The 288,358-nt window shown below is 37.9% G+C and overlaps 1 non-coding gene across 1 annotated transcript; it reads right to left on the reverse strand.

The window, feature by feature from the left end:
- Positions 1–47,529: 47,529 nt before the first annotated feature.
- On the reverse strand, positions 47,530–47,638 carry LOC113177539 (U6 spliceosomal RNA). The gene has a single exon (XR_003300137.2). It is a non-coding gene; the product is annotated as a U6 spliceosomal RNA (small nuclear RNA).
- Positions 47,639–288,358: the final 240,720 nt, after the last annotated feature.

Raw genomic sequence — 288,358 nt, forward strand, 5'->3', positions numbered from 1 at the left:
GGAGCCACGCCTCATTATCCGAGCGGAAGTAAAGCCCAAGTTATTGCGGGATGCAATAATTGTTCAGTATCTCTTGCTCAGGACTTAAGGGTGTGTATTTCCAGAGTGACTCCAACACTGGTACACCTATATACATGGCAGGCCTTTTAATTTTTGTACCAGGGATTGAACTCATGGGTGCTCAATCACTGAGCCATAACCACAGCCCTTGCTAGTATTTGTTTTGAGATAGGGCCTTGCTAAGATGCGGAGGATGGCTTTGAACTTTTGATCCTCCTGCCTCAGCCTCCCAAACTGCTAGGATTCCAGGAGCATATCCCTGTACCTAGCTGTAAAGTAGTTCTTCACAACAGTCAAAAGGTAGAAGCAGCCCATGAGGTTATGGGCAAATAACTGGATAAATCAAATGTGATACACACGGGGGGGGGGGAGAGAGAGAGAGAGAGAGAACACAATATTCAGCCTTAAAAAGAAAGGGAATTCCAACAAAGCTATGACCCAGGTAAAGGTTGAGGACATTATGCTAAGGGAAATAAGCCAGATAGTCACAAAAAAGGACAAATACTCTATGATTCCACCCTTGCAAGGTGCCTGAACAGTCAAATGCCTAACAACAGGAGGTAGAATGGACATTGCAAGGGGCAGTGTGGAGAGCAGAATGGGGAGTTATTTACTGGGAATAGTGTTTGAATTTCACAAGAGTAAAAGAATTCTGGAGATTAGTCACCACAACACTGGGAATGTATGTAATACTGCTGACCTATTAACTGTGATCAAGATCACAAATTTTATGGTATATAAAACCCGCAAATGCTGGTTTGTTTTTTTTTTTGTTTGTTTGTTTGTTTGTTTTTACTATCCTACAGCTACACAGACCTGACAGCATTTGAATCAAAGAGGGGCACTGGACAAGTGATGCCCCATGTCATATCTGGGAAGGGGCTAACTGCGCAGAAAGCAAGGGAGCTTGAGTCGGCACATCTGCATGCTGGTTTGGGGGAGAGTGCTTCTACTTTACCAGTATTGTCTTTTGTTTAAAAGAGATCTTGTCCCTAACTAGAAGCAGTGTATCTGTATTGGTTTTTTAGGGCACTCACAAGAAAATACCACAGATCAGGGTTACTTAATGTACAGAAATTCATATTCTCACAGTTCTGGAACCTGGAAGTTTGTGGATCAGTAGGTTTGGTTTCTACTAGACCTTGCTTGTGGTTTGTAGGTGGCTGTCTCCTTCTCTCTCCTCACAGGGTTTTACCTCTGTGAGCACAGACCTGTGCTAAGGTTTTTCTTCTCATGAGGACACCAGGCATATTCAATTAGAAGCAATGTTAAATACTTCCTTTTAACTTAATTATCTCTTTAAAGGCTTTATCTCCTCATATAGTAACTACATTCTGAAGTCTCAGGCATTGGGGCTTTCCCATGTGAATCTTGGGGACACTATTCAGTCCATGACAGAATCTCATGTGGCTTAAAAGTAGAATAAATGTAAACTATTTATTTAGGTTTTAATCTTCAAAGGTAGGTGCTTTGGGTATGTATATAAAATGTGATGTCCCTCTCATAAATCAAATATTCAAAAAGTATAATGTGATATAGATGAGATCATTCATTCAGCAAATTTTGAGTCATCAATCAGTTGAATAGATGACAGGCCACCATGAGGAAAGAAGATAAAATACAGTTCAGGCTATCTAGAAACTGAAAATAAGTATCATTATTTTAGAAATTATATTCATTTAGCAATCCACACTTATATGGTTTTTTATACATTGTCCTATGTAATGCTCATAAGAACCTTTTAAGTAAGGTGTGAGCCTAGGCTACCTGTGAAAGTTCTAAATTTATTTCTATTGAAACTGGTTCTGGAAATAATTTATGGTGGTTTTAAAAAATGGACCCTTTGTATCATCTTAAGACAGAAGGAAGTGGAGCAAATTTTGCAGAAGGAATCAGAGAGTAAAAACATAGACCAAATCCAAGTGGAGAATTCTGCATTCAGAGGGTAACGGGAGTGCCTGTGTCTGATTTCCCTTTCTGTCCCAAGTTCGTGAGGAGAGAGAGAGAGATCTTAAATCAAAAAAAGTTTCAGAGAAAAGTGAAACATAGAAGGACAGATACGAGTGGATAGAGGAAGCAGGAAATAGGACAAAAACCATCCTGGGTGCCAAAGGACCCACGTCTGCCCTTCTGTCCCCAGTAGATGATCTCCTGCCATCACCTGTTCAGAAGCTTGCTCTGCGCCATCCCTCAGCTTGACAAAGGCAAGCTCTTGAAGCCATAAGCAATTTCCCAAATTGCAACGGGAATAGCAAATAGACAGTTTTTACATATGTGAAGAAAACAGACACAGGTCCTGGGCCTTAGGACCTTAATACAGAAATTGTGGGGACATAGTTCAGCCCCCAAACACATATCTCATACATCCCCAGTCTTCAGTAAACGTAAACTGTATTTTATATTCACAGATAGGTACTCTTAGGATGAATACAAATCATGATATTCCTCTCATAATTCTTGTTTTTCAAATATAATGTGGATAGATTCATCCATTGAGCAAATTCAGGTGGAGAAAGAGAGTGGAAGAGGAATTAGAGGATATTTTGAATTATGCAGTCTCTGAGAGACCAGAAATAGCATTCTGATCACAGAAGCAGGCAGGAAAAATAACCTAGTCAGGGTCTTCAAATTCTTTTAAAAAACAATTCCTTCTAGCAGGAGGAGGAAGAGGAAGAACAAGAAGAAGAGGAGGAGGAGGAGGAAAAAGAAATCAAAAGCTTGAAATTGATAGATCAGGAAATTGATAGATCAAAAACCAAACAAAATAGTAAAACTTCCTTTGAGTTAAGCATTTTATATGCAAGTGGACATGAACAGCAGGTGTGAGTCAGAATAAGGAGAAAATACTGGAATGAATAAAAATAATTAGGAGAAAAAAGGAATCAGCAATGATATGGAAAACATTTTTAAATAAGTGAATATCATCTTGCCAAAAAGTGTGAATTCCCAGACAAATATTTTGTCAAACAGATCACATACATGCAATTTTGATGGAGTGTTTATGTTGTTTCCTTGAGGATTTGCATGCAGGAAGAAAACAATGGGGGATGAGAGGTGAATAGAAGTAAGGGAGCCACTTCTTAACACACCAGCCAAGTGCTTCCCCATGCTTCTCACAAAAAGCGTCTGTAAATTGACTTAGGGATTGGTGGTAGAGTAAGCTCCTTGTAAAATGAACATGTATTAAAAGCCTGGTCACAATTACCTAAAAAGAGGGGAAAATCCAGATGACAACAGCTTTATCATGCATAGTGGCAATAATATCCATGAAAAAGAGGTCAAATGCATCTGGAAACTTGAGGAATTAGAGATTTTATTTGTAAGTCAAAGGGGAATTTCACATCAAAAATCTAAAAAAAACTCCTGATGCTTTTTTTCCCCCAAAGCAGTAAAATACTGAGACCTATTTTGTTCCTTAATTTTTTAGATGAACATGAAATTCCTGTAAAGATGAAGTTCTCTTAATTATGAAGAAGAAAGGCCTCATCAGAATAAATCTTCTTCATTGACTCAAGGAGGATCAAACCTGTAGAAAGAATAAATGGGAAAGTCTTTTATGCATGTGCTCCTCTGCACAGGCTCAAGTAAGTTAAGTACTATGATTGTTCAAAAACAGTATTTATGACATTCTATGAACAATCTGAGAGGCTAGAAAACAACTAAATATTTAATAATAGAAAGAATGGATAAATTCCAATACACCAATGAAATAAAACAATATGCAGATGTTTTATAAGGGAAACCTCTAGGTAGTGACATGGAGAAATGGGCAGAAAAGAACATAATAATAAGACAAAGTTTCACCGAAAAAAAAATAGAATTTTAAATCTATGTTTTAAATTCACCATATCCATATGCTTAAACTCACCTATGAATATGTATGTTCATGCATGTTAATAGCTATTAGCTTGGACAGAGAGGGGCCCATATGGCCAAATACAGCTACTCTGCCATGGAGAAGAACCAGGGCAAAATATTTTAAAGGGGGTGATTGAAGTAGAATGCTGGATACTAGCAAGAGACCACAGGAACCCTAAACTGCTTGTATGGTTGGAAAGAAAATCCAGAGAAAAGAATAAAGCAGACTGGAACATCCACCCCAGCTCCCTGGAGAGAGAAACAGGCAGCTCACCACCACCAGGACAAGGAAAATGGGACAGTCCCAGCAACCCCATGGCAGCAGCAGACTGGCAGTCCTAACTGTAGGATGATGCCATGTTCCTTCTAGATTAAAGTTGATTTGAGGAGCTGGCTGGTCTGAGAGTGAGCTCCCAAGAAGGACTTCATACAGGCCTCCCTCTGCCCAGAGTCACTGCTAGAAGCCACCTTCCTTAGGGGACTCCATAACACTTCCAGAAGCCATGGACCCAGGTCCCACCCACTCCTGCCCAGGGAACCAGTCAAGATCTTTTCCTCAGGCCACAACCTTGGGACTGCAGCTGAATAGAAGGAATTACCTGGTTGACTCACCCCAGCCCATTCTGCAACTCCAGGCATGTGGCTACCAGTGTCCCCGATCCCCACACCACCTGAGTGGCACCTTGCAGCACCTAGGGAAGCTTTTCTTCCCAGCCAAGAGCCTTGAGACTGCAGCTACCAAAGCAAAAACTCCAGAACCACACAACTTGTCCTTGATCCTGTACATGACCTAAAGCACAAGGACCATGGCTGACATTGCCAAAAGCCTCATCCCCACCAGTACTCACTCTGGGAGACTTAGATCCATTACTTTCCACATCCTAGTTTGGGGACAGCATATATCAACCAGGCCTCCATGCTCACCTAGGCAACCTAGAGAACATCTCCTCCATGCCCTACATCTCCAGGAGATGGATGCATAACAGCACCAGAGTCCAGGTGTTTCCTGCACATTCCCTGGAGGACTCAGGGAGGGTCTCCTCCAGACCTCACAGATGTGGGGCTACAGCTGCTAATGTCAAAATCCCTGGTTCCACTTGCACCTGTCTCTTGGAACCTGGAGAATGCATCATTTGGGTCTCGCAACTTCCAAAAAATGGCTAAGTGTGCTACATGCCCTAGTTCGAGATGCTGTCACACCCACAGGGCCCAAGCAGGGTCCTTCTGTCTTCCACAATTTCATAGTTACAGGTGCCACAGACCCCAGAACACTATTTTTATTTTATTTTATGCAATTCATAACTCAAATCTGGGAAGATTCTGATTACAAAGTCATTATTCATGCTTGCTTCATTTGTAAATTGCAAAAAAATGTATAGACAGGGAAAAAAGATAACTAAATATTCCATCATTTAAAGATAACATCAAAGATAACGTTAAAATTATAAGGCTTATACTTCTAGTTTTCATTTGTGCTCATATATGTTATAAAAATTTTTAAATTAAGACTACCTGTACATAGTAATATATAGCTTTACAAATGCACATATGTTTATATACAGGTACATGCTTACAAAAAATGATGATTTACATGATAGATTTTTAAGCATACTATGTAAAAAGATTCCCCATGTTATTAAACACTCTTCTAAAAATTGCTTAAATGTTTTGGTATCATTTTACTTTTCACTTGGATGTGGCAAGACTTCAATAACCAACTTAGTATATAGGAGTTTTCACAGCATAAGTCTTTGAGCATTTCCATATAAGATATCAGGGAAGTAAAATTTCTTTTCATTATTTTTTTAATGTCAAGTGACATTTCTTGATCAGAATTTGGACTTTTAAGGCTTTGGATAGATCTTTCAGAACTGCTCCCCAGAAATATTTTACCATGGCCAGCTCATAAGAAGGGTGTTTTCTCTCAACTTGGACAACAGTAAGAACGTAACTAAAACAAATTTTATCATCATCAAAGGCTGTCAATACAGTGTATGCAAAATGATATCTCTCGCCTTTCATACTCAACCAATTAATGCCAGTGAAACTGCCTGAAAGCATACACAATATGCAGGACAAGTCTTTACTATGAAAGGCAAGTAGGTTTCCAAACTTTCAAAATATCCACTTGGAAGTAGGTCATTTGGGAAGAACCACTGAGTACCAGATATGTTCTAGGTATAACCCAGATACCAAATAAAATCGCTCATCCTGTCCTCTGAGATTTAAATTAAATTAATTCCAACCTATGTTGCTTTCTGTGGGAAATGTAGTAACCCTCTAAGATGTCTGAATCCCAAAGAGCATATGCTTTGTGGTCAGCCCGTGTTCTCCTTTCTGGCTCCACTGGCACTTGCCCCCCTCGCTCCATGCACCTTCAATACAGCAGTCCTCTCATTGAAGCTGTGCCGATGTAGCATGGACCACTGCTTAACACCACTCGCCAAGTTCATTGTCATTCATAATGGCCATGTTTTGGGTCTGGAGTAGAGAGTTCACACTCCAATCCTACACAGCCAATGGCATTTATAAATTATAAATGTATTAAATGAATAGAAATTAAGTATTAGCCATCCCCATTTCCAAAAGTCATTTAGCTGGCACTCTAAGAATTTCTCATTGCCCTGGTTTTTTTGCATTTCTGCCCTTGATTCTTTTCTCTCTTATCCTGCTATCTCATTTCTTCCCTGTTTCTCTTCATACTTCTTACCCAAGTCAAACACACATTCCCTGTGTAGAATAGTTTAATGATTGCTTTTTCTCTCTGAAAACCATCCAGTCAGAACCCAGGAGACTTCCTGTTCATCAGTAAATGTGCCCATTCAGGAATGTTCCTAGACATTTTTTTAAAGCAATTTTCTCCTAGTTATTATAACTAGCACTTGAAAGAACACATTTTGCCCCCTCATTGTTTCAAAAATAAATGCCAGGAAGGCTTAGTTACCCATGGGGAGAAAGAAACTGACCCCTGCTTTTCAGGACCACCATCACCCTTAAAAAAAAAAACATGGTATCTCTTCTTTAACTTTAATCCATATATCCTTGCAATAGGTACCTATTGACTTTGATCACCATATCTGATCCTGAGATGAACACACCTAGGACAAACTATGAAATATGGACGCAGGGGAAATAGTCTTTATTCAAGAACCATGGGTGAAATATACCACACCAATGGCATTTCTGGTGGCTCTGTGAATTCCTACATTTTGCTGTCTCATTTACAGGACCCTGGTGAGGTCAGTGCTGGCTAGTCCTGTTGCTGCTTTTGATTCATTATCATGCCAAAGAATGTTTGAACTCTTATGGTTTGGATTTAGGAATGTTCCCCCAAAAGCTCATGTGTCAGGTAGTGTAGCACTGTCCAGAGGTGAAATGATTAGGCAGAAGCTGAGACCTCATCAGTGGATTAATAGTTTGAGTGGATTACTGGGTGGTAACTGTAGGCAGGTGGGTTGATGTCTGTGGGTGTGTCCTAGATTATATATTTTTCCTGATCTCTTCCCCCATCTCTCTCTCTCCCTTTTTCTTTCTCTTTCTCTATCTCTCTCTCTCCCTCTTCCATTCTTCCCCACGGCCATGAGCATCACAGCTTTTCTCTGTCATTCCCTCTGCAATGATGTCTATGGAACAGAATCGGCTGACCATGAATGGAGATGTCTGAAACTACAAGCCAAATAAATCTTTCCTCCTCTAAGTTATTCTTTTCAAATACTTTGGTTACAATAATGAAAATTTGACGAATACACATGCCAGGCTTGTCTGTGTTGAGTTCATCTAATCTGAGCCCTGCTTCTATCCCATTCAGCATTTGGAATGAGTACATTTTATTTAACTCACTTTCTTTAGTTAGACATTTTTCTGAATTCCTGGATCTTGCCAATACTTGAAGTCCTCATCCATCCAAGAGTTCACAGCACAGTTTGTGAGAGTTACCTGTAGACTGCTGGGAAAACAGAGGCTCACATGCCATGACACATGCACCGAATCCCAACTTCAGAGGAAAAATCACACACTCTAAACACTGAAGTGTTGCTGATATGACACCAGACCAGGGAAACACAGAAAAGGTCCACTTTTTTTTACAAGTTTTTTCCTTAATATAAAATTTATGACACCAGAATGATAGGAAAGCCAGTTGGAGCCATGCAATTTTTTCTAAGTTTATCATGAAAGATATAAATTTCATTATAAATGATTACAAAGAATAATATGTTGCCAATAGACTGGACACTTCTATGAGGTAAAGAAAAATGAAAGTTCTAAAAGGCTCACAGAAAACCCTTTTTTTCCAACATGCAGGTAGCATAGCATGCACTCAACTTTCATACATAACCAATCAACCAACTCAATAATGTAGCAAAAGCTTGTGAGAAAGGAACAGACAGTGGGACCAGTTAATGAAACAGAACTGATGGTGAGCTGCTATGAGAATGTTGGTCACAGAAGGCAAGATGGATGAAGTAGTGATATAATTTACAGGTAAACAGGGGGAGGTCATTTCAGGACTCAACACTCAGAACAGTGACCACGGCACCCTTAGTGCAGCAAGATTCTTGCCAACTTTTATACCCAGCTCAGTAACCAGGATAACCATGTTCTGACTCTATTATTGAAGTTTTCTCTTCCTAGGATTGTCCTAGGGGAAATTTGAAATAACATTAAACTCATATGACTTTTTAGGTGTAGAATCCTACACCTAATGTGACTTTTTATCATTCATTAGTTAAACCATTTTAGGTGTTACAAAGACAAACAAAATAAAAATAAATAAAAACAATCACAAAAAGCTTGTACTCTATGTGCATTAACCAAAGTTCTTTGAGTTACAAGACACTTACAAGTCAAATGAACTCGTGAGAAAGAGAGAGAGAGAGAGAGAGAGAGAGAGAGAGAGAGAGAGAGAGAGAGAGAGGAAAGTATCTTATTGAGTCACATAATTACAAGTCTAAGGACCTGCTCCTGACTCAGCTGGGTCTAGGCTTCAAATGCCATCCAGACTTGATTTCCCTTTCTTGGCTCTACCTGCTTACTCTTGGCTTCATTGTTATATAGTCACACTCTTTTTTTGCAGACAAATAGGAGCTAACAATTGAAATAGAAATTATTTTCTCAAAAGGAAAACTGAGACCAGTTAAATTTAACCAAGTTTACTTGAGTGAGAAAAAAAGGGTCCTAGAACCTGGTTTCTTTCCAGACCCAAGATGTTCAGAGTGCAGCACCCTATCACCTCTGAAGGTTTTTATTTACAGCTAGAGAGAGGGAGGTGATGTACAAAACCAATCATATTGGCTGCAGTGGTATTTCCCTTTTTTGGTCATGTTTTGATAGCTTTTGGCCTCTGGTTGAATAGAAGTTCAACTAGTATGATTTTCTGAGATTCGGTTGCTTGGTTACAAGGTATACCCTTAGGATAATTTATAATTTATTTATACATCAAGGTAAGTTACAGTTCACTATGTATGGAGGCCACATTGAAACAATATTTATCACCTAAGTACAGGACAAGTTTAGGCCAAACTTATTTCCATTTGACAATTATCAAGTGAAAATACTGAGAATATTAAGCATCTTGTGCTTGCTAATACTCTATATTATCTTCTTACTCCTCACAATAGCTCCATGAGATAGGTGCTATTATTGTCCCATTTTAGAGAGGGAAAGACCAAATCAGAGAAAAGTGAAGTAATTTACCCAAGGCCAGATAGCTAGTTAATAATGGTGGAAGCAGGATTCTAATCTAGATGTCTGACAAAAGAGCCCTATTAGGTCTGGATCAATTATTCTCAGTTTAAGAGAAGATCGGGTGTATCCAAATGTTATCACTGAGCATGATTATTACAAAATAAAGAGTGAGAAGACAGACTTCACAACAGAAGAGGAGAGACAATGCCACAAGAATAAGACCATTTTTTTTCTTCTCATAATTGAACAATAAATCTAACAGAAAAAATTGCATTAGGATCTTCCTTGAGAAGGTAATTTACCCCTCAATTCTTAGTAGTTCAGATAAGTTTTTGGAAGCCTCTTAGATTTGCAGACATAGAACAAATGTGCAAATGGTCAGGTTTCCAGGAAAACGGAATAAAGCAGAGAGCTACAAGAAAGTGAGAAAGAACTTTAACATATTGATTTGAAACATCTTAAATTTACTTGTTTCCTTGCTTTCCTCAAAAGAATCAGCTCTCTCTTTTACACACACACACACAGACACACACATACACACACATACTATTTTTTTTTTGGTCTTATTCTTGGTTGAAGCATTAGAAGGAAATGTTTCTTCATATCAGAATCAAGACAGATGCTACCTTTTTGGTGATGAATTCTTTTTTCTCAAGAAAAGTCAATATTTATTTATTCTCTCTGCCCAGACTGTTTATTTGTTAAAAAACAGATTCAAAGTCACACCAAAACTCACATAAATACAGTAACAAGATAAAAAGAAAATAACAAAACCAAAATAAAACCCAACTTGCTTCAAGCCATATAATCCGGCACAAGAAAAAAAGGTGGGGGCCAGTCCCCTTTCCACCCTGTGTGTTTTCTGCACACTCCTCTGGCTTCCGTAGCAAAGGCCAACCTGTCATTGTGGTAGTAAAGGTTTTATGTGGGTCATATATGACAAGAGCAATCATTTTTACTTTCAGTTCTAAGCCATATTTTAGAATAAGATTTAAAGAATGGCCATAAAGAAAAATGTAAACCTTTCTCTCTCCAAAAACATATTGCACTTATTGGTGCAATATACTAGATGGAGGGTTTAGATGTCTTGGAAATATTTCCATATGTTGCTCCATTACTCTCTGGGATGGTCCTCTTCTGAATATTGTGGATGGGATTCAATAAAGAGCACAATGGTAGTGAAGAGCATAGCTTGAAGCAGGGAACTTGCTGATATCGGGGTGGAAGAATGTTTTCTTGGAAATAGATCATCCTTTTGAATTGCACTGGAATGCAGAATACGTATTTTAAAGGGGGATCTATTAATCCAACAAAATAAGTGTTGTCACATATGTTCTGTGGGAAGTCACGCTTTGTTGCTGGTCTTGCCATGACTTGTGACTTTCCATGATGTTTCCTAAATGAGGTTTACCACATTTTCACTGGGCTCCTACTCCTCTGAGAAGATTTTCCGTCATTATTGTAATGTTTCTTAGGGTACTCAAAAGACATTAAGAGGAGTGTTTGAGATGAGGCTTAGCCTTCCTAAGGCAAAATAAACTCTCAATAAAGAAGAGCACAAATAACAGATTGAAGCATTGTTTTTAAACAAGAAACAAATATGTGCTTTTTGGCAAAATGATGAATTTGATGGCATGAGTATATTTTGAACTTATTGCATATGTTTATAGAGATTGAAAAATATAGTTTTAACAGTTCAAATTACACTATCATACAATTCCCTTGTAGTTTTAAGTCATTCACTTTTTACCCATTTAATAATATTGAATTCTGATAGTGCTTTCTGGAAAAAAATTCAAATTTAATCATGTCTCCAAATGTATCCTTAGACAGAGATTCATCAGATAAATATGGAAATTAATTTCATTTTTCCATTTGTTCATTAAATGTGCAATTTTCTTCAAATCACATGTATAAATTCTAAATTTACCTTAGAGAAAATGGCACCATGCAGTAGTAATAGCTCTGTTCTTCAATGCAATTTATATATACCCTTTCAAACAAAATTTCTATATTTGCTTTACCAGAGAAAATATTCTTCACACTAATTAGTAAGGATTCCCAAGTTTGGGCTAATAGTAATGTGGGCATATTCATTTTTCCATGTTGTCATTTTTTCCTATTGTAGTCCTCATGATTGATCATTAGTTTCGAAGCGATTTTCATAATAAACCTTGTGCACCCTTTTCACTAATGTATAATGCAACACTGTTGACTTTCCATAAAAGAAGGTGGAGATTGCCACCCTTTCCTGTCATCAAAGTGAAATGTCATGTGCTTCTATGTGTTCACCACATCCTCTGGTATTTGACCTGTGAGATTTTATTTTTTAACTATTTAAAGTTGATTTACTGACCCAGACCCGGTAGCACACCCAAAGCTGATTTCTACCAGCTTTGGGCTTTGAATGTGCTTTTGATAGATAATAAACTACATGTCAGAGACTAGTAATGGTGCCCTAATTTCCACTCAGTCTGAAACTTCTCACTGAGAGTATAGCAACTCTTATCATTTGGTTTCCAAATATTGATTCTAGATCAATTCCAGACTTCAGTGAAAAATAACAAGAAAGAGGGCTGACTATAGTTAAACTCTTGTGTTTACCAACCTCAAAAACACATCAATATGTTGAAGTACATCAAGGACAGACTCAGCATGGAAAAGTGGAAATATTTCATTTCAGAATGTGTATGACATCCCACGTACTGCCTGGTTCTTTGAAAAAATAAATAAAATCCATAAATGCTTAGCCATCCTAATGAAAAGAAGGAAGGAGAAAACTCAAATTACTAAAATTTGAGATAAAAAGGAAATATCACTACAAATGCTGAAATACAGAAGACAATTAGAAACTACTTTGAAAATTAATACCCCAGTAAAATAGAAAACCTTGAAGACACCAACAAATTTCGAGAGGCATATGATCAACCCAAAGTGAGTCAAGAGGACAGACACAATTTAAACAGATCAACTTCAAGCAAGGAAACAAAAGATGCCATCAAAAGCCTGCCAACCAAGAAAAGTCCAGAACCAGACAGATTAACAGCTGAGTTCTACAATACCTACAATGAAGAATTAATACCAATACTTCTCAAATTATTCCAGGAAGTAGAAAAGGAAGTAACCCTTCCAAACTCATTCTGTGAAGTTAGAGCCATCCTGATATCAAAACCAGGCAGAGACACATCAAGAAAAGAAAGTTTCAGACCAATATCCCTGATGAATATTGATGCAAAAATTCTCAATAAAATTCTGGCAAATTGCATACAAAAACATATTAAAAAATAGTGCACCATGATCAAGTGGGGTTCATTCCAGGGATGCAAGGTTGGTTCAACCTACGGAAATCAATAAATATAATTCATCACAACAATAAAGTTAAAGATAAAAATCATATGATTATACCAATTGATGTAGAGAAAGCATTTAACAAAATTCAGCACCTTTCATGTTCAAAATACTAGAAAAACTAGGGATAGTAGGAACATATCTCAATGGTGTCATTGCTCTTTGATACTGAACCTTATACTGTCCCCCTCTTTTTTGATAATGACTAGAAACAGGCTTTGAAGAGAGACATCATTAAGTTTGGCTCCACCCTTCTAATGGCTCCTACTAGAAATTCATCAATTTCTTGACTTAAAGAATGGAGATAATAATACCCTACTTCATAGAGTTGTTGTAAAGATTAAATAACAAATAAATTCAAACCCTCAGCATACTGCCTGGGTAGAGGTGAACAATTAATAGCATTACTACTGTGAATATGTTGTAGTTTTTATTATTGTTTTTTCTAGGGGTAAAATGGTTTCATAATCAATACTTTTGATATTTTGACCCCTTAAGATACTAATATAAATCCCCAGGAGAATTTAGTATGGATAAGACTTTCAAGAGATTTTCATTTTTATAACCAATTTCTTAACCCAATCTCCTGCTCTATTAGTTGGTATTTTCTTAAGCAAAGAACATGGGAGGTGGTGCTACTGTTATCTCAGCACCCTGGTCAATAACAGAGTAGGCTCTATGCCATCAACATGACCTTATGCATGTTTAGAAGTTTAGAAGTTCAAGATATTTGTCTCCATTGGAGTACTCAAACCTATCTCTATTCTATAACATGCCCTTCAGACTGAAACCAAATCTGTTTTGTTTTCTACTGAATTGCAAATACCTTACATGGAATCTAGCATATAACAAACACTAAATATATATTTTCTGAATAAATTTAACAGAAAGGATATTACATATTATATCTTTGAGAAGTTGCTATTCTCACATTCTTTCTTAACATTCAGAAAAACATTAGCAAATATATTTTCTTATGAAGTTTTTAAGTGACTTTCACCACATTGCAGGCATATAAATTCATTTTCCTTGATATTAATTATTATTCTTGGAGTGACAAGAGGAGAGTGCTCTAGAGAGATTCCAGGTTACCTCACTGAATCCAAAGGAAAAAAATTGAAAATGTAGGGATAGAATAAGAGCAAATTTAAGAATTTCAGACTAATAATTCAGCTGTCAATGGCTCCCATTCTGTCTTTAAATTTCTAAGAAAGAGAATGTAATCACTTCAACTTGGATGAGTTGTCTCCCTTTGGACCAATCACCAACAGAGTCTACCCTTCTGGGTAGAGTAGCAAGTTTTCAGCAACTAAAAGAGCTAGACACTAATCCTTATCTGTCTGAGGAGCTAAGTTTGTCTGTCATGACAAATAGTACACAAGTCTCAATAACTTAAACATGTTTTATTTCTTACTCTCAGTATATTTCTGCTGTGGATTGACTGGGATTCTAGTAGATATCATCTCCACCTTACATCCAGGTTGACAGAACAGCCATTACATAAAACACAAAGTTTTCCAATATGGTAGCCTCTATCTGTGTGTGACTATATAAACCTAACTTAAACTTAGTTAAAATTAAATAAAGTTTTAATTACAGCTCTTCAGTTATACTAGCCATGTTTCAAATACTCAATAGCCATATGTGACTAATGGCTATTTTCTTGGACAATGTAAGAACATTTCCATCTTTTTAGAAAATTTTGTTGGACAGTGACAGTCTAGAACATTTCTGGTCACTGTAACAGAGGAAGAGAGAACTCTTGGGAATCCTGGGCTGGCAGTGAAATAAATGCTTCTGTTTAGAAGAAATACATGTACTTCCACTCAAAAGAAAGGCTCTACCAAATTTTACATCCCCTCTCAAAATCAGGAGTATCAGAAAATATGGTCCTACTGAGACGGTTAATGTATGTATAAACTTGACCAGGCACCCAATCCCTGACGTCTCACTAAATATCATCTCTGTGAATTTTTGTGAGAATGTTCCAGAAAAGATTAACATTTAAATTAATATACCAAGTAAAGAAAATTATTCTCCCCAAAGTAGATGGACATTGTCCAGATCATTGAGAGTCTGAATACACCGGAAGGCAGAGGAAGACTGAACTCCTTCTCTGCTCAACTGCAGAGCTGAGACATCAATCTTAGTCTGTATTTCACCAACCTGATTCTCAGTTCTTCAAACTCAGAATGAGAGCTACACCATGGGCCCCATGGCTCTCGAACCTTTGAACTGTATCACCAACTTTCCTAGGTCTTCATCTTATGAATTATAGAACTCCTATACCTCCATAATTCTGTGAGCAAATACCTTATAATAAATAAGAGATTTATTATAGTCTCTCTCTGTCTCCATTTTTCTCCTCTCTCTCTTCCTGTCTGTTACATATATTATATATATAAAATATATATATTATATATATGTCCTATATACATATCTTATATATATATATATCCATATATATATATATATATACACACACACACACACACACACACACACACACACATCTTATTGATTCTGCAGTTTTGGTTCTATTTCCTATACATTCTATTAATTGTAAAGAAAGAGAGACATTTATAATATGCTTGTGTGTTTGTGTTCATGCACAGGTGTGTATACTATCTATTCTGTAGAAAGTTGGCTCACATGCCTACCAATGTGTCTAGAAGTAGAAATCCAGAAGAATTTGGTGACTCAGCACTAAAAATCACAAAAACCAATAGGCTTTTACTACAAGAGCAAAAGTAGGAATCACGAAATGCTTAAGATTTCCTTTTTGCTCAGTAAAATATTTGTGCCTTCTATTTCCCTTTAGGGGAAAATGCAGCACATAAAATCTTTATTTTTGGTCTGGAATAGTCCTACCATCCAAGAAGCTCCCAAACCTTCTGTGTGTTTGTGTGTGTGTGTGTGTGTGTGTGTGTGTGCGTGCGTGAGAGAGAGAGAGAGAGAGAGAGAGAGAGAGAGTGAGTCATGACACGAATATGAAAGGTTTTATTATTTTTATAAAGTTCTACTTGAGAACAGTATCCAAAATATTTGTGTCTGCTCTTACAACATTGATTTCCTATGACAATATTAGTTGGATAAGCTAAAACGTGCCTGGTGTTAGGAAATCAAACAGAATCATATCAAGGGATTTCCTCTGACAGCATCACAGTAACAATAGTGGCAAACATGCATTATGTGCCAGGTGTTAGCTGGCTCTGTTACATTGGTAAATTATTTAATCTCCATCACTTTTGAATTTCACGAGAAAGAATTGTTAAATGGGCAGCCTGTAATCAGCAGAGTGAAAGACGACAGACATGGCCCTGAGCATGCCCCACTCACCACGCCCAACTCCATGCAATGCTGACTGCGGAGTGTACTTCTTCATTTCCTCATGTCTCTCCCCTTTCTTGGCAGGACAATGATGGCTATAATTAAAGAGCACATTTGGGAAACTCGGATTTGCCAAAGACCTTTAATCTCTTTTCAAATAACTTACCTTGCAGAAGAAATGAGAGGGGTGAGGGCTGTTGATTAAGGTCACAGAGGCAGCCATTAAAGATGCAGAGTGGAGACACAGGCTGCTAGCTCTGACAGGAACAGAGAGGCTGATGGTTCCTCAGCGACCTGGTGTATTTTCATTCATTTATTCCCACCTTGATGCATCCCAGGGCGATTAGAGGATACTTTGCCTCTCCAGCCCTAGGCTGGGTCACCAAGACTCCTCTCTAATCAGACATGGACTCTGCCCTCCTGGGCAGTGTTATTAATTGTGGCATAAATTAAGTTGGTCATTTAAAACTTGAAGATGTTTTCTATCCTGCAAGCCTTGGAGACTTTGCCATAAACATTGGTTGGTCTTCCTGCTTCTCTATCCCTAATATCAGCGTTATTCCCTGTGCTGCAAAGAGCACACATGCTTCTTCAGAAAGTCATGCTGGTTTCCGTAGGCCGCCTAATGATGTACTCTCAGGAAGATTTCTGAGTCCCTGTGCTCCTCACTGTGTTGTAGGATTTCCTGGATTTGAACCAGTAACCCAGAAGCAGGAGAATTTATATTCTGCATCTGACCCAGTTACAATTCCCAACATCTCTTGTTTTCTACAAAGAGCTGATTTATTGTTGCACAACAGATCTTTACACATTTCTCCAGTCACAAACTACGCACTTGTGGTGGCTGCTCAAACTTGCCGTTTGGAGACATTAGTTTCTGAATTTTTTTAAAGTCAAGGCATCTGTCTTGAAGGTTCAGGTTTAGCCAACCTGACTCCTTTTCACTCTCAGATACCATATTTATCAGGGTAATTTCATGCCATTTACACAGGGAAAGCATGACATTTGCTTTTCACATAAAGAATTAAGTTTGGTTCTTTGTACTCTAAAGATTGTGAAAATATATCTTAGTGCTTTGATTTTCTCCTGGAATCATTCAGTCTTAATCTACTTTCTTAAAATTTGTGTTATTATTGCCAGGCGTGGTGGTGCATGCCTGTAATCCCGGCGGCTTGGGAGGCTGAGGCAGGAAGATCACAAGTTCAAAGCCAGCCTCAGTAAAATCAAGGTACTAAGCAACTCAGTAAGACCCTGTCTCTAAACAAAATACAAAATAGGAATGGGGATGTGGCTCAGTGGTTGTGTACCCTTGAGTTCAATTCCCAGTACAAAAAAAAAAAATTGTCTTATTATTTGATCATTTCTACTCAAAATAAATTTCTGCCTATTTTCTGCAAAGGAAAAAACAAACCATTTTCCATACTAAAAATTACAAATGTATATATGAAGCAGACAAAGAAGAAAGTTTTTAATGTTTAGTATAATATATATATATATATATATATATATATATATCTTCCAATGTTTTTAAACATGCATTAATTATATGAAAATGGATATACAATGCCTACTGTGATAACTTAGATCTATTGACATGGACCATCATTTATTCTATGTGTTCATTTGGATTGAGAGGTGAGGCACACCACCCAATGGGTGTGGTTGGTTTCCCACCTAGATCCTCTTGCCAGTCCAGTATTACCATCAGCTGCTGATGGTGGCAGCTAACAGCTTTACCCAGCATCCTCTATGGATTAGGCCACAACTAGACCTAATGGCTGCCTCATCCTGGCTCCTCTCCTTTCCCTTCACTATTCTTGTTCCACTTGCTCTTTTTGAAATCTTACCTATATCAATAATTACAAGGGTAAGTGGGATCTTATAAGATAATAAATAATGTGATGATCATTTTTTCCCCAGATATTTCAGGACAAAGATATCTGGGCTGAGTGGGAAAATATGTAAATAGTTAAATTATTAAAAAAAAAAACACCACTGGAATAGCAAGGCCAAAAATCTGAACTGATCTCAGCTATTGACCAAATGTATATAATTTTTGAATTATAATGGTTTTCACTTTAGTTTCATCCTCTTCCAAGCTGAGGATTGCTGAATAATATGTATAGACACTTTCCCTTCCAGAAAATGGAGATTATTTCTCCTCTATGTAAGTATGGGCTAGATTTAGACTCTCACCCTCTGCAACCTGTTGTTGCCTCCCCCTAAAGGCCCTAAAGCCCTATTTCTTTCTGCTGCTAAGGACACTATAGGACTCCAACCATCTGTCCCTTCTTTGAGTCTTCTATTTTTCAAGGCTCCTGTGCATATGTGCATAATAAGCTTGTATTCCTTTCCTCTTGTTAAGCTGTCTACTGCAAATTAATTTCAAAGACTCAATTTATTGAACCTTCAGAGGGGAGAGGAGAGTTTTAACTCCACTTCAACATACAGCAGTTGGTACAGAACCATGAGCCATATGTTAGGCATTATATTACTGTTGTAAGGATCAATTTAGTATCATCAGCACCACCATGATCAACTATTTGTGCATCAATTTCATCAACTGTAAATTTTATCATATATGTGTGTGCATGTATGTGCACAATTCTATATACATATATGTATGCAGCTGTATGTGTTTATATAATTCACTTTAGCTTCACAACTTTTACATTTAAAAGTTAATGCATTTCAATTTGTCTCTTTGCAGTGGTACACATTTGGGAACATTTGAAGGAACAACATCTCATGGTTCTGCCAATATATGAATCAGTTAATAGTGTGACCCTCATGTAATAGAATTTAAATCATCACTAACAGTAATGCATTTTGGATCTCTGAATGGTACCATTTATAGTTCCATCAGAGTCATTTAGTATACTAGTTGTGGGATTTTATTATGACCATTTAAAGAAATCAAGGCCATGTGTAAAAACTACATTTCAATATATTAAGAGATGGATAACTTGAGTTATGTGATCACATAAACAGGTAACATTTAAGGTAGGGAGGTGAGGCCACACAACAGGAATTGGGGCCAGTTCCCTCTCTTGGCTGCAATACAGAAAGCCCAGTTCTCTCAATCTTGCTTCTTGCATCTCACCCTTTACAGCCAGAACCAGTTAAAACTACTTTGGGCCATTTGTTTACTGACATTAAAGTGGATTTATGGAGACTGAAAGCTTTTCTATTGTCCCTTCTGGGCTGAATCAACTTTATTTAAATGGAAATTCACTCACATATTTCTAATCCCCTTCAAATGCTTCCTTTGTTTATAACAACCAAAGATATTGAGGATTTAGAAAAACAGTTTGCAAATATTACTGAACATATTGAGTAATAAAAGCCCAGCACAGATACTTAGTACATTAGGCATTCCTAAAGAAAATGGAATATTTCCATTTTCAAACTAAAGATTTAATATATTAGACAAAGGATTTAAACATAATCCTATATGTATAATTAATCACTAATTCTGGCAGATAGTTAATGACTATTCTTAGAAAATAGAGTCTGTTATCGTAACTTCACAAAAGTCATTTCTACTGAATTACCCCAACCATTACCTCTTCCTCTTATTTAAAAATTTTCTTCAGACAATAACTTATTTTTCTCTTCATTTTACCTATTGCTTTATTAATTCTTAAAATCCTGTTTTCTCCCTCTTGTTAAAGACACCTAGAAAAATCCTTAGAGCTTAGCTGTCAACAAACTTTTGACTTGGCTATCTTACACACTTTGTAGATTTATAAATACTTCCTATTCATTCTCTGTGCTTCAAAAACATGTGTCAATTAACAGGGGGTTTTGAAAGTGTATGTGCATGTATTTCAAAACAAAACCTATGCAGCCACAGTGTGACCCTGACAACTATCTGTATGCACATATTAGCACGGACTCTTAGCCAACCAGTGTCAGGAACACTGAGTTGAAGCTCAACATGGTCAGAAAAGCAGGGGGAATATGCAGGCAAAGAAAGGTGGCCTTGAAACATTTTTATAATTTTTATAACATTTTAATGTAATCATTTATCACAAAATGATTACAGGAAACTCATTTTTTTGTTTTGTTTAGTTTAAACATGTTATAATCTAACACACCAGTTAAAAGTCAGCAATTCTCTAAATGGATGAAAAAGCAAGATGTAAGTATATGCTGTTTCTAAGAAATAGAATGTAAGAAATAGACTTACATTCAAGGAAACAAATTTTGAACAATACTTCAACACCATGGAACGATACTAATGGCCTTATGTTGAAAGTGGAAAGCCAGACCACCACCTCCCCCAAATTATATACAAGGGCTTTCTTTACCAAGCCAAGGACACAACATTATAAATTAATTTAAAAACTGCTTCCCCTTTACCCCTCCACACCTCTAGTGTACAGCCAGCAACAGAATTACCTGAAGTGCTTGTTGATTTCCTGGGATACATCCGAGGTCTTTCTTATTGAAATATTTTGGGAGTAGTGTCCAAATATCTATATTTTTTAAGTGATTCTTAAATAACCTGAAGTTTGCAAATGTTTGACCAACAAGATATTTAGAGAGGAGCACCAAAGAATGGAGAGATAAACACAGGGACAGAAAGGCTAGGTGACAATCCAAGGTCACACCGTACATGAACTATAGTGTCTCTGGTCTCCCAGCCTGTGGCCATTCCTGATGTATTACTCATGGTGCTTAGCTTGGACATGGGCTCAATGAAATGGATCTGTGGGTAGCATTGGGACACATGTGTCACAAGGGTCATTAGGCCATGTCTGCTCTGGACTGAGTCGCAGAGGTAATCTTACTACCCGGTATCACCAGGTTTGGGTAACACATCACATGCAATGCCACTCAGAGAGGTTGACAAGGGCTGTGTCATAGGAGCTGCTTATAAGAGGGAGGCGGGCTGCATGGAGACAAGCAGAGAACGATGGTGGGGACAAGGAACAGAAAAAGAGACCAATAGATTGACATCTCTATGGCAAAGATAAGAAGCCAAAAAATATTTTAACCTTCTAGTTAAACACATCAATATCAGGTAATAATTGATTGTGAGCATAGATCTACTCCTGCATATGAAATTTAAATAAAATAGAGTGCCATAAAAATGGTAGATACACAATTACAATTTTTGCCAACATTACAAAGAACTGTATTATAATTATGTTAGGTGATGTGCTTAGACCTCTAACACCACATATTTTCAGTGTTACAAGGGAAAAAATCATGGTTTTAAAATTAAGGGCAATAGTGATAAGACTACAGAATTGTGAGATAATCATAATACTTTGATCTTTGCCTCTGATAAAAGCCATTATTTTGCAATCATACATTTCCTTTTGTGAAAGTTTTTATTTGACACTAATGAGCTAATTTTAGCTCTTATTTTGTGAAATGCCGTAGGAAGTATATGAATATATATATATATAATAATTTTATAATTTATTTGATTAACCTATATAACTGTAATTACAGACACAATTTAAAAACAAAGTAGGTTACTTCTCAGAAGGAAGGTGAAGTTTTTGAAAGGAAAAATGTATAATTCCTTGAATTTCACAAATTTGGTTCATTGAATCCACTGAATTCGTTTAAAAAATGAAGCATTTCTTACCAATACGTTTGAAGTCAACATTGTTCAAATCCATAGTGCAAATGTAACCCCTGAATTTCTTCAAAGAAGAGTTTCAAAAAACAGGTGACTAGGGAAGAGCTTGCACCCCCACTTTTTGGGGGCAGGGAACTAAAAGATTGCAATACATGTATGAAAAGAAGAGCAGAGTTGAGGATTATTCAAATCTTAAAATCAATAACAATAGGAAATATGGCCAATTTTCTTATTTCTGTCATTGATCAGAATGTGAACAGGAGTCTATACACAGAAAGCCTACTGTAACAATGTATTATTTCCTTCATAGACTAAGAATCAAAGGAAACCAAATGCTAATAGTGTTTATAAAAATATAAATACCCCACACATGCAATTGTCTCAGTAAAATTTCATCTCTACTGGTTAGACTATGAGTAACCAAAATGACAGTCAAATTAACCTCTCTAAGGTGCATGCTGATATGTAAGTATATTCCACATTTGCCATCCCAGAAAATAGGTATGAAAGGAACCTTAAATTATTTTAGTCCAACTACCCCACTGTTGCTTAGATACAGTCAACATAAATGGAAATTATGTGACTTATAATAGCATTTGACCTTATATGCAGAGGCAGCATTCTGAGGTAAGTGTATTTAATTATTACACATGATAGTGTTATATTAAGACAGCAGTTTTGGAAGCATGGAGAATAGGAATGTATTACAGTGGAGTTAGAACCATAGCACCTGGGACTGGCCTAGAAAGAGAGGGCCAAATTGCTCGTAAAGGCTTCAACCAGGACTCTCCATGTCTGACAGCCACAATGTGGCTTGTTTTGTTTCACTGCACCTACTCTTGCGATCCTGGAGGCTAAGCTTGAAGTTGGGCTTGGGATAAGAGGTGATGGTATGTAGGAGGAAGATAAAGGAATGAACCCCCTAAATTCTCCATCCACTGTTGCTAATGCCATCAGGTTTAATTTTATTTTTTGATTAGTTCTAATTAGTTACACATGATAGCAGAATGCATTTTGACACACTGTACACAAATGGAGCATAGCTTCTCCTTCCTTTGGCTGAGCATGGTGCACAGTCACACAGGTTGTGCAATTATACATGTACATAGGCTAATGGTGTCCATCTCAAGCCACCATCCTTCCCACCTCAAATCCCCTCCCCTCTTCTCACTCTCTTTTGCCCAACCCAAAGTTCCTCCATTCTTCCCTAGCCCTCTCTCCCTTGCTGTTATGGATCTGCATCCACATATCAGAGAAAACGTTTGGCTTTTGGTTTTTTGATATTGGCTAATTTCACCTAGCATGATACTCTCCAGCTCCATCCATTTAAATTGCAAATGCCATAATTTCATTCTTCTTTAAGGCTGAATAATATTCCATTGTGTGTGTGTGTGTGTGTGTGTGTGTGTGTATAATTTATCCATTCATCTATTGAAGCCCGTCTAGGTTGGTTCCACAGTTAAGCTATTGCAAATTGGGCATGAAATTCATTTGGAAAAATAAGAGAATAGAAAAAGCAATCCTTAGCCAGAAAAGCGAAGCAGGAAGTATCACAATACTAGACCTTAAACTATACTACAGATCCGTAGCAACAAAAACACCATGGTACTGGCACCAAAATGGACATGTAGACCATACAGAATAGAAGACACAGAGACAAGTCCACATAAATACAATTATCTCATAGCAGACAAAAGCTCCAAAAACATACAAGGGAGAAAAAGTAGTCTCTTCAACAAATGATGCTGGGAGAACTGGAAATTCATATGTACCAAAATGAAGTTAAACCCCTATCTCTCACCATGCACAAAACTCAACTCAATGTGGCCAGAGACTTAGGTATTAGTACAGAGACCCTCCATCTAATATAAGAAAAAGTGGGCCCAAATCTTCATCATGTCAGCTTAGGACCTGACTTCCTTAACAAGACTCCTAAAGCACCAAGAAGAAAAATCAAGAATCAATAAATTCAATGGGATCAAACTAAAAAGCTTCTTCTCAGCAAAGGAAACGATAATGTGAAGAGAGAGCCTAAAGAATGGGAGAAAATCTTTACTACACCCACATCAGATAAAGCACTCCAGGAAATATAAAGAACTCAAACTCAACACCAAAAAACCAAACAGCCCAATCAATAAATGGGCTAAGGAACTGAACAGACACTCACAGAAGAAGAAATACATTTGATCCACAAATATATGAAAAAATGTGCATCATCTCTAGCAATTAGAGAAGTGCAAATCAAACCTACTCTAAGATCTCATTCATTCCAGTCAGAATGGCAATTATCAAGAATACAAGCAACAATAAATGTTGGTAAGGATGTGGGGGAAAAGTTACACTCATACATTGCTGGTGGGACTGTAAATTGGTGCAACCCCTCTGGAAAGCAGTATGAAGGTTTCTCACAAAACTTGGAATGAAACCACCATTTTATCCAGCTATCCCACTCCTCAGTTAACACCCAAAGGACTTAAAATCAGCATACTACAGTGATGTAGCCACATCAATCATTTTTATTATTATTATTATTTTTTATTGGTTATTCATAACATTACAAAGCTCTTGATATATCATATTTCATACATTAGATTGAAGTGGATTATGAACTCCCAATTTTACCCCAAATGCAGATTGCAGAATTACGTCGGTTACACATCCACGATTTTACATAATGCCCTATTAGTAATTGTTGTATTCTGATCATCTCGATAGATGCGGAAAAAGCATTTGACAAAGTACAGCATCCCTTTATGTTCAAAACTCTAGAAAAACTAGGGATAACAGGAACATACCTCAACATTGTAAAAGCAATCTATGCTAAGCCTCAGGCTAGCATCATTCTGAATGGAGAAAAATTGAAGGCATTCCCTCTAAAATCTGGAACAAGACAGAGATGCCCTCTCTCACCACTTTTGTTCAACATAGTTCTCGAAACACTGGCCAGAGCAATTAGACAGACGAAAGAAATTAAAGGCATAAAAATAGGAAAAGAAGAACTTAAATTATCACTATTTGCAGATGACATGATTCTATACCTAGAAGACCCAAAAGGGTCTACAAAGAAACTACTAGAACTAATAAATGAATTCAGCAAAGTGGCAGGATATAAAATCAACATGCATAAATCAAAGGCATTTCTGTATATCAGTGACAAAACTTCTGAAACGGAAATGAGGAAAAACACTCCATTCACAATATCCTCAAAAAAAAAAAATAAAATACTTGGGAATCAACCTAACAAAAGAGGTGAAAGATTTATACAATGAAAACTACAGTACCCTAAAGAGAGAAGTAGAAGAAGATCTTAGAAGATGGGAAAATATACCATGTTCATGGATAGGCAGAACCAACATTATCAAAATGGCGATATTACCAAAAGTTCTCTATAGGTCTAATGCAATGCCAATCAAAATCCCAACGGCATTTCTTGTAGAAATAGATAAAGCAATCATGAAATTCATATGGAAAAATAAAAGACCCAGAATAGCAAAAGCAATTCTAAGCAGGAAGTGTGAATCAGGCGGTATAGCGATACCAGATTTCAAACTATATTACAGAGCAATAGTGACAAAAACAGCATGGTACTGGTACCAAAACAGGCGGGTGGACCAATGGTATAGAATAGAGGACACAGAGACTAATCCACAAAGTTACAACTATCTTATATTTGATAAAGGGGATAAAAGCATGCAATGGAGGAAGGATAGCATCTTCAACAAATGGTGTTGGGAAAACTGGAAATCCATATGCAACAAAATGAAACTGAATCCCTTTCTCTTGCCATGCACAAAAGTTAACTCAAAATGGATCAAGGAGCTTGATATCAAATCAGAGACTCTGCGTCTCATAGAAGAAAAAGTTGGCTCCGATCTACATATTGTGGGGTCAGGCTCCAAATTCCTTAATAGGACACCCATAGCACAAGAGTTAACAACAAGAATCAACAAATGGGACTTACTTAAACTAAAAAGTTTTTTCTCAGCAAGAGAAACAATAAGAGAGGTAAATAGGGAGCCTACATCCTGGGAACAAATTTTTACTCCTCACACTTCAGATAGAGCCCTAATATCCAGAGTATACAAAGAACTCAAAAAATTAGACAACAAGATAACAAATAACCCAATCAACAAATGGGCCAAGGACCTGAACAGACACTTCTCAGAGGAGGATATACAATCAATCAACAAGTACATGAAAAAATGCTCACCATCTCTAGCAGTCAGAGAAATGCAAATCAAAACCACCCTAAGATACCATCTCACTCCAGTAAGATTGGCAGCCACTATGAAGTCAAACAACAACAAGTGCTGGCGAGGATGTGGAGAAAAGGGTACTCTTGTACATTGCTGGTGGGACTGCAAATTGGTGCGGCCAATTTGGAAAGCAGTTTGGAGATTCCTGGGAAAGCTGGGAATGGAACCACCATTTGACCCTGCTATTGCCCTTCTCGGACTATTCCCTGAAGACCTTAAAAGAGCATGCTACAGGGATGCTGCCACATCAATGTTCATAGCAGCACAATTCACAATAGCTAGACTGTGGAACCAACCCAGATGCCCTTCAATAGATGAATGGATAAAAAAAATGTGGCATCTATACACAATGGAGTACTATGCAGCAGTAAAAAATGACAAAATCATAGAATTTGCAGGGAAATGGATGGAACTAGAGCAGATTATGCTTAGTGAAGCTAGTCAATCCCTAAAAAACAAATACCAAATGTCATCTTTGATATAATGAGAGCAACTATGAACAGAGAGGGAGGAAGAGCAGGAAGAAAAGATTAACATTAAACAGAGACATGAGATGGGAGGGAAAGGGAGAGAAAAGGGAAATTGCATGGAAATGAAGGGAGACCCTCATTGCTATACAAAATTACATATAAGAGGTTGTGAGGGGAATGGGAAAATAAACAAGGAGAGAAATGATTTACAGTAGATGGGGTAGAGAGAGAAGATGGGAGGGGAGGGGAGGGGGGATAGTAGGGGATAGGAAAGGTAGCAGAATACAACAATTACTAATTGGGCATTATGTAAAATTGTGGATGTGTAACCGACGTGATTCTGCAATCTGCATTTGGGGTAAAATTGGGAGTTCATAACCCACTTCAATCTAATGTATGAAATATGATATGTCAAGAGCTTTGTAATGTTGTGAACAACCAATAAAAATTAAAAAAAGAAAAAAAGTTTGCAATTTAGAGGAGGAAATGAGATAAAATTAAATGCCAAGTAGAGTCCATGCTTGGTGACTGTGTGGATGATGATATTGCTATACTGGGCACCTGACTCTCCCAGCAATCTGCCAAGACTGGTGTCATTGTAGTCCCCAGTTTACAGATGGAGAGACGGAGGTATGAGAGAGGTTATGTAATTTGCCCTAAGTCACATAACTAAGAAAGATTAGCAGTATTAGGGCATGAATGCAAGCACTTAGTCACCAGGGATATCTTGGAAACTGCTGTAAGAGAAACACATAAAGAGAGCAGAGTATGAACTCACGAAAATCCTGCTAGGGAGGTGAGAACCTAAAAAGCTTAATGACAAAAGTGGGCTAATATGCTTTTATGGTTTAGATGTGAGATAATGCAATAGTTATGAGAGCCTGAACCTAGTAAGTGCATCAATCCACTGATGTGTATTAACTGGGTAGTGATTGTAGGCAAGTAGGGTGTGGCTGGAGGAAAGAAGTCATTGGGGGTGTGCCTTTGGGTTTGTATTTTGTCCCTGGTGAGTAGAGTTCTCTCTGCTTCCTCATTGGCATATCCTGTGCCACTTTCCTCTGCCACACTCTTCCTCCATGGTGTTCTGTCTCACCTGGTACCCAGAGCAATAGACTTGGCCATCTATGGACTGAGACTTCTGAAACCATGAGCCCCATATACACTTTTCCTTCTGTAAAATTGTTCTCATCAGGTCTTTTGGTCACAGTAGCAAGAAAGGTGACTAAACACCTAACAAGACAAATTGCATAGTTATAAGAAACTTCATAATAAAATGACTAATGTATGTCTACATATATAAATAACTTGAGGTTTTGACTCTTCATCTAGGAATTCACATCACAAACTTTCTGAAGCAATGTTTAAAAAATAAATTACTTTTGCCTGTCAGACTCTATGTCTGGCAGGATGTTGTCTATGGGAAATGGGAAATGAGCTAGAAAACATGACACAAGCCTGAACCACAGTTCAGAGAATCTGATCCTCCCACAAATGTCAAATTGCTGTTCAGACTTCCAAGTCACTCTGCACAAAAGCACTCTGGTTTTCTGTTCAAACTGTCCTCTGACTTCATATTTGTACTTTCAGAACTGTAATCCCTACCAAATTTTCAGAATTAAAGGGACCAAGAAGGAAGGAAAGGGAGTTAGTAATAATTTGAAAAAATGTCAAGACTAAGTTCAGGAGGCTAAAATGATAGGGCAGAAGTAAATTCTGAGAGCAAGGGAAGGTGTGGACCATGAGTGAACATGCTTACTGAGGCTGTGAGCAACAGACTGCATTAGAAATGAATTTTAACAGCATTATAAATAAATGTAGGTGCAGTTGAATCCTAGAATACACACATTTAGCATAAGTTAAAACTGATGGGCACCTAGGTTGGTTCCATATTTAGCTATTGTGAATCAAGCTGCTATAAAGATTGATGTGTCCTATTAAGGAATTTGGAGCCTGACCCCACAATATGTAGATCGGAGCCAACTTTTTCTTCTATGAGACGCAGAGTCTCTGATTTGATATCAAGCTCCTTGATCCATTTTGAGTTAACTTTTGTGCATGGCGAGAGAAAGGGATTCAGTTTCATTTTGTTGCATATGGATTTCCAGTTTTCCCAACACCATTTGTTGAAGATGCTATCCTTCCTCCATTGCATGCTTTTATCCCCTTTATCAAATATAAGATAGTTGTAACTTTGTGGATTAGTCTCTGTGTCCTCTATTCTATACCATTGGTCCACCCGCCTGTTTTGGTACCAGTACCATGCTGTTTTTGTCACTATTGCTCTGTAATATAGTTTGAAATCTGGTATCGCTATACCGCCTGATTCACACTTCCTGCTTAGAATTGCTTTTGCTATTCTGGGTCTTTTATTTTTCCATATGAATTTCATGATTGCTTTATCTATTTCATCAAGAAATGCCGTTGGGATTTTGATTGGCATTGCATTAGACCTATAGAGAACTTTTGGTAATATCGCCATTTTGATAATGTTGGTTTTGCCTATCCATGAACATGGTATATTTTCCCATCTTCTAAGATCTTCTTCTACTTCTCTCTTTAGGGTTCTGTAGTTTTCATTGTATAAATCTTTCACCTCTTTTGTTAGGTTGATTCCCAAGTATTTTATTTTTTTTTTTTTGAGGATATTGTGAATGGAGTGTTTTTCCTCATTTCCATTTCAGAAGTTTTGTTGCTGATATACAGAAATGCCTTTGATTTATGCATGCTGATTTTATATCCTGCCACTTTGCTGAATTCATTTATTAGTTCTAGTAGTTTCTTTGTAGATCCTTTTGGGTCTTCTAGGTATAGAATCATGTCATCTGCAAATAGTGATAATTTAAGTTCTTCTTTTCCTATTTTTATGCCTTTAATTTCTTTCGTCTGTCTAATTGCTCTGGCCAGTATTTCGAGAACTATATTGAATAGAAGTGGTGATAGAGGGCATCTCTGTCTTGTTCCAGATTTTAGAGGGAATGCCTTTAACTTTTGTCCATTCAGAATGATGCTAGCCTGAGGCTTAGCATACATAGCTTTTACAATGTCAAGGTAAGTTCCTGTTATCCGTAGTTTTTCTAATGTTTTGAACATAAAGGGATGCTGTACTTTGTCGAATGCTTTCTCTGCATCTATCGAGATGATCATATGGTTCTTATCTTTAAGTCTATTGATGTGGTGAATAACATTTATTGATTTCCGTATACTGAACCATCCTTGCATCCCAGGGATGAATCCTACTTGATCATGGTGCACAATTTTTTTGATGTGTTTTTGTATTCGATTTGCCATTATTTTATTGAGGATTTTTGCATCTAGGTTCATTAGAGATATTGGTCTGTAGTTTTCTTTCTTTGAGGTGTCTTTGTCTGGTTTCGGAATCAGGGTGATGTTGGCCTCATAGAATGAATTTGGAAGAGCTCCCTCTTTTTCTATTTCCTGAAATAACTTGAAAAGTATTGGTATTATTTCTTCTTTAAAGGTTTTGTAAAATTCTTCTGTATACCCATCCGTTCCTGGGCTTTTCTTGGTTGGTAGTCTTTTGATGGCTTCTTCAATTTCATCCATTGATATTGGTCTGTTCAAATTGTGTGTATCCTCCTGACTCAGTCTGGGCAAATCATAAGACTTAGAAATTATTTTGAAAACCTATATTCCAATAAAATAGAAGATAGTGAAGACATCGATAAATTTCTTAATTGTCTTCTGTATTTCTGTAGCATCTGTTGTGATATTGCATTTTTCATCCCATATGTTAGTAATTTGAGTTCTCTGTCTTCTTCTCTTCGTTAGCATGGCTAAAGGTCTGTCGATCTTATTTATTTTTTCGAAGAACCAACTTTTAGTTTTGTTAATTGTTTCAATAGTTTCTTTTGTTTCAATTTCATTGATTTCTGCTCTGATTTTAATTATTTCTTGCCTTCTGCTACATTTGCTGTTGTTTTGCTCTTCCTTTTCTAGGGCTTTGAGATGAAGTGTGAGCTCATTTATTTGTTGGTTTTTCCTTTTTTTGAGGAATGACCACCAGGCGATGAATTTTCCTCTTAAAACTGCTTTCATTGTGTCCCATAGATTCCGATATGTTGTGTCTGTAGTTTCATTTATCTCTAAGAATTTTTTGATTTCTTCCTTTATGTCTTCTGTAACCCATTGATCATTCAGTAACATATTGTTCATTTTCCATGTGACGTAGGATTTTTCCTTCCTTCTTTTATCATTGATTTCCAGTTTCATTCCATTATGATCAGATAAAATGCATGGTATTATCTCCACCCCTTTATATTTACTGAGGGTTGCCCTATGGCATAATATATGGTCTATTTTTGAGAAGGATCCATGTGCTGCCGAGAAAAAAGTATATCCATTTGATGATGGTTGATATATTCTATATATGTCAGTTAAGTCTAGGTTATTGATTCTGGTATTGAGTTCTATAGTTTCTTTATTCAACTTTTGTTTGGAGGATCTGTCCATTGGTGAGAGAGGTGTGTTGAAGTCACCCATAATTATTGTGTTGTGGTCTATTTGATTCTTGAACTTGAGGAGTATTTGTTTTATGAATGCTGCAGCGCCATTATTTGGTGCATAGATATTGATAATTGTTATGTCTTGTTGGTGAATGGTTCCTTTTAACAGTATATAATGTCCTTCTTTATCCCTTTTGATTAACTCAGTCTTGAAGTCGATTTTATTCGATATGAGGATGGCCACCCCTGCTTGCTTACGAGAACCGTGTGCGTGGTATATTTTTTCCCATCCTTTCACCTTCAGCCTGTGTATGTCTTTTCCAATCAGATGTGTCTCCTGGAGGCAGCATATTGTTGGATTTGTTTTTTTAATCCATGATACCAGCCTATGTCGCTTTATTGGAGAGTTTAAGCCATTAACATTCAGAGTTACTATTGATATATGGTTTGTACTTCCAACCATGTTTGATTATTTATCCTTTTTTAAAAAAATTTAGTTTGTTTCTCCATGATTATCTTTCCCCTCGCCCTCTGTCTTTACCAAGGCTCTTCCCTCTGATGGTTTTGGTTATTGTTTTTCATTTCTTCCTCGTGTAGTGTTTTGCTCAAAATGCTTTGCAATGCTGGTTTTCTGGCTGCAAATTCTTATAACTTTTGTTTATCATGAAAGATTTTTATTTCGTTGTCATAGCTGAAGCTTAATTTTGCTGGATACAGAATTCTTGGTTGGCATCCATTGTCTTTCAGTGTTTGAAAAACATTGTTCCATGACCTTCTTGCTTTCAGCGTCTGTGATGAAAAATCCGTTGTTAACCTAATTGGTTTACCCCTGAATGTAATCTGCCTCCTTTCTCTTGTAGCTTTTAATATTTTCTCTTTGTTCTGTATATTGGATATCTTCATAACAATGTGTCTTGGCGTTGGTCTACTGTGATTTTGTGTGCTCGGTGTCCTGTATGCATCTTCAATTTGTATATCTGTTTCCTTTTTTATTTCTGGAAAGTTTTCAGTAATTATTTCATTCAGCAGGTTTCTCATTCCCTTGGTTTGAATCTCTGTACCTTCTTCTATCCCGATGACTCGTAAGTTTGGTTTTTTTATGTTATCCCATAACTCTTGGATGTTTTTCTCGTGATTTTTTACCAGCCTTTCTGAGTTGGCTAGACTCTTTTCAAGATGATATATTTTGTCTTCATTATCTGACGTTCTGGCTTCTACTTGATCCTCTCTGTTAGTGATACTCTCAATTGAGTTTTTAATTTGGTTTATCATTTCCTTTATTTCTAGAATTACTGTTTGATTATTTTTTATAATCTCTATCTCCTGATAAAGATGCTTAACTTCTTCTTTTATCTGTTTATGTAACTCATTCTCAATGTGTTCTTTCGCTGCTTGAATTTGCTGTCTCGTATCCTCTTTAAGGTTCCATTCCATCTGTCTAAGGTGTTCCATGAGTTCTTTATATGACCATTTTTCTGATGACTCTAGGTCCTCCTGAATATTTAGGCTGTCCTGCATTGTTTGTACTCCTTTTCTTCCTTGCTTTTTGAAGCTGCTCATGTTACTTCTTGTTCTGTTTGACTGCTGAGTTACTGTTTACTCCCATAAATTTATTTGATGCTGTAGCTGCAGGATTCAATGAAGTTATCTCCTCCACCGCAGTCTGATGACGTCAGTTCTCTGCCATGGTGGTATCTCTTGCAAATGGCGACAGTTCGTTTCCCTTTGCCGGGTGACCAATGCAACGGGTGGGTCCTTACTGTCTCTCCCAAGCCCCGTGTCAAACCTGTGGCCGCTACCTATGAAGGCTCGGTAGGCATTTACCTCCGTAGGATCAGAAGGGCCGACCAGTTGTTTCAGCCGGATGGATCAGTGCTGAGTCGCAGCTGTTTGTCTGCGGGAAGCAGGCGAACAGGAGCTTGAATTCAGCTGATCTGGGCTCGGTGTGTGTTCTGAGAGGCCCAGACTGTTCGCCCCAGATCCACGTCAGCTCAGCATTGCCTAGTGATCCTGTTAGCCACAGGATATCACAGGATGAGATCCATTCAAGCCCAGGACTGGGAGAGGCTCAGGGGACCCCACAGTGATTGCTGGTTGCTCAGGAAAGCCTAGAACCACAGGCAGCTTCGAGAGGCAGCCCGCCAGGAACTAAATTGCAAACTTTTTAAGGACTAAGATTTCACATGGCTTCACTTGCTCTCTGAGGCCTATTACTTCACACAATCAGAGACTTTCCCTGTCATACTTCATACAGTTGCACTTTGAAATCAATGTGGGCCCTAGGATCAGAAATGAAGGGTTCAAATACACACCAAATTGAGGTCCTGTTACTAAGGAAGAACCTCCATTTTTAATACATAAATTTAGAATAATAAAAAATATCAAGCACATACTTCATTCTTAGAGTTTAGGAATGTAAACTATATGACAAACTGAGCCTAGGACCTGGCACACAATAAACTCTCTGTCAGTGTGGCACCTTTCTTATGGCCATTATTAGAAAAAAAAATCATGTAAAACTTAAAGAGAGGAAATTTGGAAGAAGGTTAAAATGATTGCATGTAATCAGCTAAACTACTTTCCATGAAATAGTGAAATTAATTGCATTTTTTAAAATGTGGCAGAATCATATTCCAGAGTTAAAGTATTTTAGAGACAGCAATATTTTCCCTTGACCAATTAGATCCGGAGATGGAGACCTTGGAAGCAGAACTGATTTGCAATAGGGGACACCAATCTTGAAGGATGTTTCCCTGATTACCTCTTTTAATGTTCTTTGGTCTTCATTTCCTGCAATGGTAATCTCTAGCTAATATAAATGTAATCATTTGGAAAAAAATTCTGAATTACTTTTCTGCTGTTACATATTTTCTATTCTTTTCTTGTTTCTTTTCCTTGTATCTGGGACATGGAGATCTAACTTATCATTTAATTTGAGCTTCAAAGTATTTCTATGCAGTAAATAGGGCAGGGCATGTATAATTATAACCAGTTTTTAAATGAAAAATAGCCCTAGATATATTAAATGTTTAAGGTCACGCAGCTGTAGTCACTGGGAGGCAGGATGCAAGCCTAATCTTTGGACTAGAGATTCAGCATATTCTATCAGAGCAGACTGGTGGGTACTCTTAAGACAACGTGGTCCTGGCCATTATATAGTGGGTAGTTTTTAACTCAGGATGAAAAGTAAGCCTTTTCCAATTGACTTTTTGTCAACTGACAAGTGTCAATCTTGTCCTAAGTACATTAGCACTCTTATACAATAGGAGATAAGATGAGTCCTACCTCAAACCAAATACAGTAAGAAATTAAACACACTTATATATAGTATAAGCGTGTTTAATTTGCAAAATAATATGCTTTGCTGATACAGTTCAACAGTCCATATATGGTATTACATTCACTGAGTTATTCCATGAAATCTGTAATACAGTTTCCAATATTTTGCTTGGGAAAAACATGTTTTCCAAGATAAACCCAATTTTTAAAATTCTTCTATTGTAAGTCATTCTGTAAAGATAGCTTCACTGGACTGAGAAAGAGGGGTTTCTGGTCTTCAATTATGGTTCAAGCTCATTAATGGGAAAAATAAGCATTTCAGAACTTTTGTTTCTATTTGGCTTCTACCCCAAATGCTGAATTTAAGTTCTCATACACTCAAAGCACTGATAAAATATCATTCACTGACTTACTGAAGTTAAACCTTACTGAGCAAAAACACCTTCCAGTTTCTTGGAGGGGCTGAAGTCAATAACTCATCTCTTTGTAGACACAAGTGAAAAGCAACCTTGAGCACAGCTGCCTGCTCCTGCTCTTTGCGTTGATTGATGGGGGTGGGTGGGGAGATGGAAGCAGAGAGCTCTGGATTTCTGGCAGGCTCTTCCTAAGCTACAGTTCATGGACACCTTGGGGCTTCACTGATAAACTTTACAGGGTGTGCAAAATAGCTCTAATAATGTGCAAGTGTTCCTACATGTCTGTACATATCCATCCCAACTGGAATGTACTAGACCCTAACCCTTCTTCATAATTCCTGGTATTTGGCAGCAGTGTGCCTCAGTCAAAGGTTTAGATAGCACACACCATAAGAGAGCTGTGTAGCCCTGCTACTTCTTTTGTAAAATTATAGTGAAAGGGTGAGATGTTGAAGCAATGCTGTTACACTTCACCTTTACAATATTTGTAGACTATGTCTGGGATGGAGTATTAGATAGTATGCATTAGCCATATGTTTCAAATCGAAGTTGTAAAGATAAAGAAGATTATGCTGTTTTGGTGGTGCACACCTGTAATCCCAGGGACTTAGGAGGCTTAGGCCTAAGGATCACAAGTTTGAGGCCAGCCCCAGCAATGTAGCAAGACTCTGTCTCAAAATAAAAATATAAAAAGGTCTGGGGATGTGACTCAGTGGTAAAATCAGCCCCAGAATTGTTCAATCCCCACTACCAAAGAAAAAAAAAGAAGAAGAAGAAAGAAAAAGAATAGGAATAAATATATAAAAATATATGTTGCCTAGTAGGTAACCTAAAACATCTCATTAGATTCACCATAAATGAAACTCTAGAAAATTTTGGAATGAAAAATCTATATAATGAATGTATTAAAACACTGAGACAGCTGAGAATTTTATGGCAAAATACATGAGAATAGATATGAATAAGAATCTCATATGTAGAATAAGAATATGTCTGCAGAAAAGAGAAAAGTGGAAAATTGTAGAGAGATGACTGAAATGGTCACTTATTAAATATTAGGCTTCCTTAAATCTCGGAGCTTTAATTCCAAAAGTAGACAACTCTTCTTACTGTTTGATAGGTTTAATATTTCCCTCTCTTACCTTTTCTTCTTTCCTCACCCCTGGATTCTGATTTCATTTTCTTGAATTCTCCCACACTGTATGTTCCACAAAACATATTTATTTTGGCTTCTCTGACATACATTTAATTTTTCCATATAAAAACATCTCCGGTGAAAAGATGGCAAAAGAAAGGATCAGTTTCTGGAATAAATGCCACTTGATATTTCCTTTTCTATGGATTTTTCAACTCTAGGATTCTCTTTTGTCCCTTGCCATTGTCCTTTTTAAATGCATCTGGTTTATAGTGAAATTTGTAGAGGGAAATCTGCATCCCAGAATACAGTGCTCTCTGAATGTCCTGGTCTATCATAAGCAGGTAAATAATATTTGATAGTTTGGAAAAATATATTTATTATGGAAAGATAACCATTGTCAGTTATCTTGAATATTGTTTTTTATTAGTGGACTTTATTTAGGTTTTATGTAGATTTCTGAAGAGGAAAAGTGAAGATTTCACTTGGTTGAAACTAATGGTATAGAGAAAAGTACAGAAATGCCAACTTGTGGCGATTGCCAATCCTGGGAGGCCACATCTACTGAGTCTTCTTTTTCTGGATTTGATATCAACTTTTCCTAAAGATGAGATTTTATAGGCCAGAGTTTATTGTAAAAGGAGTTTTACTTGTAGTTGCTAAAAGAGAATATTCCATTTATCAAGTAGTGAACACTGCTAAACAACTATTAATTTATTCACACAGTTACCATTGCTGTAATTAGAAATGAGAACTGTCTTCTTAGAAATGAGCTTTTCTACCCCATAATTACCAGTGGCCTTGAAGGGCAGTATTTATTACAAGTTCAAAATAGGAACTAGCAGGTGATCAAAGTTGTGGATTTTTTAAATTTGTCATGTTTTGAAGCTAACTGCATGAGAATTAAACTTTATGTAGAAGGCCAAAGCCAAGTTTCAAGGTCAGTTAAAATACAACACTTTTCTCTTTGCTAGGTTTAAAAATAAGATGGCAGGTTATACAGATAGAATAAAAATAGCTTGTTCATAGAACACAGAACCTAAGCTGCTAGGCATAATTAAACAAGCTTTGTGATTTTATTATACTTTATAAAAGTAGTTTATTTTAATTTGATGCATATTTCTAATCTAGTGATAAAGGAATTCAACTAATATATAAGGTTTAAATCATGTCACTTCTACCTTCAGATTATCAAAGTTTCAACTGCCTGCAGGTCTGTTGACACTTTGTAAAGAATAGATTGCTTCAATCAGCTCTGAGGAATCACAGCAATCTGGACATCAAATTAGTACACTTCTTCTTAGGCCCGGTGAAAGAGAACAGTTATTGAGGTCCCTAAGCTCCCAGGTGATACTATACTGGGTAAGCTTAGCTCTTTATAAGGGATACCAACATGTAGGATAGGAAACACATAGCTGACTGGGTCATTCCTGCATTGGAGAAAAACTGGTTTTAGTTTGAGCCATTGAGGTCCAACATGTTGTGCTTTTCAATGCATCGCCAATTAAAATGCTCTCTATTGCTTGAAAGCTGCTGGAAGCAGCTCATCTTATGTCCACATAGTTTCTGATAAACTGTGGCCATTTAGTCAAACTGTAGGAGAAGCAAATGTGTTTTGCCAGTTGCTTATTTCATAGGATTTTCCCAGCAGGTCTAATTTCTGTTTTGGAATGGAGCACATCACAGGGCTTGTCAAAATTTCATGCCATACTTTGGTTTGCATCTGGCAAGCTCAGTTATTGGGCAGGCTTCCCATCACCCCTGTTTCCTCTTCCTTACTTCCCTCCCTCCCTCTTTCCTTATTTCTTTCCTTCCTTTCCAATTTAAATCCAAGGAAAACAATTGATATGTACTTTGCTTCTGCGAGAATTTTTACTAGTATAGAGCTGGGATGTGGCTTCCAAATCCAAGATTTGGGGTAACATTTTTTCAATGATAAAACTCTTAAGAGTACAAAAGGAACAAAAAGAGGGAAGGGAGAAGGGGAGGGAGGGAAAGGGAAAATCTGGAGATTGAAATGGAGCAAATAATATTCTATGCTTGTATGATTATGTCAAAATGAATCTCAATATTATGTATAACTAAAATTCACTAACAAAAAAAATTGAGCCTAGCACAGTGGTATATGCCTTTAATACCAGCAACTCTTGAGGCTGAGGCAGGAGGATCCGCAAGTCTGAGACCAGTCTCAGCAATTTAGTGAGGCCTTAAGCAGCTTGGCGAGACCCTGTCTCAATATTAAAAATAAAAGGGGGTGGGCATGTGGCTCAGTAGTTAGGTGACCCTAGGTTCAATTCCCAGTACCAAAAAAAAAAAAAAAACTCCAAGATACTGACCTGAGATCAGAATCTTTTTAGCCGGGGCACCAAAAAAATCATAATGAAATGTTGGAATAGAAATGGGATGACAGTAACAGATACTTTCTTCTTCTCCCTCCTAAACAGGAGCATAACTTATTTGATTCATTACTTTTTTTTTCCTGGTAGCAGGGATTGAACCCAGGGTACTTAACCACTGAGCCACATCCCTAGCCCTTTGTGATTTTTATTTTGAAATAGGGTCTTGCTAAACTATTGAGGCTGGTGGCTTTAAACTTGCAATCCTCTGCCTCAGTCTCTCAAGCCTTATGAGCCACCATGCCTGGTTGATTCATTACTTTTTGAGGGGTTGGGGGAGGAAGTGATAAAGCTTTAATTGCTTCAGTTTTCTTTCAAATCAACACGTTAGTTGAGTTTTTGTGGCACAGGAAGAGCTGGTAGCTTTCCCCAGGAACACATAGGGTTGATCTTGCCAATGTTCATCAGCAAGTTACTTTTAAACAATGAAATCATACTCCATTTTATCTTGTTAAATAAGTTAAATATAATTCAGAATAATCTGAACACCATGAGTATCTTACTTATTTATATCACATTGATGGGGAAACTTTTTTTTTAAGCGGAGTCTTTGAAGGCCACATAAACCTCAGCCTAATTCCCTCAAGAGAGTTCACAGTTCATGATCAGAAAGCAAGCCCCATTCCAGCACTGTCACCTGCTTCAAGACCTGATGTTTCCCTTTTTATTTTTCCTTCTTACCACCTGTCTTCTTTGTCCTTCTTCAACCTCCCTTAAGCTCTTTTGCAACTATTCCTTAACTGTGCCTTCTCCTTCCAGCTAGAACACCCTTCCAGAAAGTCTGGATGGCCAACCAGCCAGCCACCCTGACCATCCAGTTAGTACTAGAACATGAGCACCCATCCCAATCACACATTCTTGGTCCGCTCACCATAACTTTCCTTTTTATCCATTGTATTTATTATCTTATGCACCAGATAACTTCTTTACTCATAATATTTCTCATAGTTTCTACAACTCTCATGCCAATGCATAACCTCCTAGGAGCAAGAATATCTGTCTTTACACTTCCTTAACAGGCTTGGTTACATAGGACAGTATCAATGACACAAGAGGAGCTCAATAAGTATTTATTGAATGAATGCATCTCTTTATAGTGGATACCTTTTATCTTTTAGATTTGTTTCCATTGCAAAGCAGTTTCATAAAGATAGCAAATATATCATTCATTTTTCTTAAAGTTGGGTTATAGATTGCAGATTTGGCCAGGGGACAAAATAATTATTAAACCACGAATTAGTTACTGTGATCTGGATTCGGCAGCTCTTGTTGCATTGTTAGCCAGAAACCCATAAGGGGATTCAGAAAGCTTATTTCTTGGGGATCTAGCTCAGTTGGTAGAGTGTTTGCCTTACATGCACAAGGCCCTGGGTTTAATCCCTAGCGCGTGCGCGTGCGCGCGCGCGCGCACACACACACACACACACACACACACACACAGTACTAATGAACTCCATTTCTTGAAGTAAAACTGTGTTAACATTGTAAACAGCAGCAAAACTGTAGATCACAACAAATTTTCAGAGTAGAAGAGGCATGTCAGTTGTATGATTCTACACATCTGAAAAATAGTACATTGTAAACTTCACGATCAGTGGAAGTATTCCAACCAGAGCAGAAGATAATTTTGACATTCTACATTGGAGCATTTCGTCCAAATTTTGGATGCTATTAAAAGTGAACTTGAAAGTTTTCTTGTGAAACTTTTATCTCTTTTCTACAGCATTCTCGTTTATGTTTAGATGAAATCTAAAAAATATATAAATTTTTACCCTGAAAATAAATTAGGTTTATAGAATGATATCTTTCTAGACAGACATTTTCACTATAAATCTACAATTAATAAGCATTCACTCAATAAATACAACTTTGCCAGGCATGATATTTGCTGATTGAGAGAAGAATACTAAACAGATACTGACTGAGAGGAAATGTTGAGTAGCAATCTTACATTTAACTTATGGAGGAAAAAAGAATTGGTTTTCCTTGAAGAGTGGAAGAGAGTTAATTAAAAACAAAATAAGAAAAGATTGCTCTCTATTAAAATGTAAAAGTTTAAGAAAATAAGTACAAAGAAGTCCATGCCACTGTAATTTTTTTTCCAAATTCACACTTCATTTGCATCACACAAAGCAGATAAGTCATGTATTCCCCCTAAGTGGATACCGGAGGTGTGTGTATAACATAAAAGAACATCTGTTAATAGGTCTCACCTGAAAAAAATGGGAAGGGCAAAAGCTTACTTCTTTCGGAATTAATTTGATAATGAGCGCTCTCTCTGAAACCTCAGATGGCTCAACACAGAGAAGTACAGAATGGTGGAGCGTAGAGGGAATTCTCAAGGTAAATTAATGGGTTGATGGTAATAACATGCAGTGCTAATTCCTTCTTTACTAATTGCTAATATAATCATAATAGAGCAGGACAATTTAGGAACATGTGCAAGTACACAAAAGAAAAAGGACAGGTCTGTTTATGATTAATTGTGTCAGAGTGAGATCCGGCCGTAAACTGCAGGATGAGGCAAAACTCAGTTATATTCTTTTCATCTCCTTCCTCTCAGGGACTTGCTCTATTTCCAAAAATGAGTTCTTAAAAAAAGAAAAACTACAGGCTGTACTTTGAAATCAGGTGCAATTATCCTATTAGCAATTGAAATCTTCTTCAAATTAGGAGAGGCTTAATTTAAAGTTCTTAGGTCTAAAGCAATTACATTGACAATTTGCTGGTTACTAGACTGCATTTACAAAGGTGGTCAATTCACAGGGCCCGTAAACATAATCTTCAATTCAGCACCATCAGGGAACATCTACTGAAAATCTTGTGCTTAAAAGATTATTTTTGCATCTAATTTAAATAAGGCTTAATAGGAGTCTAAAAATTGCTCTGAGTTCCTTAGCATAGTGACTGGAAATTAAGAAGTTTCTATTGATAGAAATATCTTTTTCATAAAGATTTTTATTGTCAAATAAAGTTATCTCAAATAAACTAGATGGTTAATAAATGTCACTTGAAGATAATGGCAGGCAATAAGTAAAGGGAGTGGGGACATTATGTTATTGCACATTGGTTTGTTATTTATTCATAAGTTGCTCCTTGCCCCACTTTTCAACTAATTGTAAGGGAAAACACCATAAAATGCATTATATTGTGATATCAGTGACTAATATTGTATTAAAATTTTTGCAGTACCTTTTACAAGACTGTTTGCATATTTTCAAACAGGGATGCCTCATGGTGAAGAAATTTTAACTTAAAGAGGCTCCATATATGAGTAGAAATAGAACATACATCTGTATGAATGCTATTTTCCAAACCAAATCTTACAGGACAATTTCTACCATGCCTATAATGCATGTTCTACTTGTAGATTAAAATGAAGCTTCTTAGTGCACTCTGTTTCTGGGTAAGATAGAGTAAGGACTTTCTGTCCTGTCAGTCCATCCAAAAGCAACTATGGTGTTGTGACTGAAAGGTCTGTCCCCTCTAAAACTCATGTTGAAATTTGGTGGCTCTGCAGGCGTGGGGAAGCTATTTCAGGGCAGTTAAAATGTAGGCACAAGAGCCAAAATATGAAAGCAACTCAAATGCCCATCAATGGATGGATGCATAGTATACAAAGTATCAATAGAGCCTGAAAATGTAAAATATACCAAAATTCAGCCAAACAGAGAAGGGAAATCTGATACCTGCTGCCCCATGGAAACACCTTGAGAACATTGTGCTAAGTGAAAGAAACCAGTACCAGGGAGACAAAAAACACTGAGTGATTCCATTTACCCAAAGTACCCAAAGTAGCCAAATTCATAGAGAAAAAAGTAGAAGGGCTGTTGCCAGGGCTGGGAAGAGAGGAGAACAGAGCATGTTATTTACAGGGAGGAGGGGTGGTTCCATTTTGCAAGATGGGAAGAGTCGGGGAGATAGTGGTGATGATTTCATAACAAAGTGGACATAATGTCACTGAATTGTGTGTAGACAGGGTCAAGATGGAATAGTGGAATGTATCATGTGCTCCAAATAGTTGTGGGTTGATGTTGTAACCCCCATCACCTTGGACTGTGACTGCATTTCAGCTAGGACCTTTAAAGAGGGAATTGAGGCTCCATGAGGCCATGGGTGTGGGGCTCTATCCCAGTACAAATGGTGGCTATAGAAGAAGGAGGATGGTACAGTGGGGATGTGCACCTAGAGAAAAGGCCTTGTGATGACACAGCAAGAAGATGGCTACTGGCATCAGAGAGGCCTCTAGAGAAACCAAACCCATAGCTACCTTAATCTTGGACTTCAAGCTTCCAGCACTGTGAGAAAATTAATTTTTGTTGTTGAGGCCAAGCAATCTGTGGACATGGGCAATGACACCCCTCGCAGAGAGATGCAAAAGTTATGTTTTATGTCATGTGTATCTTACCACAAAATGTTTAAAGTGTAAATAGTATCTACAGGTAGATTAGGGAAGACTTTGTTTCACATGGAGCTCAGAAAATCTTGACAATAAATCACCATCAGTAAGGACCGAGTGTGTCCCTGGAAGAATTCTTTCAGTTCTGGCTCAAGGGAGCAGAAATGGGAGCATTTTCTTCAGATAGAGTAGGGGAAATTCCTGTGTTCTTTATCTCTTCCTCTTGGGCCCCAGCCCACCAAGTCCAGGGATGACCAGGCAGCTAGAGCAGCACAGGGTCCCATGAAAGGGACTGTTCCTGTCTGACAGGAGGAGCTGTGGTCTCAAGGGTTGGAGAAGCCATTTCTGCTTCTTTCCTTCTGACTGTCTTTCCTCAGCCAGATGCAGGTGTAGACAAGACAAATCAGAGAATGGATGCCCTGGTGTTTTGACAGGGAGATGGAAAAGGACTCCAGAGAACCTGAACATACTGGTAAGGGAGCCAAGAGGGAAGAACTTGGAGAAGCAATGTCTTAAACATGCTCATGGCATTCAGCCCCAAGTAAGCAGGCTTGTATTTGACCCTAAAGAACAGGCACAGACCTTGAGATATTAATTACTTAATATACATGACTTGGGTCCCAAAACAAATGCTTTGTAGTATACACACAAGACAGCCCAGCAAGGGCTTAGAAGAAAAGAACTGACATGGAAGCCACGTGGACAGAGAGTAGTATGTGGATATCTCTATGGATGGTCCAGTGGACACCAGTAGAGAAGGCTCACTGAACTTGTCAAATTAACTCAACCAGGTTGCTCATTAGCCAAAACAAAAATATCAGCATGCTCCATAGGATTCATGAAACACCCGGAATCCATCAACATGGTATTCAAAATGTCTAGATTATAACCCACTGTTATGTTGCATACAAAAAATATCAAAACCCTGAAGAGGAGACAATAAACAAATGCTAATGGTGACAGGACACAGGTGTTGGAATTATGTTCCAAAGACTTTAAATGGCCAGAATAAAAGTGCTGTAGTAGCTAAAGGTGGGCTTTTACAAACAAATGGAAAGAAGGAAAGTTTTGGCATGGAAAGTTTTGGCACAGATGATATAAGGAGGAACCACATTGAAAATTTAGAATTGAAAAACCAGAATAAGAGAAAAAGAATCACTAGTGTTCTCAATAGCTCAATAGTTTACTAGAATATAAAGGACAAAGAATCCTTGATATTTATGATAAATCAATAGAAATGACCCAACCAGAATAATAGAGGAAAACAAGAGTTTTCAAGCAATGAACTGAACCTCAGGGACCTATGGGACCACTTCAAAGAGTTATCATTGGAATTGCATAGTGCAGACAACCCCATGAATCTGGAAAAGGAAAAAAAAAAAACTCCTCTATAGTCTCTAAAAGGAACACAGCCTTTCCTAATAGCTTCATTTCAGCCCAGTGAAACTGAATTTTGACATTTTATTTCCCAAACTATGCAATAATAAATTTATGTTGTTTTAACTTTCAAGTTGTGGTGATTTGTTATAGCAGCTGTCAGAAACTCATACAGCTGCCTGTCGTATGATTCTACTTATATGACATTTCTTTTTATGACACAACTATATGGATAGAGAGTAGACCCAGTGGATGCCAAGAGTTGGAGTTGGAGTATGTGATTACAAAGTAATTACACCAGGGATGTTTCTTAGAGTTGGAACAATTGTGTATCTGCAGGGTGATAAATATGACATGTACTTATCTACATTAAAATTCATAGAATTATTTATTTATGAATTTGAATTTTATTGTATGTTAATTTTAAAATTAACATACATAACAAAGAAAAAGAGTAACACTAGCTATCTCTTAAATTTTACACATGTTTAAGAACTTATTAAAAAGAATCTAAATGATCATATAGATCCTTTATGTACCTTAACTTTTCAATTATGGAAAAAATAGTGATTCAATTATAGGCTAATTAATGGGATTATTTTTAAATGGAGTCTTTTGAGAGGAATTTGGTTTCACACATATGAGACAGTCTTCTTACCTAAAAGTGTCTGCATTTAAGTAAACAAAGTGGGGAATAAAAAAAACAGTTTGGTAATTTGGGAATCTTTTTCTCTAAAATTGAAAAGAAATTAAAAGTTTAAAATTAAAAGGAAAAAAATACTGCAGCTAAAAACACTAGCTGTGGAACAATAGAACAGAAAACTGATCATGTTAAGCAAAATTGTCTCTCCCTTGAATTTAAGAGCAAACCAAAGATTCTTTGCTCCATAATGACCAGATAATACTGAGTAAGTATTGGCAGAAGTATTGGCCACAACAGCAGCTGGTGATTTATAATTTGAGATTGTGTAACTCATGCAATCTGGGCCCAGTGCCCATGCATTTCCTTTCATTTACATTGTCTCACTTGATATTATTAGATAAGTCCACTATTTCTAGCATATTCTAGGTTATTCACAATCCCATTAATAAAATATTATAACCTGGATGTGAAATGGATATTCAAACATAGCATAACTTCTGTTGATTTTACCCTTGATCAATTTCTCCTAATTCTCTTTTGGGGAGATCGTGTTATTCTGGAGAGGTTGACTTGCTCTCTTGAGCTGTGACCTAGGCCAATAGCCACTGTCCATTCCTCTGGTGACATTATTAACACAATGAAAATCATCTAGTGATTAAATGATTCCATCAAATCAGAAACATGCATTTTGTTTGTTGGGACAAAAATGCCCTTTCCTGTTTCTGATAGGAAGGAAGAAATTTTATCTATAAGACTTCCTGACAACTCTTTTGGATTGGGTATAATTTTTATGTGTTCCCAGGTTCATGTATTACAAGCTTGACCCCCAATATTGGGAGAACAGTGGAATTTTTAAGAGGCGGGGCTTGATACAGGGTAATCAGATCATTAGGAGTGCTGTTCTTCCAAGGGATTAATGTATATCAGCTTCTCTTTCTTCAGTTCAAAGATCCAGTGCAGAATCAAATGTTGCATTTGGTTGTAATGTCTATTTTGTCCCTTTTTTCTGCAATACTTCCTTTGTCTTTTGCCCTTCTTGCCAATGACATTTTTGAAAAGTGTAGGCCGATTATTTTGCAAAAGGATCCTCAATATATTTACCTACTGCTTCCTTTTATTTGGATTTGCATCATACATCTCCACCAAGAATACCATAGAAACAATTCTCTCAGTATATCACATCAGTACACATATGATGTCAATTTATTTGGTTACTTATGAAATTAACCACTTGTACAAGATGGCAACTACTAGTTTGTAGTGAAGAAAATTAATCCAATCTTAATATTACTCAGTATCTAGTAAGGATATTCTTTTAAAATTCACACACTAATTTTGGCCTCTATTTATTATACTCGCTGGAAAATTATCACTAGAGCGATTGTCTAATACTGAGTTTCTCATGCCGTCTTTCTTTCTTTATTATTTAAGTTCTAAGAGAGAACTTTGTACCCCCCTCCTCCATTCTCTTAGATTCCTCACATTTATTTTTATCCTTCTGGACTCATGGACTCGTATTTCATCCAATGGGTTATAATTCACTTCTAAGATGATTTATTTTGTTTCACAGTCATCTTAGACTTGTTCCATGTTTGTCCTTTGTAGCTGAGTCAGTGCCATGGTACATTTTCCATCTGGCATAAAATGATCTATGTTCCTTTTCTGTGTTCCATGGTCCAGTCCAGTATGTGCCAGTACCCTTTGCACAAAGTACTCAAGATCCACCCATGCTATGTATGGCATGTGTCAATTCTCATTTATTTCCACAGCTGCTCGGTACTTTACTATGTGATCCATTTGTTTTGGGATTGCTGCTATATCACATTCCTACCAGCTTGGTGGCTTTGAACTGCATATTTACTGGTGTATAGTCTGTGAGCTAGAACCCCAACACAGATTTCACCTGGCTAAAATCTAAGTTTTGGCAGGCTGGGTTCCTTTCTGCAGACTTAGGGATTGGATCCCTTTCCTCACTCCCCACTTTATCCCCTCAAGAGTCTGCATATGCTCTTTGGCTCTTGGTCTTCTTCCATCTTCAAAGCCACCAAAAGCAGATAGGTCCCCATTGAATCACTCTGAGTCTTCTGAGTCTCTGGTGTCTTTTTTTTTTCAATTTTAAGGCCTCTTTTGATTACACTGGGCCCACTCTGATCTTCAGAATAAGGTCATCCCCCTCTGGATGCCTTCAACTTTATTGCATAAGGTAGCACGGTCACAAGATCCAGGTATTAGGAAGTGTGGTTTTTTGGAGGGCTGTAATTCTGCCTACCATATTCAAATGCAGCACATTGGCTCATCCACTCATCAGGGGATGGAAATTGGTCCTGCTTCCACATTTTTGGATATTATGCATAACACATTTTTACATTTCACATATATATGCTCCAATTTTTCTAGCATGTATCACATGTAATAGCTGGGTAATACACTAACTTTGTATCTAACTTTTTGAGAACTTCCATTTCTCCAAAGTCATAATTATTTTATCTTTGCAACAGCAAATTTTGAGGCTTCCAGTTTCTCTACATCCTCACCAACATTTACTAATTCCTTTCTCTTTCATTGAAGCAATCCTTTATTATTATTGTTATTATTATTATTGTTATTATTATTATTATTTATTGTCTAAATGGTAACTCCCCCCCCTATTTTGCATGTAATTCAGAATTTATTGGAAAATGGTTTTCTGGTGGACAGCATAAAAACACATCTTGCATTTTCTGTGTGTGTGTGTGTGTGTGTGTGTGTGTGTGTGTGAGAGAGAGAGAGAGAGAGAGAGAGAGAGATAATATATATTTTTGAATGCCAAGCTTTAAAAAGCATAGAACACTTCATGAATTTGCATGTCATTCTTGCTCAGGGACTGTGCTCATATTTTTTCTGTGTCATTCCAATTTTAGAATGCATGCTGCCAAAGTGAGCATTCTGTACTGTTTTTACTTTTGTATATTCTTACTAGATTATAAGCCTTGTGAGGGCAGAGGAGTTGTTAGATTAATTTCTAATTGTCTTTCCTACACTTGTATTCATCAAATATTTGTTAAATAAAGAGATGGAGTTTTGCAGAATATCCAATATACAAATGTTATTTGGAGAGTTTTAACAGATGACTGTCCATTGGCTCTCAATTATTTTATTTTGGAAACACACCTGAGAGTATTGGTGACATGCCTGAAGAGGGCTGAACTGTAACCACTGTTTCTTACAATGTGCTTGTCAACCTTTTATTTCCATCTGTTTATTTGAGGACAACTATTCAACTATTTGCCAGTTTTATAATTAATGCCTTCTTTCTCCTAAGCTGGTGTTCTTTTTGATCCAGTAACATGGTCTTTTTTAGTACGGCTCGTTTGGTATTACAATATTGCACTCTTCAGACTATCCCACATTTTGATGGACTAAACATTCCATCTAACAGATGTGTCAGTAATAGGTTGCTCTTCAATTGGAGACCAAGTAAATTTGGAAGGATGTTGAAATTGTTGGTGCACAAGAGAAGAAACTGCAGGGTGAGTGGTATGCCACTCCAATGCACTTATTGAAGGGATGCATTTAAATGATTTAGATATGACAATAATGGCATTTCATAAAGAGAATTCACAAATGTTACACCTCCTGTAGCCTTACTGTTTCAATGCTTTGGAGTCAGCTGAAGGATTTGTCAGAAGTAATTTTACAAGTACAGAATCCTTTTATATGTTACCATAGAAGGAAATACAAATTAGTTTTAAAAATAAAATTATAGACAAAGCATACTCTTAATCCTGTTCATTTCAAAAGATTTAAATGCAAATAGCTAATACCTTTTTAATTATAAGAGGAGAGATACTGAAAGCTTTAGCATCCTATAATATAAACTCTGCCTTTAATACTGTACATTAAATGGAAGCATTTCTTTAAAAAAATAGGCATAGTTGTTGTTGTTGTTTTTTAATATAAGAGAACTTACCTTGAATAGTTTTGCAATTCTTTTTTATTTCTTACATTTGCCCCTGGTTCAAGTTAAATTTCTGGAGTTGTGAGAATCACATCTTAGTTATTCAGTACTTTCTCAGTTCTGCAAAGCTTGATATGGACAGGAAGTGTTTATAATTTGGCTGCTGTCTCTGACATCTCTTCTCATGGAAGCTTTTCCAGGGCTGGTCTTCACCTGTGTCAGTGATGCCCCTATCAATCTTTGCTCCAATGTCACCTTGTGACAAAGGTCTTCCTTTGCCCCTTTGCTGACATCTCACTCTCCTTTCTCAGCTCCCCTAGCCCTTTACCCTGATTCATTTTTCTCCATTAAAAAGTAATAATAAAACCATGCTTTTTCCCTAGAATGAGAAAACGTGATAAATTCTAAGAACTTTTAAATGGAAGTGTAATTTTCATTGTAATGTTTGATTTTTGTGCAAACTTAGAAATACATAAAGAAAGAAGAAATGACTCATGTCATATAACAACATGAACAGGCTTCATATTTTAAATTTAAAACATTCCAAAGATTTCTCTGTAAAAATTAACTTGTTTTATTGGAAGAGTACAGAATTAATTTTAATTATTGAAAAGTGGAAAAATTTGGGTGAGCTACAAGATATGAAGAATTAGAAATGATATATTAATGTGTCATAAATATAAATTTGTGCCTGTCGAAAAGTAAAAAATAACCCTGAATATTTCTTTTTATTTATTTTAAATGGACTAATAAATTATATATGCTGACTATGTACATATTGTTTTAAAATATATATATATGCACAGGAGGGTAGCTGAGATGAACTTATTAATGTATGTATTACCTCACATACTTATCTGTTTCAGTGGTAAGAACACATTTTAGAATATACTATTAGTTAGAGATATTGTTATTTAACTGGTATCGCTGTTTAAAGATATATTTAATTTTTTTTCATTTCACTAAGGAATAATAAAACATTTCAAACAAAATTAAGTTCTGTCATAGGTTAGCTTCTTTCTTGTATAGAAAATGGATCATATAAGTTTAATTTTAAAAAACTCTCATAGAGTGAACTAACCTGCACAAACATGACAGCCTTAGTGATGTCAACAGAGAATCAGAGGCCACAGGACTCTCTGAAAGAGTATGTTAACAAAGCTGGGCTCGTAACATTCTAGTCAAAAGATTATTTCCATGTACACATGGTTTTAGTCTTGGTTTATGTCAGGATGTAGTGGAAATGGGAGAGACACGTTTCGATGTGCTTGCCCTGGTTGGTGCCAATGGCTGCCTTGAGATTTCCTTAATTGAATTCTTTTTAGTTTAATACACATCCCAGCATCCAATAGTGATGCCAATACCTAACACCTCCCTTACGAGAACTAATAACAATGCCAGAGTAGAAAATCCAGGACTTAGGGGCTTACTATTATATATGGATCCATTTGCAAGTTAAGTTTAACTATTCACTCATGCACTGAGCTAAATTTGACTCTTTTTTTTTTCATAAGTGTTTCACCCACACAAAGACTAAAATATCAGCAATGACTTGCTCTTATATGGAATACTGACCAGTGTGCCTAATGTTTTTAGATAGCTGTGTGACATACATTGTTCTTCATCTATTTTCCTGTTCTGTGAAACAGTGGTAAATACTGTGTACCTATAGAGATATAGGAGGTAGAAAATACGAGTTGATACTGTGAATAGTTTCAAAAATATAAAATGTATAAACCTTTTTTCTATTTTCCACACTTTATTAAAAGTTAGAAATTGGTGGCACTTGGAGTTACTGGACACCAAGACATTTTGCTTGGTATGTACACACACACACACATAATTTCCTTTAGAAAGAGCCTGTGTACTCAAGGTTACTATTCACTGCTCCCATTTTTTTAATTGGTTCATTTAAACAAGTTCCTGTTCCTGTAGACATCTTGATTGATACCACAACTTTTAAGAATCTTTATTTTGGTATATTCACACATGTGCCTAGGAAAGTTAGGTTAGATTCATTTTATTGGTCCTCCCTATTCCCATCATTCCCCACCCCAAGCCCTTTCCTCTACTCCACTGATTACTCTTTATTTTCATGGAATTCACCTCTATCTCTTTTTTTTCCCTCTCCCCTTTATCTTGGTCTAGTGAATTTCACTTTTATTTATAACCATAATGCACTAATTTAAAAACTATAAATAAATAGAAGACACATCAGTAGATTACAGAAAGGGGAACAGGGGGGAGAAGGGAGAGAAAGCCCTAGGGACTGAATTGAAGCCAATTATATTCCATGCTTGTAAAACTATGTCAAAATGAACCCTAATATTATGTATAACTAAAATGAACTTATAAAATAATTAAAAATTCTCAATATTTTCAGTAACAAAACCTGTAAAAACGAATCCTTATTTTGAAAAAATAAAGGTTATTTTGCAGAAACATTCAGAAGTATTAGCCATTCCTCTGCTAGCATGTGTCTGGGTTAGATTACAAGGTCTTTGAGATCATCCTGGAAGTACCAATGAATGTCTAGTGCTACTCTAAAAAAGGAACTCTTATCAATTCTTACCAAGATGGAACTCAGAGGGTTTGTGAGCTATAGTTGTAACATATACAGAAGTATAACTTCATTTTCAGCATGTTCTCTAAATATGGTGCAATACACCATAGCAGTCGGGCCTGTGATTGTCACTAACAGGGATCCCAGATATTTTTGTTTCATTTTTATAAGTTTTAGAGACATCTTGAAATATTGCTCATCTTCACATTAAAATTATTTAACACCCTATTTAAATGTCTTTTCAAAATATGTTGTTAAGAGGTACATATATCTCAAATATGTTCTACTCACTGAGTTTAACAATTGTGTCCCAGAAGAATTGATTTCCTTTGTAATGCTATGTTTTAGCTCATGCACTTAATATTAGACTGTGAGGTATCTTGACAAGAGAAAAAGCAAGCAAGCAATAAAGAAAATCCTATTACACTAAAACAAGGTTCCTTCATCTAAAGACTGTACATAATAGTTGAAAGCAATGAACATATAAAGTCTGTGCTGTCATGTAATCATTTGTTTTTAGTGAAAGAAAATATATTGGAAATATTTATCTCCCAATTGCCAAATTATTCCTTTAGTCACTTTTTTTTTTACTTAAGAGCATATTTCCTGCAAACATAATATATGCACATTTCATCTTATAACACACTTAGCTAAAAAGAGCACAAAATGGTTTAAAATTATGTATTAAGGTTGTATTACACCCACCACTATATTTACATAAACTCAAAAATAGCAAAACAGCACTGTATAAATCACATATGTTGTGTGGTTTGAAAACCCGGATAAAACACTGGATAGTAAAATTTTAAATAGCAATTGCTATCCTTTACGTGAGACCTGGACTTTGAGAGCCTGTTTCTTCCATGATCTACAGTTGTGGTCTGCTGCCACTGGTACGTTTACATTTCCTACACGTCGGAGCACCAGCAGCATTTTGAACACACCGTCAACTGTGGATTTGTGCAGAAATGCAATCTCTGCAGATGTACCAGGTGCCTGAGTGCATGTCTGGATCTATCAACATGATGATATTCCCGACCCATGTAGCTTTTGTCGGATCAGAATGTGAATAAGGAAAACTACACTCCTGCAGAACAAATCATGTCTTCTCTTATGTGCCTCCCTGAGAACTGATTATCAGAAATCAAACTTTCAATAGAACTGTGTGATGGCAAAAAAAAACCTAAGATATTAAAAGACATGCCAAAATACAAAGAATTTTATTAAATCTATTCTAACAGCACCCTCTCTGACTCTCTCCCCTCCCCCAAACAAAAAAACAATCAATAGGGAAAAATATGCAGAGATATTACAATTTTATGTTCCCGACTCAAGTTTCTTCCTTAAACTCCAGATCCTAGGTCATGTTTAAGATAATGACAATATTTTATATATCACCAATCATTTCTACTGTTCATTCTAGATTGTGAACTCTTCAGAGTAGTAACATTCTTTCTTCTAGCCCTTTGCCTTGCTTTGGAAGTCTGAGCTCTTATAACTCATCATGCATTAGACTGATTCATTGGTGACATCACCCTAGTAGAATGAAGAAATAACAAAAGGAAAGATAGAAGCCAACGAACAGGTTACACAGTGCTGCACCTTCTGGAAAACTCTGGAAGAGAGTGTGGAAACTACCTCAGAAGCAGGGATGGTTATTGTGCAGTTCACATGCATCACTGGCTGAGAACTGCACCACATGTATCCTTTGCCTGTCCCATGCACACATGCACAGGTCCTCAGGACACCAGGAAGCCCTCTGTATATAGTGTCAGCCTAGGAGGTCTTCCAATCGACTGGACTAGTGAGCACAGAGACCCAGGGTGGGAGGGAACCAAGAGCCCAAGTGTGTCTCCTACAACAGTCAGACCAGGAAGCAGTAGAGATGATACCAGCATGATTCATGAGAAAAAAAAGTGTATGAGGTTAGAAGCAAAAATCTCAGAAATCCAAAGCAAAATGTTCTAAAATTATAGAAAACAAACATTCCAATGCTTCTTAATTTGTTTTTGCTGCTATTATAATCATTAAAATGTGATCAACAGTAGCATGTTTGCTCTTGAGTAAAACTTTTAGGAAGCGAGTAGGTGGAAGGTGTGGGAAAAGTGCATGCTAGGAAAGAAAAAGAATAAGATTGCTATAGTAAAAGAAAGCAAAATGTGCTCATTCTCCCATCACATCTCAGCTCAGAGGCATGAAGAAAGAACCAAGGGCAGAGAGCTCATCTTTTACTCCCACGGCACAGAAATGTCACTGAAAAATAGCAGTCATTTACCTCATCAGAATTAAAATCATATACAATTGGCAGACATAAACTGACGCCTTTGAAATAGTTATTATTTTGGGGAGTGGGAAGAAATTTATTCTGCAGCCTCCATTGGAAAGGGCCTTAGAATTAAGAACGCTTTCTTGCTGTGTGATAATTGTTTTATTTTTTTCTGAATACAAAATAAACTCTGGAAAATCAGGACCTATTTGTGTTTTCTTCAACATCACTGAACACAATACCTGGTACATAGTATTCATTTTAAACACGGTAGTTGAATGAGTGAATTTAACTGGATGCATTAAATGAAGTAATTTCTATAATCCAATTGTTCTTAGTGGGGGATGGAACATCTAAGGAGATATTTGCTTGTCATAATAAAAGGGAGGCAATTACTGGCATCTTGTGGGTCAAGGTCAGGGTTGATGGTAAACATCCTGCAATGAATGCACAAGATAGTCTCCCCAGCAAAGAATTATCTGTATCAAATGTCAACAGCACCAAGTTGAGAAACCCTATTATGATAACTAGCAGAGTCTGGTCATTTATAGCTGCTGTTCATACTAACAAAACAGCCTCTTAGGCAATAGCAGGTTGCTTGTTTTGGATTCTCTCATAGAACCAATCTCATATAAAGGTTTTTGGCTCATTCTAAAGTTAATATGACTACCTAAAGCTTGAGTTTCTCAATCAAGGAGTCCTGCACAAATGGCTCCTTCGGAGAGGTACTCTCTGGAGAGTAGGAAGAAGGAAGGGAGGTAGGGAAAAAAGAAAGCAAATCAATGATGTAGCATTACCACAATATTTACACCTATGGGCAGCTGGTAATCAGACTGCAGAACCCTGGCAGCCAGGTAGGGAATTGCGCAAATTTTTTCCAACAGAGGGTTGAGGAAGCTGGGCTGCATATTTGCCACCCATCATCAGGAGCTGCTGGCTGTTTTCAAGTCATTGGAGCTCACCCTCCAGCCAGGCTGGGCACAGTCAAGAGGCAAAGCCATAGAAAGCAAGTGACAGGTGTTCATGTCAAACAGATCTTGCCATGACAGATTAAGTGACAAGAGAATATGGCAATATGGTGGGCGCAGACAGCAGCTACTCAACTATAATACACCAGATTTGTGATCATGCCTGGGTCCTATGGGAGACGATGCAACATAAATTTCTTGCAGCGTGTTTCACCAAACTCTTCTTTTCAATGGACCAACTTTCTTCTGAGACTCAGTTATCTTTACAATGTTCTTCTTTAAAAAAAAAAAGATTTCTAGTTACAGATGGACATAATACTTTCATTCATTTACTTATTTATTTTTATATGGTGCTGAGGATCAAATCCAGTGCTTCACATATGCCAGGCAAGCACTCTACCATGGAGCCATAACCCCAGCCCCTACAATGTTTTTCTAAATTTATTTTTAACTGATACAAAAGAATTGTCCATATTAACGAGTTGACTTGTAATGTTTTGATACATTTATATATTGTGTAATGTTTAAATCAGGTTAAACATATTTATCTCTCAAATATTTACTAATTCTTCATTGTGAGAACTTTCAAAGTCCTTTCTTCTAACTTTTTAAAATGTACAGTGCACCATTGTTTAGATCTGCAGTCACCCTACTCTGGAGCATGGTCCAGTGGAAATTCTTGCCCCATCCCTATCTAACTGTCATTTTAACTTTGACCAACCCTTTCTCCCCATCTCCTGCCTGTGTAATCACCATTCCACTCTCAACTTCTGTGAGATCAACTTTTGTAGATTCTACACAAGACTGCCATCACTGGGTAAATATCTTTCTGTGCCTGGCTTATTTGACTTAACATAATGACCTCCAGTTCCATCCGTGCTGTTGTAAATTATAGTATCACATTCATTTTCTAAGACTAATTATTATTTTGCCATGCATATGTACATCTTTATTAATCCATTTGTTACTGGAAGCTTAGTTCCTGTCCCTGATGCAAAACCAATAACAAGGATGCAGTTTTAGAAAAAGGAAAAAAAAGTTTTATTGCTTTGCTACCAAAGGAGAAACACAAGGGACTCCTGTCCCAGAGGTTCTGATTCCCAGAAAGAGGTGACTCAAAGGTTATATTCTAGCTATTCCCCTGTCTAGAGTTGTAATTCACTTGTTAATTTGGAATACAGTCATTTCTGAGACCTACTGGTGCCATGCTTAAAGTCTGGATTACTTTGTTCTTGTGGTGAGTGTGTGCTCCAGGACAGATAAATCTGTCTAAGGTGGGGAAGAAAAGTAATCCTGTTTCCCCTGTGATTAGGGAGGGGAAGATAAGGGAGAGAGGAAGAGAAAGAACCATGTCCATTTAAAAAGTAGGTTGCAGTGACAGAGCCACAAAGGCTATATTTACAGCATTAAGTGGACTACCATTACTCAGTCATCAGCAGGTGGACACCTGGGTTGCTTCCATTTCTTGATTCTTGTGAACAGTGCAGATGTCTCTTTAACACACTGATCTTGCCTCTTTGGTTATATACCCAGTAATATGACTGCTGGATCATACAGCAGTTCTATTTTAAGGTTTTTGAGAAACCCCCACACTGTTTTCTGTAATGGCTGTACTAATTAACATTCTCACCCCAGTGTGCAAAGGTTTCCCTTTCTCCACATTTCTCCCTGCACTTGCTGTCTTTAGTTTTTTTTGTTGTTGTTGCTGTTGTTTGTTTGTTTTGTTTTTGACAGTAGCCATTATTAGGTGATATCTCCTTGTGTCTTTGATTTGTACTTCCCTGATGGTTGAGCATTTTTGCCACGTACATGTTAGCCCTTTGTAAGTCTTTTTTTTTTGAGAAATGTCTACTTAGATCTATTGTCTATTTTAAAAATCAGGTTATTTGTTGTTTTGTTATTAAGATTTTGGAGTTCCTTATATATTCTGGAACATATAAGATGTATAATTGTGGGTGTATAATTGCAAATATTTCCTCCCATTCTGTAGGTTGCCTCTTCACTCTGTTGATTGTTTCCTTTGCTGTGCAGAAGCTTTTTTAGTTTGCTGTAATCCCATCCATTTATTTATGGTATTGTTTCCTGTGTCTATTTTTGCCTTAGGTCTTGCCAAAACAAATCTTTGCCCATTCCAGTGTTCTGAAGCTTTTTCCCAAGTGTTATCTTCTAGAAGTTTAACAGCTTCAGGACTTAAATTTGAGTCTTTATATTGAACTGTTTCTTGTAACTGGTGAGAGATAGGAGTCTAGTTTCATTCTTCTGCACATGAATATCCCATTTCCCCAGTTCCACTTATTGAAAAGACTCTACTTTCTCCAATGTGTTCATTAGCACCTTCGTAAAAACATCGGTTGGCTGCAGATGCGTGGGTTCCCTTCCTGGCTCTCTGTTCTGTTCTGTTTGCCTACGCATCTGTGTTTATGCCATTACCATGTGTTTTGATCACTGCAGCTTTGTGGTATGTTTTGAAGTTTGGTAGTATAATACTGCCTGCTTTTTTCTTTTTGTTGAAGATGACTGTCTAATCCATACTTTTTGTCGTTACATATGGATTTAAACCTTGTATTTTACTGATCAAAAATAAGAACCTTCAAAATTCAGAGATTGGGTAGCAGAGCTTTATGCTTGCTGTGGACCTGGCTCCAGGGTAGTGGCATCTTGCTCCCAGTTTTGCTTGCTGAGGTTGAGGGGTGGAGGCTGCAGTAGGTCATCTGCCTAAGGTACTTCCCATAGCTCAGTCCAGAGGTATTGTTCTGAGGGTCTTAGGACTCTCCTCAGCCAAGGAGGACCCTCTGGAAGCTCTGCTGCTTGGAACTGGGGGAGATGTCACGCCAGCACATCTTTCCCTTCTTCCTTCTACACTGCCTTTTTCTTTTATTATACTAAAAGCAGATGCTGTGTTATCTTACCTGATCTCCTTGACCCTTATAAAAGTTTCAGTGTGCACGAATAACCTTTTCCCTTGGTGTGATACAAGGAGAAGGTCACCCAGGAGCTTACTTAGCCACCATCTTGCTACCCTGGTTTCCTCAGTTATCTTTGATCCTGATTCATAGATCACAGATTCATGGAGCCTTCTGGTATGTCTAATTCAACCTCCTCCACTATTTGGACAAATGCATATTTAGCTTCTCTTTTCACATTTTCCTCTGGCTACTGTCTAGCTACTTGCTTAAATAAATTGATACCAAATAAGAACTAGTTTGTGTTTTTCTTTGTGTTTTCAGTTTTTGTTATGCATTAATGAATGTAAGACTGTCCTTGGCGTCCACATGTATTGCCACTAGAAATACCTATGTGTTAACATTTGATTTATTGCTGGGGAAAGATGTTAAATTCAAGAGAATTGGCATAATTTTATTCAGAAGATGGTGAGTGTTTGAAGCTGTCCATATTTTGTGTATGTTTACAGTTTAAATATTAATGAAAGCTTTCCATTAAATAATCATTCTAGAGAGGTGTGTGGTACTAATTTATAAGGAAATACAAAATTAGTTTTATAGAAACTTTTAAAAACTAATATAAATCAACTCTCAATGTAATATTCATCTCCATCCTCACATTATATTAAAATGTGCCAAAATGTGTAAATTTAACCCTGATACACAGGGTCTGAAGGCTCTTTCCCATGATTTATGGGTTCACTAAAGGATTTATTTCTCTTCCCAGTAGTTTTTCTCCTATCTTCTTGAGATTTATATTATCCAATCAGGTAAAGACCACTTCCAACCCTATTTGAATAACTGCTGATAGATCATAACTTTCCTAGAAAGAAATAACAGATAGTCTAGGGATATTCTTAGATTTGACAAATCTTGAACAGCAAAGTTTGGCTCCTGAAATTTTCAACATTAATCTGTCCTTTGTGCTCTGAGAAGTCTGTTTTAGTCACTATACAGAAAAGTGAACTGTGTACATCACTTGTAAGAAACTGTTGCCCAAAAGTTCATTTTAAATTTAATTTCAGGAAAGAGTATCAGTACAGCCGACTCTATGATAGTTATAGCAATTTTGCAGCCATGTCATTAATTAACTCTCTTCCACTTAAATTTTTCCCTCTAAGTATATTTAGATGCAAAATAACTTTGCATTCAGTTGCACTGATTGCCCATTTTATTTACTGCTATTATTTACACTACTCTAGAAAATTAACAAAGGGAGAGGACACCATAAAGACTCTTTACATATTTCAGATGTCATTTTATAACTATTTTTGCTATGCTGGGGATTGAATCATTTTATAAATATTTTATAGAAGGCTGATTTAAGATGAAATGTTCAGCACTATTAAAAACACAAGAAGTGTAATTTAAAACATTTAGACCATGCCAAAGGGACTATTTATTAAATAGTTTATGCCAACTATGTCACAGAAGCAATTCTAATACTACTAAAGATGCCAGTTTTAATGGTGCTTTATTGAAAGATATTTCTGCAAAACCAATCTATAAATATAGACATTGAATCTGGTGAGTTTGCCCTAGTTTCATTTGGGATATATGGAATGTGTTTGGTATCTTTGACTAAGTGCTATGGCAATCAACCCATTTTTAATTAAGCATTCAAAAGACAATCAGCCAAATTCTAATCTCAGATGTTTGAAATTATCACATATTTTATAAACTATGCAGCTTTGTAGTAAAAAAAATGGATTTGAGACATTTTTGGCAAAGCACAGGACATGAGAGCTACAGGAGGGCTGATAAATTCGTTTTCCAGGGGTGAATTGGGACTTGTGCCATCAAGAACACAAACATTGGATCTTCCCCTTTAGGTTCCAGTCGGTTCTAGACACTCAGTTTACCAGTGGGAAGAATGGAAAAACTATTTTGTGTCAGGGGAAAGCAGGGCCACAAACCTTGGAAATCCTAGGTAACCTAAAACTTACCCAGTACACAAGATGATATTACTTCCAGGATCACTGATTGGTGTGACTACTCATTGATCATCTGCATTCTCCTGAATATTTTCATAAATTACACTTATGTTTACAGTTATTATTTTTTATGTTTATACACTGCTAAGCAGGAACTCCATTTTTAGTTCAGACCTTCTTCATTTAATTCTTTTGTCTCATCTGCCATACCTCTCTCTACATGTTAGATTATGTATAACTGTTCTAGATCAGTCTTTATGTATTTGCTGTTGTGCTGTGATAATATGCTGTAGGGTGTGCAGAGTTATTCATTTGCCTAATTTTTTTCCACTTTTAATTTACTTCCTTTTTTCTTCTCCCCCAAAACCTGGAAAACCTGAATGCCCTAGGAAAAAAATCTAAAATTTTCTTTAGGATAATTTATATCACTTTAATAATTACTATGGAAAATGAAAATGATGGATAGCTATAATGATATTAGAGGGTAGCACAGAACCTTTAATATTTCTTTTGTTTAACTAAGATTCTAAATTTCTGGCTGGCCATGGAAGGCAATCCAAGATGTTTTATCCTTGAGACTTCTCTACTGAGTCTCAAAGTGTGACTAAATTATATCATTAAGAGGAATATTTGTTGCAGAAACTGATATTTTGAACATTTTAAGTTTCATAATTTGTAACCCAATCATCTATTCTATATACCATATTGCCACTGTATTATATAATTATGTTTAGATGATTACGTTCTTGGCATATTCTAATGAAATACCCATTTGTCAATTTTTAGCTTCCTTGTTGGAGTTATGGTTCTTGAACATTATGATTTAATATGATTAATAACACTTTTTTTGATAATGACTACATTTGACAGACACTGAAGGGAATAGCTTTATTTTTGTATATGCAATTCAATTGAAATCAACATTATGCAGTTGAAAATATATATAGTTAGTCTCCTTGAACTTGGAAGAATTACAATGCCTGGGATTCATTTCTTCTCATTATTAATAATAACTCTTTCTTAAAATCATGTCTTTTAGGCAACCCACTTACCTACCTCTGCTATCTACTATTTTAAGTGGATAATTTGAAAAAGACACGCTCAAGTATAGTGTCTTTCTTTCCCACATATACTATTTGAATACCACAGGTACAAGAAAGTCTCATGCAAAAATACTGGTGTTTCATTACCTAGCTCTTTTTGATCTGTGATAGTGTGCTATTTGTATCTTGCATTTAAGACTCTGCAAATCAAGGTGAACCATGGAAGTGGCAGGAAGCCACATTACCTTCCATGTGCTTCTAAGGAGTATTGAAATCCTTGAGTTGGTGTTCTGACTCCCCTACTGACTTAATATATGATGGGTGGAAATTGTGTAATTACTTAGTCCATCACTTTACAAAAAGTGATAGACTAAGTATGTCTGTAGTCCTTGCAGCTTGGGAGGCTGAAGCAGGAGGATCTCAAGTTCAGAGTCAGCCTCAGCAAAAAGAGAGGCACTAAGCAACTCAGATCCTGTCTCCAAATAAAATACAAAATAGGGCTGGGGATGTGGCTTAGTGGTCGAGTGCCCCCAAGTTCAATACCTGGTACCCCCCCCACACAAAAAAAAGATGTGATAAAGATTAAAAAAACAAATAAATTAAAGGAAGTGATACTGGCACAAAGGTGGGTTCGTAAAACATTAATGATCAAAATTCTTTGTGATTCATTTTTTTGAACAAATTGTTCTTGAGTATTTGCTGTCTTCCTGGGCCCTCTCCACACACTGGAGATATTTAGAGAATAGAAGAGGCAAAGTGCCTACCTGGTCTATGATGCCAACACCCTTGTGTTGCAGAGTACCTAATGCACATGTCTCGAATGAGTACATTATGTACTATGCAATCTTTGATTGACCATCCCCCCTTAAAAGCAAATAAAAATGAATCCCTTTAAAGGCAAATATGTGGGGTAAATTTTATAACCAATTAACTCAAGTTATTTGTGTTGAAAATGTAGGTGTATTAAATATGTATCAAATATGAAATTAATTATAGATTGACTTCACCAAATTTCATATTTTCTGCTATTAAGAAACACATTTTTACCTCATTAGTGGCATTGAAAACAGAATGAACCTATTAATCAATAGGCCGTAACAGTCATTGTTAATAAGGCTGCAGGTGCCAGGCTGTGCAAGCACTAACTTGGATTTAATTCTTGGCACATGATGGGCCAAGTCCACCTGTAGCTTTCCGCTAACACACCCTTCACAAGCCCACGAAAGAGAGAACATGATTCCTAGTTGTGTTCTGAAAACTTCTATCAATTCCTTATGCAAGTTCAAAAACAAAAACAAAAACAAACAACAACAACAAAAAAACACCAACATGAAACTTCCAGAAACTGTGCCAACTGCTTAGACAAAAACAAAAACAAACAACAAAAAAAGACATCACAGAGCAGTATTTTGAGAAATACTGCATCACTAGTGCTGTTCACGGCACAGGGAATGAGATTGTGTGTGGAAAACACACACAGAAAGATAACACAGAGCAGAAAAGGGCTGCAGAAAGACCACATGGTGAATGGGCAGATGTTTAGAAAACATCCAAATTATTTGGCATGTATTTCCCTTTGTATGTGTACACAATAGTGATATGCTAAAGATATGATGATACCTGAGTTTGAAAGAACTCTGTGATATAATAAAAATTCCATGTAGTTCGAATAATTGGGCAACTCAGCAACTTTTTTCTCACTTTCAGTAGAACACAAATTATTGGTCCATTTTATAATTAACAGTATTTTAGGCTTTATTAAAAAAATTATAAGCAATAGATTTTCAGTTTTATTCTTGGAAATAATTATTTTCAAATGAGAACAAAATTCTCCTTGTGTTTGAAAATGACTACAGAAAATATAATCCGTTTTGATTTCTATGCATGAACATTCACTGATCTGTAGGTAAGAAAGGCCAGACCATCTGCTGCAATTTAACAAGGCAGGTTTCATTCAAATGACTAAATAATACCTGTAAGCTCTCAGCAGGAAACTGACCCAGGGTGTTAGTTCTTTTTGTCACTCAGAAAGGTTAGTCAGGATTCTGAGAACCAGTGTATCCCCTTAGCTTTTTTTAAACATTGCATTCTAGCATAGTTTAGAACTTTATTTTCATCCCCACCACTCTGAAAGCTTATTCAAGTTGGTTTATAACAATGATGCCGTTTTCTCCATAAATTCAGTTGTGTTTGCATAGCTATTCCTGTGTTGTGCACATCTATCAGACGGACAAGAAATTCTCAGCCACTGTTCCCATGGTAAGTTCAGCTGATTGTCTAACAGCACCGTTAGAGATAAGTGGTGGGTGGGAAAGAATGAACACAGGCCTTGACTCCTTTGGCTCCTTTCACAATCTCAATTTCTCTTCTCCCTCCAGGTTCCTGGTTTTCAGTGATCAGTCTGCCTCCCCACTTTTGCTCCCCTATACCAGACCACGCTTGCTATGTATAAAAACATATCCCTTTATCTGTGCTTTAATTGTAGCCACCATCATCAGCACTGCATAAAAATAAATAAAGTATATGTACTGTGTCCATCTACAACTAAATAAAATAAATATTTTTTAAAAAGAAAGTACAGCTGTTAATAGGTAATATTTCATCTTGTTAAGAATCAGAAACTGGATGTTCTAAAATAAATGCTCTACATACCATATGATAAAAGTACCATTATCATTTCTACTGAAGTTCCTTTCTAAATCTACTGGCAGAATTCTACATAATTTCCTTTGGCAGTTGAAGAAATGGTGATGTTATGGAAAGTCGAATCTCACACGGTGTTATCCATAGGATGGCAATCTGACTTATCATAAACCTGGTAAGCCAAGCTTTGCAGTATGGAGAGAAGAATGAGACTTGTAAGGAACTGATCATTTTCCCATTAGTTGGCATAATTTTGAATGTTATCCCCTTCGATGAATTTTTTTTCCTCCTTCAAAAGAATTGTTTGCTGCTCTGCCTTGAGAAACAGAACACACTAAACTTTATTTAATAAGACTCCCAAATCAGGGTCATCACCATAAACATCAATTCCTCACTGGGAAAGCCATGTGTATGGGAACATGCAAGGGTTGGTTAACTAGGTAGGTCCATGCTCTCGTCAGTGCCCCATCCCCTAAGCCCATCTCTTTCTCTTTTGGTTCACATCATTTTTTGGACTCATCCATCATTAACGCACAGGACTTCCAGGGATCTTCTTCACATTTGTGTTCTTTCCAACATTTCCACATTGCCTTTTCTTGTCGTCTCATCACTTTCCCCAGTCTCTTTGGCCTTCTTGCTCCCGAGATTTGGCTGATGGCCACCATTATACAGTGTGAGCAAGTCTTCATGTGGTTCAACATCCCTTCTTCTGTTCTCCTTGGCTAGACGTATTGATGGAATTTTGCTTCTATCCTTGTTCAGACTCATTCAGAACACAGGCCTGGCCTGCTCTCCAAGCTCTGAATACACATGGTGTTCCTGTAATAAAATGGAGACCCTTTGGATACTAATTTTATTAGCTTACCAAAATGTGAATTTTCAATGCCAACTTCATATCACATGGCATTTGGAGACAGCACAATGTTTTATGAAGGATGCTCTGTGTTGCTGCCAGAGTTTGTTTCTGGTGTTCTAGTGTCTGTGAATCATGTGCCAACAATATGGCTAATGAGTACATTAAAAAACCCAAATCTGACAAATATCTGAAAAGTAAGTATTTGGTCATTATAGATGATAATTTCCATGGTTCAAAGAGATAAGATATTGGCATTGAGAGTTATTTCTTAAAAACTTGAAATTTATCTTATATGGAACAGCATAACTCTTTAATCTCCCAATCGATGTGCTTGGATGAAGTTACTAAAGGATCACAGAGCCCATTCGAATTTTTACCACTTGTCTCTAATGGAAGAAGAATACTAGTCCCCAGTTTTATTCTGGCATAATGTAACAAGACCAAAAAACTTTTATTGAAGTCTTCCCTATTTTGCAATTCTAATGTGTATCTTTGTTTGTTCTACTGTGAAATTCGAATACATGTATGTATATATTTATTATATTATGTATACATATGTATTTATTTATAATTCTAATGCGCATCCACGTGAGCGCACGAGTGCACGCACATACATACACACACACACACACACACACACACACACTCACACACACACTAGTCTCCCTGTGCCCTAACTGCAGTTTTGCTTTTCAAATTTTCAGTTATCCATGGCCAACTAAAGCCTGAAAATATTCAATGGAAAGTAAATATTTACAAGTTTTGTTTATTACAAGATGTAAGAAATTCATCAGTTTTAAATTGCTCAGTAATGAGCAGCAGATGATATCTTACATTGTCCCACTCTGACCTGCCTAGGATGTGAACCATTGCCTTGTCCAGTGTATCTTATGCTACAAAGACTCCCTGCCTGTTAGTAATTTAGTATCCATCTGGGTTATCAAGTCAGCTATCACAATACCACAATCCTCATGTTCAAGTAATCCTTATTTTATTTAATAGTGAATCCAATGTGCAAGAGTAGTGTTCCCGTGTGTCTTGGAATATGCAAAGGCCCGTTAACTCTGTAGGAACTTGCTCTCGTGACTACCCCCATCCTCGAAGGCCATCTCTTCTCTTTTTGTTTAAGTTAATTTTTGGACTCATCCCCCAAAATGAGTCACACTTTGTGTTTCTCTGAAGCAAACAGATGAAAGTTCTCAATTAAAACAGGAAAGAAAAAGAATTGTATGTTGTGGTTGCTAAGAACCATTTGAAGTCATTGTTAATCTCCTATTTAATTTACAAATTTTATACATATATAACTTTATCATAGTTATATGTGTATAAAAATAAGAAATTATAACTCTATATGTACACACACACACACACACATACACACACACACACACACACATATATCCATATATAAACTTGCCACGTTTTCAGAAACTATTCATTTTGGGTTTTGAAATATATTCCACATGGATAAGGGGGAGTTATTGCATAGAATTAGAAGGTGACAATTCTTTTCAGCAGCACTTGGAAAATGTTATGTCACTTCCTTATGGCCCTCCTGATTTTCTGTTTTGATGAGGCATTATTTTTCTTTATTTAAAGATTACTCTCTCATTCCTTTCAAGGTTGGTATGAGGGACCACTGTATATAGTTTTTGAAATTTCTTTCCAGTATCTTCATGGGAAAACATGTATGCATAAGAATTTTATGAATCAAGACTATGTTGCTTGCAATGACTTCTTTACAGAAAGAAAAAATATGTATTTTCTACTCATCTCAGAGTCTCTGACTGGGATTCTGAAAAGAGACTAACAAACTGCAGATGAACAAGATAAAAACAAAGCCCCTCATGGTGGCTCACACCTGTAATCCCAGTGGCTCAGGAGGCTGAGGTAGGAGGATCATGAGTTCAAAGCAAAAGTGAGGCCCTAAGCAACTCAGTGAGATCCTGTCTCTAAATAAAATACAAAATAGGGCTGGGGATGTGGCTTAGTGTTTAAGTGCCCCTGAGTTTAATCCCTGGTACTGAGGGGGGGAGGGAGGGAAAGACAAGAAAAAGAAAAAAAAATAAAAGAAAGATAAAAACCAATAGAAACGACTAAAAGTGCATTGTGGGAGAGAGAGATGGTGATGGGAGCTAGGTAGTGGGTACTGATGCCCTCCACCCCCAGCACAGAAGCATAGGAAGGAGGCAGTGCAGAGAGTTGAGTGACAAAATAAATTCCCTGAGACCCAATAGTGCAAGGTCTGAGACCTGGAGAGACTTGAAGATTGGTTACTGGAATAGAAAATGAGCAGAGTTCCCCAGCCCCAAATCTGAACCAGGGTGAATGAGGGAGGGAGGGGCAACAGAAAGAAACGGGAAGCAGAAAATGCCACAAGCTCAGCCCCTAACACCAATTGGAAAGAAAGCTAAAAAAAAAATTAATGTGTGATAGGAACATCAGTGTCCTTAAGCTGATCAAGCAGTATAGCGAAGAGAAAGCCCTGTGGGTACTACAATCATGTTGTGGAGCCTGCAGCTGACCAGTCACCCCCTTAAATCAATACAGCAGCAAGTTAAACCACAGCACCACTACAGTTGGTCCTGTAAGAGTCCTGGTAGACAGAAGCGAGATCGCTATTAGCCAAAAGTCACTCAAGCTACCTTCGGAGGCACACACTTCTAATCCCACCACCTCAGGAGGCTGAGGCAGGAGGATCATGAGTTCAAAGCTAGTCTCAGCAACTTAGCAAGGTGCTAAGCAACTCAGTGAGACCGTGTCTCTAACTAAAATACAAACAGGGTTGGGGATGTGGCTCAGTGGTCAAGTGCCCCTGAGTTAAATGCCCAGTACCAAATAATAATAGTAATAATAATAATAATAATATCACTCAAACTCCCTCCTCTCCATTGTGACAAATGGGAGAAGCCTGCCTGCCTATATATCCAGTGGCATAAAGGGATGGTTCCCTAGATTGTGGCAGCAGCTGCTCAAAGGCCTTGATGAGAAGGTGTCTGAGACTCCAGGAAGTTCAAAGGGGAAGTGCTCAGATCCAGAATGCCAGGACAGCCCCCAGGAAATGAGTCAAGGCAGAAATTTACCTGGGCACAAGGCAGTGGAATGCAGTGACCCCCAGCTGGACTTGGCTCCCAGTCTGACCTGCCCCCAGCCTAAGCCTTGGCCACAACTGTGGAGTGGCACACTACTGTTTGGATACAGCCGAGTCCATTTACTGAGTAGTAAGGACAGTAATTCAGTGAGCTGCTCAGACCAGGGGGAACACTTCTATACAACAGATCACCCACGGAGAATACACAACCACAGGACTGTGTTTACAGACAGCCGCCAGACTCTACAACACCATGTAAAGGACCCTGTAGAGGGGAGTGGGTACATGGTGGCCCACACAATCACAGGGACAGTCCAGAGCCCTGCATCCCGAACTCCTAAACACAATAGAAACCACCAGAACCAGCCAGTGGGAGGTCCATAACAACTAGGGCAGTGACTCCTGTGCCCTTGTGCCTCTGAAAGGATCCAAAGCTAAAGAATGACAGACATCTTCTAATGTCCCAGATGCTAATGAAGTCTAAACCAGGAATCAACAAGACTTTCTTCTCCTTGGCATGGTTTACTGTAAATCATTCAAACCTCAACTTTAATCATTTATTACTCTTTATCTTGATTGTGAGTTGTTTCCCTAATGGCCAACAGTGTACCTTCAACACATTTGAACATATTTCTTCTAATGGTCAAAGTAGTAATTGCCATCATTCTCTCTATCTTTGTTTTCCTAGCCCTAGTTTACACTTGACCCTATTACACCATACTCTCCCTCTCACATTGTCTGCCACTGTCTTTAAATACTCACCAGGAACCTTTTCCTTCTTTTTACTTTGGGGTGCATCATTATTTCCTACCTTTACTTTCACTTGTATTTTTTCCTCTCTCTGTTATCCAATATTTCTTCTTCCCTTTTTTAGCCCTCATATAATGTAGCATTTTATACATTTAGTAATTAATTTTCAACCTGTGGCACAACTTTACTACAAGTTTATACCTGAATTACAGGAACTCTGGAGAACAACATCAACAAGTCTTTCACTTTTCATGAGTATGAAGTGCATGTGGCTTGGCTTCAAAGTGATTATAGTAAATAGGGTTTAATGACTTCTCTAAAGTGTGATAACAAGATTGGCAGAAGCCTTATATTGAATTAAAGCATTAATGCCTGAATTGTCACCCAATCCAGGACTCTTAAGAGAAAGAAGCTCATGGAAGTAGTCCCTTACTTAAAAGAAAAAGCAACAATCATCCCAATAGAAAGCTAGATATACAAACAATATGAAAAAACAAGGGAACAAACCACCCAAAAAGTTCATCTCAACAACTAACTATCCACACCACAGTGGAGGAAATGTTAGAGAAGCAATTTAGAAAGTTCATAGTTAGAATGTCCAGTGAGCTAAAAGAACATATAAGGGGTGAAATTAGAAATTAGAAATCAGAAAGGGAATGGTCACTTCCATAAGAGATATGCTGAAAAAGAATCAAATGGAAATCTTAGAAATGAAATATTTAATAAAAACAAATTAAAAATTCAAAGGAAAGCATTACCAACAGATTAGACCACTTTGAAAATAGATTTTCAGGACTTGAAGACAAAGTATAGAATCTTGAAAATAAAATGGCCCATAAAGAAAAGATGTTAAGAGACCATTACCAGATGAACTCTAGAATAATATCAAAAGGAATCATTGGGGTAGATGAAGGCTGTGAAATACAAACTAAAGCGATGAACAATCTTTTCAATGAAATATTATTAGACAAATTTCCAAATCCTAGGAATGAAATAGAAATTCAAATATAAGAGGCATATAGAACACAAAATATTCAGAATGACAATAGATCTACTCCAAGACACACTGTAATAAAAATGCCCAATACACAGAATAAGAATACAATTTTTAAGCTTGTAAGAGAAAAATAACTAATCATATTTAGAGATAAATCAATTTGGATTTCAACTGATTTCTCAACCCAGACCCTAAAAGCCAAAAAGCCTCAGAATAATATATACCAGATCTCTGAAAGAAAATGAGTGCCAATCAAGGTTGCCATTCCCAGCAAAATAGCCTTCAAAACGGAAAATGAAATGTAAACCTTCCATGATAAATAAACTAAAAGAATTCATAACCACAAAGCCTGTACTATAAAAACATACTCAATGAAAATATCTCATTAAGAAGAAATGAAAAATAACAATGAAAACCACCACAGGGATATAATTACACTAAAAGAATAGTCAATTAAAGAAAACCATGTCTGAATTTAAAACCAAGAAATAAATCAAAATGGCAGGAAATAAAAGTCATCTCTCTATAATAATATGGAATGTAAATTGTCTAAACTCCTCAGTCAAATGACATAGGTTGGCAGATTGGATGAAAAAGTAAGACCCAACATTATGTTGTTCCTAAAAGTCACATCTTACACAGATATTCACAGACTGAAGTAAAAGAATGGAAAAGATATATCAAGCAAATGGTAGCTATAAACAAGCAGGGTAACCATTCATATATCAGACAAAAAAGACACTAAATAGATGATCTAATATTACACTTCAAGGCCCTAGAAAAAGAATAAACCTATACCAAAGTCAGGATAAGACAAGAAATAATTAAAATTAGAGCCAAAATCAATGAAATTACAAATAAGAAAACAATGCAAAGGATCAATAAAACAAAGAGTTGGGTTTTTTTGAGAGGACAAACAGGATTGATAAACCCTTAGTCAAATTAAGACTCAAATAAATAAAAACAGAGATTAAAAAGGGAATATCACCATAGACACTCCTGACATCCAGAGGAATATCACAAAACTATTTTGAAAATATATACTACAGTAAGTTAGAAAATCTTAAAGATAATGACATATTCCTATAAACATGACCTACCAAATTCAATCCATGAGGATTTAGAAAACCTAAATAGATCAATATGAAGTTAAGAAATTGAAGCAAGTATCCAAAGCTTCCAACAAAGAACCAGGACTAACAGCCCAGGACCAGACAGATTCTCAGTAGAGTTCCACTAGACCTTTAAAGAGGAACTAATATCAATCCTCCTGAAATTATCCCGTGAAATAGAAAAGGAGGGAACACTGCCAAATTTATTCAATGAAGCCAATGTCACCCTGATACCAAAAGCAGACAGATACGCATTAAGAAAAATTCAGGCCAATATTCTTGATGAATATAGATGCAAAAAATATAATAAAATATTGTCAAATTTTGTACAAAAACACATTAAAAAGAAAGAGCACATTTTTTAGGCAAATCAATAAAATAATTCACTTTATAAACAGAGTTAAGAATAATCTCAATAGAAGCAGAAAAGGCAATTGACAAAGTACAACACCCGTTCACATTTAAAACACTAGAGAAACTAGGGATAGAAGATTAATCAAAATTGTAAAGGTTGCATATGACACAGTCAAGGTCAACATTATATTGAATGGAGAAAAAATGAAAGCATTTCCTCTAAAAACAGAAACCGACAAGGATGCACACCTTCATCACTCCTATTCAACATAGTCCTTGAAACTCTAGCTAGAGCAATTAGGCAAGAGAAAAAAATCATAGGAATACAAACATGGAAAGAAAACCTCCAATTATGGCTGTTTGGTGATGATATGTTCCTATATGTAAAAGACTTCCCACCAAAAAAAATTCCACCAGAAGACTTCTAGAGCTGATAAACAAATTCAGTACAATAGCAGGATACAAGATCAATAAATACAAATCAATCACTTTCCTGACTGAATTAGAACAAATTATATTCTATGCTTCTATAATTATTTTAAAATGAATTTCAATGTCACATATAACTAAAAAGAACCAATTAAAAGAAAAAAAAGAATTAGGAATGGAATCACCATATGACCCAGTTATAGCACTCTTTGGTATTTATCCTAAATACCAAAAATAAATAAATAGCATACCATAAAGACACATGCATTCCCCTGTTTATAGCAGCACAATTCACAATAGCCAAACTATTTTGATCCATGTCTAGGTCGTTCATGGGATCATCAATGGATGAATGGATAAAAAAATTGTATATATACACAATGGAGTTTTATTCAGCCATAAAGATCAATTAAATTATGTCATTTACAGGAAAATGGATGGAACTGGACAAGTTAAGTTAAACAAGCCAATTTCAGAAAACCATGGGTCATGTTTTCTCTCGTATTTGCAATCTATAGAAGAAATAGGAAAAGAAAGTTGTGTATGAGGAGAATTTCATGAAAACTGAAAAGAGCTCAGTAATGTAGGATTAAGGGAACAAGGAGAGGAGGGGTGTCATTGGGAGAAAGAGGAAATACTGGTGAATAATACTGGCCAAATCATATTGTTATATTATGTGCATGTATGAATATGTAATAAAAACTCCTACCATTATGTACAACTATAATGCACAAACAAACTTATGGAAAAAAGGTATTTGATAATTAATTCTGTGACAATGACTCATTCTTTCACAATAGGATAATAAACCATCTAATCACTGATACTAAAGCACATGTAATTTGATCCATGTTTGACTAAGGGATTCTAGGAATTATGGAGAATGCTAAAAAGGGCATTGAATATTTTCAAAGAGTTTATAATCTAAATGGGAGGATAATAAAAATACAAACATAATTAAACATACCTAGTAAAATACAAAGGATATTTTTCAAAAACTCTAATGTAACAGATAAATCTATAGTGTCTTGGAATTTCAACCAATTCATGCCACTTTAAACCACAGAACAGCATCACAGCATCAGAGGATATACAAGAAGATTTTTCACTCCAACACCTATCCATACCACACACCTTTCAGCTCATGATTATCATCCTTACCTCACAGAAACTGCTTTAACCCTGGTTATATCAATATCCTATTTAGAAGGCTTCATAGGGTAATGATATACTCCTTATGTCCTATAGAATTTTCACATGAAGTGGTAATTTATTAAGCAAATGTGAAGCAATATAGAGCCTGGTACTAACTATAAAATAAGATGAAGAACAGGTAGTCATTAGCAAATCATTTTCTATTTCACAAAGCTGAGGATATATGCAGGACCTCTAAGGGTAGAGCTATAAGATGGGCACTGTGCAACACTAGGAAACACCATTTACGCTATTATATGCGGAAAGATACCTTGCAATTGTTCACAAGAAGACTCCCACTTCTATGTACAGTGAAACTATATGTATTTGGCTCCCTTTATTTGCTCATTAGATCCTGAAAACCAATTTTTATTATAATGTTTAATAACAAAAAGGAGTCCCCAGGCTAATATATAAAGTCAGCATGAAGTAGATGAGTGGGCTCTTCCCAACAGAATTGGTTAAGTCAGGAAAAGTGGTAGCCATGATGTAATTGTTCTGTCCGTTGCTCATATAATGGCAAGATTCTGAGAGAGACATTTTAGAAAGGATAATAAAATATTTTATTTTCAGTTTCTGCTGCTTGCCTAGATTCTGAGTCAGCTGCTTTTTGAGCATTGAATTGGTAAAAACAACCTTGTGTTTTTTTGTGTCTAGTGTTGTTGAAGGATCTTCAGTGGAATTGCAAGCAAATCTCTTGCACAAAACATGACTATGAAGTATTAGCTGCCTCCTCTCCTCCTCTGTCTCTTCCTGAGTTTTCACCAGTCTTCTATCTACTCAACAGGACTAAGAACATTTCAAATGGCTGGACAAAGCAGAGCTTTTATTTGTTCATTCTGGATGAATAATGTATAAGCTTTGTTATACAGTGTATTGGGGGAAAATATCAGGCTGAATACCTGTGACGAAAGAAAGCAATGTGGAAATGTGCCAGCAGATGTTGTGTTTAAATCTCAATGACACCATTTCCTTTGTACATAACTGGAACAGATATGGCAGCATCATGTGGGAATGGAGAAGGGGAGGGGAGATTTATCCAGGTTTCCTACTTCTTACTTCTTCTTCATAAGGCATCCTTTTGCCTTGGTTACAGTGGAGAAATGCCTAATGTTTCATGAGCTTGCAAAATGTTCCCTGAGTGACAGAAGGAAGACAGCACAGGTTATGGGTTGGGAAGGGAACTGATGGGCTGGCACATAGAGGGCATGCTCTGCTTTGAATACAATGGTCCTTGCGTGACTATTATATGCTTGAAATATCCACCAACTGTATACACAAAATAGATGCATTTTATTGTCTGTAACTTGTATTTTATTAAAGGTGATTTTGAGAAAACTGCTACATATATCTAAAAGGAATGTTCATGTGAAACATATTTTTTCTATTCACTGAAATGAGAGTAGTACATACTGTTTACTGCAAAGCAAATGAAGTCCTGTTGAGAATTAATTCCTAAAGAACCAAGAATCTAATAAAACTTAAAAATATCAATATTATTTTTAAAATTTCCAAGTTAACTCTATGAGTTTGTATAAATGTACATGTATGTGCATGAAGAAATATTTTTTTCTATTTCTGATAACTTAAAAATGTTCAATTTGTTTGCTATAAATATAGAAAAGTTTCCTTTCTAAAAATTTGCAACACTGGCTCACATTAGTTCATTCTTTTTGACATATTTTTATATACCCTCCCCCCCTTACCTCTGCTTGCCTCTAAATATCCATTGCTAACTGGAAACTTAAAACTGTTCCCTCCTGGATATCATTTCGTTTTATTCACAAATGCAAAGAATTTTAAAATGAATGGATTTATGTAGCAGATGTACACATTTTGATCTTTATGTAAATATTTTGAAAACATTTCAAACATTCCTAAATAAGACCATGTCCAGATCCAAGCTCATTTGATTGATTTGAGGTATACCCCATCTCAAGAGTTTGTTCCAAAGGAATTTTGACAATCAACATTTTGAAGGTGTTGATTTTGAAGGGATTTTATAGCAAATGTGTAAAACATTTATGTTACACATAAATTAAAAAGCAACTATTTCAACTTCAGTGAGTCTTGGACAAACACACACACGCAGACTACAACTCTGTTGGAACTAGTATTTCACCATCTTTCCAGAATATTCTCTCCTGACCTTTCTCAGTCAATACCTCCCCCTTCCACCCCACATCGGTACCAAAATTCTTATCTCTTTCACCAAAGACTAGCTTTGTCTATTCTTGGACTTATATAAATAGAACTACCGTTTGTGCCTAGCCTCTTGAACACACCAACCTATTTTGAAGTTGATACATGCTGATGATCTACCTATAACTTCATGTTGATAGGTAGTTTCAATAGCAGGAATAGACCACAATTTGTTGTTTCCTGTTAATCTAGATTGCTTCTGACTTGAGACTATTCTGGATAAATGTTTATGACTATTTTAATATGTCATGGTTGTGCATGTGAGCTATTTATTTATTTAATTTCTACTTAGATTTGAACTCAGGGGTGCTTTTCCCAAGCCACATCCCCAGCCCATTTTTAGTTTGAGGCAGGGTGTCACTAAGCAGGGTGTCACTTGCTAAGTTGCTAAGGCTGGCTTTGAACTTGTAATCCTCCTGCCTCAGCCTTCAGAGCTGCTAGGATTACAGGTTATATGCCACAGCACCTGGCTGAATGCTTTATTTATTTGGGGGCAACTATTTAGAAATGTGTGTCCTAGGTCAAGTTTTTATTAACTCTTTAAGAATCTGAGACTCACTTCCAGAGAGCTTCAGTCATTTCACCCTCTGCCAGCAGTGCACATGAGCTCTGGTACTTAGCCAGTATTTTAAAGGTATTAATTTTTAAGAGATTTGGAGACCTGATATTTGATTTTTTAAGAGCAGTGAATCTAAATGAACAATTTGGTCACTGTCATCACAGTTTGACAAAATGTAAAAATTAAAAGTATAGTGCTACTTTTAATTATAGGAGGTCATTTTGTAGGGCAAGAGTTAAATGTCAAAAACCAAGGAACAGTTTGAGCTTCTACTAATTGTCAGGTAGATGAGGAAGAAGTCCTTGACTTTACAACTGTCCTTGGCAGTTTCTACAAGTGCCATGGGAGCTTCAACATCAGACACATTTTGAAACACAAAAATGTTTCGTTTCTTAAAGCAGAAGTCTGATAATTTCCTGTGCTTTTCTCCTCAGAAGCCTTCACAAGCCACCATCCCTCACCTACTTAATTTAAAGAGTATCACCCCGCCAGAAATAAACACCTGCCCTCAATTCTGTCCCAAATCTTTAGAGTCCTTGCCAGCTCTGACATTTCTGAATGCCTCTCACATCTTCCAATAGAGGTTTTGGGGTCAGACGGATCTCAAATGCTAACTCTAGCCCTGAGAATGGGTGAGAGTGAGCTGTCAGAGGAAGGAACAATGGGGGCTGCAGAAATTATGTGAAAAATGCATATCCCACCCTTGAGTAAGAGGGGATAGCAGTAGGATTTAACTGTCATTTTTCGTGTGTGCAGGAATTTCTTCGCTGTACCCCACGACATAAACAAATTGAGGCATTTTGTGTTTTCTAAGTGTGTCCTTGGTTCTCTCTGCAGAAGAGCCTTTCTTCATACTGTTCTTCCCTCTGGCAGGTCTCTCTACCCCACTTTTTTAAGTCTAAATCTTTGTGGTAATGCTCAACTCCAAGGCCATCACTTTTTGTTATTTCCTGATGTCTCCAAAGCTCCTCCCCATAAACAAATTTTCACATAAAGTCCAATTGTCCTTTAAAATCAAAATAACTTCTGTTTGCATTGTCAGTTACTACCATGTTTAATGGTATTACAGAACAAATTAGAGAGAAAATAAAGGTTGGTTTTTTCCCCCCTTACTTGTGTATCTTACTCTTTGAGAGCTGGAACCAGCACCACATACTATCCCCGACTTCCACCCTGTGGTCTCACTGACAGCTAACACTCATTACTCTCTTCCCAGGTGCCAGGTGTGGTGCTAAGCAGCATCGTGCATTGTGGTGTTTATCCTTACCATGAACCTCCTAAAGTAGCTGAAGAAAGCAAACAGCTCACTGAAGACTCTGCAGCCATTCTCTAACACTCATTGCCTCTCACTCCCAACAGGAGCTCAGGAACCCTTTATTACCTAAGTCAAATACGCATTAGGAATGTGCACCTTAGCTTCCTCTCTCCACACATCCTTTTGAATACAGTGTAGTAATTTCCTAGAGTCTATCATTGAGCCTCAGGATGGACATTGCATGAAAAATCAGCCCAGTGCATGCTAATTCCACTTGGAGTTACGACAGAGATGGGGAAGCCATGAACTGTGAATGTCCAATTTTCACTTTTTTTAATAAAAGAGTTCTCTCTTCCTTCCTCATCTCCTCCATGTACAGACATGAGTTTCAGGACAGACATTCAAAAACCGGACATATGATGAGGAAGAATGACAGAAATGCTGTATGAACTCTTTAAATGCTTATGAACCATACAGGATTCAATGTTGTCAATCTACTACAAAGTACATCTGTCTTTGGCATTGAACTTTTGTAGTAGTTCATCTGAGACTACAAAGCTATTTTTCAAAAGATAAACTCATATCCAAAAAAAAAAAAAAAACAAGAAGCAAAACAAGCTTCCCTCTTTGTCCTTGAAACTTTCTTCAATTTGATCAAAAGATGTATTGTCTGTATAAGAACTTGTGATTGAAATGTGGCTTGTTTACCAATGGTAACTTAGACACATTGGAAGCTACTTTAATCAATTTATTGAGGTATAATTTACATATAATAAAATAAATTCACTTAAGTGTACAGCTTAATGAGTTTGGGCAAATGTATACCCTTGTTCAATCACCATGAATCAAGATATAAACCATTTCTATCACCTTACAAAATTCCTTGGTTTCCTTTTGCAGTCATTTCCTCCCATTTCTACCTTCAGACAACCTTGGCTTTGCTTCCTGAAGTCTGTTGATCAAAAGTGCCTCTTTTACAACTGGATTATTGAGCTTTTTCTAGTGTTTGAGATTCACCCAAATTTATTTTTCCATGTTACAGATAAATTATTGGAGAGTATCACAGACATAAAGTACCAGTTGATAAATGTTTCCATCTGGGTATTCAGCTAATTTTACCACCATTTTTTGGAAAGGTGTTCCCCTTTTTTACCCTGAGTGAACCAGGCAACTTTGTCAACATTACAGGTGACTGTGTGCATGTGGGTCTGTTCTGGGTGTCACTATTTTGCTCCCTGGGCCCGTCTGTCTTCTGCATGTGGATGTCCTACCCTTTAGATTATCACAGCTGCATATGGAGTCTTGAAATCAGGTGTGAGCTTTTGAGCTTCACATTATTTTCACTTTATTTCATTAACCTTTTTCTATTCTAGGTCTTTGGTAGTTCCACATAAATTTAAGCCTTAGACTATTAATTTCTACTAAAATATGTAAAAATTTTAATAATGATTATATTAAAATCATATACCAGTTTGGGAAGAACTGGTATCTTAATATTGGATAAGTTTGGGAACTCAGTTTGAGAACTGAGTGTCCAAAATATGAACAGATTGTATTGCCATTTTCTCTTAGGTCTTCTATAATTTTTTTAAGTATTATAGGTTTCATTTTGAGATATTGCTCAATTTGTATTTCATTCCTTCCTAGGAACTTGATTTTCTGTTATACAAATATAAATTGTATTTTAAAATTATTTTAAAATTGTTTTCTAATTGTTAACAGGTGAAATGTTAAAGTGACATTGATTTTTCTGATATTATATCTTTTTTGACTTACTGTTTAACATTTTGTGTATATTCCTTTTAGATTTTCTATGTATCCAGAAATAAAGGCATTTTTACTTCTTCCTTTTCAATTTCTATACCTTTGTTAGCTCCTATGCTATTGCATGAACAAAGACTTTCAGTACAATGTTGAACAGAGTGGGAGTGGCAGAAATTTCTGCCCCTTGTTCCAATCTTAGAAAAAAAAGGATTGATTGTCTCCCATTGAGGGTGACACACTCGCTGTAAGTTTTACATAAATGTCCTTTAGAATGTTGAGGAACTCCTATTCCATTCTGAGATTTATTATTATGAACAGGTGCTTTCAACAAGTGATTTTTAAAATGTCATTTGAGGTCATTTTTTGTTTTATTTTCTTTCATTCCAACAATACCCTAAAAATATGATTGATCAATGTCCTAATGCTAAGACAACTTTTGATTCCTAGGATGAACCCCAACTAGTAATGATATACTAGGGATACTATTAATTTTTAAAAACTTTCATTGAATCTGCATGGCAGAAAACATTTGTCAATGAATTTATCCATTTTACTTTTTCATCTTTGTTATGAAAAGCTAGTTATTCCTCATTATTGTCACATTAATTTCTTTTAGTGTCCAAAAAAATTGTATAGCAGGCTTCTTTTTATGATTAACATTGATAATTTGTAATAATCCATTCTATTCCTATCTCATCAAGATAGTCTGTGACTATCTCTAAGCTGATTCTGAAGTTTGTACAGAAAAACAAAACTAAGCATTGTTGGCACAATACTGAAAATGAAAGAAATTTGGAGGACTGACTGACTCTACACTTTTCTTTAAGACCTGCTATAAATCTACAGTGGTCAGGACAGGAGGACCTGAGAGGTTTTTGGTTGTTTTGTTTTGTTTTGTTTTTTCTCCCCATGAAGCCCACTGTTTGCTGCTCCTCCTCCCCATTTCCTCTGATACCACTAGCCAAATCCGCAAGCAGGAAAGACTAAAACTTCCTCCTGTACCTTTTACCCACAAATGCTCTCTGGTTGGCTTTGGCACTGGGCTGGTCTCATTACATGAAATAAAACACATCCTTTGAGCCAAGTATTCTAAGGATCCACTAGGAGCCACTGGATGGATCAGTCAAGAGCAACTTTTGTCTTTTTGCAAATGAAGTCAGTTAGCTCCCCAGGACAAGGAAACCATGTAACAATTCAGGCTGTTATTTTCAAGGCTACTTCTTAGCTGAGGAGAGGGGTGGTGCGCAGGGGCTTGAAAGTGGGTGGGAACAGGCCAAGTTAAAATACCACAAAGCCACTGGTTCCTACAGAGATTCAGTGAGTTGAATAAACACTCCTTGGATAGAGTTCTGAAAAAAGTTGATTTTACCACTTTTTCCAGTTATTTAGTGTTTTCATGCAGGGGCAAAAATTGACATTCCTTCTTCTTCCATTTTCACTCACATCACCCCACAGCCTTGTTGTTTGTTCCAGCAAGGTTTTCAATTTTTCTGCTGGAGACCTTAACATTCTCATCATAGTAATTTTAAAATTCCTTGTCAGATAGAAAATTCCAACATCTGTGTCGTATCTGAATCTGATTCTGTTATTTTCTTTGTCCCTTCAAGTTTTTTTTTCCCTTTGCCTTGTTTATTTATTTATTTATCAGTATTGGGAATTGAACCCAGGGGCATTACACCACTGAATCACATCCCCAGACCTTTTTATTTTGAGACAGGGTTTCACTAAGTTTCTGGGGCTGGCCTTGAGTTTGCAATCCTCCTGCTTCCAAGTCACTGGGATTGTAGGCATATGCCATGACACTCAGCTTTTTCTTACCTTTTATCATGTCCTTAATTTTTGGACAAAAGCTGTGTATGTTCCATCATCCAAAAGAAGTGGTGGAGTCAGATTTTTAGTGTGAGAATTGGTATTAATGTGGCTAAGCATCTGACTGTATTGAATGATTATGGCAGGCAAAAACTTGTTGGTGCCAGAGCCTTCAAATCCCTCTAGTATCCTTTTTGTCTTCTTAGTTAATTTGGGTTTCCCTTTGTGGACCTTCTCAGAGACAGTCTGGTCTGCTACTCCTTCAGCAGTAATCCACTGTGACTGTGTGGAGGTCTTCAGATGTGGCACTAAGGTTGCGGGTAGGGGGTGCACTGCATAATCTCAGAACGCTGAGGCGTCATCTCTTGATGAGCCAGTGTTTCTGGGCTGAGATTTGGCCTTCTTGAGTGTTTCCAGTAGTATAGCCTTTTCCCCATAGAGAAGACAGAAGACTGGAAGGGGCCGAGGGGGAGATCCAGCCTTCCATGAGCTGAGAGGAGTCTTCTTCTCTGTTGGAGAATACACTTTGGCTATGGAGGATGTTCTGCCTATCTTTCACAATGTCTAGTCAATCCTTCCTGTCTTTCCCAGAGTCTTGAGAGGATATGTCTCTGATCTTCACTATGAAAACCCATTAATGATCTTGAAGGTAAAACTACACTAAAGGATCAAGATTTCCTAAGGATGAGACTATAGGGGGCTTTGACTCTGATATAAATCCATACTCAGCTTCCAGCAACACTTAGAAATTATCATTACACTGCATTTATCAGTTTACCTTTTCTGTCCCAAGTAATTAGACCTTCTCTTGGACTCCATTTATTCTTTCTCACCTTACTTAGGAATGGCATTGGTGGTGGGTGGGTGCTGGGTGGGATTCAGTTCACTGATAGATCCAAGAGAAATTGTTGACTTTGACTTATTTAGCATTTTCTTATTTTACGGGCAGAGTGATAACTCCCAAGCTCTACGTGTCAGAACTTAAAGCATAGTTCTGTGCATTTATTTTGCATTTTTCTATTTTTTTCCACGCATATCTCTTTGGATAGTTCCTAGTCCTTCAACTTCAGGTCCCCTGGTCTTTAGTGCCTTAGATGACGTTAAGCCATCCTACAAATTTTAACTGCATAATATTGTGTCTTTTAGCTCTAGAATTTCCATTTGGATCTGTTTATACTTCTTGTATAGCTCCTCCTTATATTAATGTTTTTATTTAAATTCTTGAGCCCATGTATGATATTTACAGCCATCATTTTAAAGTCTTTCTAACTTGTATGTGTTATCTCCTCCATTTTTTTAATTGGAGATTTTCCTTGTGATTGTGGATCACCATGTGTGGTGCTGTTTTGCACATCTACTATAGAAGCTTCTTCCATGAGGCAGCTGTTTGCTTGGTTCAGACATAATGTTAAGGGGTAATTCTCTTATCTCTGCTAGTTGCCTCAGTATTCAATGAGGACATACTGTTCAGTGGAAATCCATACATCTCCAACTGTGTTTTGTTTTTCTTGTTTTGCTTCAGCTCATGAAATAGTTCTTTTTGAAAATGGTGATTAAAATTCTGCCAAGACTCAATAAACCTCCTATGCAGACTTCTAGAACCCCTTTTCTCTAAAATCCCCTTTCCTCCAGTACTTGATCCCAAATGCAGCTGATTTGACTCCCCCAAAGTCCAACTCCCCTAAAGTCCAGTGTCTTGTCCACTGTCAAGATCTTCTTCCATTGCTTGAGTTCCTCCTGAAATTGACTTTGAATTGGAAGTTGTGGCAACTGTAAAGTAAAACTATACTTTTACTTTATTTTCTGTCAGAGATCATAGTCCTGCTTTACTTCTTGTCCAAATGTATACAGGCAATTGTTTCTTTTATGTGGCCAAGTCTTTAATTATTTATGCCAAGACTGCAAGTTTCATACCAGTTATTCCTTCATACTCAGAAGCAAAGTTCTGAATTATATTTCATATCACTGAATTTCATAATGTAAGTCTCCATTATTTATTGGACATTATGTAGCCACAAGATAACTTAATTGTATTAAGATTTATTAATTTCTCGGGAAATTTACCTTCCTTATGCTTAGCTAATTTTACTTTTAAAATTAATTTCTTAATTTTCTGGATTTGGGGAGTCTATGCATATTCGTTGTTTTTAAAAATCATTCTATTACTGAAAGGAAATAGATCGCTGTCTCCAAAGTTCCTGAGAACACATCTAAAATTGGCAAAAAATAATAATAAAAAATGGATTGAGATCCCATCACCAGCAGACACCCCCTGGACTGAGGCCCAGCCCAAATCTGCCTACACTGACCTGCGCAGGATGCAGGCCCAGGGTAGATCCGGGTACATTCTGCCACTGGCAGACACCCACCAGAACTCAGGCTTCAGAGCAGGACCAACTCTGCTGACCTGCACAGGACCCAGGCCTAAGGTAGGTCCAAGTCTGCCAACGCCCCACCTGGGAGCCGAGGCCTAACCCACTTCCATCTGGGACTCTGCAGACATCCCTTAACCTTCCCCCATGCAGTAGCCTCTACCTTTCAACAACAGACACAGCCTAGAAGCAGCTGCATCACACAGCAGGCATCCCAAAGACAGTGTAAGGCTCACCCTCTCAGACCCATATCTGTAAGACATTGCATCCATCTTTGGTACCTCCATTGCTGTTTCCAGATACCTCTGCTATTGCCACCACCACCTTTAGTTGCAGTAGCATACATCTAGGGACACCTGCAGAGGCTGGAAGCCCAACATCGAGGTGAGGTACAGATAATCTACATGGATACTACAAGATTGTAGGGTAGAAACTGTAATATCTCAGATCCACATTACAAGGAAGGAAGACACATAGACAACATGAAAAAACAAGGGAGGAAAATGCCCCCAAACAAACTAGGATGGTACAATAACAGACCCAAAAGTCAGTGAAGTTGATGAAATGTCAGAGAAGAAGTTCAGAATGTTCATAATTAAAATGATCTGTGAATTAAAGAATTACCTAAATGAGAAAATACAGGCAAAAATTGATCACTCCAACAAAGAGAGTGTGAGGCAAATACAGGTAGCAAAAGATCACTTCACGAAAAAGATAGAGACTCTGAAAAAATCAGAAATCCTTGAAATGAAGGGAACAATAAACCAAATAAAAAATTCAATAGAACGCATCACCAACAGACTAGATCACTTGGAAGACAGATTGTCAGATAATAAAGACAAAGTATACAATCTGGAAAATAAAATTGACCACACAGTGAAGACAGTAAGAAACCATGAACAGAACATACAAGAATTATGGGATAGCATCAAAAGACCAAATCTAAGAGTAATTAGGATAGAAGAAGACACACCAAAGGAATGCACAATCTCTTCAATGAGATAATGTCAGAAAATTTCCTAAGGATAAAGAATGAATTGGAAAATCAAATAGAAGAGGCTTACAGGACACCAAAAGTACAAAATTACAACAGATCCACACCAAGGCACATTATAATGAAATGCCTAGCTACAGAATAAGGATAGAATCTTAAAGCCACAAGAAAGAGGAATCAGATCACATACAGGGGGAGATCAATTCATATCTCAGCAGATTTTTTAGCCCAAACCCTTAAAGCCAGGAGATCATGGAACAACATATGCCAAGCTCTAAAAGAAAATGGATGCCAACCAAGAATCTTATATCCAGCAAGATTAAGCTTTAGATTTGATGATGAAATAAAAACCTTCCATGAAAAACAAAAGTTAAAAGAATTTACAACTTGAAAGCCTGCACTACAGAACATCCTCACCAAAATATTCCATGAAGAGGAATTGAAAAGTGATGGTGAAAATCAGCAGAAGGAGATATTACACTAAGGGGAAAACTAATCAAAGAAGAAACAAAGTCAAGTTAAATACCAAAAAATAAACAAAAATGACTGGGAATACAAAGCAATCTCAATAACAACCCTGAAAGTTAATGGCCTAAGCTCACCAATCAAAAGATTGGATCCAAAAAAGGAAAAAAACTAAACAATAAGCTGCCTCCAAAAGACTCATCTCATAGGAAAAGACATCTCCACAAACTGAAGGTAAAAGGTTGGGAAAAATAATACTACTCACACGGACTGCAGAAGCAAGCAGGGGTTTACATCCTCATATCAAATAAAGTAGTCTTAAAGTTAATCAAAAAGGATAAAAAAGCACACTACATACTGCTCAAGGGAACCATACACCAACAAGGCATAACAATTATAAATATATTCACCCCAAACAATGGAGCATCTACTTTCATCAAACAAACTCTTCTCAAGTTCAAGAGTCAAATAGACTACAACACAATAATTCTGGGTGACTTAACACACCTCTTTCAAAACTGGCTAGATCTTCCAAACAAAAGCTGAAAAAGGAAACTATAGAACTCAAAAACACAATAATACAATCAATAATCTAGATTTAACTGATATAGAGAGAATATTTCATTCTTCAGTGAGCAAATACAGATTCTTCTCAGCAGCACATGGATCCTTCTCTAAAATAGACCATATATTATGCCACAAAGCAACTCTTAGTAAATAAAAAAAAGTAGAGATGCTACTCTGAATTCTATAAGATCATAATGAAATGAAACTAGAAAACAATAATAAAATAAAAAATGAAAGTTACTCCAATACCTGAAGACTAAATAATATGCTACTGAATGAACAATTGGTTGCAAAATGAAAATGGTGAAAGACCTCTACAATGAAAATTACAGAATGCTAAAAAAAGAAATTAAAAAAATTAAAGGGGGCATGCGGTAATTAATAATGGTTGAATGTGATAAGCATTATTATCCAAAGTACGTGTATAAAGACAAAAATTGGTGTGAATATACTATGTATACAATCAGAGATATGGAAAATTGTGCTCGATATATGTAATAAGAATTGTAATGCATTCTGCTGTTATATATAAATAAAAAAAGAAAGAAATTAAAGAAGTCCTTAGACGATGGAAAGGTCCACCTTGTTCTTGGATAGGCAGAATTAATATTGTCAAAATGACCATAGTACCAAAAGGATTATACAGATTTAATGCAATTCCTATGAAAATCCCAATGACATTCCTCATAGAAATAGAAAAAAAGTTGTAAAATTTATGTGGAAAAATAAGAAACTCATAATAGCTTAAAGAAATCCTTAGCAAGAAGAATGAAGCAGGTGGCATCACTATACCAGACCTTAAACTATTACTACAGAGCAATAGTAATAAAAACAGCATGGAATTGGCACCAAAATAGACTTATAGACCAATGGTACAGAATAAAGGACACAGAGACAAACCCACATAACTACAGTTATCTTATATTAGACAAAGGCGCTGAAAACATGCATTGGAGAAAAGATAGCCTCTTCAACAAATGGTGGTGGGAAAACTGGAAATCCATATCCTATGAAATTAAGTTAAACTCCTATCTTTCATTATGCACAAAAGTAAACTCAAAGTGGATCAAGGCTAGGAATTAAATCAGAGACACTGCACTTAATAGAAGAAAACATAGACCCAAATCTCCATCATGTCGGATTACGACCCAAATTCCTTAATAAGATTCCTATAGTGCAAGAATTAAAATCAAGATCAATAAATGGGATAGATTCAAACTTATAAGCTTCTTCTCAGCAAAAGAAACAATCAGTGAGGTGAATAGAGAGCCTACGATTTGGGAACAAATTTTTACCACATGCACATCAGATAAAGCACTAATGTCTTGAATATATAAAGAACTAAAAAATCTTAACACCAAAAAAACAAATAATCCAATCAATAAATGGGCCCAGGAACAAACAGACACTTCTCATAAGATGATATACAATCAATCAACAAATATATGAAAAAAATGTTCAACATCTCTAACAATTAGAAAAATGAAAATCAAAACTACTCTAAGATTTCTTCTCACTCCAGCAGTCAGAAGGGCAGCTATTAAGAATACAAACAACAGTAAGTGTTGGCGAGGATGTGGGGAAAAGGCACACTCATATGGTGCTAGTGGGACTTCAAATTGGTGCAGCCAATCTGGAAAGCAGTATGGAGATTCCTCGGAAAACTGGGAATTGAACCACCATTTGACCCAGCTATCCCTCTCCTCGGTCTATACCCAAAGGACTTAAAAAGAGCACACTACAGGGACACAGCCACATCAATGTTTATAGCATCACAATTCACAATCGCAAAACTGTGGAACCAATCTAGATGGGCTTCAATAGATGAATGGATAAAGAAAATGTGATATATATACACAATGGAATATTATTCAGCATTACAAGAGAATAAAATTATGGCATTTGCAGGTAAATGGATGGAGTTGGAGAATATAAGTGAAGTTAGCCAGTCCCAGAAAACCAAATGCTGAATGTTTTCACTGATATAAGGAGGCTAATTCATAATGGGTTGGAGGGAGCATAGGTGGATTAGAGGAGATCTAGATAGAGCAAAGGGGAGGGAGCATGGGGGCAGGAAAGACAGTAGAAAGAGATGGACATCATTATCCTAAGTACATGTATGAAGACTCAAATTTTGTGACTCTACTTTGTGTATAACCAGAGATATGAAAAATTGTTCTCTATATGTGTAATATGAATTGTAATGCGTTCTGCTGTCATACATAACAAATTAGAATTTAAAAAAATGGATTGAAATCAACTGGAAGAAGTAATGGTAACATTTACTAAAATTTGTGGAGCCCTAATTATATGGCAGGCTGTGAGTGAGATTTTTACATAGTTTATTGCATTGAAACCCTACACTGTCTTTAAAGGTAATTATTAGTATTATACTGATATTATAAATGAGGAAACAGATAAATGTAGGCATACTTACTATACTGACTCAATGCTTAGAAACAGTGCCTGCTTGCTAAGATATAAACTTCCAGAAAGTTGCCAATGGTTATTAATTTATCTTGAAAAAAGAAAACAATGTGAATTCAATATGTATGATTTAGTATCTTCCAAAAATGTAAACTTAAAACCTAAAGCTACAGGATTTAGGTTGTAGGGTGTGAAAACATTTCTTCCTTAAAATTAATTAGGATTCATTTGAAACTTCAAAGGCCTGTATTACAAATAGCCTTTAGTTTATCTCACAGCCCTTTATTTATTTTTATCTTTTATAGTTATTGACATCACTATTTTGAAGGCACAAATATTTTTCCCATTTCTAATTCCTTTACATATAAATATTTATTTATAATCAAGCTCTCCACCATTTGTATTTCTCCAAAGATCTCCTTGCGGTGACAATCTGTTCTGTTTTATTCTAGACATGGATTTATTTATATTCCAGCACCTCCCAGTACACTCTGCACATACTGTAGTAGTATTCATTATGCATTTGTTGAATAAATGAGTAAATGCAATAAATAAGTAATGAGAGCCTGAATCCCACGTCTGCTCTCCAGGCTCCCTCTGCCAATTACATTCTCTTTCTACCTGCCACAGAATTCCACTGCTGGAGCACACATGCTCTGCAGCAGTTATTGTTCTCCCATAGAGGATCCAAATTCTAACATATTTTCATCCCCTGACCTGCTACAGATTTTCACTAACTGCAGGCACTCACATGATCAGTATCCAGATCAGAACCTTACCCTCACCAGAAAATCCTGCTGTGCTTTTCCTGGGTCCCGCCCTAATCCCACAGGCCACCCATCCTGGTCTTCTATACCAGAGATTAGTTTTTAAACATCTGAATAAGTGCAATGAGGCACATTCAAATTTTATCAGATGCTTCTGTTCAATATTATGTCTTAGGATTTTATCTGTGTCATACTTTGTCCTTGTGCTATGTTTATTCTCATTGCTGTAAGCATACAATTATTTAACAATCCACAGTTTTCCTACCTACTCTAATGCAGATGGATATTTGTGTGGTTTTGAGGTTTTGGTAATTTAAAATAATGTTGCTATGCAAATTTTGTACATATCATAAGCTGCACGCAAATGCACACACACATATACACACTTGTGCGTGTGTGTGTGTGTGTGTGTGTGTGTGTGTGTGTAGGCAGAGGCCTCACTGAGTATCATGGAAAATGCATACACACACACACACACACACACACACACACACACACACACCCCAAAACCCAGTAGCAAAACACCTTGCAAACCAATGTGCCAGTTTGCAACCCCCTATCAGCATATGAGGATTTGAGGTTTTCAATATTCTAGGGCACATGGGCTACTCTTAGTCTTTGATGTTTTAGCTTTTGGTTGTTTAAACATGTTGTATCGTTGTTTCAATGGAATGTTTTCCTATAAGGATTACTGCATGTTGTATTTTCCTATGAGAATTATTAATGGACATCTTTTCATTTAAATACTGTTTGGTGAAGTAGTAGTTTAAATATTTTGCTAATTTTTTTTTGTTTCTCTGCATTTTTCTTATTGATATAACTAATTATTGATAAATATTTTTACATATGTACACACACACACTATATATATATATGTACACACACACACACACACATATAGAATGTACTTTGTAACTTCTTACACCAGTTCTATGTTAGAGAAAATTTCCAAATTTGCATTTTACCTTTTCACAGTCTTAATGGAAAGAAGTCCAATTTATCAATCTTTAGGTTGGAGAAAATGGACCTTTAATGAGTCCAATTCATTTTTCTTTCATTCCATGGTAGGTTCTTTTGAATCTGGTCTAAGAAATTTTGACTACCAGAGATTATGAAGATATATGAATATGTCATGTTCTAGATTAGTTTCTGTTTTAGCCCTTACCTTCACATCTGCAAATTTTTAAAATAAACTTTAAGAAGGGAATAAGATTTAATTTTTCCCAAAGGCCCCAAATCCAAAAATATTTTTATAAAGAAAACCATTTTACTCTTCATTCCACTATCATCTTTCTCTACAATAGTATGACTATGTGTGGATCTGATTTTACAGACTATGTTGTTTTTTTTGTTCCATTTACCTACCTCAGTGCCAATATTGCATTGTCTTATTTTTAATAACTATTGCCATCTAGTGCCATAAATGGCCATCTTTACTCTTCACAATTTCCTTGACTGTTTTTCTTTGTGCATTGCCATATATTTTGGAGTCAATTTTAAATTTTCCCAAGAATAAATCTGCTTGAATATTGACAGATTAGAACTGTACATAAATTTTAGGACTTAGATTTTTGTAATACTGAATGTTATATTCCATGAGTATGGTGTAGCCCTTATTTGTCCACGAATTCTTCAATGGCTGATTATATTTTATGCATTCTACAAAAATACTAATATTCAAATGTTAATACTAATTTTATATACTTTCACAAAAATAAGGTTGCAAAGCACAGATTTCAAATATTCAGGTTAGCTCAACTGAGTGGAGTTGGAAGTGACAGTAAGGAGTTGAGAAGAAAAGGTGGTGGCTTTTTCAGATCATAACAGATAGTCAGCTAATTTCCTCTCCTACTCTAATTTTGACAATGTCTTTAACTTGACCTTTTGAGAGGGCTATTTTGGCATTTGCCTGACGTTAGTGTGGATTTATTTTTTTTTCTTTAAGACCTGCTTCTGGAAAAAGGGAAGCTTATGTTTAACATCTAATCCCAAAGATTCATGCTACCGTGAAATCTGGAGTTAAATTTCTATTTTTCACCAAATACTCTCTCTGTTAGTGATTGGCAGAAAGTTTTTTTTCAAACTTCCAAAAAAGAGTGGTTTCTTGGATGCATGTAGTCTCTACTAAGTGAGAGATCAACAAGGCAAGAAAATAGTCTTAGCATATTAGTTTACCAAACTTGATGTTCAAGTGAGAATTTTTACTTTAGGAAAAATAAGATCTATATACCTATTATTTATCTATCCAATATGCATTGGAAAAATCAGATCTACATATATAAGGTTTATCTCTATGCCACCTTTTTCCATGTTGAAGGCACTGTACACAATAGTACTTCTGTCTCATTCTCTTCAATGCATTGTACAAATAGATTTCAAAGCTGAAGCATTCTGGATAAAGATGGTTGCAGGGGGACTGGAATATATTTCACAATTTATCTCCAAAAGAAGATTTGATTTATAATAGATCACAAATAGATATAGAAGAAAACATTTCATTTATAAAGATTTTTTTGTTCTCTGCATTTAGTAATTTTCAGGTAAATCTATGGGTAAAAACACAGGTAGATTTATTTATTTATTTATTTAAGTGTTGGTTGTTCAAAACATTACATAGTTCTTGACATATTTCACACTTTGATTCAAGTGGGTTATGAACTCCCATTTTTACCCCGTATACAGATTGCAGAATCACATCAGTTACACTTCCATTGATTTACATATTGCCATACTAGTGTCTGTTGTATTCTGCTGCCTTTCCTATCCTCTACTATCCCCCCTCCCCTCCCCTCCCCTCCCCTCCCCTCTTCTCTCTCTACCCCCTCTACTGTAATTCATTTCTCCCCCTTGTATTATTTTTCCCTTTTCCCTCACTTCCTTTTGTATGTAATTTTGTATAACCCTGAGGATCTCCTTCCATTTCCATGCAATTTCCCTTCTCTCTCACTTTCCCTCCCACCTCTCATCCCTGTTTAATGTTAATCTTCTCATGCTCTTCATCCCTACTCTGTTCTTAGTTACTCTCCTTATATCAAAGAAGACATTTGGCATTTGTTTTTTAGGGATTGGTTGGCTTCACTTAGCATAATCTGCTCTAATGCCATCCATTTCCCTCCAAATTCTATTTTTGTCATTTTTTAATGCAGAGTAATACTCCATTGTGTATAAATGCCACATTTTTTTTTATCCATTCATCTATTGAAGGGCATCTGGGTTGGTTCCACAGTCTTGCTATTGTGAATTGTGCTGCTATGAACATGGATGTAGCAGTGTCCCTGTAGCATGCTCTTTTTAGGTCTTTAGGGAATAGACCGAGAAGGGAAATAGCTGGGTCAAATGGTGGTTCCATTCCCAGCTTTCCAAGAAATCTCCATACTGCTTTCCAAATTGGCTGCACCAATTTGCAGTCCCACCAACAATGAACAAGTGTACCCTTTTCCCCACATCCTCGCCAGCACTGGTAGATTTAGATCTGAAAGATTTATTTAATAAATATTCTAACTTCTGGCTTTATATATAGTATTCTGATCAAGTAAAATTCTGTATTCACAAATCTTATAAAGACACAAATTCTTTTATGCTGATGTAAATGTGTTTACTGAATGCATTGCCAGGAATCATTTAGATATAATAATAATGGTAACAGTTGTAATTAAAATGATGGCCGATACTCGTGTTCATGGTGGGCTAGGCACTTTGCTTGTCCTATAGCAACCTAAGGATGTGGGTAATAAAGAGTTTATCTTCATTTTGCAAATGAGGGGACTTAAGTTCTAAGACATTAAATAATTAGACCACAGTGCCACAGTTAATGAAGGGTATAGTGAAAGATTCAAATCCAGGTTTATACACTCGATGACTATTTTCTAACACTACTGTATTCCATGGGCTTTAACACAAAACATTTATTTTTTTGGTTGTTTATAGTACTGGTAGTCAAAATCATGGTCACATACATTGCTAAGCAAGTGCTCTACCACTGAGCTATATCCCTAGCCCCCATTTATTTTTGTGATGATTTCCAAGTGACATCATATTTATATGCATATTAAACCCATATACACACGTATCTATTTATCATATGATGGAAGAGTTAGGTTCTTTTCAATTTCAAACTATGAGGAGCAAGGCTACCTATGAACCAGTGTGTATATGTTGCCTCAGTGTTTGTGTGAAGTTTTTCTTTTCTCTTGGCCAAGTTTCTGAAAGGAATTTGCTGGGTACATGGAACATGTATATCTAAAGCTGAAGGAATATCAGACTCTTCTCAAAGTGGCTATGCACTTTTCCATTACCCGCAAAAAGACTGAGGATTTACAAGTGCTCTGTATTTTTGACAATACTTGGTATTTCTATTCTTTTTAAAATTCTGGCCAATTGAGTGAATATATAATATTTCATCCCATTCTTAAAAAAAATCATGAATGACTAACAATGTTGAACATATTCTCATGTGCTTGTATACATTTGTACATATTGTTTACTTTTTTGGCTTGAGTTTAATTATATTTCTAAATTGTCTTGTGTCTTACTGAATTTTTAAATTTTTTATCTTTATTTTATTTTTTTTATTTTTATGAGGTGCTGAGGATCAAACCCAGGGACTTGCATGTGTTAGGAGAGTACTCTACCTCTGAGCAACAACCCCAGCCCCTCTTACTGAATTTTTAAAAAATTATATTTATTTTTTAGTTTTAGGTGGACACAATATCTTTATTTTATTTTTATGTGGTGCTAAGAATTGAATCCTGTACCTCACGCATGCTAGGCAAGCACGCTACCACTTGAGCCACATCCCCAGCCCCTCTTATTGCATTTTTAAGAGTCATTTTTATGTGATAGACACAAGTTCTTTATCAGGCATGTTTTACAAATATCCTCTTCCAATCTTTGGCTTACCTTATTTTTTTTAAGAGAATATCTTTTGAAGAACAAAAGTTCTTAATTTTGATGAAGGCCAATTCAGATCGTTTTATCTCTTATAGCTAGAGTTTAATGGGTCTAATCTAAGAAAAATTTGCTTAATCCATCATTAGGATTTTTACTATATTTTGGGAAAATTTATATTTTTACCTATTGAAATGTACTTTATGGGCTATGATCAATTGGTATTCTACCATGTATAGTAAGGACCAAGGTTAATTTTTTCACTTTGGGAAATTCAATAGTCTTAGCATCATTTGTTTAACAGGCTATTTTTCCCCCAATTGAGTTACCTTGGCTCTTTTGTAGAAAATCAATGGTCTGTATAGGTGTGTACCTATTTCTGGACTCTCTTTTTTGTTCTATTGATCAGGGCATCTATTCTTACTCTGATTTATTGAGTACTATAACTTTATAGTAAGTCTTAAAATCAAGTAGTACAGGTCTTTCAAGTCTGCTCTTCATTTTCAAAACCGTCTTAGCTAGGTCTTTTACATTTCATAAAAAAGTTCAGAATCACCTTATCAAGTTTTCCAAAAAGTCCTGCAGTGATTTTGAGTGATTTAATGTTGAATCTATGGATTCATTTGGAGAGAACTTATATCTTCACAATATTTAGTCTTCTGATCCATGAGCATAGTTTAATTCTCTATGTAGTTAGGTATTTTGTAATACTCTCAAAGATATTTTATAGTTTCTGGGTAAAGATCTTGAATCATTGGGTCAAATTTATTTATAATCATTTTATATTCCAAGGAATTGATAAGTAGTATTCTTAAAATATATCTAAAGTTTAAACTCGTTTTTGATACTATACAGAAATACAAATGAGTTTTGCATTTCAACCTTTATTTTTACATTTATTTGAATTTACATATTACTTCTCTTTGTTTTCTTGTAGATTCCTTAGGATTTTCTTCATAGATAAATGGATTTTCCAAATAGTTAAATAAAAATGGATGCCCTTCTCCTGAACTGTTACACATTTGGGAATTTATTTTGTTTTGTTTTGTTTCTGGGTATTGAACTCAGGGATACTTAACTATTGAGCCACATCACCAGCCTTTTTGGGGATTTTGTTTAAAGGCAGGGTCTTGCAGAGTTTCTTAGGGCCTCGCTAAGTTTCTGAGGCTGGCTCTGAACTCATGATCCTCCTGCCTCAGCCTCACGAGCCTCTGGGATTATTTGTGTGTGCCACCACAATCAGCCTTGGAAAGGTGTTTTTTACTTTGGTAGCTAGGATTCTAGAATTTCAGTTAGTTTTTTTGAGCATGTGTTCTGGTATGACTGCTGATAAAGAAGTGACTTTCTCCACTCTGTTCTTTAAAGAAAATGCTAAATAATTCAGCTATAGCTCAATGGAGTTCTCTTAACCTCTTTCTGTAAAATGCCATACATCAGCCTACCACCAACTGCTTTTGTTATAGAATGCAATTGTAAAATAGACTGAGGCTGGGAAAGTTCCTACTTGTGTAGCAATATTCTAAAGCTCTAAACTTCTTAATTGCTTCTATTTTTAAAAAAAAAATCATTTTTATATGTTGTTGGACCTTTATTTTATTTGTTTATTTATATGTGGTGATGAGAATTGAACCCAGTGCCTTATACATGCTAGGCAAATGCTCTACCACCGAGCCACAACCCCAGCCCGCTTCCATCTTTTTTTTAAGTTTCTCAATCTATTGAGTTATTTCTTTGTGTTTTCTTTATACTCAATGAGTTCCCATAAAATACCAGATTTAAACACCCTGAGAATTTTGCTAATTAATACCTGTTTAGGTCCTGACACCTTACTTTGAGTACTAGGTGAGGTCACAGTTTCTTGAGAGGCCTTGGTGCTTGTTGGTGTGGGACATTATATTAGCTATTGAATTAGGTATGTAAGCTACTCTTCATAATCTGGCTTTGTCTGTGCCTATCTTTCTAGAAAATCTAAGTGGGCTAATTATTTTCTGTGAGCCTATAGTCACTTTTACTCTTTTGGAAATGAACAGGCATCATCTGGATGATGCACAGATTCAGAGTTACTGGGAATCTTCCAGTGGTATATTGTCACTGTTTCAGTATTCTGGGGGAATCTAAGCCCTGTTTCTTCAGAAATGAATAGCAGAATACATAAAAAGCATAGTCTGATCCCAAAGTCTCTCCTTCTCCCTGAGGACAGAGTAGTCTCAGATGCCTTATCCACAGTTGCAGGCCTAAGGTCAGACACAGCAGAATTGTGGGCAGTCACTGTAGATAAACCTGCCCCAAGTTCCTCCCTATATCATATTTATGGATACCAATGTCACCAGACAGTGAGTCCACAGCCTGAAAAAACTAACACAACCCTGAGGTAAGACCAAAACCCACCACTAGGTACTGCCCATGGCTAAGGAGAAGACATGGGCCAAACTACTATCAACTGGAATAGAAATCCAGTTGACTGGGCTGTGGTTTCCCAGGGCACTGAAGCTGTGCCAGAGCCTCTGTCTGTAGGCAGATCTGGGAATGGAGGCCATTAGAAGGCTCCCAGTGTTAGGTTTCAGCATCCGAGCACCACATTCAAAGGCAAAATCTTGTGCTTACCACTCTGTCCTATATCAGTAAATGAGAACTGATGTCTGAAATTGGGGCAAAATTAGTGAAAGCAGTCCCTTGGACATCTAGGCTGAGGCTAACCCTGGTCACACTTTGGTTTCACAGCTACAAGGACCAGAATAGCCTTTGGTATTCACTGGGGACTATGATGTAGTAACTCTTTCCTTCCTGCTTTTTTCAATATGTCTTTTCATTTTGTTATACTAAAAAATAAGGTGTCATGATCTCTCACCTGATTTCCTTAGCTCTTGTGAAGGTAATCTGGTGCTTGATAGCTATTCAACAGGATGTGCCTGGGGAGAGATTGCTGGAGAATTTTAATCAGCTGCCATCTTGCTTCCCGTTCCTGCAAAGCTCTTCTCTTAGAATCCTGCAGATAAAGCACAGTGATAGACTACTTTGAGACAGATTTGCCTATTAAATAGGATTTGTCAGCATCGTGACTTATTAGACAAATGCCTATTTCAAAATGAACTTTTATCGATACTTGCAGATTTTCAGCAATTTTAAAAACATATTTATATTTACTTATATGTATAAACCAACTATATAGAAGTACATTCTATTGTAATTCTTTGGCTCACAATTTCAAGATAATTTAAATAACAAACCTATTTAAAGTTAAAAGTAGGATTCTACTTGTGCAATTTGAGAATTTATGTTCTTTCTTTAATAATGCTTACTGATTGATGATTGTCATGTGCCAAGCACTTTTCTAAGTTGTTTCTTTTAAAAACATGTTTCTTGTCTCTTGCTCTTAACAGAAGTATTAAAATGTACTGTTACTATCTTCATCTTCATATAAGGATTTTTGTTCCCAGAGAATTCCAGTAATTTGTTCGTGGCATACAGCTAGAAAATAGGAAAGTTAGATGTGTCACTCTGAAGAATGCCTTCTATGGTTCTCCTTGGATTTGATGGGCTACATCTACTTAGAGGCAGAATTCATGTGCAAATCACTCATGGTTGCTTTGTAATATATCAGCTAGGCTAAACTATAGATTCCAGAATTTCCTGTCTTTGTGTTTCCAGTGATCCTGGGCCAGGAGAGAGATTCCTCTGGGAGAGCAAAGAGTCAGAAGTGGAGCAGCTGCTGTATTGATATACTGTCACTTGTTGCTGGCTCAGCTCTTTGCATGAGGCAGCAACTGTCCCTACACCTGCTCCTCCTTCCCCTGGATTCTTTTCATCTCATTCAACTCCGAGCCAGATATGTGTGCTTAGTTCTATGATAAAGGGTCTTGGCTTCTGGTGGACAGACACATCTCCAAGATCAAAATCCACAAGAAATGGTGCATCTCTTGGCCAGTCTCAAGGGCTCCAAATGAGGCTTGATGATGTGATTTTGCTAGGTCTCCCCAACCATACATTCTCCAGTGCCCTGTGTCAAACATCAAGACAAGAGTCTTGGCAAAGGTGAAGTAAGGTCAAATACCTACAATAAATCACTTGATATAAACAGGAGTTATTATAGATTATATATAATTTTATTTAATGAATATAATTTAATTATATATAATTTACCTAATTACATTTCATAATTTGAATTATGTGTATTCATAATTGTGTATATAGAGAGATATAATTGTTTTGCATTTCTGATTAAACCATGAATAATACATCTGTAACAATCTAAAAATATCAATAACTTTGTTATATTGAAGAAAAAAATATGAAGTGTCTGGTTAAGAGACAATGTTTTATTTGGCCAGAATGAACTCCTTATAATTGGCATTTTTTTCTTTTGCAAGTTTATTTATGTTTTTTGATTCCTACTGTCTACATATACATAAAGGTGAAGTTCCCTGTGGTACATTCATATACGGGCATATAGTATGATTTGTCAAATTCATTCGTTATTTCTACCCTTTTCCTGTTACTTCTATTTCCTTTTCTATCTTCTACTCTACTGATCTGCCCTATATCTTTGTGATATCTGTTTCCCCTGCCTTCTTTCCTTTATTTTGCTCTAACTTCCACATATGAGAGAAAACATTATACCCTTGGTTTTCTGGGTCTGGCTTATTTCACTTAGCATGATGTTCTCTGTTTCCATCAATTTACCAACAAATGCCGTTATTTCATTCTTCCTTGTGCCTGAGTAAAATTCCCTTGTGTATATATACCACATTTTCTTGGTCCATTCATTCATTGATGGGCACCTAAGCTAATTACATAACTTGGGGATTGTGGATTGTGCTGCTATAAACATTTAAGTGGTCATACTGCTATAGTATGCTGAGTTTAGTTATTTTGGATAAATGCCAAGGAGTAAGATAGCTAGGTCATAGGGTGGTTCAATTCCTTGTTTTTTGTGGAATCTTCACATTACTTGACAGAGTGGTTGCACTATAGTACCACCAATAATGTATGACTTTCCCTCTCCACAGCATCTTTGCTAGCATTTTCAATTGTTTTGTTCTTGATCACTGCCATTTTGACTGGCGTGAGATGAAATCTTAATGTTTTGATTTGCATTTCCCTTCTTGTTAGAGAAGTTGAACATTTTTTATATATTTATTGGACATATATATTTATTTATTTTTTTGAAAAATATCTATTAAGTCCTTTTGCCCATTTACTGATTGGGTTATTTGGTTTTTAGGTGCTACATTTTTTTTAGTTCTTTCTATATTATGGATATTAATTCTCCACCAGAGGAGCAAGTGGTGAAGATTTTCTCCCATTCTGTAGGCTCTCTCTTCACACTATTAAGCATTTCCTTTGCTGTGCAGAAGATTTTATACTTGATGGCCTCCCACATATTGATTCTTGGGTTAATTTCTTGACTTTTGGGGTCTTGATGAGGAAGTTGGTGCTTGCACCTATATTATGGTGTATTGACTCTAGGCTTTCTTCTAGCAGTTTCAAAGTTTGTGGTCTAACTCCTAAGTCTTTGATCCTTTTTGATTTAACTTGTGTAGAGTAAAAGGTAGGGTCCTACTTTCATTCTTCCACATATAGATATCCAGTTTTCCTAGCACCATTTTTAAAAAGGTTATATTTTCTCCAACATATAATTTTGGGACCCTTTCAAGTACCAGGTAGCTGTAAGGAACTGGGTTTGTCTCTGTGCCTTCTATTCTAGTCCATTAGTCTTCACGTCTATCTTGATGCCAAAACCATCCTGTTTTTGTTAATATACCTCTGTAATATAATTTGAGATTGGGTATTATGAAGTTCTTCTTGATCAGTACTGCTTTGACCATTTTGAGTCTCATAAGAGAATTCATTGCATATGAATTGAAGCATTCAGTTTTGCTTCTTTCAGCATGATGTTGGCTTTGGGTTTGTCTTGCATAGGCTTTTTAATGTTAAGTTCTTTCTGTCCCTAATTTCTCCAGTGTCTTTACCATAAATGGCAGCTAGATTTTATCAAAGGTCTCTGCTGAATCTATTGAGACGATAATGTGATCCTTTTTATTAATTCTATTAAGAAGATAATTACATTTATTGATTTGCATATATTAAACTGTCCTTGCATTCCTGGGATGAAGCCCACTTGATTCTGATGTATTGTCCTCTTGATGTGTTTTTTAGTTTTTGGATTTAGTAGGATTTGCATATATTAGCAACAGGGATATTTTCCTGTAGTTTTCTTTCCTTGGTGTGTCTTTGCTTGTTATCAGAATTATACTGGATTCATAGAATGTAATAGCCACCTATATAGGATTAGTGAGATCAGTATTTAACAATAGAATCAAGAATAAAAAGTGTGAACTAGGTTAGGCACTAGAGAGCAGTTCCTATTATGTCCTCCACTGTATTAACAATCACAACTTAAATGAAGTAGGAATTACATATAGTATTCTATTATTAGTGGGATTACAATTTTTTTGAAAAAAATTTTACTTTATTTTTATGTGGTGCTGAGGATGAAACCCAGTGCCTCATACTTGCTAGGTAAACACTCTACCAATGAGCTACAACAACAGCCCCCGGATGAGAATTTTTTATGTGAAGAAAAAATGTGATTGGAAGGCAAGAGAGATAGTTTGAATCAGTTAAAAAAGTGAAGAAAGGAAAGGCATAAGATAAGCAGTTGATATAAGTTTTAAGAAATGAAACACACAAGTGTGAAATGAAAACAACTCAAACCCACATATAATTGTACCCACAAACCAAGGCTAAATAATAAATAGGTGCAGATGAAAGCAGTTGAAGTGAAAGTAAAATTATATAAAAATGTGTGAATATTATATATATAAAATCTGCACAGTGAGAACACACCCCCACCCACACAGACACACCCACATGCATATACATGAAATCCTGGAGAATGGGAAGAAAGGAAAAAATACAATGAAATTATATTTGAAAAAATAATAAAATTTGCAAAAATTGTATTCTAAAAATGGCAATATGGAGAGAAAAAAATGAAAAATGAAAGAAAAATACCTTGATGAGATATAAAGGGCTTATTTTTGCTAAGGTGGACAAAACTGTTCATAGCAGTGGACTTCCATATATATATATATTTTGTACTAGGGATTGAACTCAGGGGCACTTAACCACTGAGCTACATTCCCAGCCCCATTTTGTATATTATTTAGAGACAGGGTATCATTGTGCTGAGCACCCCACCATTGCAGAGGCTGGCTTTGACCTTGCAATTCTCCTGCCTCCTGAGCCGCTGGGATTACAGGTCTACACCACTGCACTTGGCTGGACTTTCATTCTTGAAGTTTAGTGTTGACTTCGTAACCCTTCTGTTGAGAGCTGAGGGTTGTTAAGTCCAACACCTTTGTGCTCCTCAACTAGCTGCCACCCCCTGTGGCTAGGAAAAAGCTGATTTACAGTAGAGCTCAGTTTCCAGTTTCTCAGCATAAGATGAGAAAGACTCCGGGTGCTGACAAATTGGCTATTTTTGTAGCAGGGGTGGTGCTGAATAAATTGGAAGCCCCTTTTGTTGGGGGAAATGCTGGTCTCTGTAGGATGTCTGGCTCTCTAGGGCCTCTGGTAAAATCCCCTTTTAGGGCACAGGGACTACATCTCCACAGGTTTCAGCTTCACCACTATGAATGTGATCTACTGGGTATCCACCCTGGAAAGCAGATGCTTGAGCTTGGCCACTGCAGGAGCCTTCCCAATAGCAGCTTCATGGGGCACCTGCAACCAAGCTCCCTCCCTCCCTTAATATTCAGAAACTTCACGGTACAGGTACAGTATTCCCTGTTCAGGAACCCTCTGGGGATGACAATAGATGATTGTGGGCATCATCCTCCACCAGCTCCTGCTCGTGTCTCTGCCCGCGCCTGCGCAGACTATGCTGGGAGCATTTGTAGAGCCTGCAATCCTGCTCCCGGCCCCTGAGGAGAGCTATCTTGTGTGGACTCCCACAGAACCGCGTCCCCACCAACTGTCCCTCCAAACTAGCCTTCCTCTCTAACCCTCTGGCTTCCCCACGCCAGCTTTTTTGTTTGTTTCTTCACCTGCCGGCCCTGCTGCCCTCTCTCAGCCTGCGCTGGGCTCCCCTCAGCAGCCCCAGGCCAAAGGGCGCGTCCCTAAAGTATGATATGATAAAGTTCCTGACTTTTTGTGTCTCTGCGCCTTTTTTTTTTTACACTCCAGGGATAAGTTTCAATGTGTTCCTGAGGTACCCGCCTGGCTCAGGAATAGGCTTTCCTCTTGGCAGGTGTGGACCCCAGCAGGGGCTGCTCCGCCATCTTTCCTTCCTCAGATCCGGGTAACCCAAAGCGCCCACTTCCGCACCACGTGACCCCCCAGCCGCCCACGTGACCCCTGCCGCCCACGCAAGCGCTTCCATGTTCCTTAGCCTCCTTTGCCCAAGATGCCAGTCCTAGCAGGTCAACAACTAGTACTTTCTCAAGCACAGAAATGGTAGGTACAGTTATTTATATTATTGGGGCTGAAAGAATGATACTAGAGACACAAGTAATTTAGTCTTTAAAAGCATGCATCCATAGAAAAAATGTTTAGTGGGACACTGGGTGACACACCCATCTGGCAGAATCTTAATGAACTTGGTTCCAGATATGGCATCTTGTTGCTGGACAATTAAAAAATGGCTTTCTAAGGAAAAAGTATTCAGATATGACTGACATTAATAAAGGGATTTTTTAAAAAAATCATGATGCCTGCCAGGCGAGGTGGCACATGCTGTTATGGGGCGAGTGCTCAGAAAACACTGAAAGTCCGAATTGGAAACAAATCAGAGAGTTTATTTACCTGGCCAGGGATTGTTTCTCTCAGAGACCGAATGGCTCCCTGGAAGAACAGCCTTGAGAAGTATTTAAGGGAGAAAAACACATCCTATGGAATCTGCGGGTTGCAAGCAAGCAGGATTCAAGGGCGGAGAGCAAAATCAGACAACCACATCCTGGGTTCAAGCACAGTTGTGGGTGTACATCCCGGGTTTGAGTCCATTTGCAGGTGTATGAAGTACAGAAAAGCAATTTTTTTAAAACATCTTAATAGTAACTTATATAACAGTTCCACACGGGAACCATAAAGATGGAGTCACTATGGCTATACTTAATTATGCTTCTCTATAGCTATACCTTGTATTTAACTGTTGTTTTATTAACCTACACTTATCTGTAACTATATTGAACCTATGGATTTGCACGTATCACCTGACACTGTTTTCTATCTTATCTCTGACACCTTAAATCCTATGCCCTATGGTTATGTGATTATGCTGTACTGTTATTTCTTCTCACCTATAACTAGAATAGACTAGGGTATCTTAACATTACTGATTCTAGAACACTTGTCATATAATCCTATTATCCTTACTACTTAATATTTCATTAATCTCTAATCCGTATTGATTAAACTCAGACCATAACAAGCCTGTAATTCCAGCAGTTCCCCAGCTGTGAGAGGGGGATTGCAAGTTCAAAGCCAGCCTCACCAATTTAGGGATGCCCTAAGCTACTTAGGGAAGTCCTGTCTCAAAATAAAAAGGGCTGGGGGGACAGGGGAGGGGGTGGATGTAGCTCCTGCTTAAATGCCCCTGGGTTCAATCCCCAGTCCCCACCAAAAAGTCCTGAGCATTTGTGAAACTCCTATTTGTCTGTTTCAGCTGAGTGGCGCTTCACATGCAATATCAGCCGCAGATCCCAAGTGCTCCTTCTGATGCATTTTCACAGTTGTGTAAATGCAGAAGTAAGAATCTGTTTAATTGCCCTTCCGCCTCCCCTCTGTGAGACAACCCCTCACTGTGTCCACACGGTCTAACTTATACCTGTATGCAGGTGTACATAGAAGATAAATGTATTTTGTAAAATGTAGAGATCACAAACATTTTGTCCAACCCTGTAGCTGGGATTTTCATTTTGTTAATTGTATGTTTTGATGAATTCTAAAACAGCCACCTTAAAATCTTATTTGTTGGTATTTGATGTGTGCTAAGAGATCATGAAGGCATTGCAAGATGCTTTATGGATCCAGATTTTATAATTAGGTCAATGACTCTTCCTTAATTAATGTCAGTGTAAAGCATAAGGTGAGAATTAATGCACTCTTTTTTCCTTACAGACATTTTAAATTTTCCAACAACCACTATTAAAGGGGAGTTCCTTCTCCCTGTTCTGTTTCACTGATCTCTTTGCATATGTTTATACCAGTAGAATTCTTCCTTCATTCCTACAGCTTCATATACACTCCTGCACTTACAAGATTGCTTTAGCCAAGACAGATTGTTGGCATTTCATTATAAATTTGAGAGCCAGCTTTTCCATTTCTTTAAAAATCCTGCTGAGATTTTGATTGGGATTTGGGTTACTCTCTTGTGATAGACATTGGTATGATAAAGTCCTTGCTTTGCATCTGGATGGCCATCTTAAGTGACAGCTGCCATTTGAAGGAAAAAGTTTCACTTTCCCACCCCTAGGCCTTTCTGAGAAAGGTTCACTACTCCCTCATACCAACCTAACCCTTACACCTCTGCATTAGGACCTGCCAGGCTCTGATTCCTGAGTCTCCCCCATAACAAAATCCCAGAACTCAAGCCTGTTTTGCCTCTCTCTCCTATAGAGAGATGGCCTTTATTGGTCAGCTCTGACAAATAAACTCTCGTGTGTATCTCTGCCTGGTTTCCATCTTTTATTTCTCACTTATCCATCTCTTGTTCCTTGCTTTCCTTCAGGTAAAATTTAATACATATCATGGTATGTTTCTATTTATTTACATTATCTTTGGTTTCCATCAACAATATTTTATAGTTTCGATATAAGTATTTTACTCAATTTATTATAATCTGCCAATACCAAAAGAACAATAAGAGATGTTTTGGACAAGGCCATGTTTATAAATTATTAATTTAGATAAAATTAATTTCTGGAGAAATAAAAAGTATTAAAATTGTCACAAGAAGATATTGAAAGTCTCAGTACCCATATCTATTGAACGTTGAGTTCATGTTTGATATTCATATTTGATAATTTGACATGGAAATTGTACATTAAAATGTTATTATTCTCTTAGCAACTAAGAACAGAGTAGGGAGGAAGCGCAGGAGAAGAAGATTAACATTAAACAGGGATGAGAGGTGGGAGGGAAAGGGAGAGAGAAAGGAAATTGCATGGAAATGGAAGGAGACCCTCATTGTTATACAAAATTACATATAAGAGGAAGTGAGGGGAAAGGGGAAAAAAAACAAGGGAGAGAAATGAATTACAGTAGATGGGGTAGAGAGAGAAGATGGGAGGGGAGGGGAGGGGATGGGGGATAGTAGAGGATAGGAAAGGCAGCAGAATACAACAGACACTGGTATGGCAATATGTAAAAACACGTGGATGTATAACCGATGTGATTCTGCAATCTGTATACGGGGTGAAAATGGGAGTTCATAACCCACTTGAATCAAATGTATGAAATATGATATGTCAAGAGCTATGTAATATTTTGAACAACTAATAATAAAAAATAAAAATAAAATAAAAAAATAAAATGGTATTCTCTTGCTTTTCATTAATGAGATACAGGACTGTGATAGAATTTTGGCCATGGACTTTGTGTCTTTTGATTTTAGAAATTTTTGGTTCTTTATATATACATAATTATGTTGCACAGAAGTAATAATAAATTTCATTTTTTTCCTTTCTTCTTGTTCTGTTTTCTTTACTTTTTTCTCATTGTATTGCATTAGAATTCTGATACAATGTTGAATAGAAGTGATGAGAACAGGTACCATTGATTGTTGATTTATTTGTAATTTTAAAGGCAAAATCACCAATATTTCACCATTAAGTGGGGATATTTTTTTGACCAGTGCTCTTCAATGGTGCTGAGGAAGTTTCTTTCTCTTTCTAGTTCACTAAGAGTTTATATCATTCTAATTATTATTACAATATTATGTTTCTTTTCCTCCTGTATCTGTTGACATTGTAATTTAGGTTGACTCTCTAATATTAAATTAACCTTGTACTTCTGAAACAAACTGAACACTTTTATGAGGTATTTTTGCAATATATTTTGCATATTGCAAAAAGGTAATTGTTCACCTTGAACATTTTGTTTTTATGATAATGAGGGACATTGCTCTAATTTTATTTTCTTCATCATGATGAAGTTTCAGGGTTATGCTGGTCTCATAAATAAAGTTGGGGTGGTTTCCTTCCTACTTTTAATTTGAAAGAGTTGCCTAACACTAGTTTTATTTCTTTGCTAATTCTTTCACAGAATCAACCACAGAAGGCTTCAGAGTTTTCATGACCTGGATTTTGGTTGTGATCACAATGTTGAATAAATGTTGGATATTCAATTTCTCACTATCTTCTTGTGACAATGTTAATAATTTTTGTTTTTCCAGAAATTTACTAATTTTATCTGAATTATGGAATTTATTAGCATGATTTTGTTCACAGTACCTTTTATTATTGTTTTTCTCATAGTGGCAGGATCTAATCTGATTGCCTCTTTTTATTCTTGAAATAGGTGGTTTTTATTTTCTGTCTTCATCCAGCATGCCAAGAATTAATCTCTTATAGATCTTTTATTAAAGATCTTTTATGAATCTTTTATTAAATATTATTCATCTTATAATTTCTGATTTTGTTTAATTTCCCAAGTTTTTGTTTGTTATTTTCTTTCAGGAATTTTTTTTCCATTTTTATTATTTCCTTTTCAAATTTCTTTTGACTTTAACCTGTATTTCAAATTAACACGGACAGTTTCGTGATCCAAACCATGGTAAATGTTACCACATATTCCACCAGAATATGAAAAGCATTTGTATTCTGTATGTGAAGTCTGCAGTCTTCCCTTTACTTAATTCCAGTTGCTTGATAGTATTGTTCAGGTATTCTTTTTTCCCCTAAATTCTTCTCTACTTTTTTTCCCTCCATATATCTATCTTAGTTGTTTGTCTTCTGTATTCTGATTGCTGTCTGTGTAATTATTAATTTTCCATTACGGGGTAAAAGCTGCCGGAGACTTACCATCTTAAAACAGTGGAAGTTTATTATGTCGTCTTGTCTTTGGGCTAGCAGTCTATGTTTGTGCCACCTGTAGCCTTTCTTCAGTGTCTGTCCAGAATGGAATCTGCTGGGTGTCTCCTGGGGCAGAGATCTAGTATGAGGTTTGGAGTCCTCTTAAAAGATCGCTGTAGCCTTTGTATATTAAAGATCTTCATGTGCATGAGACTACTGTAATTAATTTATGATTGGCTTGTGGTTCCCAGAGGTGATGGGCTTGGGCACAGAAGCCCAGCAGGAGGGTCTGGCCATGTTTGAACAGCTGTGTTCTTCCAGAGGGAAGGGATTTTGATTGCTTCAGGAGGCTCTCAGGTGTCCGAATGAATAAGAGAACCCAGACACTTCCTAGTGGGAAAGGGTCCCTTGGGAGAGTCCTCTGTCAAAAGCATGAAAGCAAAAAAGTCTGGAAAGCACAAAGGTTGAGATGGCACTTTCCAAATGAAACAGGGTTAGTGCAATGTAAGCCCTCTAGTAACTCCCAAACCCTAGGAAAGACCATAAAATTCATGAAAGAGTTTCCAATTTGGGGAATCCTTATGGAAATCAGTGAATGGGAAATTCTTTGTCTCAGTTGTAGAGAACGCAAGCCAGGGTCAGCCTGAAGAGACATGAGAAGGCTGATATCTAGGTGGAACTGAAACAGCTTTTCAATAAACAAGAAACTCAAGGCTGGGGTGCAGCTGCTCCATGGTATGCACAAGGCCCTGGGTTCCATCCCCAGCACCAGGAACAAAACCACATACAGCTGCTCCTTGATCAGTTTTGTGTGAAAAAAGTATAGGGAACATCTTTAGTTATTTTCAACTCCTTCTCTTTTTTATAACCCCTTTTCTAGCTATAAATTTTGGCTAGCTTAATTATTTTTGCGCAACATTGTGGGAAATATTTGAATCAGTTGTAGGAACACTTTACTGCTGAGAGCCGAGTTCCAAAAATGTTTATTTTATTTTTTTATGAAACTACTTCTGAATATTTATGTCATTCAGAAAATTACATATAAGAAAGCAATACTTGTCCATTTTTTTGCCCTCTCAAAATCTCCTGCTGTGGAAATCATAGATGATGTACTCTCCTTCTTTAACTCCTTTATGTTTCTCTCCTTCTCCTTCTCCTCCTCCTCCCCTTTATTCTGTCTTCCTTCTTATTCTATTTTGTTTAACAATTGTATTGGAAAAATGTAAAAAAAAAACCAAAGCAACCCAACAGTGTAATTGATTGTAAGATGAAAAATAAAAGCAAAGACAGTAAATAAATGAAAAACCTCACTCACCACCATGAACATTAGGTAATTGCCATTTCATTTATAAGAAGGATAAAGAGAATGAGTGATAAGTAGATGTACTAAAGGAGGTCTTGTAACTATGGTTATTACAATTTAGGAATATTGAACTTAATTCATAGAAAAAAATAAAATTGAATAAGTTAATGAACTTCCAAGAATTTTTCTTCATTATGAGATAATTCATAGGTTATCCTCCCTCCATTCCTTCTCTCCTCCCCTTGTGTGGTGTATTTTTGACGTTACCATGGTTTGTCTTTCTATCTGGCTTATGCTTAGACTATTCCCTGGGTTCATTTCCTCTTGCATAGAGTGAGTTGACTTTGACACACCTCCCCTAACATCTGACACTAGTTTGTTTTCCCATCAGAGCTAGAGGTGGGAATTGGAGGTTGTGGGTCCTTACCAGGTTCCCAAAGATTGAGGTGGGATGGCAGGATGAGGGCTGGGAGATGAGGGTGAGAGGAGAATGCAGGTAAGGCAGAATGCTCCAAGTGTTGAGACTCTTCTAGAACTCCCAACCAGTTTTCCACCTGCTTGTGTGGCGAAGGAATTCTTTTCCCAGGGAGGGGCTCTCTTCAGCCTTGGAATTGCCACCAATCTAAATTGAACCCCTGGAGCTGTTCCTTTGTTCTTCCTGAGTTTGGGAGGTGTGAAGGGCCAGTGGTGATGGGAATTCTGCTAACTCTTTGGTGGAAACTGTAGAAGGTAAGGTCAGTGTTAGGATCCTCAGGGTTTGTGTCCCATCACCAGTGCTACCTGCAGCTGTGCTCTTTTAGAGGAAAGGGATTTTAATTGCCTGAGGAGGATCTCAGCTGTCAGACTGAATAAGAGGACCCAGACACTTCCTAGTGGGAAAGGGTCCCTTGGGAGAGTCCTTTGACAAAAGCATGAAAGCAAAAAATTCTGGAAAGCACAGAGGTTGAGATGGCACTTTTATTTTTGGTTTTATTTATTACAGGTATTTCAAGCTTATCAGGTTATCCCCTTGTACTTTCTTTATCTTTTTTTTTCTTTATTTTTGATACTATTTACATTTTATTGGCGGGGTAATAATTCAGTTTTTGTGTATAAGAGAATGAAAATGTTGTGCTTTATTTTCAATTCTTAGAAACCTGAATTCCTTTCCCCAATTTTTAAATAAATATATATATTATTAATAAATATACATATAATTATATATTTATGTATATATATATAATTCTTCCTTTTTAAATTTAAAAACAGTATAGTTTCATTCATCTTCCTCTGATAACCATTTTCAGAAAAGTGAAAGAAACTTTGCCAATTCTGGTTAAAACTGAAATAAAATGGAAATTTGAAAAAAAAATGGTTGTTTCAACTTTCAAATGTGTTGCTCATTCTACTCTGCTCAGTCAGGCTGATGTCATTTATGATTTTAATGCACAGGGCATTGAAATCCCATATACTACGGGTCTCTGTGTTAATACTGTTTTCACTTGGGTTGCCCACATGCAGAGCCTAGAGATAAGGATTCCTACAGGTTGTATATTTGGGAGGTAACTTCAGGTAGGGATGAGGGAAAGGGAGCAAAGAAGGAAGGGTATTATGAGAACTTTCTTTTTTAAGCCAAATTACCACAGGCTGGAAAAGCTTTGGATGTCATTCTTCAGAGGTAGCACATCTGAGACAGAAGGAGCTGGGGTATTTAAACTCCAAACATCTTCCAATCATTGGATGAGGGCTGTTGCTGAGGTTATAAATTCTTAGGCACTTTTAGCCTGTTACATAGTCAGCAAAGCTAATTTCACCTTTTCAAAGGAATATCCCAGGTACTAGAGGTTATAAGATGAACAAGTGAACATTTAAATCTAATAATAGGAAATGAGCAGGGCTTCCAATGGAGTATTTTCCTACCAATCTACCATCATGTGCAACAGGGATATGGTAGCCAGAGGGATATAAATTGTTTTAAAATTATGGGGCTGGGGCTGTAGCTCAGTGGTAGAGCACTTGCGTAGCATGTGTGAGGCACTGGGTTCGATTCTCAGCACTGCATATAAATAAAATAAAGGTCCATTGACAACTAAAAACAATTTTAAAAAAATTATGTGTTAAATGTGACTTTGTAGAATTGTAGAAAAAAGAACTAATTCTTTTTAATGCTTATGTGATTCTTAGGATACCCAAGTACCTTCTGAAAAACCACTAATTTATAAATGACAAGGGTTTACCAATTTGACTCAAGCATTTGGCTTAATGTGTGCTTTTATTTCCCTCAAGTGACACTTAAAAATACAAAGGTTAGCAAACTCAAGAGTGATGTATTACACAACATTAAAGGGCACATTCCAGGAAACCACAATGGATGATTCAGAAGAAAGAAATTCAGCTACACCTTACTAAAGGAATAAGTATTCACTGGATATACTAACTTGAATAAATTTAAATTAAAGCTCAATTTAGGAGGTTGAAATGCTTAAATTATCTTTTTCTCAGAGGCCCCATCATGATCTTAACAGTGAAGTGCAAATAACAAACCCAGAATAACAAAGAGAATGAACACAGATGTGATGTCAGAGTGCGGAGTTAGAAAGCCTGTCCACCCAGCAATCCATGTATTTCAGAGTCCGAGAAGCTGCTGACTAAGGAGAGCCCTTGAGGACTCTCTTGGAGGTGCCATTCAACCTTAGATCAAAATTGCAGAACATCAGGGCCACTGAAAGGACATAGAGAAATAATGAGAATGGGAATGGGAACTGAGAGGTTAACTGCAAGGTTTGTGAAGGAAGGGGCTCTACCAATCTGTGCTCCAACAGGGAAGTAGACCAGTATGAACTGCCAGAAAATTCTCCTTCCAAGGAATTCCCCAAAGCCCCTTGGGAGATCTACAATGTTTGGTACAGATGAGAATGATGTGAAAACATTTTACGATTTTGTCATTTAATGAAACTGCAAGACCTGACACCATTTCTTTCCTAATATCTTAAATGGAAATCTTCTTAGATCATAGCATGGACCTCTGAATCAGGCCTTCCAGTCGGAGAAAAGATCTGACAGCTAAAAAAAAAAAAACTTATTCAAAGGTGAAAGAAACCTATGCCAAGCTCCCCAAAGTATTCATTTTAGCATTTCATTTTGAAATAAGAAATAATTGTTAAACATCACCCAAATTATGACGAACAACGAACGTTGAAAGGAGAAAAAAAGTCCTAGACGATACAGAGATAATTTTTTTAAAAATTTATTTTAGTTATAAATGAACCCAATATCTTTTTTTTTTGAGAGAGAGAGAGAGAGAGAGAGAGAGAGAGAGAGAGAGAGAGAGAGAGAGAGAGAATTTTTTAATATTTATTTTTTAGTTTTCGGCGGACACAACATCTTTGTTTGTATGTGGTGCTGAGGATTGAACCCAGTGCCTCACACATGTGAGGCAAGCGCTTTCCCACTGAGCTAAAGCCCCAGACTCAGGGATAATTCTTTAACATGATTTCTGATAAAATGTGTTATCTTCAAGATAATCCCAAAGCCCCCCAAACTCATATAATCTTCCAGAGTGATCAGGAAATGATTACATTCACTAAATGTGAAAAATAATCTGTGAAATAAGAAATGTAATAGATCATGAATAGATCATTTAAGATTATTATAAATTAAGAATATGATGTCAAAAGTAAAAAAAAATGAAAAAAATTAGAGAATAATATAATGTTCTATCCTAGAATGAAGAGTGAAAAAAAAGGCATAGAAAATGTTTCATAAAATATAAAGCACTCAACATCTGATGAACAGCACCCTGCCACGAGTGTTAAAAATACACAGAAAGAGAAAGAAAAAATTACACCAAAAACTGTTCCAGAGTAGACAGGAACCATGAGTCTTTAAAATGGGGTTGAAAGCCTGGTGCAGTGGTGCACACCTGTAATCCCAGTGGCTTGGAAGCCTGAGACAGGAGGATCCAGAGTTCAAAGCCAGCCTCAGCAAAGGTGAGGTGCTAAGCAACAGTGAGACCCTGTCTCTAAATAAAATGCAAAATAGGGCTGGGGAGGTGGCTCAGTGGTGGAGTGCCCCTGAGTTCAATCCCCAGTACCAAAGAAAGAGAAGTGAAAATAATGATTAAAATATCAAAATAGTGAAGTTGGTTGCTTTTCAGTATCTATTTGCATATACGCTTGAATTTTTATTTTAGGTCCATATTAATCTTATATATTAAAGTAGATGATGTAGATAAGCTTTTTTATTTTATTTTATTTCTTGTATGACATTTCATGCTAAAGCAGTATTTTTTGTAGCTCAATTATTTTGTGATAGCTAGAGAACGACTCCATTTATAGTTGCTAAGAATTTTTAATCCATTTCATTACCAGGAAAGAAAATAAACAAGTAAAGATGGCAAGCAAAAAAAAAAAAAAAGCAAGGCAGATTTCAACTCTAAAATTAATTCTCAAATACAGTTAAGAGCAGGAGGAAAATGGGCAAATATATGCACAACAAATGTGGATTCTCAGGTTGTCAGTAAATCTGCTAATGAGATTTGGAATTCTAGATTTAGAATTCTAATTGTTCCCCTCAAGACAGTAAAGGCAATTAATTGTGAAATATTTAACTTATTTCAAAGAAAAGAGAAATTCAAATTATTATTAATAGATAGTTTCTCTATCTCTATTAATTACAAAGTTTACCTCTTTGTTTCTTATCCTTTCAAAATTACTGGGTAGGCTGTATAAAGGTACTGGAGATTGAACTCAGGGGCATTCGACCACTGAGGCACAACCCTAGCCCTATTTTGTATTTTATTTAGAGACAGGGTCTCACTGAGTTGCTTAGCTCCTCACTTTTGCTGAGGCTGGCTTTAAACTCGAGATCCTCCTGCCCCAGCCTCCTGAGCCGCTCTCATACAGGTGTGCGCCATTATGCCTGGCCTGTTTTCTATTTTTAAAGAAGCCTGTGATTGGGAAAATCCACACTACATAGTATGTAGGCATTTTCAAAGTCGGTTTTAGTTGTAACAGAGCTTTTTACCTATCTGTAATAAAATATACAGTCCTATTATTCAACTGGCTGAATCAAATACAATAGTAAAAATTTGACACAAATATTTTAGTGAAAGAGTGAGAAAAACTCTACAGGAATCTAACCTGCTGTGCATCATTTGTGTATACAGTCAGTGGGGTGCCCTGTGACAATGTGAATTCTGCAGCCTGAGATGTGGGACATCAGAAGAGTGCAGGATTAAAAGGTTGACATGGTAATAGCTAGATAAAGGAATTGGGATTTAGTTTGGCCAGAGGTTATTTTTGTTGTTGTTGTTGTTGTTGTTTTTGAAATAGCTAGCCATTTGTGCCATTTTAGATGGGTGACCCTGTGTAAATCACAATGGGGGTCTTAATTTTCTCATCTTTGAAATAAAAGGATTTTAAAATAGCTTTAAGATCTCCCCCATATCTAAATTATATAATTCTCAGAAAGATTAGCACAGAAAAGGTATTGCTTTAAAACAATTTAAACTGAATCAAAAGACTAGATACGCAGAGGAAATGTTAACTCATAAATTACATTTTCTTAAAAGAATCTCTTGGGGCTGAGGTTGCAGCTCTGTGGTGACGCACTTGCCTAGCATGTGTGAGGCACTGGGTTTAATTCTCAGCATCACATGTAAATAAATAAAGGTCTATTGATAATTGAAAAAATATTTTGAAGAAAGAATCTCTGAGGACTTTTTAAAAATAATGAGAAGCTAATTATGTGGAAAAAAATGTTTGCATACTTGTATAGTGGGAGAGATTGGGGAATTCTCTAATTAAAAAAAAAAAAAGTCAATGCTCAAGTTGAACATGGTGGCACATCCTTGTAATCCCAGCCCCACAGGAGGCTGAGGAAGGAGGATCACAAGTTCAAAGCCAGCCTCAGCAATTTAGCAAGGCTGTAAGCAATCTAATGAGACTCTGTCTCTAAATAAAAAATAAAAAGGGCTGGGGATTTGGCTCAGTGGTGAAGTGCCCTTGGGTTCAATCCCCAGTTAAAAAAAAAAAAGAAGAAGATCAGAACAGAAATTAAGGGTCAATTTCAAGTGTCTGATGTTTGCAAAAACCAAAGTCAGCCATGAATTTAGTCTTGCTGCCAGTTGCTCAAATAGTCCAGACAGGGTCATGTTCTCATCCTGCTACGTGATCCTCCTGAACACCCACTGTGCCCACTGTGTCAGGGGCTTTGCAGATGCTGTTCCCTGGTGTTGCCACAATTTAAACATGAGTCACCTCAAGGACATCTCTTCACCTTTCTCATTATGTCCAAGTCCCCTGCCATGAACTCTCTCAGCTCCTAACCATCTCTCTCCACAGTACAATGCCCTGTTGGAGTTTTCCTGTCCTTGTGGATTTACTTCCAGGTGATTCACCTCCGCTTTCTGTGCTGGAACTCACAAGGGCAAGTGCCAATTTTGGTGGCATCTTTGTTTTAGACAGGTTTTTCATTGCTATGACAAAGACCCGACAAGAAAAATTTTCGAGGGGGAAAAAGTTCATTTTGCCTCAAAGAATCAGAGGTCTCAATCTGTAGATGACTTTGTTGCTCTGGGCCCAGGGTGATGCAGAATGACATGGTGGAAGGGTGTAGAGAAGGAAAGCAGCTCTAGACATGGCACCAGGAAGCACAGAGAGACTTTTCGTGTCACCAGGGACAAAATATATACTCCAGAGGCATGTCCCCAATGACCCACTTCCTCCAGTCACTTCCTATCTACCTGCTCCCCACCCAGTTAACTCCTGTCAGGGGATGAATGCACTGATTATGTTAAGGCTCTCACAACCCCATCATTTCACCTTGGAACTTTCTTGCATTGTCTCACACATGTGCTTTGTGGGGACACCCCGCATCTAAACCCTAACAATCATGGATATATATTCCTGGTGTTCTGATGCAGACCCTGGTACCCAGAAGACAAAAAAAATACACCTGTGTTAAATGAAACAATTTCTTTTCTATCCCCACTAAATTTCATGGCCTAATATTTTTACTGGGTGTTTACATATATTTAGCTTCAAAAAGCTTCCCGTTGTGCTGCGATTACAGTGGTCTACTTGATGCTTTGAATATAGCCCTTGATGCTCTGCCACTGTGGCTTATTTTTTAAAATGGAAGCGTTTCTTTCTCTTCCTCTCTCCCTGCTCTTTCATAATCTCTCCCTGTCCCTGATCTCAGGGGAAACGGGGTTACCTTTCTTTCCCATCCTAGGCAGATTTATCTGTTCTTGTGCACAAACCCACCATAGGAAGGAAGGAATCCAGACTTTGGGGATGGTAGCAAAAGATTTCAGAAATGACTGTCTCTCAAATTCACATCAGAATTACAACCTCAGAAGAGAACACCTTTGAATCCTCTCCTTCAAAGCTCCCTGTACCTGCTGATGTGCAGAATCATAGCTTTGGGGACAGGAGTCCCATGTATTTCTCCTTTGCTAGCAAAGCAAAAAACCTTCTTTTTCCCTTTTTCTCAAAATTATCTCCTTGTTATTGGATTGGCATAGGGAACAAGGACGGAGCTTTCAGCAACACTAGAATTTTCTACAGTGAATACAGTAACATACTAAGCAGATTGTGGGTTTGTAGCCCAGGAGCAATAGGCTATACCTGCAGCCTAGGTGTGTACAAGTTAGACTGTCCAGGTTTGTGGAAGGAGGACGTAACTGTTGATGCTTTGACTATATCCCTTGTGGCTTTGAAATTTACATTTTTCTTTTCTTTTTCCCAACCTTCTCATCCCTGATCTGCTCCTTCCTGATCTTCATTTCCCTAGCCTTTTCTCCGATCTTCTCTGATGATCTTCTCTGATCTTCTTTTCCCTAACCTTCTCCTCCCTGATCTTCTTTTACTGGACCTTCTCCTTCCTGACCTCTCCTTTGTGATCTCATTTTCTATGAGTCACCTCTTTGAAACCCCCCCCCCCCCCCCGTTCCTGCTGATGGGCAGAACCACAGCCTTTGGGACAGGAGTCCCTGTGTTTCTCCTTTGCTAGCAAAGCAATAAACCATGTTTTTCCTCTTCCTCATTATTGGATTGGATTCGGAGACAAGGACTGAGCTCTGGATAAGAAGGAAATGGTCTAACAGTGCAACTCTTGCAATGTGTTGCCATATTTAAGTGGTATATGACCGTATCCAGGAAATAGGTTGTTAGAATGATGGGACAGCTGAAGGACAATGTCACACAATATAAACAAAAACAATATTGATAAAGCATTAGTTCCAATCCAAAACCTGATTCATGTGCTTTGGTGGTGGTTTCCCGGTGTTATCCTAAAATAGGGTGAATGATATTCACCTTGTGACTACGCCGGTTGGTTTTAAATACAAAAATGAGATATTTCCTGAATTGGTTTCCTCTGTTATCTTTAAGCTGAATCTATCTATCAAAACAGAGTCAGGAAAACATAATGAACAAAGGGCAGACAGATGTTGTTAATTGTATTATAGGAGCTCTTTAGTCATAAGTAGTAGAGACAAAAATCAATCAGGTTCAAGAGCAAGGAGTCGTGATCAGCTCACAAAAAGGAATCCCAGCGGCTCTGGAGGCCAAGACAGGAGGATCATGAGTTCACAGCCAGCCTCAGTAATGGCAAGGCACTAAGAAACTCAGTGAGATCCTGTCTCTAAGTAAAGTACAAAAATAGGGTTGGGGATGTGGCTCAGTGGCCGAGTGCTCCTGAGTTCAATCCCTGGTACCAAAATAATAATAATACTACTAATAATAATAATAATAAATTTAAAAATAAACAAAACAAAACTAAGTTTAAAAGGCAAGTCAGGGACCCCTGGAATCCAATTTGCTTTGTCTTGAGCTCAGTTGACTTTCCTTTTTGCTTGCATTAGTATTCACTTAAGCCTCCCGTGGTGGCCAAGAGGGACCTTCAGGGACCCATTTCTTACCAGATTACCCAAAAGAAAAAATCATCCACAGGCAGCATCTGTTGACCTGTCTTACCTCACGGGCAGTTCCAGAGCCAGTCATTTCAACATTTGATCAGTTAGGACTGAGTTAAAAAAAAACAAAAAACAAACTAACAAACAAACAAAAAAACTGCCTTTGAGTAAACATCAGGATAGGTCTTTTGCAGGATCTTCTGGCAGGGTGGGAAGCTAGGTGTTCCTGGAGGAAAAGTGTCATGCTCTGTGGATGGAAGGGAAACTGGGAAAGTAAGTTAAATATGTTTATCATAATGATTATCGTGGTACTGAGATTACCATTAATCTGTCAGGTCCATTTTGCTTGACTGTGTTTTTCAAGAATTCTACGATATTCATCTATTGTCAGATGAGGATAAAAACACCCATGAGATTCTGTATGCAATAATACACTCTGAACTCTAGGGCGCCATATCATACAAGGGATTATTAAGACTGATTTTTTTTTTAATGATAGGTACAGAATAAGCAGAAGACTCAACCAAAACACTTTGACCCCCAGTGTTTTAGAATGACAAAGAGTGTTCCTGTGATTTCTCTTTTTTACATGTGCCTGACCTAAGGAAAGAATCTGAAATGTTTTTGTCCAGCATTAATGGGTCACTGTCTCTAAAGGAAGTTTGTCTGTTTGCTATGAACTCTGGCTGCTCATGACAACCCAGCCCCTATTTCCCTGCACTTTATGGCTTGGGAGAGCATTTTCTCAACCTCTTGCTTTTGAATCATGTGTTATTATTTTATCTTTGGTGCTGCAGACTGTCCTACCCACACCTAGGAGTTGGGGGAGTCTTGACAGAGCAGTTGTCACTGCTATCCTTTGTCCTTTGGCAGGGTTCCTCTAGTGGGTCTCATTTACTTAATCCTAGGAGAAATGGTCAGAATGATTACCTGCAATTGAAACTTACTGAGGTGTTTGTGCTTTCTCTCATGCCCTCATCTGTCACAGTTTTTCAAAGGATCCAGGTTTGGAAGGTTCTATGCATGGTTGCTCAGGAAACATACTGTTGAGGTTTGCCTGCAGGTTTTCAGGGGAGTGCCCTGGGAAACACCTACAAGGGAATAAGGAAATGAGATACTGGGTAGGGAAAAGTCGTCCTATGATGCAGTTAGACCAAAGGCCATCAGCTGACCCTATGGGTAGCTGTGGAGCTGTGGTGACCCTTGGAAGTGAGGCCAGGACATTAGGCTGTCAGACCCCAATGGGACCAGTCACTGAATGAGGACTGCAGGTGAGCACTCCCTTTGAATCAGGACAGTTCTTTCACAGGTCTGATTGTGAGCCCTTAGCACTCGATACTCCCAGCTGGGGAAAGGAGTGTTTTTGTCTGTCCTTTGGGGATCTTTGTCCCTATTTTTAGGACAACACAATACAGCTTTGCTTATAGTAAACTTAGTGTTTTTGGTAGATATTGGAAATAACACTTGAGCGATCTCAATAACTAGAACTAAAATCTAATCGAAGCCTTTGACATTTGTTATCTTGTTGTCAAAACCAGCCGGTTTGATTTAAGGATACATTTTGTTAAAATTTTTTCAAACTTTCTACCTCTTCCCAAGGATTCCATTTCCCCTCTGCTATGGTTTGTCCTCAGCCTGAGGAAGTCCCTTGAGTTTCTTCTCATCCTTGACATAGGTTGGCAACAACTCATCTTTTGTTGTTCCTGGATTTGGAAATGCCTTGATACCCTTGCCATTCCCAAATGATACTTTTTTAAAGAATTCTTTGATGTACATGACAGTAGAATGTATTCTGACATACCATACATACATGGATTGCAACTTCCCAATCTTGTGGTTGTACATGATGTCGAGTTACACTGGTTATGTACTCATATATGAACATGGGAAAGTGATGGGATTTACTGTCTTTCCTGTTCCAAATGATATTTTCAGTAATCTGAGTTGAAAGTTTTCCTTGTTTTTTGCTTCTCCTTTCACTGTAGTTGAGAGTCTAATTTCCAGACAACTGATCATGATATTTTTCTTAAAATATATATATATATATATATATATATATATATATTTAGTTGTTGATGGCCATTTATTTATTTATATGTGGTGCTGAGAATGGAACCCAGTGCCTCCCCTGTGGTAGGCAAGCGCTGCTCTACCACTGAGTTACAACCCCAGCCCCTCATGATGGGTTTTAATTAGAAATTTGCAACCATCCAAATTGTTATTCCCCTCGATGCAACCTATTTACCTTTTTGTAATATTTTTGTCTTTTACAATTGATTGTTTTGTGCATGGTTTTCTTCAAAGTTATCCTGTTTCTCTATTCTGCAAGTTTGTGTGTCTCACCCAAATTAAGATGTTTTCAAATCTCAGTTCTACAAATACATTCCTGCCCTAATCCTATTATCCTTTTCTTCTGGGACTCATAGACCACTTTAGTTTTTGTTCTTTTTTTTTCTATTCCAGAAGTCCCTTAGCTGTCAACTTTTGTGAACTTTTTTCTCCCTGTTGTTGAACCGTGTAATTTCTGTTGATCTCTCTTCAAGTTTACTGATATTTTCATCTGCCATATACATTCTGTTAGATGAATTCTGTATTTAAGACTAAGGGGTGTTTTTCAGTTTTAAAGTTTTTATTGGGTTGCTTTTACTATACTTTATTTCTAATATTCCCCAACTGTTTATTAATTTCAATTGTTATAACATGGTATTAGTTATAATAACTGCTTTAGTACCATTTTCTGATAATTCAAAAAAAAAAAACATCTTGGCTTGGCAACTGATCATTGTTTTTCCCTTAAACATGGTCACAGTTTCCAAGGTTTTCTATATTGTTATGGTTTAAATATCAGGTGTCTCCCCAAAGCTCATGTGTGAGACCATGCAGGGATGTTTAGAGATGAAATGGTTGGGCATGAGAGCCTTAACCTAGTCAGTGAATTAATCCACTGATGGGGATTAACTGGGTGGTGACTGTAGATGGGTAGGGTGTGGCTGGAGGAGGTGGTCACTGGGGGGTGCCCTTGGGTTATATATTTTGTCCATGAGAGCAGCCCCCTGTCCACCTCTGCTTCCTGGTACCATGTGCCCAGCTGCTGTCCTTTGCCACACTCTTCCACCATGATGTCCTTCCTCACCTTGAGCCCAAAGGACTAAGACCTCTGAAGCCATGAGACCCCCAAATAAACTTTTCCTCCTCTAATAGTTCTTGTCAGGTGTTTGCTTGCAGCAGTGAAAAAGTTAACTCAAGCATATCAATTAATTCTGGGTTTTTATCCTGGTTGTTGCTGATCTCATGTGGCATGCACTCTTGGTTTCTGTTATCCTCTCTTTGGGAATGTGGATGTTATTATTTTATGAGGCAGTTAGTCGGGTCACGCCTGGGCTCTGAGGTCTGTGTTGTACAGATGGCAGGGGAAGTCCGAGCTCAGCCCTTCTATCCTTTGCTATGTGTGTGTGGTGTATATATTTCAGAGGTAAATCTAAGCTTTGTTTCATCAGAGCATCTTGCTTCTGTCCCCAGAAGTTTAATCCGTGAATTGCATTTTCCCTTATCATCAATGTCCATAATTACCAATTAAATATCAATGAAGCCTATCAAAAGGAGTGGGGCATGTCAGGTACAGAAAATCTTGCCTCCTCTAGACCTGTTACAAAGAATGATATGAATGTAATTAGTTGTAAAGTAGATCATGAAGTGATTCCAAAATTAAAATGGAAACACAAGGATAATGTATATATAATATATAAATATATATTATGTATATATTTAAAATACATATATTTTTAAAATGAACAAATTTTAAAGACATTACCTACTTTTAAGAATTACTATATTGGACTGAAGTTGTGGCTCAGTGACAGAGCACTTGTCTCTCATTTGTGAGGCACTGGGTTTGATACTCAGCACCACATAAAAATAAACAAAATAAAGATAAGCTGTCCATCTATAACTACAAAAATTAAAAAAAATTTAAAAAGAACTACTATATAGTGACACTAAGACTGTATTGTTAAAATGACAAATAAATCAATAAAATAAAATATTCCTCAGATATATACCAAGGTATATCCAATCAATTATTTTCAACCAGTGTTGAATTGAATCCATGGAGAAAGGAAAATCTTTTTGGCAAATGATTCTAGATCAATTTTACAGGCTACTCATATATTAAAATTAAGTAAATTCAAGGTGGAGCTAAGGCCTGGACAAAATATATACAACCATGAATCTTCTAGAAGAAAACAGGAAGACACTATCTTTAACATATTGAGGATGTGTACATTCATCAGACAAATCTCTGCTCATTGTAAAATATTAAGTTTATCATCATTAAAAAGAAAACTCATAAAAAAGAAAGAAAGAAATTTCCTGCTAATCAAAACAAATAAACAAACAAACCAAGAAATTGAATAGGCAAGCCACTGAGTGGAAAAAAGAAAAAAAAAGATTTGTATTACATAAGTTGGACAAGAACTTTTATCTATAATATATAAAGAGCTCCTATCAGCCAATGTTATGAAGAGAAAACACCCAACCAAAAAGGTGCACACTTTTGAACATCTCTAAAGGAGACATAAGAATGACCAGAAATACAAGAATGTGAAAAAGTGTACAATATTATTAATTATCTTAGAGAAATGAGAACCATAAAGATACACTATTTCTCACCCATGATAATGGACACCGTTAAGAATGACAATGCTAAGTGTTGGCCATAAAATGGAGCAACTCTATAAATGCTGATGGGAATGTACAGTTATGTAAATACTTTGGTGGTTTCTCCTAAGTGAGTACACATGCATCCCCCAACAAAGGAATTTCTAGCTATTTATGCAAGATAAAAAAAGCACATGTTCACAGATTGATGAAAACATTCATCCCAAATGTATCACATAGCTCCAAACGTGAAACAATTCAAATGCTCATCAGGGAGTGGGTAGAATAAGAGTTCTTGCTACAGTCGCACAATGGGACATAAGCCACACCATCAATGAATCCTATAAACACACGTTGAGCAAAATAAGCCAGATTTAAGAGATGATATGCTGTAGGATCTTATTTCTTTGAGGTTCAAAAATAGGACTAGATTGATCAAAATCAGGATGGTAATCCTTCAGTTGGAGATGGAGCTGAATAGGAAAGGCAAGAGGTGGTTTCTGCAGGGATGGAAATGTCCCGTGCTGCATTGCTCTTCGGATAACACTTGCAAAAACCATCAACTGAATACTTGCGGGCTGGGCTGTGCATTTTATTGCATCTATATCACACCTCAATACAAAAGGAACGGAAAATTACAGGGTTTTTGGGAAGATGGCGGCGGGGAATGAGTGAGCCGCTCTGTGCTCCGCGCCACCGCCACCGCAGCGTATGTTGCTGCTTCTTAAAAGAAGAAGTAAAGACCATTAAAGGAGATCTGTCGACAAGGATTCAGCACCGTGTCAAGAAAAGGGCCTAGATGGAGTGAATCCGCCACGACTTCAGCGCGAGCAGTAAGGCTGCAGCCCCCGAGCTGCCTGGCTCCCTGGGCCCCTTCTCATTCCCCTCTCCGCCTCTCTGCTTCGCTTCTCCCCCGCCATCTCTCCTCCCACGCTCACTCCCTAAATCTAGATCTCAATCTCTTTCCCCCACCCCACCCGCTCTCTCGCGTGCCCAGTACCCGGCCCGCGCGGGCCCCGAGGCGCTGCCTCCCCTCCCCCAGCCCGCACCCCCTCCACGGGGGTCCCGAAGTCCACAGCTTTGCCGCCGCCGCCGCCGCCGCCGCCGCTGCAGCCACCGCCGCTGCCGCCACCGCTTTCCGCGGAGCACCTTAGAACAGACTCTTAACCGTGAGAGTGAGCTGCCGAGTAAAATGGAACAGCTGATAAGATGAGTGACAATTTAAAATTTAAATGATCCAACATGGCGGCGGACGCGGAGAGATCAAATCTCTAACCCCTTCAGCTGCACAGGCATAGAGAGAAGTAAACTGTCAAAATACTGTTCGCTCAGGACCACTAGGCACGGTTGAGCTGAAGTGGACCCCGGGCGAACAGTCTAGCCTTCTCAGAACACACCGAGCCCGAATTGGCTGCATTCTAGCTCAGGTTCACCTGCTTCATGTGACTCAACACTAATGATCCCGCTGAAATAACTAGTCGGCCCACCTGAACTCAAAGAGGTAAAAGCCAACTGAGCACCACAGCCAGACCCAGGGAATCAGGAGTGACGCAGGACTAGCGGCGCAGAACTCCCAGCTATTGCTATCACCAGTGCTGACAACAGGTCCCTTGCACCAGCTATCAGGGGAGTTGCTGCTACCTGAGGGCAAACAAATTCACTGGGGGCCCTCAGCCCCAAGCCCTACAAACTTAGGGTCTGAGGGAGGCAAACAGAAAGGGTGTGCCCAGGCACCCATGAAAACAGGGCTCCCAGGAGCAGCAGACCTGGCGTGTAGTCAGTATTGTGGTGAGTGTCACAGGTGAGTGGGGCCTGGCTTGAGGAACCACAAGAGAAGGCCCTAGGCACTCAGGATTAGAGACCCACACAGTCTGGGAAGAAGAGCTGAGGCACAGTGATTGGTTCCCACCTATCAAGAAGAGAAGCCTGGCCCAGTGGGCATAGCTCCACCAACTGGATGAGAAGTTAATCGAGCTATATGACTGCATTTATTATTACTATTTTTTTTTAATGATTATTATTAGTATTTTTTTTATTTTTTTTTAATTTTATTTTCACTTTTTGTTGTTGATGTAGTTGTTGTTCTGTAACGTTCTTATTAATGGTTTCAATTTTTTAAAATTCTTTTTATTTTATTAGTATTACTATTATTTTTTAAACTTTAATTTCCATTTTTTTACTATCATTATAAAATTTTTTCTTTTTTCTTTTTTTTTTTGGTTTTAAATTTTTATTTTTTTTCGTTTCTTCTTTCTTTCTTTTCACTTTTTTTTTCTTTTGTCTTCTCACTTCTTTTCAATTTTCCTATTCCCCCTTCCTTGAATTCTACCTGCCTACACTCATTCTCTTTAGTGACTTCTTCCCTCCCCTTCTAATATCTCTCCTCCCCAGTGCCTGCAAGCTAGGCAAACCTGCAACCCACGGGCGGGTCAGGTCCAGCAACCTGCCGAATGACAGAACAGCTACACGTGTCTGCAGGGAACGCGGACAGGACCCACAAGTAGGACAGGGCCAGTGGCTTGCTGAGGGGCGGAACCGACCCCTCCCCCAGTGCCTGCAAGCTAGGCGAACCTTCGACCCATCGGGAGGTTAGGCCCAGCAACCTGCGGAGTGACAGAGGTGCCCCTCGTGCCTGCTGGGTAGGTGGACCTTTGACTGACCACTAGGACAGGTCCGGCGGACGGCTGAGGGCTAGGCCCGTCCCCTCCCCCCAGTGTCTGCAGGTAGGCGGGACTGTGAACACCAGCAGAGCGGGCCCAAAGCCTGCTGAGGGACGGAACCGGCCCCTCCCCCAGTGCCTGCAAGCTAGGCGAACCTGCAAGCCATCGGGAGGTTAGGCCCAGCAACCTATGGCGTGACATAGGTGCCCCTGGCGCCTGCTGGGTAGGTGGACCTTTGACCGACCAGCAAAGCAGACCTAGGGCCTGCCAGCATGGTAGACGGATCACACTAATTGGAGGAGGATCACAGCCACTACCTGCCCTGCAAGGGTGATTTTTCAACTATACAAGAGCAATATAATTAAATAGAGGGGGAAAATACCAAAGACACAACAATTTCACCAAGCAGAAAGAAACGCCAGCAGTATGAAACGACAAGGAAAGAAAGGACCACAGGCAATGCAGGTCAACTCAACTTTAGAAGAGGTAATAGCTGCAACAGATGGTATGTCAGATAGAGAGCTCAGGACATACATGCTTCAGATGATCTGGAGTCTCAAGGAAGACATGAGACAGCAAAATCAGACAATGAAAGATCATATTGACAAACAAATCCAGGAAGTAAAAGATCAATTTCACAGGGAGATAGAGGTAATAAAAAACAAACAAATAGAAATACTAGAGATGCAGGAAACAATAAACCAACTTAAAAACTCAATTGAGAATACTACCAGCAGAGTGGATCACTTAGAAGATAGAACATCAGACAATGAAGACAGAGTATTTCAACTTGAAAAGAACATAGATAGCTCAGCAAGTCTACTAAGAAACCATGAGCAGAACATTCAAGAGCTATGGGATAATATCAAAAGACCAAACTTAAGAGTCATTGGGATACAGGAAGGCACAGAGCTCCAAACCAAAGGATTAAGCAATCTATTCAGTGAAATAATACAAGAAAACTTCCCAGACTTGAAGAATGAGACAGAATCCCAAATCCTAGAAGCCTACAGGACGCCGAATGTGCAAAATCATAAGAGATCCACACCTAGACACATTATAATGAAGATGTCCAACATACAGAATAAGGAGAGAATTTTAAAAGCTACAAGGGAAAGGAAGCAGATTACATTTAGGGGTAAACCAATCAGGATAACAGCTGATCTCTCAACACAGACTCTAAAAGCTAGAAGATCCTGGAATAACATATTTCAAACGATTAAAGAAAATGGATTCCAACCAAGAATCGTGTATCCGGCGAAATTAAGCTTCAGATTAGAAGATGAAATTAAAACCTTCCACGATAAACAAAAGTTAAAAGAATTCGCAGCTAGAAAACCATCTCTTCAAAAAATCCTTGGCAAAACATTACAGGAAGAGGAAATGGAAAATAACATTGATAACCAACAATGGGAGGTAGGACAGTAAAGGGGGGAAAGTAGTCAAAGAGGATAACAAATCAGGTTTAGTAACATCAATAAACAAATATGGATAGAAGAACAAACCATATCTCAATAATAACCCTAAATGTTAATGGCTTAAACTCACCAATTAAGAGACACAGGCTAGTAGAATGGATCACAAAACAAGACCCAACAATATGCTGTCTACAGGAGACGCATTTGATAGGAAAAGATGTACATAGACTGAAGGTGAAAGGTTGGGAAAAATCATATCACTCATATGGACCACGGAAACAAGCAGGAGTGTCCATACTCATATCTAATAAAATAGATTTCAAGCCAAAGCTAATCAAAAGGGATAAAGAAGGACACTTCATACTGCTCAAGGGAACTATACACCAACAAGACATAACAATCATAAATATATATGCCCCAAACAATGGTGCAGCTGTGTTCATCAAGCAAACTCTTCTCAAGTTCAAGAGTCTAATAGACCACCATACAATAATCATGGGAGACTTCAACACACCTCTCTCACCACTGGACAGATCTTCCAAACAAAAGTTAAATAAGGAAACTATAGAACTGAATAACACAATTAACAACCTAGACTTAATTGACATATATAGACTATACCACCCAACATCAAGTTGCTACACTTTTTTCTCAGCAGCACATGGAACCTTCTCAAAAATAGACCATATACTATGTCACAGGGCAACTCTTAGACAATACAAAGAGGTAGAGATAATACCATGCATCCTGTCTGATCATAATGGAATGAACCTGAAAATCAATGATAAAAGAAGAAAGGAAAAATCAAGCATCACCTGGAGAATGAACAATAGGTTGCTGAGTGATCAATGGGTTTTAGAAGACATCAAGGAGGAAATTAAAAAATTCCTAGAGTTAAATGAAAACACAGACACAACATATCGGAATCTATGGGACACATTGAAAGCAGTTCTAAGAGGAAAATTCATTGCTTGGAGTTCATTCCTCAAAAAAAGAAAAAACCAACAAATAAATGATCTCATACTTCATCTCAAAATCCTAGAAAAAGAAGAGCAAAACAACAGCAAAAGAAGTAGAAGGCAAGAAATAATTAAAATCAGAGCTGAAATTAATGAAATTGAAACAAAAGAAACAATTGAAAAAATTGACAAAACTAAAAGCTGGTTCTTTGAAAAAATAAATAAAATTGACAGACCCTTAGCCATGCTAACGAAGAGAAGAAGAGAGAGAACCCAAATTACTAGCATACGGGATGAAAAAGGCAATATCACAACAGACACTTCAGAAAAACAGAAGATAATAAGAAAGTACTTTGAATCCTTATACTCCAATAAAATAGAAGATAGTGAAGGCATAGATAAATTCCTTGAGTCTTATGATCTGCCCAGATTGAGCCAGGAGGATATAGACAACCTAAACAGACCAATAACAATAGAGGAAATAGAAGAAACCATCAAAAGACTACCAACTAAGAAAAGCCCAGGACCGGATGGGTATACAGCAGAGTTTTACAAAACCTTTAAAGAGGAACTAACACCAATACTTTTCAAGCTATTTCAGGAAATAGAAAAAGAGGGAGAACTTCCAAATTCATTCTACGAGGCCAACATCACCCTGATTCCGAAACCAGACAAAGACACTTCAAAGAAAGAAAACTACAGACCAATATCTCTAATGAACCTTGATGCAAAAATCCTCAATAAAATTCTGGCGAATCGGATTCAAATACATATCAAAAAAATTATACACCATGATCAAGTAGGATTCATCCCTGGTATGCAAGGTTGGTTCAATATACGGAAATCAATAAATGTTATCCACCACATCAATAGACTTAAAAACAAGAACCATATGATCATCTCGATAGATGCAGAAAAAGCTTTCGACAAAGTACAGCATCCCTTTATGTTCAAAACTCTAGAAAAATTAGGGATAACTGGATCATACCTCAACATTGTAAAAGCAATCTATGATAAGCCACAGGCCAGCATCATTCTGAATGGAGAAAAATTGAAGGCATTCCCTCTAAGATCTGGTACAAGACAGGGATGCCCTCTCTCACCACTTCTGTTCAACATAGTCCTCGAAACACTGGCCAGAGCAATTAGGCAGACGAAAGAAATTAAAGGCATAAAAATAGGAAAAGAAGAACTTAAATTATCACTATTTGCAGATGATATGATTCTATACCTAGGAGACCCAAAAGGGTCCACAAAGAAGCTATTAGAGCTAATAAATGAATTCAGCAAAGTGGCAGGATATAAGATCAACACGCATAAATCAAAGGCATTCCTGTATATGAGCAACAAATCCTCTGAAACGGAAATGAGGACAACTACTCCATTCACAATATCCCCCCAAAAAATAAAATACTTGGGAATCAACCTAACAAAAGAGGTGAAAGATTTATACAATGAAAATTACAGAACCCTAAAGAAAGACATAGAAGAAGACCTTAGAAGATGGAAAAATGTACCCTGCTCCTGGATAGGCAGAACTAACATCATCAAAATGGCGATATTACCAAAAGTCCTATATAAGTTCAATGCAATGCCAATCAAAATCCCAACAGCATATCTTGTAGAAATCGATAAAAGAATCATGAAATTCATATGGAATAATAAAAGACCCAGAATAGCAAAAACAATACTAAGCAGGAAGTGTGAATCAGGCGGTATAGCGATGCCAGACTTCAAACTATACTACAGAGCAATAGTAACGAAAACAGCATGGTACTGGTACCAAAACAGGCGGGTGGACCAATGGTACAGAATAGAGGACACAGTAACCAATCCACAAAACTACAACTATCTTATTTTTGATAAAGGGGCTAAAAGCATGCAATGGAGGAAGGATAGCATCTTCAACAAATGGTGCTGGGAAAACTGGAAATCCATTTGCACCAAAATGAATCTGAATCCCTATCTCTCGCCGTGCACAAAAGTTAACTCAAAATGGATCAAGGAGCTTGATATTAAATCAGAGACATGGCATCTGATAGAAGAAAAAGTTGGTTATGATCTACACGCTGTGGGATCAGGCTCCAAATTCCTCAATAGGACACCCATAGCGCTAGAGTTAACAAATAGAATCAACAAATGGGACTTACTCAAACTAAAAAGTTTTTTCTCAGCAAAAGAAACAATAAGAGAGATAAACAGGGAGCCTACATCCTGGGAACAAATCTTTACTCCACACACTTCAGATAGAGCCCTAATAACCAGAATATACAAAGAACTCAAAAAATTAGACAATAAGATAACAAATAACCCAATCAATAAATGGGCCAAGGACCTGAACAGACACTTCTCAGAGGAGGACATACAATCAATCAACACGTACATGAAAAAATGCTCACCATCGCTAGCAGTCAGAGAAATGCAAATCAAAACTACCCTAAGATACCATCTCACTCCAGTAAGACTGGCAGCCATTAGGAAGTCAAACAACAATAAGTGCTGGAGAGGATGCGGGGAAAAGGGCACTCTTGTTCATTGCTGGTGGCACTGCAAATTGGTGCAGCCAATTTGGAAAGCAGTATGGAGATTTCTCGGAAAGCTGGGAATGGAACCACCATTCGACCCAGCTATTCCCCTTCTCGGTCTATTCCCTAAAGCCCTAACAAGAGCATGGTACAGGGACACTGCTACATCGATGTTCATAGCAGCTCAATTCACGATAGCAAGACTGTGGAACCAGCCTAGATGCCCTTCAATAGATGAATGGATAAAAAAAATGTGGCATTTATATACTATGGAGTATTATTCTGCATTAAAAAATGACAAAATCATAGAATTTGGAGGGAAATGGATGGCATTAGAGCAGATTATGCTAAGTGAAGCTAGTCAATCTTTAAAAAACAAATACCAAATGACTCCTTTGATATAAGGGGAGTAAACAAGGACAGGGTAGGGACGAAGAGCTTGAGAAGAAGATTTACATTAAACAGGGATGAGAGGTGGGAGGGAAAGGGAGTGAGAAGGGAAATTGCATGGAAATGGAAGGCGATCCTCAGGGATATACAAAATGTCATATAAGAGGAAAGGAGGGGTAAGACAAGATAATACAAATGGAAGAAATGATTTACAGTAGAAGGGGTAGAGAGAGAAAAGGGGAGGGGAGGGGAGGGGAGGGGGGATAGTAGAGAATAGGACAGACATCAGAATACATCAGACACTAGAAAGGCAATATGTCAATCAATGGAAGGGAAACTGATGTGATACAGCAATTTGTATTCGGGGTAAAAGGGGGAGTTCATAATCCACGTGAATCAAACCGTGTAATATGATGTATTAAGAACTATGTAATGTTATGAATGACCAATAAAAAAAAAATACAAAAGGAACCCAGAGAGGAGAGGGGAAGGTGGCAGAGCAGAGAAAGGAAGCGTCTCAGTGAAAACAAAACCAAAGCCAGCGCTTTCCTGGGGACAGGAGCCCAAGGTGAGCACTGCGCCCAAAGCCTCTGCCAGCACAGAACTCATGGGCGGCTGGTGGAAAGGGTCCCAGACGCTGAGAGGTGTCCCCATGCGGCTTGGACAGCTATGAACAGAGACAGGGTGGGGGCTCCTGGGAGCTTGTAAAGAGTTAACAAGCCAACAGAAAAATTCCCACAGGTGCCTGAACCAGAGAGACCAAGGGGCTACCAGGACTATTTTGCCTGGACCACTCAGCCTCTGGATCCCAAGGGAGAAAAATCCCATAATAGCTGGCGCCCCCTAGGGGCTAGAGTGAGGATGCCCACTGGGCCACACAAGCGCATCTGCACTCCAGTGGTTACTGGCTAGCACCATTTCAGCACCCTGAGTCTACCCCACCCAGTACTGGGAGGCTGGAAACCGAGAGCGCCTGCACCCGCTGGCAGCTGGCGAGGAGCACGAGGACCCAAAATGTGGAGACTGAAAATCCATCCCTGCCAGCCGGTTTGACCACAGCACCTGGAACAAGTCTTCCAACAAAATGCAAGACCAAATAGATTCACAACTGAATTCTAACCAACCTTTAGAGAAGAACCAACACCAGTCATTCTCAAATTGTTCAATGAAATTAAAAGGGAGGGAACACTTCAAAATACACTCTATGAAGCCAATATAACCCTGATAACAAAACCAGAGAAACACACATCAAGGAAAGAAAACTAGAGACCAATAGCCCTGATGAGCATAGATGGAAAAATCCTTAATAAAATATTAAAAGAACACATGAAAAAACACATGAAGAAGATAATGCACCTTGATTCAACATAGGCAAATGAATCAATATAATTCACCACTTAAGTATAATTAAGAACAAGAATCATCTGATCATCTCAATAAACGTAGAGAAGGTCTTTGACAGAATTGAGCACCCATTTAGGTCAAAAGCACTGGAGAAGGTAGAAATGGAAGGAACTTACCTCAACATTATAAAGGTTATATATGTCAAACCCAAAGCCACCATCACATTGAATGGAGAAAAACTGAAAGAATTACTTGTAAAAGTAGGGACAAGGCAAGGATATCCACTTTCACCACTCCTTTTAAAAAAATGATTTGTTCTTTTTTTATTAGTTGTTCAAAACATTACAAAGCTCTTGACATATCATATTTCATGCATTTGATTCAAGTGGGTTATGAACTCCCATTTTTCCCCCATATACAGATTGCAGAGTCACATCGGTTACACATCCATGTTTTTACATACTGCCATACTAGTATCTGTTGTATTCTGCTGCCTTTCCTATCCTCTACTATCCCCCCTCCCTTCCACTCCCCTCCCATCTTTTCTCTCTGCCCCATCTACTGTAATTCATTTCTCTCCCTTGTTTTTTTTCTTTAGTTATACGGGACAGTAGAGTGTATTTTGAAATGTGATACATACATGGAGTATAATTTTCCATTTTTGTCACTACTCCTTCTGAAATATAGTTCTTAAAGAACATCCAGAGCAATCAGGCAAGAGAGGGAAATTAAAGAGATACATACAAATAGGTAATGAAGAAGTCTAACTATCACCAGGCATGGTGGTGCATGCCTGTCACTCTTGTGACTCAGAAGGTCAATCCCTGGTTAAAAAAAAAAAAAAAAAAAAAAAAAAAAAAAAAAAAAAAAACTATTTCTGTTTGCTTGAGGACCTGATCTTGTATCCTGAAGACCTCCCCAGAATACTAAAAGACTTATATATCTGATAAATCAGTTTAGCAAAGTAACAGGATACAAGATCAACACAAATAATTAGCTTTCCTATACTTAAATAGCAGTTCTGCTGAGAAATAAATCAGGAAAACCATTCCATTCACAAAAACCTAAAAAAACCTTGGAAATTAATCTAATAAGAAGGTAAACATGATCTATAATGAAAACTACAGAACACTGAAGAAAGAAATTGGAGAAGACCTTAGAAGATGGAAAGACCTCTTACGTTCTTGGAGAGGCACAATTAATGTTGTCTAAATGGCCATACTACCAAAAACAATATACAGATTCAATTTAATCCTCATCAGAATATGGATTACATTCTTCATAGAAACAGAAAGTATCATCCTTAAATTCATTTAGAAGATTAAGAGACCCAAAAAGACTAAGCAATTCTGAGCAAGAAGAGGGATGCAGTACAGTACGTATCACAACACCCATCCTCAATTACACTACAGAGCCATGAAGACAGAAAGGGTATGGTATTGACATTAAAATAAACATGGTGGCCAGTGGAACAGAATAGAAGACACAGAGACAAACAAATTCTTCCAACCACCTGATACTTGTCAAAAGTGCCAAAATATATATTGGAGAAAATACAGCCTTTTAAATAAATGGTACTGGGAAAACTGAATATCCATGCGTAGAAGAATTAAATGAGATCCATACCTGTCACACTGAACAAAAGCCATCTCAAAGTAGATAAAAAGACTTAGGAATTATACCAGAAACCCTGCAAGTGCTAGAAGAAAGCCTAGGGTGAAGCCTCCAACATATTGGTATAGGCATCAATTTCATCTAGACCCTTAAAGCTCAAGAAATAAAACCAAGAATCAATAAATGGAATGCTATCAAATTAAAAAGCTTCTGCAGAGCAAATGAAACCAGACAGTGGATAGAGTGCCTAAGGGATAGAAGAAAATCTTGGCCAGCTGCTCCTTTGACAGGGAATTAGTATCCAGAAAATATGAAGAACTCAAAAAGCTTAACACCAAAAAAAAAACCAAAACAAAACAAAAAACAACAACAAAACACTCAAATAACTGAATCAGCAAATGGGCAAAAGAACTAAGCAGATACTTCTCAAAGGAAGAACCACAAATGGCCAACAAATTAATATTTTAAAAGTTTACAATTTCTAGCCATCAGGGAAATGCAAATCAAAACGACCCTAAGATTTCATCTTACTCCAGTCATAATGGTAATGAACAAGAATACAAATAATAACAAAAGCTGAAGAGGTTGTGGGGCAAAAGGTACACTTGTACATTGTTTAGTGGGACTGCAGATTAGTACAGCCACTCTGGAAAGCATTATGGAGATTCCTCAAAAAATTAGTGATGGAACCACCATGTGACCCAGCTATCCCACTCCTTGCTATTTTATGCAAAGATCTAAAATCAGCACACTGTAGTGATATAGGCTCCATAATGTGTGTAGCATTTCAATTCGCAATAGCTAAAGTATGGAATCAACCCAGGTGCCCATCAGTAGATGAATGGATTAAGAAATCATGGTGTATATACACAATGGAGTTCTACTCAGAAATGAAGAAGAATGAGATGTGGCATTTGCTGGTAAATGGATGGATATGGACGACAGCACGTTAAGGGAAATAAGCCAGACTCAGAAAGCCAAGGTTGAATGTTTTCTCTTATATGTGGCAGCTATAGTAAAATAAAGTAAAGGGGCAAATTCAGGATATGGTGGCATAAAGATACAGGGAAGGGCTGGGGATGTGGCTCAAGTGGTAGCGCTGCTCTCATCTAGTGTGCGTGAGGCACTGGGTTTGATTCTCAGCACCACATAAAAATAAAGATATTGTGTCCACCTAAAACTAAAAAATAAATATTAAAAAAAAGATACAGGGAAGATGAGTAGTGTAGAAGAAGGAGATAGAGAGGCAGAGTGGAGGGGTAGAAAAGTGGAGACAATGTGGCATGAATTCTTAATAAACCATGTTATATACATACATAAATATATTACAGGGAACTTTACCTTATGTATAAGTAAAAAGAGCCAATAAAATATAAATAAATAGAAGTCTAGCAGAGTAGAGGAAGGGGAATGGGAGAGGGGAGGGAACATGGGAAGGAAAAAAATGGGGGGATCCTGAACTGAAATCAAGTTCCATGCATGTATGAGTGTGTGGAGAGGAACCCAACTACTGCATATAACTATAAAAATAAATAAATAAAAGAGGAACCCAATGATAACTTACCACTATGTATAAGAAATCAAAAACAAAATACACATGAAAATCCCAAGTCTTAGCATCCATCCAGCAGGATAAACTTGCCCAAAACAGTTTGTAAAGCTAAAGGCAAATGTTCACTAAGCCTTCACCCAGGACTTCCCTCCTAGGTATGTTTGGAAACAGAAATGAACAGAAAAAGCCAGTCTAGACTATTTCTAATAGGATTACTTAAATGACCAACTACTGGGTATATTCATATACAGCAATGAAAACTACACAACATGTAATAATATGAGAAAGTCTCAGGACCGACATATTTCTTTAAACTGAAAGAATACTTAACATGCGAGTTCATTTATGTAAAATTTTAAAATAACTAAAAATTTCTCCACACTTTCTTGTATGTATGCTTTATTGCAATTTCAGAAAGTGCACTAAAAACAGAGAAGGCGAATGTTATATTGTCAGAGAGGGTCGAGGTCAAGAGGAAAAGGGGGCATAGAGAAGAAGCAAGGAATTTATATTCAATTTTTACTTTCATTATCAAAAAAAACACAGTATCTCTTTTATACCTTTGTTCAATTTTTTTCTTCATTGATTTTTACTATATTCTTCCCAGAATAAAATCACAAGTCTTGAGCCCTTTGAATGCCTTTGTTTTTCTCTTCCATATGCACTTAGCATTGCACTTTTACAGTTCACCAAATGTCATACCTTATTATCTTGCTGCATATTTTATGCATAGACACTTCTTTCTATATTTGCTTTTTACAACTTTGCTGGCTTTCCGTTGACTCCCGAATGCTCGTTTTTCAGGGAGGCTAATACCTTTTGCAAATCTGTTAGACCCCTTTCAGCTTTTACAAAGTACATCAACCTTTATGATTGCACTATTAAACAGTGTGATTAACAAATAAATTTTTGAAATTAGGAAATAAACAGGCTCTAAATAAGTCATAATTTAAGTAGATTGTTAATCTCTTATTTAATTTATATATGGTATTTAATTGTAAGTTAGCACTATAGCCTCAGATTATTGTTCATATCCAATTATGTCTTACTCTGCAATCCAGTAATTTTAGTGTGAATAATTGCTTTTTGCAATAAATATATTACCTGAATAGGAGGATGGGTTAATTCAATATCTATATAATTATAAGCATTTTTCCTTTGAAACTTCAGTATTAATACAGGGACAACATAGGATTCTGAGAAGTCAAAAGCTTTGCAAATCAGAGAATTTCTTATGCATATATTTTGTTTGGGAAAATAGCTTGGTCTTAGATACATACAGTTGCAGGAAAATGCAAATGTCATCAGCAACTGATATAAAGTTTGTTTCTTGAAAATGAATCAGTTGTTGTTCTATTGGTGCCTGCTGTGTTAGGGTACCACAAGAATATGTTCATAAATCATGTTACATTGATGACAATTTACACTATGAATTTCCATAGAAGAGATCACAAATCCATTTTTTTCAGAAAAGGAACCTAATCTTAGGGAGGTAAAATGATGTGAACAGACCACATGTTAATCCCCCCATGCTGTTCCTGGTTGTTCATGATCAACAAAGACTTGCTTAGAAGTGTGGCTGCTCTAGCCCCACCTGTTCATCTAGAAAGATGTCAATCAGTAACTGAACAAAGTAGTTGAGAAACTGTATTCAGAGAATTGGTAGAGATATTTGGCACTGAGACTGGCAATGTGAAATAAATATTTACATATTTCACCTGCTGGCTCATGACAGAGGTCAAAATCAGTGGAAAAATAGTTGGATGAAGTAGTTTATCTTTATTACTATATAAAACTGGAGATGTCACATTTTGTTGGGTCATCCCTAACATCAAACATAGTGGCCGCATACAGGAAAGTATGCATCCATTGAGCATCTGCTTGCTTTACCTCAGGATGCTTATAGCTCCAGGCTTATGTTTACAAACCCAGCTTCCTCTGTGGGAAGAAAACACATCTTTCTAATATTTGCAGAGAGACCTGAGGTTCTTGACTGCAATTGGTCTGTTGGTCATACCCCAAGTACTGGCACAGAACACCACGCATGGTAGCAGGGTCTTCTTGTTGGATAGATGATGGACAATCACATACTGAACAAACTCACACCGCATTTTCAAACATACTGCATTAAGACAATCATATCAACACCTACGTCACTGAAGGAGTGGGGGAAGTATTTCTATTTTCATTTCAGCAGTTTCCATATGAGAGAACGGATATTCCAGGAGTGGAATTTATAGATGTGAGGGCTAATGCACGCGTTCTTTTGGAGTAAGTAAGGGGACTTTAGAGACCAGAGTGAACTTCCCCTGGTAAGTGAAATAGTGTACATTAATGAGTGAAGTGTTTTTAGTAGGAGCATAACTTGGAGTCTTGATTTTCTTACCCACACATCAATCCTGTTTTTCTTTTCCTGACTTTAAAATGTTGTATAAATTGTTATTTGTTATGACTTTCTAGTAGTCAGTCCATTTACAATCAAAAATATGGGTGAGGGTTATATTTGTTTTGATTATGGGTAAACACTTCTTCTCTACTTTCAAATTTATGCTTTTGTTGTTGAGTTTGTTGAAAATATGGAAATTTTAAGTTTTGTATGGATAACAGTGAAATATTATGGTATGCAATGAAACCTGGGTAGTTTATTTAAGTAATAAAAGTGCAATGTCTCCAGCAACTTGCAAGTCATTAGAGACAGTTCTCAGAGGTAACCTAATGCCTCATAAGTCAGCATGACCCTGCTGGAACTTTGATGAAGGATTCCCTGTGCAGTCTAGAGTTGAGGAGGAAGGATTAGGATTGAATTCTGCATTCAGAATATTCCCACTTCATCCAATAAGGTGAGGGCAGAGTAATCAATCTCTATGTAAAATACAGGAGCATCATCCCTAGAGTTAATTCAGCGTCAGAGAAAATATAATATCCTCCACACTCAAGCAAATACTTTCTTTATTGAGAGTAGGTCATCCAGAGCCCAAGCTGCTTACAGAAAACAAATGAAATACAATAATCTTTGAAGTACAGAGCAACAATGCCAAGTGCTCACATAATCTATCAAAGGACAAATGGGTAAGCAAAGTCCCTTCGTAGTTTGGTGGTGCTGTGAATGTCTGGTAAGTGAACATTTCCAATTCATATGCAACTGCAGGTTCAACGCGATTTATGGAAAACAGGAGATGGTGTATAGAAAACAATGGAAGGGAAGCTGTTAAGGAATAAGGTTTAAAAGACTTTAAGAAATATTTTCAAGAAAAGAAATTCATGACAGCTTCCAGTTGGCAGTTTCCCCAAAGGATACAAATGAAATGATTAACTCTACTTTTTTTTTGGCATATTAAACAGAAACAGAATATAAAGAACAAACAAACAAACCCAGAGTAGTTGAGCTTTTTCCTGGCATCCAGATGAAGTCCCCATTGATAAGAAGGAAAACACTTTCTTGTCTCCTCTTGTGAAGGCTGGCTTAAGATGGGCTGCTATGCTGTTTGTACAGCATCAGCAAATCAATCTGTGTTCATAAAATATTTGCTTTCCCCCTGTGAGTTACTAGATTCTTAGGATTTTCCTTTTAAACATTATGTCCTCCATTCAGATTGTAGGTTCTGCTCTAGAACAGGGATTGCCAAAATTTTTCTGCCAAGGACTACATAGTACATATTTTTGGTCTGTTCAGCAGGTGGCCCCATCACAATTGTTCACCTCCGCCATTGTACTGCTGAAACCATGAGATGAAGAAGGTAAGCAAAGTTTGAGTAAGAAAGTTCTAGAACAGGGCAGCATTGCCAACAGAAGTCGGATCCCAGGGCCCTGCCTCACCCCGCTACAGCTGTATTTATAGCAGGAGGAAAGGAAGTGACGTAATAAGCAGAAATGCTCCCATTGGCTGTAGACATAGCCTAATTAGCTGGCAAGCTGTGATTGGCTGAAGCTTGAGTCCATCAAGAATATCCTTTTAAGTTAGATTGTAGTTCGTTTCCTTTCTCAAGTTATGTTGCCTGCCTGGGAGGCGGCTGTGGGCCCAGTCTTATCACCCAAGTATGGAAACAGGCTTAGGCCAAACTTACTAATCTAACAATACTGGGAAGCCAGCAATCGCCCATAAGTTGTGTTCCAATAAAACTAGCCACAAAACCAGGCAGCAGGCTGGATTCAGGCCAGCAATTGGCATCTGTCTTTGTAGAAGATTGTTCATGGCAGAGCCATGCCATTGGGTTAACTTAAGCTTGACTAGTTACAGAGATGGTTGTGGTTATATAAATAGCCAAGTAAATGACTGCTTGACCCTGTCTCAGCAGCCAAGCTGCATGACCAGGAATAATTCTGGTATCACAAGTAACAAATATAACTAATAATTCTGATCTAACCAAGTGGGAGTTGTGGATGGTTCTCAGAAGTTCCCATGTTCTGATTGTTAATGATTCTTTTGGAAACACCGAGTTGTATTTTCATTTACACGATTATACAAGTATCTGTTGAAAATTATTTTTGAACCACCTTGGTGTGTTGTAGGTAATACAAAGGAATTGTTTGAAAACCTTGTGAATGGAGACTATGTTACAGGTCCAATCTTGACATGATGAATAAAACATATTCTGTTTTACTTTTTTTGTTAAAAATCTTTTTTTTGAATCTAAATTGTGAGGTTTATTTTACTTTGCACAAGGCTGTTTTCAGCCTTGTGCAAAGTAAAATAACCTTGTGCTTTGTGAAAGTACACTATCAAGTTAGTTCTTATGGGAGTGGTAGAGTATTAAGACTCTTAAGAACATGAACTTGGAAATCAGATAAATCTATACTGTACCCTAGCTCTGCCTCTCAACTGGATTTTGGGATTTGATGTAAATGACATGACTTCTTTGAGCCTCTATTTCTTCATCTTCCTGGAAGAGACAGTGGACAATGTGTGTCAAATTGACAGCTATTATGGTATTATCTTCAGTAAGACAGGTGAAGCTACTCCCTCGCTGCAGGTCCTGCTATTAATGACATCCTCAATGAGGTGGATGGCTGTCCTTCCACTTGTCACATAGCCACTCTGACTTCTGGACCATTCCCCTGGACTTTCCTTGTTTCTTGTTGAGAGTAAGGCTGTTCTCACGTCTGGTCCCAAGCACAGGCACCTGACCTATCTTGTCTAGAGGATGAATTCACACATGGGCAGATGACCCCTTTCAGCCCATGAGATCCAGTTCTTACACTCACCTTTTAAAAAGAGAAGTCAGAAGCATGGGCACTTGGAGGTGTTGGCAGGGACCTTGGCCTGAAGCTGGGCCCACCCATGCACTTTTCACTAGTGTTAATCAGGTGCAAAATTGTTATTGCTGCAAGCTTTGTCTGTCTTGAGGTGGTTCCTGTCGCTTGGTGTTGGGTGAGGAGTTACAATTGCACCTGATTATTTTATGTTTGTTAGCAGGTCAGTTTATATCAAGTGATTGATGTCTCAAAATGCATTTTTTCAAATGTATTTTTCACTCTCTGGTGGAATGGCAGATATGCTTGAATGCCTGCTTTCTCAATCTTTCCTTTTTCTGCACTGCCTATCCTTGTCCCTCCTCTTCTTCTTCCTTTTCCTCTTCCTCCTCCTCCTCCTTCTCTTTCTCCTCCTCCTCCTCCTCCTCCTCCTCCTCTTCTTCTTCATTCTCTCTCTCTCTCTCTCTCTCTCTCTCTCTGACCTTAGGGAGCAGAATCAGAATAATCATGTAGCAAGACCTACACTTGTTCCAAGGCTCAGACATTTGATTTTGTCCAATGAGATGATGGAATTCTTGATCTGGTTTTGTCTTAAGAACACAAAATCAGATGCCCAGTCTGAGAATGGTAAAGCTCTCTCCTTTTCCCATAGGAGAACCCTTTGTCCTAAGGGATAAATACCCCGCCCAAGGTCACATAGCAGTTGTCTGAAAGGATTGGGAGCCAGACTTCCCTCTCAATGTCCTTGTGTGTACTTACAGGCCATCTCTTTTCTGCTACATGAATCTACATGCATACCATTTCTCACATAAAAGCAGGAAACAGCCACAGATGTATCTGTTTTGTACACAGAACCTAATTATACCCATAAAAATAATAGCATCTGTTTAGATGCAGGTAATAGCTTACCATAGCTGTAAAAACTTGTTAAGCAGCATTTTTAAGTACACAGGCTGCTCTGGATGGTGCATTAGCTGCCACATATTTATATCTTTGTGTGGATTTTCCTGGAGCTTGAATTACAAATAAATATGAAATGACCTTGGAATGAAATAAGCAACTTGGGAAGTTACTTAAGCACAGGAAGCCTCAGTTTTCTCATTTGTAAAATGGTTATAATATTGGTGATTTTAGCTAAATAATGTAAGTAGACATCAAAGCAGCCAGTGCCCGTGAGGTGTGCAGCCCTGGGCCGGGCACAGGATTTCTTGTTCTGCTCAGGTTGTGTTATGGTTTGGATCTGAAATGTCTCCCAAAGCTTCGTGTGTTCTAGGTGTGATCCCCACCTTGGCATTACCAGGAGGTCATGGAGCCTTAAGATAGGGGTCTAATGGGAGGATTTGGGTCACTGGGAGTGTATTCTTGTGGAGATTATGGGACCATGGTTTCTTTCTCTTTTATACTGATCCTGAAATGAAGGATCTCCTCTGCCATGAGTTCACCACCATGTACTGTCCCACCACAACCCCAAGGCAACAGGACCAATTGGTCATGAACTAAAACCTCCAGAACTCTTAGCTAAAATAAACCTCTCTTCTTTATAACTTGATTTATTTCAGGCACTTTCTATTGCCACAAAAAGCTGACTAACACAGATTGCCATAACAAAACACCATAGACATGGTAGCTTAAACAAATAAATAATTCTCATGCTCTGGAGGTTGAGAAGTTCAACATCAAGGTGCCTGCTGACATGACTTCCCGGCTTCCAGACAGTCACCACCTAGCTCCATCCTCCTATGAATTTTTTTTCTGAGCTCTAGTGAAAAGAGACAGAGAGATATCACTTTTCTTCTTATAAGGCTGCTAATCCTATTATAGGGTCTCCATCCCCATGACATCTGCTAATCCTCATTACCTCCTAAATCTCCTATCTCCAAATACCATCACACTGGGGACTAGAACTTCACCATACGAAAAGGAGGTTATGAACATTAAATCCATGGTGCCTAATAACTGTTCACTATATTCATTCTTATATTGTGATCATTTTGTTACTACGTTGTGTTTGAACTCAAAATGGAACCTTCCCACTGGTTTGCTGTTTGGAAGGGTGGCTACTTTCACCCGTGGTACAGCCTTGTCTACGGGTTTGCGCGAGCTTCCTCAGGTATTTTGTCACGAAACAGACTGTGCGATAAAAGTGGAATGGAGTGTGCGTGCATGAAATGGGCGACAACCACACGTTGATCTATTTGTATGATAATAGTACAGTTAAAAATAAATAGGCTCCCATACTCCTGGAAAACAGAACTACAATTTCAGGAAGCCAGTGAGTTCATTAGTTTCTTTTAACGACCTAACAAATAGCATTCCACACATTACAGCCTTCCACGGGGAACCCTAAAAGACAAGAAAATGAAGCTTTTTGTGTCGCAGCCTGAATTCTATTGGTATGATGTGTGGCAATCCCACTCAACAGCAAGACATTATAGAGAGATAATGCAGGGGAATGGATGGGGAAGGGAGGACAGCCAGGGAATACCACGGGATCATCTTGGAAAGAACTGTCAGGCTATCTCTCCCCCCCCCCGCCCCAAAATGCAAAGCATTTGATTTGAACCAGGTGGTGCATCTGTTTCAGAGAGTTCCTACAGGGACTTGTTCAGATCTCATAAAATCGAGGTCCAAATTGGTATTTCACTCGCAGTATTGGCGTCTCTTTGTCATTACTCTCTGTATGGATGTTTATCCTTGCTTTTCACCCCACTTCAAGTAGAAAATTATCAATCCAATTCCATTAAGTGGTCGTTTATCTTCTAGGACGATGGCTCTCAAGTGTTAACAGGGCTACAGGTGACTTCAGATTCTTCTTGGGCAGGACTCAACCTGGCCCATTTCTAACCTGCTCTCAGAACCTTCTGGGCCAATGAATATTCCATACCTGTGCTGACAGGTAGCTACTGGCCCCAGGTGGTGACATCCTCACTTGACACATGGTCATTGGAGAAACTGAGTGCTCAATTGTATTACATTCCAACTTAGATGACCATGCGTAGCTAGTCAGTCCCCTGTGGAACACTGCAGCTCGGAGGTCAGTGAGAGTCCTCTCCACTATGTCCCTACCAGGGTCCCCCCCACTGTGAAAGCCCTCGGCGGGCTCCTATTGCATCTGCACAGAGGAACTGCAGGATGAGTGCAGGAGGCCCCCGTGGCTGGCTGCTGCCACCTCTCTGGCATCTCTTATGGTCCTTACTCCATATCTGTCCCCACCCTGGGCTTCTTTGTCCAGTACCTGCCCTCTGGGCCCAGGCCACCTGGGCTGGGAACTCTTTCTTCATCTGTTATTAGCATCATCAGCTGCAAAAGTTGCCTCAAAATTTGAACGCCTCATTTTGTTGTTGTTGTTGTTGTTAAGAAAAAAATCTTGTAAAAGAAAAGATTCTTAACTTTTATAGGAAGGTGATTATAATACTTTTCCATGATGCGGTAGTAAAGGAGCAAGTGACTAATACATTTAGGAAACCTAGAATAATGACGGCACAGTGGCTGCCATGTTAAGTGTTAGCTGATATGGTTCATTCATGTTTTCAAGTGGTCTTGTTCCCTGAATTCTTCAAGATAGAAAAATCTTTAACTTGATAGAATTTATAGTCTATGGAAGGGGCAAATAAGGCAGTGCTCAATAAACAGAAGCATCCCTGGTTTGTAATAAAACAATAATAATTATCAATTAATAGACTAGGCTCTAAAATAATTAGTGTATTGTGAGATAGTGGGAAAAAATAGAACAGCTCCCTGAGAGGATTGAGAATGATGGTAAGGAAGGGAATTTTTGCGATGCAAATGTATTTCTGGTCCATTGGAATATTTTTTTTTTTTTATTTTCCAAAGCCCAGAGAACTTCAGTCGCTTTCTCAAGGTCACAGAGCTAGTATAAAATGTCTGATTTCAGTGATCCTGACCATGGCCACTTGGTGGATGCACAGAGATCCTGTTGTTTGGAGGAAGTGGTGGAATAAGCCATTCACATCAGAAAGAAAGGCATTCCAAGCAGAGGGGGCAGCTAGGGGAGAGGCACCAAGGTGAGACCATCCTGGTACGTTGGATTAAGAACAATGGGTCCATTGTGAGGAAAGTCAAGTTCAAGGAGAAGAATTTGGGTCAGAGAGATAATGGGAGGATGCAGTTCATGGAGGCCATTTGCACTGGACTGAATGATTGTGCCCCCTGAGAACCCATGGTGGAGTCCTAACCCCTGATGTGGTGGTATTAGAAGGTGGTGAGGTCAGCAGGTTGGAGGACTCCTGAATGAGATTAGTGCTCTTGTGAGAACACCAGAGCTTGCTTCCCCTTGGCTCTCTGCCAGGTGAAATACAAGAGGATGGCCATGTGGTCACTGGAAAGAGGTCTTCATCAGAACCTGATTGTGCTGCCACCCTACCCTCAGAGTACCAGCCTTCAGAGCTGGGGAAAACGTTGAAGCCACCAGTCTGTGCCCTTTTGCCATAGCAGGATGCTGTGGCCTGCCCAACAAAGACACCACCATTCAGAATTTGCCACTCACACACTTTAAGACGGAAGGCCTTTGGAAAGTTTTTTCGAAGTCACTATTGTGGGAAAATGCTCAAGTAAGTAAGAAAACAAGGCACACACTTGCACACTTGTTTGTATAACACTGTGATTCTAGAAATACATTCTGGAGGGAAATATAGGAAGGTGCTATTTAGTGACAAGCGTCTTGTGTATGAAACATGGCTGGACTTGATTTCCTCTTTGAATCATTCGGTAGTTTTCGAATCATATTCGAATCATACAAAATGAGACTGTATTACATTGATAGTCAGAAAATAGAATATCACTTTCTAAAAGATGACTGGTAGTCAAGCAATCAAAAGGAAAGCATTAATATCAAATAATAAAATTATCAAATATTTAGCCACTTTAGCTGGTAGGTAGCCTACTGATGGTTGCTAGGGAGAACTTCTCACGGAGGTCTGACAGTCGGATAACTATGGAAATGAATTTCCTTTGCTTGATTCCTGAGCAAACACTTTATTTCTACTATGGAGAAGAGTAGATTTATGGATGCTTGACTTCAGGATAGAAATATATTATTTTCCCTGACATCAGAGGGTTTGTGGTGTGTGTTTATGTGTGTGTGTGTGTGTGTGTGTGTGTGTGTGGTATGTGGTCTTTTTCATAAATGTGGGTACAGACTTGTTCATCTAAAATTGAGTTGTTTTATCAGCTTTTTCACTACTGTAATTGAAAGACCTGACAAGAATAATTTTAGAAGAGGAAAAGTTTATCCGGAGCTTCTGGTTTCATAGATCTCAATCCAAACATGACCAGCTCCCTTACTCTAGGCCCCAGGTGAGGCGAAGAATCATGGCTAACAGCCCCATGGAAGAAGGCAGCTCAGGATGTGGCCATCAAGAAGCAGAGAAGAAAAAATATAAACCCCGAAGTCATGTCCCAATGACCCATCTCCTCCAGCCACACCCTGCCTATCCACAGTCACCACCCAGTTAATCCCAGTTGGGATTAATGCACTGATGAGGTTAAGACTCTCATAACCCAATCGTTCCACCTCTAAACATTCTTGCATTGTCTCACACACGAGCTTTGGTTGGAGACCTCATATTTAAGCTGTACCATGCATAGAGTTTAAATTTAAAGGTAGTCTCTTAAATATCATGTGAAGTTTGGGAGGTTATAAATTTAGTCTGAATTTATAAAATATTATGTCCTGTAGGAAAATATTATAATTCTATTATACCTTTGAAATGTTAATTTCATGTTGGGATTTGGATAAACTGTAATTATGTCATAATGATATTCACTTTTACAAGGAAATTATACCAGGAGAAGGAGATTTAAGCATGTATTTTGCATATGCTTTTATAATCGTTCTCTTTTTCAGTAAATTCTTTCTATTCACGTTACAGAATGGCTGAGTATTATAGCTAAAATTAAGGAAAATTGTGTTTAAAAATAATATTTTCTTTATTTCCCATTATTTGAATTGAAATCAGATATGCTGTATCCATTAGAAATCTCTCTGTAGTCAGTGGAATATAACTCTGCCTAGATTAAGGAATATTATCAATATATACAAAAGAAAAAGATCCAGAAATGGCTTTATCTTCAGGTATAGATGGATACAAAGAGTGGGCCCCATTTTTAGGGCTTTGTTTATTTCCATTTCACCCCTACTTTTAACTTTGGTGGATAAAGTAGAGGTAGCTCTAGGATTTTCCTTTCATGGGCAAGATTCTGAAGTAGCACAAAGTTCCCATTCTTACAGTACAAGAGTAGAAAGAAATAAGGAAATTCTCCCAACAGTCATGAAAGTATGTTCTGGGTGGCCCATCTAAGTCCATATGTCCATAACCAAATCAAGTTACAGTAACCAAAGAGATGACAATAGCCCATTCACCCTGGAAATCTGTCTTGACATTTCTTCCTAAAGAATCTTCAATGGAAAATCAAGAAACAAGTGTTGATGGGTAGATATCAAATCTCCGTAGCATCAGTATTGCTAGAAAACTTTTGTAAGTGTAACAGTCAGCTTCTGCTGCCTAAGGAACAACCTCACTGGCCCCCTACAAATATTTTTCTTTTTTTTAAGCCTGTGGGGCAGGTGCACTTGTATAATTAATTGATAGCCACTCAGGGTGGTTTTTCTCTAATGGACCATAGCATGAAAGCAAAAGAGATGAATTGAACTTGAAATGCCTTTTAAGGCTTCAACTTAGAAGTGGGACCCAATCCCTCTAGCCCACATTCTACTGGACAAAGCAAGTCATGTGGTTAAACTTGACATCAACAGGATAAGAAAATGTGTCCTCCCACATGAGTGTAGGTCATGCATATTCATGTGACCAAACAAAGGAGTTGCAATTATAATGCAGAGTATGAGTGAAGAATTGAGAGCAATAACCTAATTTACCAGAGTGGGGCTCTGGTACTCCCTCAGTGACAAAGTTAATTATCAGAAGACTTTTGTGCATTTCAAGTCTTCTACTAGGTTTTATATTCACATCAAATAGAGTTTATTGTTAAGCTCTAAGAGAGTCCAACTCTATTGCATTTCTGTTTCAAGTAAGTTGTACACATACATATGCATATCCAGTCATCTCCTGGTATCCATGGGCTGGTTCCAGGACCACTCTGCAGACGCCCCCCATCTGTGGATGCTTCAGTCTTGTATATAAAACAGTGATAACAGCTGCATACAACCTATGCACGTCCTCCGGCACACTTTAAACATGTCTAGATGACTTAGCATACTTAATACAGTGTCAACACTTTTAAAATAGCTGTTATTCTGTGTTGTTTAGTATAAGTAATGCAAGAAAACAAGAAATCTGCACATGCATAGTACAGATGCAGTTATTTTTCAGATCTTTTGGAACCATAATTGGTTGAATGTATGGATGAAGAACATGCAAATATGAAGGACCAACTACAATTTTAAAAACACCTCATAGTTTTTGCCACACACGTCAGATAGAGCACTAATCTCCAGGATACATAAAGAATTCTGAAAACTTAACACCAACAAAACAAACAACCTAATCAATAAATGGACTAAGGAGCTGAACAGACACTTCTCAGAAGAAGATATACAATGGATCAACAAATATATGAAAAAAATGTTCAACATCTCTAGCAATTAGAGAAATGCAAATCAAAACTACTGTAAGATTTCATCTCATGCCAGTCAGAATGGCAGCTATTTAGAATATAAACAATAACTAAGTGTTGATGAGGATGTGAGGAAAAAGGCATATTAATACATTGCTGGTGGGAATGCAAATCGGTGCAGCCAATATGGAAAGCAGTATGGAGATTCCTTAGGAAACTTGGGATGGAACCATTGTTTGACCCAGCTATCCCACACCTCGGGCTATACCCAAAGGACTTGAAAACAGCATACTATACTGACACAGCCATATCAATGTTTTCAGAAGCTCAATTCACAATAGCTAAACTGTAGAAGCAACCTAGATGCCCTTCAATAGATGAATGGATAAAGAAACTGTGGAATGAAATATTACTCAGCATTAAAAGAATAAAATTATGGTATTTGCAAGTAAATGGATGGAGTTGGAGAATATTATGCTAAGTGAAGTAAGTCAATCCCCCAAAACTAAGGCAGAATGTTCTCTCTTAAAAGCGGATGCTGATCCATAATGGAGGGAACATGGAAAAAATGGAGGAGCTTTGATGGGCAAAGGTAAGGGAAAGATTTAGCGGGGATGGGGGCAGTAAAGATGGTGGAATGAGATGGACATCATTACCCAGGTACATGTATGACTGCACACATGGTGTGACACTACATCATGTACAACCAGAGAAATAAAAAGTTGTGCTGCAGTTGTGTATAATGAATCAAATGCATTCTGCTGTCATATGTACCTAATTAAAAGAAATAATTTAAGAAAAACTCATCGATAGAATATCATATAATTCATGTTTATAATTATTGCTCATATTTCCTGTATTATAGTTTTAAATATAGCACTCTGTTGAAATCTTTGTAAAGTTCTAGAAAAAATTCAGATGTTAATTTCATTTAGTTTTCTATTAAATTTTTTATAATTCTTTTGATTAATTTTTCTGGAGAATATTTTCTAAAACCCACAAAGGATATTTAGGTTAAATCACCATTACTGTGGAATACCCTGGGGTTGGATTGGTTAGCATCATAACTTTAATATGAGATAAGGGTATTATTGTACAGTAATTTGGTAAATCATCATGGCAGATCATAGCAAATTACCCACCTTTGTTCTGCTTGATGGATAATATGTTCTAGATGAGCAAATAGGTATTAGTTATACACAGCTGCAGCTTGTTTCAATCACAATTCCTCTCTCTCCTCCTAGATAAATTGGCAACTTGCCTCATATAGGTCTTTATTGTACTGTTTTTATGTATTTCCAGGTTGCTGGTCCAAAGGGCATTTGTACCAAATTATATGTACCTATAATTTCATCTTGCAGATGAGGTCCAATTTTTGTAATATGTATTAACACATACTAAATTAATAATACATGCTAAATAAATCATATACACTAATGCAGCTACAGTACATTATCTTTGTTCTTTCAACCAACCTGTGTATTAATTCCTTGAAGGTTGACCTTTGTGACTATGATAGCTGAAGGATTGTCTTTCATAAATGTTGCAAGCAGCAGTTGCCTTTGTATAATTGATACGTCTGGGCTATTGGCGTCCACATCACTAGTTGGGAGTGCCAGTATGTCACAGTGGAATGCTCCTGTAAAACAAATTTCTCAAACATTGCTACTGAAATTCTAGGTCCCCAATTCTTTGTTGTGGGGGCTGTCCTGTGCATTGTAGTACATCAGGATCTTCCCTGGACTCTCCTCACTAGGTGCCAGTACCACTCCCCGACTCTAGGCTGTGACAGTGAAATGTCTTCAGTTTGCAAATATCTCTTGCTGGACAAATTCAGCTCTGTTGAGTACTGCTACTCTAAAGTCAGTTTTAATAAATGTGCACATATTTCAACCTTCCCACTCAACACTGATAATCTTATTTAAAATTGTTAGCTTGTCAGTGTGGAGATTTTTCAGAAAACTTGAAATGGAACCACCATTTGACCCAGCTATCCCACTCCTCGATTTATACCCAAAGAACTTTAAGTCAGCATACTACAATGATGTTCATAGCAGCTCAATTCACAATAGCTAAACTACAGAACCGTCTTGGGTGCCTTTCTACTGATGAATGCATAAAGAAAATGCAGTACATATACACAATGGAATGTCACACATCCATAAAGAAGCATGAAATCATGGCATTTGCTGGTCAATGGATGGAATTGGAGGCTGTCATGCTATGTGAAATAAGCCAATTCCCAAAAAACAAAGGCCAAATGTTCTTTTTTGATATGTGGATGCTAACACACAATGGTGGGGGAGGAGGCGTGGAGGGTCACCCAATTGGATGGGGAAGAATGGGGAGAATGTAGGGGGGAATGAATATGGGAAAGACAGTAGAAGGGCAAACATAAATTCCCTATATTTATAAATGAATACACGACCAATGTAATTCCATATCAGGTACAACCATAAGAATGGGATCATAATTAGAATAAAGTATACTCCATGAATGTATAATATGTCAAAAATACATTCTAGTTTCATGTATGACTAAAAAGAACAAATAAAATATATTTTCATGTAAATAAAAAATAAAATTGTTGGCTTGAAATATGATAAAGAAATGAGAAAAAAAATGAATCTCATATATCTCAAATAATATATCCTATTGGCAATAATGGTTACATATTGGGAAAAAATTGTTGTACCTTTCATTAAGGAGTTTCATTTAGATCTTTATAGAGCAGTGAGCTTCTGATCTTCCAGGACTGTTGGTATTCCTTGTGTTACTGATGCCTTCCTTTTCTCTATTGTTATTCTGCTCATTGTTCCCTTGATGACTGTTAATTTGAGAGACTGCATTGGTTCATTCTCTTTGCTTATGTGAAATATTTCACAACAGATGCTATTGTAAGTGAGCTCCATTATGTCTACAAAAACTTACTCCAAGTAGGCATTTTCTGTAAATTAGAAGGGTCCAGGGAGCAAGAATGCATTTCATCTGGAGACAGAATGGTTTTGCATTAATTGAAAATGGTTATTAAATGATTCCATGAATTTAGCGTATCAGGTGGCAGGGCTAACAGATCAGGTTTCAAGATGTCATTTCTCTATGAGAATCTTGCCCTCTAAGTTCACAATTCTGAAATCTAAACAATTTCTTAAAGCTTTAATTTAGGTTTTTTTAGGTCTAACTTTGAGGGGGATATATGAGATGGTAGGAAAAGAATCGCATTTGATCAAATAGAACTAGATTTCAATTTTTTATTATTTGTTTATTCTCATTTGTTGTACATGATGGCAGAATGCAATTTGTTTCACATTACACATATAGAGCACAATTTTTCAAGTCACTGATTGTACACAAAATATTTTCACACCATTCGTGTCTTCATACATGAACTTAGGGTAATGATGTTGAACTCATTCCATCATCATTCCTACCCTTTTGCCCCCTCCCTTCCCCTCTCTCCCCTTTGCCCTATCTGAAATTCCTCCATTACTCTCATGCTCCTTCCACTCCCTCATCATCATGAGTCAACATCCTCATATCAAAGAAAACATTCAGCCTTTGTTTTTTTGGGGATTTGCTTACTTCACTTAGCATTATATTTTCCAACTCCATCCATTTACCTTCAAATGCCATAATTTTATTTTCTTTTAATGCTGAATAATATCCCATTGTGCATATATACTACAGTTTTCCTGTCCATTCATCTACTGAAGGGCATCAGGATTGGTTCCACAATTTAGCTATTGTGAATTGTGCTGCTATAAACATTAATGAGGCTGTGTCCTGGTAGAATGCTGTTTTTAAGTCCTTTGGGTATAGACCAAGGAGTGGGATAGCTGGGTCAAATGGTGGTTCCATTACAAGTTTTCTAAGGAATCTTCATACTGCTTTCCGTATTGGCTGCACCAAATTGCAGTCCCACCAGCAATGCATGAGTATGTCTTTTCCCCCACATCCTCGCCAACACTTATTGTTATTTGTATTCTTAGTAGCTGCCATTCTGACTGGCATGAGATAAAACCTTATAGTAGTTTTGATTTTCATTTCTCTAATTGCTAGAGATGTTGAACATTTTTTCATATGTTTGTTGATCAATTGTATATCTTCTTCTGAGAAGTGTGTGTTCAGTTCCTTGGCCCAGTTATTGATGGGGTTATTTATTTTTTTGGAGTTAAGATTTTTGAGTGCTTTATATACCCTCGAGATTAGTGCTCTATCTGATGTGCTCATGGTTTGCTCCCATTGTGTAGGCTCTCTACTTACTTCACTAATTGTTTCTTTTGCTGAGAAGAAGCTTTTTAGTTTGAGTCCATCCCATTTATCGATTCTTGGTTTTAATTCTTGTGCTATAGGAGTCCTATTAAGGAAGTTGGGGCCTAATCCAACACGATAGAAATTTGGGCCTACTTTTTCTTCTAATAGACACTCTGGTTTAATTCCTAGGTCCTTGATCCACTTTGAGTTGGGTTTTGTGCATGGTGAGAGATAGAGGTTTAATTTCATTTTGTTACATGTGAGTTTCCAGTTTTCCCAGCACCATTTGTGGAAGAGGATGTCTTTTCTCCAATGTATGTTTTTGGTGCCTTTGTTTAATGTAAGATAACTATAGTTATGTGGGTTAGTCTGTGTGTCCTTTATTTTGTACCATTGGTCTACAGGTCTCTTTTGGTGCCAATACCATGCTGTTTTTGTTAGTATTGCTCTGTAGTATATTTTAAGTTCTAGAATAGTGATGCCACCAGCTTCATGCTTCTTGCTATGAATTGCTTTGGCTATTCTGGGTCTCTTATTTTTCCAGATAAATTTCATGACTTCTTTTTCTATTTCTATGAGGAATATCATTAGGATTTTTGATTGGGTTTGCATTGAATCTGTATAGTGCTTTTGGTCGTATGGTCATTTTGACAATATTAATTCTGCCTCTCCAAGAACAAGGTCGATCTTTCCCTCTTCTAAGGTCTTCTTTAATTTCTTTTTTTTTTTAGCCTACTGTAGTTTTCATTGTAGAGGTCTTTCACCTCTTTTGTTAAAGTTTATTCCTAAGTTTTTTTTTTTTGAGGCTATTGTAAATGGGGTGGTTTTCCTAGTTTCTCTTTCAGAGGATTTGTCACTGATGTACAGAAATGCATTTGATTATAGATGTTGGTTATATATCCAGCTACTTTACTGAATTCAACATATCAAAAAGATAGTGCACCATGATCAAGTAGGGTTCATCCCAGGGATGGAAGGATGGTTCAACATATGGAAATCAATAAATGTAACTTATTACATCAATAGATGCAAAGATAAAAATCATATGATCATCTCAATAGATGCAGAGAAAGCATTTGATAAAATGCTTTCATGTTCAAAATGCTAGAAAAACTAAGGATATAACAAACATACCTCAACATTGCAAAGGCTATCTATGCTAAGCCCCAGGCCAACATTATTCTAAATGGAGAAAAATTGAAAGCATTCCCTCTAAAAACTGGAACAAGACAGAGATGCTGTCTTTCACCTCTTCTATTTAACATAGTTCTTGAAATTCTAGCCAGAGCAATCAGACAGATGAAAGAAATTAAAGGAATACATATAGGTAAAGGAGAACTCAAATTATCACTATTTGCAGATGATATGACTTTATATCTAGAAAGCCCAAACATTCCACCAGAAATCTCTTAGAGCTAATAAATGAATTCAGCAAAGTAGCTAGATTCCAATTTTGATTCCTCTCCACTAGCTATACAATACTGGACAAGTTGCTTAAACTCTCTGACCCTCTGTTTCCTCATCTGTGAATGGAGATAGTATATTTTACTGTTGTGGAATTAGAGTGGAACAGTGTTTGTTTAAGGACAGATGGACACATCTCTCCCACCAAACATTCTACTGAAAGCTGTTGCCACAGAGTAACCCCAAAACCTACTTATTGATTAGATCCAGAGCATGCTTGACAGTCTTTTTTCCTGATCAACTCTTTCTTTGCCTTAAACCAAGGATCAGCAAACATTTCCTGTAAAGAGACAGATAGCATATGCTTTTGTTTTTCTAGGGTAGATGGTATCTGTCTCAACTACTCAACTTTGCAATTGTAGTGCAAAAAGAATCCTAGTCAATATACAAAAGGTTGAATGTGGCTGTTTCCAATGGAGCTTGATTCACTATGGCAGAGAGTTGGCCAGATGTGGCCCATTGGAGGTAGTTTGATGACTTATCATCTTTTCATTTCCCTTGGTGTCCTTGGGCATCTACCAAGTATTCATCTCTTAGGCCTTTGATCCTTTCTTCTCTATTCCCTTCACTGGTTTTTCTTTTTCTGCCTACAAATTAATTGTGTAAATTAAGAAAGTGCCAGGTGGGAAGAGAAAGGAAATGTGTTTCCAAATGACACCATCATTTTTCTTCTGGAAAACTTTGAACTCTTCAGAAAGTACAATTCCCAGAAAGACCCACAGGGTTGTGATCTGATGTCTACCCACCTTTCCACTGTATCAATCTCTCTCTGCTCACTGGGCAGCCCAAGGTAATTTCCTTCCTCAAGTTCCCAGTGCTTACTCTTATCCCGGGCTTTGCATAATTGTTGCTTCTTTAGATTCCCCTTCCCTTTCTCCTGGATGAGTTGAATTCATCTTTAATATTCAAGTTAGCTCAGCATTCATATTTACATTAGCTTCCTTCTTCTCCAACTTCTTTGAATTCCCCACTCAAGATTGGATTTGGAACATTTTCTGCATGTTTTCTTTGGTCTCTCATTTATATCTATTTTTGCTTTTTTTCACATTGGGGGGTGTATTTATATCTTTAGTTAGACTGACTAATATAAAAAATAAGCAGAACACGAATACCAGTCCCAAATGATGCTACGTTAGGAACACTGACCAATCAGGCATCATAGTGGGGATGTAAAATAGCAAACAGCTTGGCACTGTCCTAAATACCTGAATATCTAACTACCATACAACATAGCAACTGCACCCTTGGGCATTTATTCAAAAGAAATAAAAATTTATGCTCACACAAAAACTTTTACATGAATGTTTATACCACCTCTATTCCTAGTAGAAAAACATTGTACCAATCCAGATGTCCTTCATCAGGTGAATGACTGAGCAGATTGTGGAATATGTATATTATTAGTGCATGATGTTGTGTAATGATTTCCAGAAAGTTATGCTTCGTGAAAGGGTAATTTCAAAAGATTATGTGTTTATGTTCCATTTGTATAGCATTCTTGGTATGACAAAAATCACAGAAATGGGGAGCAGATTAATAGTTTCCAGTGGTTCACAATGGTAAGGAAGAGCGTTGAAATGTAGAAGACAAGCAGATTTGGCTATAAAGGGGCAAGATATGAGGGATCCTTCTGTTGATGAATATTTCTATCTCTTGAGTGCATCAAGGTCAATATCTTGACTGTGATATTGTCCTCTAGCAAGATATCACCATTGGGGAAAACTCAGTCCAGGCTACATGTGATCTCCCTATAATTTCTTAGAACATATAGGTACCTATGACTAATTGCAAATAAAAAGTTTAGTTAAAAATAACCTGGTTGGTTCCATGGTGGAGTTACAGTTGGACTATTATGGGAAAGCAGAGAAAGGGCACCGTGTCCACTCTTGGAGGTCAAAATGCCCAGGAAGGCATCAAATAGAAGGAGAATTTGGACATGGATCTTGAAGATGTAATATACATTATACAAAGGAAAAGGGGAGGAAATTTCTGTCAAGCTGATGAAATGTCAGAAGTCAAGAAAGGGTACTAGTATAGGGTACTAGTCAGATGTATGGAGTTCTAGTAGGATCAGGAGCAACAAATATAGCACTTATGGTAACTTTGTTTCTTAAGTGAAGCAAATCTATGAATGTTACAAAAGAGAAACATTCAAACAATTTTGGAGGCGAAAGTAAAACAATTTACAAACTTCAAGAATGTATGTTTGCAAGGCACACAGTATACCTGGAGTGTTCCATGCTTATCATAAGATGATGTCCTTCAATTCATTAAGTATAAATGACACTAGAATATTAAGCTAATGAGAAATACCATGAAGAAAATAAATCACAAAAATCTTCAACTACAAGTGTTTTCACAACGTTTCACTTAAAGTGGTCAAGAAATATTAGTTTCATCCATTCAGAAGTTTATTCATTCATTGCTTCATACATTCATTCATTAAAAAGTAGCTGTGGAGTGCTATTTGTGCAAAAGTGATACTACATGCATTAATTATTCTTCTGATTAAATTCTGAAAACCTGGCATTAGCTTTGTGTCCACATACTCGTGTGTGGACACAATCACGGGCACACACACTCATGCACAGACATGCACTTGGTGACTAATGGGCTTCTATTCAGGATAAAACTCTCTGCTGAACACCTGCAGTTGTCCTGCCTCCAGTACTGTACTTTCCTTGACTGCATCTTACAAAATGGCCTTGTATTTTAAGTTAAGTTTTTTAAAAAGCTCTGAACATATTTATGCAGGGAGAGAATTTAGGGAGACAATGGTTTAAAAAATCACAGATACACAAACATGTTCCTGCAATGTGACCAACATCCAGATAAGGAAAACAGGGCACTGAGTTTTTTTTTTTTTTTTTTTCACAGACCCATTCTACTTGATCTCAGTGCTGAAATTAAGGGATACAATTGAAAGAGAACATATACTGCTGAAGAAGTCCCTAGAGATCTAGCACAGCCCTGAAGAGGTAGGGGGTTGAACAAACTGTCCATACCATATGGCAGATCTAGTTTCTTCTGCAGATGGCTCTGCTATTTTGTGCCCATCAACAATGACCACATCCATTCCATTTCCAGCCAAGAGGATTAAATATAGCTAAAATGTCTTATGTGACATTCCCCAAAAGAATAGCATGAGAGAAGAATTGCAAAACATACATATTCCAACCCTGTTACTGAGTCTGACATAGGATAGTTACTTGATCATTAAATGTTTGCTGTGACAGAAAAAAATGGACCAAAATCATGCAAATGTAAATGACTTCTCAAATTCCACAAAAGAAAGGAGAAATTATCATTGTTCATCATCATTGAAAAATGATGTCTAGCTGTTAATAAACTTCTTGGTAATTCACAAGTGTACCAGGCACAAGAAATGTGAAGGTGGTATGTATCTACAGTGTGATTCTGATTTGGGGAGATGAAAAAAAAAAGAAAGAAAGAAAGAGAGAGAGAGAGAGAGAGAGAGAGAGAGAGAGAGAGAGAGAGAGAGAGAGAGAGAGAGAGAGAAAATGGTCTATCACAGAATTTACTAGCAGAACTCAGGATTTAATTTAAAATAATTCTCTTCAAGGGCCGTAGTCCCTTTGAACTAGGGATAATAATAACCTTCTCAAAAAATTTTTAGCGAAATGCAGCTAATACATTTGGTTTGATATGCACCACACTGTGATATCTGATATAAAAGAAAGATTAGCATGAAATCATAAAGTCAAAATATTAAAAGTGGTCAACTTTGAGCGTTTGGATTATGATTTCTTATATTTTTGTGATTTTCAAGAAAATAAATTCACGTTAATGAAGCTGTCAGTGATCTGATACCTAGAGGTTAAATAATAACCATATAATTAGAGAAAAGACATTGGTGTCGTCTTCTGTCTTCTGTATACTTCCTAATGGCTGTTTTCTTTCCTTGGGTCAGTTTTGGGACCCATGAAGAGTAGGAATAAGGAGTAAATAAAATATTCTAAGTCTTCTCACTTTTCACAGTCCTTCATTATCCTAAGTGATTAACACTGGTACAATGTCACAATGTCACTGGGTAAATGAACTGTTTATATAAGTGCCATTGTTCATTTGTGATGCTATGACAAAATACTATAGGCTGGATAATTTATTTAAAAAAAAAAACTTTATTTTTCTTCTTATAGTTCTAAATGCTGGGAAGTCCAAGACCAAGGCAGTTGCAGATGGGCTGTCTGGTAAAGTCTGCTATGTCCTTCCAAAAGGGTGCTTGTTGCTGGGTGCTCACCTGGCAGAGGAGGTACACACTGCACCCTCTGATACGGAAGGCACAAATGCTGCATCCTCACATGATGGAAGGGTGAAAAGGCTGAGGGGATGAAGAGCCCCCTCCCTGGCACCTGTGATGAGATCATTAGTTCCATTCATGAGGGTCCCCTTCTCATGGTCAGTTCACCTCCTAAAGCCCCCACCTCATGATGGTGATTAAGTTTCAACATATACCTTTTTGGGGACACATTCAGACCCTATCAATTCATGCTGGGTGAATTCATTTAAATTAAGTATTACAACATGTGTACAGAATGACAAAGGAATCCCTTGAATTATCATAGGATGGTCAATAGAGTAGGAAGACCAGGGGGAGAGATGAGGACAGGGGAAGGGATTGTGCTGGGGAAGGAGATGGAGCCAATTATGCCATGTGCATAATTATACGTAAGAACCCCACTCTTCCATATGATTATAATGCACCCATAGAAATAAATAAATCAAAAGGAATCAATTGAATATATCAATACTTGCAATAGATTTATCTTTGAGCCTTTCTCTTTTCGATTGTTCATTTTACTTATAAATGGATTTATGTCTTTTTTAAGCAATACATACAAATTAAGCATCATTATGGATACCACGTGATGTTTTGATACATGTACACATTCTGGAGTACTTAAATCAGGTTAAACATACCTGTCTCCTTGAATATTTATCCTTTTTCTGTGATGAAAACTTTTAAAGTCCCTTCTTCTAGATTTGTGAAACAACATATTGTTGTTGTCTGTAGTCACACTACTGGACCATACTTCCTGGACCTTCTATTTTATAATTTTTTGGATTTTAATTTGTTATATATGATAGTGGAATGCATTACAATTCATATTACACATATAGAGCACAATTTTTTTATATCTCTGGTTGTACACAAAGTAGAGTCACACCATTCGTGTGTTCATACATGTACTTAGGATAATGATGACCATCTCATCCCACCGTCTTTCCTACCCCCATTCCCACTTCATTCCCCTCCCTCCCCTTTGCTCTATCTAGAGTTTGTCTAATCCTCCCATGCCCGGCCCCCCACCAGGAAACCACATTATGAATCAGCCTCCTTAAATCAGAGAAAACATTTGGCACTTGTTTTTTAGGATTGGCTAACTTCACTTAGCATGATATTCTCCAACTCTACCCATTTACCTGCAAATGCCATGACTTTATGCTCTCTTAATGCTGAATAATATTCCATTGCATATATATGCCACATTTTCTTTATCCATCTACTGAAGGGCATCTAGGTTGGTTCCACAGTTTAGCTATTGTGAATTGTGCTGCTATAAACTGATGAGGCTGTGTCCCTGTAATATGCTGATTTTAAGTCCTTTGGGTATTCTTGCTCTGCCTAACTGTACCTAGGTAGCCATGATCAATCTTTCGCCATTCACACTTCCACCCTCCTCCCCAGCCTCTGGCAGACCCTGTTCTCCTCTCAACTTCAGTGTTCTATGAAGCCAACTTTTGTAGATTTCAAAAACGAGACCTTGCGATATTTGCCTTTCTGTTCCTGTTTTGCTTCACTTAACACCATGATCTCTATTCTCAGGTATAAAGCAGTGGAGAACGGTCACTATATACCCTCCTATTCAATCTGCTTTAACCTCCCTTCCTCACCTCTCATTTTCAAACACCCCACCTCCATGCTGCAAGCATTGTCCCAGAAGGGAGTACTCAATCACAACTTCGTTTCTTTGTATGCCGCTGCTGGTTATTTACAATTTATATTGGAATCAGAGAGATTTACTTTATTCTAGGATTTCCCCTAAGACCAAAACCCCGGTAACCGTAGCAGCATCTCCATCCAATCTCTTCAATCCAAAAGGTGGCTAGCAATGCTTAGCACAGTCTCCCAAGGCAAACATTGCCTTGATGAGTGACAAACTAAAACAATAGGAGCTGTTCCTGTTGCCATGGAAACGGGCCTTTGCATCCGAGCAGCTCCATCCCAGGATTCACAGTCCAAAGCTTTGCAAAGGTATGCTGGTCTTAACTCCCCTACTGGTTAGCCCTCACCACCAGACTAACACCACTGAGATGACTGGCAAGGGAAAACAATGGGGGCCACCCTGCGTTGCCAGGGTAACCCAGGTTTCCAGTAATTTGCCTTAATGGGAAGTTAAAAGAACTGTGCAGCAGATGTCTTTTGCACCAAAATCAAATGACTAACGTAAAGAGAAGAAATACGATAAGTTCCATGGAACTCAAATGTATTCCTTTCGGGTGTCACTGATGACAATGTTGTCTAAAAAAGAAATATATGCTCCGCGGTACTTTAGTGAATCACAACTTAGATCATGCAGGATTGGAACGGAATATGCTTTATCTCCCAGCAAAGACATTTACATGAATACAAAGAAATTCTCTTGAAAGAAAGAGAAAGCACTGAGTTTCTAAAGGCTGTTTTCTCTGGGAGTCTTTTGAAGGGAAGGATTCTGTGGGACAACAGGACAGATACCTCAGGGGAATCAACTGACGGACTTGCAACTCATCGTATTCCTGAATGTCATTTCATCAGCAAATGGCGACTCAAAACATCTGACTTGTCAAGTTATGTGGAGCTGATAATCCATTATCCTTATTTCAAAAATCAAGATGAGAAACAGTTATTAAAATACTTTAGGCATAATGGATTGTTATCCCAGGATTTAGCCAAGGACTTGATCTACAGGGCAGGCATCGTAACTATCCTTCTTCTCAAGATGACTTAGTCAATGGCAGTGCTGGGAGTACTACCTACACTGTGTCACTTTGAATAAAGTGACCTAAGTGAAATAGCAGTCAGTAGTTGGGAAAACAAACCTTTGGCGCTCAGCCAAAGCTTGATTCTACATCTGAAGTTCTTTTTATTTTACCATCTTTATCTAACCTGCTCAATATGTACTTACAAAATAAAATTAAAGAATTTAACCAAAGTGTAATTTGGGTCCATGTTGAGTGACTCTGTAGTTTCAGATGCCATGGGCCACGCCTATATTCATATTCTCTTTTCCCTGTGGCATGCTTCATGGATATGAATGAGGAACCGATCACATTTCCCCCAGAAGAAATATTAGGACTGGCTCTGAGTTCTAGTCAAGCAAGAGATAAGTCATAGCATATATTATCTGATATGTGTCAGATAAGCAAGTCAAAAGTCATAGACTCCAAGATTAGGGAAAACTAATGAAAGCAGGTTCAAATCCCATGAAAGGTGAATAAGGGTTAGTATACACTGAATATTCAGGATTGTTGTAGTCATCCATTGTACATAGAAAATCCACAGAATATGATGCTGGAAGCATCACCTATTGGCTATCTCTTACTGATAGAAGCAGAATATTTTATGAGCAATAGAAAAGAGACGGTAAGTTGATGAGTTTGAATGCCAGTTCTAATGTTTACCAGCTCTATGATAGTTGGCAAGCCATCCAATCTCTAGACCTCAACGTACTCTTTTACATAATGGGGATAATAATCCTTAACCACAAAGTTGGTGTGAGGATTTAATAAAATATCGAATATTAGCATCTGACGCAGGGACTCGCCCACAGAGAGGACTCAAAAGAAGTTAGGTAGTATTAATATTTGTTCTTATGAAGTCAAAGGTTGAGTAAGGCTGGATATTTCATTTCTTTTTTAATGACTGAGGAAACCTATAGAGGTGACTTTCATTATCATAATATCCAGGAAGACATAGTTTAAAAGAAAAATAGAGGCACCGTTATCCATTATGCATTTAAATAATAGAGGCTTTGCTTCCTAAACAAAAGTATATGTTGCTGTTACCCTTTGGATATAAAATGTCCCCAGAAGTGCAGGAATACTCTGAAGGGGTATGGTTAGATTATGAGAGCGGTAACCTAATCTGTGGATTGATCCACTGATGGATTAATAATTTGAGGACTTCTGTGCTGTGACCATAGGCAACTAGGCTGTGGCTGGAGGAGGTGGGTCCCTGGGAGTGTGCTTTGGGGTTGATGTTTTTTTTGTCCCTGGTGAGTAGAGTGTGAGTGCTTATGCGCTCTCTCTCTCTCTCTCTCCTCTCTCTCTCTCTTCTCTCTTCTCTCTCTTTCTCTCTCTTTCTCTTTCTCTCTCTCCCACCCCCCTCCTTCTTGGCTAACATGATGTGAACAGCTTTCTTCCACCATCACCTTCCTATGATGTTCTTCTGCCTCACCTTGGGCCCAGAACTATGGAGCTGACCATGGACAGAACCCCTGGAATAGTGAGCCCCAAATAAGCTTTTCCTCCTCTACGTTGTTCTTGCCAGGTGTATTGGTCACAGTGATGCAAAGCTGAGTGACACACAGGTGCTTTGGCAGAAAGTATGAAAGGTTCAGAAAGGGTGCAGGGTGAGTTTCTTTGGCTTACTATTAGCAAAGAGGAATTTACAGCTGATGATTTGCATGTAATCTTCAGACATTCTTTTTTTGGGGGGTATTGGGGATTGAACTCGGGAGTGCTTAACTGCTGAGCCACATCCATAGCCATCCCCCCATTTTTGTATTTTATTTAAAAACAGGGTCTCACTGAGTTGCCTTGGGCCTCACTAAGTTGCTGAGGGCTGGCTTTGAACTCACGATCCTCCTGCTTCAGCCTCCCGGGCTACTGGAATTAACAGCCAGATTGTAGTTTTTAGTGTATTCTGACAGTGATGGCTCCTTCTTCCCTTTTCTACTACTTCCCAAAATTAACCGGATGGAAATTGTAAGGAACATTAGAACATAGTCATCAAATGAGTGGATCAAGATGTGTGGAAATGAGACTTGATTTTAATTAGGCAACTTTGGAGGAAAGACAATAATGAAATATGAAATGCAGGAATGTAGTAACTAGGCATTAGTAACTTGGAGGTGGTTTGTCTTTTCTGTTACAACCAAGTATCCTAAATGGATTTGCTTATAAACAACAGAAATTTAGGAGGCTGGAGTCCGGGATGGAAATACCAGCTGATTTGGTGTCTGGTGAGGACCTCTTTCCTTGTTCATTGTGGCAAATTTTCTCTGTGTCCTCAGATGCTTGGGGTCTTTTTTCATAATACAATCCCATTCACAAACACTGTGCCCTTACAACCCAAGGCCCATCTTCTCATACCACCACATTGGGAGCTAATCAATCAATATTTGAATTCTGGAGGATACAAACATTCACATGATAGCAGTCTTTTTGGCTCATTAAAACCCACATCAACACTTCTTACTGCTAAGTATGGGATTCTACAGTTAGCCTTGTAATAGGAGATTCCACTCTTGGACACATTTGATTGAGTCCATCTGGGAGGATCGCTGACCCAAATTATATTCTCTTTCCAAAGGTGCAAGGATGTAGCCCTTATTCAATCATCAGAAGCAGAAAGAGGAATCAGTGCTTGTGTAGAGAACAATAAAATTAAGACCAAATAATGCCTAGGGTCCAGTTACCTTTCCATCCAGTGTTGCCAAGTTGGCTACATGTGTCCCAGAGTGAGGATCCTGGGCCTGTGGAAAACAGTTTTTAATTTTTATTAGTAAGTTCCCATTCTGTTTTCATGAGCTAGCTGAAATTGATTTCTGGTCCATTTAATTAAGGGGTGAAATAGCACATCTGGGGAATTTGTTCCTTTCGTGACCAAATTGCCTCTTCCAAAAAACTAAAATGGAGAGTTTTATCTCTGTTTCAGGATACTAGAAAAAAAAAAGTGAAAGAAAAGTGACTCTAAGATTTTTACAGGAGCGACTGTTGTAATACAAGTGTGTGACCACTTTTCAGAGTTGGAGAGGTAAATAGAATCTTCTCTTTTCTTCAGAGGAGTCTCTGTATTGAATATAAAATGCAGAAAAGTAGCAACTTGGTATTACTTCATATTACCCTATTAAGTAATTCAAACAGTTCCTACAGTCACTGCAAAAGTGAGAATTTATTTCTATTGACTGATATTGGAACATTCCCCAGGTGTCTGATTTATTAGTATTCGAGGGCATATTTTGCCCTAACTACTGGTGGTGTTTTTTTTTTTTTAAGTCAAAATTCCAGTATATTTTTGTCATTATGTTTCCCCTGTGGGGTACTGAACTCAGAGCCTTGTGCATGGTAGGTAAGTGCCCTACTGCTGAGCTACATCTGGGCCTGTTATCTTTTATCTTTAATGCATTCTTAGCAATATTTTCTACCTGTTGTGAAATTCTGATATTGGTACCTAATGGTTTTACACATTGTATATGTTTCCTTTCTTTTGGTTGCTGCTCCCCAAGTTTTTCTGTAGCCAACTGTTCTTCCACATTTCTTGCAGCCTCGCTGAGATTGCCAACCCAAGTATTCTAGTTTGCTCTGAAACAGGCCATTGGCTCTCATCTTCTATGTCCTGATGTAGTTCTGGTACTTTCAGAGACCTGGTTGTGCCAATTTTCCTTCCAACTAGTTAGTGACACCTCATTCTTCCCCAAATTGCCTTCATATTCTTAATACAGTGTTACTCTATGCAACCAATGAATGCTAAAGGAAATAAATATTTTTACATGGGAAAAATAACCTGCCAATGGATAATCCCAATTTATTTCTGAATGGGCAACAAGATATTGTGACTAACTGTGCTTTGGAAACTTTCTATCTTTCTTTAGATAATAATCTCATATTCAATTTTGTTTGTGCCAGGCATGCTTTGATTCCATTTTTTAGAGTTTAAAAAAAGTATTTCTAATAATTTTTTACATGATAGAATTTAAAAAGCAAATCCACATTCAATTTGTAAATTCACTATCATGCTTGAAATATTTTTGATTACTTATTTTTGACCATGTCCAAAATCTTGAAAAGGCAGGAAAAAATACAGTGAAATTCCATAATAAAATGTAAGGCTCAGAACAGTGTTTAAATTACCTAAAGTAAATTATAAGAGGTTATGAGGGGCAAGGGGGAGGGGAAAAAAGGGAGAGAATTGAATAACAGCAGAGGAGGTAGAGAGGGAAGATGGGAGGGGAGGGGAGGGGAGGGAGGATTGTAGGGGATAGGAAAGGTAGCAGAATACAACAGTCACTAATATGCCATTATATAAAAATGTGAGTATGTAACAGATGTGATTCTGAAATCTGTATTTAGGGTAAAAAAGGGAGTTCAAAACCCAATTGAGTCAAATGTATGAAAGATGATATATCATGAGCTCTGTAATGTTTTGAACAATCAATAAAAAAAAATAAATTACCTAAAGTAGAGTTATTTCAAACTACTTAAAATATCAAATAATAATTGACATGATTTTCTGATAGATACTTTTCATATAAAATATATATTGCCCAAATTACTCACCACAAATCAATCACATACATACACAATTACTGTCTTAATGGGCTTTTGTTTTGTTTTGGGTATCAGGGATTGAATTTAGGGGGACTCAGCCACTGAACCTCATCTCTGGCCCTATTTTGAAATTTTACTTCGAGACAGGGTCTCACTGAGTTGCTTAGCACCTCGCTTCTGCAGAGGCTGGTTTGAACCCGTGATCCTCCTGCCTCAGCCTCCTAGGCCACTAGAATTACAGGCATGTGCCACTGCACCCAGCAACTATCTTCTTGTTTTTTAATATTATCTCCTGAGTACTAATTTTATGCAATCACACAGATATTTATAAAATTAAACATGTAAAGAATCCCTGTATTTAAGTGTTTAAATATTGAAACAATGTTTAAATATACCAAAAAAAAAAATGGAAGAAATTGCATTTTATGTTACATAGATGTCTGGGGGAGACTTTGTGCAAGGGTGTGTATGTATGAATATGTGTGTGTGTTTGTGATTTTTTTTTCTATTTATCAACTCGTAATGGGTGAATGACTTCCTTTGGTGAAGACGCTTATCCGTGTTTATTCCTAGTTTTATTCCTTAAGATGTCTCTGAAGATGGGCCCTCGCATAGTAGGTGGGTTTTGAGATCATTTTAATTGTTATGGAGGACTTTGGTGCTGTCCTTAAGTGGAAGCCTAGTATATTTAATCCTTTCGAATTCATCCACCCAAACCAAGGACTAACTATAGCTCATCTTCCCTGCTGATTCCCTCCTCTACTTCTACCATTCTGAAGTGAGTGATTCTCTGAAGTGAGTCCCGGACACATTGTATTTTGTTTGTTAAATTCAAGAATGACCCTCTGCTTTCAGGACCGCCACAACATCCTTATCGCCTCTAAAAGCAACCTGTGGTTTCACGTCTGGTAATGGTGGAGTAGCAGATGTCAGATGTATCCTCCTGTTGTAAAATGATAAGCTCTAGACTAAATACATGAAAAACGATTGCTTGAAAGAGGCACGGGTAGCAGAGAGGAGAAAATAGAGTCCTTTAAATAAAAGAGATAGAGCAGGTAAGATTTATCTTTGGCCAGTGTCCCCTGAGGGAACTCCCAGCCACCAAAGGTTGACTGCTCTGCTTGGCTGCACATCAGGCGTTGGAGCATCTCATCTAGAGAGATGAAAAGTTGGAGAAAATGTAAGAAGGTAATTATTCGAAGACTGGGAAGTCCCCCAGTCTGCATACTGATTCTCTTACACATGTTTGATGTGTTCCTATAGTGTAACTGTGCAGAGTGAAACTCCAAGAAACCCAGCAGAAAGCAATAGACAGAGGGCTAAAACATCAGCAAATACTTTATCAGCTTCCATGATGGAAAACAACATTTTGTTGTTGTTGTTAACACACACGGTCAAGTTGGAGGCTTAGAAGAAGGGACATACACTAGGAATAAAACCTATTGTGTGGTGCACACCTGAAGATCAAGAGCAAAAACCAAATAGCCTTGCTCTAACAAAGTCTAATAAAAAACTTGTACAGGATTAAAGTGATCCACCAAGAACATGAATGCATGTTTAAAAAAAAGTATGCAGAGGAAGCTAAGAAAATTTATCCTCTCTGTAAAGTGTTATCTTTAACTCACCATATAATAATTATAATCATAATCATAATAAAAATATTAAGATTACCATATGTGTGAAAAATCAGGAAGTCTCCCATGTTTGAGAGAAAGAAGAGGCAATATAAGCAGATACCATTATGACTCAGGAGTATAAAGTCTTTATAATCATGATTATTAAGATGTTAGATAGGGGCTGGGACTGTAGCTCAGTGGCAGAGCACTTGCCTTGCATGTGTGAGGTTTTGGGTTCGATCCTCAGCACTACATAAAAATAAATAAATAAATAAAGATATTGTAACAACTACAACTAAAAAAAATTTTAAAAAAGATGTTGGATACTGTATAGAAAGTGAAACAAAATTAGTGAAAGCATGGGCTTTTCAGGAAAGGAAAAATGCTTAGAAAGTGAATTTGAAACTCTAGAAGTAAAAGACACACTCTCTGAAATTTAAAAGAATATCATGGGGTGGGGTTGTGGCTCTGTGGGAGAGTGCTTGCCTAGCATGTGCCAGGCACTGGGTTAAGTCCTTAGCACCACATAAAAAACAATGGACAAATAAAATAAAGTTATTAGAAACTTTAAAAAGGAATATCATTAGTTGGGATTATGAAATGATTAGACATGGCCCCCCAAAGAAGCAGTGAGCTCAAAGAAGAATTAATAGAAAATTGATAGGTTAGATGCTTTCATTATAATTTATAAGTTTAACTCAGATATAGTTTAAAATTTAAAGCAAACATGCCAATAAACATTTAAGTTGGTGAGATATAAATTTTCACATATCTTAAAACAACTTTATTTTACAATTTATTTCCTATATTGCGTCAATGTCTTCCCATGTTGTCACCCTTCTTCCTGTCACCCGCATATGAAATCTGCTGGCCAAGGCTCTCCTGATACCGTCTCCTAGTGTATTATCAAGTCTTCTTCCTGCAATGTTTGACTCATTATTCTACTTCTTTCCTCTGCTACAACTTCATTTCTCCACAAAATAAATATGTTCCCCTCCTTCAAATAAAATCATAGATTTGGGGGTGGATAGATGGGATTAATGATGAAAAAGATAGATAAACCAATCTAGTGCCTGATTTTTATTATTCTTTCATTTATATAGACTTCCTCTTACTGTCTCAGTTAAATTCAACTTTTTTCATTACTATCAGTTTTTTTTCAAATATTGGAAAATAATCATATTGAAGATTAAAGATGACACTTTACAGAGATGCTACATTTCATTATCATCAATTTTCTCTGGGCACCGAGTAAGTAGATCGGAAAAAAAATGGAAGGTCCTCATCTTGTTCTCAGGAAATTTGAATTTCTTTAAAGGAATGAGATTTATGTGACAGACTTTGCTTTTTGTCTTCTTCTTCATTTTTGTTTTTTTCTTTTGTTGTGAAGGGTATTGCACCAAGTCTTCATGCATGCCAGGCAAATGCTCTACCACTGAGCCATGTCCTCAGCTTGTGATAGACTTTTGATGTTTCTGTTCTTGTATTTATCTTTCCTTTTCTGCTATCAAAAGCAGCTTTTTAAAAAAAACTTTGTTAAAGAGTGATGTGTTCTTGTTTGGCGGATAAATCATGAATTTCTAAATGTATTTCTATCTGTGCCTTTGTGTGTGTGTGTGTGTGTGTGTGTGTGTGTGTGTGTGTGTGTAGTGCTGGGGATCAAACCCACACATGGCCAGCTTCATTAAACTTTTGAACAAGGCTTTAACTTCCTGTTTCTAGATATCTTATAAAGTGAAATAACTGTAGTTCTGGTTTAAGTAATTGTTAGGTTTTATTTTGTTTTGTTTTGCCAAAATAGAAAAAAAAATCCCTAACCAATAGAGCCTATATACATGAAATAGTTTCCAAGAAACCATGTGATTAAGTTACCTAAAATGACAACAGGCTTTTAAGTTATGGAAAATCTCATCTGAACAATTTCTACCTTTTTGAGTGCCAGTGAAAACTATTATGGAAATATTTCTTAAATGGCTAAGAGTTGTACAGATTCTTAGTTTTTCCAGCTGATGGAACACAAATAAATAGTTCAACCAGATAACATCAATCCATTTTTTTCACTTATAAGTTTTTTTTTTAGATTTTGAATTCATGGTCTAATAAAGTTCTGTATATTTATTTTGCTTTAACTATCCCTGGCTAATGCAGAAAAATCAGTTCATAGCATATGCACATTTTTCTTACAGTTACTTATTGGAAAAAAATCTCTGAGCCCAATCTCCTTCTTCCAGTAGTTGAACTCCCTCTAAACATCTGTGTTAAGTGTCTGCTGGGAGTATTCTTAAATTCCACTGGTGACGAGGAATGGGCATCAGCAAGTTTTTACCTCCTGGTGACATTTAATGTATAGCCATTCTTTCCTTCTTTTGAGTAGAAATAGGTACTCTGTGGTTCCTTCCCAACAATCTGAGTCCTATTGTATGGAATCACTCATGAAAACATTTAATGGGAACTATTACTCCATCCATGATACTTTTCCAATGTACTCTCCCCAAATTATTTTGTTTACTTAACTGATACATAAAGATTGTACATATTTATAGGGTAGCATATGATGTATTGATTCATATTTACAACATAAATATGTTCACATCAGGAAAAACTTATCTGTCTCTCCAAACATTTGTAATTTCTTTATGGTGAAAACATGCAAACTCCTTTCTTCTAGCTCTTTAAAGAATGTGCCACAAGTGGTCACGTCCTGTACTCACCCTACTGTGCAATACCAGGCCAGACCTTCTTCCTCCCAGCCATAACTTATCGTCCACTAGTCACCCTTCCCACACTGCCCCCTGCCATTATCCCAGCCAACTCCCACCATTGTACTCATAGCTCTAAGACACTGACTTTAGATTCCACTTATGATTTTACCTTGTCTTTCTGTGCCTGGCTTATTTCACTTCACACAAAAACCTCAGTTCTACTTTCCCAAGTTCTTAGTTTTCTCTCTCTCTCTCTCTCTCTCTCTCTCTCTCTTAGTAATTATTATTATTTTTTTTTTTTTGGTATTGAGAATTGAACAGGATTTTGCTAAGTTGCTAAGTGCCTCACTAATCTGCTGAGGCTGGCTTTGAACTCGTGATCCTCCTGCCTCAGCCTGCTGGGACGACAGGCTGGTGCCACCATGCCTGACCACCTTCAGGGAATGATTTATAGTAAACTCATTTTAGAAGCCTCAGTCATTTATGGGCTACAACACAACTATCACCAATTCACCCTTTTAAAAAATAATTCTTGCTTCACACTCTAAGCAGTAACCGACATTAAATCACTAGTTTGGCACACGAGTCATATTTTAACAATAAAATTATAACAAACACATCTTAAAATAAACAGCTCAGGTTTGGGCTCTACATATGAACATACGTGCTGAGAAACCTGGTGCTCAGAATTGTCCTACAACACTGTTAGAACTCCCCCAGTACTGTGTCAAATCCTGCTGGTCTCCCTTTCTTTTCTGTTTCCTTCCCACCTTCTTTTCTTGCCTGTGACAGGAAAAAAAAAATAACTTCATTTAATAGGAATGTAAAAAGTGTAATGATTTTAAATCTTTTAGCTTTAAGAGACCTATCATTTCCTAATTAGAGACAGGTTATTTTTTTTCTCTTTGCTGCTGTAATAAAAACCAGATTCTCCTATATTTGTTGAGGCCTGTGCTCTTTGATCTGAAGTAAACAGTTTTTTATTAAAAATCAGGAAGCATGATCATTTTTCTACTCGTATTTTATTATATCACTGTAGAAATGCCTCAGTTGGAAGGATAGCTCTTTGAATAATTATACGATCTGCTATAAATTCACCCTAAATGTAATGAATATAAGCAACACAGACTTTTGGTTGCACCTATTTGCAAGGAAAATTCTTGGTTCTATGAAGGCAATTAATTATGTCTCCATGTAACATTTTTCAAATAAATAGCACAGAATGATTTTAGTATCATATAAATGAGAAAATTACTTTCTAATGCTTTAATGCAGCAACTCAAAATCAGGAATAACTCTATAGAGGTTGATAAATTGAAATAAAGTAAGGAAGACCAATTTTAATAAATAATTTTAAGTGAAAATTACAATATGTTGATCTTTTTCTTTTAATTTACTTTTAACTGATGCATAAAAGTATAAAAAGTATCCATGTAAATTGGGTGCCATATAATGTTTTGAATCATGTATACATAACAAAATGTTCAAGTAGGGCCAAACATAATTATCTCCTCAAACATGGTCATTTTTTTATTAATTTTTAAAAATTTATATATGACAGCGGAATGCATTACAATTCTTATTACACATATAGAGCACAATTTTTCATATCTCCGGTTGTATACAAAGTATATTCATACCAATTTGTGTCTTCATACCTGTACTTTGGATTATAATGTACATCACATTTCACTATCATTTCTAACCCCATGCCCTCCCTTTCCCCTCCCACCCCTCTGCCCTATCTAGAGTTCATCTATTCCTCCCATGCTCCCCCTCCCTACCCCACTATGAATCAGCCTCCTTATATCAGAGAAAACATTCAGCATTTGGTTTTTGGGGATTGGCTAACTTCACTTAGCATTATCTTCTCTAACTCCATCCATTTACCTGCAAATGCCATGATTTTATTCTCTTTTATTGCTGAGTAATATTCCATTGTGTATATATGCCACATTTTTTTTTTATCCATTCATCCACTGAAGGGCATCTAGGTTGGTTACACAGTTTAGTTGTTGTGAATTGTGCTGCTATGAACATTGACGTGGCTGTGTCCCTGCAGTGTGCTGTTTTTAAGTATGCTGTCTTAAATTACCTGAACTATTGTATGATGTGGAATTCCCGTAGTTGCTTTTGTACCTTGGACGCAGGTGTCATGCTAAAGATTATATAAAAATGTATTAAGCCATTCACCAAGTGCTCCATGAAATGAAGTCCCCTACAAAAAGTAAGAAACAAGGGCACTAATGAATCATTTCTCTATGAAAAAGTAAAAAAAAAAAAAAAAGAAAGAAAGAAAAGAAAAGAAAGAAAAAGAAAAAATCCTAATGAAAAACAAAATATCGTAACTCCCAGCTGGTGATTGGGTTCTGTGATACATATTTGTCGTTGAATCAGAGGTTGTTGGTGCTCTAAATCAATTTTCAGAAGGTCTAATATCTAAATTGCTTGTTTGGGCAATATTCAAAATTCTGTTTATATTGATTTCTTCATAGTCCCCTACCTAATCATCCCAGTGGTAATGATCTATATTGAGGATCATAGTTATAAAAATAAGACAAAAATACAACAGGAAAAGTATAATTGTCCTATTGCTTTGGTAACCTCATGGTCTGCTCCTGCAAATTACAGCTGAAACATTATTATGAACGAGGGCTGAATTTTCCTCTTTTGCTAGCTAGCAACAAGTATATTTCATTCATGGTTTTTTTTTTTATCACAGTCTGCATTTTAGTATTAATGCCCCTGTGTACCTCTGTAGACTGTGTTGCCCATCTATTATAAAATAGATCTCATAAGAGCAGACGCTGTCTCTCTTGTTCCTAGTGTGCTTCTGGCACCTGGAAGAGTTTGCTTGAAGGAGTCCATGAATGGTCTCGAGAACTATGCCATGTACTAGGAGCTCCCAGTGTCTCCATACCCTTACCTCAAGGTTTTAATGCTTTACTTACCTTTGAGTTCCCAATCCAGTTCCCAAGGAAGTGATTCTAGGCATTGCATAGGTTATACATCGTGTCATGCATTTTTACCCCTTAGATCAAGAGAAATGAAGACACTCATGCAATTTATTTTTGGAGACAGACATCAGTCCTCTTCCAGTCTCCTATTAGTGTCTCCCAGAATAAAGCACAAAAATTACATTCTGTTTCCTTTGTGTTGGGTTTTCTGGTATAATCCTCCAGTGTTTCAGTGCTTGATTGTGAGGGACAAAGAGGGCTACAGTTTGAGTGTTTGTGGTGTCCCCTCCAAAATGCATGTTGAAACTCACTCCTCAAAGCAAGAGTTTAAGAGGGGAGGCATTCAGAGGGGATGCGGCCAAGAAAGCTCTACCTTAATGGATGGAATAGCACCTCATAAAAGGACCCCAGGGAACTCACCAGGCTCTTCTTGTCAGTCTTCCACTTCTTGAATATGAGAATAGGAGGTTTGACCTCCAGAGGACACAGTTTGTAAGGCAGGATCATGAAAGGAGGAATAGCAGCCCTCACCAGACCTCAAGCCCGTCAGCACATTGATTTCAGACTTCTCAGTCAGAACTGTAAGGAAATAAACTTCTGGTCTTTATTAGTTACCCAATTTCAGGTATTTAGTTATAGCAGCACAGATGGATGAAGACAGTTAGTTACTAACTTTGCATACAGCAGGTAACCAGATTCAATTAATACAGGTGAGGATGAAGACAGTTAGTTACTAACTTTGCATACAGCAGGTAACCAGATTCAATTAATACAGATGAGGATGAAGACAGTTAGTTACTAACTTTGCATACAGCAGGTAACCAGATTCAATTAATACAGATGAGTGATTTGGAATCCATTGTATGACTAAGTCTTATGGAAAAGTCTTGGAGCAAGTAGAAACACCAGCTTTTGCCTCACGATGTTGCACATGCAGATGATGGAAACTAAACAAAACATTAGTATTGGGAATCACAGGTTTTCCATTGCTCTCAGGACATCTAAATTCCCAATTTCCTTGGCTTTCTAATAAAGGTTAAGAAAAAGTATAAAGTGTATATATATATATATATATATATATATATATATATATATATTACATGTAATTATTTTTCTACGAAGTTCTTAAAGATTTTATAATTTTTAAGACATAGGAAGAGGTGAACAAGCGGGGAGGTTAGGCTGTGACCAGTGAAGTTGAGGTCATTTGTAAAGACATTATTCTAAGGGGAAACCACACATGATATGACAAGATTAATTTACTTCTCAATAAAGTAGTACAAGGATTCAGTGAATAATTCGCAAGGGAAAGATATTGTGGATATTTTTCAATCATCAAGCCGGAGAGAGGAATTCATTTAGAAAAGTCATTTAATTTCAAAAGTCATCTAGATGACAGGCAAGAGTGAAAATAAGGCTTTTTTTTCTTTTTCTTTTTCTTTTTTTAATACATATGGTCATGAGACAAGTGTAGAAACAGGAGCCAGAGATGATTTAGGACAATGACAGGTCAGTCGTCCAAGGGTAATGACTTTTAAATCACATCTGGATGGCAGTCTTGTGTGCAGTTCTGTGATGCTGTCCACGGCCTAAAAATTCTGTGTTTGATAACAAAATTGTGTTACTCTGAGACCAGACCACCATGGAGTGATGGCTCTAATGGTCCCTCATGGGGCTGTTTGCTTTGCTTATATGAAATATTTGGCAGTTGACACTGATCAAATACACAAGAAGGTGCAAAATAAAAGTTGATTTGTAGAAAAAAAGGGGTTTATCTGCTTATTCTCCTCTTTGTCTTTTGTTTTTTTCTTTTCTGGTTAAATTTAAGGAAACCCAACATAAAATCCTTGTACTTTTACTTACAAGGAAACATCTAAGTGTTTCCTAGGCAGTGTTTTCTGCTAATGACTTCATTTTTACCTTTTTTGGCTCTATATTCTCCCTATATTTTCCCCCAACTCCAGCTAAACTATTCTAGCTGGGTTCCCCAACAGAAATAGCTTCTTCCTCCACGACACCTTATCCTCTGTGTTCAACATTGCTCCCACCATCTTGCCAGAAGGAAATTATACATGCCTTAAAAAATCTACCTCGATCGGTTTCTCAGGAGGACCCTTAAGGAACCTACTTCAAACGTGTTTCCTCTTTTCTCTGAACTCGTTTGTATGTAGAAACTTGAGATATTGGAATTCAGAAATAATATAGTGTTGTACTTTTTGCCCAAGATAAAATGCTCAGTTATTATTTTTTTTAACAGTGTTTGAAGGTCTGGGTTCAGAAATTAGATAGCCTGTGTTCAAGTCTATCTCTCTGACCCTACTTTGTGAATTGAAGGAGTAGGCAGTGTCTCTAAACCACACTGAAAGTGGATCCACGGGTCTGTTCGGAGCCTAAATCAGCTATGTTATGGAAAGTGCTTGGCACAGTACATACCACAGTGCACTCAATAAGTCTCAATCAACAAGTGTTAAATAAATAGCTTGGTACTGAACACTGGGAAATCTCGTTATTTAATATTGCACAAAAGGGTATGTATGAAAAGCAAAGAGGATTTTGAAAACAAATTTTGGATAATTTATGAATTAAGGTGCCCGGCTATGGAATGGCTGTGGAATTCCAGTGACTATTATGTACAACCTTTAAATTTGAGAGACAAGAGTATGTAGTAAGCAGGTGCAGCATTTTTGAAATGAGGATATTTAGGGAAACAAAAATATGTAGACACTTATGCTTATCATGGGTGCAAATTAATTAAATTAATGTAAACAACTGTTGGAGGCATACTAAGAGTTAGACCTAGTCAGGTAAGTGATACGTGCAGACTTAGGGATTTAAATGCGACCTCATGTACCTCCTCTGTGTTTCCCAGGGAACACATTGGGGCAGAAGATTTTTGGTATAGTGCTATCCAGAAATTTGAACACATGGACAACAAGAAAGAGTAAAGTTCTCTCTGGCATCTAGGAGATGGCTGGGTGGGGTACCACCTTGGGAACTTGGTGTTTCATTCGCTGTCCTAGGACTTGACATTCCCTTGCTGACTATAGGCGCTCTTAGGACATGCCCACATTGTTTTAAACATGACAGAACAAGAAAGAAACAAAACCACTTGTTATTCCTGTCCTGCCCACCACACAGGGACGCTGCCCACAAAATACCAAACGTCCCACTCCCCCCTGAGTGGGGCCTTCCATCCATCATGGCCCCAGGATCTGGTCTTCCCTTCTCTAGGTGGGGATGAGGGCAATGTTCACATCACAGAATCGCTCCTTCCCTTCCTGAGAGTAGAGACCCAGAACAGAGCTCTTCTTCCTTGAGTTCTCCCCATAGCAACCCAATCCCCAGTTCTGTGATGCATCCCTAGAGTGTTTTCATGCCCTCAGGGCCCTAGGATAGGAGCCCAACCCGAGCAACTGGAGCTGTGACCCTGGTGGGTTCTGAGCGGTCACTGGCAGCAGACACCTGTGTACAGTTTTGGGGAGTGTTGTAGTTTGGATCTGAATGGCTCCCCAAGGCCCGTATGGAGAAGGCCAATCCCCAGTTTGAAGCTACTGGGGAGTGATGAACAGAGGTGGGGCCTAGTGTGGGGTCTTCCAGTTATGGGGAGCATGCCCTTGAAGAAAATAGTGAGATTCCCAGCCCTCCTCCTCCTCTCTTATACATCCAGATCATGAGCTGAAAGGCTTTGCCCCATGTACCCACAATGTGCTACCTCCCCACCAACCTCAAAGTCCTAAAAGCAATGGGTCTGTTAGATCATGGAGTAGAATTTTAAAACTGTGAGTGCAAATAAACCTTTTTATCTTATTAAGCTGGTCATCTCGGGTATCTGTTATAGTAAGAGAACACAGACTAAAACACACGAAATGATGGTGCCACTGGGGGTGAATAACCCTTCTGCAAGTTTAGCTGACATCTCTTCCTAGATGCATGGAAAGATGCTCCTCCAGTTGTCTTGTCTATGTGCTCCTCCTTTTAGGCAAATTTGTTAAGTGTAAAGACGGATATATACAATAATGAAAGCAGTTAAAGATTGTGTAAACTCCAAGTATTATTAGTTCTACTTCAGAGCTTATCATGGGAGAGTCCTTTAAATTACAAATTCTCCCAGTGCACTTAAAGTGTGATTGATTATCAGAAATTTGATTTAGGTGAATGTTTCCCTGAAAACATTGAGAGCAGTGTACAGCTGTAAGGGGAAATGTTAGCACTTGTTGGTCTAGACAGTAATTTGATTTGCATTCACTTTTTTGTATCCAGGTACACTATTCTAAACTTAATTAAAGTCAACTGGGAAAAAATTCATTTGAAGAAAGGATATTTCTTAAGGGCTCATGTGAAGTATGAAAACATTTGTTCTTTTTGAGATGAACTTTTTATCTCTTGAGATAAAAGAGAAAATGTATGTTCTCTATATTTTCTAGAGAGCAAATTGGTGCAAAATATTTTTAGTAATTCAATTTTTAAAGATAAACAGTTCCTGTTTTCTTTTCCCTCTTACTCTCTTTTAAAAAGCTGTATAACAAAAAGACAATCTTTAGAGCAGATGTCTTGTATGAAATTGGCTTTATTTCAAAAGCTCAGCACTCAATAAGATCTTTTTTACAAGGATTGTGTTGGAAATATATATATATATATATATATATATATATATATATATATATGTATGTATATATTTTATATATATTCTGTTTTGGAAATAGGGATTAAATTCAGGGGTGCTTTACCACTGATCAACATTTCTAGCCTTTTATACTTTTTATTTTGATGTAGAGTCTCACTAACTTCCTGAGGTTGGCCTTGAATTTGAGATCCTCCTGCCCCAGCCTCCCAAGCAGATGGAATTACAGGTTTGTACCACCGCACTGAGCTTGTATATTTGTCTAATGTTGCTGAAAATGAACCCCTGATGTAGTAGTGTTCCTTCAAATTGCTGCCATTCATTGTTACAGAAATTCAGTAACCATGACAATCTCTTATTTGCTATTATGTACTATATGCAAAGTGAATATTCATGGAATCTCTGCACAACTTGATCAGAGGTTCTATTTGTTGTAGGAATAACACACCTATTTGAGGGAGAAATTATGGGCAAGTATAAAGTTTTCAAATCCTAGTCAAAGTTATCATCTACTTGCCTGTAGTGTCACATAAATTTTCATGTGGTTAATTAAAGTGAGTCTTTAAATTTTAAAAAATGCAGATGACAAGGTAAAACCCAAAGATCAGCTCGGTATAGGGTGCAGGTCAGTGCTAGGCCCTGAGGGTGTGACCTGGGGACACCCCAGGTGGCTGGGATACAAACAGTTACCATTTCGTGGTGGTTGCTGGTCCGTGGTACGCTGGTGCCTGGTGGGAAACTCATCTTGGCTTGTGTCTGCCCTGATCTGTACTTTGGACTATCTTTATGTTCCCATCTGGATCTTTTTCAAATAAAGGGTCCCAACTCTTTTAAAAAGGTTAAGCCAATCTTGTTAGCACTGGATCTTATCATTTCCAGTTCATTTAATTTCCTCTTACTCAAATGATCTTAATTTTAATCTTAGTTTGGAAGACCATGGAACCTTAAGCTACAGTTAGACGATGGATTCATCAAATCACTTAGTCTAATGGTTTACAAAGGGATTTAAGGCACAGAACCTGTTCTCCTAACTAAGCCACATTTAGAAGCCCAGCATATCCGGTTTAGAAGGCCAGGCTTTACTTTATGGAGGGAGGAGAGAGAGCACTAAGCTCTCCCTGTTCTTCTCCTGTCACCCCTCCACGGTGGCTCTGGAGACATGTTAAATCCTACGGCCTTCCAGAGCAGGGTTGGCTAGTGCCCTAGGATGATGATGCACGTTGATTGGGAGGTGATTCAGTTTCCGCTACTGTTTGGATTTGTAATGTGCCCCAATAAGCCACATGTTCAAGATGTGATTCTGGTCTACAGCATCACTGGGAGGTGGGACTTGGTAGACGGTGTTAGGTCTCTGGTGCCGCCGTGCCCCTAAAGGGCATTGTGGGATGCTGGTCTCTGGCTGTTTCTATTTTTCAGGCCATGAGATGAACACACTCCTGCAGTGATGTACTTGCCTCCCCAGGTCCAAAAGCAATGGGGTCCGTCAGTCACATACTGAAACCTCTAAACTGTAAACCAGTTTATTAAGTTGATTTACCTTAGGTGTTTTGTTATAGCAATGAAAAGCTGACTTGGTTCTTTACAAAGGAAGGATTTTGAGAGCCGTCAGCTACGGAACTACTAAGTGATAAAAGATTGAACCAGAATACAAACACCTTCACTCCTAGAGTTATCTTTCCCAGCTTAATTATGATCATTTAAGCATTAGGTCAGTTTTAGAAAAAGAAGGTGTATATCATAAGGAATAGGAAAGTACCCTCAAAAGAACCAGTGGATTGAGTAGAAAAATAAATCAGGAGGCATAAAAAATTATATTTCACTCATTAAATCTTCAGTTATATTTGTTTTTATATTTATTTCCACAAGGACTTTGATAAGCAACCAATAACCAGCTGTCCACATCACAGGGCTGTCTGGTTGAAGAGGCTTTGAGCTGAGACCACAAGAGCAGGCTGTGTTCTCGGTAAATTAAAAAAAAAAAAAATTTGTTTCATGTCCCATATAACTGCTATAAACCTATTTAGTAAATAACGTAAAAAAATTAGTCTCTGCACAGCCAGTTGCTTGTTATTCCTCAGGGATCAGATAAACTTTATTTCCTCAAAGAATATGTTCAGCAGATTCTGCCTGTCATTTTCTATGATGGCACTTGTTAATTTTGCATAAATGGAATAACCTCCATTTAATCACCTTTTAGATTAGTTTCTTTACTGTTTCTCTCTCTGCACATCTGGACGGTAAGTCTGAGTGTTGCTTCCCTATTCTCTGCTGTATCTCTAGCAACCATCATTGTTTTTTGTCACATGTAAAATAAAGAAAGAAAAAAAAATAATAACCCAGGCACAATAACATCCTAAAGCATTCAGTGGAGTAAGGAGGGATTCATGAACTGGGAAACAGCCAGCCTAAGTAGGTTTAGGGTTCCAGTGTCAGGTGCTACAGGAGAGTGTTTGTAGGGCGAATAAGGAAGCAAAATAAAGTAATTATCTGGTTGTAGTGGCAGAATCTCCCTTTTTGGTTTATCATATTAGAAAATCTGCAGGTGCATGAGCATGTGTTATTTGGCCACTCCTGATTGGCTGGGGTTAAGTTTGGGTTTTGTCTATCGTAAGCATTTATCAGAAATAGTGCATTACGTTTTGCTTGTGTTTGGAGTTTAATGAAGTAAAGGCATAGTCAGTTTTCTTTGTTCAGGAATTTTGCTTTAATACAAGGCAGGGACTTAGTATGTAACAACTAAACACACAAGTGGGCCGGGCACAGTGGCACACGCCTGTAATCCCAGCAGCGTGGGAGGCTGAAGCAGGAGGATCAGGAGTTCAAAGCCAGTCTCAGCAATGGTGAGGTGCTAAGCAATTCAGTGGGATCCTGTCACTAAATAAAATACAAAAGAGGGCTGGGGAGGTGGCTCAGTGGTCAAGTGCCCCTGAGTTCAGTCCCTGGTACCCAATCCCCCCCCAAAAAAACCACATAAGTGAATATGTTATGTAAAAAGTCATCTCTTGATGCCACAGTAGCAATGGCAAATTAATACTTTCTAAGATGCATCTATTCAATATATGTATGTTGACGTTCAGTTCTGAAAACAGAGTCCTACCTATCCCTGACATTGTGAGTGGCAATTACCGGGTGACATCTTCCTGTGCATTTGTGGCTCTTCTCTTCAGTGACAGAGTCCAACGGGCAATCTTCATGCCATATGCCACGTCAGAGCGGCAGGAAGAGTGTGACTAATCTCCGCAGCTTTTTCTCTCAATAACTTTGAATTTCCAAATGGTTCAGTGACTTCCATTTGAGGTTTCTTCCATTTCTGGCTCTCTCTCTCCTTGCTGAAAAAAAGAATTATATGACAGGATTACAAGGAAAGATTAGACAACACAAATGGAATGTTTTATATCCTTCAGGGTACATGTAACTTTCAAAGCAATAACACAGCCAAATTACCGAATTGTGTTTAATAAACATCTCAGAGGGGTCCAGTCAATCTGTCAGTCGATCATTGGACTTCCTCTCTATGCAGAGCCGGAGTAGCATTGTGGTACAGACTGTAGTTAGATAAGAATGAGTCCCCTTTTGTCAGGCATCGAATATAATATCCATTAACGATTAAAATGTTGCCCCGAAAATCAACTAATTGCTTAAGGTAACCAACTGGATTATGTATGCAATTAAGGTAACTGAAGAAGTCAGTGATCGTGATGAGCGGGGATAATTATGGAGATCTAATGGAGGAGTTAGGATTTCATCTCAGCCTGGAGACATGGGATGTGTTTGGAAGGGTGAAGGCCTTTTAAGGGCCAATAGGAATGGGAAGGTGCATACCTAGAAGTTCAAGTGTTGAAGGAGAGCAGGGTGCATTGCATAGACTTGGCTGACTCAGGAGAGCTAGCCTTCTGGGAGGTAGAGGCAAATGAAGTGGTGTTGCAGGGTGAGAGAAGTCGCAGGGGTTCTTAGACATACACCTGTTCCGTGCAGTGTGCCAGAAAGACTCATCATTGTTGCCTTTGATTTAAAAAAGTGATGCATGATGTACCTTTAGAAAATGAAATCTGACAGTGATATGCAAAATTAATTTCCAAAGGAAAAACGGAGCTAGGGAAAGGAAAATAAAGACATGCGTTTAGTTCTCCACTTGTCAAGACTTTCTAGCGTTTACGAACAAATTGTATTTATTTGCGTACTGGGGATTGAACTCCGGGGGAGTTGTTTTAACACTGAGCTGCATCTCCAGCCCTTTTTATTTTTTATTTATTGATTTTGAGACAGAGTCTTGCTAAGTCACTGAGAACTGCAATACATTGCTGAAGGTGATCTTGAACCTGTGATCCTCCTGCCTCAGTCTCCCGAGTTACTGGGATTACAATTGGGTACACCACTGTGCCTGTCTCAAACTATCTTAAGTCATCCAAAACATAGTTTCTGCCTAGAATAAGATGAGTCACCTGCAGCTTCAAAACTACAAGTTGGGTACTGAACGAATCCCCAAATGCAGATATAGGCTTGGGAGACAAGTTTGCTTATGTAGGGTTATCCAGTTGCACATCTCCCACCATACTGAAACTGAACAGTCACAGGCCTCTCTGCGACAGCTCCGCACAGATGATGTATGTCCATTAGGTGTATGATCATAAACAGAACCCAGAACAAACCCACAGAGGAAATGAAATGAGAAGAAATTCATAACGGTATCTCAGGAGCATTCAAACTGATCAGTAGATAGTGAGCGAGTGGGTGATTACCGTTGATCTATCTCATATGCGCACACAACAGATGTTTTCTTTAAGCACCTCCCCAAATGTGTTTCATGCTGAAATACACAATCAGTAGTCGTAAAAAGACGGAAGGCCTGAGATGGATGTCAGTGACAAGATAACATTGGCAGCTGCTGGGTCCCTGTCAGAAGAAGCAGCATTTCAAAGGGAGCAATAAACAGCTCAGGCAATTTGATCTTGGATTTCATTCCAAGATGTAAATATAGATGAAAGAGAGCACTGTACCAGATTAGCTACGTCCCAAACTAGAGGGATTTCATTCCCAGAATTAACCAGTTATTTACCCATCTAGTTGAGCTAACCAGACACTGGGATATCCGTGATGAGCTATTTATTAACATGGCCTCATTTAACAAGCGCTATTGATTTTTCTAGATGTTATTGTAATCAGTCAGCTTCTCAGCCTCTCCACTTCCACCCCATGTCTGAGACACTGTCACCCCATGTCTGAGACACTGTCACCCCTTTTCAGAACTTCTGTCATTATGAACTCTGCATTCATGGTGGTCCTCATCCAATCTGCACTCCACAGAGCAGCTCTTCTTCACCACTTCCTGTTGCCACATTAAAATCCTCCCACAATTTTTAATTCATAGGAAACTATCCCAAAAAATCCTTAACAATAACCAAAAACCGAGTTTGGACCCCTCTCTGTGTCTCTCTGAGGTCTGGTGACTCACGGCTCCACCAAGCCCTGGCGGCCAGGGAGCTACCACCTTCACCTTCACGGGCTCTCAGCACCTGCTGTCTCTTACATTTGGAAAGCCCTTCTGACTCGTCTTTTTCTATCTGGTTGTTATTCATCCCTTGAATGTCCTGAGAGGAGGTCTTTTTGGAGCTCCTAGTTAGAACCCACGACATTCTTATACAATGTCGTTGGATGATCTTCCTCTAATTCAGAGTGCCCAGTTCATCCATAACTATGAACTCATCAGCTTGATGTTTTATTTTGCATTTATCTCCTGTGCTAGATTTTGTGCTGTTTGGAAGTTTGACTCAGGGCTCTTTTGTCCTTTTTATCCCCCAAACCTAGCATAATGGCTAGCACACAGCAGGTAGTCTAGCTGCTTTACTGGTATTTCTTAGGCCCATTTGAAAGATACTTTGTACACAAGTTACTCTTTTCATAGCTGTCAAATGTAGGATCAGGAAATCCCCCTGCTGTCAAAATGTGTTCCTTCTGGAAGTATCTATGCAAGCCAAATACAGGAATTTTAACTTAGGAATCTCCCCAAGACGCTGTGACTCAGTAACTCAACTCCTATCAACTCAGCTGAAGTCCTGCATATGTTCCCGGTGCATCACGTGTAGGAATGATCTAGCAGCATTGTCATAACACACACACATTCAGCCGGGAACCCACTTGTATCAAGGACAGGATGAATAAATAAGCCATGACATGTTTATGCTGTGGAATATGGACCCACAGTGACAATAAATGCAGTTCCACAAAAGGACATTAAAGTGGTTCGGCTTCCCGGGAGAAATGTGGGGTGAAGGGTACCAGAGACAAGGAAGCACAGACTGTGAGTCCCTTGATAAGGAGGCAGAGGAATGGTTAATCTTTGGGGCTTGCCGATGAGGAAGCAGATGTGCTGATAGGACCAACTGAGGTGCAGTTAACATTGCAACCCTGGATAAAGAAAGTGTGGAATATATACACAAATGGATATTACTCAGCATTAAAAGAGAATAAAATGATGGCATTTACAAGTAAATGGATGGAGCTGGAGACTATCATGCTAATCGAAGTAAGCTTCCCCCAAAACCAAAGGCTGAATGATCTCTCTGATAAGTGGAGGCTGATCCATAATGGCAGGAGAACATGGGAAAAATGGAAGAGCTTTGGTGGGGCAAAGGGAAGGGAGGTGAGGGATGGGACATGGGGGCAGGAAAGATGGTGGAATGAGAGGGACATCATTACCCTAGGTACATGTATGCCTGCACATATAATGCGACATTACATCTTGTACAACCAGATAAATGGAAAGTTGTGCTCCACTTGTGTACAATGAATCAAAATGCATTCTGATGTCATATAGACCTAATTAGAACAAATAAAAATAAAAATATAAATTGCATCCCTGGATTCATAGATGGTTACCTGGGAGTGGTGACTTCCTTATGAAGAAATTAATGAATTGGGCCCCCATCAAGTTGTGTGTTTTCCATACATCTGTGACATTTAATAAAATGTTCACTGTATAAATTCTATATGATTTAGTTCATTTCAAATCCTAGTATAATAGAGGGATGTGAGGAAATAGGCCATGTCCAAAGCAAGTCAGGATATTCATGAGGAAGTTCAAGGAAATGACAATATCAGACTTAAAGATTGATGTTATTGGAAAAATTAATTAGTTATTATTTATGATAGAGGTTGTTTTTTACATATCAAATTATTTCTACTTTGATATATTGTCTTTACTAGGAAATGATAGTTTACATATGAAATGTGTTAACTTATGTGCATTCTCCTGCTTGTTAGTTAAAGAGATGCATTTTTATTATTCTGTAGCCAGATGCTACCAACCTTTTTATAATAGTAGATGACATTAAAAGAACACTTATAGGACAGATACTGGGCCAAATACCTTACATGAAATATCTCACTGAATCCCCATAACAACCACATATGCTACAGAGAACTGTTTTCATTATCTTATAAACAAAGGTGTTGAAGTTGGGAATTTTGATATGTTGATTTGGTGAGAATAAATAAATGGCAGAGTAGGAATTGGATCTGAAATTGACACTCTAGCCTCTGTATCTTAACTACTATTTTGCCTCTCAGTAAAGATGATAAATAAACTCATTAATATTTATGTTTAACATAAAATTTAACTAAAAATTTTTGCATAATTATATTTATTGCAGCTTTCTAATATTTTCTGAGAGATGGGCTCTTACATTTTAAGTGCTTACATGATTAGAGCACAGATGGATTTTAGGCAACTAAACTAATGTAATTTTTCTTTTTTTTTTTTAGCTCAATCAGTTTAATTTCATCAGACAAAAATAGCTAGGGCTTAAAAAAATTCTTTAATAATACAACCAAAGTTTTAAAATAACCCCAATAACTTGTCCTAATAATAATTTGTCCTACTAAGACCACTACATTTTATAAACAAAGTAAGAAAATAAACTATGACTAAATAGTTGAATTGTGATTAAATATAATTTATCAACATTTTAAAATTCTATAGCCTATCACCCAATTAGTAACCTAGTTTCCTTAGCAAGTATTTAATGTCTTTGAATGATCTTAAATAAATTTTGGTGTTCTCCCTACAAACAGTTTTTATAAGGACCATTTTGAAATATATAACATATAAAAAGTTAGTACTCTTTAATAATTTTTACAACAAAAGCAAACTATTTAAAACCTCCATGTAATTCACAAGGAAGTTCAAAATATATGGGCAGAAACATAAAAAGATATTGCTGATAAACTGGATAAGTTAGAGAAATAATTGTTAGTGCTAACTTTACAATCAGTCATATTTCTAATCCTTGAGAACACTCTAAAATAGATGAAAATAATTTGGCAAGTTTTTAACTGTAAGAACCATTTTAGAACTGCTTGCATTAAAAATAGCTATCTATTATTTATCGGAAGGTAAAAACTGTCAGGAGTCAGAGCACAATGATCGGTGTTGATATTAATGCAAAAATAATAGTAGCTGGCTATTCTGCAGGAAGTTTCCTCCCATTAAATGCTAAAAAAATATCACATGAGCTAAAGTCGTTTTAGACAATGCCCTGAGGTCATCCAAGGCAATAACTGCTAATGTGAGTATAAGAAACAAATTCCTCAATTTTGATTTCCTCCACTTTGCTATTGATCTAAACCCAGAATTCCCTTCGGGTTTAATGGATGACTGGTAATCATGTCAGGAATCGACATATTTCTGTCATTATTTCTAGGAATTGAACCAGCTACCATTGCTACTCTTTATTTCTATGAGTCCTAGATTTTGGTTGAGCTGTTTTTTGTATGTTTTTATAGTTTTTAATTTATGTATCTTATCAGTGCATAAAAATTGTACAGGATAATGGGTTTCACTGGGGCGTCTTAGCACATGAGCATGGCATGACGTGATCACTTTCACTTCCTGTTGTCTCTCCTTGCCCTCCTCTGCGTCCTCCCATGGTCCCCTCCTCTACCCTAAGAGTCTTCTTAGCATGACATGTTGTTCATTTTTTTTTCTCCTTTTCTCTCTTTAGCTTCCACATATGAGAGAAAACATGCAACATTTGTCTTTCTGGGTTTGGCTTATTTTGTGTAACAGGATGCTTTCCAGTTCCATCCATTTTCTTTCAAATGACATGATTTCATCATTCTTTACGATTGGGGAAAATAAAACAAACTCCATTGTATACACTGACTGCATTTTTCTGTGTTCAGTCATCTGTTGACAGACAACCTAGGTTGACTTCTTGCTTTGACTATTGTGAATGGTTCTGCTATAAACCTGAGTATGCATGTATCTTTAAAGTATGCTGCTTTAAAATCTTTCAGATAAATACCAAGCGGTGGTAGCGAGTAATTCTATTTTTTAGCTTTTTGAGGAAACTCCACCCTGATTTGCAAAGTGGCTGTACCAATTTACATTTCCACCAAGTGGGAGTACAGTTTCTCCCTGTATCCTCAGCAGCATTCATTGTTATTGGTATTCTTGATTGCCATTTGGAGTGGAGTTACCTGGAATCTCAATGTAGTTTTGGATTGCATTTCCCTGGTCTCTAAAAAGCTGGAACTTTTTTTTCCCATATACTTGTTGGACATTTGTATTTATTCTGAGAAGTGTCAGTGCATGCGATCATTTATTGACTGGATTATTCTATTTATTTATGTAATTTTGTATTGAATTTTTTGAGTTATTTGTATATTCTGGTTATTAATCCTCTGTCAGGAGAGTAACTGGCAAAGATTTTTCTCCCATTCTGTAGGCTCTCCACATTCTTGTTTCCTTTGCTGTGCAGAATCTTTTAAATGGAATGTCATACCTTATTGATTCTTGCTATTATTTCCTGTGCTATCAAGTCCTATTCAGGAATTAATTACCTATGCATACATGTTGAAGTATTTTTCTTATGTTTTCTTCTAGTAGCTACAAGGTTTCTGATTTTATACCTAGCTCCTTGATCTGTTTTGGGTTGACTTTATAGGGTAAGAGATAGGGATCCACTTTTTATTTTTCAAGCACCACTTGATAAAGAGGCCATCTTTTCTTCAATGTGTGTTGTTGGCACCTCTGTGAAGGATCAGGAAGTGTGTATCTGAGTAGGTTTGTCTGTGTGTCTTTTATTCTATCCCATGATTTATGTGTCTGTTTTATGCTGTTTATTGTTATGATATCTCTGTAGTCTAGTTTGACATCAGGTATGAAGATGCCTCAAGCATTGCTTTTATTTTGCTCAGAACTGCTTTTGTTATTTTGAATCATTTTTACTTCTATATGAATTTCAAGAATGTGTTTTCTATTTCTGTGAAGAATTTATGGGAGTCACATGGAGTCTGTACATTGCTTTTGGTAATATGTCAGTTTTCATAATGTTAATTCTGCCTATCCATGAACATAGGAGGTCTTCTTGTGACTTCTTCAACTTACAGTGTTCAGTGTTCTGTAATTTTCCTTATAGAGCTCTTTCACTTTCTTGTATTGATCCCTAAGTATTTTATTTTATTTTATTGAGGCTATTATGAATGTAATTATTTTCTTTATTTTTTTCTCATAAGGTTTATTATTGGTGAATAGAAAGGCTTCTGATTTCTATATGCTCATTTTGTATTGTGCTACTTTGCTTAATTTATTGGACCTAGAAGTCTTGGTAGAGGCTTTAGAGCCTTTGGACATAGGATCGTATCACCTGCAAACAGGGATAATTTGATTTCTTCATTTCCATTTTAATCTCTTTTATTTCTTTCTCTTTATTAATTGCTCTGGCTAAAAGTTTGCATACTATATTGAACATAAGCAGGGAAAGTAAACATCCTGTTCTTCCTGATTTGGGGGAAAACGCTTTTGATTTTTTTCCCTTCAGTATAATGTTGGCTTTGGTTTTATCATATATTTATGTTGAAGTAAATTTCTTCTATCCCTAATTTCTTCATGGTTTTTAACAAAAAAGATGTTTCATTTTGTCAAAGGTTTTTTATGCATCTATTAAGATGGTTATGTGATTTTTGTCCTTGTTTCTATTTGTGTGGTATATTATTTTTATTGATTTGTATATGTGAAAGCATTCCTGTCTCTCGGGAATGAAACCAATTTGACCATTATTATGATGTTTTAATGTAGTTGAATGTGGTTTGCAAGTATTTCATTAAGGATTTTTGCATTTATATCTATCAAGAATATAAGTCTCTAATTTTATTTCCTTGTATTTTCATATGGTTTTGGTATTAGGTCAATACTGGCTTCTCAGAATGAATTTAGAAATGGACCTCCTCACCCCTTTCTATCTCATAAATAATTTGAGGAACATCATTGTTAATTCTTTAAAAATTTGATGAAATTCAACTGTGAATCTGCTTGGTTCTGTACTTGTCTTTGTTGGGAAGATATTTATTAATGCATTAGTTTCAATGTGTGTTATTGGACTGTTTTGATTTTTTGGGTCCTCTTGATTCAATTTTGGTAGGTATAGGTGTCTAGAACTTTTTTTCTCATTTATTCCAGATTTTCCAATTTATTGGAATGTGAGTTTTCAAAATAATCCTAATGGTTTTCAGGATTTCAGTGGTGTACATTATAATATTTCATTTTTTACTTCTACTTTTATTAATTTGGGTCTTCTTTCTTTTAGATAGATTAGCTATGGATTTATCAATATAGTTTATTTTTTAAAAGAACAAATTCTTTGTTTCATTGATCTCTTGTATCATTCTTTTATTCTCTATTTAATCAATTTCAGCTCTGACCTTTATTGTTTCTTTCTATTGGTTTTGGAATTGGTTTATTCTTAGTTTTCTAAGACCTTGAGATGCACAATTAGGTATTCATTTGAGAGCTTTCTGATTTTTTAATATAGGCATGCATAGCTATAAAGTTCCCTCTGAGAACTTCCTTCATTGTGCCCCATAGATTCTGGTATGTTGTGTTTAATTTTTGCTTGATTCTAAGAATTTTAAATTTCTCCAATGACTCACATTATTCAAATGTGTTGTTCAATCTCATTGTGTTTGTACAGTGTCTGAATTTTATTTTGCTTTAGATTTCTGATTTCATTACATCATGAACTGACATAATATGAGAAATTACTTGAAGTTTTGAATTTGCTAAGACGTACTTTATGGCCTAATACATGATTAATTTTGAAGAGAGTTCCACAAGTAGCTGAGAAGAAAGTACCTTCAGCTGTTGTTGGATTAAATTTTCTGTAGATGCCTATGAAGTCAATTTGTTCTAGAGTATTGTTTCATTCTGTATTATCATTGTCAATGTTATGACTGGATGGCCTATTTATTAAGAAAGAGTATCAAATACACCAGTTTATTGTATGGGGGCTGTATGTCACTTTATGTGGAGTAGTGTTTATTTTTTGAAATTGGGTGCACCAATCTTCTGAGAATAAATATTTATAATTGTCATATCTTTTCATTAGATATTACTTTTACTAATAAGTGGTGACCATTTTGTTCTCTTTGGCTAATCTTGACTGAAACTCTGCTTTGTTGGGTATGAGAATAGCTACTTCCAATTGCTTTTGAATTCATTGGTATGAAAAATCCTTTCACTTTGTCCTTAGATGTGTTTGCTGGTGATGTCTATCTTACAGACAACATAGGTTTGGTCTTTTAAAAAAAGAAAAAAACCCTATCCAACAATCTGTGTCTTTCAATTAGAGAATTAAAACCATTTATGTACAGTGTTTATGAGTTATGTATTATTTTGTTTTATTTCTAATATTTGATTCATTCCTAATTCTAATTGGCTTATTTACTCTCCCAATGAGATTTAATTCTAATTGGCTTATTACTCTCCCAATGAGATATATTATTTCCAATGCATGCTTTCTCTCTTTCTATCATCTTCTTCTATGTAAGTTTGCCCTCCTTAATGGTTTGACACGTGCAGATTTCAGAATTCTTTCTTTATCTGATTTTTCAGTTTTTAATTTTAATTTTTTGCATTATAACTATAATAAGTCCAGGAAAAGTTATTTTATGCTCAGATCTTTTTGGAGTTCTAAGTGCCTCCAGTACCTGCATTCCCAACTCATTCTCAAAATTAGGGAAATTTTCTGCTATTATGTCACTGAATAAATTTTCTTTGCCATTAACCTGTATCTTCACTCTCTCTCCTCAAGACCTGTGTGTATTAAATTTGTTTGTGGATATTGTCCCAGAGCTTCTCTACATTCTGTTGATACATCTTTCTTAATTTTTTCTTCATCACTATCTGAATGTTCTAAGACATTCACCTCATCTTTAAGCCCTGATATTCTCTCTAAGTGGGGAACCATGTACCCAAGCAGTGAAGTGAGTTCAGCTCCATTGACTGGGTTTCTTATTATCATAGAAAAACAATCATTTATGTTTCTTTGTGTTTGTGTGTGTGTGTGTGTTTTCAGAGAATGTATATCCTTCTGAAAAATTATTTCAATATTTTCCTTTCTACATTTGTAAATCTAGAAGATGAAAACTTTATGAACACAATGATTTTATTTTAATTTTATTATATTACCAACATGGTGGCATATCAGGAATAATGCTACTCAAATTCCTGTTTTCACAAACCACTTCAGTAAAATAATGTTTAGCCTCCTGCAACTCCCTTACCCCAGAATTTATGATGTCTGCCGGATGATAAATAAATGCCAATGACCATGAATTGGGTGAACAAAATAAATAATATGAGAACACATTGAAGGGGAATTGCAAGAAATATTGTAATCCCTGAGGATAATGTGACTAGTCACTCATCTGTCTTTGGGGACACAGATAAAACAAAGGGGCAGTGTGTCCTGCCTTCCATTTTTATTGCTGTACATATTTTTTCCGCAAATAACCACCATGCTTCTTAATACCAGTATCTACTCTCAACATTAAAGAACAATTCTTGTCAATGACTGACCTCATGGTGAGAACTTACAGTAAGAAGGGAAACTATAATCTCTTCTTGATTTTGTCTCTTATCATTTATTTTTTAAAGTATCTTTTATTGGATGTTAAATAAATCAGAAAAAAAAATAATGACATTTCTCTGAAAGTAAAAACAAGCAAATTGAGGGTAATGAATCAAGTAATAGTTAGAGCTGCCTAACATAATTACTTTTAAACTTCCCATTTTATTTATTTATTTTTATTGCTGCATTGTAATTATACATAATAGTAGGAATCATTATGCCATATTTGTATACACACACAACACCATGTGTCTCTGTTTAACACCTGAATGGAGCAGCTTCTACTGCAGCTTCTGGCCATGAGCTGCAGATGTCCAAACCTCCCCCCCCCCCACTGTCCTCCCTTATGTTTTTAAATCTCCTTCCTGCCTGGGTCTTTGTTGGTGCTATTCCCTAGAGGTAGAATTCTTTCCCCCTTTGCTGCCTCACAGATCTGCCCTGAAAGTCATCCTGCATGAACCTCCTTTGAGCCCTCTGTCCTAAAGCTCCCATTAAATAGTCTTCTGTTAAGATGTCCCGTGTTTGTGGTTATGGACTGGCTGCTGGAACGAGGTACTCTTCCATAAAGGAGGTGGCTTAGGCAGCAGAGACTGATTCTCTCCTAGATCTACAGCCTATCCTCGGGATTATTGCTCAGTATGCTCAGATCTCTGCCTATTTTCACGTGGTATTCTTTCCCATGTTTGTCTCTGTGTCCAGATTTCTCCCTTCTTGTAGTGTCAAGAGTCATAATACACTTGGAGCCCACCATAATCCAGAAGGATTGGATTAAGAGTACCCTGATAAGGTGCAAATAATTTTAAACAGGGTTAAGTCTCGGGTTCTGTGGGCCTGGATTTCAGGGGGACACTATTCAACCCAGTGCACTTTCATAGTACTTAGCACAGTTTCTATCTGTGTGGAATGATCTCCTGCTTAATTGTTATTATCTCTGTGTATTTCATATTGTATCCACAGTTGTATTACCAGTCTCTAGGTGAGTACCAGACACACAGAAAGCTCTCAATAAATGCTTAATGAATGAGGGAGAACATTCTTCATCCAGGAAGCACAGATTCCTGGGACAAAAATGGTAACACCTACTTGTTAAACCTGCAAACAGCTACTGAGGGCAATGCCTACATAATAACAAACAACCTTGTCTTGGTCTACTTTTTGACTATCCACTCTTGAGAGTGATGCATCAGTTTCAGTGACAATATACTAAAATTCACATGATGTTCCTAATTCATTTATTAGCTTACTCTTAAATATCATTCAAAAAGGTAACTCTTTTGCTTATAATTCAATATCTGTACAAGAATATATGATGCAAATTAAATATATGCACAATCATCCCTTGCTATCTTCTGCAGACAATTGGTTCCAGAACCTCCCACCTCACTTAGATACCCCAATCCACAGATGCCTAAATACCTTGTAGAAAATGGCACAGTGTTTGTATACAAACTGCATAAACCTCCTGTTTAAATTAAATCATCTCTGGATTACTTATCATAAACAATACAACTCTCTATATGTAAATAGTTGTTATACTGTATTGTTTAAGGAATGATTACCCCCAAAAGTATGGATATAATTTTGTTTTTCTGATACTCGTGACCTGTGGTTATTTGCTTATAATAAAATTCTTTATTTCCAACTAATTGAATTAATTTATTTGTGGTTAATGAACGTGACTTTCGATTGCTGCTTTGAGCCCTTGGTAAACAGTGATTTAACAGAGTGATTTGGAGCAAAGTATTGCTGCTTCCCCTTCTGCTACACAGTTGTCAAGATGTTGGGTTTTTGAAGTTTTTCCACAAATATCAATGGGCTATCAAGTGATAATACCTGTAAGATGAATGGAGTTCAAAATGCATGCTATGGATGGATGTACCAGTAGGAGTCCTATTTGGGGTGAGGCTATTTCGGAAGTTCCAATTTGGGAGCATATTCATCTTTGTGAACTATTCCTACCCTGACTCTGGTTCAGGCTGCAGTATCCTTGATCACAGTGGCATGGAATGTCACTGATATCCACCAACCTTGCACCAAATTTCCTGGCCAACAGCCTCTGACCTCCAGGATAGTGTTCTGAGATCCTGTAACTACTGAGCAAGGCACTTGGGAGCAAAGCAGACCCGATCTTTCAGTGTCAACAGTTCCATTCTCTCCATCTGGAGCTAGCCTAAAGGTTGATTATATTTGAATTTTTTAGCATCATATTAAATTGGCACAAATTATTTTGATTTGTGGTTTTAATATTCTGGCAGCTATTATTTACTCCTTGTATTTCCCCCTTTTAGTTGTATTCTTTTAAACTAAAAAGATGCAGAGGGGTCTAACCCTACAGTGTAGAAAGTAGCAACATAATCATTGTTAATCTATTTCTTCCTGCCATCAACTGTTTATTTTTTTCTTTCAAAAAGTACTTTACATATTCTTTGCCTTGTTGTCATTTTGATACATTGTATGCAAAGCTCTTCCTACTGTGTGGCATTGTTGGTCCTTCAATCATCTTAGATTTGTTTAGATTTGCTCATCTGATGAATCTGCTTATCATATGACATTTGCAATAATAAGTTATTGCATGCATCCATTGCATTTTTAAAAATTCTCATTAGCAGGAAATTTTCAAATTTAATCTTCTTGTTTGAAAGAAATTCAGAATCTTCCACAATACAGCCTTAGACAGAATAGTAAATTTATTTGACTCATCTAACATAAAAGCTAAGAATAGATATCCTGTCTTCAGTTGTGGCTATTACCTGGTTTCTTTTCATTTATTTTTCAGGTCTGCTGAGTAATTATCAGACTCAGGTGGTCATTAAAGACAGACTGCCATCACCTCATATTCAAGTCTGTTAAAAAAAGATTATTGCTTTCTTATCAGTTTGAACAAGATCTTGGGCATGACTTGCACCAGCACAAGTGCTGTTCTCAGTTTTAAGTATCATGTAAATTACTGGACTTTTTTTTTTTTTTTGTGTGTGTGTGTGTGTGTGTGGTGCTAGGGATTGAACCCAGGGCCTTGTGCATTCAAGACAAGCACTCTACAAACTGAGATGTGTCCTCAGCCCTATATTACTGGACCTCATTCTGATATCCAGTACAAAGGATTTATATTGCAAGCTGTTATAGCTTTCCTCATTGAGGATGTGTGATTTCCAGTGGTGAACCAATCATTTGATTGTTGAAGCAGTTTCAGTCTAATCTAGAATTAGACTGAAACTGCTTCAACAAAGATCTGACCCATAGTGACCCATATTTCTGGAATATCACGGGCCATTTTTATATCCTGATATTCTTTTTTTTTTGTTCATCTTACTATGATCCTATGCTTTTGCATTGACTATATTATAACTGTGTTTGTAATATTAATGATAATTATAAGCTATCTCTTGGCTGCTTTATGGTTTAGATACAAAGTGTCCTCCAAAAGCTCAAGTGTGAGATAATGCGATAAAGTTCAGTGGTGAAATGACTAGATTATGAGAACTGAAGCCTAAGAGTGAATTAATCAACTGATGTGGATTAACTTCTTGGTAACTCCTGGTGGATAAGGCATGGCTGGAGGAAGTAGGTCACTGGGGGCATGCTTTTAGGGTTTCTATTTTGTTCTTGATGAAGGGTGCACTCTTTCTCTCTCGGCTTCCTGATTGTCATACCTGAACCATTTTCCTCCATCACACGCTTCCACCATGATATTCTGCCTACCTTGGTCTCAGAGCTATGGAGTCAGCTGACTCTGGACCAAACCTCTGAAATCATGAGTCAAAATAAACTTTTCCTCTTGTAAATTATTCTTGTCAGGTCTTTTGGTTGCAGCCAGGCAAAAGCTAACAGAGTTGTTGAAAATGGGCGACTTGTTTGTTTTACCATGATATATTCTATGTGGGTCTGAAAAGTCTTGGTTTGAGATTTCTGGAGTCAGATTTCAGTTCCCTCAGGTAATTTCCCTAAGTATGTGTTCTGTCCCCTCACCCCCCCCCCCGATAAAAAAGGACACAGAATGACTGGGATTAAGTTATTAATTGAAATAGTAAAGGTAAAGGTTGAATGTGGGGTATATTATGGTCCTGCCTAGATTTTATACCATATTTCCAGATAACTATTTCTCTACTTTTGTATGAATTCTTAATTTCTCGGCAACTATAGATGTCTAATGTACATATCTTTATCAGGTCAACAAGTATAATTAGATGTCAGTGATTGAGTGATGTTCCAATTTTTTTCAAGTATTTTCTGTTTTCTATTTTTATAAGTTAAATTTTCTTTGTGATGTATGTCAGCTTTGTGATCTTTAAAAAACTTTTTCTTTTTAACAGAGGATTCTCTTTCTAGGTTGAAACATGGCTGATCAAGTCATGGCAGAACAGAGCAAGTACTGTTTTTTGTTTGTTTGCTTGTTTTGGGTACCAGGGATTGAACTCACCTCAGGGGCACTCAACCACTGAGCCTCCTCCCCAGCCCTATTTTGTATTTTATTTAGAGACAGGGTCTCACTGAGTTGCTTAGCACCTCTCCTTTGCTGAGGCTGGCTTTGAACTCCGGATCCTACTGCCTCAACCTCCCAGAGTCACTGGGAGGATTACAGGTGTGTGCTACGGCGCCCAGCCCAAATACTGGTTTTTGAGACCCTCCAATTGTAAGAGCTGAGATGAACTTTTTACTAGAGAATATCTCAGGATTTGGTGAGTAGACCTCCTTTATTTTTCACAAAACATCAGGGCCCTGAAATATTTCTTTCTGAAAACAGATGGCTGACTCCAATTTATAATTTTAATGACTTTGATAGTTGGCTAAAATAGTGTCTTCCTCTTCCTGAGGATTGATAGGAAAGAGAACACCAAATGTTGCTCATGGATGGTCCACGTAGAAGTAAAGGGAGATGAACACCCATCTGTGGATACTCTTGCCTTTTTAAGACTCAGTTTCTTGGAAGGAGATAATGTAGTCCATGGGTCACTAGTAAACATGCAGCACAACTTTTGTGTTGTTTTTACTTGTGAAAAATGAACCGCGGTCCAATGGCTTACAAACACTCTGAATTATTTGGTGAGATGGAATGATAAATTTTACTGGTGGAAGAGAGGAAATAAAGCAGCATTTAATCATGATGATTTGCTCTGTCCCATATAAACATCCTCTCCCTGTTCTTTTTGTTATGGAATACATTTTCAGAGAATAATATGTTAATATGTAGGTTAGTTATGGGATATTAACAAAAATGATCAGTTCTTACCACCAAAGAATATCAGCAAAAAACTAAAACTTACAGAATACTGTATTTTAATAAAGCTGTCCCAAATGCACAACATAATTGGATACATCCTGCTGAATTTTAAGGGCCATGGGGGGCATATTCTCTCATTTTATAGATAAAAATACCAAACACAAGAAAGGTTAAAGGTTTTATTCAAGTTAACCCAGAGAGACTGGCTGAATTGGGAACAAAATCTGATTATTTTTATTTCTTGTCCAATGTCCTATTCACCACATTGTCTCTTCAAACATGTGAAATGACATCCTTACTGATGAATCCAATGCCTACCTAAGGGGGGAGGGAAAGTAAGAAATTCTTTTCAAATGTGCAACAATCATTAGCTGACTTGAATATTGGCACGCCACGTCCTCTTTTTTTGTTGTTGTTTAAACTTTCAGAAGGGGATTTTCACCACATTGAACTGAGAGAAATCAGATTTACGTTCATAGGACTGTGATTTCATTTATGTTTCCAAAAGCGTGGTGAGCTTTGCACAAAACAATTTTCCATCTTTTAAGTCCTGCTAATCCACTTTAAGCTTAGGCAAGAGTCACACACATCCCCTCAGCCGCTGTGATCACACACAAACCACCTCTGCTAATCTCCTCAAAGGGGATTTTCCTTTGCACAGGCAGACTGCACAGCATGGGACGGACAGTGAGTGCCTTGCAAAGTCTCCCAGGTTCATTTATAATTCAGCTTTTATCCTAAGACTATAGCATGAAAGGTCTCTTCCCAATAATCCTGGGCCCTTGCACCAGGGCTCTGATTCTCTCCCTAGCTTTTTAATAACTGATGAAGTTGAGGATGCAGTCATTACCCAAGGAGTGGCCGTCATTCCCACCATGTACTTGCAAACGGAAATAGAAAACTACCCTGATATTGAGCCCATTGGGTTTCCAGGTATCTGAGGATCTTGTTGGCTGGGTTTTCTTTGCTTGGTAAAGGATAAAAAGATAATAATAACTCTCTCTTGTGCGTCTGAATGCAATTTCCATCTTAGATCAGGCATTTGAGTATCTTAACCATGATTATCACCTAGTACATAATGAATGGCATTGTGAATAGGTTTTTGAGTGCTTGGGCAAAATAAAAGCACAAGTTTCCTTTAACAATGAGACAGAAATCTACAACTGAGAGGAATTGCAAATCCTGGCTTGACATATTTTCTCTTAAAACAAACAACCTACACATTTACATACATTCTAGGAAAAACAAAGAAATATGTTTCATCAGCAAATTCAACAGTATGAACGTAAACACTTATTTTTCTGTAAGGATTATAATGATAAGCTGTAACTATGTGTCCTAATTCCTCAAACTTAGAGTTCAGTAGATTGATTTTCATGGTCTCGGGTGTTAAAACTTTGGAAAAGTTTATTTTTTTGGCGACACCATTGTGATTCGGTGAAACATTCCACCGGATTCCCTTCTGTTCAGATGGTAGCTCAGTAGAGCATGCTCTTGTTAGCAGAGTGATGGCACATCACTTTGTTGTTATTTGCAAAATTCATAGGTTTCTAATTTTAATTTACTGCATCTGCTGAGAATTGATACTCGAAATGTTGATAAATTAGGCAGAAGCTCACTGAACATTCTTTCTCGAGGACCTAAAAACCACACCATTACAACCTCTTATTTCTCTAAACAAAATTATTCAGAAAAAGTCTTAGCAAGGTGGGAAAATTTGCATAAGCATTTTCGAACTGGGAAATGCACATATTCTCAGGTTAGTTTTGTGTTTTAGATCATAGAGTGCCTGTCCTAATAACTACAACTAAGTGAAAGAAAGAAATATAATTTCTCTTTTTAAGTTATTTATTGAAATATTTTTTTAAAAAAGCCTTCCTTCTTCCTTCCTTTTTCTCTCTCTCTTCCTTTGTATCTAATAACTCTACAAAAGAGGAGTTAAGCTGACCCTCTACCTCTGCAAAAAAAAAAAAAAATGAAACATTAAATAAAAACTATGTGATCCCATATAATCTTAAACCATCCTCTTCCTGACAAGATTTCTGATAAAGAAGGGGAAATATAGAAATACAGATTTTTTTTCTGAAACCTTCAGTAAGTGACACCAAGCACCACGTTTTCTTTAAGCCAGGGATTTTCCAGATTGTAGAAGGAAAAATTGCTGGCTTGCACCTCACATTTCTGCCTCTCTCTTGCTTGTTCCTGTGTGGTCTTGCCTTTGACCAAAAGAATGGATATTGTTTTAGTTAGGTTTTCATTGCTGTGACCAAAACAGCCAACAAGAAAACCTCAGAGAAGGAAAATCTTATTTTGGCTCCTGATTTCAGAGGTTCAGTCTATATATGGCCAACTTCTAGTGCTGGGTCCCAGGTGAGGCAGCCCATCATGCTGGAAGGCTGTGACAGAGGAAAGCAGCCCAGGATGTGGTACCAGGAAGCCCAAAACATAAACCCCAAAGGCATGCCTTCAATGGACTGCATACACACTCCAGCCAGAGCCTACCTGCCTACAGTTACCACCCAGTTCATCCACATCAGTGGATTAGTCCATGCCACTGATTAATCTAATAATCCAACCATTTCCACTCCTGAAAATTCTTGCATTGTCTCACACATGAACTTCTGTGGGGGGAGGGGACACCTCCTATTTTAACCATAACAGATATGATATCTTCTGAATCCCCTCGTAGTCCTGTGTAGCAGTTTTTTGATTTTTCAAAAGTAAAACTAGTCTCAGGAAAATAAACATGTCCCACTTTTAACAGGTGCTTTGTAGTAAGCGGCCCGGTGATTTTCCTTCACTATCAATTCTCCTTGCTGCCCGCACCGACCCGACCCTCCTCTTTCCAGGAGGCACAGAAATAATGAGATACATAATGACTTTGCTATTCTTTGCCATCTTCTTGCTTTATAAAACATTACTTACATCAGCAAATTGCTCAGTGGAAAGAGAGATGCGTGGGAAAGAATGTGAGGCAGAATGATATCAAAAGCTCAGTTATCACTTCTGTGAGCCAGAATAACGGATACTAGCATAGGCCAGTTACTTTTGTGATGTTTGGCGTAGTAAATATCGCTAGGGTTGCATGGGGGGGGTGCATCTTTTGATGGAAAAGGAGCACCTCTGGTTTTTCACATACCATATCCTTGGAAAAAGAGGGCAGATTAGTTCAGTTATATCATCAGTGAGAAAAGCCAAGAGACTAGGAAGGGTGGCATATGCTTTGCCTCTGTTCTTAGTTCAGTTGCTAATAATTCTCCCGGGATAGGAAACTAATCTCTTGATTTTGATTCTGTCTGTCTGGCTGCATCCCCTCACATCTGTATTCTAAACTTCAAGCTCCATTAGTATGTAGAATACTAGGTAGAGTCCTGATGAAGGTTTGTTTGGCACAGCGTTGGTCCTGTTATGCACAAGTGCATAGAATTAAAATAATAATTTCTAGTTGATTTCATGCTTCCGTAGCTTAATGGTCTCCGGTGCTCCGAGTAGATCCATTATACATATTTTGTACAGAAAAGATGCACTGAAAGAAAATGTCAGCTTTTGAATAAAACTGTGTCCAAATTTACTCCAAAATGAAATTGAAAAGAAAATTGGAAATGTGACTTTTAAAAGGATTTACTGCTCTCTCTTTTCTGGGTAATTTGATACCATGGTATTCGTAATGATCAGCGAAGTACTAAGGACAATTTGGGGCTCATCTCTACTCCAACCTGACATCTCCTGTATTTTCTTTTAAGTGCACTGAATGTAATTAGCCAACAGCTTGGGGCTTGATTAAAATGTCACATTTTATAAATTTATGGTCATCTTCTGTACCTTCCTGAAAGGGGAAAGACTCAGAATTTGACTTGACCTACATGTTGATAAAGGTATTCATTCATTAAAGAAGAGGGAATGGTAGTCCCTGCTGGCATATAGGAATCTGTCTCCTTATAATGGACACATAAAATGGTTGATAAAAATCACACTTGGACATGATTAGGTGGATCTTGATGGTTAATTTCAAAAACAGAATCCATAAAATACATCCTCCTAATTATTAAAACTTAATAATAATAATACAATCAATGTTAAGATGAGAGTCGGACTTCTGATGGCTGTGAATTTCCTCATAAGGAAGTTGGAGGATTTCACTGGCCCAGGTTTTCACTCATCCCTGAACCCTTGCTCTTTGCCATGAAAGTGTGCAAGGCTTCCCAAAGCAGTTGAAGTGTTTGTTCCACCTCTCAACCTTCAACTCTGCTATGGCACTTGATTTGGCCTGTGGAAGGTGGTGGAGGGACAGTGGCCAGTTCTGAACCTAGGCCTGTGGAGAGTTTGTCTGCTTCTACTGGCTCCTCTGCCATCACATGAAAAGATGTTCCCCCAGGAAATAGTAGCCCTCACCTGGAGCAGACCTAGGTAAGACTCAAGCTCAGTCAGATGTGCAGCATATGGTGCTCACCAGAACAATCTCTCTCCCTACATCAGCCACCTGCCAATCAGCTAGCTGATCAATAAAAATATGAAGAATACATTTTTATCATTGTCTTCGGGATTTGGTAGTTGTAGCTTGGACAACTATGCTTGAATGATATAGAAATGTAGAAAAAGAATATTTTGCACCAACTAAATAGCACTGTCTGTAGGTAACTATTCTATTACCCAGCAGAAACAAGAAAATTACTGATTTGGGGGTAAAAGCTTTAACAAGTTAGTAGATTTATTTTAAAGTAATGAATTTAAAACCTACAGGTGTTGGGGTGATGGGAGCCAAAATTCTCTGTGTCAAATGACTTTTTTCTCTCTTTTTGAGAAGAAAGTAGTCATGAGCTATGAGTTATTTGTCAGATGGAGAAACAGAACAGTTTATTCATTGAACACAGAACAACTTCATGATTTTCTTCTATCTGAATCATACTGTGTTGGTCAAGGCTCTCATTTGGAGATAACAGAATCCATTCTTAGTCAATTAAGCATTGAGTGATTCATTCAGGGACTTACAGGGCCACTGGAATCATGGGGAAGACTAAGGAAATAAACTCCATTCTGAGCTTCCTTCCAGGAACGATTCTCCAAGCTCTTTACAATACAAGGCCACTGAGCCCAGAGACGGAAGTGCTGCTCCTGCTGTGGGTTCTAGAACCACTCAGCCCAAACTTGAGCCACACAAGTAACACTTTGCCTTCCTTCCCACACAACTCAGCTTTGGATCAGTCTCCATGATGCATCTGATTCACAGAACACAAAGCTCCAAGAGGTCAGTAGATACTGTGGGAGGCCCATGGTGCCTAAGTGTGCCCAGCACTGGCTCAGGCATTGGAAGGATGGCAGGACAGACAACAGGGACCCCTGTCCTCAGGGACCTTACATACGCTGTTCCTGTGCAGTGGAAACTGAATGGAATACATAAGCTACATTGTGCTGGCTCTATGAACCATGAAGTCAGGGAAAAGCATTGAGAAGTGGGAACAGCAAGGTCCTGGGGAATGGGGAGAGCTGGACTGAAGTTCCCTGGGCACAGCAAGGAGGCTCCTATGAAATGAAAAATGGGGCTTGAGAGCAGAACTCAAGGATCTCTGCAAGGTCACAGGGCCAGACTGTGTAGAGCATGGGAAGGACCATGTCTTTAACCCTGAGTGAAGTAGAAGATGAAGGGTTTGAACTGCCCTTCTTTCCTACTTAAAAAATAAAAAAAAAAACCTGAATCAAGGTGAAATACACACAATATAAAATCAATCATTTTGAAGTGAATAGTTCAATGCTATTTGGTACATTTCACCTGCATTGAATTCCAATATATTTTCATCACCCCAAAGACAATTCGGTCCCATGAAGAAATCTTCATTCTTTTCCTCTTTCACCAGTCTCTGGCAAACCTCAATATGTTTTCTGTCTCTACAGACCTCTTTATTCTGGTTATATCATTTAAACAGAATATGACAAGTGATGTTTTTCACATAACTTCCTTCACTAAGCATAAAGTTTTCAAAGTTCATTCACATTATAGCTTGTACCAGCATTTCACTCTGTTTATGGGTAAATACTATGTACAATAATGGTATGTGCACAACACATTTTCTTATGCAGTCATCTCTTGACATATCCGTTGCTTAAATATTTTGGAAATAGTGAATAATATTGCTTTTTCCAGTATACTGTTTATTTGTGCACAAGAATCTTTCCTTAGTACCCATTTTAAATTATTTTCTGTGTACATCCAGCTACCCATCATAAGTTGCAGCAGATCTCAGGCACTACATATATTATATGCAAATCTGGTTTATACATTTTTTCAGGAAGACTAGTGCTGAACATAGCAATTTCACTTTGGGCTAACGTGACTCTATAAGCAGGTAACTGCCCCATTTCATATGTATTTTGAAAAAGCATTTATTATGAAGACATACTCCTGACCATATACTTATTCACATTGGCTCATAAGATTAAAGATAGTAATGGGGACTTGTAGGTTAACGAATGGATCAACATCTAGATTGAAAGAATGAGAAGAATTAGAAATGAAGAAAATTCATAGGATTTCACATATAATCCCTTAGAAAGGTGGAGTGGAAATAGGAAAGACGGGTTGGGTGAGGTTACTTAGAGCTCCTCACATTTGCAGTTATCTACACTGTGGAGTTTAGAAAGTCAGAAGAATTTGGGCTTTGATAGTCATTGTTCACTGAAACCCTACTGGCTACATCAATCTGTCATGTGGATTCTTCACTAGTGCTCCATAAACACCAGGAATTATGTACAAAACCTATATGTGTGGATGCATTTTTATCCTTAATGATGGTCCATTCAATTCATGCTATCCCCCAGTGGGCTTCAGGCACCAAGATAAGAATTGCAAGTTGTTGTGAAATTTAGAGAATGGAGAATTTACTTGTGTTTGGAATTTTGGAGGGAAATCTCATGGAGTGACTTACTAAGTGCAATAAAGACAGGTGATGAGAGAGATCTGCGGGAGAGAAATAGCTGAGTCTGTCTTTTCTTCTTTTCTTTTCTTTTGTTTTGCATTGTAGGGTTTTATTTTTCTTTCTATTATTTAATTAATTAATTTAAATTAGGTCTATGTGACAGCAGAACGCATTTTGATTCATTGTACACAATTACAGCACAACTCTTCACGTCTCTGGTTGTACATGATGTAGTGTCGCACCCTGTGTGCAGTCATACATATACCTAGGGTAATGATGTCCATCTCTTTCCACCATCTTTCCTGCTCCTTCCCCAACCCTCTCTCCCCTTTGACCCATCAAAGTTCCTCCATTTTTCCCACGCTCCCCACTCCCCATTATGGATCAGCGTATTCACTTATCAGAGAGAACATTCAGCCTTTGGTTTTTTGGGATTGGCTTATTTCGCTTAGCACGATATTCTCCAACTCCATCCATTTACTGAGAGTTAGGGCAAAAAGAAGGGCTGAATAATTCATCAATTTCCATAGGAGAGGTAACCTCAGACAGGACATCCTGTCCCCAAACTCATTTGTTCCTTTTTCAACAGATTGAATATCAACAAATTGAACTGACATAATCAGATGTTACTAAGTGTCAAGATTGTTGCAGACCTGACACATCCATTCCTAGAGCCATCAGCCACATATGGTTCAGACCCTTGAAAAACAGTCAGTGCCACACATAGAAATGATACTATTTTAGAGACTCATGCTATGTGGAGGCATACAGCAAGTATCTAATGACATCACTTTAAAGTTTTGCCTTTTGCTATTTTTTGAAGCTTCTAGAAAACTTTATATATGGGACTTTCATTATATTTCTATTGGGAGTACTCTTCTAGAAACCAACAAAAATCCCGTGTTTTGGACCTGACATTCTAGTGGGAGAAGCTGGACAGTGAACCGTCAATATCCTATGTGAATGTTTTCATAGGTGGACAGTGATGAATGGGATGGGAATTGGGAGAAACAGGGCAGCATCAGGTATGATGGGGTGGTACAGGACAGTTCTCAATATGAGGCTGAGGGCAGGTGGCTTTAAGAAATTTGAACAAGAATGGCATTTGGAGGAAGAATGTTGCAGGCAGTAAAAAACACAGGGAAAAGAATTTATTGTGGACGTCGGCCTGACTTGCTTGAAGAGTAACAAAGAGATTGGAGCAGAGAGGGATTTAAGAGACTGTCACAGAGCAGGGTGAGTGGGGCACACCTGTAATCCCAGCTGCTCTGGAGGCTGAGGCAGGAGGAACATGAGTTCAAAGTCAGCCTCAGCCATAGCGAGGCGCTAAGCAGCTCAGTGAGACCCTGTCTCTAAATAAAATACAAAATAGGGCTGGGGATGTGGCTCAGTGATTGAGTGCTCCTGAGTTCAGTCCTGGTACCAGAGAGAGAGAGAGAGAGTCATAGAGACTGAGGTCTGGAGGCAGGAGTTGTGGGAAATTTGACATTTCAGATGGAGATTGCCGAGTTGAAGACTTGATGTAAAATGGGGACCCTGTGGAGGACTTTGGGAAGAGGAATAGCCCAATTTTTTACTTACATTTCAAATGGATTGCCCTGGCTGGTACATTGTAGCTGAGCTGATCATAGAGACGTAAAGATGGCAACAGAGACCAGGAACAGATTGCCCCAGCAATCCAGGTGGGAGATGCAGGTAGCCCAGACCCCAGGCTGGTGGTCTAGGCACCAAGAAAAGTTCAGGTCTCCAATCCATGCAACTCACCTGCAAAATCCTTGCAAACCTTAGGACAAACCAGAGAGAGAAGAAGTTTCCTGCCAAAATACATAGAACTTATTTCTTGGTCTGCTTATGTACAGATTTGAGCTCTGGTCTCTCTCTCTCTCTCTCTCTCTCTCTCTCTCTCTCTCTCTCTCTCTGTCTCTTTCTCTCTCTCTCTTTTCCAACACACACTTTTGAGTTATTTATATGTCACTTAAACAAGCTGGAGGCTTTATCTGGAAAACAATTATCCTTAGGAGTGAGGAGCTTTGCATATTTGATTATCAGATACACATTTCCTGTTCCATGTCTTTCTGGAAATTCTATTTTTCTACTGAACCTCAGATGGATGGCAATAATAAATGTTTGTTCAAGAGCAGCTGGTCCCAGATTGTTATCCTGTCGTGAACATATTTTATTTATTCGTCTTCGTTTTTTTAACCTGTTTTGGTAGCCTTTCCTCTTCTCTAAGTGTTCTGCGCAAAATAGAAATGTGTTCACTTTCAAATTTCTCTTGCTGAATTAAGTACAATTGTATTTATACAAAAGCCCTTGTGCCACTTGCTGCATATCGTTGTTGATTTAAATAAGAACCTAAAAATTGAAGGGAAAAAAAAATCCAACATTGTGTAATGCGTCGGGACACATGTTCCTCTTTTTAAAAAGCCTTTGTGCAGAGAGCCTTTAAAGTTGACTTTGTACTGCCCTGGTGGGGGTGTGTTCTTTCAAAAGAATTAATCTGTGTTAGAATTGAAAGGCAAAGGGGAAGAATGAAAGGAAGAGCCCTCCCTGTAAAGTGCCCCACAGCTTCTTGTCCTAAGAGAAAATAATTCTCTTTAAAAAAAACCTGGGTAGTAATATTTTGTTTATAGTCCTTGTAGTTGGGTGGCATACTTTATCTTTCTTTATTTTTTTTGGAACTTGGGATTGAACCCAGAGATGCTTTTACCACTGAGGAACATCCCTAGCCTTTGTAATTTTTTATTTTGAGACAGGGTCTCGCTAAATTGCTTAGGGCCTAGTTGCTGAGGCTGGCTTTGAACTGTGATCTTCCGGCCTCAGCCTCTGGAGCTGCTGGGGTTACAGGCATGCCTGCCTAAACTTTATCTTATAATTAATCCTATTATCTTATAATAATACTATCCAGACCTTAGGAAATACCACCAAATAGATGAATAAACTAGTCCAACCTGTTCTTGCCTCTGGATGTTTGCCTTTAAGTTGGCAATACTATCGAGTTTGGCGACAGACAAATCTAAACTCTGATCCGAACTAATCTATCAATCTACTGATTTTAGAACCCTGATCAGTAATCAGTATTTCCAAGTGTTGGCCTTGTTGATCATAGAACTTGGAAAACTTACCTCATCGTGTTGCTTGAGTACAAAGGGGAAGTACTAATGGTGTGTTTGCTTTCAATTGCTGCTGGCCGATGAGTATAATTTCAGTCCTCAACACCTGTCTTATTCTACAGTTGTGTAGGTCAGAAGTTCAGATGGGCTCATGGGGTGCTCTTCTCACAGCCTCATGAGGCTAAAATGCATGGTGGCAGACTTTGGCCTGCCAGGGCCCTTGTTTGGAACTTCTAGAAAAGGCTCTGTCTCCAGACTCCAGTTCCTATGCTCTGATACTGTTATCCTTGTTGCCTTGGTAGCTGTCAATCAGGTGTTCCCAGCTTCCAAAGGCCACCTGCATGCCCTGGCTTGGAGCACTGTTCATCCTCCAAGGCAGGAACAACTCTGACTTCTCTTTGTCAGATTCTCCCCAACCTTCCCTTCCAGGGAGAGCTTTGGTAGCTACAGTGGGTCATCTATGCCATCTGGGCTCCTATTGCCATTAAAAAGTCAACCGATGATAGACCTCTGCCCACATACATTTTGATAGTAAACAACTTCATGGAGGTAACACCAGGGAGCAAGGGTCACAGAGTTAAGCACATACTGCTTAAAACAGAGTGGATGCTGAATGTTGGTTGTTTACAGAAACAAAAGACCTGACAATAACAATTAGAGGAGGAAAAGTGTATTCGGGAGCGCACAGTTTCAGAGGTCTCAGTCCATAGACGGCTGACTCCATTCCTCCGAGGTTAGAGGTGAGGCAGGACATCATGACGGAGGAGCATGAAGGAGGAAAACAGCTGGGAACATAGCCCCAGGAAGCAGAGACAGAGCTGTCCTCACCACTATAAAATATGTACCCCAAAGGCAGACCCTCAGGGACCCATCTCCTCCAGCCACACCCTTCCTGCCTACAATTACCACCCAGTTAATCCATGTCAGTGGCTTAATGCACTGATTAGGTTAAGGCTCTCATAACCCCAAATTTCACCTCCAAACTCTCTTTCATGGTCTCACACATGAGCTTTTGGGGGACATCCCCCATCTAAACACCATAACATACCTCCATGAATGATGTGTGGGTTGATATATTCTAAATGAATTTGATATCCTGAAGTCAATTCCAAGGGGCGTTTCTCTGGCTCTGCTAGGATGTCTTGTTGTGACACCTGCGATATCAGAGTATTTCAATGACATCTTTATTCACCTAAAACTGGGACCTCAAATCAGCAAGGGAGTATTAATCCATCCACCTCTTCTGAGGATTATACGACTGGGAGCCAAGTGGATTTGGTGATTAGACAGCTTCCGGCTCACAGTTAAGGAAACCCCAAGGTTACGAATGCATGGATCAACGTGACAGGAGACACTGAAACGGCTGCCGCAATTTTAGCTGTATAGAGTGAAGAAAGATAGAGGATTTTGGGAAGAGTGTGGCTGTTTCATTGGAGAGAAAAGGACATCCCAAGGAGACTCCTTGAGGAGAGGTGAAAATGGAGGATTCTGAGCATTATGCACGGTGGGAAGAAGGAGCGGCATACCTATAATACCTGTAATCTAAACTGTGATGTTTAGCACTGTTTGTAATATTGCAAGGACAAGCTGCCCTTGGAAGAAAATAGAATAAATGCACCAAAAGGAAAGTCGTGATGGGGAGATAACTCCTGAAGCCTTTCTCAATCTTGGCACTGTTGACATGTTGCCCGGGATGAATCTTTGCTGCCCTGGGTATCTTAGGATGTTCAACATCATCGCTTATCTCTACCCACTAGATGCTGGCAGTACACCTGCCACTCTTCAGCTAGGACTACCAGCAATATCTCCAGATATTGCCAAAGGTCCCCTGAGGGCAACATCAGCCCTGCTTAAGAACGATGCTCTAGACCAGTGGTCCACACACCTGAGTGCTTCATCGGAGTCCCCTGGAGAAACAAAGATTCTATATGAAACACTGAAGTTCCAGTAATATGTCTTGGGAACTGCTACAGGATTTGTGGTCCAAAAAAAGTTCTCTAATAAGGCATTTGCTGCTCTGGTTCTAGGGACTACACATTGATAACGCTTTCGGCTGCCAACACCTGCTGTCCTCCCTGAAGGTTTTCTCTGGCCCAGGTATGAACGGCCTCCCCTGAGGCACAAATAAGATACCAGGGAATAAATGACCTTAGGAGCAGTAGTTAGCCAATGGAGAGGGGAGTTGGTGAAGGTCCCTTGCCTCTTGTGTAGATGAAAGTGAGCACACTCTTCACAGTCTCCCAGGGGTCCAGGCAGGATGAACCTTTGTGGGGATAGAGAAATAACCTGTTCATGAACTAGCTGCTGCAGGCTTCCTTCCCATCTCTCTCTCATTTTCCCTCCTCTGCAGATGATTTCTGGGAGCACCTCCTAAATGAAGAACCTGCACCCAGATCCTGACCTCATGGTCATCTTCTGAGAAAACCCAAATTAAGGTACACATTGTAACTAAAATTTCTAGATTTTAATTTAAATTTTAAAAAGCGAATGGTTTTACCCCCACCCCCTTGGTTTTGGTACTAGAGATTTAACCTAGGGATGCTCTACCAGTGAGCTACATCTCCAGTTATATAAATTCACACACACACACACACACACACACACACACACACACACACACACACATATATATGTATGTATTTTTTTTTAAATTTTGAGACAGGGTCTCAACTAAGTTGCTTAGGGCCTCACTAAGTTACTAAAGCGGGCCTGGAACCTTCGATCTTCCTGCCTCAGCTTCCTGAGTTTCTGGGATTCAGGTGTGTACCATAGCACCCAGCTAGTTCTGAGTTCTTTAACAGGATCAAATCTCCCTTCTTTGCCTTGGGACATTGGTCAGCAGGGTAGGGACACTCATTTGTCACAGGTATGAGTGGGAGGTGCTACCTGCTGGCATCAATTGGGTAGAGGCCGGGGATGCTGCTAAACATCCTACAAGGATAAGACAGACCCTGCAGCAGAGAATTACCTGGTCCCAAATGTCAGGGTTGAGAAGCCAAGATCTGGCCTGAATGATCCCAAGAAGCCACGTTCCCAGAAGTATGTAAGTGTCCTCTCTGGAATGACAAGCCTGAGGTCCAAGCTCAGGGACTGAGAAGATTCTGACATTGGGGCCACTCATCTGCCTCAGAAATCATGAACCCATTTGTGTTATGGCATTTTTTTTTATATCCTCTGGAGTATTCCTGGACTAAGTTGGACAAGACCTTTGGACTCTTTAAAAAAAATAATCTTTCCAGAAATAAATGTTTGATTTTCAGTGGATAAAATTTTGTGAAGGAAAAAAAAATGCTGGTAATGGGTAATTGTGCTTTGAAAAGCCTACCTTTATTGCCTTTCTCTTATTTCTCTCCATAAGGAAAGCAACCAAGGGTTTGTTGTTTGTGCTCAAGGGCAGCCAAGGTCAATGTCTGACACAATGGTACACGCCCGTCAGGAATGTCCAGATAAGTGAAGAGGGTGATCAGTTAGCTATTCCCATAGAAATATCAGATTAATTTTGGGCAGAAGATTGAATTGCCATTACATAGCTGAAATTGTTATATTTGGATAACTCCTTTCAGGTATTCTCCGCTGCTCTTATTGTTATGATTAAAAGCTGTTTCTGGATAGTTGACACAGAGGGTATTTTTCTTGTTGTAATTGTTTGAAATGCTGAATGCTAACAAACATGTTCAAATAATCAATGCAAAAAATTAACCTTGATAAAAGTGTGATAAACAGTCACTAAAAATAGAAAAGTATCACCATATAGCAAGAAGAACTCCTTTTTAAAAACACATATTTGAGATAAAATAGCTAGCTTGTGGGTCACAGATTTGGAAAGGAGAGGAAATGTTAAGAATAGGAGAAGGAGGTTGATTTAAATACATTCTTTATAACAGCAACTTCTCAGAATGTTTTAAATATAAGTGATCATCTCAGTTTTTGAACTTGATAATGTATTCTTTCCAAAAATTCTACTTTTTTTTTGTTTTAGTAATCAAGAGTGTTTTTAGATTTGACTGATTTTTTTTAAAAAAAGTTCTAGCTATTTCTCAAAAATCTGACATCCACAATTGAAGACCTAAACTTTGGTTTAGTATGTTTGTTTTTACATGACAAAGCATGAGATATAACTGGTAAATTAGCATGAGATTTAACTGGTAAATTAGCTATAGGTAAGTTCCACTTGCAATTATTACTCAAAGAAAAGGGCATATTAATTCTGGGTTGTGGAGGGAAACAGAAGGTCATTTTCCATCTTAGTACTTGATTCAGCTGAATTCTTGCTTATAAAAATCTAGTTGTAATATAATCACTACTTTCAAACTCACGGACGATTTTTGCTGCCATATGGGAGATCGTTTTTCTGTAAAATAGTAAAGTAAGAAATGTGCATGTGTGTAAATTTCTGTGTGCAAGAATGAGAAGAAACTAAGAGATATTGGGTGGGGGACAGATGATGGATAAGAGAGGGAGGTTTGGGGTATCTAATTATAGAGAAATGTTTTTTTTAGAGAATACATTTCAGGAAAATCATTTAAATTATGGATTTCACTCCATGGACAATGTCACCTTTTGGCTGTTAAAATGTAAATTAAATTGGGGTAATTATGTATCCAATATCATCCAGGCTATTTCATGGCCATATTGTTGTGAGTTACTTGCTCCTTACTTGAACAAAAATTTCTAATATCAATATTTTCTGAAACTTCAATTTAGAAAGAAAATAAAATGTCATATTCTCAGAGATTAAAAAATAAAAAAAAAGCTCTAAACCCTTCAATTTGGGTATGACGTGTCATTGTTTGCTTCCTTTGATCCTGAATGAGGATCCCAAGCTATAATGGACAGACTTTTCCCCCAAATCTGCTTTGAAACAGGAAGACGATTCTATTTATAATTCCAGGCAATTTGTAATACACAGTACTTTTCTAGGGGATAATTATACATCTAACTTAAGGATGTGTATACAGTTCATGAAGGCAACACAGCGTGGATTTAAATTGTTTTGGAGCACAGAATGAAAATTAAAAACCAATCCAGACTAAAACTGAATTTATATTCTTATGTCATTAGATGAGGTCAGCTTGTAGGCTTTGGTTATTAATTAACGGAATCCAATTTAATTTATTACCTCTGGAATGCTACTTTGGGATTCAGCATGACTCTGTCTGCCCAGAATAGATTGATCAAAACAAATGGAAAGTCTGCCTCATGTAACAATCAGATCCTTCAATGACTAGTGGAAATTCCAGGGTCCTAAAGGGAAGATCAATCAGAATACTTTGTGTTATGGTTTGAACTTGGGATGTCCCCAAAGTCTCTGGTGTTGAAGTCTTGGTCCCCAGAGCAGCAGGGCTCGGAGGTGGTGCATTAGGGGAAGTGATTGGATCATGAAGGTTCTGACCGCATCAGGGGATTGAGGCATTGATACCTGAATAGACTTCTGGAATGTGGTGGAAAATAGAGGTGCTGTGACATGGTTGGAGGAGTTAGCTTACTAGGGTCTGCTCTGAAAGAATATTTCTTGTTCTGGGCTCCTTACTTTCCCCACCTCCACCCACTGGTTGCCACAAGCTGAACAGCTTTCCTTGGCCATGTCCTTCTGGCCTTGAAGCCAGCCGACCATGAATGGAAAACTTCTGAAACCATGAGCCAACACAAGTTCTTCCTCCTTTTAGTTGTGTATGTGCGGTATTTTGGTCACAGCAACAAATATCGAACACACTCCGATTACACACTTAGAAGTACGTCTGTCTCCAAATAACTAGGATATCTGAGGCAAACGAGCCAGGAAGGAGCACTGCCGCCTGCAACACGTCCTGCGAAGTCTGACTTAACACAGGGTTACCTTGTTGAACAAGCGTCATCAGATTCGGTAGTCATGGGAATGTTACATTAGCAGGGACACACCAAATAGGATCCCGCTGCCTGAAAGACTGACTGTCCACTTAGAAGCATTCAAAGTCTATTAGGAAACAGGAGATGCTGACTCTAAGAAAATGCTTTGAATACTATCTAGAACAAAGGGCACACATGTGAGGGACTGCTGTTGTTTTGATTATTATTATCCATTAGATGCTGCCCTGAGTGGATCAGGTTCATGGGGCAAGACAAACTGCCAACTTGATTGTGTAATAACCAATTCAATAAAGTGAAAGTCCAGTAGGAAGGTGTGGGGAAAAAAAATACTTGTCCACCCAGAATTCAGTTTCCAAAGTAGATGTCGTTGTTGTTGTTGACTTTCTGGTTTGTGAAACTGTATTTAATGCAGAAACCCTTGTGGAGTTGTGTGCGGATTGGTGGCTAAGAATTATTTCATGATTTCCTTTGAAGGTACGCATGAGGCCAAAGATAATGGCTAATGAAGAAACTGAGGGCTCCAAAGGGCAAGGGAGAAATTAAGGTGATTATGGAGTCAGCGGCTGCATTTTGAGTAAGAAATCATCGCAGGTCAATTTCCTCCATCTCTGAAAGCCCTGTCTGGTGGTGGCTTTATAGGAAAGAAGCCGGATGAATTCAAGAGAATGTGATTATCCAGGAAGCTGGCTAAAATGGAATCAAGTAAGAATTATTTTTATGCTTTACCATCGTCTCTATTAAAAATAATATGAATAGCCAAGGCTCTCCCAGAGCCGAGCGTTTGGAGAGTCATAGAACATTCTGTGGTTTTGCTTTGATGTCGTCTTGCACTTTGCTTGTTTTAGATTGAAATACAGGTAGAATTTTTGACACCCCAAGCCAAATTTCTGATGCTATTGTTCCATGAGTGGGACAGGAAGACTGAGATAAAAGTATAGCTCGTTCTTTTCATATCTAAGGCATAAGACCCATTTTCAGTGTGAAGGATAAAACTATGAACCCTTCTGGCTACTAGACATCATGGGGCTTCATTTTTATTTCACTCCTTTGGCTTATGGAAAGAAAAGAAAAGTAGAAAAAAAAAAGAAGCACCAAATAATATACTTATATTTCCTTTTTGATTTTCTGCTTTGGGGAAAAAGGATGAGGGTATTAAACTCGTATTTGGACTGTAGATTTTTCTATTTTTCATACAAAACTATCCTAACTTATTTTGGGGGTAATAAAGTGAATAAGGTTAGGATAAAAAGTGGAAAGTATTTTCCAATCATACAATTTTCTTTTAAAACAAAGACAACCCTGTGTGGGACGTGGAGTCCTCTCTGCGTGATCAGAAACCCAACTACTGAACAGCAAATAATTTGAAGGGATGAAAATGTTCTTGCCAGGCACAGTGGTGCGTGCCTATAATCCCAGTTGCTTGGGAGGTTAAGATAGGAGGATCGTAAGTTCAAAGCCAGCCTCAGCAATGGCAAGGTGCTAAGCAACTCAATGAGACCCTGTGTCTAAATAAAATACAAAATAGGGCTGGGGATGTGGCTCAGTGGCCAAGTGCCCCTGAGTTCAATCCCTGGTATTCCCCCCACCAAAAAAATAAAAATAAAATGTTCTTATTGCCTCGAATTGTACTTCTTGCTCCCTCTCTATCAGAGAAACTATGTTTGCTCAATTCTATTTTTTTTTTTTTTTTTTAGTGGGGGGAGATTGAACTAAGGGGTGCTTTACCACTGGACCACATCCATGGTGCTTCTTATTTTGAGACAGGGTCTGGCTAAATTACCTAGAGACTCCCTGAGTTGCTGAGGCTGGCTTTGAATTTAGGATCCTCTTGCCTTTGCTCCATTCTAAAGCAAAGCCTGTGAGTCTTTCAGATAGAAATTAGAGATCAAAGAGAAGGCCATTAGAGTCAAACCTGTTCCTGGGTATAATGTGGATCAACCCATTGTTTAGATAAGCCCCAAAGGAGATAGACCATTTAATTCAACAGCTTTTCTAGGAAAAGGACTCCATTGATCTATGTTTAAGTATGCTAAACCAGTCGTGGGCAATTCAGACCATAAACATCGAGTTGAACTAAAGGAAAGTTAACTGCTGTTTTAATTTTAAAGGAAATTGCAAAGGTTCGTGGTATATTTTTATGGATACCTCATGCACAATTACAGCAGGCATGACTGGCCAGGGTGGATTATATTTTACACATAATTAGTCCAGGCATGTCCTTGGGCCTCTGAGAAGAGGTCAATGTGGCTGGTTCTGTAGACACTCCCAGTGCTTTGGGTACACTCATTTAAAAAAGGGATAGGTATTTGCCTTTGATTTTTTTTTTTTAGGAGTAAAGTAGTTTTTGTAATAATATTGAGTAAATAAATAGGTATCTTCCAAAGCTATATGTTATCTTAAGCAATTTATGTCCTTATTGATTTTTTTTCCTGTAATAAGAAAGTTAATGGTTGAAATTGTATGTAGTTGCTATAGAAACACACAAAAGTCTATTTCTCTTGAAGAGGAAGCATACGATTAATCTGTTTTTTAACCTAGTTTATTATGAGAATGTCTGCAGAATGTAATAACAGAGATCTGTAGTCCTAATAATTTTTATCTCTGTTTTTTTATGGCAACTGTCTAAATAATCTTTTCAGATTTTTTTAAAAAAATGCTAATTAGTAGAATTGTTTTGAACTTGAGAAAAAAAAATAAGTGTATCATCTATAAAATATGCTTCTAAAATACTCAGCATCCTTTGTATTATTTTACATTTTATGGAGTTCATTAACGTTCTATCCAAACACATTTTAAATATATGAGTCTTTTATTACTTTTACATAATGCTTTTATTTAAAATGAAAATAAGTTTAACTTAAGGTGGCCAATGTACCATTGCTCCAGAATATTTTAGCATATTTTATTTTTATATCATGTAATATTCAGCTTGAATTTGCATGTGCATGTGTCTCTATTTCTGTTAATATGTAGATTTCTTTCATAGAAGCTGCTCCTAGAGTCTTCATCAATTAATACTAAGTGGCTTTTTAATGTCCCTGATCAGTGGATATTAATCTAAATTTCCAAACCAGGGTCACAAAACCAAACAGCTGTAGGAGTCAGCCAGCCACTGGAAACCGGTGAAAACAGCCAGGTAGAAGATGGTGAAGAGGAATCTCTACAATGAGGCCTCTGCCCTTTGCAAGCCCCAGGTGATTGTCCCCAGGTGACTAAGGAAGTGCACAATGTTTATCCAATCTTTTCTTGATTCCTAAAAGAGAATCCAGAATTCTGAGCGGCTGATGTGAAATGTATCGGCATATAAATCCAGAAAACCAAAGTACTGTCATTTTTAAAGAATAACCACAAAAGGTCAACATCATCTGCAGTTTTCATGTGGTTCAGCTGCTGTCATGTTGCATAGCTTACTTACCTCCAGAGGAAATGTCAGCCTTGGGAACAGAACATCATGAGATGTTGTTGCTTGTTGGTCTAACTAGAAAGTACTGGAATTTACATTTTATTTGTTTTTTTTTTCTTTTACAGATGCAGAAAGTAATATTTGACTGATTGGCTGAAATTCACACCATATATCATTAGTCTTAAAAGAATGAATCCCCTCTTGCTATTTTAAAGTGAATTATGATCTTGGATCTAGTGATTAAAATTGTATGTTGAGATGAATGGAGGCCCAGGAGGGGAAGAATCATTGAGGAATAATAAAGTGGTTTGGATTTGGGCTCTAGGGGTTACTGATTGAATTATGCAGAGAAACTATGGCAGTTGGGCTGTGTAGAGAGTTGGGGCAGAAAGTGATTATCAGGGAACAAGTTGAGAGCAGAGAGGTTGAGATATGGCTGGAGGAAGAAAAATGGGGTGGGAGAAGAATTGATTAACAAGGGCATGGGATTTTGCTATTGTGAGTTGAAAGTAACTTCCTTTCTGACTTCTAATTACACTTTCAATAAAAACCCACATTTTTTATGCAATACTTTCAGTAATGGGTATGTGTGGGTAACTGTTTATTGAATATCATTGCTGTTTGCTATTAAATACATATTAGAACATCTTCCTTATGGCCTCATGGAAAAAAACCAGGCAGCCGGAACATGACCAGTCATGTCACAGCCAGCTTGGATTATATTGATGTCATGGAATCCTTATGATTCGCTTGTTTTATTGAATGAAACACAATTTAGGAAGCAAATCATTTTGAAATGAGAAGTCAATGAGAGGCAATTTGAGAGGTTTTGTGGGCAGTTGGGTATAGAGGAGGGAGGGAAAGAAAAGCAAACGGGGAGTGGTGGAGCCTACCATGGGGCCCAGTCCAGGGAGACCCCAAGCCCGCAGTCCTGGGTGGAGGTGGCATGTGCTACTAGAACATCTTTTTTGCTTCCGTTTCATGATTTTTGAAATACACATTCCTTTCAGCCTGCCTGACAATAGAGTCATGAAACATGATGGGCGGAATCCCAGCCTTTACAGGGGAGACTGTACTCCATCCACCTCCCTTCACTACCTGGCCAGGAGGACCACCTGTGTCTCAGCCACAGATGGCGGGTGGGCTGGTGGTAGTGACGGATCAGTGGAGCCAAGGATTGGGCTGCCCTGGATCATTAAGGGCTAGAGCAAAGCCTTTGTTAAAGGTGATATTTGAAAGTAGCCTCCGTGGCATTTTAGGAAGCATAATAAATTCGGACTTGTAGTCTCAGATTTGACAGGAAACACTGTAATTACTATTTTTTTTTTTAGTACCTGGGTATCACAGAGCAAGTCACATCGCTTCTTCATTTTTTTAGAATGGTTATTATTTTATTTCCCATATATTTATTGATAAATCATATGTGTACATAATGGTGGAATTTGTTGTTCCCTGTGGGTCCATGGACACAATGTAACAGTGTAATTTGGCCAGGATCATTCCCCAGTATTATCACTTTTCCTTTCCTCCTCCCGACCCCTGGTCCCTTTCCTCTCCTCTGCTGATCTCCCTTTGATTTTCACGAGATTCCACCCCCTCAACACTTTTCCTTTTTTCCTCCCTAGCTTCCACATAGGAGAGAAAACATGACCCTTGACCTTCTGACTTTGGCTTATTTCTCTTAACACAAAGCTCTCGAGTTTCACCCAGTCTCTTGCAAATGCCTTCATTTCATTCTTCTTTGTGACTGAATAAAACTCCGTGGTGGATATACTTCATCTTTTCTTTAGCTGTCCATCTGTTCATGGACACACAGACTGGTTCTGTAGTGTGGCTATGGGACATTAAAATCACATCACTTCTCATGCTCAAATCCTAGGGCTGCAAACACCCCCAATAGACTGTTTTTCTGGCCCCAGATAAAGAATTTGGAAGACTCACCAGAGAGGTTTGGGACATTTGATTAATTACTGGGGTTCAGTGGAGGAAGGCCTATGTCTAAGAGCAGGAGGAGTATATAGGGTGGGTGGTATGCCCACTACGCAGGTAGGTTTATGAGTACATTCTTTAATTCACAGCCAAGGCCACCCTTCTTAGATTCTCACCTAGAGATTGGAAACAGGGGAAGGGCCATCTGCCCTCTCCATCCTTATCACATCCTTATCTCACTGCAAGCCTTCCTAGGCACTGACTAGAGTTTAACCCATCAAGAGTTCTTTCCCCATAAGTGTGCATCATAGCTTTCTTGTATTTTAAAAGCATGATCTTTCTCTTCTTTAATAAAATTAAAAGCATGTGATGATTAAGAAAGACTTTGATATATGATCTGAAAATATTTTGTTAGAATGAGCACTACAAAGAATAATGTCACCTTTCAGCATTTAAAGGAATTTTTACTAGAGAATGTAAAGATCTAGTAAAAATTTAGTTCACAATAAAAATAATAATCCACAATAAGTAAGTTTCCATGAAGATGATACAGTTATGAAAGGGACCAAATGAAGTAAAGCAACTTCTAAAATAGTTAATAATATCTATTATTAATATTTATTAATAATTATTATTAATAATAAAATAGTTAATAATCTTTAACAAATTGTATGAGATATATACTTATACATATATAAACTGTCTATATTATATATATATGCATATATATATACATATAAAATCTAAATATGCCTCCTTTGAACAAAATACTTCATAACTTTTAAAAACAAGAATTAAATTTGAAAAAAAAAACTAAGTATGGACTTTGGAAAAGTAAATCAAGAATTTGCAAAAATGGTTCACAGATTCCCCATATATCCTTCACTTCGGCTTCTTCAAATCTTATCCTACATAGAGAACCATTTATCAAAAGCAGGAAATTAATATTGATTTGATTCTAGAAATTAATTTTCAAATCTTACTCGATTTTCTCCATTGTTCCATTAATTTATTATTTCTTGTCTGGGATTCACTCAAGGATCTTATATTGCCAGAGATTTCGAGCCTCCTTCGTCACCACTGATACCGGACCATTATCCTTCTTTCTTTGTTCCTTTTCCTTTTCAGAACATTGGCCAGTTGAAGTGTATTTTCCCCCATTTGTCAGTGGCTGAGGTTTGCTGGCATTCAGCTGAGGTTCTACTGGCCCAGAGGCTACCATATCCCTCCCGATGTTTCCTAGGAGCAAGTTCATTAAGTCAATATACCTCGTTACTGCTCTTTTAATTTTGGTCTCTTGGTCAAGGTCACTTGGATTAATAATCAGGTAAAATAAATGATAAAAGCCTGTTTCAGCCTTCTTTTAAAAATATTTTTAGGGTCAGAGAAGGTAGTGGGGAGGGTGGAGACAACCTGTCACAAGGAAACCCACAAATTTGTACAATCAGCAGGTGCCAATAATTAAACAAAAATGGGTGCATATAAAGGAAAGCATTCAATAAAAAATTTGTTGCAGTGCATTAGCCGGCTTTTTAGTAATGGCCAAAATACCCAACAAGAGCAGGGTAGAAGAGGAGAAGTTTAATTTGCTCTGGGCCTTAGTTGAGACTGACCATCATGGTAGCAGGACATAGTAGAGGTAAGCTGCTCAGCTCCTGAAAGCCAGGAAACAGAGATAGCAAGGAACTAGGAACAAAATATATAATCCCAAGGAATGCCCCCAGTCACCTACTTTCTCCCGTTACACCTCAGTTGCCTACAGCTGCATCCAGTAATCCATTCACAGAATGGATCCATCGAATGGATGAATCCACTGATTAGTTTATAGCTTTCATAATCTAACCATGAGCTTTTGGGGGGACACCTTATATTCAAACCATAACAGCAGTACATACTGCTCCTAATTAGATGCTACCATAAATTAAGATAATCGTATAGTAATGAAACCTCACTAGATTATAGTTTCTCATAATCACACGTTAAATTTTAATAATAGTTATATAAAATAAAATGCGCATTCTTCTGACATTATGATTTTTTTTGTTATTATTCATTTGGATATGGAAAGTAATGTCCGTGACACTAGGAAGAAGTCCAAAATTAATTTATATGTCTGAGTTAGTAACAGAATACTGCAACATGTGAAGAATATTTTCAGAGAAATTTCCCTCACTGCTGTGTCTGCTGAAGATGTATTTTGAACTAAGATATCCATTTTACTGCTGAAATGTGACTCGTAGCTAGCGATTCCTTTGGTATGTTGTAACAAATCTATAAAAATTAAATGACATTTTCCCCTCTCTTCTTTGATCCTACAGGATCCTCAGATGATTTCCCACAAAAAAATCATAAGGGAAGTGCTCAGAAATTTTGCTCGGATATGGGTACAGTGGCCCCTGAAAATGCTTCTGTGCTTCTAATTTGAACTGTTCCAAAGGCTTGATAGGGCTGTGTCCAGCTCCCCAGGGAGAGCATCTCCCCATCTTGCAATTGCAGGGACGGTGCCTATGATATAGAGAGAGGAAAAACTAAAACAGAAGCGATTTTAAAAAATAATAATCCATGTCCATTCTAAGGCTTGGCCTTTCCAGGTATGACTAGAAAGAAAATTAAAAAATATTTTTATAACCTCTCATCTCCCAAATTGTCAGAGTTTTTTTTTTTCTGTACATCACATAATAATTAGTTAGAAATCATGGATTCCTGATGTAAAACTCCTTCTGTTTAAGGACAGTGAGGTTGGATTGTTTTTTTTTTAATCAAAACTCTCAGACAACCTGCAAACCAGCAGTGGTCTAGCATGCCTTCTTAGTCTCACCATGCTAAAAGGGCCAGTACTTGTACCTTGGTATGTGTCTCTACACTGAGTACATTGCCCATGCATACTGAGACCAAGGAATTTTGGGACACATAAGACAAATGTCTCTAGCAGTTTGCAAAGCAATTTCATATAACCATAGCATGAAGATGATCACATCATCCCTTGTAGCAACAATCAAAGATACCCCTATTGCTATTTTTATAGAGGAGCAAACAGAATTTATAATGAGAAAGTGATTTGGTAAAAATTATAAATTATTTAATATGAATAGCAATCATGGAGACTTGAATCCAGGTTTTCTAACATAGATTTCTACCATCTTTTCATTATCCTGCCTATTTGTAATTGTTACTGTCAGGTTACAGCCTAGGGTTCTGAAGATTATTTTGATTTTAGACCTCTTTAAGTGCAGTTGACATAGAGACATGGATTAGAATATATTAAATTGACATCTCAGTCTTCAGATGAGCCACTCATTGATACCTACTCTTCAGAAACTCTTTGGAGCTGCAGAGACAGATGCCGAAATATTCTTTTAATATCTTCACTTGCATATTTCAAAGACAACTCAAATTTTATATGTCTAAAAACCATCAACCCAAGTCCTCGTCCCTGCCACACACGGAGGGCTTTCTCTCTCCCTGTGTGCCATCACCACCCACTCCAGTACTAAATTCTAGAAACGAGGAGTCAATGTGGATACCTGTCTCTCCCCAGCCACAGCCAACAGCATGAGAGTCTTGACAGTTAGAATTCCTAAGGTTTTACTTCTAAACTGCTCTCTTTGCATCTCTCCATTTCTATCACCCTAACTCAATCTTCACGGCTGGGACCTGGGCCAGAGAGAGCTTCCTGTTTGGAACTCTAGCGGCCCGTTTTGGCCTCTCTCCAACATATTTTCCACTGTGGGGCTGGAGGATTTCTTTTTTAATGCAAGTTTGATCATGCTTAAAATATTCCATTGGCTTTTCATTATTCTTTGGATAGAGATCAAATCCTTACCATGCCTTATAAAACCCTGGATGGTTGGGCACCTGCCTAATTTTCCATCACCTCCTACCAATCCCAAACAAATGCAGAATTCCAAGATCACCTCCCCGCAACAGAGGCTGCCCTTGGGCCTCCCTGGCTTTCTTCTCCTGTTGGAGGTTAGACTCCGTTTCAGCTCAGACTGTTAGTGAAACCTGCTCTTGTGCTTGGCGTGTTCTCCTTCCACACCACTTGAATGATCCTTTTTTTTTTTTTTTTTTTTTTTTACCTATTACACCTTATTTTTTTTTTCTTGCATTCTGGAATAATTGTACCATCTTCAAGGGAGTCTTCCCTGTCCTCTCAGGCCTAGTCAGGTCTTCCCTCTCATAGTCTGATGGACCTTGACCTTGTTCCACTATACTTAGTTACAATTACCATTCACTTATGTGAGCCCTTGTTGAATGTCTGTCTCCACCTCTCCAGGAAGATCCCATAAAATAAAAAATGTAATTTGTTCTGCTCAGCCTACCTCTGTACCCCCTACCGTTTAACGTGGCAATTGAGAAGTGGTCACATTTGATGGAAGGATGGAGGTATATCAATAGCTCTTTTCCACTGTGATGGGGAAATCCATGGTCCAGTGCAGAAGGACAGAGCACTTCTGTAGTTGGGCCAAGCCTGGTAAATATTGACATCAGGAAGTGAATATAGCTGGGCACAGTAGGGCACACCTGTCATCCCAACAGCTCAGGAGGCTGTGGTAGGAGGATCACAAGTTCAAAGCCAGCCTCAGCAACTTATTGTGCCCTAAGCAACTTAGTGAGACCCTGTCTCTAAAACAAATATTAAAAAGAGCTGGGGATGTGGTTCAGATGTTAACTTCCCTTGGTTCAATCTATGGTACAAAAGAAAAAAAAGTGAATATAAAACACTAGAGTGTTATTCTAATCCAGTAGGAAGCAAGAATCAAGACTCCTAAGTAGATATTCATGAATAACGCAAGGCGAGGCTATACACACACTGGGCTGAGTTTCAAATCCAGGTGTGACAGTGAGATTGAGAAGCTACTTTCATTGTGCCTGGTCAATCTCCTATGTCTTTTTTTTTTTTTTTCCTTTAGTAATAACCCATAGTCATTTTCCTTTGGGGAACTACTCCTTCCATATTGTAGGTTGTTTGGGAAGCATAAGAGAATAAAGTAGATGGACATTCCCAGTCTAAGACCATGTCACCTCTCTCAAGATTTTAATCCTAATTTACATGACCCGAGCACTAAAATTAGGATCTAATTCATTCCTGTGTTGGAGTCACAGACAATCAGTTCTGCTATGCTAGACACCAGAGATGCCCTGGTTCTTGTCCTTTCTAAGACAGATCTTTCCATTTTTCCTTGGTTATTCTACATTCTTCCAACAAAGGCCTTTACCTAGTCATCTTTCTTTCTTTTCCTCCCTCCCTCCATCTTTCCTCCCTCCCCTCCTTTCTCTTATGTTTCTAGGTTTAAGATACTGGGTAGTGTTAGTTTCTATTGCTTATAAAAATGTGCCTTTATAGTCACTGTGGGACCAAGTCTGTGAATATCCATTTTGGATTAATATCATAGCTTTAAGTGACTAAAGAAGATAATGAAAATATAAATGATAAATTTGAAATCCGTGCCATGTAAGGTTTTATATATATGTCTATACGGACATATATCTATATCTACATAGGGCTTGTAGCTCTAAGGGGAAATTATCTTCATTAAAAAAAAACCAAAAAACTAACAAACTGAATTTAAACTTTTCTGACAAGTAGACACATTTTCTGTTTATATTTTAAATGAGGTCATGTCCAACGATGTGTCTAGGAACACTGACAGAAGTGCTGGGACAGCTCAAAGGCATAAAACTTGAAAGGAAAAAAAGGTCAAGCCCCCTTCGTGATGCTCGAGGGCATGGGAAGAAAGGAGTGGGGGTCACCTCGGGCTCAGACGGTGCCCCCGACCATGTGGAAAATTGAATCCCCTTTTGTTTTAAATTCCCTTTTCAACTTAAGGATGGAACGTCCAAATAATTCCATTTACTTATCAATCGTCTGTGGGCGTTTTGAAAAGCCATCTGTGTACGCAGTCACTTTATCCATAGCTCCAGAAGTCACGTTCATTTCGTGGAAGAGAAAGAGTCCAGAGAACAAAGTGGTGCTCTCGTTCCAGCAGATGACCCGTATTAATAGGCATCTGAAGAGGACCGCACAGCAGAAATTGCTGGTTTAAATGAACAGTGCCCTGTCTCCAACACAAAGACTTCCAGGAACTTACAGACGAATCGATACACCTCAATTACTGTACACTTGGCGGAAGTTTTTAGTTAATCCTATGGAAAAGATATTATCAGAATGTAACCATTATGATTGTTTGCTGTTTGCTTAAAACTGGCTGAAAAATGACAGATTTAACCGATTTGACTTTCTTCCCCTGCGTTGAAAGCCTTCCATTCTACAGGAATATTTGAAAACCCGTTCTATAGCTGATATTATACTTGATGCAAAGTTTGGTGGGATGAAGTGTATGTCATCATTTGCTTCAAGTTTAGCTCAGTTTGAAGAAATACAACAGATGTACCCAATATTATTCTTTTGACTGCAAGAAAAAGGAAATTTGACTCTATGCTTGGTAAATGTTGGAAAATTCAACAGATTAAAAAAAAAAAGAGTGATGTTTCAGACCAATTCCCATTTTTTTCTTTCTGTCAAACTTAGGGTGTTGTCTTTTCACAGAATTGTACATTCATAGTGTCAAGGTGGCTGCAGCAGCTCCAGCATTGCCCAAGCACAACAACATTCCAGAGCTAGGAGTGAGGCAGAGTCAGGGGCCATCAATTCCCCCCCCCTTTCTTTTTAATTTTTGAAAGTAAGAAAAATCACTCTGACATATTTCAGCAGAGCTTCTTCATTTATCACTGTTTAGATTGGAATCCTATGACCATTTCCATAGGAATTATTAGTAAGGGCCATGGAAATACCAACTTTCACATTAAAATCTACCCTCCGGTGTTGGGAAGGGAGGGGAGGGACCCAGCATCAACTGAAACACACAACTACCTGATATTTTTTACTTTTCTTTTCTTTTTTTTTTTTCAGTGCTAGGGATTAAACCCAGAGCCTTGCTCATTCTAGGCAAGTGCTCTGCCACTGAGCTATACTCCCAGTCTAGCCACCTAAGTCTTTTTTTTTTTTTCTGTACTGGGAATTATATCTAGGGACATTTTACTTCTGAGCTATATACCCAGCCCTTTTATTTTTTATTTTTATTTTTTTTAATTTTGAGAGAGGGCCTCACTAAGTCTCTGAGGCTGGCCGTGACCTTGCAACCCTCCTGCCTCAGCCTCCCAAGCTTCTGGGATTACAGGTTTGCACCACTACCACACCCAGATGCTTACCTAATTCTTGAACCAGTTTTAACAAAGAAACAGGTCAGGAGATGGACCTGTATAGACAACCAGAAGTCTCCAACACATTGTAATTCAACAGGATGAGAGCTTTAAAAGACGTCCGTACATGATCCTATGAATTTTTGTAAAATAATCTGAGAATATATCTTTTGTGTGTGTGAAGTTGATTAGTGCTGTCTCTGAATTCAGTCTGAATTTACAGAAGGCCGAAAAAATCTAAAATCCTGGCCAGGATTTTATCAAAGCATCATTCTCTCACTAACAAAATTCAGCACAGTGGATAAAGGCAAAATAGAGTCTCCTGCTCTGCTGTCTATATTGTTGTGGTCTCTTGGCCACCTCTAAATCCTTACCTTGTGAGTGTTACTGTGCAACTTAAAAGAGATAGATGTATAAATGCAATTTGTGAATTTTAAAGTTCTTAAATCAACTACTGTGAATTTTAATAACAATATATTTTTAATACTGTACATATCAGACTTTTCTCTCTGTCCATTGACAATTTAGCCAATATCAGGTAAGGCCACACCCATATTATGGTCTCCTCTTGTCAGCTAATGCTATGTAATAGATTCACAGAGCTCCCTGCACTCCATTCCATTATAATTTTCAGGAAATCAAAACCGTTAAAAAGAGAACGGAATCAAAGTGACTTTTCAACTGGAGCAAACTATTGCATCTAAATTGTAGATTAACAGCGTCATGCTCCACAGACAGGACTGTGAATCTCTGCTGCAGTATGATACCTCTAAAAAATTAGAAAGCACTTTTCAGGTAATTATGCACTTTGCTGTGCTTTGCCTGGTGCAAACTTGAAGTTTGGGAATTTAATTTTTTTTTCTAGCAGGTATTAACTGCAAGGCTTAGACAATAAATGCTGATCGAGGAAATTCTTATGGGGAGACCTGCAGCCATATGTTATGTGTTCAATCATGCAGCTCCTCAGAATACCATTTATTTACCTTTTTTTCTTTCCCCAAGAGCCAGAATTTTCTACTGAGATGTTCTCATTTCTTTCATGCATCTGATCAACATTGTTAAAGAGGCAAGGAGTATGCACACATGAACTGGCTGCTCACCGTAGTTGTATATAAATAGCGCCACTAATTTATCCACAAAGTACGCAAATCTCATTGCTCTTGGAAAAGAATTCTTAAAAAATTTTAGACACAACAACTTTTCCAGGGTATTTAAAACCTGGGAAGGTAAATGTGAGAAACCTGATTTTGTAGGATATGCGATTTTACGACCCAGGTATTATCCTAAAAATTAGCTTAATCCTTCAAGTGGTCCCTGATCCCAATGAATAAAATCCAGAAACCTTCATTGGTGAAACAGCTTGTGAGGGTCGTTGGGCATTGAGTCCACATCCTCTAGACATTCCTGTCAGCTGAAAGTTCGGAAGTAAGAAATAAATTTCCCATCGAGGAATAAGGCCATCTTACCTTATAGAACAGGTAATAGATTTGTAAATACCCCCAGAGTTCAGATAATAGAATACATTAACACAGACCCGAACTATATGAATTAAAAGATGCTGTGGCAATGGAGGTGTTCATTTTCAGAAGTCCATAAAAATAAAATGAGAGAACAGATCCAAGCAGTGCCGATATACTTGCAAAAAATAAAAAAATAATTAAAAAAAGGAAAGAAAAAAGAAGGACTAGTGGCTTCCTGACAGGATAATTAACCATCAACTGTTCAAATAAATGTATGTTATATGTTGTATGTTGTCAAATTTTGTTGCATCTTACATTGGAATTGTTCAATTACATTACTGTGATCCTTCTAATTATGCACCACGTAGAACATTCTGGATTTATCAATCAATCCTTTGTTAATGAGAATCAGCAACTCAGTTAGGGAGGGAGCAGTGATACAGAGAGACCTTACTTTGAACAAGAGTGGATGTGCCAAGATAACTTGGAGGATTTGTCTGTGTGGTTACCTGTCTTTTCTGGGGTAGCAACTTGCTGGACATTTCATTTCTCACTGCCTTTGAATTTCTATAGGATATGTTTTCTGAAATAAAACCCTACTCAATCCCATTGTCACCTTATAAATGTGCAGATCTGCTTTGTCATTTTGCGGTCCTTTTTTTTGAGTACCAGGGATTAAAACTCAGGGGCAGTCGATCACTGAGTCCCATCCCCAGCCCTATTTGGTATTTTATTTAGAGACAGGGTCTCACTGAGTTGCTTAGCGCCTTGCTGTTGCTGAGGCTGGCTTTGAACACGCCTCAGCCTCTGGAGCTGCGGGGATTGTGTTCCTTTTTTAAACCTAAAATGGCTGTCTGTCCACTTCTCCTCTGTCTCCTGCCCAAATCGTATCCAGCATCGCCCCAATTGCACACCAGAACAACCGGAGCATCTACCACACCAGTAACTCGTCCGTCCTGTTCTCTTGTTCATTCTGGACCCAGTCAGGTGTCACTCTCTGGCCAAGTTGTGTTTGTAACTCATATCTCTCATTCCTGCTGTCTCAGGGGCCTACGGGACCCCCACCTTGGTGGACTCATGCTTCGGGCACATATCCTTCTCCCTAAGCTGGTGACTCCTGGAGGTTCTCACGTGGCAGTATCTGAGGACGGGGACAAGAATATTCAGGGTCTTTTACCAAGTGCCTAAAAAGTTTAGCATCTTTCAGTTTCTAGTGACCTCGCTGAACAGGCTTAAGTCTAGAAGGAATCTATTGATTCAGGTTTAAAAAAAAAAAAAATCTGTGTTGGCTCCAGGCATGGCTGCATAGACATTGAGACACTTTATTACAATTCTTTCTGGACCCTTTTCTGCACTCGGCTTCCCCCTGTGTTCCCGTCACCCGTAGGCAGTCTCTCTGTGCGTGGTGATTCCCCACAGCCCGGGGCATGCATCTCCACCAGTTCCTAAGAATGGCCAGGTCTGATGGACTAGCTTACCCCTCGACTGTGGTGTCCTTCAGCCTCCAACTAACCATAGGGTCAGACAGGGAGGTTGAGCATATCTTCAAAGAAATGGAGATCCTCCTGCAAAAGAGCATGAACAGAGGCTGCGACATCCGCACACAGATTTACAGCCTCTCACTGCCAACCATTCCAGCCGCTCTTGTGGTTACTAGCTCCTTGCAAGCTTTAACCAGCTTGGGGAAGGTGCAGCTGTCACTGTTTCAACCTGGATCTGTTTCAGTGTCTCGGTTCTTGCCTCCAGGCTTCTCTGGCTCTGTGTACCAGTCACCTCCAGGAAGATGAATGATGCTAAAATATGAGAAACCCAAAGGTGGGAAGGAGCAGGTCCCACTTGATTCACCCTTGATCCACAGGGGACAAGACCTAAGGGCTACATGCCTTTGCCTTCTGTCCCCAAAGCTTCTGCAGGATTATTAACCCCTCTCAGGACTGGATTCTGACACCTGCCTTCTTGGCTCGCCTTCATTCCTGGTAATTATTCTTCCACTAGAATAGCTACATGCCGGTATCTACCTCTATATCTGCTTTGGAAAAAAGCCAAGCTATGACCACCTGTACCAGAATTGGCCGTAGAAAATAGCTCCTCTAGATGACCCTTGCAGGTGGCTTGTGCATGGCCAGATGGCCGGAGCGATAGTGATTAGTGAAGGAATGACCCCTGGCATGTGCCAGATCACAGGGTACCAAGGCTCTCGTGAGTGCAAAGTGGGAGAATCAGCATCGATTCTAAAGAAGTTGTGGTGCATAGATGTCGGGCACCAGAATGGTGAGACCTGAGCACCAGCTGTGGAAATCCCCAAGTGATAAATGCTCGCCCAAGGCAATAATAGGACAATGAACACCTCACCTGGTGCTAGAAGAAAATACACACTGGTGTATAGAGGACATTGGTTTTCTCCTTTCATTTTGCTTTTTTTTATTATTTGTAAAATATATTCTACACATAGAAGATAGCATCAAGCATTCAAGTACAGGTCTGAGAACAGCTACATAGTAAATGATGATAGCATCACTTTCCACATTTTTTTTAAAATGATGATTATCAGCCCCCTGAAAGTCCTCTGATATGAAGACCCATGTGTGAAAACCTTGGTCCCAGATTGATGCCAATAGAAGGTGGTGGGATCTTTAAGAACTGGGGTTTGGGGAAGGGAAGAGAGCAGAGGAGAGGGAGGACATGCTTTCTGCAGCCCCTCAGCCCAGACCTGCTAAGAGGAAGACTGCTCCTGATCCAGGTGGGTAGCTAAGGAGCTCACTGAAACTTAACCCTGTAAAATAAACCTTAGAGTTGATCTAATCTTCCCATGCCCCCCCCAATCCATTATGAATCAGCCTCCTTATATCAGAGAAAACATTCAGCATTTGGTTTTGGGGGATTGGCTCACTTCACTTAGCATTATCTTCTCTAACTCCATCCATTTACCTGCAAATGCCATGATTCTATTCTCTTTTATTGCTGAGTAATATTCCATTGTGTTTATATACCACATTTTCTTTATCTATTCATCTACTGAATGGAATCTAGGTTGGTTCCACAGTTTAGCTATTGTGAATTGTGCTGCTATAAACATTGTGTGACTGTGTCCCTGTAGTATGCCATTTTTAAGTCCTTTGGGTATAGATCAAGGAGTGGGATAGTTGGGTCAAATGGTGGTTCCATCCCCATTTTTGCAAGGAATCTCCATACTGCTTTCTAAATTGGTGGCTGCACCAATTTGCAGTCCCACCAGCAATGTGTGAGTGTGCCTCTTTGCCCACATCCTCTTTCCCCACAACACTTATTGTTGTTTGTATTCTTAATAGCTGCCATTCTGACTGGCATGAGATGAAATCTTAGAGTGGTTTTGAGTTGCATTTCTCTAATTTCTAGAGATGTTGAACATTTTTTTTCATATACTTGTTGATTATACATAATCTTCTGAGAAGTGTCTGATAGGGCAAAGGGGAGGGAGGAGAAGAGAAGGGACATGGTGGTAGGAAAGATGGTAGAATTAGATGGTTAATCTCAGTACATGTATGAAGACACAAATGGTGTGACTTTACTTTGGGTACAATCAGAGATATGAAAAATTGTGCTCTATATGTGTCATAAGCATTGTAATGCCTTCTACCATCATATGTAACAAATTAGAATAAATCAAAAACTACATTGAAATGGAAAAAAAAGAAACCATAGAGACACAGAAAGTCAGGAACTTCATAATATAAGAACTAATACCTTAGAGATGTGCCCTTTGGCCAAGGCTGAGGAGGGAAGCATAAACCTAGGCAAAGGGAAATTGGCTTGGGGCCACCTAGGTTAGGACAGAAGACTGGTTTTAGTGGACAGAGTGGATGGGGAAGCCAACCTGGGATTCCTCACCTGAGGCAGGTAGTTGAACAGGATCTGGGATGCTGGCCAGGCAGGCGCTTCTGGGCTCAGAGACCACCCCACCTGGCATGGAAAGCGGTCCAGGGTGGCCCAGAACCCTCTATAAGTGCTGCACAGCCATGGGCAGAGACAGGAGATAGGGAACTCACAAAGGAAGTTGCCGGCAGTTGCCTCTTGAAATTCCTTGAGGATGCTGAGACCAGAGTGACTGAAATGGGCAAATGTAAGTACGTGGCCACCCAATGATGGAGACGGGAGATGGGCAGCAAACCTCAGATCAGCGCGCTCTCCTTTGTTCTGCAGTGAAGTCAATCCATCAGGCACCAGAGGGCTCATCTTCTAGGTATGGAGATGGCCCCCCCGGTTACAGAAGGCATCTGGGTTTTATAGTGTACAGTGAGGGTGAATCAATCATTGGAGACTGCGGATGTGCGGTTTGGACAACCAGGGACCTGGTTGTGCAGGTTAGAATTTAACTCAGGAAGGCAGTTGTAAAAAGTCACAAACTCCTTGTCACAGAGAAAAGCTCAGAACTCAGTGTTCAGTGCTTATCTTCTTCCTCTGGGACCCTTTGTCACCTAGAGATTCACCATTTGCTTTTCCCCTTCCAGGACTCAACTGCAATGGGAAAGGATAAAAATCCAGGGCCCAGGGTTTTAGTATTTGCCTCCTTCCTTTAGGACCCATGGTGGTTGGGAAAGGGTGAATGTTTGCTTTTGGTGGAGATGCTGGGGACGAACCCAGGAAGGGATGAAAGTTAGCTTTCTTCTTCGGAGTCCCTTGTCGCTCAGAAAGGACGTCCTGGGAGAGGTTTAGTGCTTGGCTAATTTCCCTTCTCTCCTCCCAAGCCACACTGTCCCTCCGGTTTTTCCCAGGGAGCTGTCTTGTAGGAATATTATTTTCCATAATCCTTCAGGCACAAAGAAAATTATACCTGGGCCTTACAGGCTCTGGATAGGGAGAGAGCACCCTTGTTCACAGGTGCCCCTGAAGACCTACTGGAAGGATGCCTGGGGTGGCCACACAGGATTGTCCATGTGCCAGGGTAGATAATGGATAATGCACATTCACAGCAGTGAACCCCATGGAGGGTAGTTCCTGCTCCCTAAAAGTGGATTTTAAAGGCCCCAGAGATCCAGATGCCCTGCAGAGAGCGTGTGGATCAAATCCCCACTAAGAGAATTCCAGAGTTCAGCCAACACTAAACCCCAACCACTTCCACTGTAGATCTCTGCACCACCTCCACTATAGGAATCAGGGATTTGCCAGTACCCACCAGTCTATCCCACTCTGCACCTGGAGAGAGAATGCTGAGAGCTGCTACACCCAGCTGTGCCTCAGAGCCATGGCGATTGGCAGCTAGGTCAGGAACACATAGATGCCAGAATTAACAGTCCCTAGCCCTCCACCCAAGGGCTATCAAGCCAAGAATAAAGAATAAAAACCCACCTCATTCCACTTTTCCCATGCACCCACCCCCCTTTATGGATCAGCATCCACATAACAGAGAGCACATTCAGCCTTTGTTTTTTGGGGAATGGCTTACTTTGCTGGGTACATGTATGACTACACATATGGTATGACACTGCATCATGTACAGCCAGAGAAATGAGAAGTTGTTCTGCGATGGTGTACAATGAATGAAAATGCATTCTGCTGCCATATAAACCTCATTAAAACAAATAAATTTTAAAAAGAAAAGAATGAAAATCCAACCCTGCCCACAGTTGAGACCACCTCAGCAGAAACAAGCCCTTTGTTTCTCATTAAGATTTTCTTTTGTTTGTCTCATCTCCATCTCACTCTTTAAAACATATGTGCTTCTTTTTTTTACTCTTCTTTTATAAAAATGTTAAGCTTTCAAATGTCATTTCATTGTATTTTGTTATTTTTTACTTGTTATTTATTATTTATTTTCCATTCTGGGAGATTTTGTGTGTATATATACACACACACACACATACATATATACACATATATAGACACACACACATATGCATATATATACAATTATATGTATATATAATTTTATTTTCACTTCAACTGATTTCCTCTGCATCTGTTTATTATTTAGCCTTGATTTGACATTGGTGGGTAATAATTATAGGTTGGGTATAATACAGGTGGGTTTGACTTGTTTTGATCTTACATTTGCTTGTTTGTTCACACCTTAATATTTATCCCTCTTATTACCTCATCTCGCTCTCTTCTCCCACTAACAACCAAATTTTCCCATTCCCTCTTCCTCTTTTTCATTTTAAAATACTTTCAATTTCTTATTCCTCCTCTGTAGCCGACATCTGCTACCTACCTTATGCCTCTCCTATGTTCACATTTTTAACTAATTCAAACTTGCTCTTGTCTTTCTACCCCATTTTTCCTTCAAGTAAGAAACAAATCCTTCTAAATAATAGAATTATATAGTTTATGTAATTCCTACCCTTTTCATGTTCTGATTACTAATAGAGTGGGCAGTAAACACCTTCTGTCTAAAGACTGATCTAGTTCACAGTTTTTTAAATTGTTAATACTGTTGTTAAATGCTGGCCCCACTCATCCTATGTAGGTATTAATTAATGTTATAGATGTCAAAGTGACACCCGGCATTTATCCTAAATCTGTACATCTGTTGCTAACATATAAGGGTTTTGACAAAATTCTAGAAGAACAACCTGCCCAAATTGAGCCATGAAGAGACAGAAAACATAAACAATCTGATATTACATAATGAAACTGAAACAACACTTAAAAGTCTTCCTGCAACAATAACAACAAAGCTTGAGACCAGATAGATTATCAGGTGAGATCTACCAGATGTCTAAATAAGAACTAACACAAATTATTCTTAAATTATTCCATGAAATTGAAAGGGAAGGAACACCCCAAAATGCATTCTATGAATCCAGTATAACCCTGATACCAAAACCAGACAAAGACACATCAAGAAAGAAAACTACAGACCAATATTTTTGATGTACACAGATGCAAAAATCCTCAATAAACTATTACCAAAATCACATTCAAAAACATATCACGTGAGCTTCATCCCAGGAGGGCAAATTTAGTTCAATATATACAAATCAATACACATGATTCATCACTTAAATAGAAAAAAGGACCGTATGATCATCTCAATAGATGCAGAAAATGCCTTTGGTAAAATCCAGCACCTATTCATATGAAAAACTACAGAAAGAAGGAACTTACCTCAACATTATAAAAGGCTTTATATAACAAACCCAAAGGCAGCATCATACTTACTGGAGAAAATCAGAAAGCATTTCCTCTAAAATCAGAACAAGATATGGATGTCCACTCTCATAACATCTATATAATATAGTTCTTAAAACTCTAGCCAGAGCAATCAGTCAAGAGAAGAAAATTAAAAGGATGCACATAGGGAAAGAACAAGTCAAACCATTTCTGTTTGCTGGTGTCATGGTACTATATCTAAGAACCAAATATCTTCCACTTGAAAACTTATAGAACTGGTAAATGAATTTAGCGAAGTAGCAGGATACAAGGTCACTCACTACTCATAAATCAATAGTTTTCCTATATTCCAACAGTTATTCCACACAGAAAGAAATCAGGAAAGTTATTTGTTTCACAATACCATTTTAAAAAATCATAAAATATTTGGGAATTACTTTAACCAAGGAAGTTAAAGCCATAACAATAAATGTTGTAGAACACTGAAGAAAGAAATTGAAGTATACCTACGAAGTTGGAAAGACCTCCCATGTTCTTGGATAGGCACAATTAATATTGTCAAAATGGCCCTACTACAAAAGAAATATACATATTTAAGGCAATTCCCATCAAAATACCATTGACATTCGTCACAGAACAAGAAAACACTGTCCTTAAATTCATCTGGAAGACTAAGAGACCCAGAATAGCCAAAGCAATTCTGAGCAAGAAGAGCAATGCAGGACACATCATAACCCCCAATGTCAGTTATACTACAGAGTCATGGAAACACAAGCAGGATAGTATTGGCATTAAAATAAACATAATGAAAAAAGAAGGAAAAGAAAAAGAAGAAAAAAATAAATATGATGAGTGCTGGAATAGAATAGAAAACACAAAGATAAAGCCAAATGTTTCCAACCACCTGATACTCAATAAAGTTGCCAAGATAATATACTGGAGAAAATATAGCCTATTAAACAAATGGTGCTAGGAAAACTAAACATCTTTGTGTAGAAGAATGAAATTAGATCCATACCTCTGACCTTGAACACAACCCACCTTCAGGTGGATCAAAGACTTCGGAATTACACCAGCAACGCTGGGATTGCTAGAAGAAAGCATAGGGTCAACACACCAACATCCTGGTACAGGCATCAACTCCATCAAGATCCCTGCTGCTCAATAAATAAAACCAAGAATCAATAAGTGGAATGCTATCAAATTTAAAAGCTTCTGAGTAGCAAAGGAAATGACTAAAAGCATGAAGAGAAAGCCTGTAGAGTGGGAGAAAATCTTGGTGGGCTACTCCTTTGACAGGGAATTAATATCCAGCATATATAAAGAACTCAAAAAGTTTAACACCCAAATAAATAATAAATAAATTGCCCAATTGATACCTGGGCAAAATAACTAAACAGACATTTCTCAAAAGAAGAAACACAAATCGCCAACAAATATATGAAAATATCTCTAGCAATCAGGGATATGCAAATTAAAACAACACTAAGGTTTTACCTCACTCCAGTCAAAATGGCAACTATCAGGAACACAAACAATAATAAATGCTGGGAAGATGGGGGAAAAATACACACTCACACATTATTGTTGGGACAGTGAATTACTACAACCACTCTGTAAAGCAGTATACAGTTAAAAAAAAAACACTAGAATTGGAACCACCCTATGAACCAGGTATCCCACTCGGTAGTATTTATCCCAAAGAACTAAAATCAGCATACTATAGCAATACAGTCAATAATATAATCAATGTTTATAGCAGCACAATTCATAATAGCCAAATTATAGAACCTGTCAATAGATCAATGGATCAAGAAGTCATGGTGTATATACACAGTGGAGTTTTACTCAGCCATAAAGAAGAATGAAATTATGATATTTACTGATAAATATATGGAGACAGAACATCGTGCTAAGTGAAATAATCCCAATTCATAAAAGCAAGGATGAACTATTTTCTCTCATATGTGGAAGTTATAGCAAAATAAAGAAAAGAAGGCAGACAAAGGGGATTTTATATCACAAAGACACAGGGGAGATCAGTGGAATAGAGATTAAAAGGGGGAAGGAGAAGGATGGGAAAGGGAGAGAAATATGGAAGAAATTTAACAAAATCATGTTATATGCATTTATGGATATACCCCAGTGAATTTCACCTTTATATATATGTAGAAAGCACCAATCAAAATTCAGTAAAGTAAATGAGGGTCAAGAAGAGAAGTTGAGGAAGGAGAATAGGAGGAGGGAGTTTTGGAGGGAGGGGAGGAAACAGGGATTGAAATTAAGCTGCATGGATGTGTGATTTTGTCAAAATAAACCCATTCATTATGTATACCTGTAATGCTCTAATAAAAAAAAAGATGTGGGGCCTAGTGGAAGAGAGTAGGTCATTGGTTGCATGTCTGTGAAGGGCTCTGTGGGGCTGCAGCTAAGTTCTATCTCCCACTTGAACAACTCGTCCCTCCCCGTGATCCTCACCATGATTGGAACCTCACCAATGGCTCAAAAGCAGCTGGACCCATCATCCATGTATGGAAACATTTAAATCATGAGCTACAATAAACCTTCCTCTTTCTGAGTTAACTATCTCAGGTATTTTGTGACAGTAAGAAAAAGTTCCCTAGCGTGCCCTGTGCCCACGCATATCATATGATACTTATCTTTTAACTCTTACTGATAACCCATTGACTCTCTTCTATGTGACCCCTTATTCTGTGCTTTTGGTTGAACTATTTCCTTGCTTTTATTTTTGATTTTGCTCTTCATTACGTTTCCCTAAATAAATAAGCTTTGATTTTGAATCATCTTGAATTTCATTGAAGACAAAGATCATATGTAAAGGTAATTATTTTTTTTTCCTCCCTTGGAAAATAGAATGTTCCTGACATTTACCCAATTCTTGTTGATATTCTTCCAGCAGGTTTGTATGAATTGTTAATATCTGGTGTATTTCTCTGTGCAATTTAATGTTATGCCAGTTACTAAATAGTTGTGATATAAGCCTTGAACTCATCTGTATGATTTCAAACAGTTCTAACTCATTTATTTTCACTACTGTGTAAGGCCCCAGGATGTGAACCTATGTGTGCACATGTTACTTTGATTGTGTTGCGTTTTTGGTGATTGTTAGGTGGGGTCAAGTACAATGCTGGGACTGACTTCTTTTTAACTGTGTCCTGGTACAAAATACAGACATTTCTCTAGGGTATGTACCCAGAGCTGTGTCTTAAGGTATATATCACCAACTCTAATGGGGAATGTCAATTTTTTTTCTCTCTCAAAATGAAGTTCACATCCCCACCAGTAACCATGAGAGTGCTCAGTTATTCTTCATGCTCACAAACACATGAAAGTATTAGATACCTCAATTTTTCAATCGTATAAGTGTGTACTGGTTGTGGGGTTTTTAATATTTATTTTCGAATTACCAGTGAGATGATCAGTTTTTAATATGCTTGTTAATTACTTCTATACTTTTTCTCCTGTGGTGCTCCATCCGTTCTTTTGTCAATTATTTTCACTAGATTTTCTGTAGCATTTTTATTTATTTGGGGGACCTTTTGTGCTTGGGATAAGGCTTCTTTGTTTATGACTTGCAAATATATTCTCCAGCTCCCTGGCATATCATTTTACTCTTGACTTTGCTTAACTTTTTTTTTTTTTACCCTCCTGAAAAATGTGATGCTAGAGCTGGCGACAATGGCTGTTTATATTAATATTCCCCCACTTTGCAGAGACATGGTTCTTACTTTGAAAGAGTTGCACACCTAAGGGTCAGCCTACCTGCAGGATGAATAATGAGTCCTTGGCTTAAGAGTCTGAATAAACAATGAACAATGGACTTGGTGAGGGAAAATAGACTTACATAATCCCTCGTCCATGTTCCAAGAGTTAATTTCCACTTGCTGCTATGGAAAGGAATAAATATGCCATTGCTTATGAGCAAAATGAATGATGGTGCACATGCCCGGAGGTTTCTGCATTGCTGATTTGCCTTTCAGAGGACAGAAATAATCTCCTGTGCCTAAAAATGTGTATGTTTTATTATTTGGTCTCTCTCTCTCTCTCTCTCTCTCTCTCTCTCTCTCTCTCTCTCTCTCTCTCTCTCTCTCTCTCCTAAAGGGAAATAACTGGGTCAGGAGCTGAAAATTGAAAATGGAGTAAATGACCAAGGAAGTGTAGGAGTCTTTTAATTCAGCAGCTACTTTGCCAAATGCATCACAACATTTGTGACATCTGGGAGGGAAAACCTTGGTGTCCCTGTGGGCATATTAACTCTCCTTTTCCCAACCCCCCTGCAGCTACTCAAGTAAAGTGACAGGCAGGTACGTCATGACCACACGTGAGGTATAAATCACAAGTTCCCGTGCCCCTCGGAAACTTATTCAGCATCAACCTTTGCACCAATACACTAAGGCATAATAGTTGATAATTTATGAGTGTAATTTAAAGGAAGCAATTCTGCTTTTTGTGATTATGGTGGTAAATAAAAGATTCCCAGTTCTCTCTGACTCACTCTGAAGTTAAGTTTAACATTCCCACCCCTCTTTGCATTGTTTATGGATCTCAGCAAGCAGAGTCCGAGAGAAGTGACAGATACAAAGAAAGTTGTCATTGGCAATGGAGAAAGACAATGGCAATAAAAACGAGGGGAATAAAGTTGAATAGGTCCAGATTTTAGATTTTTGTTCTTTGTGGTTTTGGTTATTTCCCCCCCCCCTTGAAGAAAATGCACAGGACAATAAAGTTATTTGCATACTGACACAGTATAACTCCAAGTGCAAAGGATAGGCTGATAAAAGCCTTGAGCAAAGACCTGGGTGGAAATTGCTTTATGATTTCATGATTAAGATATTACAAAGGGAAATTTGCTGCCTTGATAAATGAGAGGTAGTGGTATGGGCCGGGCACTCACCTGAGACTCTTCTTCGGTAAAATATCTGCCCTGCAGATGATAGCAGAGGCCACAATTTTGCAGCAGTTAATTATACTTTTCCTTGGGATTTTGAAAATAGGCTTCCTTCCCAATTATTCTTTTAGGCTAGGATTCAAGTAGAAATGATGACACCTTTGTGGATATGAAAGGGTATGCAAATACCAGCCTTGCCAACTGGATCCCTTCAAGGTTTGCATTTGCCGGAGGAGGCCAGAACTGAAGTTTAGATCAGTTTTGGGATAAAGTGAGATGAATATGACTCTTTACCCCCAAATGACAGCATGATCTAAAGTGGCAACCAGGGGCACTTGGAACTTTAGAATCGTGTTAGGATTAGATGATTGATGTGTGACTTTGGTTACAGCGGTGTTATAATCCTATTTTAGAAGCACTATATTTTGCTTCTCTATAAGAATACAGAGTAAGTGGTGTTATGGTTGAGATATGAGATGTCCGCCCAAAAAACTTATGCATGGGACAATTCAAGAGTGTTCAGAAGTGAAATGATTAGATTAAGAGAGTTGTGACCTACCTGGTGGATTAATCCACTTGAATGGATTTACTCTGTGCTACCTGGGGGCAGGGAGGGTGTGGCTGGAGTTCCTAGGGGATGTGACTTTGGGGTTCATATTTTGTCCCTGGGGAGCCGAGCTCTCTCTGCTTCCTGGTTGCCCTGTCTTGGGTTGCTTTCCTCCACCACACCCTTCCACCATGATTTTCTACCTCACCTCATGTCCAGAGCTATGGAGTCAGCTGACCATGGACTGAACCTCTGTAACCTAGAGGCGACATAAACTTTTCCTCCTCTAAGTTGTTCCATTCAGGTCTTTTGGTCACAACAACGCATAACTGTATAAAACAAGTGGCAATTAATAACAGTGATATTTGTTTCATTAAATCCCTGCCAAGATTAACATTTGGTTTCACTTGGTCGCTCTATAGCAAAATCACATCTTACACGGACATTTGTTTACTAAAAATGTGTTTCCACAATTGTTTGATAACAATTTTCAGGTATCCAGTTTTATTTTAACTTTCCTATGTGTTTTTATCGATCCTCTCTCTTTCTCATAATAGCCCTATGAGGAAGAAACGCATTCATTACTAATGGGAACAGAGGCAACGCTTTGTAGGAATTTTTCTTATGCTACATAGGTACTTAAGTTGTGGAGTGTTTCTGGAAGGCAAAGTTTTTATTTGTTAACCCAGCGTGATTTCTTTACTATTCTTCCCCATAGAACACGAGTTTAGTGAGAACACACTATAGCTAAAAGCTGGGCTACCATGGCCAAGCGAAAGATGAACTGTAATGTGTGTAAGGTGTACGGTTACTGTGTACTCAACACATGGAAATTATCTCATGGGCATCTTGCTGTCTCCATGTTGGACGACTGTCCCATTTCTTATTCCATTCCCAATCCTCTGTTCCCTCAATCTACCTTCCCTTCCTCCATCCACACACGTTCAGATGTCAGTCCATTGACTCTTCTTGAAGGTTTTATGCAAGGTGTATTTGCCTTCAACAGGTATCCCAGAGATTCCTTATAGATACTTGAATACCTGCCATGTTCTCAGATGGGCTTGGTGATTGATGCTCCCATCACAGAGTTGGAGGAGACAAACCTTGGACTACTGTTTTCCTATGGCACCTCTGTGAATCAGTTGAAAAGGAGGGTCTGAGTACCTGTGCTCATATGTGTGTCTGAAGCACCGTGGAAAAGAAATGCCATGGGAGGACTAGAAGATGGTGTCCACTTTGGTCTTTATGGAGCTATGGGACCCATTCCACTTGGACTTACTGTGGTAAACAGCATGCATTGGTACCTACTTTCTGTATTCTTTATTGAACTTGTATTATGAACCAGAAATAGCTTTACATGTGCAGTGATGACATTCAGTCTCCCCCCAACCCCAGAATGCCCATTTCATAGAGGACAAAGCAGCCCCAGTCTGTTAGATAATTAGATCTTTGCACCCATCTGAGAGCCGGATCTTGAAAACAGCTTGTCTTACTCCAAAATCCCAGAACCTGTTCATCTTAGAAATATTAAAACACAGTTTCATAGAGATGTACAGCTAGGATGAGATTCAAGCATTTCTGAAAGTGGTCTGGATTTTGTGATAATGAAATGAAAACAATATTTCTAATTCTCTCATGGCTTTAGCCAAGATCGAAATGGAGGATGTTTATTGCAAGATCTGCATCCTGTCACCTACTCACAGGCCAGGAACATAGTTCATAATGGGCATTGGCATGTTCAGTGGAGATTGCTATTTAAATTTTCTCAGTGTAAACTAATAATACAGGACATCGTTGGGGCTTTGAATTTCTCTTAAACACACAAATCCATTTATTTCGATTTCAAGGATTTTTTCCCTTTTCATGTTCACTAAAAATAATCTTATTTGGGGGAATGATTGTGGTGGTTATTTAAGTAATAACTAAGTCTCAGAAAAGAAACTAAAAAATTTGGGGAAAAAAATGAAGACAAATGCCTTTATTCATATTCTGTAGTATTTATAGAATAAGATAAAACTACTTTTCTTTTCTAAATAGGAAAAGAAAAGTGTGGTTTATGTGGAAGCTTTTTACCATTGGATTTGCTCAAATGCCTTCTCTATTTGTATTCTTTTTTCCTTTTTAAGAATAAAGAAGAAAATCTGAGGGATAAGCTATTTCCTGGGACATTATTTTGGAGATTGGTTTCTTTCTCTTGAGGAGTGAAACCCCATTGCCATCTTTCACAGGATAATTTTTTGGAAGATAAGCAGGAAACTCTAAATTTATTGTCTGGTGCTTTGTTGAGCTTTAGATAATAATAATAATAAAGAACTTTGATGATGTAAACCAAAGATAAAAACTTTTGGAATGAGTTGCATTTGGAAATGAGAAGGTGAGATTGTCAGCTATAATGTGCGTGTGTATATGGGCAGTACATTATATATATATATGTATATGTATGTCTCTATGTTTGGTGGTATGTATCAATTTATGCTAGAGGTCTATGTTGCTAAGCAATTCAAAGAGAAGGGTTTTTAGATTGATATATGAGGGAGTTACTGAGGGCAAATGGGAATGTGAAAATTTACTTGGGTGTCTTGAGTGAAAAATATTTTCATAGGCTAGTTTGCCAAGCAGAAATGTGTATTCTATATGACTTTTGAAGCTTGGGAGTATCTTCTACATCGTTTCTGTGTAAAAGCAGTAGAACATAAAATAAAGTGGACAAATGATGTGAAGTCCAATAAACCGAGTTGTGGATTGAAATTCACGTCTGTTATTATAACCGAGAGGACAAATAATGACCAGGATCAAGCCAGGGCCTTTTTTTTTTTTTTTTTTTTTGTTAATGGATTTGTCAAGGGCAGGGATTGTGTATCTCTGAAGTGTGACTGGCTCATTGTATACAATGTGAAAATAACCTACAACTCCCAGGATGAAAGATGGAAGAAATAAGTAGAGGAAGATAATACTCTCTGGAAAAGAAATGTATTATGTTAGGCAGTTTGTGATTTTACAGTGTATTAGAGGTTTATCTCCTGTAGTGAGGATGCCAGTGTAGAAAGAAACTTATCATTCACTCCTGGTTGTTTTTTTTTTTTTAATCCCAGAAGAAAGTTTTATGTAAGTAATAATACCAGATGAGGTGGCACGATATTATTCTAACTGAAAGGCAAAGTGAGGAAAAGAAAGTTTTGGCTTTCTTTTATACAACTGTATCATTTGCATTTGCTCGATGGCAAATTGATACAAGCCCTTTTTTAAAGATTATTAAGCATATACTCCCAAGAAGGCAATGCTTAGATATTTTTGGACATTTAGACAGTGCAGGTATTTTATTTATTAGACATACACATTTTTGTCTAAAAGTTGACAAAATATTGCCCTAAATCAAGTAACCAACTCCCTTCAAAGGTCAATTGGTTCATGAAGTGTTAACTGGAATACCATTGTTTCTAAATGATGTCTTGTGCCTTTATAGATGTCTTCGTTCTTTTTAGTAGTTCGAAATTCTCTGAAATTGGAATTACTTAAACCTTAAGCAACCTGAGCAGTTGCTTTTAAATTAACACCATCCGCTTCTTGCCTCTCTCATCATTAGGAGGCCAAGCAATAATTTGAATAGAATATGTGACCAGGTCAAAGGAAGATGATTTCATTATTCATGAGCACTTTAATAGGCATCCTTCAGGACCTGCAGCTCTCCGGCACATTACATCATGCTGGAACACGGAGCAGTCAGGCTTAGGTGTGGACGCATCATCTCCATGGATTGTTTCTTTTCAGAGTTTCCCATCAAATATCTATAAGCCCAATTTTTGGTACATCTCTTCCACCTGGTAGTCCAAAGCCTTGGCTCACCGACTCCCTGTGCTTGGGTATGATGTCAGGAACGGATAATGTCTCAGAAATGACATTTTCTATAATCACATAAAAATTGAGTAGTGGCTAATAGTTGAAGCTGATAAACTCTTAGAGTTGGAGTAGGTTTCTGATATCAGCCTTCGTGTACATCTCCCTGCCGTGATGTGCCCTTTTCAAAAGCAACGGCTTCTGTTCCAGCAGTCGGGCAATGGCACAGCTAATGACTTCCAATGTGATTCTACTGCCCTGAGAAATTCTGGTGGTTATGAGCACCGGCCTTGGGATAAGACAGATGGCCTTACTTGTTCTAGCTATACCCTCTGAGCTACACCTTCTGAGCCTCGCCTTCCTTATCTGCATAATGAGACTACATGCCTTTCACATCATTTTGTGAATATCATATAATGTGTTTCATGAAGAGCATCTCACACGATCCCTGGCACATGACAATCACTGCGGTTTTTATTGTAACTGGATTTGTAGGAGAAGGAACTCCGGAGACTGCATCCCTCCCTACACTGTAGGATCTTCAACTCCACAAATGTGGACTAGAACTCTAAGAGGATTTGCTCGAAAGATCACTATAATTATCGTATTTCAGGATGATCGTCTGGTTCCTGTGTCTAAAGACCAGTCTAAAGCTCTGCTGCTTCCTGGGCTTAGCATGCTAATTCAAGTTCAGAGCAGGAGTCCCTTAAAAAGAGAGCCACTTGTAGTAACTCTAAATGTTCAACATTTATAAAATAAAGCTAATAAAATATCAGAGATAACCTTCTGCCCTCTTAGTTGGTGAATCTATCTGCATAATGACTAGGAATGCCCAGTTCAAATTTTAAATAACCCTTAAAAACTCCCTGAATCTTCTACTGAAACTCGATGGAACAGAAAGACCTAAAACATGAACTGAAGCCTGGCTGGCTTTTCTCCTCTGTCCAGCTCTTCCTTGCATCATGTGGACCTCTGCTGCATACATGGGATACTTCTGCATGCACAGCCAGGCCCTATCTAACTGTTTGGGGAACAAAACTTTTGGCCAGTGTGGTGCCCAGGTTACACATTCTGCCTTCTGCCTTCAGTATAGAGCAGAGAATGTGCCCACCTTGGAATAGCCCAAGTTTAAGATCTAAAATGGAGAATATATGCTAGGAATAGGCATATCTCTTTAACCTCTTAGATTCTTCATCCTGTAGGGAGAGATATAGCTACAAGTAGGATAGTAGAGGACTCTCTAAAATATAGGATCCTAGCAAGATTTGCAAATTTCAGTCTCTAATGGGTGTTATCACTCCTGATTGCACCAACTCAACATTGACGTCATTCAATTTTTTGCAGGATTCTGAAGCTGGAAGAGGGACTAAGACGCTTGATGTGTTATAAGGGTATCAGAATTTGGTTGGGTCTTTTGCTAACATTTTGCCTTGGGAAAAAAAATTCCTGAACATTTCTGAGATGCATTAAGAATGAGTGTTTGCATTAGTCATCTATTGCTGCATAATCTGTTACCCCAAATCTTAGCAGCTTAAAACAGCAAGCATGTATAAATGTGGTTGCTGGCGGTCAGGCATTGGGCACCTGTTTAGTTGGATGTTCTGGATTGTCCATGAGTTTTTAATCCACAGTCCACTGTGGCTGCAGTCCCTGAAATTTGATGGGCTGGAGAATTCACTGGGTTGATGGCTGTTCTCATCATATCTCCAGGTCTTTGTTGGCTTTTGATTGTTTTCTCAGAAGCTTGCCATCTGACCCTCTGGCAGAGATGCTTGAACATCCTCATGACCAAGTGCCTGATGTTCCCCAGAGTAAGTGATCAAGAGAAATGGAACCAAGAATTTATTTTACATCCTAGCTTTGCAAGTCACACAGATCCCAGTTTCCACCTCCTTGGAAGAAGGGGAAAGTGGCTCCACTTTTTGAAGAGTAGCACCGAATTTGTGGACTATGTTAAAACCACCACCTGATCATACATTTGAAAACAAATATTGATTACAAGTAGAGTGCTATCAAAAGAATATTTCATATGAAGGACCCTTCCCTCAATCTGCTCCCTGAATTCCATCAACTTACTTTCCCTAGAAGTTACAGGGCCCTTCTACAAGTCGGACAGCTTTTGGATTGGCATGGTGCATTTTAATTTTAACATTTTCATCCAGGATGATCCTGGAGGAAATTCTCTCCATTTTTTGAAAAAGTGAGGTAGTTATAGATTCACATGAATTTTAAGATAATGCAGAGGGACCTTGTACACTTTGAACAGTTTTCCCAGTGGTAGCATTTTATAAGAAGACTACAATCTAATAGCACAAACAAGATATTGATGTGAATCAATCCACTGGTCTTCTTCAGATTCCACAGCTCTGCTTTTACTCATGTGCCTAATTTCAAAAATTTAACTACTTGTGCAAATTCACGTATCCACCACTATGGTCAAGGAGCCCAACACCACAGAATCCTGCCTTGTTTTATCACCACATTGCTGCTCTCCAACTTCCTTCCCTTTCTCTATCCCTCCTAATCCTTGGCCACTACAAACCTCTAATCTGTCTCTAAATTCTTGTCCTTTCCAGCTATCTGGGTAAAATCACATGGTACATAAACTTTGGTTGTTGTTGTTGTTGTTGTTGTTGTTGTTATTATTATTTTACTCAGCATGATTCACTGAGGATTCATGTGACTTCTGTATCAATAGTGTGTTTCTTTCTATTGTTGGGTAGTATATAAGTGAAATAGTATTACATGATATATGTGAAGTGAATAATATGTATGGAGTGGTATTGCATAATATATAAGGAGTACATGATACATTTGGATTAGTATTAGTACTATGTGTTCACATACAAATATGTATACATATAAATACATATGTACACATCTATATACCCATACGTATTTTAAGTGTGTGTGTGTGTGTGTGTGTGTGTGTGTGTATGTGTGTGAGAAAGGCCATCTGGGTTGAAACCAACATTGGGGTGTTACACAATAAAGCTTCTATGAATATTCTTGCACAAGTCTTTGTGTAAAAATAAGGTTTTATTTCTCTAGGGTAAAAAGGGAAAAGTAGAATTGATGAATTATATAGTAGTTATGTGTTTAAATATTTCAGAAGCTGCCAAACAACTGCATGATCTCATTCTATGTAGACACTGAAGCAGCTAATCTCATAATAAGTTAAGAATAGAATAGTTGTTACTGGACCCTGGGGAGATAGAAGGCAGGAAAGAATAGGGAAATTTTGGTCAGCAGGTGTGTGCTTATACCCAGGAAAATAAGTTCTATGTGCTCCTGCTCAGCAGGGTGATGTAGTTTATATTGTAAAAATCTAGGAGATAGGATTTTGAATGTTTTCATCATAATTGGAGATACAGAAAATTTTACCCCAATTTCAATATTGTATACAAATGTTAAAATATCACATGGTACCCTCCAATATGTATGATTTTCATGTCAATTTTTTTTACATGTATTGTTGAGGATATTGGAGTCTGTATTCAGTGGAGACCTTGGTCCTTCGATTTGGGTTTTTGTCTTTGGGTTGGAGAAAGGGTAATGGAGAAGGAAAGTGCTCACTTCTATTTTCTGGAAGCAGTTACATAACATTCATATTGATTCTTTAAATATTTTATAAAATTCTTCAGGGAGGTAATCTGAGCCTAGGTATTGCTTTTGAGGAAAACTTAAATTTTGAATTCAATACCTCTGAAGGTTGTTCAGTTATTCAGGTATCTTCATTGACCTTGGGTAGTTTTGTTTTTAACTTAGTCTGTTTCACGTAAGTTACCAAAATCACGAGCACAGTTTTTTTTTTAATATTTATCATTCTTTTATGAATGGCTCCATGATCTGTGTACTATTCTGTATTTCTTTTCTGATATTGCTGTTTTGTGCTTTTTTAAATTCGTATTTTAATAATTTTATGGGATTTTTAAAAATATTTATTAGGTTTTCTGAAGAACCAGCATTTTGTTTCATCAATATTCTCTATTGTTTTCTATTTTCAATTCTGATGATTTTCAAGGCTCCTACTTTTATTATTTCCCTTCTGCATGGTTCAGTTGACCTGAGTCTACCTTCAGAATTTCCCCAAGTAAAAGATTAGATGACAGGCTTGAAATTTTGACTAAATTCCAATGGAAGCACTTAGGGCTATGAATTTCCCTTTCAGAACTGCTTTACCTGTTTCTCAAAAAGTATAATGCTTTGAGGGTCCATTTAGTCCTTTACCCTGTTATTTTAAAATATTATTGTCTTGGTTATCAGATGACATTATTTTTTTTCTATCAATCGTTGCACAAAACTCATAAGGAAAATAATAATTGATTATATGTACCCATAGTACTCTGTTTTTGCTTTGTCTCTGCTGATGCTTAGGTTCCATTTTTAAAATAGAAGTTTCTTTATGTTTGTTGAACTTTCTCTAATCAGTCTTAAGACTGTGAACAATAAATTCTCCTAATTTTCCTTTGGTAGTGGTTTCAACTTCCCCTTCATTCCTTAACAATAGTTTTCAACAAATATAGAACTCAATTTTGATGGGTCTTTTATTTCAATGCTTGCAAAATATCGTACTACCTCTTCTAATGAGAAAGAGTAACAGCTGAGAGGTCTACTGTAATTCAGTTTGGTGTTCCCAGTTGTAAATGTTTTATTTCTCTCTGGTTGCTTTTAAGATCTTTTCTTTCTCTCTAATTTTTTAAAGTTTAATTATGGTATGCCTTAGCATGGGTTTCTTTAGGTTCATTCCTAATTGGTTTTCTCCTAAATTCACAGGCTAGTCATTTTCTTTAGCCAAATTTGTGAAGACTAACCATTATTTCTTCAAATATTCTTTCAGCCCCCATACTTTTTCTCCTATCTTTGGTATTCCAAGGATGTGAATATCAGATCTTTTGCTATTGTGCTATACTTTTTTTTTTCCCAAGCAATTTTCTTCTCATTATAGTCTCTTATCATGTTTTATCTTCTTGGCATTTAATTTTTAAGTAACTTATTAACTTCACAGGAAAACAGTAATATCAGGGAAGTACTTTTTTCAGTGAGGCAGTTGAGAGATTCAAAAGAATTTATGACTAAATATTACCAGTACTATCTTAGAAATATTATCCTCATTTCCATTGTAAATATTTAGTGTTTAAAATCAGAAAACAGAAAATTAAATGAAATAATTTCATCACTGATATGTGATCACGTATCTGTATTTCCTCCCAGAAAATATATTTGGACAAATTATTTCTTTTCTTTTGTTACTCTTGCACATGTGCATGTGAGTGCGTGCACATACACACATACTTTTTTAATTTGTTGATTTTAGATATGCATGAGACATCATCTACCCCTGTGGAGTAGCTTTACCCATCCTTTAACTTCATGTGAACAGAGAAATCTAATCATGTGATCATTATCATCTCACCTTTTTTGTTTAGCCTGATGCTGGTGATAGCCACCATATTATTGTTTATTATTAGTTTATTCTTGCTATAGTTTGGATCTTAAATCTCCCCCAAAGTATCAAGTGTCCATGGCTTAGTCTCCAGTTTGGTACTACTGACAGGTAGAAGAAACTTTAAGAGGTGGGGCCTAGTGGGAGGCCTTTAGGTCATTGGGGTGTGCCCTGAAAGGGGATCATGGGATCCCAGTTGCTTCTTCTACTTTTTTACTTCCAATCAATGTGGTGCATGGTTTGTGCTTCCATGCAACCCCCGCGCCATGAGGTGCCATGGAATGAAACATCCAAAACTCTCAAAGACATCCTATTTTCTTTAGAAGTTGATTAGCTCAGGTATTTGTTCCAGTGAGCAAAAGCTAATAGTGTTCATGGATGTAGAATATTCCATTCAATGAATGTTACATAATGTATTTATACCTTTGGGTGTAGACACATAAATTAGGCTTATTTTCAGTTTCTGGATATTAAGACCTCTGCTGTGCATAGTATCATATTCTTTTCCTTGATAAAATATGTGCTTTTCTATCAGGCATGCAACTAGTAATGTCTTGATCATGGACTATTCTTATGTTTAATAGACACCACCAAATGGTTTTCCTGAGTGGTCATATCCATTTACACTCACATCTGCAATAAATTAACGTATTTCCAGACATAGTTGATGGCACATTTCCCACAACACAATTATTTTTCTCAATCATCTTTGTGCATAAAATAACACCTTAGCATAATTTAAATCAGAGTGTTTTTGCCTCATCACCATCCTGTTATTAGTGGTTATTAGTTCCATGTTCATTAGATTGTTGAATATGTTTCACTGAATTATTTTTGTTTTTCCTGTTATCATCTGTACTTCCCTTTAACTTGTGGACCATTTCTTCTGGATAAAGCATATCCTTTAGTAGTATTTTCTCTAAGGTCTGTGGGTGGTAAATTATCTTGGCCATTATGTGTCTGACAAGTCCTTAATTTTATCCTCTATTCCTGCATGGGCCCACTATAGAATTCTGGGTAGACCGTTATTTTTCTTGAATACCTTAATGATATAACTCCTTTGTGTCTATTGTCATGATGAGAAGTGTGCTATTAGTCATAGCTTTATAAGTAATATATTCTCTTTGGTAGTATTTATGATTGCTCTGAAACACTGATGTTCTGCAGTTTAAATCAGCAATTTCCCGGGTTTGATTTGTTTTTATTTACCCTGCTGGGTGATGAAGTGCTGGTAGCCCCAGGTTCATTTTTACTAATTTAACAACCTTGACTAAAATAGCTTCCCTTTCTTCCTCTGGTGTCCCAGCAGAAATCCCAGAAATTATTAGATAATGCATGTTCTTTATACCATACCCACAGCCTGGGAGAGGCAATCCATTCCTTGGCCAGAGCTGGGTCCTCTACTCACATGTGAGATCAGGAGGATTATTGTGAGCCCAATTTACCTGCATGGATTGACAGCTAGGGCAGGAGGTTCTCCAAACCCCTTGGGATCTGGAGTGGATTTACAGATAAAGGAAACTGTTAGCCAGTGATGGGGTATGAGTGTCTTAGGAGTGAAGGACGAAAGTAAGCTTGATCTAGGAGTTAGCATTTGATCTGGGAACAGACGTAGAGCAATAGAGAGAAGATGTGCCTTATTGGGAAGGGGGCACACCCATATTTTGAGTTGTTTTGCAGATTGCAATGTGAAAGTGGTTTGGGGCTTGGAAAGGAAAGCTGGGAAATAAGATGTCTTGAACACTACTGGCTATAAATCAGGTCTTCTCGTTAGTGATGGGGGAAGTCATGAAAAAAATATTCAGCAAGAGAGATGTGACCAGGGGTAAATACTTGACAAAGGTAGAAACATTTGTTTGGAAAAGTAGTTCTAAATAAAGAACAAAAAAACAAACTCAAGAGGGTTGTGGGCAGATTTGTGTTCCATTAAAATTCACACATGGAAGCCCTGACCACGGTTTCCCAGAATGTGACCCTGTAGAAATGATGCCTTTTTAAGAGGCAATCAAGTTAAAATATTAGAATGGACCCTAATTCAACCTGTGGTTATAAGAGGAGATTTGGACACAAACACATGTGCTGCCCAGGGCACAGGTGAACAGAGGAAAGCCCGTGTGAGGACAGGGCCAGAGGCAGCCATCTGCCAGACATGGAGAGAAGACACGCTCACCCTTGATCTTGGACTTCCAGCCTCCAGGATGGTGAGAAAATACATTTTTGTTGTTCAGTCCACGAAGCCTATGGTCCTTTGTCAAGGCAGTCTCAGCAAACTAATAAAGTATCTTATTACTCATTTTGTGCTGCAAGATAGAATATTGCAGACTGGGTGGGGAATGCATAAATAATAGGGGTTTTCTTTCTCATTATTCTGGAACATGGGAATCCCAATATCAGAAAGTATCTACTGAGAAAGTAGATGCAGAAAGTACTTCCTGCTGCATGTCCCCATGGTGGACGGGAGCCAGGTAGGGAGCCAGGCAGGGAGCCAGGCAAAAGACAGGAAGGAGGGCTGAACTTATCCTTGTATTAGGAAGCCATTCCCACAATGATGGCATCAATCCATTCATGGAGGAGAGATCTCAGGACCAGATCAACTTTCAAAATTGTTGGGTGGATGGAGCGTCTAATGTGTGAACTTAGGAGGACCCAGAGAATGATTTCTGAATTTCTAGAATCACAGAAATGAAAGCAGGGAGGGCTTATTTCAGAGGGAGAACCTACCAGATGTGGCCACAAGTTGGCTGCTGGGCATAAGAGGAGACGAAGAAGCAACTCTCCATTCAATATTTTTTTAAATTAAATTACAAAGCAAACCCTCACATATTGTTCAGTTGGTAACTCTTAGAATGAGTAGAGTAAGTAACTCTTAGATGAAGCCCGGCGTGGTTCTGCTGGTGAGTAACACCTCTTAGCATATATGGAAGTTTGTTGATTCTTAGTCTTGCTCAAGGGCAGGAGAGAGTCGTAAAATGACACTTCACATTTATGATGCCAAGTTCGCCTCCCCAGAAGAGTGTGCCTTGCCAAAGCCTTAGAACAAAAGCAAGTGGAGTGTTCCCCGAGACTCAGGGCTGCTCCTGCAGCTGTGGCTTGATGGTGGCACTGGGAAATTAAAACTTTTTAGCTGTCCCTGCACTGTTCTTACAGATGGTACTGGGAGTTGATTTTTTTTTTTTTTTTTTTTTTTTGTACGTGTGTTGTTTAGGATGGTGGCTTGGGCCAACAAGAAAAAGCTCCTAAGACCATCCAATCTCTCATTTAGTTTTCCTGGAGCAAAAATCAAATTAAGATAAGAATATTAATAGGTAACTGCAGCCTTTTAAAAATATAGGTTCGAATAGAGGATTTCATGTGACTTCTTCGGGGTTTTCTTACTTCGAACACACTCTATAAATCATGGAGGCATTTATTACTACTCTGGAATGGAATTTGTAAAACCACTTGCATTTGCTCATAAGTTTGAAGTATACTTTTTTTCCCCTTTTGGTAATATATAGACTGGTTTATAACGTGGTAAACATAAAAATGACATAAGGCATATAATTAAAGGAAACTTTCAGAAACTGTGATTTCTTCTATTGCAGATCTTTTTTTATTTTTTATTTTTTTTTTATTTTCAGGGAAGGATTTTCACGGAATGCAGTAAAACACCAGGCATGCGTCTTGTTTAGCTTGGTTATACTAGCCAACTTCTCTGCTCAAAGTGTCTATTGCACATACTTTTGTGCCGAAGAAGAGAATAGGTTTTGGATTTTGTGTTTGCATTCACTCTATAAAAATCAATGCCGGCTTGGCAGGTTTGTAAATATTTACTCTGGATAGCAGTTTCAAGGCAGGTATATTTCTATATTTTTTTACGTCTTGCACAATGTTCTCTATTAAGCCACTGAGAGAAATCTGCCTGCAAGGAGTTCTAGAAAAGAAAAAAAAAATGTGTGAAGAAATGTGTTATTAATATGTTAATAAAAAAGGAAGAATTTCAGTCGAGAACCTGTAGCAATGATTTTTATTGGTCTTCTAATGCTTTTGTGAGAATTTACTTACATGTCATGCTTTTGTTTATAGCTCCAACAGTTTTTGGGTATCATTAGAGCTTTGCTCTAACCCTTTTGAGGTAAGATACACACGATAGATTTTTTTTGTGTGGATATGGAAAAACACAATTTTGAGAATTACCTCTTTCTGAACATTTTTAAGATTTGATAAGACAGGATTCAGTAGCCCACGCTAGGTGTCACATGTTTGCCTGAACATCAATCAGGTTTAGAAACAAAAAATAATGACATGTTTAAAAGAATACTAGAAAATGTAATATTTGAGAACATTATTTTGAATTGGATGTTTAAATTGCTAATTTGTTTAGAAATCCTAAAACTCACTTTTTTTTTGCTATGAAACCTTATTTCTCATTCCCTTTCTTTCCTTAACTAAGGTTTAAAACACAGACTTGTGCTTCTAGAGTTAAGATATAATTATACTGTAATCTGTGACAACCCAATCCACTTATTAATAGTTCCTGAAATATATTCTATATCATGCATCAGATAATTACAATTTTTAGGGGCTGTGAATGAAATGTATGCTGACTTCTAATTCTTACTGTAGCCATACTAAATTACCAAAATCTAGTTTCAGGGGGTAAAGTGTAAAAAAAAAAAAAATCCGTTAGAAAATGTAACCTGGAAATTATCAAAGAACATTTTCCCGAGTAAGAAAAACAGTGTCAGAGGGCTATTAGCTGGGCAGAGATGGACCTTGGATAGGGGTACCAGAAATCTGAGATACATCTTACGAAAGTCATCTTTGAGGATGTGTTTAACCAGATCATCCCTCATCTCTGCTCCATGAAAGAGTCAAACGGAGGGCTTTAAGCACCTGCTGAAATAGGCAGGGATCACACCTCGATCCTTAAGCATTCAACTCCTTGGTCCATAAGCAGGGAGCAAGCTGTGTCTCGTTGTATGTAAATTTTCCAAGACTAATGGAACTTTAATCAGAAAAATGACTCCCGACCCAGTTCTTTTCAGGATCTCACTAACAAAGACCCTAGGATTTGTGTGGAACTGGTCTCTCCATCCCAGGCATTCTGGGTGATCATTTAGAAAAAGGTTTGATGCTGTGCTGATTACATTGATTAACCATCAAGAAAAATCTCAAAGGGTTGTGTCCCCCAGGCAAGAATTTGGCTTTTATATATATTATATTTGTGATATATAATCCTGCCTCACCTCCTGCCCCAACAAATGGAGCTGGCTGTCTATGATTGAGACCTCTGAAACCGTGAACCCCTAAGTAAACTTTACCCTAAAAATATATTTATATGTATAGTCTTAGAAGTCCTAATATATATATATATATACACACACACATATATATTTATATATTATATGTTATAATCCATATACCATATATAATATACATATCATATATGTATATTATATATATGGTAATCATTTGGTATTCAATAGTCTTGGTGTCCCTGAGAGTGCTCAGTAACATCACTCTTTCTTCCTGCCTGGCCTCTGGCCTCTGAAGTTATTTTAAAGTAAGACAATGGAGTTATGTGGATGGGGTTGTGCAAAATGGTCCCTTCTTCCTGGTGGGTGGATGAGATTCCTGACATAGGACTTGTGACTTAGACTGACTTGCCTCCCGAAGCACAAGGAGTTGACCCCTCTATGCTGTCACTCGTAAACCTGCAGACGAGCAGAGCAGGAAAGACGATGTATTTGATGAGGTCCTGCATCTCACAAGGACGGGCAGGGTGCACATTTCCACAGGAGACTGCACTCACCCCTCTGGGACCGCATGTGCAAGGGGAGGGGAAGGGCCAGGTGCAGGACATGTGTGGCACTCCCTCTGCATAGAAACTCATACAATGGGCTCTGCTGACAGTGTCTGGATATTTCAAGTGGGGAGTGTTTTAGTGAGCTTTCTTGCTGCTGGGACCGAAAGACCCAACAAGAACAATTGTAGAGGAGGTTAAGTTTATTTAGGGGCTCCCAGTCTCAATTCATAGTCAGCCAGCTCCATTGCTTGGGGCAGGAGGTGAGGCAGGACGTCATGGTGGAAGAGTATGGTGCAGGGAAGTGGCTCACATGATGATCAGGAAGCAGAGAGACTCCACGTGCCAGTTCAACTAGTCCCCATGGCTACACTAAATGGCTTTCTCCTTTCTCTTCTTCCTCCCATCACTTGCTCCAGATTCAAATTCCTGAGGAGGAGGGAGTGGTCAAACAGAATGAATTTGGTGACATTCTCTAACCTCCAAATCTTTCAGTTTATCATAGAGAATGGAGTAGAAGTTTCTGATCCCCTTCCCTTCATTAGTTAACAGTGCATATTTGGAATTTCACTTACAATCAGCTCTCTCTGTCATCACACACACACACACACACACACACACACACACACACCAGGGTTGAGAAAGTATGGCCCCTGGTCAAGTCTGAATTCTGGCTGATTCTCTAGTAATCTTTTTTGAAACAAAGCAACACCTCTCCGTGTACACATTGTCTATACCGCTTTTGTGTTCCATCGGCAGAGTTGATTTTTGTGGCTAAGAACGTTTGGCCTGCCAAGCTGAAAACATTTACAATCTGGTCTTTTAGAGAAAAACTTAAGTCAATGCTGAAAAAGAAAAGGGGTGATTAATCCGTGGTAGCCCCACGCGGCAGAGAGCCCACAGCACACCCCATACACACTGTAGGGTTAGCACCGGTCTTTAATGCATTCAGGCAACACTTAGCAAATATAAATGGGGCATTGTGTTTCTTTACAAAACTCTGCTAATTGCTGAGGTTATAACCAGGTCCTTGGGCTCAAACACCTCACACAGAGTGTAGAGGGGATACAAACAATTGATTATAATTAACCCTGTTGCAGGCAAATGGAGAATAGTCAAAAACCCTCATCAACATGTGAGGAGAATGCAAATCATGTTGTGTTCTTCCAGAAAACTGGTGCATATTGTGTGTGGTCTGAATATATCAGTTTTTTTTTTCCTCTCTCCCACACAATGGAACATGGATAGAAAAGAACAAAGAAAGCCTCTGCCTTCTTTTAAACTCCAGTGTAAACATTTCCCACCATTAGGATTCCTTTGCCCAAAGCGGTCAAGTGCACCTACCTGTGATGAGGCTGCTAAAATGAACGGAAACAGTCAAAAAGTGTGTATGAGCTAGGAATCACATCTGATAGCAAGCAACAAGTCTAGTAAAGGGTATCCAAAACATGCCAAGAGTTCCCCCGTGTCAGGCAACAAGAAGTTGGAAATATGTGTCCAGCTTTGCACAGTTAATTGACGCTGTCATGAGAGACAGAAGCACTCTATCTTTCCATGGTAGCATCTTTGGATCCAGTTTTCATCCTCCTGGCATCAATATGACTGTTGCCCATCCATAACTCACATTTGTGTTCCAGGTGGGAATCCTGTCACAGGAGCAGAGAGCACATGCTGGCTAAGTTCTATCACATATTCTCTCTCTTACACTAAACTTCTATTTGAAATATTATGTACATTTGAATCATAAGTAAGTGCCCAGATAGTTGACGATCCATAGATTGGACACCTTTTGGGGATCCAAACAGATTAAAAATCGGAATAATATTGGCACCGAAGAAGCCTCTCTGTCACTTGGGATACAGCAGGAACCACTATCTTGATCTCTAATCCCACGGGTTCAGTTTTTTCTCTTTTTTTGAACTTCATATACTTGGAATTTTGCAGAGACCGACTCATTTTGCTAAATGTTGCGCTTTCAATTCCAGTTTGGTCTTTTATCTTTCTAATTTCCACTATCATATAGTACTCTATTTTGGAATGATTCATCATTTGCTCATTTCTCGAGGATGAACATTTGAACTGTTTTTTGCCTAGTGCTATAAACGAATGGTGCTATGAATGTTTTGTGTGGTTCTGTTTGTGTTTGGTAAACTCACATCTGCACTGCTGCTGGAGCTAGCTCTTGTGGAGGATGCCTGATTCAGAGAATGGGCTAAACATCAGTAGATACTGCCAATTCTCAAAGGATGTTTTACCAATTTAAATTCCCACTAGTCGTACCTGAAAGCTGTTCTTGCTCCACATCATTACCAGGACATGAGACCTGGGTGTCCAGTGCATGAAATCTAATGAAAGATGGCAGAGCAGAAATGAGCACTCAGCTATGACTTCAACTCCATATAAATTATTGCATTTTGATTAAACCCTTTCTCTGTCTCTAATACTTCCAGGTTTCTTCCTTAGGTGACTGACCATTTCATCTGCTAGGTCCCTCCTAGCCCTCCAATATGATGACCTTGAGATGCTCCATGTTCTAGGCTGAGTCTTTCTAGAAGTTCATGTTTTCTTTCATTCTTTCAGCCCACATTTTTAAGTCACATTTTAAGAGATCTCTGTCCAGCCTTCCTTTGGCTCAGAAAGAAGATCATTGTCTCAACATTTCCAGGAAAAAAAAAATTAAGGTGGCATTTTGCAAATGTTCTGAACACATGGCCTCCTCTTAGCTATGGACCAGAAGTATGCAAATTCTTGGGCAGAAAGTATAGCCCTTTGATTCTTTCAAGTCAGAATTCTTGCAAAGGAGAGAATGAAAAAAGAGAAAAACATAAGGGAATGTTGGTGAGCGTTTCACAAGTTCACTCAGGAGTTATGTTAGCTTCTCTCTGTTCAGAAACCCATATGTTTAAATCTATAAGAAAGGGCATGAGCAGGATTGCAATTATGCATATATATGCACCAACACATAGAACACCTAAAAATATAAATGCATATGTGTGATTCCTAAAAGTATGAATTGTGTGAATATTTAGAATTACTGGATGTATTTATATGATGGTTGAACTTATGACTGAGCTATATATGTGTACATTACATATAAATGTGTATCTACATGAACACACGTAAGACTTAGGATCTATTTCTTGTGTGTAGGTGAACATGTATTTTTTTAAAATATTTTCTGATTTGTTTAATGAGTGTACATTGACTTTTCAAAATAAGAAATTCTACTTAGTGAAAGATAACATCTATCTAAAAAATCAGCAGAGCTAAAATTTACTGGGAATCTTGAAGAAAGGTGGAGAAGAAAGAGATCCATGCTAATATCTTTAATTTGCCATGCATGTATCAAATAAGATCAAAGCTTGCCATGTACTCAGCCACAACATTTTCATAGATATATTATTATTGTTTAAATTATAAGCAAGAGTTTAAGGAAATAAAGCAGATACACATCCATCATACAGGTGGCTCACTCTATGAAGAGTGTCCTTTGTTAAGTGGGATGAGGTCAATGAGAAGGGATGGAAGTATGTTGGATTTCACTACATGTCCCAGGCATCCAGGGGAGACTGGGTGGAGGTAAAAGTGATTGCTGATGGAAAATTAGAGGTGGATTCTCAGTCTATACTGCCAGGAAGAGAATTGGTGTGATATTTGGGGTTGAAGAGGCCTCATGTCATGACCCCAGAGGAAAAGGTGACTCTCCACCTCTCTCAATGGCTGAGCACTCTACCTGGAACATCTTACTTGTCTCAGAAAACTTTAATACTAAAGCCATGAAACCACCACAGTTTTAGAAAGGAGCAGAAAATGTAAGAGGAAATGAAGACTCGGCTGAAATAAATTAGTTATGCAGAAGTAAATTGATAATAAGTCACTGGGAAAAGAAGAGAGCCCAAAGAAGAACACAGATACAGAGACCTGAGAAATGTTTTATGGCACAGAGTAGGTCATTTATAAAATTAGCATCTAGAAATTTTAGGCAAGCTACTGATGATGAGTTTTATTGACCCAATGGAGTGTTTTTTATTTGTAATTTTTAAAAATTTATTTATGGAACTAAACTGGATTTAGTTTAGATTTCATTTATGGAACGAAACCAGGTTTAGTTTAGATTTTTACCTGTTCATCACCTTCATGGAAAGAATTAAAAATGCCTTTTGGTTCTCCTGATATTTGTCAATTAAGATGAAAAAAAAAACAATTGGTGCTTTTCTATTATCCATATTCTAATTGAATAAATTGCAAGGAATAGAGGTATTGTCATGTGAAATTAGTAATCCATAGTTTCACCATAAAATCAATGACCAACATCCTGTAGTTACTGTTCCGAATATAATGTTCTGACACAGTGCTTCCCATAGGGAAAGTTACGGACTGAAAGAGTGGAAACATATTTAACGAAGCTTGATGAAGTTCAAATAGCAGAACTGTGTGAGCAAAACAGGGACAACATACAGATCACTCTGGCCACTAGGAACAGGAGCCCTGCAGTCCTCCAGCTGCAGAGACCTCACTTGAGTAGCTTTGAAAACCTAGAGACTCCCCCAATGTGTCTGCTAAGGCTTCAGGCCACCTGGGCTGCTCCCACCTGGGACAGACCCAATCCTGGGAAGTGCAGGAATCTCAGAGGATGGCTGACCTTGGCTTTTTCTCCAGGTTTCCTACAACTGAGGATGCCTCTGTCCAAGGTCCATCCTTCTTCCCATTAGGTCTTAGAGTCTTGGCTCAGGGTTTATCAATTTTCCCTGCTTTTCCCTGCTCCCTCCCATTTTCAGACTTAAGTGGTCCCCTTAATCCTTACAAATTTAATCCCTTCTTGGTATCTGTCTTCTGGAGGACTTCCTCTAGTAAAATGGCATTTTTTTTCATTTTAATTTGTAAAATTGTGCTATGCAGATAGCTTCCAGGTGTGGTTAATCTCTCTGACAATTAGCCTTTTTGTATGGAAAAATATATTTGAAAAGTCAAAGAGTTTAGATCAATTTGGTCAACTGCACACCTAATTCCATAACCCTCAGACAAATTTAAAAATTATAGGAAAGAGACCAAGTACAAAATAATTCTGGAAGAAAATAAAAAAAAAGTTTGGGACATGGTGGGGAATTTGTTAAGGAGGAAAAGTCAGATGAGTCTAATTTGACCACTTCTGAGGAAAAGAGCCCTAATATTATGAGAGGAAATAACATTTGACAATCCAAACATATTTAAGAGAGTTTGAAACATTTTTTTGTTTGTTTGTTTATTTTGTTTTAAAAAGACAAAAAGCCTGGCATGGTGAGACATGCCTGTAAATCCCAGCAGCTCTGGAGGCTGAGGCAAGAGGATCATGAGTTCAAAGCCAGCCTCAGCAAAAGTGAGGTGCTAAGCAACTCAGTGAGACCCTGACTCTCAATAAAATGCAAAATAGGGCTGGGGACGTGGCTCAGAGATTGAGTGCCCCTGAGCTCAATCCCTGGCATCACCCCCCCACAAAAAAAGAAAAATTTGTTTTTAAGCATATGAAAAATCAAGTGTGTGTCTAAGGTTAAAAGTAATGTGATAAGATATTATTCAGCAACCCCACTACAGGTATATATATCCAAAGAAAATGAACTCATTTTGAAGAGAAAGGTGTATTTCAGTGTTTATTGCAGCACCATTCCTTAACAGTCGAGGTACAGAATCAGCCAAGGTGTCCATGAATGTGCAAATGTGACATATATGTGACATATATGCACGATGGAATATTATCCAGCCATAAAAGGAATGAAATCCTGTCATTTGTCAGCAACGTGGATGGAACTAGGGAGCATTGTGTTAGCAAAATAAGTCATTCACAGAAGGAAAAATTCCATACATTTTTATTTATGTGTAAAATGTAAAAATAAATAAATAAATAAATAAAAAGTCAATCTCACAAAAGTAGAGAGTTGAACAGGGATTACCAGAAGAAGGGTAGGGTGTGGAAAGCAGTGTGAAAAAAAGGGTGATAAGCCAGGGTGCCGTTGGGGAGCAGAAGTAGCCTCTATATTCTAGAGCACAGCAGTGTAACCAGGGAGACAATAACTAATTACTTATTTCAAAAGAGTGGAGAGAATTTTTTGAAATGGTAAGTGCATGAGGTGATGGATACTCCAATTAATCTGACCTGATCATTACACATGGTAGACATACATTGCAATATCACAGTACAACCCATAGATGTGTACAATTTTATCTGTGAATTCAAAATAAAATAATATTTTTTAAAGCCCCTGGGATGAATATCATGCACAATAAATCACACTGGACAAAGCAATATTTCATTTTTAATAGATGTCACGTGAAGATAAAACAAGGCGTCTGCAGTACAAATGACTCAAGAAATATTAAAGGAATGATTTGGGAAAAACATCTGTAAAAGATTAATCATGAGACTATACGAGGAGCTCTTGTACAGCAGTAGATGAACACCCCTGGAGAACACAGTGAAGGAAGCAGATGAATTATTACCTTTATGAAGACATACAATTAGAAGCAGCATATTAAAGATTCTCAGCCCCACTAAGGGAGAAAGACAGGTGGAATTTAAAGTAATAATTTGGCCAAATGGCAAAATTTGAAATATAAATATTTTTAGATGATACAGTTTAATTTGCTTTGTAATTAGTCTAGAAAGAATCTTTCTCTATTCCCATAGTCAGGACTGATCATGATCCAGTGTACCCTGTTATAATTCCATTTTCCTTATGGACAGCTGATTCTGAGTTGTTTAGAATCTATTCATATTGGGCAATACCCCAATTATTCATGTTAGATAGTTCAAATAGCTCTCTTGTTACAAACTTGTTTATAAACATGTTTTATAATAATAAAACTCCCAATAACCCAAGTATTCCTCAGTAAAGAATTGCAATAATAGATTGTACATGCCCAAATTAGAAAGAGCTACACTGCAGTTAAAGTAAATGAACCAAATCAACATGAGATAGAATGAATATGAGTCTCAAAGCCCAATGCTGGGTTGGTAAAAGTTGCAAGGGAGTATTCACAACACACTTTTAATTATTTGAAGTCCTGAATCATAAAATGCCAACTAGTGTTAATGAATTTTAATATAAAAATAATAATATACAAAGCAGTCCGAATGTACACCTACCAGAGTCAGGATAGTGGTCATGTTGAGCAAATTATATTCCTTGGGTTTCGACTATTTATGCAATGTGTAGTGTTTTATTTATTAACAAAGAGAATTAGAGCAATTTCAACAAAGTTTCTCTACAATTCTGCATGGCTTTCATATGATTGAAATATTTCATACTTTAGAAAAAAATTATGAAGAATAAGGAAACATTCACTCTTTTCTAGTAGAATACTTTTTTGGCAAAATTAACGTAGGCATTAAGGCATTGGAAAATTGAAGATAGACAATATGGTTTAGAGATTTCACTTTTGGAATTTTATGCTGGTGACAGTAGCTTTGAAGACTTCCCTATGTCACATTCTTCTTTTGGCTTTTTTATATGTGAAATGAATTTCATATTTTCATAACCATTCAGAAAATGCTTATTATGTTGGTCAGTGTCTTCTGCTTGTGTAAGTAGAAAACTTTTGAAGTTATTTACCTGAAGACTGTGACACAAGTCTAACAGGTTGTTGTAAAGACTTGCTAAAGATAGTTCTCCTAATAATTTTTCTTAACACTGTCATTAAAATATGTTTTTTTTTTTTTTAAATCAAAGGTGTTGGTAGGGAGCTGGTTCAGAAACAATGCAGTAATCCTGAACAAAGCTTTGGTCTGTGAAATACGGACAATTGAGGACTATCATATGCTCAAATTTATTTTTAAGATGAAAAATCTCTGTATTTTTAAAAATCTTAGGCATCGGTCTTGCTAAAATTCTTAGAACAAAATTAAGCACAAAGAAGCATACATTTTACTGAATAGCTAGATTTGCATATTAAACTGAAAGAAATGTTTGTTTTGGAGTAAGATAAAAGAACTCTAAAAACCTAGGCACAGTCTGGGCCCTTCTGTGGGAAATCAAATGAGTAACAAATGATTAACTCAATTATTAACTGGTGCTCAATTTTTCTTTTTATTGGATGTATTCATAACTTCAGAGCATGGCAAATATTAGTTTTGTATTCAAAACTTGATTATATCTACTTCAGCAGTTAATAACTTTATCATAGCTAATTTGAAGTTATAATCTTTGTGTTGCCCTAGATGTCTTATCCAAAATCAAATGTATCTCCCAGATGTTTACAAAGCAGACATGTTTCATTATTCAGGATCAACATTAAGAAAACTACTATTGAACTTTTGACATTGAAAATATTTTCTTCTTTCCTGTTTTGTTATATTTCAAGCTAAAAATCATCTAGGATTTATATATCTTATTTTTTTCCCCAGTCAGAATATTTTTGTGTAAATGTAGGGGATTATTCATTTTGTGTCCAAGTTTCTCACTTCTCTTTGAGGTTTCCTATAGAATTATAATTACCTTCTTGTTTTTCCTGCCAGACAGTAGGTTTCTCAAAAACAGGGGCCACACCTTGCACACATTTCATAGTGGGATTTAATAACCTGATCGTCACATTGTAAATAATCCAACCAGTATTTGTGAAAACAGTGAAAGAATTTGTGCATCCTCTATCTGGAATAAACAGAAGCTATGTGTATCGTGTGGCTCTTGTTTTTAGTACATTTTTTCTTCTGATTTTATTATAGCAGGATTTTTTTTTTTTCCTGACAGAAACTGCTTTTTTTGCCCCCTTGGAATCATGAAAAGTTGATTGAAACATGAGAGAAAGAACATGGTCAAATGTGTTTACGTGATATTAACTTGTTCCAGAAGAACTTACTGATAATTCACCATGGCCCAGGCCAGATACTAGATTTTGTGAACAGGAAGAAGACCACCCAGTTCTAATGAACACGAAAGCCATGCTCCATCATGATATCACACTTGTACTGAATGATGGATATTTGATCCTGGGTGTGATTAGGGTTTATTAAAAATGATTGATATTTTTCATTTTCTAATCAGCAATTTAAAATACATTAGGCCTGACAATGCTAGAATAAAATCTTTTCTAAATAAATTTCCACTGAATGGTCCTATTTCCAACTTCCAAAGGAGGTGGGCACATCACAAGACCTGTCTTTCCTCTGGTTTTCTGGAAATTCTAACTTCTGGTCCCAGCTGGAGTTAAGAACTTCATGTTTTTTTTTTTTTTCCCAAAACGAATAATGAATTTTTTAAGTTCCCTTTGCTTTATATTGATTTGGAGAAATGGCTTGCGTTGGGTTTTGTTTTGTTTTGTTTGTTTTTTGTATTGTTCAGTCCTACTTTGTCCTCTTGCATGCAGGATGGCCCTTATATTTCAGTTCAAAACCATCCGTGTTACAGGTTCATCACTGTAGGGTTTTTTTTTTGTTGTTGTTGTTGTTTGCTTTTAAAAGAGATTACTTATTTGGGAAATAATAGGAGTCTGATTCAGAAACTACTACCACCGAAATGTCCTACTCTACTATGGACTATGCTTTTCTAAATCTTCCTGTGGGGAACTGGCCAGATTGTCAGATTGCTTCCTTGTTTTCCTGTGATGCCTTTGCCAGTTTTAAATATTCATACCTCACAAAGAGGGGTATGGTGCAATGCCTACCAAGTATTAGCTAACAAAAACAATAACAAAAAAAAAATGCTACTATTTTCATTTACTTTTCTTCTTATCTCTTTTTTTTTAATTGGTAAGCTGCATGGCACTCTGGGAGACTTCACAGCATCATGCTGGATGAGGAAGTGGGCTTGGAGGAAGTAGAGCAAGATGGCATTGGGGTAAGAGCCTCCTCAAGAAAGACACCCCACAGAGGAACTGAAAGGCGAGCGACTCACCGGAGATGGAGATTCAATCAAGAGATTTATTGGGGGCAGGGCTGCCCCAAGGGGAAGAAAAGGAGAGGCAGAGAGAGGAGAGGAGGAGGGCAGAGAGGGAGAGGAAGAGAGTAGAGAGAAAGAAGGGGAAGCAGGCAGAGAGCCTGAGCTTACAAGCTTCCGCTTAAGAAGGGTTGCGTGTAGGCAACGTGGCGGGTGCTGATTGGCTGGCGAGCGGACACTGTCCAGCAAGGATTGGTTGAGAAAACTTTGGCGCTTTTCGGAGAGGAAGGGGAGGGGTAAGGGATTCCGTGGTGTTCTCGCGAGAGGGAACCTTAATGTAAGCCGGGAGTCTCCCACACACCCAACCGGAAGTGCTTTCAGTAGAGCTAAGGAAATCAGGTGAGAGGCCTCAGTACCCATTTTCAGTGAAACGAAACAAAAGGCATATTGAAGAAAGCAGTGAGGGAATGCAGTGGCCAACCCTCGCCATCTTCTCTGAGAGAGAAAACCCTCCCACCTGGGGAAGGGAGAGAGAATTAGGTTTGGGCCTGCGGCTTGAAACCCTAACCCTGTTACAGTGAAACTCAGCGCTGAGCAAAACCTCAAAGACACCTACTGCCAGGCTAATGCCCAGGACTGAGCTGCAGGAACTGCCTCAGGCAGGTGGCTGAGGAAGCCACCACCCCTCCCCCACCTCAGGCTGCAGGGCCGGGAGCAGGACACCACCCACTGGGCAGCAGGGCACAAGAGCTGGCACTGGGCTTTGTCTTGGAGCCAAGTGCCAGGTCTGCCCTTCTGAGACCCAGCACCTCACAGAAACTGAAGGTCCCGCAGGCAGAGCTCATAGAGACTTGGGAGCAGCGTCAGCAGCGGCAGGTGGGGAACACCTGAGTGCCAGGGGCCTGCACCACTGCCAGCTTCGTGGTGGGCCTGAGCACACCTGCCAGCCTCCTGACACACTGCAGGCCCCTTGTGGCTGTGAGACTCAGGTGCAGCCCAGCTTACCACCAGCCTTGGTGGTCTGGGGACTGTCTCCACCACCCAGCCTGCAACCTCGGGCAGCGCAGGTATGTCCAGGCCAGGGCCCACAGATTGGGCTCTAGAATTGCCTGGACACCAGGCAGAAACCTGGATCCCAGTGGAATGGACTTATATATCAGCACCACTGCCAGCTGTGACCTGCACCCGAGGGATTCCCTGAGACGTGCAGGTCACCGTAGCTGAGATTCCAGTGTGACCCTTTCAGCATCAGTCCAGCTGAGGTAGGGACGGTCTATTGGAATAGGTGTTCTGTATTTGCATGGTTTGGTCACAGTAAGGCACAGTTTTCTGGGAATTTGTCCATTCCTTCTAGATTATCAAATTTGTTGGCATGTAGCCATCCATCATCATTTCTAATGACCTTCTGCATTTCTGTGGTATCAGTTGCCATCTCTCCCTTTTCATCTCTTTATTTATCTGAGGCTTTTCTCTTTTGTTCTTGGTCTAGCTAAGGGTTTATCTAGTTTGTCTATCTGTTAACATATCAGTGTAGCTACTATTTTTAATTAAGTTTTCATACTAAAATTATGACCGGCTTATGCATCATGCTTACAAAATTAGAGCGTTCTTTTATAGTTACACTTCTCAGTGAGTTTCCTACCTTCCTTGTTTTCTTCTTATTCGTTACCACCTCTTCATTTGAGCCCCAGGAACTTCCTTTAGCCTTTCTTACAGAGCAGGCCTAGTAGGGATATACTGTCTCAGCTTCTATTTATTCAGGAATGTCTTTATCTCTCCTTCAGTTTCAAAGAGCTTCTTTGCTGGGTAACATGTTCCAATTGGCTTTTTGTTTTTTTCTTTCTAGTACTTTGAAAATCTCATGCAGTCTGTCTTGGTCTGCTCAGTTTCTGCTGAGAAGTCAGCTCTCAGGTGAACTGGGGCATACCTGTGTGTTTTCTCTTTTCTCTTATAACCTTGAACATCTTCCCTTTACCATGCACTATAATATTTTTTTTTTTTTTTAGTACATGGACACAATACCTTTATTTTGTTTATTTTGATGTGGTGCCCGGGATCAAAGCCAGTGCCTCACGTATGCTAGGCAAGTGCTCTGCCACTGAGCCAAAACCTGGCCCCTACCATGCACTTTTGAAAGCTTGATTCCAAGATGTCTTGGTGTAGAACTAATTTTGCTGTCAATAGACAGGCGGCCTTTGACACATTTCCTGTACCTGGATATTTGTATCCTTCTTGAGGTCTGTTAAGTTTTCCATTACTATCTCTTTGAATAATTTTATACCCCTTTGGCAACCCAAAGCCCTACTTGAACCTCAATAAATCAAACATTTGCTCTTTAATACTGTCCCAAACTTCCAATTCGCTTTTTTCATCCTCCTTTAGTATTTTTTTTTCACCTTTGACAGTGCATTTTCAAACTCTCTTCAGTCTTACATTCTTTCTTCATTTTGATCTATCTTGCTGCTGAGACCTTCTATGGTGTTTTTTAAAATTTGGCCGAGTATATTTTTTGGATCAAGAATTTCTGTTTGATTTTTTTTAATTGCTATCTTTTCTTTGTTAAGTTTCTCTGGTACAGTATCAAAACATTTCTCTGTGATAACTTCAAGCTCATTGAGGTTCTTAAAGCAGCTGTTTAAATCCTGTGTGAGTCCCTGCTCCCCTACTTCTTACGTTCTGGTCACATCCTGACACCTTGTCTTGAGTGTTAGGAGGAGATGTATTCTCCCCAAAGGTCTTGGGGCTTGTTGGTATACACTGTCACCTGGGCATGGAAAGATTGGATATTTATGCTAGTCTTCCTAATCTGGCTTCATTTGTGCCTGTCTTTCAAGAAAGGCTAAGCCATCTGCTTATTTTCTCTGATGCTGTACCCATTTCTGCTATTTCAACATTGGATGGGACCCAGGTCCAGATTTACCAGGAATCTGCCATGGGTGTGCTATTATTCTTTCAATACTAGTCAAAATACAAGCCCTTTGTTGTCCTAAATATACTGTTGGCAGGTTGTGCAGAATCAGGAAAATACCCAGAGAGAGTAGTCTGTCCCCACAAGCCTCTCTTTGGACCCAGGTTAGGCCAGATGCCTGGTCCACAGCAACCAGCCTGTGGTTAGGCATTGCAGGATGCTGCCAGACTTTCAGAAGATCAGTAATACACGCCTCCTATTAAAAGAAAGGCACAAGATCAGAAGATTCGCTGCTGAGTTCTGCCAAACTGATGCCAGTGTTTCCTACATTATTCCAGAATACTGAATAGGAAGGGATTCTTACAAATGCATTTTTCAAGGCCAGCATTACCCTGATACCCAAACCAGAAAAGTTTCTAAGAACACATGCTGGAAATAAAATAGTCTTTTCAATTCACGGTGTTGGGGAAGTTGCATATTCACAGGCAGAAGACCACTGTATCTCACCAGTTACAAAATGCAACTCAGTACACATTGCATACTTCAACATAAGACACAAAACTCTGAAAGTACTAGAAGAAAACCTAGGGGAAATGCTTCAAGACATTGGAATGAGCAACAAACTAATACAACTCAGTATCCACAATCAAAATGAAACAAAGCAAGAACAACACAGCCAATGACTAAAGGGGCAGTAGACCTAGACAGACATTTCTCAAAAGAAGACGTACAAATGCCCAACAGATACATGAAAACAAACAAAAAACACTCAAATCACTAACATCAAGGAACTGCAAATCAGCACCTCTATGAGATATCACCACACCCCTGAATGAATGACTGGTATCAAAAAGGTTAAAGATAATAAATTCTGGTGAGGATGGGGGGAAAAGGGGCACTCTGGTGCACTGTGGGTGGGAATGTGAATAAGTACAGCTAGGAATTGAAAGAAGCATGGAGGTGTCTCAAAATTAACCAAAACCAAAACAAAACACCAGTGTTCTAGCAACCTCCTTGGTATAATATATCCAGTGGGAAATGAAATCAGTATGTTGGGGAGACATCACTCCTTCTGTCCACTGAAGTCCTGTTTGCAGTAGCCAAGACATGGAGGCCACTTAAGCATCCATGCACAGTCAGAAGGATAAAGAGCACATGGTAAACAAGCGGAACGGGATTCTATTCAGTCGTAAATAAATGCAATCCTGTCACTCATGAAAACATGGGTGGAACTGGAGGGCATGATGCTAAGTGAAAAAAATCCAGGAACAGGCAAGACAAGGACCCCATGGCCTCGCCCAGAGGTGGAATCTGAACCCATTGACCTCATAGGAGAGTCCACTGGTGATTCTCAGAAGTGGGTGGAGTAATGGGTTGGGGGAGAGAGATGAAGAAAGGTGGATCAAGGTAATTAGGAGTGAGAGGCTCCCGTGGGCCATGGTACCAGAAGGTGACTGTAGACAGCAGGAATGTACATTTCAGAAAGCAGTTTAGATATTATGCAAGGCATACATGTTCTCAACGTCCCATGCTACCCCATATGTGGAATTTTTGTTTTCTATGCTATCGGTTAAAAATAAATTAAAAAAAAATAGGCTGATTTTGTGATATTTAGAACTGCTCCCTTTATCAGTACAGCAGGGTGGCTCTGTTTTCACTGGCTATTTACCTATTTTTCCTCCAGTTTCTCACAGCAGATATGCATGGCCATTTCATGTGTACTCAGAGTGCGGCGAGATCTGGAAGATCCGACCCTCTGAGACTCTACTCCCCTTGGGTGCTTCCACCCCCACAGGGGAGTGCTGCCAGTTTTAACGACATGGCTGCTGTTTTTCTCCACTCCTCTGCTTTAATTTCCCTTCCCTGCTGCTCTGCATATTGAACAATAATGGATGTTTTCTGAGCTCCCACTGTCCTCTCACCTACTCTCACTCTCCATAGAAAAGCAAAAGTATGTTTTGAAGCCAATTTTGTTTTGTATTCAGTTCTACCAAAATTCGTACAATTGCATATGGGTATCCAAAGAGATTTATATATATATGTGTGTGTGTGTGTGTGTGTGTGTGTGTGTGTATGTGTGTGTGTGTGTATTTTTTTTCCCTTGAACAGCTGCATTCACAAAAGGCTGGCCATTTAAAACTAACTTTTGCTGAGATGTTGAAGAGTCCTGTGATGTTGGGTTTGGTGTCCTTCTGTTCAAATTAAAATGGTATATAAATATTTTTAAGTGCATAACTCCTTGTTCTGCTCATAGGTTGAGTACAAATGGGCACTAGGCAACTTTCTGGAATAAAGGGAATGTTCTGTATCTTGATTGAAAGATGATTACATGGGCGTAGTAGACATATATATTACAAGGGTGTATGTGCATCATATATACACATGGGTATAGATACATCTTATATAAATATTTGTAAGTCATAAAAATCTATAGTAAGACGTGCAAATCTTAAGTGAGAATTGATCCTATATCATGCAGTGTGTCCAAATATTTTTTTAAAAAAGGAATATGCAGGCACTGAGAACAGAGACATTCGCCCTAAACAAATAAATGTGTAATTAAAATGTAGTAAGTGTTCTAAAGCCATGATAGGATTTGTATTACCAGATAAATATGTTGTAAGCTCTATTTTAATATAATTAGCATGCATCACAGCCGAGATATGGAAAAACTATGATGCACAACCCACTGACCTATAAACTCCACAGTGTGCGTCTGAGCATGGGGAGGTTGTTGGGTGCTGGGATTTGATGTCCCACTATAACTCGGGTTGACATCTAACCCCGAATGTGAGGCCTTAGGAATTGGGACCAAGTCAGTCTGTTAAGAGGCAATCAGGCCAGGAGGGTTCTTTCCCTCCTCATTAGGTTAGGGGTTATCACCAGAGTTTGGTGTAAAAGTGACTCTCTGGCACTCTGGCGTGTCATGCCAAGCGATGCCATCCATCTCGTCCTGTCCAGCACAAGGCCCTTACCAAATGCCACACATCATGTTCTTCTTTCCCAAACTCTGACCTGAATAAACTCTTTTCTTTAAAAATCACCCAGCCTGCAGTATTCAGTTCTAGGAACAGAAAATGCACTCTGAATGTGGGTGCATAAGATTGAAGGAGAAGGTAAAATCCTTTCTCAGAGAAATGTTAGTCTGCCAAAATTTACTCAATTGCATGTGAATTTCTAATCATACTTATTTATTTTCCCCGAAAAATTTAGGTTTTACTAGAAAATGATTTATTCAAATTTAAGCAGAAAAATGAAGGTTCTGTAGAGGGAGAAAAAAAAGTTGTAGTAAAATATTTTTCAGTGTACTTCAGCCTCCTTTATTTATTTTCTAAAAAGAAAAAGACTATTGATAACAATTGGAAGATCTGATGAAAAATTATGCACCTCAGGAGTTACAAAAATCAATACAAAAGAGGGCTATTTATTAAAGTACAACATTGACCTCTTCAGTGAACAGAATTAGTCTTAATAATATCAATTTGTAATTAAATTATATGAGGAATAATTGTTATCAATAAATATGTTAGAAATTGATTAATGATGAATTAGCAATATGTTAAGAATATGAGCATAAATTGCAGAAGGAACCACTGAAAATAGTAATTCTTTGTATTTAAACTGATAATTATTTGGTGAAAATAAAATCTAATTTGAAAATATAGAAAATAATGCATGTGTCTACAGAAATCTTGAGGAAGGAGCACCATGATTTTATATCTCTCAGTACATAAGAGGAATTCCTAAACACCTTTTCCTCTCCTTAAGCAATCTGTTCCACCCTCCCTCCGTCAGCCCACCTTTACCCACAACCCTAACTCATTGGTCAGAGCTATTTCCCATCTTCAGCATAGTTGGTTACTTCCTTCTCATGGGAAAAGATTTTAACATGTTTATACAACATACAAAATCTTTACTGATAAATTAGAAAAAATTTTTTGAGGGTGGGTACCAGGGATTGAACTCAGGGGCACTCAATCACTGTGCCACATCCCCAGCCTTTATATATTACTCAGAGACAGGATCTCACTAAGTTGCTTAGGGCCTTGCTGTTGCTTGAGGCTGGCTTTGAACTTGCAATCCTTCTGCCTCAGCCTCCTGAGCTGCTGGGATTACAGGCATGTACCACCACGCCCGGCAAGTTGGAAATTTTGCCAGATACAGTGGCATGTGCCTGTAATCCTAGCAGCTCTGGAGACTGAGCAAGAGAATTGCAAGTTCAAGGTCAGCCTCAGCAACCTAGCAAGGTCCTAAGCAAGTTAGAGAGACCCTGTCTCAAAATAAAAATTTAAAAGGCCTGGGGATGTGGCTCAGTGTTTAAGTATTCCTGGGTTCCATCCCTGGTACCAAACAAACTAAGGACAACAAAGTTGGAAATTTTTACCAATTTGTGTTCAGATTGTTTCAAAAGCTAAAGAAAACCATGCATTATATAATAGTAGTAGGGTATAATTTTTTTTTTCTTTTGTGCTGTATTTTCTAAATATGCTCTAAATAAAAGTAGCCTTCATTGTCAGGACGGATAAAGAAACACCCACGGGGGCTGGCATCTGCTCCTCCATGCCTCAAATACCACTGGGCAGAGATGCCTAATCCCATTTTTCATTCCCCCTTCAGAATTATTGTTAGACCCTCCTCCACTGCAGTTATGTTCATTTTAATCATTTATTTTGGGGGGCCTGTGCTTTTCTCCAACTTTAGACCCCAGTGCAGACTGCCAATGCCTTTGCCAGTTGCCGTCTTCCCACCTGCCTCTGCCTCCGACATCTGGTAAGCTTCTCTGCCCTTCTGAAGGGTGGGCAGATTCTTGCCCTGACCTCTGTGGTTTGCCTGCTATCACAGGTGATTGACGCAGAGAAAGGAAGGTAAGTGGTGCTCTTTTTTACATCGGGTTTTCAGGCTCTGTTGTCTTACAGCTTAATTATATTCATTGTGTTTATTCTTGGTGGCCAGGGTTACAGTGGAAAAAAAAAAAAAGCACATTCTTAATGCATGTCTTTTAGTATGTGTTGCAAGCATTCGAAATGGGTGGACTTGATTTAACGTCGATTCTGAACCTTCTTTAGTAGCTCAGTGTTCTTTCATTTCTCCCATCTGTACCCCAAGTAAATACCATCACTGTCCTCTTGGAATCTACAGTTTATTTTTAACTGATAGCATAGAAAACAAAAATTTCATAGCATGGACTCTACAGTTTAGGCGACATGTTTCTACATATCCATTTACTTCAGCAGAAGATGAGAGTGTGTTATTCTAGAACCATTATCCTTGTCTAAGAAATAAACTGGTTAGGATTCTACTTTTGTCTTATGGAAATGAGATATTGTTCTGATGCCATATAAGGTATCAAAGTAAGAACTGGGATCTTATTTTCTGCTTAGAAACTCCCATAGGTTTTTATGTTTTTAATCACCTTTCAAGCTTATGACATGAGTGTCAATTGTATTTTGGAGGAATTTGATTTATGCCCACAGTGGCACGTTTAACATATTTTAATGATTGGAAATTACATCCTGAAATATATTACATTATGCATATTCTAAGTTCTATAGCTTTAATAATCTTCTCTAATTTTGTGAAACATATGGTCATAAAATAACAATGTGACCCTGTTGTTGTTACTCTAAAATTGTCTTTCTTCTCCTTCACCTTTTTTTTCCCCCTTCTTGATTTGGTGCTAATCTGAACAGATAATGACTAAGATCATTCAGATGCCACTTACAGCTAGAAGAAAGGTACCACATCCACATTACCCTTCCAGCTCCCCCGCCCCAGCACTTGTGACACAAAGTAGCCACACTGACGGCTGTATTTATTATGTGCTTGTGGTTTGGGGATTTTTTTTTCCTCTCTTTGAAGAAGTAGCTCTGGGTGAAAAAACAGCTGTTTAGCATGAAGCCTCCTGGAGAGGATATTGTTTGAACTGACTTCATATTTCCTAACAAAACTTTATTTATTAAATATTTTAAAATAGTATTGTAATCTGCTAAAAACATAGAACCTTGTTGAGCACAGCAGGGTACACCTGTAAACCCAGAAGCTTGGGAGGCTGAGGCAGGAGGGTTGCATTTTGAGGCCAGCCTTGGCAACGTAGTAGTGAGGCCCTAAGCCACTTAGACCATGTTTCAAACAAACAAATTAAAAAAAAAGGTGGGGGGTGCTGGAATGTGTTCAGAGCTACAATCCCCAGTACCATATCACACACCAACCCACACCCGGACATGCACCAAACAACCCACTCCTCCCAAAGGATGCATGAGGCAAAGGGAGAATATCTCACATAGGAATAGTCAACCTGGCCTTTATGTTTTATATTCCTTGACTCCTGACTCATCAGGGCGGCACATAACTTACCCTTGGACACTAGATTTATTTCCTCTGTTGGCCACATGTTAAATTGAGGGTAGTCAAGGCATCCAAACTATATAAATGAGCCTCTGGACAATTTAGGGATGGCTCTGGAGAAAGAAGCCTTTTTAAAAGAATGAGTGGTACAAATGGCATTCACTTGCAAATTGCCGGAAACCAGGGTGTAGTGTGAGGCATTAAGCCAAGATGGAAATTCACCAAGCCAAGAAGAGGGAAGGAGGCAAGGGAAAGACAGAGGCGTTGCTCGAGTGCCTAAATCCACAGGGCCTAGAGCCATGTATCACTCAGATCTTTTCATGAATAGTAGCCAAGACTCCCTTTTGCACCTAAGCCAATTTAATTTGGTTTTCTGCCATTTACAAGAAAGCGTTCTGACCATGGCCCTCGGCTACTGGGGAAGGAGTGTGATTACATACCAGGGGAGAGATTCCAACTTCTTTGTCTCAGCAAGAAAACCTGTTTTGGAGAAATGGGCGGGTTTTCCTTTCTAAGTGGGAATGCAGTGCAGTCCTAATTGGGAAGTCAATAGCTAAATGGAAGATGGCTTTTACTCTGGAAGCTTGAAGGAGAACAGGAGGTTCAATATATATTAATTGATTTATATCAGCACATTTAAAATCATTCATCTTCAGATTTCACAATCTATTTTGATAAGTAAAAATGAAAAATGATGGTCATTTCACAGCTCTTATGAGCCATTTTTCATTATGAAAATGTGAATATCATGATTACATTCTTATCCAGCTGCTTAAAATATATAAAAATATCCAAAGACCAGTGGGAGTTGAAGTTGCTCCCATGCATCCCTTCGAGAAGTCAAAGGGTCATGCAGTTTCAAACCTTATTTTCATTCCTCAAGTATCCTAGGAACAGGTGTTTAGGAAGAGGGGTCCTTCAGGAAGAGGGGTGTCCAGCCATCTTTATACCTCTAGGTCATGGAACATCAAAGCTGGCAACACAATAGTTCAGTGTAGTGTAGCCTAGTGTAGCCATCGGCCTCAAAGAAAGCATCTCAAACTCTTTCCAATAACAGGTGGACATCAAGATCTAAGATGACAGATGTTTCAGGCAGAGACTTATTAGTGTGCAAAGAATTTCATTTGAACTAACTTTTCCTAGTTCCTAACACTAGAAGTCAAGTGGAAATAGCAAAGGAAAAATAATGCATAGGAAGCAATTCACATAGAGGATGTGATCACGCACCATAGTTTCAGACGTACTTGGATTCTCTCTCCAGCTTTGCCATTTATGAAAGTGAAAGTTAATGGCTTTTGCAATATTTATAAACCTCAATTTTCTCATCTGTGAAATGGAGATAAAAGAAACTACTTCAGAAAGTTATGAGAATTAATTGAAGGGCTGCCAGCTGTCGCACAATCATTTGAGCTTCAGACCATGAGATAAAATGCTTACCAAAGTCCTTGACCCAGAGTTAGCACTCAGTGGAGTGGAACCATTCCTTTTCTGATAATTATCATTATACTCATAATAAAGCCAATCAATCACATCCTGGTTTGCACAAGAAGTCATTCATGACCAGTGCAGTTCCTGCTACAAAGGTCACTGTGTTCCTAGCCCATCTAGAAGTGATGTATTGGTTTTCATTCACATCTCTGCAACCAGACACGTGTTGGAAGAGAAGAGCAAGTTATTCAGCAGTTGTAATGATGCTTATAAACAAGCCCTTGTAGTCAGCATCTGAGTTCTACGCTTCCTTTCACACTGTGGTGATACCAATTTCACCTAAAGTTGCTTTAAATGGTAGTGATTTCTGCCTGCATACTGTTCAGACTTCTCATTGTATTTTACAATTCCTCTTCTTTAAGCCCTATTGTAGCAATAGGAAATAACTGAATAAAAGAGGTGTTGGAGAAAGAGATAGGCATCGTCCAGACTGTATGCTATCAGGTACAATTCTTAGGATGCCTAGGAGGGTCTCCTCAGGGACTGGTTAAAATCAACCCTTTCACGATTTATTCACATTATTTATATGAAACTGAAGAATATTTTAAAATCATAGTTCCAATTCTAAAGCAGAGGATACCAAGACCACTTTTTAAAGCTGAAGATTCTTATTGTAATTACTTTTTTTCAACTGTAGGATAGAACAAGCAAAGGATTTCAGAAATGGGAATTCCATTGAAAGAAAAGTGAGATACGTTGATGTGTGCTTTGAAAGGGGTTTGAAAGAAATGTCAGCTTTTTTTTTTTTTTTTTAATAAGTGAAGGTCTTTGTTGTCTAAAGCTGAGTGAAATTGAGCTGCCTAATCTATGGAAAATAGTGGGCTCTCCAGAGAAATTCGCTGTCATGTGTTAACTTAGGTTAGAATGCTTTGACCTCGGTGCAAATTGGTAGCAGGATCATTCAAAAGCTTAGTTCTAAAAAAAGAAATTTATAAATATGCTATTACTGGCATCTACACTTTAATAAATATCCAGGTGTTTCTTGCTCTTGATTCTTGATTTTAGACATTTTTTTTCATATACTATATTTCATTTGATGACATCAAGTGATTAAGTCTTTAATTAGATTGTCATGTCATAAATTTTAGGTGGATGTAAAGTATTGTAATGTTCTTAGGTATCATTATTATAGTTACTCAAAATAGAAGGATAACAAATTTGAATGGATAGTCCCAAAGATGTTCCGTTACATCTTAGCTTGTTGTCTAATGTTATAGGGGATATTCCCAGTTATATTCTTAGCTTGTGGTCTAATGTCATAAGTGAGAGTCATGGATTGGCATATTTTCCAAAGGCAATAACGTCTGAAGCATTAGAGACAGTGTCATCTTTGATTTGTTCCGAATGGTTTTTATGGCAAGAAAATGCCTAAAATCAATCTACTGGGTACTTTGAATAGTAGTCAAAACATAATCACAGTTTAGAAAAGAATTTTTCTAAAGAAAGTCTCCCAGGAGCTCAGAGAAAGGCTGATGGTTTATTTGATTTACAGGAAAGAGCATTGTGTGTCAGTACTCCCATTAATATCAGCACTTGATTATCTCCACAGCTCCTCAACGGCTCTCTGCTGCTCCTCCATGTTAGGATGTAAACCTCTGAAGGCCAAGTTTTGTCTCTTGTTGATTGGGGTCTCTTCAGTGTCTGCACCATGGTCCTGTACATTGTAGGTGTTCTGAATATAGATTTTTCTGTGAATAACTAAAATACAAATAAATGGGACCTCTAAAATTTTTATATCAAAGTCAACCCTCAAATCCTGAAAGACACTGAGAATGCCTATTCTGAAGAGTTAATTTTTAATTGTCACTATGTTTTAAACTTGATAGACATGTGGCAAATGAATGAGCTAAAAGATGTATTTATAATCAAGGTTTCCTAGGGAGAAAATATTAATTTGCTGAGATGGAACGTATGAGATTCGAAAGTACATGCATTTCTTATATGACATTTGTTAGTAAAGAATATTCTAACATTCTGTCTCATGGAAGATGCCAAAATTCACACACAAACACACATACAAAATGAAATTTTTGTTGCAAACGAAAATTTACATGTAACTTAGTGTCTCAAAAGCTGATTTATTGGGCTAGAGCCATATTTTGAAATCCAACACTTAAAAATGATTTTCTTCCTCCTCAGGTGATTGTGTGGATCAGCATATTTTTAGAAATAATATTTTAATGATTTCAAAATATGAGGCGCTGGGGTTGTAGCTCAGTGGAAGAGACTGGCACATGTGAGGTGCTGGGTTTGATCCTTTAGCACCCCATAAAAACAAATAAAATAAAGGCATGTTGTCCATCTACAACTACAAAAAATTTTTTTAAAAAACTCCAAATTATGAAAGTGAGGACAAAAGTCTTAGCTACCCTTCAGAAGGCATCTCCTTGAGAAAGCATATGATACATGAGTTTAGAATTTGCTTCAATCTGTTGCCTTGTTCTCAGCAATATGGAACTGTAGAAAATGGTATGAACTGGCTTTTCCTTAGTCAGTTACTGTTATCAGGGAAAATAATAAGTCTCAGTGCATCAAGACCCCTAGTGGCAGAGCCTGCCAGACATGCATTATTTTTGCATGGTCTTAAGGTGCAAGAAAGCAAGTGCTTATCATTGTAGTCACTCACCACAGTAGCTAGAGGAATGACCTTTCTCCAAACAAGGGCAAAAAAGGGCCTCTCCAACATGAAGACAAATGTTTAAAATTTCAAACAACAAAATGGTAGCACTAACTACTTCCCCAAGTTCATGTGTATCCTAAAAGTACATGTATGACAACAGTATTCCATTTTGTCCTTGCTTTATCTGAATAAATTGATTTAAACACTTATCCCTAACGAATCTGGCTGAAGTATACATTTGAGACATTTCTAACCTATGAAAAATTTTAGCTTGGTATAATTCTTTTCTTTCTTTTTTTTTTTTTTTTTTCTGGATTCTTGGATTGAACTCGGGGGCACTCAACTGCTGAGCCACATCCCCAGCCCTATTTTGTATTTTATTTAGAGACAGGATCTCATTGGGTTCCTGAAGCACCTCGCTTTTGCTGAGGCTGGCTTTGAACTAGTGATCCTCCTGCCTGAGCCTCCCGAACTGCTGGAATTATAGGTGTGCGCCACTGCACCCGCCCAGCTAATTATTTCTTATTTTGTTGTAGAACTATTTTAAATCAACAGATGTTTTAAAGCCCTTTAAACAATGCATCGGCTTTTAAAAGTCACAAGGAAAATTAATTTACTTCTATGTTCATTAAAATATAAGTGTAGATATGATGCCAAGCTCAAGCAAAACAATAAGGAAATTTTAAAGTCTTTGATACTCCAAGTGTGTTCCAGTAAACCTTTACACCCCCCCTTCTATTCCGACTTTACTACGCCATAAGATTTTGCAGACTCCCCTTAATCCCCGTTTTGCACTTTGAACCCACTTTGCCATCCAGTCTCAGTGTGGCCTTCCCTGGGCCTGGATCCTCTGAGCTGCCCTTGAAGGCCTTTGGCAGGGCGGTGTCAAGTGTAAGTGTCCTTCTTTTCTCTATAGAAGTTTCCTGCTCACACTAATCCAGCAGCTGACCTCTGTCCTGTGATTTCTTAACCATGTGTCAGAGTCATGAATAAAGTCATTATCCAGCCTCTTGGAAGCATCTTCTTTCCTAATCAGAAAGGAAATGGCAGGTGCCCATTATGTGAAATAAGTAAGGGACTGTTTATTTTATCTATTTCTTGGTATTATCTCTTTTTATCTCTAGCCCAACTATGAAATTTGAGGAGACATATTATTATGAACGATTTCACTCCAAATGTAAAATCTGATATAAATGGATTGAAAAATACCCTTGTGCTCTACTATCCACATAGGCTATAGGTTAGCTTGGCAGTTTGACTGGGGCTTCCTGTTTCATCCCTATTTGCTCTCAAATACCTGCATCTTTTCCTATAAATAGTGGGTGGCCATCATAACCAACAGTGCCCCCCCTAACAGCTTCTAGAAGCTGATGAAATTAGGCCATTCTACTGTGAAAACTTAGAAAAGGAGAAGAGTAATTCTGTTGAATTTAGACTTTTCAACATGTTTCTGCTTTTCTTGAATTTTTGGATGCTGAGGTCAGCTGGCTGTCAGAGTTATTCTGGTTTCTGTTTCCTCTGTTATCTCTGGGCGATGCTTGGGGATTGCACATTTCCCAGAATTCCTCAATCCTGTTCCATCTTTCTGCTTTGGGGTCTTCCTGATGAGCAAAGCAGGAAGGGATAATGGTGGTTACATCCCACAGTTATGATGGTTGGTGGCTTGTCAGAGAGAGACGGCCAGGCCACAGGAGTGGAGGGAGATAATTTTTATCCTTAAATTGGAATCTACTTGGGACTTACCAGTGGTAAGTTATTCAGTTGAGACATCAGAACATTCTCTAACATAAGCCTGTTGTAGTTAGGATTCAATGTTGCAAAGCATCTACTTCTTAAGAATTTTTCGTTGAATAATTTATGACTTAGATATATATACGATTTTCAAGTCAAATTTCACACATTAGTAGAAACTCAATTTTTAATGGTGGTATTTCTCTGCTAAGCAAAGTCTAATTGTTCTGAGTTTTAGCTAATTCTTCTGAATTTATTTCTGATTGAAATAAATGTTATTGCATTTCCATGGCTATAAAGAAGTGACCCCAAAATATCTTATTAAAATTATAATGTGTATAATAAAAACATTCTACATATAATTTCTGAAAAGAGACATCATTAAATCAGGTCTTATACATGACCAAGAAATTCCATCAATGGGTATATATCTAGAACAATTTAAAATATCTCTCTCTCTCTCTCTCTCTCACACACACACACACAAACACACACACACACACATATACACATATTTTTTATGACTATTCATAGAAACATTACTCATAGTAAATAGCCAAAAAGCAGAAACAGTGCAAATGTTCATTTACCTATCAAGGGATAAACCAATGTGGCTCTACACAGTGAACGCTTTTCATCAGTATTCATGTGTTAATGTAGTGATACAGGCCCTTGTAGCCTATGTAGAAACACAAATGACTATGTTAAGTGAGACAAGTCAGCTATAAAACCACACCTTGTACTCTATAGTTGAACTCCAAAATATGCAAACTCATAGAGATAGAAAATAGGTTAGTGCTTTCCCAGGACTAGAGGGCAGGCATGAAGTACAGGCTTTCTTCTGGGGATAATAAATATGTTTAAAATGAAATTTTGGTGATGGCTGCACAGCTCTATGAATTGTCTCAAAACAAACAAAGTATATTTTATGTTATGTGATTTATACATTAATAAAACTGTTACTTTTCTAAAATAAGGGTTTAAGTAATTTTTTTAAAAAAAACCTGATTAACCATCCCTAAGAAATAGAATCTGAGTAATGATCACTTAATCAATTGGTGAATATTACTGTTCTTACTAAAAGTTTTTTTTTTGGGGGGGGGAGGGATGTCATTACTTTGAATGTTTCATTATCTTATTGGAACCTGATACTGTCATAAAGAAAGCTCCTTTTTATTTTAGAAATGGTGGCATAGCACATTTAAATATAACAAATGAAGTATTACTGCATTTGAAAAGCCAGCAATGTGTATCATGAACCCTTTTCATTATTTTGAAAAATACATTTGGAATTTGTATTCATGCTCTAATTCACAAGTTAGGAAAAAAAAAATATCACCCTACTGTTTCTGGCCTGGATTAATGTGGTTCAACAATATGCAAATGACATTGAATTCCAGACCCAGTTATACCAATTCCATCAAAAATAAGGCCTATTAAGTACTCAATCCAGCCATGATTATGTCTGTTGTCCATGCATTTAGGGATTGAGATTTATGTGATGAAAATCATAGAGTATGCATGATGTATATGAAATATCACTTTTTCAAATATATCCTGAACATCCATAAAAGTTTCCCTGCAATTGGTTATATACTCAGAAAAGATAATAAAATCAAGGACACTCTTTTTAGGGGTTGTTGAAATGTTGAGGGTGGTAAAGTACATGGGTGTGCACACATACATACAAACACACACACACACACACACACACACACAAGTGCGGAAGTTGCCCTACAAACTTACAAGCAAATATATTCTCACTAATAGACAAACACACAGGAATATCAACATCTGAAGTGTGTTTGTGTGTGTGTGTGTGCGCACGCATATGTGGGTGCAGGTGCTCACACAAGCAGTGCAACTAGCAGAAAGGAAAGAGAGATGAGACCAGTTTTTCTCTGAAGGAATCAAGGACAGCAGAGGAAGTGTCTTTCTGCTACATTGTTACAATTTGAAAAAAGTGATTGGGTACAAAGAAGAGTGGAATTTAGGTCTGGGGATACACCATTGTTAACAAGCAACCAAAAGGTGTTTCCTGGAACAGTAGTGTCAGTAGCTGGGTGTGTATTGGAGGCTGGAGGGGGTTCCTGGTGGTGGGTGGAAGTGCTGTGATTTTAATCCGTCTGAGGATGGAGGCAGTTTTCTGTGGCAACAGTTCTCAGAATAGGACTGGGTAAATTCAGGAAGCGTTTATCCAGGGTTGGGCAAGATGGTTGTCTTATTAAATGAGAGTGTTAAATTCTTGATCTGGGGTGAGACTGATCACATGCAGGGCAGAGAGAGGCATTGGGGAGGGACTGTGGGATTGATCTTCCTGATGCTCTAGGGCAAGTTGGTGCGTTTAAGGTCCACCATGCCCTGGGCTTATCCCGTCTGCTGGCTCTTCAGCTCTATATGGTAAGGGTTATTAATCAGTGGTAGTGGATAAGAAAGTTGAAGTCCCCTTAGACCAGGTATATACTCATAGCTATATATGCTCACTGCAGAGTAACAACTCACACCCAAGACCATCTGACCTCAACATGTGTCCTTTACAGAAAATCCCATGATTTCTCCCATTACAAATATCTCAATAAACATATCAACATCACTTAGCTGATTTAATTGTGAAGTAAGTCAATCTTGATTTCAATTTAATTCTAAATCCTGTTTGCCTCTTTATTGACAGCATAAGATGTTTAACCCAAGATTTAATAATAGTTATATCTTTTTTGTGTGTGTGTGGTACTAGAGATTGAACCCAGGGGCACTTAATCGCCAAGACACATCCCCAGCCCCTTTTTATCTTTTATTTAGAGACAATATCTTGCTCAATTGCTTAGAGCTTTGCTAAGTTGCTGAGGCTGGTCTTGAACTTGAGGTCCTCCTGCCTCAGTCTCCCGAGCCTCTTGGAATTGCAGGTGTGCTTCACCTCATCCAGGTCTTATCTAAATTTTCATATCACATCTTTAAGAAAGGTTACTTGTCATTAATGAAAGTTTTTGAGGTTGCTATGCATATAAGCTAATAAAAAATTCATTTCTGTAATTCTGAAAATATGGTATTTTGATAGTCCACATTTCATATATGCATGAAAAATAAGATTTAGCTAATTAAAATTCTTTCCCTACAATTTTATTGAGATGGTGATGATGTGGGAACAGAGAGGGGAAGCAGCAAACACACCAGGAATAATAATATCCAGATCAAGGACCATTTCTGAATTTCTGCAATGATTTCACATGACCACTTGTGTGAGCAGGTGATATGATTGCCAGCTTCCAGGTGAGACAACTCAAACTCAGATGGGTCCATAGCTTTGTGGCTTCACCCGGCCAAGATGTGTGTCTTCACATTCTATGTGACTCAGCTGTCCACTGGCCTTGCAAAAACCAGTTTAGGAAATTAGCATAATGGAGCAAGGAAAGCTCATAGATGCCAAGAGCATAGAGAACTAGGATGATCTTTCTCCTATCACGTGACTTCTGACAGCCAGTCAACTTTCTTCTTAACAAAACCTGCTTAATTACAAGATGTAATCAGACATTTAAAAGTTTACCACTGATACCAAGCACAGTTTTGTCAAATATCTGTGACTCAATAACAATTGAAGGGGTTTAGTGGATCCATTATCAATACCCGAGATTCCTATGATCTTGCATTTTCTTTAATCTAAAGAAAGGGATTACATTTTAATTTTCCCATGCTATAAGACAAAGATAAGCTGAATGTGGCAGATTTGATATAAAACTGTGAGTTTACAAGACATCTTTTAACGTAAGTCTAATGTTTATTTCAACATATTTTGGTTAGTAAATATTAATTGTAGGCCGAGCATATTTCAGGCACTGTGGTATACATGAGTAAAGCTGGTTTCCCTACTAAGAATAGATGTGTGTTCATTTAGATCATTTAGATTTCTGCAGCATAGACTCCGTATGTTTCACCTGATTCATTTCCTCTTCATTCTGTTCACATAACTGTACAATGTGGTGCTTTGGATATGGAATTTCCACCAAAGACTTGCATGTTGACATCTTGGTTCCTAGCACATCTATGCTCAGAGGTGGACTTTAATGAAGTGACTGAATCATTAGAGCTCTGACCTCATCAGTGAATCAATCTATCTATGGAGTCCCAATTTGAAGGGTCTATAAGGAGGTGGTGGGAATTATAGGAGGTGGGATCTACTTGAAGGGAGTGGGTCATAGGGGGCATGTTTTGGGGACCATGACTTGTAGCTGGTCCATTCCTCTCCTTCCCTTTGCTTTCCGGCTACCATGAGGTGACCATGATGTTTTGCCTTACCACAAGCCCATAATATTGAGGTCAAGTCACTATGAACCCAAATCCCCTGAAACCTTGAGCCCTCAATATACTCTTCCTTCCTTCAATTTGATTTTCTCCAGTATTCTTCCTTGGTGACGGGAAGCTGACGAACACAAACTCTTGCAGTTGCATATATCCTCTCTTCCAGCTTCCCTTCCAGCTATGGATTCTTCAAAGTCAACGTCTGTGAAGTTGCCTGCCGGGCCTTGTACTCCCACATCCCATGCTTCTTGCTCTTTCCTATTCTGGAGATGACACTGCATGTGAAATATTGAAGATGCAGAGTCAGAAGATGGAAGAAGCCCAAGTTCCTAAAATTCTGCTTAGATGAGAGCTGCCCATCAATCAGGAGATCCTTTATGGAAAGATATTAGGTAAGACAAATTATTATCTATGAAATTATTGAGATTGGAATAACATTCCTTGGACAAATATAATCTCTGTTGTAGCAAAAGTTACACACAGAAGTTAATGGAAATTCCTAAGCTCCTTCACATCAGAGAAGACCAGGAAAATAGCCTTCAACTGGTTTGAATCTATGACTTCATCTTCATTTATGCATTTAATAGTGCATATTAATCACAAACTATGTGCTAAGCCTTGTGTTAAATGTTGGGAGCCAGCTGGAGAATAATACTGATAAAATCCCCCAATTCATGGACCCTACACTCCTGGGGGAGGTAGATAGTACAAAGATGAACAAATAGTACACAGGTTTATTACTGCAATGCTTTGAAGGACATAAGAAGGGTAAGTGTGATCAGAAACAGCAGAGTGGACAAGGAAGGCTACTTAGAAATTAACACTGAAATTGAGGCTAGGAAGAGAAGAAAACCAGAACTTTATGGAAATGTGAAATAGCAAAGGCAATGGCCTATTGTACAAAATAGCTACAATACATTGAAATAATCGGCCCCTGATTAATTCCAAAGCTTCATTTAGTAACCCTTTGATTATCAATAACATAACACTACCGCTGTTTTCAAGAATATCCTGTCAGATGGAAGTTTCTATCCATATGGAAACACCCATAGGACTTGAAGGTGTTTGACACCTAAAACTATGTTTCTAATTAGCATAGTTTATTTACTATTTTTAAACTCCAAATTTACCATGCTTAATGTATTCAACTGGGCTGAGATTGACAGCAAGATAAATCTTTTTAGTTATTCATGATTAACTTGAATATCATCACAGTTAATATTCCTTAAAGCATCTTTAACTCTAGTGAGCTTGAACAGAACCTCTGGAAGATACATTTTGGATAAGATGTTAAGAGGTTTCACTGAAGCTTATTATAGGTTCATTTGATTCATATAGCCCCATTCCTATACTAATTAAAAAACCCATAGGAGAAAATTGCCATTTTCCTCAGGATACAGTGAGAATGGCATCTATCGTTGTTTCCCAAGGTTGCTTTTAAAAGATCATTTAGAGAACGTGATGAAGGAGAGCAAACTGGATAAGATATATAAAGTTATATTAAGAAAACTCACTTAGAATCATACCAGATGAAATTTAAAAGATATCAAAATAGATCTCCGATTTGCATATTCTATCAAAGATGCTACAAAGCCAAGCTCTTAACTTATGGATCTGTGATTCTGGAATATCAAGTCGTTGGAGGAATTGAATACAATCTATAAATGAGGAGATGAAAGTCAGGTTGTGCGTGGCAGACACAGAGAGCAGGAAGGGGAAAAAGGATCCAGCCCAAGTTCCCCAGCTGTGCACACCTGGACGTTTTCCACCACGCCGCCTGTTTCATGATCACTGGATGATTCCTGTGATTGTACAAGAAATGAAGCATCACATTTACTCCAGACTTTTTTCCTTTTCCTTTTCTTCCCCTTGCCCCCATGATCTGCTCACTGAGGACTTGCAGCCTTAGTGGTGTATTTTTGGAAAACATAATACCTTTAGGTGTGTTGAAAATAGGATAGCATAAAAATTTCATGCCCAAAGAAACAAAAGGAGTTTCAGGATGTAATTAAAATAGGTGAGATCAGTGGCGCACACAGAGGGGACTGAGGGGGAGGAAGGAGGGACGGGATAAGGGAGGAACTGCAGAGTGAAATCCACCAAATTATGTCATATCCATACATGAATCTACCACAGTGAGACTCACCTTTGTGTCTATCTATAAAGCACTGTTTTAAAACCTATAAATAATAGGAGGAAGATCAGTGGGAGTAGAGAAAGGGGGACAGGGAGGGAGGGAAAGGGGAAGTACTGAGGACTAAAATGGAGCAAATTAGATTGCATGCTTGTATGATTATGTAAAAATGAACCCCAGCATTATTTATAACTATAATTCCATAATAAGCACATAAAATAAAAATTTTAAAAAGTATGTGACATTATGGCCTACTTAAGAAAAAATACCCATATCATAGTTCTAGTAACTCCAATCTATCACATTTACTTCTTCCTATTTAATAATACTTTATCTATAAGAGTTGACCAGAAAAATCTCATCTTGGAAAATTTTATTTCAATATAATGGTGCTCTTTATGCAGGTAATCATGGGCAGCTTTGGATGCTATTCAGAGTATTTCTCAGCGTTCCAAACACTTCCTCCATAGCTCAGCTCATTCATGTGCCTCATCTACCTCACGAGTGAATGCCTACAAGAATCCCATAAACATCACCATGATTTCTCATATTTTGTACATAAGGAAACCAAGGTCAGAGAAAACAAATTTCCCCCAAGAAACTGTTACATATTTTTGGTTATGGATTATTTGTTGTATGTTTTCAAATAGGGTCCCCTATTTGAATTTTATCCTTTGGATTCTAAACCTTGTGTTCTCTGTTATTAGGTAGTTCAACTTCCCAATGTAGAGAAGTTCTTTGTATAGTAAAGATCAGGGAAAGGAGAGGGGCGGGAAAAGAAGGAAGAAAACAAAGGGAAAGCTCTTCAGTTACTATACAAATTCCTCTGTACAACAGAGAATTCCCTTCTCTGTTCCCTGTAGGGTCATTTATTAATGACATAATCTACTTGTCCATTTTTGCTTCATTCTTTTAAGTCTTACCTAAGAATGACAAAAACAAATTTATTCTTATATATGAGAACAAGAGCAAATAAGAAGAAATCAAAAAAGGAATCTAAGAAATCAGAGAAACAAACAAGCCAAAACAAAGTTGGCTAAGGATTAATTTTAGCCAAAAGTACATATTTTGAATTATGAATGGGTACTTGAAGTTCTGAATGGGAATTGTCTTAGTTCTTCAAAATGACAAGGCTAACTCAGGGGTAAAATGAAAATAAAGTAAAAGAGTCAAGGTGGGCATAATTTTGATGTCAGCTCTGCATCCTTGCCCTTCTTGAACACTTGAGGGAAAGAAGCAATTATATTTTCCAGTAGTACTAGTGACTGACAACAAGATGCTGCCCCACTTTCTCACAGTGATATAAAATGTTTCTGTAATAAGTAGCAAATTTCTTGTGTAGAATTACCTCGGTCTCTTTATCATTGACAATGGTCTAAGACTATGTATCGCAATGGCTTTTCCAAACTCTAGTTCTCAGTATATAGAAATATTTGAAATTTGGTGGCATATTGCCTACAATGGAGCTGATTTCATATAGCTCTAATTAATGCATGAGTCTCTTGAAAATTATGATTAAATAATATGTCAAAATATTGACAATTTTAACTATTACTTTAAAATTCACTGAAGTACAAGGGTAATATATTAAGTAAGGACACCCTGGATAGAGGCTAGTAAACATGTTAGTTTATTTTTTAATTTTTACAAAATTATTTATTATTATAAATTATTATTATTATGAATATAAATTATATTATTTATATTAAAATTCATCCTTTTAATGATCATATTTTCAGCAAAGTTTTCCAAAAACTGAAAAATATGTTTATATATTTCTATGAAAACCTGTCTAGTTTTGATGTCATAATTTTGTAAAATTCATAATTTAGCAGAAAACTAGTTTTTAAAGAGTTCTTTTAAAAAAGAGAAAAATGCATAGACTCTTAGGCTAAAAATAAATGGCATGAAACCTGTGTTAATCTAATATTTGAAGAATAAAGATCTTTTAGAAAAACCGCTCAATAGGATGCAAAGTTCAGCAGGAAAAACACAATTACACAGGATATTGGCTAGTACTGCTTTCATTTTTAAAATTCATCTAGTTATCTTTTGTTGCATTTATGTAAACTGAATATCTTCTGACAAGCACCCTTATCATTATGTAACTAATGGTGGTAGTTGAAAAATCAGACTCTTTGGGTATATAATAATCCAAAGGGGTCATCTGACATTAATTTTGAAAACTGACTGTAAAATATAGTTACTCTGAAACTCACAGGCGGGATTATAATAGTACAAACATTGTGTGTGTGTGTGTGTGTGTGTGTGTGTGTGTGTGTGTAGGAAGAATCTACCCAGAATGCACTTCTTCTTATATGTTTATATTTTGGGAAGGTTTATCTGCTGCACTTGGTCCATGTGCTTCTGACTAGTTTAGATACAACTAAGTCTACCCTGCTCCAAGTCTTAAACCTTGGGGGTGAGCAGACATGCCATGTCTGTGATCAGCATATCCAGTCTCATGAGATTTAGGGTTGTTGAAGGCAGGACTCCAACCTGGATGATGAGACTCATTCCAAGGGTCTTGGTGGTAGCTGTTGAAGATAAGTGGCTATCCAGCACGTTATAAATTCTACTAATTCATAATTGATGAAGGAGAAAGCAACTCTAAGGCTGACAAAGGTCCCCATACTTGGAGGAAGCCTAAAAATAAAGCAAAAATTGACCCCAAAGTGAGTCTTGTTAATACTGCTTGAGCTCCTGCATATATAAATGCCTTCTGTGTGCTGAGGTCTTCTCCAGAATTTTCATTCTAGGCCAATGAATTCCCTTTTAATTTTGCCAATATGAATATGAGTAAATGAAGACAATTCTGAGTTCTCCACAGCTCACAAGGTGTTAAATGGGAACACAGCAATAAAGAGCTGTAAGGTACAGTGACATGAGGAACATGAGCATCATATTCACCTCATTTTAGGGTTAAAAATTCTGAGGCTCAAGAGTTTTAAAAAACTATGACAAGAGTGAGAACATTTTCGCCGTGAACTCTAGCCTATTTCTCTTGTAAAACATGCTTATCCAATTGGCAAAGAACCATCATTTTCTTCCTTCCAGAAATGTTGAACCCAACTCAGTCTCAACCAATTTTCATGAGTATTTAAATTCATCAGATAAAAGGAATGATATTATACTGTCTTCATGATCTGAAAAGGAGAGAAGATGAAATGATAATTATAAAATGAAAACTTGGGTGACTTGAGGTGAATTAATATTTTGTAAGCCAAATAGACTTTTTGAGCATTACTGATTTCCCAAAAATGGTCTGTAATGTTACCAAATGTTTGTCACTGTGAATGCTATATATATTTTTCACTCTTTCTTTCATAGAGTCATTTATGCAACTCCCATTCATTTACTTATAAAAAATTGTATTGAGTGTTGTCTTCTTGGAAACATGGGAAGGCATTTCATGGGTTGATGGAGAAACACTTACTGCAATGAGATAGCAACAGCAAGCAAGAAAAACCCATTATATAGAGAGTTGTAAGATCTTAGATGTGGAGCTATCTTGCTCAGTGAGAGAACCTTCTGATCTTTATTTGGCCAGAAGTCTCCATGGTCTCTGCTTGAGGAAGCCTAGCATAGAAAACACATTGCCATTCCCTTAACAGACAGACGTATGCACAGGTTGAGTAAAAGTTAGGAATTCAATACTTCACCAGCAGTTGGCTCCTAAAAGTGGGACTATTATAATAAGCCAGGCATTTGTGCTTGACCCTCACCAAATTCACGTGTTGAAACCTTAGTCTTCAATATGATGGTAATTGTAGGTGGGACTTTTTAGAGGTGATTGGGTTTAGATGCAGTCATGGGGGGAATGATGGAATTCATAAATTTGCAAGAAAAGCAGGGACTAGACCTGGTCTGTCCACCATGTGAGGACATGGGGCAGCCAGGCAGAGTGCTTTCACCAAGAACTGAATCAGCAGCACCTGGATCTCAGACTTCCTGGCCTCTAGAACTGTGAGATATGAATGTACATTATTTAAGCCATGAACCCAGGGAATGGTATCTTCTATGAGCAACAAGAGCTAAGACAGAATCTCATTTCAAATGTCCAGGACTCTGCATCGACATTACACAAGATCACCGATAAATTAGTCTTTAGAATTTGGCTCAGAATTCCCTTTCCAGATTTCATGGTTCTCATTTCCTTTTGGGTTTGCCAAAAGCAAAGGCACCAACTTAAACAACAAGGTCAGTGGTCTTTATTAACCAAGGTGTCAGTCAGCTTGACATCACTCTGACCCAGATACATGACACAAACCTTCCAGGAGGAAAAGTTTATTTGGGGCTCCCATTTTCAGAGGTCTCAGGCCATGGTTGAAATGCCATTGCTTTGGTCCCAAGGAACATCATGGCAGAAAGATGTACAGAGGAAAGCTTCTCAGTTCATGGCAGCCAGGACAAAGAAAGAGAAGGAATCAGGGGCAGATATAGTTCAAGGCTATCCCTCCAGTGGCCTGTATCCTCCAGCCATGCTATACCTGCCTTCAGTTATCACCCAGTAGTCCCTTCAAATGATTCATATATTAAATTGATTAATTCACTGATGAGGGTATAGTCCCCACAATCTAATCATTATCTAAAAGGCCCGTCTCTAAACTTTGCTTTATTGGGAAACCATACTTTCTAAACATGAGCTTTTCAGGGAATTGTAAAGATCTAAACCATAACAATCAACATACCAATCCTGTCAAGGAAAGTCACGGGTCTGGTTGCAGAAAGCTTAACACATTATCAGGGTCTCATGGAGGACATTCACTTTAGTTGTCTCCTATTTTATGTCATCATCCAGAAAAAAAAATATGTTTTTAGGAAGGTAAACTCAGAACATCCTGTTAGGAAGATGATATTCCAACCAACTTTTTTGGGGGAATCTGTTTTATAGAGTCTATAGAACCAGAAAATCCCATTCCAAGATGTTCTGGTTAGTATTCATTTTCAGCTAAAGCATACAATTCTTTCTCCTCGAACCCTGAGCACACACAGAGAGAATGGGAACATCACCTATTGAATTCTTGAAGCATGGGGGTTCAGGATTGGTTCTCCTCCCAGAGAAGAGCATTGTTTGATATTAGACTTGGCAGAATAGGTGATAACCAGGAATTGGAACTAAAATATAGAGCTCATGTGGCTTAGAGAAGGGAAAAGTGTGTGTCTGTTCTGTAATTATTGCTAAATTTTCCCTTAAGTATCTACTTGTCTGATAGTCAGTTAAGAAAGCCAATTTTTTTTCATACAAAGGGGCCATAAGGACATTGTATTTAAAGTCACTCTAGGTAAAAATGTAAGTTTTGGGGATTGTGTGCACTGTGTATGCTTTAATTTTCAATTCTGCTTTGGAGAGTTGCTAGATCAGTCTGTTTTTTGATCAAACAGGTCTAGTTTTTAAAAAAGTTGTTTATATTGAGCCATCATTTACCTCTTATAACTTCCACCCAGAGGTCCCAGTTAAACCTTTTTGGAACTAATCAAAATACACCTGTATTAGTCTGTGTTCTCTAGAGGAACACAATCAATAGGAAGTCTGATTATAAAAAGAGAATTTATTAGGCTGGCTTACATGACAAGAAGCTGGAGAGTCCTCAATGACCCTCTGCAGGCTGGAGAGCTGGAGGACCCAGCAGCTGTGTAGTCCAGGAGGCTGAAGCCCCAGAACAAGAGGGATCAATAGTGCTACCCTAGTCCAAGACCAAAGACTTCTGGAAACTCCCTGGAGATTCACTGGCAGAGTCTGTTTTGCAAGAGTGAAGGAGAGCGTTCCAGAGGCTGATGTACTCAAGGGATCTCAGCTGCAATCAAGACCCATTCAATAAGAATTGAGCTTGCATCTACTTTTGCTTCCTTTTCCTTCCACCTTTTATTCCATCCAAGCCATCATCATAATGGATAGTGCCACCTACACTGAGGGAGGGTCTCCAGTTTGCTCTCCCACATGCCAATCATTCTTAGACACACCCTCATTAATCTTCTGCATCTCTTGATCCAATCAAGTTGACAGTTCAAACTGACCATTACAACACCTGAAAACTTGCACACCCAGCACTCTCACATCAAAGAAAACTACCTTTCTGCCTGGAACTGAGAGGATTTCCCAGATTAACAGACTTTCTGTATTAAAACCAGAAAGTTTTTGGTTGGGGACTGCAAATCATGTCAAGATGGCACCTGGCAGTTTGCCAGGAGGAGTGGTTTGTGAGGCAACACTATTAAGATGATGGGGACTCCTTATTGGCTGATTGC

Source organism: Urocitellus parryii, chromosome 16 (assembly GCF_045843805.1).
Source record: "Urocitellus parryii isolate mUroPar1 chromosome 16, mUroPar1.hap1, whole genome shotgun sequence".
NCBI lineage: Eukaryota > Metazoa > Chordata > Mammalia > Rodentia > Sciuridae > Urocitellus > Urocitellus parryii.